The sequence below is a fragment of the Chenopodium quinoa genome, unplaced genomic scaffold (genome assembly GCF_001683475.1).
Source record: "Chenopodium quinoa cultivar QQ74 unplaced genomic scaffold, ASM168347v1, whole genome shotgun sequence".
Classification (NCBI taxonomy): domain Eukaryota; kingdom Viridiplantae; phylum Streptophyta; class Magnoliopsida; order Caryophyllales; family Amaranthaceae; genus Chenopodium; species Chenopodium quinoa.
Window position 1 is genome coordinate 2,513,762 of NW_018743391.1, and position 212,928 is coordinate 2,726,689.

The window sequence follows — 212,928 nt, forward strand, 5'->3', positions numbered from 1 at the left end:
AGTGGACGCCTGTGTACTTTTTTGTTGTATGATCTAGTCATTCTCAGGCGATAGATCTCATGGCGCAAAACAGCATTGCCCCTCTTTTCAGGAAGTGAGTCTAATGCCAGGCGCATGGCTTCCCAGTTTGCCTCTTCGTCATATAGCATTACTCGAAGAGTCGGCTCGTAGTGTTCTATTGGAAGAACAGCTTCCGCACCATAAGTTAGGAGGAATGGAGTTTCTCCAGTCGCCCCTTTTTCAGTCGTCCTAATGGCCCAGAGAACATGTGGTAGTTCATCCGCCCATAGGCCGCCTGCTCGTTCAATCTTTTTCTTGAGACCGTCTGAGATGATTTTATTAAAGGCTTCTACCTGGTCGTTTGCTTGTGGACGGCCGACAGATGCAAAGTAGTTTACAATTCCTTGGTCACCCAACCAGCTTTTGAGAACAGGCGTCTCAAATTGGGGACCATTATCAAAAACCATAGACATGGGAACCCCGAACCGAGTGATGACGTTTTTCCAAATGAATGAAATTACATCTTTCGTCTTGATTCCCTTTACAGCCTCCGCCTCTACCCATTTAGTGAAGTAGTCAACGGCAACAAGTATGTACCTTCTGCCGCCTGTAGCAGGCGTATATGGACCCAGAATGTCCATGTCCCACTTAGCAAACGGTAGTGGGCTGTGGATGGTAGTGAGATCAGTAGCCGGACGATGAATTAATTTGCCAAACCTTTGGCACTTGTCACATTTTTTCACCATCTCCATTGCATCTGCTTCCAAAGTAGGCCAAAAGTAGCCCTGCCGCCTTGCCCTTTGAGCAAGCATCCTACCACCTATATGAGAAGCACAGAAACCAGAGTGAAGATCATCTAGTATCTCTCGTCCCTTTTCAGGAGTAACACACTTTAAGAAGGGTTGAAGGTACCCCCTCTTGTGAAGTTCTCCCTGTATCATTTCAAAACAGGAGGCTCGTTTTTTCAGTGCTGCCGCCTGTTGAGGATCATCCGACAGTGTACCGTTTGTCAGATATGCCCTGATTGAATCCATCCAGGTTGAGCTTCTGTCTAGGATTCCAATAGGGTTTTCCTCGATGCTTCTCTTCTCCATTACTTCCCAAAAAACAGTTCGAGGAGTATCGGAGGAGGCGGATGATGCTAATTTTGACAGTGCATCTGCCTGGTTGTTTTCTGATCTCGGCACTTGGATCAGATGGAAATCCTCAAGGGAGCCGACTGCTTGTCGGACCGCCTGTAAATACTTGATCATGGCCGGATGGGTTGCTTCGTATTCGCCATTGTACTGACTCACTATCAATTGTGAATCAGAACAGGCGTCTATTTTTCTTGCCCCTGCCGCCTTGCACATGCGGATCCCGGCTAGTAAAGCTTCATATTCTGCCTCATTGTTTGAAGCCTGAAAACTGAAGCGTAGAGCATACTCGAACCTGTCGCCCTCTGGAGATTGACATACGACGCCTGCTCCACAACCATTTGAAGTAGAGCTTCCGTCCACATATACCTTCCAGACTTGGTCTGGAACTTGAGAGTCAGGAGGACGAGTCATCTCTACAATAAAGTCAGCAAAGGCTTGCCCCTTCACTGCTTTTCTAGGCTCGAAAGTAACTTCGAGGCTCTGTATTTCTATGGCCCATTTGATCATTCGTCCTGACGACTCCATGATGGTAAGGGGCCGCTTGATTGGTTGGTCGGTATACACGACGACTGCATGTGCCAAAAAGTAGGGCTTCAATTTTTTAACAGCCATGAAGAGTGCAAGACCAAATTTCTCCACTAGGGGATACCTCAACTCGGCATTTTTCAGTACGTGACTGACAAAGTAGACCGGGAGCTGACAGCCGTCCCTTTCAGCAAGGAGCACAGCGCTTAACGCATGATCAGAGACGGCCAGGTACATGTAGAGATCCTCTTTGGGCAAAGGGCTAACCAGCCTCGGCAAGGAATGCAAGTGAACTTTTAATTTCTGGAAGGCGGCCTCAGCATCCGGCCCCCATTCAAACCTTGCCTTTTTCTTAATTGCCTGGAAAAAGTATAGGCATTTGTCGCCTGATCGGCTTAGGAATCTCCCCAAGGCCGCCAGACAACCTGTTAACTTCTGAACCTCTCGGATGGTACGAGGCGACTGCATGTCAATGACCGCCTGCACCTTCTCAGGGTTCGCCTCTATTCCTCTCTGATTGATAAGGAATCCGAGAAATTTCCCAGACTCAACTCCAAATACACATTTCTTGGGATTGAGCATGACATGGTGCCGCCTGAGTGTAGCGAAAGTTTCTCGGAGGTCCGTCAGATGATCTTTCTGAAGTTTAGTCTTGACAATCATATCATCAATATATGCCTCGACGTTTCTCCCAATCTGATCAAAGAACACTGTGTTTATCATTCGTTGGAAGGTAGCCGGGGCATTCTTAAGACCAAACGGCATGACCGTGTAACAGTATAACCCCTGATCAGTGACGAAGGCCGTCTTCTCCTGATCTTTCTTCCATAAGGGAATTTGATGGAAACCAGAATAGGCGTCCATAAAACTCATCAAGGCATGACCCGCTGTTGAGTCGACCAGGTTATCAATTTTAGGCAGAGGGTAACTGTCTTTGGGGCACGCCTTGTTTAAGTCTGTGTAGTCTACACACATTCGCCAGGTGCCATTCGGCTTTTTAACAAGCACCACATTTGCAACCCAGTCTGGGAAGTAACATTGCCGAATGAACCCTGCATCAAGTAATTTTTTAACTTCGGCGGCTGCCGCCTGACTTCTTTCTTCGCCATGGTTCCGCTTCTTTTGCCGTACCGGCTTCTTTTTCGGATCCACAGCGAGTTTATGTACTGCCAGATCAGGACTAATGCCTGGCATTTCATGGACTTCAAATGCAAAGATGTCCTTGTATTCTTTCAATAGGTTGTGAAAGTCGTCACCAAGGTTTCTCAGAGCAGTCGTCCCAACTTTGACTGTTCGGTCAGGACGTGAGTCGTCTAAGATCAGGTCCGCATGCTCACCAGCCGGCTGAGGGCGGAACTCATCCGGCCGCTCCTCTGCCAATGATTGCTATTTTCTTGCTTTTCTTGCGGACTCTGTCTGGGACGCCTTTCTCTTTTTGTCGCCTGTTTCTTGAACAGGCGCACTCTCCTTGACATTGTCAAGGTCTGTTTTTTCTCCACTTGACCCAGCGGCCATAACAGTGGGCTTGACATCCGAGAGATAGCACTCTCGGGCCATCCTCTGATCTCCCCTTAGGGAGCCGACTGTTCCATTATCCCTCTCAAACTTAAGCAGCATAAGAGACGGGATTATAACAACCTTGGAATTATTCAGGGTTGGTCGACCCAGAATCATGTTGTAGGCCGAGAGTTCCTCTACTACTAGGAACCGGACTACCATGTGTCGTCCTTCCCCTTTTTCGCCCAGGCGAATGGGTAAATCTACTCATCCCAGTGGGTGGACGACTCCTCCTCCAAACCCTATTAAAGGGTGGGAGGCCGGATGTATGCAGTCCGTCTGATATTTCAGTTTTGACAGACATTTGCTGCTGATGAGATCTGAGGAGCTCCCAGTATCTATGAGGATTCGGCCAACTCTCTGATTGGCCACTTTACATTCAATAACGAGAGGGTCGTCATGCGGCCCCCTTACCCCTCCTAGATCCTCTTCAGTGATGACAATCTCAGGAAATGTATATTTGGACGGCCGTTCTTGGTGAACGGAATTTACATCTAACCGCCTTATATTATCTTTGTTGCCCCTAATAGTGGGGCCGCCTCCTGAGAAGCCGCCTGCAATGGTGTAGACGACTGCATCATCTGTATCGGAACTGTCGGCCTGTTGATTCTTTTTGGCCGACTGCTTTTTTGAGGAAGTGTTCCCCGTAGATTTCTTGACATAAGTGTCAAGATCACCTTGCTCAGCCAAGCGGTCTAGGTACCGCATGAGACTGATGCAGTCATTGGTGTGATGACCAACGTCATCATGATAAGCACAGATTTTGTCTTGGTTCCGGTTGTTTGCAGAACCCTTCATGGGGACCGGCTTCTCAATTGAGAACTGTCCCTTTATTTCTTTTAGGATAAACTGGTTATCCTTGTTAAACACATACTTTGGGGAGTATGGTTTGAATTCTTTTTTCTTTTTCTGGGCCGACTGTTTAGAGGAATCAACCGCCCAAACCTCTTTTCTTTTCTCATCTTTGTTAGACGACTGTTTCTGTCGTCCTTCTCTTTTGTCGAACCTTTTCCCGTCCGACTGTTTTATCGTACACAGATCAGTCGCCTGTATATAGGCTTCTGCTTCAATCAAGGCCTCTTGAAGAGTCGCCACCCTTTTTCGAACTAAATCAAATTTGAAGGTAGACCCGTCTTTGAGACCTCTAAAAAAGTCAGTATAAGCTACCTCATCCGGTAACCCTTGAATCTGTATTCTCATCAGGTTGAACCGCCTGATGTAAGAACGAAGCCCCTCCTTCTCGCCCTGCTGAATTGTTCCCAAATCAAGGGTCGTTTTCTTCGCAGGGATGTTCATGGCGAAGTTGGAGGCAAATAAGTAAGCAAGCGTCCTGAAGCTGTTTACACAACCAGTCGGCAGGTTGCCGAACCATTGTTGTGCGATTCCCTTGAGAGTCGCTGGGAAACACTTGCACCAAGTGGGATCATCCAACCCTTGAAGGTACATCAGGTTGGTGAATGCCATCAGATGGTCTTCTGGGTTAGTAGTGCCGTCATAGGCGCCTACTAGTACATTTTTTACTTTGGCCGGCTGAGCGGCTTCAGTAATTTCCTTGGAGAAGGCCGACGGCTGTTCACCAAGTCTAAGCAACCGTAGCTGCCAGTCCATAGGTTGGACGTTTTTTGCTGCAGGTCCACCAAATGGAGGTGGCTGCATAAAATACTGTTGTTGCGGCACAAATGGTAAGTTTGGTACCGCCTGGGCACTATGAAAGCCGGACTGACGGGAGGTGCCGCCTGACTGACTCTCATGGTACGACTGAGTATGCCTCATCGAGGCATTTCGCAAACTGTCTTGAAAATTTGAAGTAGAAGCCGACTCTGACAATCGGTCACTCTTCTTCTGCTCTAGCAGTAGCCGAGCATCTGTGAACGTTTGCTTTGACCCGTCCGCCTGAATATGACGAACCGATTTCCTATTTCCCGTAGGATAACGGAATTTTGTGAAATCAAGAGCAGGTGGCTCCCGCTTCTTGGATTTAGGATGAGGAGTCGCCTCTCGCCCTTGAACTGGCTTCCTCTTCAGTGAAGTGGAAGGTTTTTTGGCCGACTACTCTTTGACTGAAGCAGGCGGCTTTTTGTTGATCAACTCTTGAATCTCTCCCTTGAAATCCCTCATGAAGGTCATGAGTTCGTTCCTTGTGATGGGAGCAGACCCATCAGTCGGCTGTTGCCGAGCAGGCGGTGCGCCTGCTGGCTCGCTTCCTGTTTGAAGATGCTCCCGTTCCCTCCTTTCGGTATGACGGGTACGTCGGGCCCTTAGGGTCCCGTCTGGAGTTGTATGAGTTTCCACTTCAAATTCACTTTCGGTGTCATGGTCCGACTGAACTTGAGGGTCGTTCAAGGGACGCCTCTCTTCAGGAGTCGGTACAGACTTGGATGCCATCTCTGAAGTACTCTCCCCACAGACGGCGCCAAATTTTTCGGGGTTTTCTGATGTCCTGCGGGAGAGTTACAATTCCGAGACTGGAACCGGACGCCTGTACCTGCAAAATAACGGAGACTCCTGAGAGCTCCGCCTCCAACGGTCAAGTTAGTACCTGATTAAGGAGTAATTAATACGGAAATTTAAGTAATAAGACCTCTCTAGGTGAGAGTGTTTAATGTTGGTAATCTGCTTTGTTAGCGAGATTAGCCGGTTATTAGTGTTCCGTAATGTTTCTGTTCTTCTCTGTTCTTCAGGTGAGATTAATTGCTTGATCAATTGCCTCTCAATTGCTTCCTCGCCTGATGTTTTCTTGACTTCTTAATTAATGAGGATTAATTAAGTATTTATAGTCTTGAGAAGCGTGCCACTCTCTAGGTTTAGGGTAAACCTAGGGCTGACCGGGCCTCTAGACAGGATTGGGCCTTGTTGGCCGGTTTTCCCATTTGGCATGGGTGGACACGTGGCGTGCCTCGATTGGTCCGTAGAGGACGTATCTGTGATTGACACGTGGCAGGCTCCTATTGGCCTTCGTGAAGGACACGTGACGGAACCTGGTTGGTCCACTTGTCAGACGGTGATTGGTGGATAAAAATCCCCTAATCAGGTGGGGTTCGGGTTGACCCGACCTGAAACCAACCCAATTAGTTAAACGGGTTTAGGCGGGTTATTTTCGGGTCGGAATTGTCAACCTGAACCTGACCCATTTAGTTTCGGGTTGGGTTCAGGTCGACCCAATTACATAAACGGGTTGAAAACTTTGCTCATAACCCATTTATTTCGGGTTGGGTTCGGGTCGAGTTGTCGGGTCGGGTCAGCTTTTGCCAGCTCTACCTGCGGGAGAGTTACAATTCCGAGACTGGAACCGGACGCCTGTACCTGCAAAACAAACGGATGCTCCGGATGATTGGAGATCCGCCTCCGACGGTCAAGTTAGTACTTGATTAAGGAGTAATTAATGCGGAAATTAAAGTGATTGGGTCTCTCTAGGTGAGAGTGTTTAATGTGTGTAATCTGCGTTTTTTGCGTAATCTCCCTTAATGAGGATTAAGGGAGGTATTTATAACCTCGGGAAACATGCCAATCTAGGTTTAGGTTAACCTTGGGCTGATTGGGCTTCCCTCGGAAGTTGGTCCTAGGTGACCGGTTATCCCAGGTGTCATGGGAAGGACACGTGTCGTGTCGTAATTGGTCCATAGTGGACGGATCATTGCTTGACACGTGGCAGGCTCCTATTGGCCCATGTGACGGACACATGGCGGAACCTGATTGGTCCACTTGTCAGATGGTGATTGGTGGGGAAAAATCCCCTAATCACTTTTAATGCGATTTTGGGAGGTCCAAAGAATTGTTTGTAACATAAGAGAAAGTTAATTTAGTGAACGCTCTAGGGACGTGCGTTAAAAAAGATTATTTGAAATATTCACCGATTGACTTGTGACTTTAATTTGACGAGATTCAAGGGGTAGTCTCGACATACCACCAGCTCATGATCTACGTTTCGGATGCTGGCTACCCCGAAAGAAAGCCCGAAGGTGCAACTACCTCAAGCCATCCACCAGTCGTTCAGAAGATGACGACGAGAATGAGGAGGAGAAAAAAAGAGAGCCAAGTGCGAAGAAGCCGAAAGGCCTAAGCGCTTCGGCTCAAGGAGATCTAGCCAAAGAAAAAGGGCCAGGGAAAGAAAAGGCTAGCTCTTCATCTGAGCTGAAAGACTCAGAGAGCCAGTCAAAGAAGAAAAAGTCTGGGACTCCTGCTGATATAGACAGCAGGCCAGAAAGTGAAGAGTCTGGCCCCACAGCAATGGAGCTGGACCAGCAGACTTAAACGGTCGAGTTGACCGAAGGAGACGCTGAAAAATGTGTTACAATCGGACTAGATCTTGATCTGAAAGTCCGCGTTGAGCTCATCCAACTCCTTCGGGACAACCGAGATGTGTTTACTTTCTCGGCAGCTGATATGCCCGGGTTAAATCCAGACCTCATCTCTCATAAGCTTAATGTCGACCCGACATGTCGGCAGTTAAACAAAAGAAGCGGAACTACTCCGTGAATAAGAACCGAGACATTGCAGCCGAAGTCAAAAAGCTGCTGGATGCAGGCTTCATCGAACCCTGTCAATATCCAGAATGGCTGGCCAATGTGGTGATGGTTCAGAAGGCAAATGGCACCTAGAGAATGTGCGTTGACTTCACGGACCTAAATAAGGCTTGTTCGAAGGATTTCTATCCCTTGCCGAGGATCGATCAACTAGTCGACTCGACAAGTGTCCATGCCTTGCTTAGTTTCATGGACGCATTTTCGGGGTACCATCAAATCTTCATGCACCCCGACGACCGAGCAAAGACGGCATTCGTCACGAACGCCGGGGTGTACAATTACAAAATGATGCCCTTCGGATAGAAAAATACGGGGGCAACTTATCAAAGGCTGGTTGACCAAGTTTTTGCCGATCAGAAAGGCCGAAACATGGAAGTCTATGTTGACGACTCTATCGTCAAAAGCAAAAAAGATGAAGACCATGTTAAGGACCTGACGGAAACCTTCGCCACCCTAAGAAAGCACCAGATAAAGCTGAATCCGAAGAAGTGTGTCTTCGGCGTGAAGTTAGGGAAATTCCTTGGGTTCATGGTCAGCAAAAGAGGGATTGATGCCAATCCCGCTAAGGTGCAGGCAGCGCTCGATCTTCCCGAGCCAAAAACAAAGAGGGATGTTCAGCGACTCACCGGAAGAATGGCAGCCCTCTCGAGGTTCATCTCTAGAGCTTCAGATAAGGGGTTACGTTTCTTCAAAGCCCTGAAACTCCCGAAAACAAAAGATCTCGTTTGGGAAGACGAGCAAAGAGAAGCCTTCAAGTAGCTTCGGGAGCATTTAGCTCAACTTCCAACATTGGCTAGCCCAGTAGAGGGAGCATCTCTGTACTTATACGTGGATGTCAGCCCAGCCACCATCAGTGCAGTGTTGCTGATGGAAGAAAATAAAATTCAGCAATCGATCTACTTTGTCAGCCACAATCTGACGGATGCCGAGACCCGTTACCCCTTACTCGAGAAAGTTTCTTACGCAGTGGTGGTAGCCGCTCAGAAGTTAAGACCCTATTTCGATTGCCATCAGATAGTGGTCCTAACTGATCAGCTGTTGGAAAAAGTTCTCGGCAAAGTTTAAAAATCTGGTAGGCTGGCCAAGTGGGCTTTTGAGCTCACAAAGTTCAACATCAACTACCAGCCGAGAGCAGCCATAAAGGCTCAAGATCTAGCGGATTTCCTGATCGAATGCTCGTACCAGGAGACGTTAGACGATGAAAAGAAAACCTGGACCGTTTTCACGGATGGATCCTCCACCGTAAATGGTTCGGGGGCAGGGGTAGTTATAACCTCTCCCAAAGGCAAGTCCTTCGAGTATGCACTAAAATTTTCTTTCAAGGCTTCGAACAACGAGGCCGAATATGAGGCAGCAATTGCCGACCTAGAGTTGTGCATCTCACTGGAAGCCGAACATGTTTGTCTGAAGACAGACTCTCAGCTAGTTGCATATCAGATCGGTGGTAGTTACGAGGCCAAAGAGCCCTCAATGATAGCCTACCTCGCCAAGATCAAATCAGTTATTGCAAAGCTAAGGACTTTTGAAGTCCAGTTGTTCCCAAGGGGTCAGAATGCACAAGTCGACGCACTCTCCAAACTTGCTAGTTCAACTCTCACTGAGCTGAACCGATCTGTTTATGTAGAGGTACGCTGGGAGAGAAGTGTCGACGAAGCACCTGAAGTGTGTTGCGTTGACCAAGAGCCAAGCTGGATGGATCCCATCCTAGCTTTCAAGCTTTGGCGAGAAATTCCCGAAGATAAAATTTTGGCCTCCAAATTGAAGTGAACCAGTGCAAGGTTCATCGTCTTCAAGGGAGAGCTTCTAAAAAAATCCTTCTCAGCCCCATTGCTGAAGTGTGTAGGCCCAACAGATGCAGATTATATCCTTCGGGAAATTCACCTGGGCATCTGTGGGAACCACATTGGGGGAAAGACCCTAGCCCATAAAGCCCTAAGGGCGGGGTATTATTGGCCTACCATGATCTCAGACGCTAAGGAACTGGTCAGAAAGTGTGAAAAATGTCAAAAATTTGCACCAGTCATCCATCAACCAGCCCAGGAGCTTCAGCCAGTCCTAAGCCCACTTTCGTTTGCCCAATGGGGGTTGGACATCCTGGGCCCGTTTCCGGATGCCCCGTACCAGAAAAAGTGGCTGATAGTCGGTGTAGACTACTTCAGCAAATGGATCGAGGCCGAGCCAGCCTCGAACATCACAAAGCAAACTGTTAGAAAATTTATCTGGCAAAATATCATCACTCGCTTCGGCATTCCGAAAGTGCTTGTCTTTGATCATGGAAGGCAATTTGATAATCTTCCGCTGAAGCGGTACACTAATCAGTTCGACATCGAACTGGCATATTCAGCGGTATGCCACCCGCAAAGTAATGGACATGCCGAAGCTGCAAATAAGCAGATCCTTAACGCTCTTAAGAAGAGGGCGGAGGATCAAAAATCCAAGTGGCTGGAGGAACTTCCAGGAACTCTCTGGTCTCTTCGAACAACAGAAAAAGAGGCAACGGGCCATTCACCCTTCGAATTGGTGTATGGTGCCAAAGTCGTCCTCCCAGTGGAAATCGGTTCTGAAAGCCTGCGTGTGCTCCACTTCTCGGCTGAGAATGAGCAACTTATGAAGGAATCCCTTGATTTCCTTGATGAAGTAAGAGACTCGGTCCGAGACAGAATGGCCGCATACAAGCAGAGAATCAACAAATTTTACAACCGAAGAGTTGAGGCGAGGCCTCTAAAAATTGGAGACCTCGTCCTTCGGAATGCTGCAGCAGTCCAGAAAAGCCGAATTCATGGGAAAATCTCAGCTTCTTGGGAGGGACCCTATGAAATTTATGATGAGCTTCAGTCGGGAACATACCGACTTTGGCAGTTGGATGGAACTGAGCTGAATAAACACTGGAATGCGGATGTACTTAAGAAATATCATGTGTAAACCCTTTGGGGTAGGACAATTTTTGTAAGTACATTCTGAATTATTAATGAAAGGCCTCAAAGCCACTATTTTCTACAAACATTTGCAATCTTTACTCTTTTATCTTTTCTTTATTCTATCTACTCTCTAAGGGTATCCTTCAGCCCTGTCCGAAACCTTCGCCTACAAGGTACCAGGTTTCAGATTGCTGATGTGAAGGAGTTATGTCTTCGTCGTGTGCAATTACTAGATATATAAATGGATCAAATTATGGAGATAATTAAGTTCGTACTTTTGGGTGTCGTTTTTCCATAGCTAGAGGTACTAACGATCTTTGGACTAGTAAAATAGACCAATTGGATGGATGCTATAAGGTCATACAAAGGGGCTAGATCGAGCATTAGAGGACGAGGCCCATCATGGGCCTCATCACTCTAGGTGGCCGGCTATGTAGTGGATTAGTAGGAGTTTTGGGCTTCGTGCCCTAGTCTAAATATAATGAGATTATAAATAGACTAGGTGCCTAGGTTTGCAAGGATAGAAGGAATTAACTGATCAGTGTGATCAAACCCGAATTAGCAAACACGAAACCCAACCCTCTCAAAGTCCTCTCTCTCACGGCTCTCTCCTCCTCCTAGGCGCCGGCGGTGTGTCGTGGTGGTGGTGGTTCGTGCGGTGGTCGGTTGTCCATAAAGGTGGTGATCGCGGTTTTCCTCAATCACTCGACCAATCTAGTATTGGTGGACGGCTCGTTCGAATCTCGTGGACTAAGTAGAGGAGCAACGCTTGGGGCTCTATTCTCTCCCTGATTTGCCTGTCGAATAGCTTCGTGGAATTCACGCGTCAAAGGTATGATTATGTGTCTTGTGTGTTATGCATGTGATTCTTGGGATTGGTACTTGATTGAATATGATTCATGTTTTTCCGCTGCGTAGTACCTATAAACTCCTACAGTGGTATCAGTTAGCCTCTTGCATGAACGCGCTAGATCATAATAATACGATTATTTGATGTCCACGTTAATTTTATAATCAATTAAGAGGGAGAAATTTATCTAATTATGGTTCAATTATTATATTTAATGTGATTAAACTTTTGGAATTGATTAAATGTGATTTAATTATGCTCAAAATAGCCATGAAAAGACCGAATTTTAGCCCTAAATTGTTCGAAAATTTCAAACACCCTAACCCTATTTTTCGAATTTTTCGAAATTTATAGCCCTAAAATATGATTTTTGTGCTTGATTTTGATTTAATTCGATTTATTTAATGATTCATAATTTTAATCGGATTGATTTATGCATAAAAGTGTTTTGTGTATGATCATCAATTTAATTTTAAAATTTAGAATTAAATTGGGATTAATTTTATGAAGAACCCTAATTTTAAAGTTGAATGTGATTTAATTTTAATCTTATGGAATGATTTAATTTAATTATGATAAGTGGCTGCTGTTATGGTAGCCAGCCACCGTGGCTAGCCAACCACGGTGGCCGGCGGTGGTGGCTTGCGGTTTTTAAAAAAAAAATAAAAATTAATTATCTTATTTTAAAATTATTTCAAGATAATTGTGAATTATTTTGAGATAAAATCAGTTTTATTTTGGATAAGATAAAATATTTTGAAAATATGATCTTTTATTTTTAAAAGATAAAATTGGTTTTATTTGGATAAAATCTTTTATTTTAGGATAAAATCAAATATTCAAAAGTTGTTATATTTGATATTATCCATATTTAAAGTTGTTAAATTGGTAATTATCCTAATTAAAGTGGTTAATTTTGGATAAGATTGACTAGGATATTCTGAGCATTTTCCAAAAGGATAATAATTGATTTAAATAATGTGATTATCCCATAATTAGATTAGGATATAATTGATTTTAAAATTATTTGATTGGCTAGTAATTAGGATAGAATCTCCTAATTTGTTAGGAGAATCATGAAAGATTAAATATGATTTATCTTTCTAGATTAAAATATGATTTGATTCTATCTCATGACTAAATTAAATATATGATATTTAATAAACGGTCATGAATAATATATGATATTATCTAATTATGATTAAAATATGAGATATTTTAGGAAATGCGTTGACTTTATTATGAACATTCGATGCTGTAGTTTAGACAAGCATGTTGAGTGATTTATTATATGGCACTTTTATAATATATGATATTATGTTGCTATATATTGACTAGTATGGCCCATAGATTCTTAAATACGATATGCGCATCGTGAAGTATTTTTTTAATCTAAATACGGTCTGCGTACCGTTAAGTTTTTTTTGTAATTTTTTATTTAAAGTAAATAGAATAGTTATTTAAATAGTGTTAGTCCAAAGAAGCCCATGAAGTGAAGGCCCAAAGGAGAAAGGTGGATGGAGATCCATGACGATTCAAGTGGGAGCTTTTTCATTTCTAGTTTTCTTAGGACTAAGGGGTCATACTATGCCATGATTTATTGCATTAGTAGATTATGCATGTTAGATTTTATTTATGTTGATTGATGATGCGCTAGAGTTCACTAAATAATCACAACATAATAAATCTAGGTCCCAGTAATATTGAGATTGCTTTTCCAATTAAAAACCCGATGAAACCTTTGATATTTATGATGGGTCATGCCAAAGCTGGGTGTCATATTATATCTTAGGGGAGTGGGGGTAAAACAAATTTTACACTTTTAATTGGTTGTGCTCAACAAGGTTACCTAAAGAGTTTAGAACCTTGAAGCAAAGGAAATAATTAAACATGTGATGATTAATTATTCAACCAAGAGTTACAAGAGTTGTAATCAGTAAAGAGTTTACTCGCCTTGAAAATGTAATGGTTGATGTTAGGGCCAAATTCTGGTCAATTATAGCACAAATAAAGGATCTTGGAATCACTTAAATTCAATTGGGATCAATTAATTATTGAATAAAGTGCTTTAAAGTTACCAAATGAATGAGTTTATGGTACTTTAAATTTTAAATTAACCATAATTATTAAACTTTGCCTTATTTTGACATAGATGGGTAGCCGTAATCACAATGACAACAATGTTTACAACCTTCAACCATTCCTTGAGAAGGATAGGTTGACAGGGGAGAACTTTTCCACTTGGGAAAGAATGCTAAGACTTGTTCTGAAATCTGAGGGTAAAGAGGATATCATTGATACCCCATTACCAGGACCTCTGCCAGAAAATCCAACTGTGGCAGAGATCAAGAAGTAGAAGGAAGCTCATGACAGAGCTATACCTATCACTTGCTTAATGATTGCTACCATGGAGCCTAGTCTTCAAAAGCGTTTTGAGGACCAGGATGCCTACTCAATCATGCAAGAACTCAAAGCTTTGTTTAAGAAACAAGCTAGAGTTGAAAGGTATGAGCTCCATCGTGAGATTCTGGATTGTAGGATGGAGAAGGGAGCCACAGTTCATGATCATGTTTTCAAAATGATCGGCCTAATTCAAAGTATGGAGAAACTGGGGCACCCATATAGTGATGATTTGGCAACAAACATCATTCTCCATTCACTACAGAAAGTTTCAACCAGTTTATCATGAATTTTAACATGACTACCACTGCAAAGACTATGAATCAATTGCATGCAATGCTGGTTAGTGCTGAGAAACAAATCCCTAAGGAACCTAAGAAGGAAGTTCTTATGATTAAAAAAGGAAAGGGGTTTAAGAAGAAGGGGCAAAAGGCTAGTGCCAAGAGCAAGGGCAAGAAAGTTGCCAAGGCTCCTGAGAAGCCTAAGACGACTCCAAAGCCCAAGGCTGCAAGTGAAAGTGAATGCTTTTACTGCAAGAAGAAGGGGCATTGGAAGCGAAATTGCCAGAAATACCATGACTTCCTCAAGAAGAATGGAGCATCAACCTCAGGTATAATGTTATAAACATTTTAACTTTCACTTAGGTATATGATACTGAAGACACCTAAAAATGTCTCCCCAAAATCAAACCCGATGATAAATAATCTTTCACCACCATTATTGGTCGGGTTTAGTATTTAATCCTGAGAGTGCTTAAAAAATCGTATTTTATTAAATTCATACCTTTGAATGGTCCATGGATTAGTCTTGCTGTTTGGTAAAGGCATAGTTTTAATTTCAGCCCAAACTTATTAATTAATTTTAAGCCCAAACTTTTTTTTATTTTATTGTCTTATTATTTATTTTTGGCCCAAACCTTTTATTTATTTTTATTTTAATTTTAGCCCGAATAATAAAAGTCAGAAAAGGCCCGAAATTATCAATCGACACTTAAAAAGCCGAAGAAAATTATGGTTAAAAATGTATTTAGACGGAAAATGGACTGGAAATTCCCGCGCCACGGCAGACTGCCACCGTGTCACGGGAATCCTTCTCGTCTGACGGTGGGACTTCCCGTGACACGTGAGGTCTGCCGTGACACGGGACATTCCGTGTCCTTTCCGCGTAAACCCTTAACACGTTTTTCATCCCGTTTTCTGAAAATTTCCCGCGTCACTCCAAAAGTGTACCGTGTCACGGGAAAGTGTACCGTCTGACGACAGAGCTTCCCGTGTCACTAGATAGTCTGACCGTGTCACGGGATACGTTTTTAGGGTTTTTATCATTTTAGGGTTCCGTGTGCTCCCTCAGCACATTTTCTCTATAAATGCCCCCTCATTTCTGATGTACGGGGCACCGAGTAATTTTATTATTTTATTTTCTCTCTTCTATGCTATTAGCCTAAGCACTAGCCTACCCTTTTCACTTCAAAATTCCTTCTTCAAGCACTCAAAGGAGTCCATATTTTACTCGAGGTTATGTCCTTAAACCAAGGCGTGAAAGGTAGAACTCTTTGAGGGTTTGGCCCCAAAATCAAATTTATTTTATTTAGTTTAATTTAGTTATTGTTTTATTATTTCCTTGAAGTTACTAACTCGTTTATTATTTTGTAGTTGCAAACAAACAGAATCAAAGTAAGGATCATGCTCCTTTTATTTTTATTATTTTTCTAACGATTTTATGTTGTTGGAATTGTGATTAATTTGGTTTTAATATTAATGTTGTTTTATTATATTTATGATCACCATATTGCATGTTTAAAGGGAATATGTAATTGAAAATCACACCTAATAAGATAATTTGGACAACCGGTTTAGGATCCTTTTAATCTTGTTATTTAATCAAGTGATCACTAATATTTTAGAATTATATGTTGCATTAATATTCAACCAATTTAGCTTAATAATAGTTTGGAGAAAATTGAATATTTTGTTTGTATGCCTTTCAGATCACAGGAATGCTTTTCAATATAAGAATCGAGTAGAGGCCAATACGGGCGAATGTGACTCCATGACTCACTTCGTACCATCATCCCCGATCCTCCTTTCGTGGTTCCGAACCATATGGAGTTAGTAATCTCATGGATTATGAATGGGGTGTAACCTTCACGGGTCAATCGTTGTTGCCTATCGTTGTCCCTTTATCGTGGTTGCCTTTTATGATCCGTGAACGGTTTACAAGTTCCTTAAAAACTTGTTGGCGGCTCCCTACTTTTCTTTGTCCCTAATCGTTGTCCCTAATCGTAATGTCAATTCCCACTTCCTATGAGTGCCAAGTATATTCACCACATGCTTTAGATACCAAGTTGCAGTGCTTAACATAGTGATGTTGCGCGGCAAATAAGTGAAGCTAGCATGGAAATGGAGCTTGAAGGTGCACTAGAAGTGTTAGAGTGGCCAGAGATAGCTTCATAGTTTTAAATTTTGATTAGTTTATCATGATTTTAGAACAATTTCCAGTTTTGATGAGACAATATTTTGGTTTTCTTGTTTTGAATACTGAATTTGGTTTACTAGGCTTGGACAAGTGTTGATCCATGACCAAGGTAATAAATTGTTTTCATTTTGCTAGATATGAGTTAATTTTGTTTTATGTCATTGATATAAGTAGATCACAAAAGTAAATTTAGATGATTCAAAGTACACTTACTTATAACAAGTAAAGTTAGGTCACATTAACCATTTGCACATCCAAAGTTTTGGATGGACTCTCATTCTTATATGATTATGAATCACTTGAGAATTAGAAGTCATGCTTGTTAAAAGTTAAGATGACCAAGTTGCCTTTTAGTAGAAAGGGTAAAAGAAGCTAAAATGACCTTTTGGAACTCATACATATGATGTATGTGAACCAATAAGTTCAAAATTAGCAAAGAGAGATTTAACTATTTCATTGCTTTTACTAACGATTTAAGTAAGCATATCGATAATTACTTAATGAAGTAAAGCTTGGAATAATTGAAAAGTTCAAAATTCCAAAAATGAAATGTAAAATCAGTTTGAGATAAAACAATTTAACACCACAATATGATTGTTGTGATAAATATTTACTCAAAGGAATGATCATCTAAAGGGAATTGTTGAATTAATTCACAATCCAGAAACATTACAATTAAATTGTATGTTTATGAAGAAGGAATCAAACTTTGCTTGCCATTGTTCGATCCAAAATTTAATGATTTACAAATATCATTTTGAGGATATGCATTAGAACAACAACAATTGCGAATATACTAAACAAGAAACTTAACCAAAGCAGTAGAAAAGATGTCATAAGAGTTATGATTTGGAAATGTTCCAAAAGTTATCTTTTCTAAACAGGATTAAGGGTTATGAAATCAATGTAAAATGTTTACAAAGATAACATAATACACCCTAAATCAGAAATGTAGTTCTTCATGGGTCTTCTCATGGAAACTAAGAGGTATTATTCCTACAATCGCGTAGAAACAAAGTGTTTGTTGCTCGCGATAGTGACTTTATAGAAAGAATGTCTTCCTACAAAGCCAAGTGGGAGTAAAGTTAGATCTCGATGAGATTCGAGACGAGCTACAAATGGATGTGGATAACACTACATCAGAGACGAAGGCATATGAAATCAGCTAATTTGATAAAACATGTGTCAAAGCAAGCTAATTCAACTAGCGAGGCTTCTATCGTCCCACTAGAATGAAAGACTTCAAAGAGTTGAAGAGAATAATTCTATTGTCGCTCATACCTATCGTAGGTGACTTAGGATCAAAACAAACAGTTTGTTGAAATTCTGAAAAAGGTGGATGCTAAAATTTTCTTATTAGATCGGTTAGAATCCATGCCCTACAAGCAAGCTTTGGATAAGTGTCAACTCAGTAAATGGATTAAAGCCATGAAATCCAGTATGGACTCCATGTTTGTAAAGATGTGTTTGTCCATAATAGTCTTACAAATAGGGTCAAACCTATTAGTTGGGTAAGCCTATTCGGATTATTCTAGTTATGATATCAAAATCACCTTCATGAAATGTTCGTGATAGTGAAAATGTATATGATACATCCTAAGAGTTTTGAAATCCATAAATTCCTAGAAAGTTTTGCAAACTTCAGAAATTCATTTTATGGATTGAAGTAAGCATTAAGGAGTTGGACCATTCGCTTTTGATTAGGCAATCAAACAATTTGATTTCCTTAGTAGAACGAAAGAATTCTTGTAGAGACAAGAAGTTTAGTGGGAGCAATTGGTCTTTTTAGTCTAGTATGTAGTTGACATATAGTTCATATGAAATGATATATCAATGCTTGAATGAGTCAAGAAATGGTTAGAAAGATTGTTTCAATATGATAGACTTAGGAGATGTTGAGTACATATTGGGAATTAAGATCCATGAAGTAAATCTTGAAGAATGATTGGAATGAATCGAGAGACTTATGTTGATAAGGAGTTTGACAAGTTCATGAAGCAAGACTCTAAGATAGGATATATTCCCATGTTTCATGGTAATACACTCAGTAAGACTTAGTGCCTTCAAAAGCTAATAGAGTTGAGTTGTATGGATAATGTACCTCATGCTTTTGCAAAAGGGTCCATTATTTATGCCATGAAATGTACAAAACAAGATGTTGCATATGACTTGTGCATGTGTAGCAGAATTCAAGCAAATTCAGAATAAGCATACGGAGAATTACCAAGAAAAGTCCTTGAGTACTTGAGAAGCACTAAAAGGAATATTTCTAGCTATTGTGTTAAATGGTAATTTAAGAAAGTTGTCAAAAGGTTACACGAATGCAAGTTTCCAAACAGGCAAGATGATTCTAGATGGTGATCTAAATGCATGTTCGTGTCTGGATGGAAAAGGACAGTGAGCTTGGAGAGTTCAAAGCAGAGCACTGTTGCATACTCGATGTCAGAATATGTGTATTAAACTATAGTCAGATAGTTACAGAGGAAGTTCGGATTAGAATGTCATGTGACTAATAGGTCACCTTTGCCAAAGAACAAAGAGGCTAGAGTCACATCACAAATCCAAACAAAAGGATATGAGATATCACCTCAATTATGAGATCACTGACCAGCGGAAGGTCGTGTTCTGCAAAGTTTTATTATAAGTGAGAAATCACTAAACTCCTTCCATGGACTAAGATATGAGAGTCATATTAAAGTCCTAGGATTGAAGCAAGTTGTGTAATTTAAGTTGTATATGTTTTGAGAAAACATATTACATGAGAAATGCATCAATTTGCAGAATTACGTTTAAAATAGAAATTATTATTTCTCTTATTTAATTATGGTTTTGGAAATTAAATAAAATGTCCAAAATAATTATGAATTGATGGGCTCATCAGGTTGATGACCTGGTGAATTGAAACCCCACAGGTGAACAAAATCATATATTATTTAAAGTTCCTAGTTCGAGATCATTAAAGTGGACATAAATGATTTCAATAAATGGACTAGCATGTAAGATTGATTGGATAGCGAAGTTTCATGGGCTATAGGGGCATAGTGATGCTCGGTCAATCACTTGGATATGCATGAATGATGCATGATCGAACTATTGACCTACTTTGAAGTTCAAGTATAGAGCTTCCGTATATATTAGTGGAATCCTTTGACATGAGTGGAACATTGATTTCATTCAATGGATGTTGTGACTATGGTACACTCAAACGTCTAGCCGTAACTGGAGATTATAAAGGGTGTTTCCCGGTTATTTCAGAAGTTGAGTGGGAGTCATGTTACCACAAGATTGGATAGAGTCTACCTATTAAATTAGGAAATGTGTCATGGCCGCTTAAAGAGGGAGAATTCAGAAAATACGTGGCCGCGTTCAAATGCATTACACATTAATCATTTGGTTTTGTAATTCTAACTCAGATTTCAAGAAACGATTTGTAGATTAATATGATCTCGACATGTGATGCAATCATATTATCAAATCGACACATATATTGACTTAAGGAATTTGAATATTGCACCCTTGTCTCAGACAAGTGGGAGATTGAAGGAGTTATGTCTTCGTCGTGTGCAATTACTAGATATATAAATGGATCAAATTATGGAGATAATTAAGTTCGTACTTTTGGGTGTCGTTTTTCCATAGCTAGAGGTACTAACGATCTTTGGACTAGTAAAATAGACCAATTGGATGGATGTTATAAGGTCATACAAAGGGGCTAGATCGAGCATTAGAGGACGAGGCCCATCATGGGCCTCATCACTCTAGGTGGCCGGCTATGTAGTGGATTAGTAGGAGTTTTGGGCTTCGTGCCCTAGTCTAAATATAATGAGATTATAAATAGACTAGGTGCCTAGGTTTGCAAGGATAGAAGGAATTAACTGATCAGTGTGATCAAACCCGAATTAGCAAACACGAAACCCAACCCTCTCAAAGTCCTCTCTCTCACGGCTCTCTCCTCCTCCTAGGCGCCGGCGGTGTGTCGTGGTGGTGGTGGTTCGTGCGGTGGTCGGTTGTCCATAAAGGTGGTGATCGCGGTTTTCCTCAATCACTCGACCAATCTAGTATTGGTGGACGGCTCGTTCGAATCTCGTGGACTAAGTAGAGGAGCAATGCTTGGGGCTCTATTCTCTCCCTGATTTGCCTGTCGAATAGCTTCGTGGAATTCACGCGTCAAAGGTATGATTATGTGTCTTGTGTGTTATGCATGTGATTCTTGGGATTGGTACTTGATTGAATATGATTCATGTTTTTCCGCTGCGTAGTACCTATAAACTCCTACATGATGAACCCGCCTTTTTAAAGAACACTGGTCTTTCGGCTGGGGCGAAAACTTCAGCAAGACCTGTTCTGCAAGGCAGTGAGTCCATGGACAAATCTGGGATATTGCCTTAATTGAGCCTTGTATCCCAGAGAGCCATTATCTGAAACATTGCCTTCAGCTGGCCCTGTGTTTCAGGTATCCATTCTTTCTAATAGGCAGAAAATCAAGAGCAATAGCATAACTGTTAGAAATTCACTTTGCTTCAACCGAAAGCAAAAAAAATATAATAAGAAACCATCCCAGAAATCCAAAGGCCAAGTCTTCAATTCTGGGGGGGGGGGGACAAGATGCTCTACAAGTGCAGACAGCCTCAGATGAGACCTTCATTCCAAAGCTTTTTACTTAGCAAATTATGCGAAGAATTAGAATTTAAAAATTCGGAAAAGCAAGCATGCAAGTTCAAAGCAAGGCAATAAGAGGAGAATATCAGATTCATAGATAAAAAGTATGCTCGGATTACGAGCTACAAAGATAATGGTCTGAAAACATAGAAAGAAAATATCGGCAGCCGCCCACAAGCGGAAAATAACAACTGCTGAAATACGTACAAAGACAAAAATTAAACTGTTTGTACATCAAGGCAAGATGAAGCAAAAAACAAGGCAAAAAGAAATATTCAGAAAGCGGCAAGTCTAAAGTTAAGCACACGTTGATCCGCAAGATTCTGAAGACGACTGCCCGAGTTCCTATACTTCAGCCGAAGGGTCAGGCTGGTCAGCATTGCCTTGTTCCTGGGCAGACTCAGCTCCGGCATCAGAAGAGGCAGGCTGGGCTTTCATCTGGGCTTCCGTTGCTCTCTGTTCAGCCTCTATCTCCCTTAGTTCGGCTTCCTCCTCGGCTTCTTCAGCTTTCAAAATTTCGAACTCAATGGGAGTAGGGAACTTCATATGGGGATCTTCGGGATCCTAGACCCAGACAACACACTTAGCCCAATCCAGATAAGGCTCAGCATGGAGAGCCAACCTCTTGGCCACCCTAAACCCGTTAGTGTAGCCCATCTCATACTCTTCCTGGATATAGAGGCTAACATGGAGCAAGGCTTCAGCATCAGCCAGCTTCTTTTGACTCTCCTCCAAATCCTTTTTAGATTTGTTCAACTCATCAAAGAGTTTGGAGGAGGAAGTATTTTGTTCATTTAGCTCCGACTGAACCCGTGAAGCTTCGGCCTTAGCCTGGGACAGATCATCCTCTTTAGCCTTCAGCTGATCCTCCAGATTTTGCAGCTTCTGATCCTAGGCCTCAGCAGCAGCTCGGGCTGCGGAAAGCTGGGCGTCCCTAGCCTGGAGTGCCTCGTCGGCAGCCATCTTACTGGACTCAAGGGCCTCTAGCCTCTGCTGCATCTCCTAGACCTGCCCAGCTGCCTCATCAGCCACCCAGCGTGCAATGGCCGCCTTGAAGCTAGGGATGTCGAAGGCCCCGAACTCGTTAATGACCTTCTCCCCGGCCATCAGAGTTGGGAAGACTTCAGTCTCCATGGCATGGCAGAAGGTTTGGAGGGCCTGTGCAGCCTGCTTCTCATACTTCTCAGCCTCGGCCTGCTTCTCTTCAGCAGCCTGCTGCTTCAGCACTGCTAGCTTTGCCTCTTCTTGGGCAATTTTCGTGTCCTCCCAAGCATTCTCCAGCTTGTCTTGGAGAGTGTCTATTAGCTCTACAGTAAGAGTCTGATTGTGCATGACCTGATTACAAGGGCACGTCAGTAAAATAATAATAAAAAAACAACAATAGTAAAATAACTTTGAACTGAAGAGTTGAACTAGAGAAAGGGGAAATAAACGGCAAAGTACCTGCATCAGTTGTCACTGATTATCTCTGACACGATCAGGGACCCTTCGGCTAGACTCCCCCATTCCAGTAGTGGCCTTAAGTGACCACACCCTAGCCCGATCTACCTCGGACATGCCAATAAGGTCGTCGAAGTAGGCCGCAGCTCCTCGGTTCTGACCCCAGATAAGCTCCCAAACGTGGTCGGGGATTGAAATGCGGGGGGCCTAGAAACCCATGTCTCCAGAATGTAATGTCTGGAATGAAGGAAAGGAAGACGAAGGAACCTCCTGAACCTTATCTGGCTCAGCATTCTTCTCCCCTTCAGTGGAGCCCAGCTGAACTCCACCAGGTTGACAACTGCGACCTCCTCTTCCTCTCCTGTCTCAGGTTGACTGATCAGCGCGTCAACCTCTCTCTCAATATCAGCCGAGAAACCCTCTGCAGCGGGTTTCTCAGCAGCTTCAACAGAATGCCCTGCGGCACTCCCTTGGTTCAGATCTTCCCCCTGAACCCCCCCCTTTCGGGTCAGGAGTCCTTTGATCCACCTCCATTTCTCGAGTTTCGGGAGGTGGTGGAGGGGTTCGAGGAGGAGGGTTTTCTGGCGGAGGGGGAGCCCTCGGCGAGCCTCTACCTTCATCAGGCTCCCTTATGCTGATGCCTCCAGTAGGCATCGGCCTCGTCTGAAACTGACGAGGACCTAGTACTGTTATCCTCTTCCTCCTTCTTTTGGTCGGGGGCTGCTCATCCATATCAGATTCTTTAGATTCGGACGATGACAAATCTTCAGGACGAACAGGTGCTTTCCCTTCTCTCCTTCCGCTTCCTTCTTCAGACTGTAGAAATGGGGGGCAGGAAGGGCTCGAGTTAAAAAAAAAATAAAAAAAAAAAGAAGAAGAAAAACAACGAAAGAAAAGGACTAAGGAACTCACCGAAACCCTCGGCTGATCTTCGGCTGCAGAAGTTCCCTGCTCGAAAGCACCAAAGGTCCCTTCACCTCCTTCTAAGGCTTCAATCGCCCTAGTAACGTTCTCAGCTGTCCGAGCAACCTGTTCTTCTTCAGACAGCAAAGGCCTCAAAGGATCCTGCTTCGCCCACCAAGGTTTCTGCTTTAGATAATCTGCAGCAGCCTCAATCTGATGACCCGTTGAATGCAGATGCAGTGGACGGTCCTTCGGGTCAGTGATTGCGGTAGCCCGGTCTAAGATGACTCTTTCAGCATTCACACCTAGCCGATCATAGTCAATCCCTGAAGTGGCCTCGCTCAGCTCTAAAAGGGCAGAGTAAAAGAGTTAGCTTAATGAAGCAGACATTAAAAATAAAGCGAAAAGGAAGCAAATAAAGCAAGTCCTCGACCCCAGCCGAAGGTACTTACCGCCTCTGTGCTTTCGGCTGAGGCCGACAACCGCCAGCATCTTCTCTTGGAAGACGTAATGGTTTTCTGGAAGCCATCTCGTCGGGATGAACTTCATTCGGCCAGTTCCCCCGGGATTTTCTTGCTTCCCGAAAAAGTTAATCTGCTCGTAGCTGGGGTGGCGAAGGGCATCAGGGTCTTCAGGACCCAAATCCTGCATGTTCGGATCAGGCCTGGAGAGGTAGCGGGGAGCCCCGAAAAAGTGGGGGTGCTCTGGATCCGCTGGGGCTCTTACCCAGATCCACTGGCCCCTCGCTCCAATCCTTATCCGAAGAATCGTTCGGCCACATAGTCAAGTATTGCGGATGGCTCTCCATTCGCCACCAGCCAGAGTCGTGCTGACCATATTGACTCTGGGTGTTCGGCACCAACTTATTCACCTTTCGAAAGCAATGCAGGTTCGGCTCAACAGCAAAGAACCGGCATACCTAGAGATAAGTCATCACCCGCCAAATGCTGACGGGTGTCAATTGGCACAGGGAAATCCTGTACTTTATCAAAATATCCCTGACGAAGGGATCCAAAGGGAACCAGAGCCCGTACTTTAGCTGCCGAGTGTACACCCCCACATACCCAGGAGGTGGACAATGGATTCTCTTAGCGGGCGCAGGCATTCGGCACCAGTACCCATCCTCTTCAAAGATACCGTAATGCAGCTCTATCTGTTCGGCGAACCGATAGGCTTCGGCATGCCTGACCCACCAAGAGTAAGGCGTATTTCTCCTCATAGCTGCAAGGGCTTCGGCGTTTTTCCATTCAACGTGCCCGGGGAGCAAGCTCTAAGGCACAACAGGCAGAACCTCCTCCTACTCAGCGCCACCAACCTCAGCACCTTGTTGGGGTGCCGCAGCGTTCAAGGGAGTGGTCGGAATACCCTCCTCTAGGTCTTCCCTTACTCTTTCCCCGTTCCAGACGTCGGCGCGACCCCTTGGGTCCCTAGCCTGACCTCGTCGTCTAGGTTGGCGTCCACTTCCTCTAGCCATTGTCGGGTTCACAAGAGAAAAGTCGAAAAAAGAGGGAATTCTTTCAAAAATTCAAGAAAGTCAGGGGAAATTCGAAGAAATTTACCTTTATATGAAGTGAAATTAGCCGATTAAACTAGTCGGAGAAACGATACAATCTTCAAGCTTTGATTTCGGGGTGTTGAGTGAAGTTTTGAAGCGGAGCATGACGTTTTCAGGGAAATTCGAGTGCGAATTGGGGAAGAAATGAGGAGAGAGAGAGCAAATCTGGCCTTTTTTTTCCCCAGAAATAAGAATTTCGAGGGTCAGAATTCTTAATTCCTCTTAAATGCCTCCTTAAGTAACCGTTAAACACACTCCCTTTTGATTAACCGCCCATTATTCGTCTAACTTCCTACTAATTATCCTTATTACAGTTATTTCGTTAATGACTGTTTAAAATTTAAATCTTTTTTTTTTTATTAAATCATTTACTTCCCTCCATTTTTGTTAAATTCAAACCCGACCCGTCATCCTTCCAAATCGGGTCTGGGGGGCAAGTTGTTTGGGTCCAATTATGCCTAATTGGGCCCGGTCATTAAATGATCCAATCCAAGTCAAGGTCAAGGCCCAAGCCTCCAATCCTGCCAAGTCAATCTCAAGTCAACGAACCAAGTCATCATGGTCAGCCCATATGACCTCAAGCTCACCTCTTCTCCTTGTCATGCTAAGGTATAAAAGCCTTCAATTACATCATTTATGGTTCATTCACATTCAAGCCTCAAGCAATTAATACTCTTGCATAGCTTTCTCTCTCTAAACACTGTTTGACTTCGGCATCGGAGGGGCCTTCCTCGGCACAAACCCCGAGGCCAGTTTACGTGTGTTTGCTATGCAGGAAACCCTCGGCCCAACATCATTTGGACCGAGCTATTCTTCATCCACTTCTTCGAACCTTCGGCAAGGTCCTATTATTTTCATCCGAAACAACTACGACTTTTTTATTTATAAGTAATGTTCTTTTATTTATATGTAATGTTCTTTTATACTTTTATACCTTTTATACAAAGTACGTAAGATAAATTATTTAATTTTGAAAAAAAATTAAAATAGAGAAAGCTCTCTTAGTCTCTTCATCCAACCTCATTCATACAATATAATTTCGAACAAGGTTAAGGTATTGTTAATAGAGTTAGCAAACGCTAACACGACGACACAAATTGAAGATGAAAATGTTGGGTTATATCAAGGGTTATAAACATGTTTAATTAAATAGATCGAGTTAGTGTTGAAATTCCCACGCAAAGTTAACACATCCCAAATCACCTCAGAAAAAAACCAATATTTTATTCGAAATTGATTAACGAGCCTAATACTGTTTTTAAATGACACAACACAAATTGGACACGAAATAAAAAAATAAATAAATAAATAAAAAACGAGTTAGTGTTAAGAGTTTCTAAAAAATTTTATGTCCAATTTGTGTCGTGATTGGGATGTATTTAAACCAATATTTTACTCGAACATATATATCATATAACTAATATATAAAGCTAAACTTTTAGCCAAGTTGCGAGGCAGCAACACTTGGCGTTCCAACTTTTAACCAAGTCATGAGGGTATATTGTGTATTTTTGTGAAAACTCGAGGGTATATGATGAAAGTTTAAAAAGTTCATGGGTATATGGTGAAAAAAAGACTCAGGGGAATATATATATATATATATATATATATATATATATATTCTCCGTTCCACGGTCATTTATGTGTTTATTTGAGCTCTCCGGAGCTATTTTTATTACTAATATACGTTTTCTAGTGTTTTTGTAGAGTTGATATTATTTTGTAGGAATTTGCAGATTTATGATAATTTCCGAGTTTTTTGAGCCACTATGAAGATATTAGAATCAGATCGTATTTTATGACCGTGTATTTAAAGCCCAAGACCGTGTTAGAGAAATTTAGTACGATAATTAAGAGCCCGATTAAATAAAAGAGGTCCAAAGTATACTCAAGTTAATGAAGCTCATTAAGACCGAAGCCCAATTCTCGCAAATCAAGACCCAGCTTGTTGCAAAGTTGGTAGTTGTTGAATAGTTATTAACACCTACACCCTAGTGTAGGTATTAATACCTAATTACCTACATACACCTCCCTCCCACATACACTATTACACTATACAACCTATAAACAATAAAAATTTGTTTCCCACATTTTCTCTCTCATTTTATAAATCAATTTTCCTACGGAGTATAATTTTACCAACATTCTAAATTTCTCTCTCCTCATAATTTTACCCCTTTCTCTCTCCATTTTTTCACTCCTTAACTATCAAAATCTCCCAAATTTGTCTTACAAAAATATTCAAATGCTCTTAGATCTCTACCAAAATATTGCATGCAAGAGACAAATTGCAGAAAATTTCTACAAAAGATCATAAAATGACTAACAATCAAATTGTAAGTTGATTTTGTTTATTTTCAAAAAAAAATACAAACCCTAATTTTTTATTTCTTATAATTTTTATCAAAAGAAGATTTCGAGACCCAAACACGACTCAGTGATTTCTTATAAGATGTTTTGTATAATAATCTACTTTAAGTTGAATTAATTTTTATCAATGATTTCTAATCAATGATTTCCCTCATGATGTAAGTGTGTTTGTTTTAGAGAACAAAGCTTTAATATAATCCCCTGCTTCATGCTTGTCAGGAAAAAAAAAATTATAAATTTACTAGAAAAAAATTGAGTTTAATTGCCTTAATTTCTGGATTTGTTCCATTTCATATGATTATAGAAATATAAATTCAGCTCATACATGAATGTTCATTTTCATTTTGATGTTCATTTATATACTAGTATATGTTCATGCACGTATTAATATATGGTTATTAGAATTATGATAAAAGTCATGATCTCCATTTCCTTCCTATATTTTTTATCAATCTATTGTAAATTTTCATCTTGGGTGGAACATTGATCATTTTAGATGGATTTTATGTTCATTTATTTTCAATTAAATCCGATACATGTTCATTCTCTTTACATTATATGTTCATTCTTATATAGAAAGATGTTCATTTGCAATATAATTCAATATTTATTCTCATATATAAACATGTTATTTAGATTTATACTTATTCATTCATCCTCACATTAAAAGACATTTGTTTTAATTTTAATACTTGTTTGTTATTAGGAAAAATGGAAAAGAAAAATCCAACCTTTACACTTTATTCTTCTAAAAATCCAACCTTTGTTTTATTCCTCAAATATATTTTGATCTCTTATCACATAGGACAATGAAATAAAAAAAATAAAAAAAAGTTGAAGACGATATAATGTATGTATTGAAGAAAATATATGTGTAAGGAAAACACACAAATTAAACATCATAAGAGTACGCAGAAGGGTATCTATTACAAGGATGACAATTCTACATAATTTTTATGTATACCAAATGTACTAAGTTAGAGACAATGTTCAATTCATTTTATAATAAACATATATACTAAGTATATGATATGTACATTTTTGAATTGAAGTTTAAGATTTTCACTTATGATTTTTTTTTTTATAAAAATATATTTATATTTTTTAAATAAAAAAATTTACTTTAAATTAATAAATTAAGCATGTGTACATACATAAAAAGATTTAAAAAAAAGTTATGCTTAAGAAACAATGAGTATATAGTACGTTGTATTAACAAGATAGAACATTTAATGATACAAATCTGAACATTTATATTTACAAAATGAACATTTATATATACTAAAATGAACATTTTATATATGACTCGTTACCGAAAAATTATAAGATGACGTCATTATGATGAAGAGGGGGTGCAGGCAGTGCTATCTACACAGGGGTGTAGGGAAAAATTTGTAGTATGTTTAGTAAGTTTGAATGATTTTTTACACATGGATTTTAGTTTCATTCTACGGAGTAATTAATATCCCATTTTTATGTTTTTATTTTTAAATTCGGAAATATAACTTTTGTGTTTTTCCAAGGGAACTGTACTTTTCTTTGTCTATTCATGAGCACTTGTTAAGCTCAACTAGATTTTAGGTCCCTTCTACACATGGACTGTGCGTTCAAGTTTAATTCTCTAATTGCACGATAGTTAAATAATAACTACTTTGTATCAAATAATTGAAGAACACTCCGTTGTCATTAATTTTCATTTGCACATCCATACTTCTTCCTTTTATTTTATTGATCATTTGTCATTTTATGCTTATCTCTATAATATTTTGACCATTAATAGCTTTCACGGGCTGTTTGTGCAGTGGTGATTGGGACTACACTTGATAGAGAGGACCTGTGTTCGATCCCCCACAACAACAATTGGTAAGATTATTATTTTCTTTTTGAATTAATTAATTCAAATGTCACGCAAGCAAAATTTGCGAATGATATTTTTAATTTTAAATTAATTAAATATAAAACATTATCTTTTGACGTTAGAAATTTTATCTAAATATGTAAGAAATATAAATAGGAGTTTTTTCCCGAGGTTTTAGAGAGCCACGTAGGATTTAATTTTCTTATCGCGCCATGTAAGATTATAAAGTTTAGTTGTAGCCAATTAATTAAGAGATTATTATTTTCTTTTAAAATTAATTAATTCAAATGCCACGCAAGTAAAATTGGCGAATGACATTTTTAATTTTAAATTTATTAAATATAAAATATTATCTTTTGATGTTAGGAATTTTATCTAAATATGTAAAAAAAATGTAGCACATAAAAAAAATATTTTAAAAAATTCAAACAAACCGTGCATCACACGAGCTTCATCTAGTTAGATCATTCTCTTTTTTTTCAAAAAAAGTTAGAGCATATTTTAGTGATAAACTAAACATGTATAACTACTATTGTTTTTAAACAAAACATGTATAACTATTGATCAAAACTTATCTTATTTTTTTTGAACCTATTTAAATTATTTCCCATTAAATTAAGTGAAAATAAGATAAAAAGAACATATCTATAATTTTGAGCATTTGATTTGTTATATCCTTTTATGGAGTGTAAGTAGTGTGGTTATATTTAATAATGAAACATGATGACACTTTTAATTGATGGTACGACCGTACGATCAAATATCAACACTCCCAAGTCCCAACTGTGGTTGAACATGTCACCGAAGTTTTAATAGAATTATCTTTGTTCTAATTTAAGTATGTACTCGTAATTAGTACAATCATAGCATGAACTATGTTCCCTAAAATCATTATTAGCAGTCTATTTTGTCAACTCCAATCATCTATTGGCATATTTTGACTTATAGTTGCATTTGGCTTTTATTCACATCTACAAAATAATTAAATACTTCCTCTAAACTTAAATACACCCTCAATTACTAAAGTTTGTCCTTAAACCACTTAAAATGTAAAATCATTAACATCTTTAACTTTAAAATCAATAATCAATAACATAATACTAAAGCGAATCTGACATGCCACTTGTAATATTTTGATTAAAAAAATTTCCGTATTTTTAATATACTATTTTTTTTTTAATATACATATCTTCATCGTTCAAAAAAATATATATATACAAATCTTCACGAATATTAATTTATATATAAATCCTATAACATTTAATTTTTATTTTGTCAACTATATATGAAATATATTATATATATGCATTATGTGAAAATATTTAACATATCTTTTATGTATTTTATAGTAGGAATTTTTTTTTATTTTTTTTTTCTCTTCTTATTTTAAAAAAAAAATAGTAGGTATTTTTCTATAATAAACAAACATGTAATATATTAGTCTTTCAAAAAAAAACCATGTAATTTATTAGATTAACGTACTACTCCCATACTCTATACCATTCTACATCATATTTTTTTCCTTTAGAAGTCTTTTGCTCCAACAAGGATTGACACTTAAGCTTTAATTATATATTATTTGATTTATTTATAAGAACTAGCATATTGCCCGTGTGAAGCACGATTTATAAATCAAACTATTAAACCGGTAGGAAAAATAAAAATAAAAACAAAGGTAATTCATTTACTATTAAAGGACTTGGTTACTAATGGTCAATAAAAAAAATTAAAGGAACGTTATTTGAATAGTATTTTATGTTATTTGAATTTCTTTTAATTTTTTATAATGTTATTTTATTAATTGAAAAATAATTGAATAATACACCACATAGCTATATAAGAAGTGGACTAATTTATTTATATCTCCCGTTGAGAAAAAACTAAAATTTTCTTATCATACCATCCGCATCAGTAGCTACAATCAATCTAATATATACATGTTTTATTTACCCGTCGCACTCATTAAATCTATAGACACAATAATAACCTTATATTTGACCTACAAGCACATATATTTTCCTAAGTTAAGCATTGTGCCAAAAACTATATATTATATAATAGTCATATATATAACCAACAGCTGATTAAATATAGTATACAACACAAATACTTCGTATATAGGTATGGATACTGATAATTTTATACAAGTAAAATATACGGAGTATATATTACTAAGATTTATCCCTACCTTTATTATAAAATGGTTAACAAAACTCTTATAATAGTGCATGGACATTATATATCTAAAAATGTTCTTTTTACTTATATTTTCCCCCATTTAATTTTAAAAGCCTTAAAATTGTCTCTTGAATTCGCTAAATTGATTTAAAAGGTTATGTTTATTTCAATATTTAAAGCCATTTATTATTTTCATTTCCTTTTGTTTTAATTTTTCTATTTAGAATTTATATTAGACTATTAGGTTTCAAGGTCGAAGTCAATATCTTTTTACCGTACAATCACTAAATCAAAGTCGCTCAACTAAAGTTTTGGACATTTCATAGCTACACAACATCCAACACATTTAATGATTACATGCAAATAATGTTAATAAAACTACGCATTCGATATAAGTTATTTAACAATTTAACTATATATACATTTTGATAGGTTTATATCTTTCATATTAACAAAAATTTACAAATGTTATTATTATATTTTGAAAAAAAATTAGACTTTAGAGTTTTGTATAAGATAGATTAAGGATAAGTTAATTCCCGTCATATATGCATTGAGTTTTGGGTGTTCTATCCTGATCACCCTTTGGGCTAATCCATATTTGAGGATCTGTTCTAGGCTATTAGGTTCTACTCCCCTTCCGATTGTTGTTGCAGAGGAGCGAACACAGGTACGGTCCTCCCTACCAAGTGTAGTCTCAATCACCACTACACCAACAAGCAAACACTTGGTATGGAGGGCACATGTTATAAAATACTACTTTCGTTACAGGTTATGTGCAACGATTTGACATAAAGAAGAGAGGAAAAATGTCTAATCGTTGCACATAACCTGTAACGGAGGTAGTATTATATTATATTATATACATATATATACTTTTTTATATTATAAAAAATATTATATTATATACACATACTATTATAGTTAAAAGTATTATTATGTATAAAACAACATAAATTATTGCACATGATTGTTGTATATCTAGTATAGTACATGAGCAATGCACGATATTTAAATCAAAATGTTAGTTTTTCTAAAAAAAATTCATAAGATAGCATTGTTAATACGAATATTACAATTTAAAACACGAGTAATAGTTATAATACATTTTATATTTATCCCTTTTCTGTCAAATGTCTAATTCAATTTAACTTTTATTCTTCTTGTTTTGATTGGTTATTAGTTCATTTTTTTATTTTTTTTATGCAAGAAAAACAAAAGGTCATTGTAAAAGACATGGTATAGAGAATGAAAGGCCGATTAAAATTAAATTAATGTTCACGATTATGTATTTTTTTCCAAGACAACATTTCGGCTCAGCATTCAGTATTTGTCAGGTAGTACAAGAAACGATAAAAGTAATTTTTACACTATTTTGTATCTTTATCAAAAACTTTTATATTCATCCGATTACTTGAATTGAATTTAGAATAACTTGTAGACTATTTTGGGTAACTTTTATCAATAAAGCATAAATAATTTTCATTCATTACATAGTAGCTTTTATAATAGGTGCACAATATTTTATTGTACATCTGATTTTTTTTAAAATGTTTGTATTGATTTCATAATTGACGTCAAACTAAATTCTTATCGATTTTATTTAATTTTCATAAAAAAAAAACAATATTAGCCTTTCAAAATACGAAATATTTGTTTCCTTAATTATGCCACTTTAATCATATTGCTTCAAATTAGTTATTATTCTTTAACTTGACTATAAATAAAGATTGGAAAGACTTTATGGATTATTTGTAGTATTGGAAAGTATATATTTATTATAAAAAAATTAAATCAATATTTATGTTAGGAAATCATGAAAATCTTATGCATGTATAGAAACTTGCTTTTATTGTTTGAAGTTTAACAAAAATAACTATGCTTGAATATGTAAACAGTAATTATATATATATATTTAATACTTAAGATAAGCCAACGAGAGAGTGACATTTGTCATCCTCACAGTGAGGCGCTTGTCTTTTAGTATAATATAAAGATAGATAGATAATAATACAATTTAACACCTATATATATATATATATAATTACTAATTATTGTCACAAAAATAAGTCAATTAAAATTGTATAAAGCATTGTGTTAGTCAAAGTATGTTATAAAACATTGTGCCGGTCAAATCATATCAACAAAGTAGGGACATTATGAGGTATATGAGTGCATTGTACGAGTTCCTCTAAAAAAATTGTATATTGCACAGGTTATATTTAACATAAAACTTAATTCTTATTTAAAATCCTATAATCATTAAATTTGTGTTTTTTTTTAATGTTTAATGATCAATAAATTTTGATAAACACAAGTTATATTTTTTTAAAATATATTCAAGTATTTGTTTCAATTAAAAAATATTGATTTTTTGTACAAAAAAAAAAGTTAAATTAACATTATGATCGATTCATAAGAATAAATTATAAGTTGATACTTCCTTTATTTTCATATGATAGTCCCATATGGAATAAATCACATAAATTAAGAAAATAAGAATATTTGGAATTTAACATTAGAGCACAAAACATGTCATAATTTGTTTTACCTTATTTAATTTTTAGATTTTATTGGGAAAACATCAGCCATAATTGCATTTTTAAGGGTGTGTTTCCTTACATAAAGTCATGTCATTAATCCACAATAGGTTAATTTCACCAATTAGAATTTAATATGTATAAAATAGAATAAAAAAATTAAGTTAAAAATGGAATACATTCAATATGAGTAGATTTTAAGAACACAAAGTCTTATATGTGGCTGGCCACACCGTGTGGCAAGGGTTATTTCGTAGTGTAATAGGGGTTATTTGGTCAATGTTAAAGGGTTACTTCGTCAATATTATAGAGTTACTCAGTTAGTGTTATAGGAGTTACTTAGTCAATATTGTAGAGGTTACTTGGTCAGCGCTATAGGGTTACTTTATTCTTTTGTAAGTGATCACACGGTGTGGCTAGCCACACACAAAACGAGCTGTTTTTTGAAACACCAGATTGAGTATATGAGACTAACAAATAGAAACGGAGGAAATATGTAATTTAAGAGAGAATAAACTAGTGATACTCACCAAGGATGCTTTTTATTGCCAGTTGCATTCTCTTTTGGATAGCACCACTTCGATCAGCAATGAAATGACAATGAGCAGATTTTGTGCCACTGCCGACGAAGTCTTTAGGGCAGGTGCAATTGTAACTTCCCGGCGTGTTAGTATAATACGTTGGTTTCTCACATGAATTCAGTTCACTGTGCGCGCATTCGTCGATATCTATATATATACACAAAACACTCAATTAGCTACATTGAAATGATGTTATGATGATGATATGACACTTGTCAATGCATTACTTTTAACATCATTTTTTGCCACAACAAACGCGGGTTAAACTTGGTCACATTGATATGGTCATGCATACTCGAAGCCATTATATTAATGTCGGTTACTCCGTCTGGAATAGGGACCTCGCAGCAGCCTATTATTCCAGCGCATTCATCACCCACATCTTCTTTATTAGTGCAACTAGTTATACATCCTGTTTCAAACATAATGGATCTATTCATCTGCAAACCAGAGAATACACCAATGGTATCGCAACTAATAGCGCCAACAATGTTGTGGGTCCTCGAGAGGGCAAACCTCGCAATACAAGTCCAGGTTTTAGACTGTTTGATATTAGCACCACCACTACCATAACATTTATATGAGATTGGGCTACTTACCCGGAATTCGCCTTTTAGACTGATTTTTTGGACTTGTATACTATCAACATCACCATAAGTTGGATTTGGAGGGTTACAATTCATGTCGCAAGTGCTTGCTATTGGTAAAATAACTGTTGAAATCAATGACAAACAAAAGATTAGAACTTTCCTAGATTGAAGATCTCAAACTCACAATCGCACCGCGGAACAAAATCCACTGCCTTAGAAGCAAAATACGCCACCACCGGTACAAGTTTTCTAGTGACGCACGCCCCCCAAGTTTAACGCAACTCTCCTTCGTAATTCGTGCACCCGAACCCGAAGAGTGGAATTGCTCAAGAACTGTTCAGATCTCAAAGGGTAGGTTTTTGTTTGTGTGTTTAGGGTATTTTCAATAATGAAATTAACGTATATTGATTTTGGGGTATGAGGGTATTTATACGAATATAATGGAGTAAAGAACAAGCCAAGAAATTAGGTATTTTAGCCCACGCAAGCCCACCTCCCAAAAGAAAACTGATCGACCGAGCTCTCGCTCGCAGTCGAGCGAGCAATCGCTCGGCCTAGCAGTGAGCAACTAAGGCAGCGAGCTAGCGTGCGAACAATCGCTCGAGCTCTCGCTCGCCCCTGCCGCAAGCAAATAGCTAGCGAGCTATAACTCTCTTGTATCCGAGCTATAGCTCGGCCTTGCAGCGACCACGAGCAGCAGCGAGCTATAGCTCTCTCTTACCCGAGCTATAGCTCGGCCTTGCCGAAGCTATCTATCCTTGCTAGAGCTATAGCTCCTTCGCTAGATCTTTAGCTTTCATATATCACTCCCTCGTTAACTCCTCGCACACTCACTTGGTAAATCTCCGATTTGCATTACTAGAATTGCAAATACTCCAACAATCCCCCACTAATGCAAAACGGACATGAGATCATGAAATCTAAACATTAAAATGAAAGGTTAGGTACTTAAGCACTAGTATCCATAAGGTTTGAACTAATGCCTTAGTAACACATGTATTCAACACTCTTCTGATGAGTATCCAAAGGTTTGAACTCCCAGGAGCGAGGAAGGAACATGTATTACATACTTCACATTTTGAACTTAAGCAACTCCGCCACTCTTGGCCAACACTTGGACACTCATGAGTACTTCAGGAAAACAATACCATAGTCTTCCCTTGAAGGAGGCCTCCCCTCGTACTCACGTAGGTGTTCAATCTATGTGTTATACACACACATTCCCAGCAAATTCAAAGGTCTTTCCCAGTAGGCTTAAAACACATACAAGCACCTTGCAAACCAGAGAATTACATGCAATGGAATTAGAACATTAAAAACAAAAGTTCAACCCTCAACTTTCGGTGTCATTATCAATCCTATTTCAAGAGCCACTGGGCTAAAGGTCTTAACTCACTTAAGAACCTTCATCAAACCCTACTCAGAAATCAACTGGACAAATGACATTAAGAGACAAGCTCATCCTAACAGAATCTAACTGGTAAAATTTACCACTCTTAAAGAGTAATAGACTCAAACACATGACACGTAAATATTAGATCCACATGACTTACCACAATGAAACAAATAAACCAAAACAGGTTTCAGATTTATTATAACCAATGTATCATGTCACATAGCTTATAGCTACAAATCAAGCCATTACAACATAGGACCTAAACCCATACCAATTGATGACTCCACCACCAGCCTAGATATGACTTAATCCCTTAGTAAAGGGATCTTCCAGGTTCTTTTCCGTTCGAACATAGTCTAACGAAACAACCCCATTCACAATAAACTGCCTCACAGACTCGTGTCTAACCCTTATGTGCCTTTTCTTACCATTGTAGACGTTGTTCTTAGCAACACATATAGCAGCTTGTGAATCACAATGCATCGACACATGTGGTGTCGGCTTTCCCCACAAGGGAATATCAATTAGCAGATTTCTCAGCCAATCTGCCTCTTGAGTAGCAAGATCCAATGCAATGAACTTAGCTTCCATTGCCGATCGAGCTATACACGTCTGCTTTCCAGACTTCCATGAAACTGCACCCCTACTAAGGGAAAAAACATACCCGCTTGTAGAACTCATTTCGTCGCTATCTGTCACCCAATTTGCATCACAATACCCTTCAAGAACCAAAGGATGACCAACAAAATTTAATCCCCAGGCCATGGTTCCACGAAGATATCTAAGCACACGCCTCAAAGAAATCCAATGTTGCTCACTAGGACAATGAGTATAGCGACTAAGTCGACTTGCTGCAAAAGCAATATCGGGACGAGTACAGTTCATCAAAAACATCAGACTACCAAGCACCTTAGCATATTCTGTTTGAGACACACTATCTCCCACATTCTTCACCAAAGTTCCACAAGGATCATAGGGTGTCTTCAATGGAAGCAAATCAAAACAATTAAAGTTCTTCAGAATTTTCTCCACGTAATGAGACTAAGACAGAAAATAACCTTTCTTGGTCTTAGTAACCTTAACACCAAGAATCACTACCTCTCCCAAATCCTTCATCTCGAACTTTGAGTTTAGAAATTTCTTAGTTTCATTTATGACATACAAAAGATTAGAACTTTCCTGGATTGAAGATCTCAAACTCACAGTCGCGCCGCGGAACAAAATCCACTGCCTTAGAAGCGAAATACGCCACCACCGGTACAAGTTTCCTAGTGACGCACGCCCCCCAAGTTTAACGCAACTCTCCTTCGTAATTCGTGCACCCGAACCCGAAGAGTGGAATTGCTCAAGAACTGTTCAGATCTCAAAGGGTAGGTTTTTGTTTGTGTGTTTAGGGTATTTTCAATAATGAAATTAACGTATATTGATTTTGGGGTATGAGGGTATTTATAAGAATATAATGGAGTAAAGAACAAGCCAAGAAATTAGGTATTTTAGCCCACGCAAGCCCACCGCCCAAAAGCAAACTGATCGACCGAGCTCTCGCTCGAGCAACTAAGGCAGCGAGCTAGTGTGCGAGCTATCGCTCGAGCTCTCGCTCGCCCCTGCCGCAAGCAAATGGCCAGCGAGCTATAGCTCTCTCGTATCCGAGCTATAGCTTGTCCTTGCAGCGACCACAAGTAGCAGCGAGCTATAGCTCTCTCTTACCCGAGCTATAGCTCGGCCTTGCCGAAGCTATCTATCCTTGCCAGAGCTATAGCTCCTTCGCTAGATCTTTAGCTTGCATATATCACTCCCTCGTTAACTCCTCGCACACTCACTTGGTAAATCTCCGATTTGCATTACTAGAATTGCAAATACTCCAACACTTGCCGTCTTCGGGGTGATGGTAGTGGCACTTATCACCTATTCCGAAAGGATAAGGGATCGTCACGTTGCCACATTTGCCTGGACAACCTGGAAGAGCTATTTTTTTTGTAGCAGCAACATCTTCACCCACAGTGTGTGCGTGGTGTGTTGATGATATTGATACTACTATTACTACAATTATCAGTAAATTCAATTTTACTCTCATCATTTTAATTTGTTTATTCACAAACTTATGTCATCAATTAACTACTGTATTAAATATCTTGTTTTTTTAAACAAACTGCTTGTATATAACAACAACTAGCTAGAGAATGGCACACACGCCCTTTTGAAAGACTCCACAAAATACTAATAACTAGGTCTTTGTTTAGTTAGTACAACCTAAGTACTGTACAACTGCTTTACATTTATTATTATGCCCATTTTTTCTATGTATCGACCTAATTTTTTCAATTTCTTAAAAATAACTCAAGTAAAATCTAATGTTATAAACATCAACTTTTGTATATGATCGGTGCCACCTAATAACAACGAGTAACCCCTAATTAATCAAATAAGCCGTGACCAAATGAGTAACTCCTGACCGAGCTAAGTGAGGTAAACCCTGGATGACCGAGTAACCTCTGAACAAGTAAGTGAAGTAAAAAAAAATGTGTAAAATCCTAAGTGATGTATTTAAACAAAAAAATGAAGGGATGATAACTAATTCCTCTATTTTTTAAGTGTCTCATTAGAGCTTCGCACACAAGCTGACACATAACTTTGACTACTAATAATATCTTTAATTATCAATAAGTATAAATTACAACAATTGAATATTAATAATCTATTTGTTTAGACGATTCCAACAAGTCTGTACCCACGAACATTGGTTGAAGTGAATCAAGTAAATTTATTAACAATGCAAAATAAATGTAAATTAATTAAAAAAGTCAAAGGAAGGACAATTATAGATAAGTTTTAGTACAAACATAATGTTAGAAGTGGCAAATAGGGTCGTTCAATTTCGAGTAAATGTGTACGGGTTTAGATTCCGGTTCGTAGGCTTTATTTTAGTTTAGGACTTTAGGTATGGATTAGGTTGGTTCCATTAAATTGTGGTCTTAATTTTTGACTTAGTTGGTATCATGGTATGTCGGTTCAGCTGGTCAATCAGTTTTGCTTTGAGTTATCAAAAATCAAGTTGATTATGTAACTTTAGTAAGCTTGAATGATTTTTTACACATGGATGTTTTTTTTTTAAAAACAATTACACATGAATTTTAGTTTCATACTACTACTTAATTAATACCCAATACCCCATTTTTATAATTTCATCATTTTTTATGTTCGAAAAAAATTTGTTGAGTCGGAGTCACGGTTATTTAAATTTAGAAATACTCCGGTATGACTTTTTTGTTTTTCTTAGGGGATTGTATTTTTCTTTGTCTATTTGTACATATACGAAGTATATTTTAACAATGGAAAATGCTATATGTAGCTCTAAGGGATATGTATAATAAGCTAAAAAGAGAAAGTATTAATGAAATATATTCATTAATTACAGTGATTTGCACATGATTTTGTCATGCATTTCTATATTTATACTAAAAAAGGAAAGATATAAATTGCTTATTTTTAGCTAACGAACTCCTCTTGGAAAAGCTAATAACTAAAAGTAGAAAGATTACATTAAAATGAACATTAATTACACCGACTGACGTGTGATTTTGTCATGAATTCCCAAATTAATACCACTTAGGTAATATTTTAAATGCTTATCTAACGCCTCGGGCGCGTTCGTTAGCAGATCGTTTTGTCAAATTTGTTAAAGGGTAATGCTATAGAAATGATTATATTCAAGTAATTTGTAACCACATAATTTTTAAAAATGTTTGTAATGTAAATTTTTAATCCAAAAAAAATGCATTAAAATTATTTAAGACCACATTAATTTTATTGGTTAAAGTATATCCAATAGTTTATCTTTGGGCTAACGTGATTTGTGCATGCTCACCCATATTCTTCGGCGTAATAAGTTATTAATAATTAAAACTACCTAAATCTGATCTATAAATTACATGAATTGATCAATCTATTTAAAATTGAATTAGGCTTCCAATTCAAAAACATAATAATACAATACAATGGGTTTTTACAAGAAAATTTGCACACAAGTAATTTCTCTCCTTTGCCTAATAGACGTTTTGACACATGCCGCAGACAACGTTACTCTAGTTAACAAAATGTGCGGTGCAACATTCGCTCCAGAAGTATGCATTAGCTGCATAAAGAGCAATAGCAAGGACGCTCTTACGGACGTAGATGTCATCCACCAAATGCTTGGATGCTTGTATAACGATGCTTTAAAACTATGGCATGATATGGACAACATTATCAATAACAACTCCGATTTGGCCGATTTGACAGCGATTTATGTCTTTATAAAAAACTCAAGCTAACTCTACCCCGCCGCTAATGGTATCTGGAGTTGTTAGTGCGCAAGCTGAAGTTTCTAAAAGGAAATTTAATGATGCTAAGACAATAATTAGACAAAATGTTTACAATAGTCTAAAGACAATGAATTATAACTTGAACAATTTTAAAAACCGTAATGATGCTAAGACAAAGACTGGTACAATTACATTTAATTGGCCTCCTCTTATGTTTTCTGGAGTTTTTAATGTTGAAGCTGATTATAAGATCTTTGATCAGTTGCTTGCTTCCGTCAAGGCTTAATAACATTACATTGTACTATATGTTCAATGTCATCAATAAGTTTTTTTTTTTAACAAGTATATTCATGAGCACTTGTTAAGCTCAACTAATTTTGTGTTTATTATTTTCTTTAATACCAAAAGCATTCATATTTAATCTCTAATTGCAAGAGAGTTAAATAATACTTTGTATCAAATAATTGAAGAACAATCCATTGTCATAATTTTATATTTGAATAAAAAAAACAAATTTATATTTGTACATCCATTCTTCCTCCTTTTATTTTCATTGATCATTTCTCATTTTATGTAAAAAATATATTAGAATTTGATTTTTGAAAAGACGTTTAGAACTTAGAAGAATCTAACTAGCAATTCCCTGATTTTTTAGAAAAAAAAAATTATCATTAGTATCTATTATCTAATAATATATATTTACAAAATTTAGAACCAACTACAAAAACAAGAAAAAGGTGTTTCCACTTTTTAATTGACAGTTTTCTAATTTATCATGATTTTAATAAGTTTGACTATTTTTTAATTCATTATATGACATATATCATATAATTTTGAAAAACAGAAAACCACAGTGATGCCAAACGAACCCTAATAATCTAATATATATATATATAAAGGGGAGTTTTTTCCCGAGTTTTTAGAGAGCCGCGTAGAATTTAATTTTCTTAGCGCGCCACGTAGAATTATAAAGTTTAGTTGTAGCCAATTAAATAAGAGATTATTAATATATTTTACAATTAAATAATTCAAATGCCACGTAAGCAAAATTGACAAATGATATTTTTAAGTTTAAATTAATTAAATATAAAATACTATCTTTTGATATTAAGAATTTTATCAAAATATGCAACAAATTTTAGCACACAAATACAAAAAAATATATTTTAGAAAATTCAAACAAACCGTGCATTGCACGGGCTCCATCTAGTTTTGTTATATTTCCTTCCTTTTACTAGAAAAAATTTAACTTTTACATTATTTATATATGTCACTTTGACTAGATTTGATGATTATGAGGGCTAGGTTCAAGGGCTCGTCGAGGTCCGTTTCGGTAAAAGAGGAATAGATTCTCAAGAAAAAAGAACTGGATATGTATTTGTAGAGAAAGAAGGGGTTTTTTTTTAGCAAAACTAGCAAATACTCCATCTGTCTCCTTTTGATAGTCTCTTATGGGCATTTGTCACGGAAATTAATAAACAAAAATAAGAGTTGTAAAAGAAAATTGAAAAAATAAATTGATATTGGGTATGCAAAAAAGTAGAGAAAAGGTAATAAAAGTATATGGGAAAATAAAATTTACATGGAAAAGTTAAATATTGCACCAATATTGTTGCAAATTGGAGGGAATTTTGGTAAAGAATTAATATTAATAGTTGTTGGAAAAAGCAAATGGGGTGAACAATTTGGAACTAAAATTTGCACATAAAAGACTATCAAAAGAGGACGAGGGGAGTATATAGTGGCATGTATCCCAAATTTTCTTTTCGTAACTAGATGTAACTTGAAGTCAAATCTGACTTTTTCCTTCATAAGTTTTCTCCAAGTCAGTGTGGCAAAAGCCTTCCTTTAAAAGACAAAATATTAAATCAGGTCTAAGTCTAGTTAATGGTATAGTATTGCAGATAAAGGAGGGATGACAACTAATTCCTCTATTTTTTAAGTGCCTTGTTGGAGCTTAGCACACGTGACGATAAGATTTGTCGTCATGTGTGCTAAGCTCATACTTTGACTGCTAATAATATCTTAAATAATCAATAAGTATAAATTACAACAATCGAATATTATTAATAATTTATTCGTTGACGATTCTAGCAATTACATACCCACATAACTTTTTTTTTTATTGGGTTTATTTTCTGATGGTACCCTTGAATTTTTTAGTTTTCTACCTTATACCCTCCTAAATTCAAATCTTTTCAAGGTGACCTTGAGTTATTAGTTTATTTTATATTATACCATTGAGTTTTTGGATTTTTCTATATGGTACCCTTGAGTAGTAAAATAAATGACTCTAAATTAATTTGACTCAAACCAACACCCTGTAATCAACTTATTTAGCACCCTCAAAGACACAACTACCATGTTTATTGCAAAAAATAAATAAATAAATAAAATTAAAAAAAAATAAAATAAAAAACTAACAACTTGAGTCCCCTCTAAAACAAGCTCTTTTAGTTAAAGTAGAAGCAAAAAAAAAAAAGTTGTTATCTTCCATCTCAAACAATCATACAAAAGTTCCACTAAATAGCGAATAATGAAGATTGGTGATTCCTCCATCTAATATAAATATAGAAGTGGTAAATAGACCATTTAGCACTTATTTAATTAGCACCCTCAAAGACACAACTAGCATGTTTATTGAAAAAAAAAAAAAAAAAAAAAAAAAAAAAAAAAAAAAAAAAACCTAAACTTGAGTCCCCTCTAAAACAAGCTCTTTTAGTTAAAGTAGAAGCAAAAAAAAAAAGTTGTTATCTTCCATCTCAAACAATCATACAAAAGTTCCACTAAATAGCGAATAATGAAGATTGGTGATTCCTCCATCTAATATAAATATAAAAGTGGTAAATAGATCATTTAGATGGTGTTGGTTTGAGTCAAATTAAGTTAAGAGTAATTTATTTTAGGACATTTTGTGAAAAACTACCTTATAAAGCACTTTTTTTGCGAGAAACTACCTAATAGAAAAAATGTTGTAAGAAACTACCTCATAAAAGGGTAAATGTTGTAAGAGACTACCCTTGGTCGAAAAGTCATCATTGACTTTTATTTTTCCGGCGTTGACCACATCACGTGCCAATTAAGAAAAAAAAGAGGGAAAGGGTAAATTAAAAGGCACATGATTGGCACGTGATTGGTCAACGCCGGAAAATGAAAGTCAACTGTGACTTTCCGACCAATGGTAGTGTCTTACAACATTTACCCTTTTATAAGGTAGTTTCTTACAACATTTTTTTTATTAGGTAGTTTCTCGCAAACAAAGTGCTTTATAAGGTATTTTACAACTCAAGGCTACCATGTAGAAAAACACAAAAACTCTAGGGCACCTTGTAGAACTTTGGACTTACAGAGTTCAAGGGTACAATGTAGAAACCCCAATTATTCAGAGATACCATGTAGAAAAACCAATTTTTTTTTTTTTTTTTTTTTTTTTGTATAATTCACAAACATTAACAAGTAGCTAGTGCAAAACGGCCCTATAAGTGAATGAAAAGAGTCAAATAAAGGAAGTACAATTATAATTATAGATACAAGTATGTTTTAGTACAAACATAATGTTAATGGCTAATAAGGTCGTTCAATTACAAGTAAATGTGGGGTAGGATTTAAATTCTGGTTTGTAGGCTTTTGGTTGAGGTATGGATTAGATTGGTTCCATTAAATTGTGATCTTAATTTTTGATTTAGTTGGTATCATGGTATGTCGGTTCAGCTCGTCTATCAGCTTTGCTTTGAGTTATCAAGTTGATTATATTTCACCAAAAATCAAGTTGATTATGTATTTTTAGTAAGCTTGAATGATTTTTTACACATGGATTTTAGTTTCATTCTACGGAGTAATATCCAATATCTCATTTTTATGTTTTTATTTTTAAATTCGGAAATATAACTTTTGTGTTTTTCCAAGGCAGAAAATCTTGCGTGGACCTGGTCCACAATAATATTAATGTGGACCTAACGTTTATACATACGTAACTGGCATAATATTCAACATAGTGACTCTTAATTTAAGTATAGTAACCTTACTTTTTAACATAATAACCTTTTTTAAATCTTGTGTGACCTTTAATGTTATTATGAATTTAAAGTACGACATTATGTTAGATAGTGACCTAATTTTAACATAGTGATTATTATTATTCATATTGACCATTATATTAAAAATTTCATTAAAAAATAACCTCTTATAGCTTTTTATTCAAAAAAAAAAAAAAAAAAAAAAACCTCTTATAGCTTTTATAATTTCACACTAATTAACTTTTATTTCAACATAATAACCTTTATTTTGATATAGTAACCTTTTTTTTATTGACATATTATTTCTAATGTTGGTGGTCCACAATAAATCAATGTGAACCAGGTCCATTTAAGAATTTGTACTTTCCAAGGTAATTGTATTTTTCTTTGTCTATTTGTACATATTTTAACAATGAAAAATGCTATATGTAGCCCTAAGTGTTATATATAAAAAGCTAAAACAAGAAAGTATTAATAAAATATATTCATTAATTACACTAATTTGTGCAAAATTTTGTCTTTGCGTTTTTAAACTTACAACCCGTCTTGTGTATGGCCAACCACACCGTGTGACCACTTGTAAAAGAACAAAGTAACCCATATAATGGTTTCGAAAAAAAAAAGTAACCCATATAAAACAGACCAAGTAACCCCTATAACACTAACCGAGTAACCCTAAAGCACTGGCGAAATTGAAGGAGTTATGTCTTCGTCATGTGCAATTACTAGATATATAAATGGATCAAATTATAGAGATGATTAAGTCCGGACATTTGGGTCGTCGTTTTGCCATAGCTAGAGATACTTACGATCTTTGGACTATTAAAGGCCAAAGCCCAATTGGACGGATCCTATAAGGTCACACAAAGGGCTAGATCGAGCATTAGAGGACGAGCGAGGCCCATCATGGGCCTCATCACTCTAGGTGGCCGGCCATATGGAGGAATAAGGAGGGTTTTGGGTGCCCTAGTCTAATTATAATGAGATTATAAATAGACTAGGTGCCTAGCTTTGCAAGTAAGCAATTATTAACTGATCTTTTGATCAAACCCGAATTAGCAAACACGAAACCCAACCCCTCTCAAACACTACAAGAATCAGGTCAAATTCCGACAGAAAGGTTCCGACGGACCTAAAATTCCGTCGAAAAAACCAAAAATTACGACGGAATTATATTCCGTCGTATATTTCCGACGAATTAAAAAATTCCGTCGAAAATCCGTCGGAATTTTCCGACAATTATTCCGTCGAAAAATATGCACTTTCCGACGGATTATTTCGTCGGAAATTTAATTTTCCGACGGAATTTGTATCCGTCGGAAATTTACGACGGAATTTCCGTCGGAAGTCCTATTTTAAAAAAAAAATTTAACATTTCAAAAATAAAACCCTAAAGCTAGAGGCACCCCTTTTCCCCTTTTCATCTCTCCGCCTCTTTTTTCACTTTCCCCTTTTCCTTCTCATTCTCTTTCTCTCTCCTCTCCTCTTCTCATTTCTCTTTTCCCTCTGTGGCTCTGCCCCTCCTCTCTTTCAATCTCTTTCGCCTCTCCTCTTCCATTTCCTCTTCTCTCCTCTTCCCTTTCCTTTCCTCTTATCTTCCTCTTGTGTATATCCGCAACACAACCACCAACGACCGCCACAACATCAACCCTCAACAACAACGACGACCGCCACAACATCAACCCACAACAACGACGCAACAAGACAACCACCGTCTCGAGCCACCCACTCTCAAGGTTTTTGTTTTGTAGATCGATCTAGTTTTAATTTAGGTTAGATTGTAGATCTAGTTACATTTTTGTAATTTTTATGTAAATTTATGAATTTTATTAGATAATTGTATATGTATATATTTCCATTAATAAAATTAATGTTTTTTTAAACGAAATTCTGTTTAAATATGTAGATCTATAGGTTTTGATTTATTTTGTGTGGAATTTTTCGATTTTGTTGTTAATTTTTAGATTTATGGGCTATTTTTTGTTTTTTGGTGTTAATTTTCGATTTTGGGTGATTTTCGTTTTGTTGGGGTTTGATTTTCGCGTTTATGGGTTTAATTTTTCGTTTTTTGGTGTTTAATTTAATGGGTTTGTGGTGGTGGTGTGTGGTGTTTAATTTTCTGAGTTTGTGGTGGTGGTGTTTAATTTACTAGGTTTGTGTCGGTGGTGGTGGGATAAGGGTGGGTTTGTGGTTGGGGTCGGTGTGCGGTGGTTCTCGGGTGGGGGTGGTGGTTCTGGGTGGAAGCTGGTGGGGGTGCAGTTTTTTTTTTTTAATAGAATATTCCGACGGAATTTCCGTCGTAATTTTCCGGGGGAATCATATCAGTTGGGAATTTCCGACGGACTTGCCCTGGTCAGAATATGTCGTCCGACAGAAATAATTCCATCGGAAATTCCGTCGGAATACCCTTTTCCGACGGAAATTCCGTCGGAATAGGTCATTTTTTCCGACAAACCATATTCCGACAACCGCTTCTGACGGAATTCCGTCGGAAACGGGTTTTTCGACGGAAAACGGGGTGTTTCCGACGGAAATGTTCCGTCGGAATTCTGCTGTTTTCTAGTAGTGAAAGTCCTCTCTCTCACGGCTCTCTCCTCCTCCTCGACGCACGGTGGTGTCTCGTGGTGGTGGTGGATTGTGCGGTGGTCGGTTGTCCGTAAAGGTGGTGATCGCGGTTTTCCTCAATTACTCGACCAATCTAATATTGGTGGACGGCTCGTTCGAATCTCGTTGACTAAGTAGAGGAGCAACACTTGGGGCTCTATTCTCTCCCTGATTTGCCTGTCGAATAGCTTTGTGGAATTCACGCATCAAAGGTATGATTATGTGTCTTGTGTATTATGCATGCGATTTTTGGTTTAGGTGCTTTATGAATATGATTCATGTTATTTCTGCTGCGTAGTACCTAATAAACTCCTACAGTGGTATCAGTTAGCCTCTTGCATGAACGCGCTAGATCATAATAATACTATTATTTGATGTCCACGTTAATTTTATAATCAAATAAGGGCCTGTTCACATTTACTTAATTTCAATTCAGTTCAGTTCAGCTCCAATCAGTTCAGTTCAGTTCAGCTCTAATCAGTTCAGTTCAGTTCCGCTCTTAATTTCTCTCTCACATAAAATATTCATTTCAACTCAATTCAGTTCAGTTCGGCTCCAATCAGTTCAATTCAGTTCAGTTCATCTCAGTTTAGTAAATGTGAACAGACCCTAAGAGGGAGAAATTAATTTAATTATGGTTCAATTGTTATATTTAATGTGATTAAAGTCTTAGATTCAATTAAATGTGATTTAATTGCTCAAATAGCCATGAAAATGACCAAATTAAGCCCTAATATGTTCGAAATTTCGAACTCCCTAACCCTAATTTTCGAATATTTCGAAATTAATAGCCCTAAAATATGATTTTGTGCTTGATTTTGATTTAATTCGATTTATTCAATTTAGTTCAGTTCAGTTCAGTTCATGTGTAATGATATTGCTAATGATATAAAGTAGGGGTGTTCAAACAACCCCGACCCGATTTCCCGATGACCCGGTAAATACCCGATGGGAAATTTAGGAGAAAAAGCAGTTTTTCCGGGTCAGGTACCCGACCCGGGAAAATTGCCTTCTATCCGGGTCTGGACATGGGCGCATTTTTTCAGAAACGGGTACCCGAATACCCGAATACCAAATTAAAATTTGAAAAAAAAAATCGCTACTACTTAGTAAACTAAGCCCAGCCCATTTTCAAAATTAGGGTTATCATTCTCTCTCTCTCTCCGCCGTTCCTCTTCCTCTCACGTTGTTCCTCTCTCTCTCTTCCTTCCTTCCTTCTTCATCCTTGAGTTCCTTCTATGTTCTTCCTACTTCCATTGCTTCTTCTACTTCTCTATTCACAAACTCTCAAAATCGTTCATCAATCGCCTTCTCATTCAATTCCCTCACTCTCAAAATCGATCCTTGAGCCTCCGACCGCTGCTTTGCCCACCTAAGGCTCGCTGCTGCTTTAAGTAACTCCGTCGTCAGTGGTGGTCGCTTCTACTTCGCCCAACAATAATAACAATGTTGGTGGTCGCTGCTACTTCGCCCAACTGTACCAAATATGTTTTTTTTTTGTTTATAAATTTATTTATTTATTTATTCGCATATGTAAGATCTAGTTCCTTGATGGCTTGATGCTAATGCAATTTCTAATTATATATTTTTTTTTTCTTCTAATTCTTTGTATATTTCAAATTTTATTGAAACAAAGCTTTGTGTAATTGGTTATTTTGTATGTTGGTTGTTCGATTGTGTGGAGTTTGGGTAGTAGATCTAAATTGTTTTTCAATTTTTTACCTTTTGGGAGCAAATTAATTACAATCGTTCAAAAATCCGGGTATCCTATGTCTCGACCCGAATAATTCGGTTACCCGGAACCCGGGTACCCGAGATATTCGGGTCGGGACATGGGACAAATAAACAAGTACCCGAAACTCCGGGTCCCAAAACCCGGGTACCCGTATTTGAACACCCCTAATATAAAGCCAAATTTCATTCTTTTAAGCTCTTATTACAACGACCATAATAATAATAATAATAATAATAATAATAATAATAATAATAATAGTAATAGTAATCAATAAATAATAATAATAATAATAATCAATAAATAATAATAATAATAATAAATAATAATAATAATAATAATAATAATAAATAAATAAATAATCAATAAATAATAAAAGATCACTAATTTGTAGTTAAAATTTACTAATTAATAAGTTCAGTTCAGCTCAGTTCAGTTCAACTCAGTTCAATTCAGTTTAGTTCAGCTGAGTTCAGTCAATGAGAACAGACTCTTATTCTTTGTTTCAAAAAAAAAATTTATACTAATTCTTTTATGAAACTAAATATTGAATATCCCTACAATATACAAAATCTTGGTGTATGGTTTACATACTCCCTCCGTATTTTTTTAAGTGATACACTTTGACCGGCACATAATTTTAGGCAATTTAATTGACTTAAATAAAATAAGTGGTAAGTGGGGTAGTGGATGGAGTGGAGTATTAAAAAATTGTTAAAGAAAGATAGTGGGGTTAATAGTTTATTGAAAAGTAATGAATGTGAGAGGAAAGATATAATAAAAAAGTAGTAGTGGTTTGGGTGGGGACCATGAGAGGAGAAAGATATAATATTTTAATGTATTTTTTTGCCAAAAAAGGAAGTGTATCACTTAAAAAAACACGGCCGAAAATGGAAAGTGTATCACTTAAAAAAACACGGAGGGAGTATCAAAATAAACCAAGTTGAGTCAAATTTAAAAAAAACCCTAAAATTTTCTCTATTTTCTCTCTTTAAACCTAGCCACCATCATGGGCGTAGCTAGGAATTAAAAGTTACGGGGCCAAGACTATTATATTTTCGAGGCTAAAATTTCTTTCGTGTTGCTATTAATAATAAAAAAAAAATTCTATACAAATTTTAAAGTTCATCATTTTATTACCTTTTGTTTTCAAAGTTCATTAACATTATAACAAATACAAGACAAGTATAAAGTACTTCACAAAAAAGTTAAAAACTACTCTAAATCGGTAACAACTAGGTTAGGTCCCGTGCCATGTACGGTATATTTTAATATTTATTATTAACTTTGTATTATATTTAATTAAAATAAAATGAGCATTTTAATCCTTTGTTCTTATAGAAATTACAATCATTTTGTTGTATACTCGTATTGACATTTTGTTCAATCCTTTGTTCTTATAGAAATATGTAGTAGAATGAGTTTCCTCAAAAAGAAATTAAGAATACTCGTACAAAATAGAGAAGAAGAAGATGATAGAAATACCAAGTAAATTTTTTTGTGCCTAATTCAGTAGTTCTTGTCAAATAAATGAATGAAGATTATATCTGCTAAAAAAATATTCTCAAAAAGATTGTGTTTTTTTAAAGTACTTATAATATATGTTGTCAAAACACATACCTTAGATACTAGATAGTGGCATATCCATCTTTAGAATGCAAAAGATCATTAATCAATTTATACACTTAACTATATATGACAATTATTATTATGTAATAATTTCCAAAAATAAATGTTTTATAGGAGTTTTTTTAAAAAAAAAATTAAAAAATCAATGGCACACCAGAAATTAACACGTGCCATTGAGTATCTATTCATCTAGTAAAACCATCTCTAGAGAATGTACATCATTTACATTATTAAAATATGGAATAGTTCATATAAGTAGATAACTCTAGCTTGTATAGTAATATTTTCATTCGACAGATTGATATTTAGAGTGTATAATTTTGTGCCATTAGAAAAAAATAACGTTTAAAGTTATTTAGTGGTTGTGACTCAAAAATTTAGATTAATACTTTTTATAATGGTTAGGTAAGAAGTTTTTGGAAAAATTGAGCTAAAAATAAAAGGGATAAAGATTATTGCATGATTTAACTGATATTTCTTAAATTTATACAAATTTTCTTATCTTTGTTAAATCTAAAATTGCATAATTTATTTATTTCACTTTCTCTGAGGTATATAGAAAATATAGTCATCATCTCTATCAAAATAAAATATAGACATAATAGTATATAACCGAACTACTACTTGTTAGTTATCAAAAGTGAGTCAATTATAAAGTTAAGTATAATATTACTTACTATTAAGTATTACTTGTAAAAAAATATGCATAATTCATATTAATTGACCTTTCTTATCTTTGTTAAGTCTTTTTTTGAAGGGTATCTTTGTTAAGTCTAAGATTGTTTTTTTTTAAGGCTATATTCGTTAAATCAAAGATTGTTTTTTTAAAGGGAAGATTGCATAATTATATATCATCGTAATATATATGTTAGGAAAATCATGGTATATTTAGTAGAATATTTACTTGGTGATTATTGTTGTTTCCTTAATTTTAGAAGATAATAAATTGATGGTAGGAATATTTATATATTCATATCTTTGACATTATTGTATCTTTGTCATATAATTTCTCCATAGACCGTAAGATTTTTTTTTTATTTAGATATATGCAAAATATTTGTTTCTTTAAATATTTTTATTTAAATGTACTAAGGACTCACTAGGAGATGACACGTGTCATGACTGGTGTGTCTTTTAGTATATAGTTATTGATTGATTGATGATTGATAAGAATAAGGGGAAACATAAACTAACAATATACAACATTTATAATTTAGAAAATTACGTGTTCTTTTGAATGTATGTCACAACAATACAACATCATACAAGGTTGGCTTTATTGACAATTAACAAAAACCAAGAGAAACATCAACAAGCAAAGTGCAACATCTTGATTTTTGAAAGTTATGTATTTTTTGAATGTATGTCACTACATTATATAAAGGCAAAATCGTTATGATCATCAATTAATCAAATTTAGACAAAGTATTATTGAATTTGAAGCGTTGAATATTCATCTACTACTTATACAAGAGAGAGAAAGAGGAAAAAAAAAGGAAGTGGGATCATAAAAAGAAAAAAATAACAGCCAAATTATAAAACAAAAATAAAAGTGAAAAAATAAAGTGGAATTATAAAGGAAAAAAAAAAAACTTCTGGTTAAGAAAGTTATAAGAATTGAACTTATAACCTTGAGGTATCAAGTATTACCTTTCTACCACTAAAATAAGACTTTTTATGTATAATAGATTTGCAGGGGCTAAGTTAAAAAATTATGGGCCGCTGGGCTAGGCTACGGGGGTTGGGCCCCCTGTCAGCCCCCCTTGTAGCTCCGCCCCTAACCACCATAGTAAAACTTAAGAGACTGTTATTGATTTTTATCGATGGTAAGCCACAAATTATTCTTTTTTAATTTAATGTTTTCAGCCAATTGTAGGGTTTAGTCAGTTCTCTAATGTTGGGATGTTTAATATTGTTTGTTTTGTGTGTGTGTAGGGATACAAATTTGAAAGATTCATCTTGTAAATTTGTGATATTCTGGGTTTGTTGGTATAGGGGTACAGATGTAGAAGATCTGTCTTGCAAATTTGCAGATCTTGATGACCAATCAAGTTTTATCATTGCTGCGACTATACATTAATAGCTCCAACAAAAACGATGCAAAGACACCTAAAATTATCCATGAGTAAAAGCGATGCCATTAGTAGGATGTTTATTAATAGGTAATTGGTCTGTTGGTGAAGAGGGGTATAAAGATTGGATTTTTGTGGGACAAACAAAAAGGTTGGAGTTTTTAGAAAAGAAAGTTCAAAGGTTAGATTTTTAATTTCCATTTTATCAATCTTAAAAGAGAGTAAAATAGGTGGGAAAATTTTTAAGTAGCGGATGACACATGTCATTCTTGATTTTGCTTTTAGTATATAGTTATTGATAGTTATTGATTATTTAACCATATGTTCTTTTATTCTAGGTATATAGTCATCAAATTTTAACATTGTTTTTTTTTTTTTTTAGTTTTTTTATTTCACTGTAATTATATGTTCATTACATTTCTATAATATGCTTTTTCCGTTGTTTTTTATTTTTTTCTAAAACTTGCGCTTTGTGGAGAACGTAACTTTTTTTTTTGGTATTGATGTGGATTTAAACCCCTTAACTTAATAAAGAATCTAAAATCACACAAGTAACACAAGCCCTTCGAATTTCCTAAGAAAATCGAACAACTTAAGAATAACGAACCGGATATGACTTTGAAAACGACCACTCCTGGAACGAATTCAACGCCTCTCAAATTACCTAGACCACTCCTGGAACTAAGTACTTTGATGAACAAAACTTAGACTACTCCTAGAACTAAGAATTGAACGTTCTAATTATCAAAACAACTCCTTGAATTGAAAACTAGCAAAAGAATTTGTAAGCAATTAAGCAAAACAAACAATTAACTTGAATTTTAATGATTTTCGAATGTTCTGAAAAATCACGAAAATTACATTATTTATAGACTAAAACTAACTATTCCTAAGTCTATTCGAACTAGGAAAAAACCCTAGCCTTGATCCCCAAGTATCCTAGATAGAATAGGAGAACCAATTCTAATGGAACTAGGAAACTAGTAATAAGACTAGTTCTAATTAACCTAAAACTTCTTAAAACAATTCCTAATTGACTTAGAAATTATTTAAAACTAAATTAACAGAAATTAAGAAGATTCCTAATTGCTTAAACCAAGAAAAACCCTTTCAAGTGAAAGGTAAAAACTTGCAAGCAAAAACTCTAGAAAAAACTAAGTTAGGAAAATCTTTCTTTTCGTACTGCCGCCGAACCACCGTCTCACGCGCCGCCATCATCGACACGCGCCCCACCGCCGTGTAGCTGGACTCAGGCCGGAGCTAGGGAGCCGGCGCGTGGCACCCAGATCGGCGCGTCGCCGCCGCTGCCGTCGTCGGAACCCAACTGGACCTTGACTTCTTCTTCAATGGCTGCGCATGTTAACCATTCTTGATTCTTTACTCCAAGCTCAAACCCTATTGGCCTTAAAACCAATATGATTGGCTCTTCAAAAGAATTTCCCTCTTGATCCACATCATTCTCCCCCTCTTCAAAAGAATTTGTCCTCAAATTCGCATCATCCATGTAAGGAGAACAATTCCATGAAACCATCCAAATTCGACGAATACAAGCCAAAAGAACTATTACCTCAACGCTAGCAATTTTAAGCAATGTAACAACATCACCACGAGCAAGGCAATATTTTAGAAACAACCAATTCTCAATTTGGTCCTTGGTCTTCGAAGTTGACCATAAGAACACTTTAGGCTTCATGATATTTTTCTCATGTATGACTAACAATTTCTTCTCTTTATGCATGCCTAATGAATCCACCACTTCTAAAGAAACCATTAAATTATTATCTTGATCCACGAATGGCTCCTCAATAGTATCAAAAACCTTTTCCGACACCACCATTGGTAGATCATTATGAATAATCTGATCTTGAACAACGTCACACACAATTGGAACATCAATTGTTTCACTCACCTTTTCTTCGAGCTCTTTAGCACCTACATGTTCCTCTTCCTTATCCTTTTGACAATCTTCCTCCACCTCTTTAACTTTAACGCGGCATGGAATAATAGTTAAAGGCATAAGTTTGAACCTCTTGTTTCCCACCTTGACCGAATATGTGTTGGCCACACCATCATGTTTAACATGTCGATCAAATTGCCATGGTCTTCCTAAAAGAACGTGACAAGCACTCATAGGAATCACATCGCACCATAATTCTTCCTTGTAATTGCCAATGGAGAAATTCACCAAAGCTTGTTGTTCTACATGAAAACCCATAGAATTATCTAGCCAACCCAACTTATATGGTTTTTCATGATCTCTTGTAGGAAGTTGGAGTTTAGTAACCATCTCTGTAGACGCTACATTGGTACACGAACCACTATCAATGATCACCCTACAAGTTCTATCAACAACTTTGCATCGAGTATGAAACAAACTATCTTGTTGACCTTGAAAAATAATTTCTTCATGTAAATTCAGTCGCTCCATAAGCATATGTTTGTTACCAAAGCCAAAATCTACGTTATCATCTTCATGTTTTTTCTTCTTTTTATGACCTTGAAGTAACTTTGCAAATTCATCCATAGATTTGCTCAAAGCTTCCTCCATAATTATAAGACAAAAACAGACTTAAAAGACCCCAAAACACACAGGAATAACCCTCAAAAATTGCAACACAACTTGGAAGAAAATCGCACACAAAGAGCAGTAAGTATTAAATCGGACCAAAACTGACACAGTTGCGGAAAACAGTCCAGTTTAATAGCACACGAACTCGAAAAATTTCGAAATTTCACAGGCAGAAAGTAGACAAAATTTCACTCAAAATCAAAAAAAGAATCACCTGAAAAGACCTTGTAACGAAGGAGAACGAGCCTTCTGAAGTTGACAGAAAAACTGGTTATCCGAGAACAAGTGCGATTTGATGAACGAATTGTTGAACGATCAAAACCCCTGAAATCTGATACCAATTTGATGTGGTATCACACAAGCTCTGATACCAATTTGATGTGGATTTAAACCCCTTAACTTAATAAAGAATCTAAAATCACACAAGTAACACAAGCCCTTCGAATTTCCTAAGAAAATCGAACAACTTAAGAATAACGAACCGGATATGACTTTGAAAACGACCACTCCTGGAACGAATTCAACGCCTCTCAAATTACCTAGACCACTCCTGGAACTAAGTACTTTGATGAACAAAACTTAGACTACTCCTAGAACTAAGAATTGAACGTTCTAATTATCAAAACAACTCCTTGAATTGAAAACTAGCAAAAGAATTTGTAAGCAATTAAGCAAAACAAACAATTAACTTGAATTTTAATGATTTTCGAATGTTCTGAAAAATCACGAAAATTACATTATTTATAGACTAAAACTAACTATTCCTAAGTCTATTCGAACTAGGAAAAAACCCTAGCCTTGATCCCCAAGTATCCTAGATAGAATAGGAGAACCAATTCTAATGGAACTAGGAAACTAGTAATAAGACTAGTTCTAATTAACCTAAAACTTCTTAAAACAATTCCTAATTGACTTAGAAATTATTTAAAACTAAATTAACAGAAATTAAGAAGATTCCTAATTGCTTAAACCAAGAAAAACCCTTTCAAGTGAAAGGTAAAAACTTGCAAGCAAAAACTCTAGAAAAAACTAAGTTAGGAAAATCTTTCTTTTCGTACTGCCGCCGAACCACCGTCTCACGCGCCGCCATCATCGACACGCGCCCCACCGCCGTGTAGCTGGACTCAGGCCGGAGCTAGGGAGCCGGCGCGTGGCACCCAGATCGGCGCGTCGCCGCCGCTGCCGTCGTCGGAACCCAACTGGACCTTGACTTCTTCTTCAATGGCTGCGCATGTTAACCATTCTTGATTCTTTACTCCAAGCTCAAACCCTATTGGCCTTAAAACCAATATGATTGGCTCTTCAAAAGAATTTCCCTCTTGATCCACATCAGGTATATAGAGAGCGCACAAGGGCAGGGGTGAGAATCAATCGCAAGATCTCCTGGAATCGAGAGGGAAGCTCTAACCACTTGAGCTTAGGTAGGGATGTCAATGGGGCGGGGCGGATGTTGGCCTTCCCATCCCCATCCCCACCTAACATTTTCATCCCATCCCTATCTCCATCCCTGCGACGGGTCTAATATTCATCCCCATCCCCGCCCCGGCGGGCACAACTCCAAAACCATCCCCGCCCCACCCCCCACTTTGATATCATCCCCGCCTAATCCCCACCAAATACTCGCCTGATTCCCACCCAAGACCCACCAAATTTCCGTGTCTCAAATACACAATCCTAAATAATTAATACAGATTATAATATTAAAAAAAAAATTCTTAATATTACACACATTTTTGTTTATAATATAAGTGTAGTACAAAATATTATAATTAATATTTATTTCACGTAATTAATTTATAAAATAATATAAAAGTATATAGATGTGGGTATGAGGTGGGGATGGGGCGGGTAGGGCGGGGCGGGGATGGGGCGGGTACAACTTAAAATCCACCCCCGCCCCACCATCCGCCAAACCGAGACCCATCCCCGCCCGGGATGGGGCGTGTGTCCTACTTGACCCGCCCCACTGACATTCCTAAGCTTAGGGGTGTTCAAAAATCAATCCGGGCCGAAAATGTGTTCTGGACCAGACTGGACCAACCTCGGACCGGACCAGATCGAATTAACCGGCCCAGTCTCTGAGTCTAGAAATTAAATTTATTTTTTCGATCTTTGGTCCAGTGTGGTCCAAAACCCCAGAAAAAACCGGTCTTAGACCAGACCAATTTTTTCCTTTAATTTATGCATAAAATATTAGCTAATGGTTAAAATTATTCTTAATAACCTTTGATAACTTTAATTATATGGACTTTTTTGTACTTAAAATTAAAAAAAAACTCTAAAGTAGAATTTTTCCTTAGATATTTTTTCGAGTTTTCCACTTTTCCATAATATTATTAAAAATTTAGCATTTTTAAAATAAATTTATAAAATCGGCTCAAAGCGGTCTGGTCCGAATTCTAGATCGATTTTTTCGGTCCGATCCGGGTTTGATCCTAGCTTAATTAGTCCGGTTTTCGATTCTTAAATTTAAAATTTCGTTCTCCGGCCTTATCTGGTCCGATCTTGGACCGATGACCAGCCCAACTTAAGCTATCTCTTACTCTCTCGTGGAGAACTATGGATTAGAATAACTATTTGTTTTTTTTTGAAAGAAATTAGAATACTCCCTCCGTGTGTTTTTTTAAGTGTTACAGTTCGACCGGCACATAGTTTTAGGCAATTTAATTGTCTTAAGTAAAATAAGAGGTAAGTGGGATAGTTGGAGTATTAAAAAAATTGTAAAAGAAAGGCCCCAAGGGAGTATAAATTTTCAAGCTGATATAAAGTATACCAAACTTTATCTTCCCTTGCAATCAAACAAAAAGTGGCCCTTATTTTAACTTGACGTGAAGAATGCCTTTCAACAACATAAGGGAAGAGAGGCAATGCAATTGATGACTTAAGTAAAATAAGAGGTAAGTGGGGTAGTTAAAGTATTAAAAAAATTGTAAAAGAAAGATGGTGTGGTTAATAATTATTGAAAAGTAATGACATGAGAGGGAAAATATAATAAAAAAAGTAGTTTTGGGTTTGCGTGAGGATCATGAGAGGAAAGATATATAATGTTTTAATGTAGTTTTTTGCCAAAAATAAAAATAAAACACTTATTAAAACACGACCGAATTTGATAAGTGTAACACTTATTAAAAACACGGAGGGAGTAACTATTTGTTCATTCTATCTCTATAATATATTCTTTCGCCGCTTTAGTTATCGTTAAATAATAATACTCCGTAATAAAACCCATGTTTGCCCCGATGAAAGCGGTAAGCTTGAAACCCATGTTTCCGTTGAAATCTTTGGTACTATTCGGTGTTTATCTCAATTCCGTTTAACCGGCTCTCTAAAGGACTACATTGTTGTTGGTTCTGATTCTGGTCGAATATTTTAACATAGTGACCTTTATTATTAATATTGACCTTATAAAATATTTCATTAAAAAAATTAACCTCTTATAGCCTATATATTACCAAAATGACTTTGATTTTCAACATAGTAATCTTCATTTTATTATAGTGACTTTTTTTTTTATTAATAAAACAACTATAGTTTGTCTAATGTTAGTGGTCCACAATAAATTAGTGTGAACCAAGTTCATTCAAGAATTTGTAGAAAAATTAAAGTAATCAGTCATAGAGTATTAATGAGGTTAGTAAATGTTAACTTCAATTCCTTAGGGAATGTGATGAAGACTAGAAGATTTTTTACTTGTATTTGGGTTTTAACATAATAAGTGGAAGGATCAGAATAGACCGTCTCAGAGCCGAGCCTGTGCATGGAATATAATCATAAAAGACACGCTGCACACGCATGAAATGTTAGCTTGGTACCTTAATATTGTAGTAACACTCCTCTGATTCTTATTATTTGTAACAAAATTATATTTTAATCTTATTAATAATACTCTTTTGTTGTATATAATAAAAACGAAATTAGTGTTATATACGAAGTAGTAATTTTTGTTCTTTTCCATTCGATTACTTACCACCTCATTGTCCATTGTAATACATATTGTGACGCATATTCTTATACATGTTATCCCCTTATCTATATAACTATATGGTAGGATTGTAGCATATTTTTTTGTCGTAATTTATGAAATTTAGAATTTACATTTTAAAGTTGCTATTTGGATTGTCTTTATTAACGTGTATTTTGTATTAATTCACCAATCTGTATAATTGGATTAGCTAGTAAATACTCAATACGACATAACATGTTTATTATTGTCTATGTCGGGTTAGTTTGGGTTTTAATTTCCTACATCATTTAGTTTCGGACATGAACATGGCACAACACAATCTAATAATTGTGAACCACGTTCATGTTTTACTTTGGATTCGTATTTTCACCATTATTCCCCTAAGTAATACTTCGCAAGTATTGCATCATGGCGGGAGTTGGAGGAATGGAGGGACATGAGACACAATACAAGCTTCATAAAAGTGGGTAAAAGATTAGAGCCAGGGATCGAAAACTTCAGATTATTAGGAAAAATAAGTTATAATTGTCTGTGGTTGTTTCAGTGACTTATGGGGATTCCCTCAGCTCAGTCCGAGCCTCCATTTATAGAGTGGTAGAGTAATATCGTCTGGGCTTTTGCACCTGTGTACATGTTGCATTGTTGCAATAGTTCATATGTATAAAATTTACTATAACTTTAAATAATTATCTTATACATTTTTTTTTTATGTAAAATTCATTTAAAGAATATGTTTAAAATTAGATCCATTTATGATACTCCCTTCGTTTTTATAAATACATCACTTGGATTTGCACACTTACCGAGCCACAACTTTTACAATCGATATCTTTAATTAGATATATTAATATATATATAAATTATAAAGAATAGCATATTACATCATTACACCTCTTTATATGTGGAAAAAATTAGTCAAAAGTAACCAATAATTTGCAATATAGGTTTGTGACGCATATTCTTATACTACATGTTATCCCTAATGTATATTGTAGGATTGTGGCACATTTTTTGTCGCAATTTATGAACTTTGGAATTTATAATTTTAATGTTGCTATTTGGATTGTCTTTATTAACGTGTATTTTGTATTAACTCACCAATCTGTATAATTGGATTAGCTAGTCAATACTCAATACGACATTACATGTTCACTATTGTCTAGTTCGGGTTAGTTCGGGTTTTTATTTCCTACATCATTTAGTTTCGGACATGAACATGACATAGCACAACTAATAATTATGAACCATGTTCATGTTTTACTTTGTTTTTTTTTTTTTAATTAATGTGTTAAACTTTAACGGATATAATTTCTAATAGTCACTCAAAATCACATTGGTTCACAATCAAATGGATGGTCAATTAGAGCATCAATAAAAGCTTATTGCAAGAGGTTTTTTAAAAAAAAAATTAGAAGAGGGGACCAAAGGTTCCATATCAATTTTCTACTTTAGAAGTTGGTCAAAATATTGGTGTTTCTTACAACTTAGATCAATTTGGAAAATTGAATTGGAAAGGTATAAAGAGTAAGATGACAATCACTATACAACTAGATTAAATTTGCTCTAAACCTTGTTCCCTTCAACCCTTCACTTGCAACAATAATTAATGATGATAATGGCAAGATGTTCATTATTATTAAACATCCAAATACAATTTTTCCTACTCTAACAATATTTGTATTTATTTTACTTTAAGAATTTATAAGAGAGCTAGATGAGAATGAGAAAGGGAAAAGAACAAAATTTGTATTTAATCCACTTTTATAAAAATAAAAAAAAAATAAAAAAGAAAAAAAATTACATCTTAAACCGGCCAAAGAAATAACTAACAAGCCTAAAGATTAGGCCCTATACTATTAATTAATGTCATAAACATAGGAACCATTAAATCTTGATAAATATATGTTTTTTTGATAAGCAAAAATAATAGTCAAGCAAAGTTAAGCTAGCTTGCTTTAGTGGGAAAATTCACACCTTAAGCGCTTAAGGTTGAGGTTGTAACTTGTTACCCTCACTAGAGGTTCTTAAAAAAACATTGTGTGGGTACTTCAAAAAGTAAAGACACGAGGTTATTTTTGTCATTTTAACACATTTATGGAAGATATAAAATGAAAACATCATTTTAAGGCACCTAAAAAGAAAATTGTGCACTATAAAAGGGAACGAAGGGATTAGTATTTTGATATTTTCATCATTCCCCCAAGTAATAAGTATTGCATCATGGCGGGAGTTGGAGGCCTGGAGGGACATGAGACACAATCTAAGCCAATAAAAGTGGGTAAAAGATTAGAGCCAGGGATCGAAAAGACCAATTTTTTTTTAACACAGAACAAAGAACTTATATTACTGGCCAATAGCCTTAAAAGTATATATTACAACAAAAGCCAATATCCTACCATCCCAAACTTCAGCAGTCCAAAATACACAGCTGTGAGAGGAGTAATGGTACCGAGAACTAGTACAAATCCGATTAATATCACTATCATAAGGATATCGAAAATACCATTTGAAAGTAGGAAATACCTAAGAAATCCCAAATTGGCAGTACAAGATATTATATCAAAGAGGGCAATTTAAATAGCCCTCTTAGGTTCAAATTTCGCCCTATTAGGCAAACAGGGCGATTTTAAAATCGCCCCTAAGTCGCCCTATTAGCTTCATTCTATTAGCTTCAAAGGGCATACAAATTTTTTCGCCCTCTTTGTTAAATATCAAATAAAGTAAAAAATTTCGCCCTCTTTGATCAAATTCAAATAGGGCGAAATTTTCGCCCTCTTTGATTGAATCAAGCAAGACGAAAATTCTTTTTGCCCTCTATAAACAACTCAAACAAGTCAATTCATATAGCCCTCCTTGCTCAAAATTCGCCCTGTTTGATCAAATTTTAAAGGGCAAAATCAAAGTCGCCCTCTTTAATCAATTTTTTGTTTTTTTTAAAAAAAAATAATTCTAGGTGCTAATATGCATAAATTTTAATTTTGTTATTATATATAAGTATTAACCAAGTTTTCTATAATAGCAAATATTTAATAATATTTAATAGCAAACATATACAAAAGTATTAACCAAGTTGTATATCAAGCAATCTTCTCATCCTTGCAACCAGCCTTTTGGTGTCCTCCATCCCCAAAACATTGACTTGATTTCCTAACTGCAAACTTGACAAAAACAATTATGCATATTAGAAATCTTATAACTGCACTTTCTAGATTCAGTCTGCAATCAAATTAGAATTGACTTTAAAGCTAGTTAACTCGAAACATTACAATAGAGTACGAACAAACACTCCCTACATTTACACATGCTTCAAGGAGAAAAACAGGGACATAAATGAGTGTTCACACCAGCAGACATAAATCCCTTAAACTGAATTGTTTTAACAAGATCAAACAAAAGACAGTAACATATGAAATAGCAGACCTAGCAGTAAACAGAATTCTAGAGTATATCATACATAATCTTAGGGTATCCGATGAGTTTTGTGAAAGGAAGACGACTTCTAATGCGTCACCGACAGTCAAAGCATTAGATTAGAAATAAGCTAATTTGCTTCCTGGGTAGATATGAACCTCATTTGGCACACCAGATAACTTCAGCTTTTCCTCCAAACTTTTGGCAGTATGAGATTTCAAGTAGATGCCATCTGTTTAGGGTAATTTCACCCTGCCACGTGGCCCAATCAGAGGGTGACACGTGTCAGCCCCAGATTGGTCTAAAATGGACCAATCCCTGCTCGACACGTGTCATCCCAGAAATCAAGGGAAAAGGCGGCCTTCAGGCCCAAATCCCGAGAATGCCGCAAAACGGCGCAGCCCACCAATAATTAGGGTTCAGTGACCTAATCAGGGGCACAATTTCCAAAGACCCTATAAATAGGGAGATGTCCCTCATTTTGAGGGCACGTTTTACCATTTATTACACCTGCATTCTCTTACATCAGAGAAACACCTGAGCTTGGAACCTAAGCAGATCCCCACCTCAATTTCCGTACTCTTTATTCCGTTTCAAGTTACTAACTTGACCGTCGGAGGCGGAGCTCCAACCATCCGGAGTCTCCGTTATTTTGCAGGTACAGACCGGCCAGACCAGACTTCGTGACGTAACTCTCCCGAGGGACAAAAACACCCAAAACATTTGGCGCCGTCTGTGGGGAGAGTACCTCGAAGATAGTTCAAGAGTCTGTACCACCCCCTAACCGTCTGGGCGAAGATCCAGAAGTCTTTACAAACCATGAGGAGGATGAGGATCCTCAGGTCGAAACCTCCACAGCCGAAGACGGCTCTCTCATAGTCAAGCACATCCGGTCCAGAGAGACTCTGAAGCGGGGTGCCTCCCAGGCGGGTCCGAGTAGACCCACTGGGCAGCCGGAAGGGGCAACCCAAACGGCCGCTGGATCAGCCCCTGTCACCCGAGACGAACTCATGAGATTCATGACCAGTTTCAAGGGTGAAATCACACAGCTGATCACCAAAAGCCGAGCTGGCCCAAGCAAGGGTCAGTCGGCAAAGAAGACCCCTCCAGAGAAGGGGAAGTCAGTCAGAAACCGGCAGCCCACTCCCCATCCAGAGGAGAAGGCAGCCGGGACCATTGATTGGTCAAAAATTCTCCTCCCTAGGAGGAACAACAACACTCGTCGGCCTCAGCAGCCGGTGAGAAGCAAAAAATCAACTATCAATGCCCGGGAGATCATCAACCGGAAGAGAAATCAATCGTTGTCTGAGTCGGCTTCAACGTCGAATTTTCCAGACAGCTTCAACAACATTTCTGCAGGGAGTGCACCCTCCTTGCATGAGAGTCAGACAGGCGGTAATACCGTCCATTCTGGCCCTCGTATGATTGGAGTTGTCCCGTATATGCCTACTCAGGCTTACGGGCAGTATCCTCCTCACTTCATGCAGCCGGCCTTCTTTGGGGGTCAGGCGGCATATCCAAATGTCCAGCTATTGGACTGGCAGCTTCGTTTGCTGCGCCTGGGTGAACAACCTTCTGCGTTCACTCGGGAGGTAACCGAGGCGGCTCAGCCGGCTAAGGTTAAGAACGTGTTGGTTGGTACCTATGATGGTACCTCCAATCCGGAAGACCACCTCATGGCGTACACCAACCTCATGTATCTGCAGGGGTTGGATGATGCCACGTGGTGTCGGTGTTTCCCGGCTACATTGAAGGGCATTGCCCAACAATGGTTTGGCAATCTGCCAGCCGGGTCCATCGATAGCTTCAGGAAGCTCGCCTTCCTGTTTGCTTCCAACTTCTCAATGAACATCCCTGCTAAGAAAACAAGCCTTGATTTGAGCACTGTTAAGCAAGGAGAGAGAAGGGCTGCGCTCATATGTCAGACGGTTCAATCTGATAAGAATTCAGATTCAAGGAATGTCTGACGAGGTAGCTTTTACAGACTTTTTCAAGGGTCTGAGAGACGGGTCGACTTTTAAGTTCGACCTCGTCAGAAAAGGGGCTTTCACCCTACAGGCGGCCCTGAGGGAGGCGAAGAGCTACATCCAAGCTACCGACCTCTGCTCGCCTGGTAGCCAGTCGGACTCCAAAAAGTCCGACAAGCAGAAAGACAGCCGATCAGCTCAGCCGGCCAAAAACAAAGAAGAGAGCAAGAAAAGAAAAGAAGTTTGGGCGGTTACTGACTCTGACCAGCCGTCCCAGAAGAAAAAGTTTAAACTGTACGTTCCCAAGTACGAGTTTAACAAAGACTACAACTCCATCCTCATGGAGGTAAAGGACCGGATGTCCATTGAGAAGCTGAATCCTATGAAGAGTTATGTCCAGTCACGGAACAAAAATAAATTGTCAGTTCCATGAGGAAGTTGGCCATGACACCAACGACTGCTTTAGTCTTCAGCGGGCGTTGGACCGTCTGGCTGACAAAGGGCTGCTGAAGTCCTACATTACTAAGTCCCCAACCGGGGCAAAAAAGAAAAACAAGGGTCAGTCCTCAAAGACTACCCCCCATCCTGCTAGTAGCTCGGATATCGACAAGGAGCCGGTCTACACAATAGCAGGCGGGTTCTCATGTGGTGGCCCTACCATCCGGGGCACTAAGAGCCATCTTCGAAAGATGGACAAAGATTATGAGGAGCAGGCGGAAGCCAGCTCCTCCTTCCCAGACGTCTTGATAACTGAGAAGGACAAGGGCAGCGTTCACCGCCCGCATGATGACCCGGTGGTCATTGAATGTAAGGTTGCCAACCAGCTGGTCGGACGGATCCTTATAGACACCGGCAGCTCATCAGACATCATCAGCCTCCGATGCCTGCAAAAGCTAAAATACAATGTCAGCAGCATGCATCCGGTTACCCACCCCTTGGTTGGTTTTGGGGGTGGAATGGTCTACCCAGCCGGGAGAATTGACTTACCCATCCGGCTGGGAGAGAAGGGCCAAGGGCGACATATTGTCGTCAGGTTCTTGGTCGTTGAGGAGTTGACCGCCTATAACATTATCCTTGGCAGGCCAACCCTCAATGTAGCCAAGGCGGTAATCATCCCGTCTCTCATGCTCATCAAGTATGAGAAGGATGATGGCACTGTTGGTTCCCTGAATGGGGATCAGAAGACGGCTCGGGAGTGCTACCTCTCAGCCGTCAGGGACACTGTAACCCCAGGCGTCCAGGAACCAATAGACCTTGACAATGTCAAGGATGCCGATCCGGCACCTGCCCCACCAGCAGCCGGTAAGAAAAGAAAGGCACCTCTTCTGGTGGAGGTGAAGAAGGAAAAAAAATAGCAATCACTGACCGGTGAGCGGTCAGATGAGCTCCGTCCCCAATCGGCTGGCGAAAGCATTGATCTCGTTCTGGATGACAGCCGTCCAGAATGTACTGTTAAGGTTGGGACGGTTGCTCATGCTACTTTGGGTGCAAGCTTGCACCTCCTGCTGAAGGAATTCAAAGACATCTTTGCCTTTGAAGTGGAAGAGATGCCAGGCGTCAGCCCGGATTTCGCTGTCCACAAACTCGCCATGGATCCCAAAAAGAAGCCCATCTGGAAAAAGAAAAGAAACCACGGTGAGGAAAGAAGTCAGGCGGCAGCTGCCGAAGTCAAAAAGCTGCTAGACGCCAGGTTCATTCGGCCTTGTAATTTTCCCGACTGGTTGGCCAATGTGGTCCTTGTTAAGAAACCGAATGGGACCTGGCGCATGTGTGTTGATTACACAGACCTCAACAAAGCGTGTCCAAAGGACAGTTATCCGCTTCCAAAGATCGACAGTCTGGTCGACTCTACAGCCGGCCACGCCTTGATGAGCTTTATGGATGCCTACTCCGGCTTCCATCAGATACCCCTGTGGAAGAAAGATCAAAGAGAAGACGGCCTTCGTCACTGATCAGGGGTTATTCTGTTATACTGTGATGTCGTTTGGCTTGAAAAATGCGTCTGCCACTTTCCAACGGATGATTAATACAGTCTTTGTTAATCAGATTGGGAGGAATGTGGAGGCGTACATTGATGACATGATAGTCTAATCCAAATAGCAGACGGATCACCTTGTCGACCTCCAAGAAACCTTCACCACACTCAGGCGGCATAAGGTTATGTTAAATCCTAAGAAATGCGTCTTTGGTGTTGAGTCTGGGAAGTTTCTCGGATTCCTGATTGATCAAAGGGGGATAGAGGCTAACCCTGAGAAGATACAGGCGGTGATTGACATGAAGTCACCCCGTTCTGTCAAGGAAGTCCAGAGACTAACCGGTTGCCTGGCCGCCTTGGGAAGATTCCTCAGCCGGTCAGGTGACAAATGCCTCTACTTCTTCTAAGCAATCAGGAAGAAGACCAGATTTGAATGGGGGGATGATGCTGAGGCGGCGTTCCAGAGGCTGAAAGAGCATTTACACTCTCTGCCTAGGTTGGTCAATCCTTTGCCTAGGGAGACGTTGTACATGTACTTAGCTGTCTCATACCATGCCCTCAGTGTCGTTCTCCTTGCTGAGCGAGACGGCGTGCAGCTCCCGGTTTACTTCATTAGCCATGTTCCTAAAAATGCTGAACTCCGGTACCCCATGTTTGAAAATTTTGGCCTTTGTATATGGCATTTAAAAAATTAAAGCCTTACTTTTTGGCACATCCGGTGGTAATCTACACGGACCAGCCACTCAAGCGGCCAATGTCTACCTTGGACTCATCCGGGAGAATGTTGAAATGGGCTATTGAAATGCAAAGTCTTGAAATCACTTACGAACCAAGAAAGGCAGTGAAGGGTCAGGCATTTGCCGACCTCATTGTAGAAATGACTCGTCCGGTGGCTCCGGATAATCTTGAACAGGTTTGGAAAGTGTATGTAGACAGGAGCTCTACAAAGAACGGCTGTGGTGCAGGCGTAATTTATGAATCCCCTGAAGGGGACAAATTTGAGTATGCACTACGCTTCAAGTTTCAGGCCTCTAACAATGAGGCGGAATATGAAGCCCTGCTAGCCGGCATGCGCATGTGTAAGGCGGCGGGGGCCATGAAAATTGACGCCTACTCTGATTCTCAATCGGTTGTTAGCCAGTACGAGGGAAGTTATGAGGCTACCCATCCGGCTATGATCAAATATCTTCAGGCAGTTAAAGAAGAGGCCGGGGCACTTGAGGAATTCCGGCTGAACCAAGTGCCTAGGTCTGAAAGTAACCAGGCGGATGCGTTGTCAAAACTGGCATCTTCCGCCTGCCATGATACGCCTCGGTCTGTCTTTTGGGAAGTTCTGGAAAAGAGAAGCATCAATGAAGATCCCATTGGAGTTTTGGACCGAAGCTCTACCTGTATGGATGGCATCCGGGCTTATCTCTCAGACGGCACACTTCCTAATTCGCCACAGGAAGCAGTCGTCCTGAAGAAGCGAGCTGCAAGCTTCGAGTTGAGAAATGGAGAGCTCCTCAAGGCGGGGTTTCTTAGGCCCCTGTTGAAGTGTGTCACCCCAGAAAAGGGGAAAGGAGTTCTCGAAGACTTGCACTCGGGATTCTGCGCCTCTCATATAGGCGGCAGGTCCCTAGCCGTCAGAGCCAGACGACATTATTTTTAGCCCACTCTTGAGGCAGACGCCAAGGAGTTGGTTAAGAAATGTGACAAGTGCCAAAAGTTTGGCAAACTTATTCATCGCCCGACTACTGATCTGACGGCCATCCACAGGCCAATTCCGTTTGCAAAATGGGGCATGGATATTCTAGGTCCCTACACGCCTGCTCCAGGCGGAAAGCGTACATCTTAGTGGTTGTGGATTAATTCACCAAGTGGGTTGAGGCTGAGGCGGTTAAAAACATCAAGACCTCAGACGTAATTTCTTTCATCTGGAAGAATGTTATCACCCGGTATGGGGTACCTATGTCTATGGTGTTTGATAATGGTCCTCAGTTTGGGACGCCTCAGCTCAAAACTTGGTAGGGAGATCAGGGGATCTCAAGCTGCTTTGCATCTATTGGCCGGCCCCAAGCAAACGGCCAAGTTGAAGCCTTCAACAAACTCATCTCAGACGGAATTAAGAAGAAAATAGAAAGAGCCGGTGGCTTGTGGGCAGAAGAGTTAATCCATGTCCTATGGGCCATCCGGACAACAGAAAAAGGGGCAACCGGTGAAACCCCATTTCTCATGGTTTACGGTGCTGAAGTCGTCTTGCCCATCGAACGTTACGAGCCGACTCTTAGAGTCATGTTATATGATGAAGAGGCAAACTGGAAAGCAATGCGCCTGGCATTGGATTCACTCCCAGAGCGCAGGGGCAATGCCACCTTGCGTCATGAGATTTACCGTCTGAGAATGACTAGAGCCTACAACAAAAGAAGTACACAAGCGTCCTTTGAAAGTTGACAACTTAGTGTTACGAAAAATGGAGGCAACCGGTAGGGCCAATGAGCTGGGAAATCTGACACCAAATTGGGAAGGCCCCTACCGGATCTATGAAGAAGTAAGGGACGACACCTACCGCCTGGAAACCCCAGACGGCAGGTGCCTGCATAGAAGTTGAAATGTAGATAATCTGAAAAAGTACTACTTCTGAGAATGTAAATTTTTTGTAAACAAATCAATGAAATTAGACGTTTGCAAGATTGAGTTATTTTTTGATTGATTATTCATCCGGGTAATACCCAGGCGGGTCCTTCTCTACTCAACTAAGTTTGACACTTAGTAAAGGTTACATTGGACCACCTGGGTAATACTCGGATACCTTGTTTATTTAAGTTTGACACTTTGTTTATTCAACCGCCTGACTATCCGCCTGGGTAATACACAGACGAATCTGTTTGTCTAAAAAGCTAAGTTCGATACTTAGTGTAAATTCAATACTAACTAGAAACTAAGCACAAAAACGTTTAGTGGCTACACAACCGGTCTCAAACAAGACCAGAGGCTAAAATGGCCGGATGGTTGCTCATTTTACAAAATCGCCTGTCCCAACATGGACAAAGGCGTCCGGCGACACCCCTCCGGGTGCAATCGCCGTAGAGAACGTACTGTTTGTCGGTTCTACGTATCCATGCAGACGGCAAAAATTTAATGACCAAATTGGTCAACTCATAGCCGTCTGATCAAAATAACCTACGAAGAACGAATAAGTTCCCAGATACCGGATGCCCCTAGGCATCAGTCGGTCACCGGCTGAAGTTCTCACTTGGGTTATTTATCCCAAAATTGCACCTCCCACCCCAATTAGGGCAAAAGAGTTGTTTAATGGCTATGAAATCTCTACAAGGACGGACATACGCCGTCTGTGTAGTGACCGACGCGCCTGTTGGTGTACGGCTGTGCACTTGGTTTGGGGCAATCACTAATGTGATTGATTGACTTACAAACGTATCATGCTCTTTGCAGCATCAGTCATTTTCAAGTCAATCAACCAACTCCACTTGAAACCAATCACACAGCCGTCCAGGGGCAAGGACAGCCAGACTATTGACTAGTTAGGCAAGAAATCACCGCTGCATGCTTTTGATAAGTTAGGCAAAAATTATAATTTGCAAAAAATAAAAACTCAAATGTAAATTGATCAAAACCGACTCAGTCGGTGAATTTCATAAAGGTCCATCCAACCAAACGGTTGTAATGGATCAAATGTTAATTAACCCGGCTCCACAGCCGGTAAATACATAGATACTCGGCACGCAGGCCGGAAAAAGCAAGTTTTGGCATACAGCCGCTGAACAAAAAGGAAATTAAAAGAAAGCAAAGATTGGCATACTGCCGCTGAAGGGTCACTTCTGGCCTACAGACGGAGCCTCCTGGTCCTCTCCCTTCTCCTCATTGTCTGAGGGAATTTCCTGCGCTTCGCTAGGACCAGGAAGCTCAGGCGCGGACGGCTCAGTGGAGTTGACCCAGGCTTTAAAGGAGGCAGGCTCTGGCTCGCCTTGCTCTCGCAAGTACACCACGTACTCAGCATAGCTGTGCGCCATTGCCCAGATGATGTAATCCGCGTCTGGGTACAAGGCTGCCCAAGCAATCTTCATACGGGCGTCGTTGTCAGCATCACTCTCAGCAACAAGGCGGTTTTGTTCCGCCTCCAGGTTGCTGCAAAGTTTTTCTGAGCCTGCGCAGCATCCTTCTCCGGCCTCTCAACCTTGGTCTTCAGTTTGCCAAGGTCCGCCTGGGTCTTCTTGAGCGCCTCATTAGTCTGTTTGGCGCTCTCGTCTGCCTTTTTCTGGGCCTCCTCCGCTCCCTTCTTGGCCGTCTCAGCATCCGTAGCCCGCTGGTTGGCCGCCTTTAGATCTAGCTCCAGCTGCCGGATTTTAGACGCCTGTGTCATAATTATTGCTTTAGTTTCAAGTTCATTTACGATAGTCGAGTGTAAAGCAATATTATCAGCGTCTATGGCAGACTTCTTGGCCCTTTTTACCTCTTCCCATTTGCGGGAATAAGGACGTTTGAGCCCGTCCACCCGCAGCATGGCCTGCAAAAAGTCAGGCGGTATAAGTATTGCAGGCGGGATAAAACACTTGAAAAAAAAATAAATTGAATTGACAAGTTTCTTACCTCAGCCAGAAGGGATAGAATGCGTTCAAGGTTGAACGTCTCTATCCCAGGGATATTGTCCTTATCCCTCTTCCGGACGGCCTCCAGCATGGCCTTGGCATGCTTCTGGACGTTTGGCCAGCGGGGAGATTGAGATTGATCTGCACCACAATCAATAGGTGATGAGTGCGAAACTAAGGCGGCACCTATTTGTATCCGGCCGTCTGAGGATGACGTCTGTTGGGAGTGGGATTTCACCCGCAAAGGCCACCCCAGCTCAAGCGGGGATTCAAAAGGGCTCTTACCTTCAGAGCCGGCCAAGCGAGTACCGCTTGCAGGCGTGGAGAACCCCCCGGTCGCTATAACGGGGTCAACGAGGTCGAGGCCCAGGCTGCCGCCTACCCTCTCGTTGCGCCCCGCTATCCGCATCTGTTGATGCCCGGCTGAGGCGCCAGGAGTCGACGCGGAGGCGGCCTTCTTTATTTTGTTGAGAACGGCTGGGGCCTCCTCCCTAGCCCATTTGAGATTCTTCTCAAACGATTTCCCAACTTCTCCCCCCTACGAAAAATAAGCAAATCAAAGTTAGCATCCGAAAAAGATAGCTTTTAAATTAACTTATGGAAGGGTTAGGCGCTCATTACCTTGGCCCTGAGTTCGGCCGCAGCTTTCTCCGCAAGATCTTTGCGGATGGTCGCAGAAGACCGCTTGGGAGTTTTCTCCGACTGCAGCATGTTCAACGCTTCTTCTGCAAAATGAAAGAAATTGGTTAACATCATAAATCAATACCAATAGATGAATACTACAGATGGTATGAACTCAGGTGCATACGTTTATTAAACATGTGCCCTAGCCCGCAGGCGGCTAGGAAGCATTCATCCCTGAACTAGGCGCTCTTGGGAATCCAGTTCTTAGGGACTTTTATTGTTTCCCCGGTTGACAGAGTTGCGTCTGTGAGGCCGCCGAAAAAGTCTGCCTCAATTATTTTGTCAAAGTCTTCTTCTGGGATCCGGGGAAGAGCGCACTTCTTGCCCAACAAGTCAGGCTTCTTATTGTACAGACGGAATTCATAATTTTCCCGTCTGGGGGCTGACATCAGGTAAAACCTATGCTTCCAGCCGTCGAACTTTGAGACCTTGTCCAAGGTCATCATGTATTGCGGATGTGTGGTTAGAGTATACCACGCCCTCCAGCAGGCGGCTTCTGCTGAGGTAATGCAAACTTGCAAAAGCCTCCCAGCTAAGGTTAAGCCCTTGAAACTCGCAGGCGGCAACATACCCCAGAATGTTGGTCCAAGAATTAAGGGTAAGTTGCCAGACCCCAAGGCCGTAGCCTCTCACAATTGCCTTCACCGCCTGGTGAAGGGGGAAGCGAAGGCCGGCTTTGAACGCCGCCTCATAACAGCCAAAATAGTTGTTGGCGTTCTGTTGATCGTCCCCCCAGGCGATGGTGCCAAGCTCAGGCGGCACCCGGATCTTATACCCGTCTCCAAGCGGGTGCATTTGCTTAAAATTCTCTAAGTTCTCCCCCATTTGGATCTGGTCCTTGGAGGAGACGTGGATGCTGAAGAGATCGTCCTTCTCACTCCACTTTTTCCTTTCTTCCTCCTCGCTATCCGGAAGAGGGGGCAAGTCGTCGCTGCTCTCAGAGGTAGAGGCGGAGCTGTCACTCTCCGTCTCACCCTCACTTTGGTCCAAGGGGGCAGAGGCGGCCTCGTTGCCGCCTTGGTCACATTCCTCCAAGAAAGAGTCAGCGGGGGTTGAAGGGGCGCGCGGAGGGGATCTCTCCAGAGCCGTCTGATCTCCCTGACCAGACGTTTCTCCCTCAGGCGTTTGGCCGCCTGAGCCTTCGCTTTTGTAATTTGGATCGGTGGTCGTCTGCATAGTCCGAGCCATGGTGTCCTGCACAGACACATAACTGGTCGGAATCCATGGCAAAGGGTGGTCCCAACACCCCGAGCCGACACTCCCAGTCCTAGAATCAGCCGTCCCTGGTGACCTGCTGGACTCTAACCTAGGTTGTGTCGTGTGTGTTGGTGATGCATCCATTTATTGCAAAAAATATGTACAAGCGGTGAAAAAAGAAAAGAGCTGAGAGAGACAGAGACGGTACCTTTGGATTTGATATCTGAAGGAAGGCGGGTCCGGCTGGGTTGCTGAAGAAAAAAGTTTCTTGCTCGCGCCTGAATCAAACGGATGACTTCTGCTCTCTCAAAGTTTTTCTCGCTAGAAAATTTTTGTAAACGTACAAAATTATGAGGGTAAAACAGCTATATATAGAGGGTAAATATGGGGGCATTTCCGTAATTTACCCGGAAGGTGAACGGTTACTCTTTAACGGTAAAATTACCGCCAATCGGAGTGTGACATGTGTCACAGATGCCACGTGGCGTGCCACGTCCCATCTGTGAGGGGCAAATGTTTAGGGTAATTTCACCCTGCCACGTGGCCCAATCAGAGGGTGACACGTGTCAGCCCCCAGATTGGTCTAAAATGGACCAATCCCTGCTCGACACGTGTCATTCCAGAAATCAAGGGAAAAGGCGGCCTTCAGGCCCAAATCCCGAGAACGCCGCAAAACGGCGCAGCCCACCAATAATTAGGGTTCAGTGACCTAATCAGGGGCACAATTTCCAAAGACCCTATAAATAGGGAGATGTCCCTCATTTTGAGGGCACGTTTTACCATTTATTACACCTGCATTCTCTTACATCAGAGAAACACCTGAGCTTGGAATCCAAGCAGATCCCCACCTCAATTTCCGTACTCTTTATTCCGTTTCAAGTTACTAACTTGACCGTCGGAGGCGGAGCTCCAACCATCCGGAGTCTCCGTTATTTTGCAGGTACAGACCGGCCAGACCAGACTTCGTGACGTAACTCTCCCGAGGGACAAAAACACCCAAAACACCATCAAAATTTATCTTCCAAAATTCTTAATAGATGCATTACTCAAAACACCAATTTACCATAACACTAATGCATTCAAAGTTTCAAACCTTATATATGACACATGGCTGCTTTTACAATTGTAACACGAAGTCACAAAGTATATTATGAAAAGAAGGAATAGCTCAGTTTTTATATTTTAGACAATAACATCACATACATTGAACATAATCCTGAACTTTCCAGATGTCTGTAGGCTAAATAAAGGAGCAATTAAAAGCAGAGTAGGAACAAACACTCCCTACATTTACATATGCTTCAAGGAGAAAAACAGGGACATAAATGAGTTTTGTGAAAGGAAGACGACTTCTAATGCGTCACTGATAGTCAGAGCATCAGATTAGAAATAAGCTTATTTGCTTCTGTTTAGTTGAACACTGAAAATAATTCAAGTACTACCAATGTGTCTCCTACTCTCATTACTTTAAAGCATTTACAAGTCATTCCTACAAATAGATTATGATAGAATATTTTCTAAGGTCAAACACAGCAGAATTTCGGCTACAAATGTACACCCTTGGCTGTAGTGTAAATGTAGGCTAGAGCAGAAATCATAAGACTAACTTTAGCAAGTATAATGAAGAACTTCAGTCAACATTCATGGAAATATGCAGAGAATGAGCTAGAAAATATTACCTCTATCAAGCATCAAGGCCAATCTTCTCCATGATTAACCGAAGCTTTTGTTCTGGGTCTTCTTGTTTCTTCTTAGACGCTTCCAATTCAGCTCGCATAATATTATTTTCATTTTGTAGTTTTTCAACATTTTGTTTCAGCTCAGCTCTTCCGATCTTTCGATCTTTAGACGACACCAGGTGCCCTTTGCCTAAACCTCGGGCATAACCTGGACGATGTCCAAGAACCTTCACATAAGCTTCTTCAAGAGTAAGATTATCAACTCTCTTTTCACTAATTTCCTTCTCATGCAACTCTCTTAATTCCTTGAACTTCTCCTCGGCCTCATTGTCAAACTTCCCATTTTTATGCCTTACAAGATAAAACAAAGTCAGAACTTTAAAATAAAGAAAAACAAAGTGTTCGTGCATTAGACAAATATTCAATATACCTCTTTGACTTCTCCCATAACTTTAAATACATGGGATCATCATTAGCTAGGGATGAGGTGGTTACATTTGAACTAGAACCATTGATTTCGGTGAACTCATTCTCATGTTCACAAGCTTGTGCCTCAAGTTCCTATCAAATCATATACATACACTTATTAGTTTCAGCAAGATCAATCCATTTAGGAAAGTATTTCAAAACCATATAGTAATTCAACAATGCATATTTCTTTTTTTTTAATAACAAGAGGATCAGATCCACATTTCAACAATGCAGAATTTATAATACGACGAATACAACAGGACATGACCACAGGAGCACTAAAACAGAACAGAATCAAGTTTCCAGATAAGTTACTTAAAACGAAAAACTACAGATGTTGAATACGCTAGGAAAACAATTATTTTAATGCATTCAAATCTAACGCGTAGTATCATTAGACCATGTTGAGTTTTCATTAATGAATGAGGGATGATGTAAATCTGCATCAAGCAGATCATACAGAATAATATGAGGCAGTAATCTTTGGCCACTAAAAGCCATTCCACTATTCTGTAATTAAATGAGGCTCACATTGCTGAGCTACTAGGATGTTCATTGTTACATGGTTTCTAGTAATCAGCTAGCTAATTATGATAAATTCTATAAGGCATATAATGTAGTAATGCACATATATGAAGCTTTAAGAAATAGGCCACGCTCTCTTCAACTTAAAACAATAATGATGCTCCATATTTAATAAAAAAAAAATTACTCCTTAAGATTTAACCTAGATATCCGAAATTGAATATAGCAAAATCACAAGTGAATCAAGAAAACTATTTTTACTCTGTTGTATACAGTCACAGCTCATGAAGACAGTAAACAACTAAGACAAAGATAGATTATACTCATCAATTCATAAATTATGCGAGCTGTTGATTTTGCACCACATGCTGACTTGATCTTCTTTGCAAGAGCATTTGCTCGATTCTTCTCACTCCTTTCCTAAGGTTACAAAACAACATATAGGATTAGCAAAAGGGAAGAAATACCAATTGAAGAATTTTGATTAGAAGAGCATTCCCATAACTTACCTTCTGTTTAGGAGAGCTCCAATAGTTATAAACAAGCCACTTCCATTAATAAAGATTTTCTAGTTGAAAAATAGTCAGCCTTCAACCTTTCTCTCCAATGCCTATAAAGGGTGGAGCATTGGATCTTTATTGCTTTACGAATGTGTGCTCCTTCACCCAATTCGTACTTTGACTAGAAACAAGCAAAAAACAAGCATAATTATTAAATGGCCTGCTAGAAAACAAGCATAAAGGAAAACAAGCAGAAAACAAGCATAAAGGAACAAAAATGGCCTGCCAAACTAATGCTTATTAAACCTGTTTTAAACCATGTAAGAGTCAGAAGTACAAAATCAGCAGCAGACCCAAAAATTACAATACCATTTGACATTTCAATTTAAGATTGAACAAGCAAGATTAAATACCTTAATCCTTGCATATAATTGATCTACAATCCCGTCAGGCATATCACTCCATTTAAGAACATCAAGGGGGCAGATCTCCTTCACCCAATAAGCACACTAAACAACAAACTGATTTGCACGCTCACCCACAACAGCTCCTAATACTGGAGGAATACTAACCTTGAGCTTTCCGGGTTGAATGCTTCGCAACTTTTTATACTTGAGTGCTCTACTTGGACCACGAAAGGGACCTTTTCTTCTATTAGGTTGAGAGGTCGATCCTAATTGCAATAACGATGATTGAGTCTCCAGATTCATTGTTCTTCTTTCTATACCAAACAAAATCTGGTTTAAATCCATAAATAGAAAACAAAAAATAAATAGAAAATATAAACAGAAAACAGAAAATAAAAACAGAAATATAAATAGAAAACAGAAAGTAAAACAGAAATAAAAGTTCTGATCCATGTATAAAAGTAGCACATTTTACGTAAGTTTGAGATTAAAAAAAAAAAAAGACAAAAGATGGAATAGCAACAAGTTTAGTCGCTGCCCGAGTCCACATCATCATCTTCTTCTTCTTCGAGTTCTTCTTCTTCCAAAATCCCATTCTCCTTTGACTCAAAATCAATTGAGTTCACTAACATAGGAGGGACATCATTTCTTGGTAAAATCTCATCATCTACATCATTCACTATTGAGTTAGGTATTCCTAATTCAACATCATCATTCTCATCATCGCAACCACTATCATCAACAATTGGAAAATTGTAGAAGTTACGAGGAATTGTCTTAATAACGATTCTCCAATTTGGCTCATTATGTGCCCTCACGTAATAGACTTGTCCAACCTGGGATGCCATAGAAAATGGCTCATTGGTTTGTAAAAACCTTTTAGTGTTGACACTAATTGTGCCAAACTTGTCCCTTTTTATCCCTCGCCTCTCCGTATAAATATCGAACCAAACACATCTAAATAACACCACGATTGGTTACTTATCCGCACCATTTGGAACATCATACTCCAATTCTATGACTTCTTTTAAAACCCCCAAAAGTCTCTTTATCCACTCTCTTCATCTCCTTTAACAACTATTCCACTATTTTGTGTCTTTCGCCTTCTTTGACGTTTTTTAGTGTGGAAACGATGCCCATTTATATAGTATCCTTGATAGCTTCTAACACTTTTACTCGGACCTCGTGACAATGATACTCGGTTGTTACTCTTGGATCTCCTTCCATATGAAGATTCCATATCTATGAAAATAAGTCATTATGGAGAGATCAAATTAGTATTAACACTTACAAACCATAACCTTAATCTTAACCTTAACATAAAGACATAACACTTACTCGTGATTGAAACCAATCAACTACACTTGGTTTTGGCCCACAAATAGAGGCATACTCTCTGTTCATCATATACATGTTAATGGTATTTCACATAATGATGAATTAATGATTAAAAGAATAAAAAGATATAGATGACTTACTCCACAAATGGTTGTACTTCTGGACAATTCATAAGAACATATAATTGAGCTTGCTCCCAAACTAAGATGCTCAATTGCTTGAATGTTCTTCTACCTAATGGATTTCCCTTGTTTTGAAAAACTGATAGTTTAAACAATGGAGAATGATAATTCTTACCCAAGTCATTTCTACTCATGCGATTGAATTATGTCTCAACACCACTTAAATATCTAGAGACGAAGGTAAGACATTCTTCCATTATACGGGCATTAGCAAATAGAGCCTTCTGGTTGAGCTTTGTTAGTTGCAGTAGGCAGCTTCATGGTGTACATTTCCCTTCAAGAAATAACCTTATTAAATGATGCCATAAATAAAACAATTTCACATATTAATGTAGGATGAGCTATTAGATTACCTTTCAAATCGATATTGCACTGGCCCAGCAAGCTTGGCCTCACTAGCCAAGTGGATTGGGAGGTGAACCATAATATCAAAGAATGATGGAACAAACACCTTTTCAAGCTTACAAAGAGTTATTGCAATACTCTTTTCCAATCGCTCCAACACATCAATTTTAAGAGTTTTGGAGCACAATTGCTTGAAAAGAAATAGAGGACGAAAAACTTAATTCGCCCTCTTTGCTCTGTTATAGAGGACGAAAACTGAATTTGCCCTCTTTGTTCTGAAATAGAAGGGCGAAAGTAAGTTTCGCCCTCTTTGCTCTGTAATAAAAGGGCAATTATAATTTTGCCCTCCTTGATAGAAACTAACTAGACAAACTATAACTCGCCCATCTTGACCGATTAAAGTCGTCCTTTTTTATCTTTTTTCTTGTAGTGTTGATCATATAATAAATAAAGTTGAGATCCGCAACTAGGCTACATAATAGATGACAACATTTGTTGACTTCTTGTTCAAATATTTTGCCAAGTATCACACCACTTAATCGACAAATAAGCATTAGTATTAGAAACTTCGGATAACTTTATTAGGATAAATAAGTTATATATTGGAAAATTTGTAAATTACCATCCAAATAGTAGACCTATTTTGAAATTACAACCCGTTAATTTTATTTTTTTTATTATACCCCTCTTAAATTAAAAAATTACTCAGATTCCACTTTTTTCAAAATTTCAGTAGATTTTCCGTCTGTTAGATGTGTATATGACATACATAAATCCTAAGTTAGTTGGTTAATACAACAGCCTAAGTTAGATTAAACATGTGTAAATGACATACATACATCGACTTTCCTAAGTTCTACCCATATACTATTCACTAGGTCAAAATTTAAGACTTTGACCATGTCTTATTGTGTATATATGAAAACATTATCATGTTTGATCTTATTAGATTCGTATTGATATGAAATTTGAATATATCAACATTGTATAATTTTTACTCCATACGCAGTACTAATGCACAATAAAAGAAATTAATGGTCAAAGTAATGATTACAAACCGCGTAAAACGCAAGCGGGTAACACTTAGCAAAATATGGGTGATACAAGTATGCAATTTAGTCAAAGAGATCATAGATGTGTTATCGGATGTTTGAATAGTCAAGCTTCGATCCCTTTGCTTGCTAAAAAATTATCGTAACGATAAAATTTAACAGCATATTTGTTAGGGTCAACATTTTGTGGTAGCACACAAGACCTCCAAAGTATTTAAGACGGCCCATCGTGAACTCATCATTTCGGAATATTATGGATCAAAGCTGTGACCTGGCCTAGCAAGTGGCAAATTCATACACAAAAGAATTCAAATTAGTACTATACTAAAATTACCGTAGTGCATGGTACGGGCCCTAATCTAGTACTATACTGGGTTAGATCCCGTGCCATGTGCACGGTTTTTCAATTTTTTTTACGGAGTATCAATTAAAACTATATTTAAATATAAAAAAATTTGGTCCATAGTCTATTTCTTATTTTATCCCAAATCTAGCAACTTAAAATACTACTATTATTTTTTTTATTTTTTATGACTACATATTATATTTTTAATTCAAACTTTCTTTTTTACATTTTTTTATTTCACATTTTAAAAAAAATTTCATTCGCTAATTATGTTAGGTTGAAAGATTATATTCATGATTTTTTTTTACTATAAATAATAATTATATACATTAAAAAGCAATTACTTATATAAAAATAGAAAGATATGATTAGATATCTAATTTGGTAAATATATTATTTTATGATTAAATTTTGGAAGAAAATATTTTGCGTATATTCTCTATCATTTTTTCAAAAGTTTTTTTTAACATATAAAAAAGATATACTAAGGACACACCAGAAGATGACATGTGTCATTGCTGGTGTGTCTTTTAGTATATAGTTATTGATACTAAAGTAATCACCAGGAATATTCTTGAAGTACACGTGTCATGTCTACATTAAAAAATTTCCCAACAAAAACTTTTTATTTTTTTCCTTAAAAAATAATAAGATAACGGATGAAAAAAGAGAATATATAGCCTAAATAATAGAACAATAACAATAACTTTAATAAAATATTAAATATATAATGATATATGAATATAAAAATTTTCCTGTGAATATGCGAGTGTTGCTCGAGCAAAGAACTAGTAATAAATAAAGTTGAGACCCTCAGCTAGGCTACATACAAGATGACAACATTTGTTGTTCAAATATTTTTCCAAGTATCACACCACTTAAACGACAAATAAGCATTAGTATGAGAAAATTTCGGATAAATTTATTAGGATAATAAGTTATATAATGGAATATTTGTAAATAGTAGACTTGTTTTGAAATTACCACCCGTTAATATTTTATTTTTATTTTACCACCCTCAAATTTAAAATTTACTCATATTCCACTTTTTTTTTCAAAATTCTGGTGGATTTTTCCGTCTGTTAGATTAAATATTTGTATATGACATATGTACATCCTAAGTTAGTTGGTTTATACAGCAACCTAAGTTAGATTAAATATGTGTAAATGACATACATACATCGGCTTTCCTAAGTTCTACCCATATACTATTCACTAGGTCAAAATTTAAGATTTTGACCATGTCTTATTGTGTATATATGAAAACATTATCATGTTTGATCTTATTAGATTCATATTGATATGAAATTTTTAATATATCAACATTGTATAATTATTACTCCATACATAGTACTAAACTACTAATGAACAATAAAAGAAATTAATAGTCAAAGTAATGATTACAAACCGCGTAAAATGCAAGTGGGTAACACTTAGCAAAATATGGGTGATACAAGTATGCAATTTAGTCAAAGAGATCATAGATGTGTTATCGGATGTTTGAATAGTCAAGCTTCGATCCCTTTGCTTGCTAAAAAATTATCGTAACGATAAAATTTAACAGCATATTTGTTAGGGCCAACATTTTGTGGTAGCACACAGGACCTCCAAAATATTTAAGACGGTCCATCAGTGAACTCATCATTTCGGAATACTATGGATCAAAGGTGTGACCTGGCCAAGCAAGTGGCAAATTCATACACAAAAGAATTCAAATTAGTACTATTACTATATTTTGACTTATTCTTGGTCAACAAGAAAAGACACTGCCTTGCGATTTTGTACTCGTCAACAATCAACAAGTCCATTTTCCTTAGCAAAATTTCCAACTACCAACAACCTAACTACACTATAAATACTACAATTTCTTATCATCTCAACTATTCTAACATTCTTCTAAACACATCAACCACCTCAAAGTTCTCTATATTTCAACAAATCTTGCACTTTCAAGAAGAAACAATCAATGAAGACGATTATGAACAATAATTACAAGAGTTTAGTGTTGATCATGCTAGTACTCTTGCTAGCGTTTTCAAGCCTTTCTACTACTTCGGTGCATGCCATAAGAATGTTGTCCGATGATAGTAGTAATAAAGGAGGGGATATCGATGATGGTAGTTTTGGTTATACGAAAGCTAAGTATGTGGTGGGTTACTGGCTCCAACGACTGTCTTCAGGCCCTAGTGGTGGTGGTGCAGGACATTGATGGTTGTATGACAACTTAGTTTATTTTGAAAAGTAATTTAAACATACACCAAGATTTTGTATATTGTAGGAAAATTCATTATTTATTTATTCATTCAATTCATTCAATTAATTTTATATAGATAGAGAGTCGATGTATAAAGCATAATTAATTAGAAGATGTATCGAAGTAAGATATAGTGGATTTAAGAATTAAGATCGAAAATGTAGTCTATCTCTTTTATTTTAGATTATTTCAATGTAATTTTCCTTTTTTTTATTAAGTAATTTTCATTTGTTCTTAACACAAAAATTTTTAAATAACGTTGTATATATTGGAAATGTATTGTGATTCAAGCAACCCCAATTCTAAGGATATGAATTTATGTCATATTAACTAATTAATCAAGTTGTTTCAAAAAAAAAAAAAAAACCCCTAATTAATCAAGACTTAATAACCCTAAAGTTTCAAAAGAATCAATATTTTGCACAATTGAGGAACATATTATGCAATTTATAAGGAAACAAGTCCTTGACTGACTTGAGCTAGCTCGTATTATGATTTAGTTATAGTGATTAGTGAATGTCATTCATATATACTTTGGCTTAAATTTTTATAATTCCTTAGTACAATAAATAATATAACACTTGTTCTCTTCAATCATTTCAAAATGGTCGATTTCTTTTGTATGGTTCTCTAATTTATGGTTTCCATTGGAAATACTTCAAAAAACAAACAAATTTTGTACGTACAACCCCAAGCTAAGTAATGTACTTCCTCATAACATTTTTTATTTGTAACACAACCGTATGACACGTACGTAGTTTAGGGTAGAGATTATAAAATGTAATCAATCAAAATAATTTTGACACGTAATACTTATTTACTTTTCTTTATTATCAGTGTTAAAAAACAAAAGAAACTTTTTATATTGTTATTTATTAGGAAGGATATATATGGTTATTCAAGTGTTCTTTAATTTAGTAATCATATTCATAACTTTCAAAATACTCCCTCCATCCTACACAAAATTATCATTTCCCTCTAAATAAATGCTTGTAAATATGATTCTCATTTTCACCATTGAATCAAGTCCTCTAAAATATACTCCTAATGCCTTGCTTTTCATCCTTTATTTTTATTTTTTCATGTTACTAAAAATACTCTGATAAGAGTATAAAACATATTTCTGGACCTCAATTATTACTTAAGCGTTTGATTGAGTTGATCCACTAACATGATATTGGAGTCAACGTAACACGAAAGTCTTGAGTTCAAATCTTTTTTTTTTTTTGAAAACTCTTAAGTTCAAATCTCATCCACCCTCACTTTTTGTTTGAGTTGGTCTACTGACATACTCCATCCATCCTACACAAAATTATCAACCATTTTTTTTTTCTCTTATTGATACACAAATACAAATATTTATGGTCAAATTTATGTCTCATCGCATATGCCAATGAAACCGTTGCATTAAAAACCGAGGTAGAAAATTTGACAAAAGATATATCACCTCCAGTCCAAATTACTCGCTACTTTGGGGTATTATTTGTGAGATATAAAATATTCCAAAGTTACGAGTAATTTGGATCGGAGGTTGTACTTAGTATAAAAGAGATTAATATAAGTAAAAAAAAAATAATAAGACTCAATTCACAAAATTGCTAGAAATAGTTTAATCCAATAAACTCTCAACCCAGCCCAAATAAATTGTGGCAGCTAGATTATTACCCATTCGTCAAAACAAGTGAGCAACCGTGTCATTTCATGGAACGATCCGTCTGCCTCCCTGCTTGAACAACTGACCTCATAGCTTTGATCATACACCTCCTAACATAGTCCAAACCATAAAATATTACATTTGACTTTTTCTTGGTCAACAAGAAAAGCCGCCATCTTATGACTTTATTAATTTTAAGTCCAATTTTATACTTTGTATCATTCAACGTTACACTTTATACACTTAATACTTGTATGTTGTATATCAAGATTATCAACTACTCACTACTACTATAAATACTCTTTAGGTAACGTAACATACATCCATATTTCACCAAACACTAATTCAAACATCCTCTTACATTCAAACATCCTCTTACATTCAACAAGATATACCATAGATATTATTGCACAATAATGAGTTTGAAAATGATGAACAATTATAACAAGAGATTTGTTTTGTTCACTTTGGTTGTTTTGCTAGCGTTTTCAAGCCTTGCTTCTTCGGCGCATGCTATAAGGCTATTGTCCGAGGATAGTGGTGCCGCCGGTGAACATCATAGCCAGTTTTACGTGAGGGCAAGATCTACTATGTCTTATTGGCTTGAACGACTGTCTTCTGGTCCAAGTCCTGGTGGTGGTGGTCATTGACCGCCATGACCGGTGATGATGATACAATGGATTTCAAATTCCTTGATTCTTTAATTTATATTTACTTTTGTTCGTAGGAGGTTCCTTTATACGTACACTTATACTCCCTTCGTTTCGCATTCATCGCAACAATAGGGTTAGTTCAAATTTTAAGAAAATTGTAATTTGTTGATTCTTTAGTAATTTACTCATGATGAGATTAGATCAAATCTTAGTTTTAAAAAATTTAGCTATGTCCTTTAATTTGGTAGAGTGAAAATTGAACTCTACCCACAATATAAGGAAGATTGTTCAAATTTAATTATTATAGATTAATTTAGTATTATACTTCCTCTGTTCAATTTTACTTAACTTGCTTTGACTTTTATACTGATTACCACCCATCCTTTGACCATATGTAGTGAATTATGTGTAAGGAAAAACATATTCATGCGTGATCTTGTTAGAATCGTCTTAATAAGTACAATCATACTACATATATTTTATTAATGGAGAATTAAAGTTATTGATGATTAAAGTTATGCATTGACAATCGGTTAAATAAAACAGGTCGAGTAAAAAGAACGAAAGAAGTAGCCTATAGTATTAACTTCTATCATAATATCCCAAAAAGGCTAAAAGCAAAAAAATAAACACACACATGTCCTCCACGGATTAAAAATGACAAATTTTGCCATTTAATAAACAAATTTGTTTATCAAAATGATAAAACTGGGCTTCCTCAATCTCTAATTCTTCACTTATAAAACACGACATTATATCACTATTAAACCCTAACTATAAAACATGACATTATATCATAATTAAACCCTAAACAATTCTTTTTATTATCACCAAAACCTATAAATAAATCCCCAAACTTTAACCCCCAAAATCTTGAATTTCCATCATCTATCATCATCAATATTCAATCATGGTGGTAAAACGCACAGATTTCAAATCAATCCTTCCTTTTCTCCCGCCATTAACGCCCCAACAATCTGCCTCAAGCTCAAGCTCGCTCGCATGGCCGAACCACCAAGTCACCGATGCTCTGCAACAACTCGCGCAGGGTCCGACTCAGAGCCGGGTCAACTCAGGCGAACGCCTCTTCGCTGCAATTTCCCGGATCAGAGGTTCTCTCCCTCTTTCTTCCAAGGATCGATTGGCCAAATCTACTGCTGTTGGGTTTGCCAAATTCTTCAGTGAGATGGTTTCGGAAGAACAATCTCGAAGATGGTTCGAAGATGTTGTGCCCAAAATGGGGGATTTGGTTTTGCGATTGCCGGCGCTTTTGGAAGCGCATTATCGTGAATGTGATAGTGTTGTTTCTGGGGTTTCTACTGGGCTTCGATTGTTGGAACCCCAGCAACCTGGAATCGTGTTTTTGAGTCAGGTATATTTGATTTTATTCATTTCTTGTTGATTTATGGTTTTGATCACTGTATAATGTATGGATTTTGGGTTTTTTTTATGTGGGTAATTATGAATCTATGATTATGTTTTGGAAATTGATTGGAATCTTTTGTCGTTTCATGTTCTATAATTGGTGATTGTGGCGGATTTTTAGTTGGGTGATTTTAAATTTGGGTTGTATGATTTTGATGATAAAACTAAATATTGGGGTTTTACTGATTTTGTTCATTTCTTGTTGATTTATGGTTTTGATCACAGTATATTGTATGAATTTTGTATTTTTTTTGGGTAATTATGGTTATATTTTGGAAATTGATCGGAAATTTTTGGAGCAATTGTTGTTCCATGTTCTATAATTGGTTATTTTGGCGGATTTTTAGTTGGATGATTTTGATTTTTGATTGTAGGATTTTACTGATAAACCTAAGATATTGGGATTTTACTGATTTTGGTTTTGAATTCTTGTTGCAAATTTCTATCTCAATTCAGTGTTTGATATTATATGCAATGGTCTTTGGGTCGACTTCCATCCTTCGGTGTGAGAGATTAGGCATATATTTATTGTCAGTGGAACTGTGGAAGGAAGAACCTGTATAATTCCAATTGATTGCATACATTTTATAGTTTATTTGTGTTAATAGGAATTCTGATACAGTCTATTGCAACTTTAGGGGAAAATTTGTGAACATATCTGACTACACCCTTCTCTATGGTGTGTTCCTTGAAAAGGCATTAGGCCAATTAGGGTAATGGTAATTTGTGCAACGTTTTGAAATTCTTAATATTTGGAATTACCTATTTTCTTACATGTTATGTTGTCAAGAGATGGATTTTTTATTTGTTATGTCTTAAAGTGTCAAGATTTCGCAGTAGGATTTATTGTCTTAGTGCTTCTGCAGTTCTGCTCCCTCCTTTTGAGGCCATCGTGCCCCTTGCTTGTACTTTCTCCTTTAGTTTCCTCTATCAACCTTGGGTGGAACAATATATGAAATGCATTTCCTAACAATGCTAGCTTATTGCTGCTTTGCTGTCATGCTCATTCTTTTGCTTGTTTCCAACTCTTAATAGAAAGGCCAAACGTATGAAAGCGATCAACATGGATCAAATATTTTCGTATGTTAATCACCTTTCCTACACTTACCTTTTTTTTTTTTTTTTTTTTTTTTTTTTTTTTTTTTTTTCTCTCTTTCTTTCTTCAGAAAGTTACTTCGGATGGTTCTTTCTTTTGGTGTTCTCAGGAGTCTTCATGATAGCTATCATGCAAAGCAAGAGAACAAATTGAAGTGCATCACACATTATTTTGAGAGGATATGTTCGTCAAGACCTTCAAATTATGTTTCCTATGAAAGGAAGGTTCTCTCTCCGGAGCAGAACCCATCTGTTGTTCCTCTTCCTTCAACTGATTTTTGGGCGAATTCTGCGGCTCCCCTTTGTGAGTTTAAGGTAAATTTTATGTGAAATAGAATTGCATGATTTTGTTTCTAAATTTTTTTACGAGCCTATGGCTATCTCTAAAGTTCTGGACTTTCATTAAACTATGAAATACATGGCTACATTTACCCTTTTTGTCAAAGATTTTCCCTACAGGCAAGATAGAGCACCATCCTCCAGGGTCTCTGGAAGTCGATTTTGCAGATGAATATATAGGAGGACTTGTTCTGACCAAGGGGTGTGTCCAGGTAGAACCTTTCTACTTTAAATGATTACCTGTCATTAATTACTACAGCACTACAGGGGATATTCTGCATGACATTGCATATTAGATTTAGATTTAAATTTAAATTTGAGTGTTTTTTTGTTGTCTCTTGGTATGGTCTGAAGCTTTAACGTATTATACTTTTTCCTTTCTTCTTTGATTGCAATTTGGGGATTTATGTTTGCTAATGCACATTTTATAACTTTAATATCTTGCTAAGTTGTACTTATACTTTAGTAAAAATTATCAAATTTTGATATATTGAAAGTTTATTTTGATACAAATCTAACATGATCCTAATTGACTATATTTTTTCTGACGTATAAATCACAGGAGACGATCAGAAGAGTGTGTGAATAGTCATTTATGTAAAATTCTAAACATTTTGATTAAAAAAGAACGGAGGATATATTAGTTATATATTACATGAAGGGGATATGGACAATTGTAGCCCACAAAGATCCTCCTTTGTTTAATCTGCTGAGTATTGCTGTCCTGGCATATCTGATTTGATTTTTGGTTAATTTCTTTGCAGGAGGAAATTCGTTTCATGATGAATCCTGAATTGATTGTTGCTATGCTTTTTATGCCTTCCATGTCAGAGAATGAGGCAATAGAAATGGATGGTGCTGAAAGGTTCTCAAATTATAGAGGGTGAGTGCTGGTGGAATCTGATGTTCAATCTTTTGAGCACTGACATGCATGATTATGATGGTTCACAAATTGTATGAGCTTGTTGTTCATTGGTTCTGAGTAACCTTTCTTCCTTGAAAAGAGTGAAATTGTCTTTATACTTGAAAGACCTTATCAAGGTTGACCGTTACTCTTTTATTAAAGTTATACATGCATTTATTGACATTTTTTTTGTTTTGGGTGTTGACATTGTATAATTAAATGGTCCCCATACTCATGCTTATTCCCATCTTGCATTTTTGGTATTCAATGTAGGTATAATGCTTCATTTCAATATACTGGTGATTACATAGATAGAAGGGGAGTTGATGCTTTGCGGAGACGTGTGTCAAGAGTTATTGCAATAGATGCACTGCGCAGGGCAGGAACAAAGCAGTATCAGAGTGAATTTCTCTTGAGGTTTCTTTCCTATTTGAATTTTATCTAGTAGTTGTACAAGTAACTATAATATACAAAATGTAATTTGCTGTGTCTTCTGTCATATTTTGAGTTAGACACATGGTGTTAACTTATACGATTGTGGTGGCTGATAGTGGCAGTTGGTTTTCGTCTAAGAAAGGATTGAATGGTGGCACTGGATGATTTTCAAGTGTTACTGCTTTCCTAAACTTTTTATTTCTCCTTTCCCACACTTAATTACTTTTCATTCTCAATAGTGTGGTTTGGTGGGGGATTTAAGGACTTGATTTGACGCTACATCAGGTGGAAGTTACACCCAAAGGATTTTGAAGGTAAGGTGGGTGTCCTTGTACTCCACTTAGGATTGTTGAAACATAAATTTTCAGCTAGTAGGTCTTTTTTCATTGGTCATTTGATACATATTAGGTGTGGTGCACAGAATGCTATGAGCCCATGACCAACTGTTTTCTCCCACCCCCCCCCCCCCTTTTTTTTTCTTGGGGCATTGGGAAAATACTACTTTGTGTTTTAATATTTGTTTGCTGAGGTTGGTGACATAACTCTTAATTTTGGCAGGGAGGTTAACAAGGCATTCTGTGGGTTCCTGGATCATTCTGAGTATCTGCAGCACCAGCAAACGGTGCCTGGATGCAATGGTGGTATTGTTACTGGAAACTGGGGCTGTGGTATTTTTGGTGGAGATCCTCAAATTAAGTCAATGATACAGTGGGTTTCTGCATCTCAGGTGAGCCTTACACAGTTACACCACAACACAACAATTGCTTTATAGTCAATTGAATCTGCATATGACCCAGTGCCTTCTTTCGTTTCATTCTTATTTCGTTGGTGATATGACCTAGTCATTTCCTGAATAGGCGAACATAAAATGGAGGCTTTTGTCTCAACATAGAATTAATAATGAAACTAGCAGGTTTATGTAATAATACGTAAATTTTGATGGGTTGGGACATGTGCTGAATGAGATGTAGGTACACCTATTTCAGTGGATTTTGCTACGCAGAAGAGCTAAAGTATAAGTCAGTCCTAGTAGCCTGGATACTATGTTGTGAAAGACCCTGTTTAATGGGAATAGTTGTTTAGTTGATAGTGCCTCACTGCCCCCACCTTGTCATCTGGAAAATGGGATGTAACGTGGTTGGGTTAATCCCTTAAAGGCGTTTCTGTTTTCTCTTTTTGATGAATTCTAATGTTTTATTGCCGAATTTTGACTTGACAGGCTTCCAGACCTTTTGTCTCGTACTATACATTTGGATTGGATAAAGTGAAAAATTTGGATCAGGTATCCGTTTCTCTTCTCTGGGTTCTTTCTTGGAGAGTCGAAGCCTGAGTACCATTAAATTTACGTAATAGATGTTCTTTCTAACTATTATAGAGATTGATATCATGTCCCTTCTTGGATTTATGCAAAAAAAATTAAATCTATTTTCAATTTCGGTGTTCTTTATCATCTAATCTTGTTACTTCTCCTGTACCAATGCATTTGCTTATTAATATTTGTATACAAATATTAGAATATTACTACAGTTCTAATGGCTATGATGTATCCTATGATATGTCAATGTGATGCAGGTGGTTGAATGGATTGTGTCTCAAAAATGGACTGTTGGAGACTTATGGAACAAGCTGGTCGAGTATGGTGTTCAGCGGGATAGTATAAAGAAGATTGGTTTCTTTTCTTATCTGCTTCCTTCTCTAAAGGAAGAGTCTGCCAGTTCCAAACACCGTCGTGGCAGTGATGCTGAAGGGGATTCTCGTGGCCGTGGCCGTGGCAGATTCAAGAAATGAACAGTGGCAGTGGACTGGCGGTCTGATGGAAATTGGAAAAATCTTAAATCAACCTCGTCAATATACATACAATACAGTATATGAATACGTATTTCCATAATTAGGTGCTACTTTTTATTTTTATTTTTATTTTGGTCGTAAATAATTCATATCAACTGAATAGATAGGCCTAGGAGTAAATTTAGCTGTTAACTGCAAAAAATGTGTTTGTAGTTGATGTTTCTATTCAAAGTAAAAAATTTGAATAGAATCGATTTGTCTTAGAGTTAACTTTGATTTGAGAAGGCAAATAAATTTAGAATAAAATTACAAATCAAGCTGAGATTCTGAGACCGAAAATTGAAACATGAAAGGAGTTGAAGGCTCTGCTAGATATGCTGAGAAAATACAAGTTTCTCAACCTATTAAAAGGGCTATTTATGTTATTTCATTGGTTTAGTATGAGATTGGGTTTGCTTTAGTCTTTGATTTCTAGAACAGGTTAATGGTTTGTACTTTTTGTTGACTTGGCAACTTTTCTTTGTTGGAGAATATTGATTTATTCTCATTTCTATTGATTGATGCTTATATATCCACCACCTTGGCACCTTGACATGGTTACTAAAATCAATAGCAAAACCATCAATGGAAAATCGTATCGATTTCTATTCAATTCTACCATTTCTCCCGCCATTAACAACCAATCTATCAGGCCATTTAGCATGGCCAAATCAACCATTCATTGATGCAATCAAATTGGTCTCTCAAGTGCCGAGTCTAAGTCAAGTTAACTCGGGTGCACGACTATTTACTACAATTTCAAAACTCAGGGATTCTCTTCCTTTCTCTTCTGATCAAGATCGTTTAGCAACATTTACTAGTAATGGGTTCAAGCGATTTTTTGATAAGTTGTTACCTAAGGACATAGCCATGAAATGGTTTGGTGAAGTTGTACCTGTAATGGCTCATTTGGTATTGAGATTACCATCGCTTCTTGAAATACATTATCAAATTTGTGGTGATATTGTACCCGGAGTATCTACTGGTCTTCGGTTATTGGAGCCACAACAACCGGGCATTGTTTTTCTCAATCAGGTGTGTTACATTAACTTGTACTCGTTTCTTGATGTAATTGTATGGTTTTTGGGTATTTATTGTGTTTAACTTGAAAGGATTGCAATTACGTTGTACTCCCTCTGTTCCTATTTGTTCTTTACATTTCCTTTCGACACATTTGCCTATTATGCTTTCTTCCCTCCCTTCCTAGCTGTGAATGTTGTTGTTGATGATTTTGTGAGTCACTGTGCTTGAATGATAATGAATTATGGGTTTGTAAATCTGTGTTCATGATATGGAAAAAAAATGTGGCTTACTTGTGTATGTGTCTATATGTTTGTTGGCGGCAATGTAAATTTTGATATAATATTCCATCTTTTAAGAGTAGTTTGATTTGGTCAGACTACACTAAAAGGATTATTAGGATGTCATCAAGTGAAACCTTTGAGCAAGTCCACATAAAACTTTGAGCAATTCCACATAATGTATGATTGACTCACCTCTGGAGTCTGGACTGATATGTGTGCCTGTGAGGTGGTTACGGTCTCTCACCCACCAACCTAGCTCGCCTTTCAGCTCATTTCACAGGCCGAGACCATGTCTTATGTCTAGAGAGGATCCTTCCATTGTAAAGGTTGATTGTTTTTTTTTATACAATTTTAAGATGGGACAGACTAAATTTATTATGTTATAGATTGTAAACTGAAGAAGTGTGCTTCTTTCAAAAATATGTGTTGCGTAGTGTAGTAAAATAATTAAGGATTTGCAAGGATATTCATACACAAGAAATGAGAAACTGTTGTAAACTTCTGTTGTTTGATTATCAGTTGTACTTACTATTCATGTAGACATGTAGTCAAAGGTGTGCATTAGAGACCACGTTGAGGAAACGAGGGTGTACAAGTTCTTGTTGTAAAAAATATATTTTCTAATGGCAAGGTGGTGTTTTCATGTAGGAGCTTATTGCTGCTCTGCTGTCATGTTCGTTCTTCTGCTTGTTTCCGACGGTGATTGTTGATAGATACGCCAATCTTATGCAGGCATTCAACATGGATCGAATGTTTGCGTATGCTTATCACTTATGCTTTAGTCACTCGCTCTTTTGTTGACATTACTTAGCTTCTAACTACTTACATTGGATGAATCTTTATTTCGGTGTTCTCAGGAGTGTTCATGATAGGTACCCTGAACAAGAAAACAGAATCATGTGCATCATACATTACTTTGAGAGAGTATGTACATCAACACCTTCAAACTTTGTTTCATTTGAACGGAAAGTTCTTTCGCTTGAGCAAAATGCATCTGTTGTTTCTCTTCCACCTCCTGAACTCTGGGCCAACTCTATGGTTCCCCTCTGCAAGTTTAAGGTAACTATTATATATAACATAGGTGCTTCGTCGATTTGAACCATGGGATATTTGGCTGATGTTCTGATTTTCTTTGTAAGGTTTTTCCTACGGGTATGATAGAGGACCATCCTCCAGGGTCTCTTGAAGTTGACTTTGCAGACGAGTATATAGGAGGACTCTCTGACTGATGGATGTCTTCAGGTTGTTACTGAACTTGCTGCTAAATATTTTAAGGCACATCTTGTATGACATAATTTACATTGCATATGTATTTAGCTTATTATAGAATTCGTGTCTCCTTTACATGCTCAGAAGCCTTGTTTAGTTGTTTATGTTATGTTTTGTTATACTGTAAAGTGTGAAGTGTATGCTGTTAGTGCATGTTGTGACAAAGCTAAGGACTTTCTTTTGTTAACTGATATCCTGGAGAATCTAACTTAAAACTGGTGGTGTGCGCTGTGCGCAGGAGGAGATCCGGTTCATGATCAATCCGGAACTGATTGCTGCCATGCTCTTCTTGCCGGCCATGTCAGCAAATGAGGCAATAGAAATTGTTGGTGCTGAAAGGTTCTCAAATTATAAAGGGTGAGAGTTATTGCTGATATGCTAGCTATTGATGACAAGTTTTTTTTATCTTTGGACTAGCCAGAATTTCCCTTATTACATGATACAACAGGTATGCAGGTTACAATAATCTCGAATCCTTTCTTTTGTGTTAATTGTGTAGGTATGATGCTAGTTTTCAATACGATGGGGATCATGTGGACAACAAGGGAATAGATTCAATGGGAAGACGTATGCCAAGAGTTATTGCAATAGATGCATTACGCTTGGGCTGGGGAGGAGCTGTACAGTATAAGCATATAAATCTCTTGAGGTTTGAAATCGATCTTGTTTATTGTAACTACTACGAATAATTCATAACAGAGTTTGCTATGTATTCTGCTAACAAATTGTAACTTTGATTTTGCAGGGAGGTTAACAAGGCATTTTGTGGCTTCCTGGATCATTCCAAACATCAGCAGCAGCAGGCGCCTGATACTGATGAGGGGATTGTGACTGGTAACTGGGGTTGTGGTGTTTTCGGAGGAGATCCTGAAATCAAGTCGATCATACAATGGATGGCTGCATCTCAGGTGAGTGTACACATGACATAAGACAAAAAAGTTTTATGATAGCTTTTATGACATCTGATTCTGTTTCAGACTTTCAGTTGGTTAGAGGGTTGCTCGAATATTTACATAAGGAGCCTCATTTAGAGATGAAGACTACATAGTAAAATAGTTTATCATGAACTCTAATATTTTACTTCTAATACATATTACAATCAATCTTCATTCACAGGCCTCAAGATCATTTGTGTCATACTAAACATTTGAATTGGAAAAACTGCGAAATTTGGATCAGGTATTTTATTTTTGAGAACTACTTTCTGCAGATCTAGTTACTCCTATATCATACCTTAAAGTTTGTTTATGAACTCAATTAAATAATTAAATTAGACTGAAAACTGATACATTATTAGACCGAAACCTGAAGCACAATTTAACATTTCTGTTGGCCTTGATCAATGTATCCTGTAATCTGTTATATGTTATGCAGGTTGTTGGATGGATTGTGTCCCAGAATTGGAATGTTGGAGAACTATGGAACAAGCTATCTGATTATTGTAGCAAACGGGCGAATGGAGAAACAAAGCTTGGCTTCTTTTCTTATCTGATTCCTTCTCTACAACAAGATTCTGGTAGCAGTTCCAATTGTAGTCACTGAGCTATTTCAGGACCGAGTGCTTTATTACAAGGGCAACCTATTTTTATTTAGTTACTTACAATAAGTCTTTTGTAATGCGAGTTTATTACGTTAATTTTATTTTAAGACGCTTGATTTAAGGGTAACGTAAATAATTTTTATGGAAACTTTAATCCCTTTAGATGTAAATTTTAATTTGTATTGAGCTTGATTGAATTTTAATTTGTAAATTTTAACTTCAATGGATACATGCTATGAAGGTTATTATGATTAATCACATACATTATAAGTGTTTTTAAGGGTAAAATATATGTTCGAAAAATGATACCTTTGGTTGTATATAAGGAAAACTTTAATCCGTCTTACAATAATTAATTTAATGAAAGTTTGCCTTAATTAAGAATTTGTGTTCCCCATATATATCTGCAAAAAAAAAAAAAAAAAAAAAAATAATAATAATAATAATAATAATAAGATTATTATATGTGATTAAAGATGTGTTGTTTTACTTTATGACTCTATGTATGTAACGTTAATCTTAAACAGTTAAATGAAATGTGTAATGCGTAATGTGTAACATTGAAGATGATCGAGTTGTTTTATTCTATTATGTAAAGTTAATTTGACTTATGTTACCATTATTAATATACATTATTGACTTATTGTGACACTATAAATATTTGTATTATCTCATCGATCATTATATTCAAACTTTTCCGACCTATACTTTCTATTTCATAACTCTATCATTTACAAATGGTGTTGAATCATTTGAATTAAGGGCAAGTAGTTTGGAATAGCTCATATTTAAAGTGCACCGTGCAGTGTAACTTTGGAGCTCATCATGCATGAGCTGCAAGCTAATAAAGGACTAGCCTTTAAAATAGGAGTAATATTTTAATAAATATTTTAAATGTTGTCCTTTCTACCATGGTAAAGGCCAAACTGGCTAAATTCTTTTAATTATACTACTCGTATCCAAAAAAAAAAAAAATCAGTCAACAAACAATAAATCATTTAATTTGACCAACGAAAGTACTATTGTTTAACAACCAAAATCAAACAAAATTTATGGTATAATTAAATCTAATCACAACATGGTTTATAATAATAATAATCATTTTATACTTTATACTTTAATTGTAGGACTTTTTATAAAAATATTAGTAATAATTTCAACAAAAACAACTATTGCTCGCTGTGCCTACGAACATTGTTTTGCTAGTAGGTGAGCTTTTGAAATTTTGTCCTAATTTTTTTCTTAAAAATAGTTATGAAGTATATATAATAAATTAATTTTCCAAATAATTAATAATTTTGTTCAAATAAATAGCTTAATTTAATCAAGGAGTATATACATATATATACACTTTTGACCTTTAATTTTTGGGTTAGAACAAAAAAACCTTAAGCCATGAGCTATCCAACTCATGTTCATCTTACAAAAATTTTCTTGTTTTGGGTGGTACTACAATATGTGGCACGAGGTGCAATAGCGTCACCGCCGCCACCACCACCGCAAGTCCTGGCTCCGCATTGTCCCGATAAGTGTGGAAACGTTAGCGTTCCGTATCCCTTTGGGTTGGAAGATGGTTGTTACTACGAAGACCCTCACAACAATTTCAAGATATCGTGTGATCGTACCATGACACCACCAACGGCCTATTTTGATACGAGTTTTGCGGTATTCAACACGTCCGTACTTACGGGTGAAATATGCATTAGACGTGACATATCGTACGATTGTTACAATAAAAATCAATCCAACAGTAATTACACGGCCTTAGTCAACATACGAGGGTTCACGATCTCTAGTACTAAAAACTTGTTAATTGCCATGGGGTGCGACACTTATGTCTGGTTCACCGGGGTACGGCATGGTAAGCCGTACCAAACCGGATGCATGACTAAGTGTGGCACCCTAGACGAAGTCTCCGATGACGCGTGTAACGGGGTTGGCTGTTGTATAGCCTCACTCCCGGATGAAGTGACCAACATATCGACCACAATTGGAAGCTATTCGAACCATAGTAGCATGCCGTTCAGCCCGTGTAGCGTTGCATACCCGGCCGCGGTGAACGAGTACAGGTACAATAAAATGGATTTAACTAGGGACTTGAAATTCTTTAGAGAAAATAGAGTTCAGATTCCTGTGGTTTTTAATTGGGCAATTGGATCACAAAATTGTTCAATTGCACAAAAAGATGGGAGTTTTTTGTGTAAAAGTAACACATTATGTGTTGATCCACCTAACCAACAAGGGTATCATTGCAAATGTAAGGATGGATTTATAGGGAATCCTTATCTTCCTCAAGGTTGTGCAGGTATGATTTTTTGTACATCTTAATTAAATTTTTCTGGTGTTCTTGGTTTCATTTCAAATTTTAAGTATTATTCCTTTAATTTATTGTTTCATTGTTGACTGTTCCTTAAAGAGGAGATGATAATTTCAAAGATATTTCTACGTTATGATATTAATAATCCGATACCCGAAATTACCCGGCCTGATGAACCCAACTCAAAGTCAACCCCACCCAAAAATGATCTGATCGGGAGTTGACCCGATCTAATTTTAAACTGAATTGTTTGACCCGAATAAACTCGATACCCAAAACGTCGCGAATTAAAAATACCTGGTGCCATATATAATTCAATTATTTCATCTCCAACTGTGCTGAACTCACAAACCAAATAAAATTATCAATTTTAGCTTGATCTACAATAATCAACACAATATGAACGACCCGAACATACTCAACCCAACCCAAACATACTTGACCCAAACTTAACCTGATACCTAAATTGACCCGACTTGAATGACCCATTTGTCATGTCTTAAATAAATCTGTCACGAATTACTCTGTATGAATATATAAGACTATATTTTTGTCACCCATTATGCTAAAAATAAAAACTTCACTTTGCACTCATTTTCGTCTTGAAATACCACATCCATATTATTTACAACGATTAGACATTTTTCTTTTCTATTTTATGTTAAATCGTTACAAATAATATGAAACAGAGGTAGTAATTGTATGGACAAATTTCAATCTCCAATCTAATATGGTCATGAATATGATTCATTGAACACCAAATGTAGGCAAGCAAAGTAGCTGCGTAGAGAGGCCACATGGCCACTTTATGGTACACGATTTTTAAATATCACCCAATTGGCCACTTGGTTTAGAAAATTGGCATTCATACGTAGTATGGTTTAGCTTAGCACAATAGCACCCACATGCATGCTATTTTAGTTATATTATCTTCTCTACCTATATGGCCATATAGCTCCATTACTATTTAAAGTAAAATTAATTTATTAGTCTAATTAACTTCATATAGCAGTTCGTTGCATTTGTAAAACTGACTATGGAGTATAGTATAATTTTTAAAAAATAAGTCGGAATATATTATGGAATTATTATTAGAGTAAGAATAGACGACTATACTAAAAAATAAAAAATAAATAAAAATACATAGATTAAGTTGAAATTTAAACATAAAATGGGTACAGATTTATAGTGTGGTACAACAAAATAATGGGTAAGGTGTATTAAAAAATTATAAATTTTTTTTCTTATTTTGTATACTATCTATCTATCTATTTTTAGTTTTGCCTAGGAAATCCATTATGTAATAATAATACTAATAATGATTTTTTGAAGATAATATTTATAATTGACCATTTGTGTTATAATTCTCTAAAAACTTCTATATTAAAATCATTAATAATTTAAAAAATCGAGCATGATTTAAGAATTATCTAATTCTCTATACCATGCTAAATAATATTGAATTTAGCATTTGCCACTTGAACTTTGGACAGTAGCTAATAAGCTATCATGATACTTGATAGTCTATTTTATTTCTACTTGTAACATTTGATTTTAAAATTGTTTAAACTAAAACCAATCCCTACATATGAGGTCACATTTTGTTTTCTATGGGCTCACCGCTCACCCTTCCAATTTTATTCATTGTTTTGGTTAAAATATGTTTTCTACATTCAACTAATCTCTCTATTATATTCTACGAAGTAATAAAAAATTATTGTAAATCATGTAAGGTAGATAACTAGATATGTCTAAGGGCATGTTCACATTTACTAAAATGAGTTGAACTAAATTAAAATGATTGGAGCTGAAATGAACTGAACTGAATATTTTATGAGACAAGAAAATTAGGAGATAGACTGAACTGAATTGAACTTAACTTATTGGAGCTGAACTGTTCTGAACTGAATTGAAATTAAATAAATATGAACAGAACCTAAATGTGTAATATGTTTTTATTCATTTTTTTATTACTAACACAAAATTGCAAGCTTCTCTACTCCATTTATTTGTATCCTTTACAATTCTTTTTTATGTTAAAATTGGTAATATTTTTTTTTTAAAATTAACAAATCTACCTTTTTCTACCCCATACAACCACCATACAATCATACATGCTAAATTACTACTACTCTACTAGTGATTAATGGTCTCAATTCATGTTTCTATCCAAAACAAACTACGGTACTGTACTATTTTGACCATTTAAAAAATATTGAATGCTTAATAAAAGTAATTATTGGCAATTTAATTAGCTTCATGAATATTAAATTTCTTTTATTTTTAGATATTGATGAATGCAAGGAATTTAATGATTGTGAGAAGCCAGAGTATTGTGTCAATCAAATTGGAAGTTATGATTGCAAATGTCCAAAGGGCTTCCACGGGAATGGGACTAAAGCCCAACCTTGCAGTTCTGATAAAAAGTCTTGGATCATACCCGTTGCGGCCACAGCAGGTAATAAAGACCTAACTACTTAATTTAAGTGTCGTTGTCTCGTGACATATAGTAATGTTTGTGTTTTAAATAAAACTAGCCTTTTGGCCCGTGCAATGCACGGGTTATTCATATAAAATTGTATTGAGAGATAAGTGAGAAGATATCAGTAAGTCATTATAGGGTATAATATGAAATCGGAAAAATTGTATTGAGAGATAAGTGAGGAAATATCAGTAAGTCATTATAGGGTATAATATGTAATCGGAAACATGATTAAAGAAATTAAAATTTTGGAACTTTAATCGAAAAAGAGGCTTAAATAGAAGGTGGAAGGGCTAAAATTAAAGAGAGAATAGGAAAAGGTTGAATTAAAGGGGGTAGATGAAATGTGTATGAAAGATGAAGTATAAGTTTAATGAAAGAATTTTAAAAAAATGGTGTGATAAAAAATTAATAGTGTAAGATGACATATGTCACTATGGTCAAAAAATCTTGCGTGGACCTGAGATTTATACATACGTAGCTGGCATTATATTCAACATAGTGTCCTTAATTTTAATATAGTAACCTTTTTAAAAACTTGTGCGACCTTTAATGTTATTATGAAATTAAAGTACGACATTATGTTGATAGTAACTTAATTTTAACATAGAGGTGTTTATTATTCATATTGACCATTGAATTAAAAATTTCATTAAAAAAATTATTAACCTCTTATTGCTTATGACCTAGTACCTTTTATTTCAACATAATAACCTTTATTTTAATATAGTGACTTTTTTTTATTAACAAAACAATCATATTGTCTCTAATATTGGTGGACCACAATAAATTAGTGTGAACCAGGTCCATTTAAGAATTTGTACACTATGGTTAGAGAAGTGTAATAGAATGAATGAAGACATGTGTCTTTCTTAGATTCGTGGTTATAGTTTTTAAATACCAAGTATAGATGTAAAAGTCACTAAGTGTTTTTTTTTTATTTTTTTTTTCTAATTTATTTGATGATTTATGATTTTCGCACACTCGTAGGCGTTGCGGGTGCTATGATAATTCTACTTGTAGTTGGTTTTATTCTGTATTGGAAAAACGGAAAAATTAAAAACCAAAAAATGCGGGAAAAGTTTTTCCGGCAAAATGGAGGTTTACTTCTACATCAGAAACTCTCGGGTCGTAAGATTGACTGGTTAAAGGTTTTTACGGCACAAGATCTTGAAATAGCGACGAACAATTATAGTGAAAAATATGTGATTGGAAGAGGAGGTTTCGGCATTGTTTACAAAGGAATTTTAACCAATAACAATCAACATATCGCGATCAAAAGATCACTCAAGGTGGATCCACGCCAAGTTGAGCAATTCATCAACGAAGTTCTTGTTTTATCACAAATCAACAACAGAAATGTGGTCAAGTTACTAGGTTGTTGTCTTGAGACCGAAGTACCACTATTGGTGTACGAGTTTATTACCAATGGTACGTTATATGACCACTTAGTCGATGCAGTGAAGGCATCGATTTTAACGTGGAACACACGTCTAAAGATAGCATTGGAGGTTGCTAACGTGTTGTCGTATTTGCACACCACAATCTCAACACCGATTATTCATAGAGATATGAAGTCGATGAACATACTCTTAGATGATAATTACACGGCTAAGGTAGCCGACTTTGGAGCTTCAAGGTTGGTTCCGGAGGACAAAGGTCAAATAGCCACAATGGTACAAGGAACATGGGGGTACTTGGATCCGGAGTATATGCAAACAAGGAAATTAACTGAAAAGAGCGATGTTTATAGTTTTGGTGTCGTCTTAGCAGAGCTAATAACTCGAAAAAGGGCAATATGTTATGATAGGGCCGATGATGAGACTAGTCTTGCTATGCACCTAATCATTCAAATGAAAGAAGGTCAATTATTGAGTATTCTTGACAAAACAATAGTAAGTGAGGGTACAATCGAGCAAATTCAACAAATGGCTAATCTAGCTACGTGGTGCTTAATGGTCAAGGCCGAAGACAGGCCGAGCATGAAGGAGGTTGCCATAGAGCTCGAGACAATAAAGAGACTAGGCTCGCAGCCGTCGTGGAGTAGTAAGGATGGATCGTTTCAAGAAGACGGTGTTTGTGAAACATTGCTCAAAGGATATCCAAGATCCGGTACTACTACTAGTGGTTGTAGTAGTAGTATGGAGGTTGACTTGTATAATCCACGTTTAGATTCAATTTTAGCTGATGGAAGGTAATTAATTACATGTATCTATATGTAACTAGTGAATATCCTGGGCGATGCTCCCGATTAACTTTTTGTAATCTGTATATGTCTAATGTCCAGTGAGAAAAATTTTAATGTCGTGACATTATAAGTAATTATTTGATAATATAATGCATTTTTACTTAGGGTTTTCGATTTAATTTAGATATTAGTTTTTAATTTTGATGTTTTCCGTTTGATTTCCACGTTCTAGAAGCTAAGGTTTCTACTCTTGAATATGTTCCGATCCTCACCAATCAAATACTTAGGTATGATAAGTTATCGATTATACAATTTATATTTGGCTAAAAGATAAAAATGATAGATACCAATTCAATGAAAAAACTAATACTCCGTAATTATTAATGATATGATATGGAAAATGACACATAGATGACCTGATATCAACCTAATAATAAGGTAAAAGCTTAATAATTCTTTCTCAAAAAAAAAATTATGATTACTCTAATTCAAAAAAAATGATCTTATTTGAATATTAAATTTAGTCAACCCAACTAAAATTCGGGTAAACACTAAAAAGATCTAGTCGAAATTGACTAATATTGAATCAACCTTGTCTTAATCAAAACGAAAGTAACCGAACCAGAATCATCTAAACCAGAATCATCCCAATCTAAAGTCATTCGACCAAAACAAAACCAATTAAACCCGTTTTGAACTCGAACCGAATATGAACATATCTGAATTTGACTTGACCCAGACTCAACAAATAATAACATGAAATTGACCTGACTTGAAGTGACTCAAGGCGAGTTAATAGGATATTTTTGTAACCCGAACATACCCGACCACAATAGATTAACCCAAACTCCATCCAATTATCTAGATCAGAATTCCTAATTGACACCTCTACTATGGGGTTGCAACTCTAAAAATATTATTAATAAAAAAAATTACAAAGAAAATTGACTGTTCCGTTAAATCGGTTAAATACGTCTTTCTCAACCTCAGAAACATTATCCATTCAATCAAAGTAGCAACACTACACAGGATTAGCTTACAGAAGCTTTCACTTTGACAACTATGGCTGCTTCTGCTCTGCTTTCCCCTCTCGGTATACTTTTCTCTCTCCTCCTTCCCCTGGCCTTTATTGCTCTTCTTAATCAAATTCTTTACATTTATGTCAAATTCCCCTTTTTTTTCTCATATTTGTTATCAATTTAATTAATTGATTTGCTTTTGGGTTCAGTATTATATGCTCAATAAGTAGGAAAGGAACTTTTAAATATAAAAACCCATCTGTTCGGAAATAATAGTCACATTGCCTATCCTAATATCGTCGAATTTGGGATTTAGAGAATTTCTTTAGGATATAGTGGATGTCCATAAATCGATCTTTTATTAATAAGCTGCATTTTGCTATTTGAGTTAATTAATTTGATTTTATGTATTTTTCCATTTTACTAATTTGGGTGGCTTTGTAGCTTTTAGTGGTTTGACCAATTATTATACAAACAAGGCAAAACAGAACACACAATGTGTTGTTATTCAATGTTCGAAAATGAGACATGCTCCACTTGAACTGTCATCTATGGAAGGCTCTAGATTGAATTTATATTATCGTCGGAATGTTGTTGGATTGCTTCTTGGACTTTCTTGTCTCAGAATAGGCTCCAATGAGGCGATCGCGAATGCAGCAGGCTTGCCTCCAGAGGATAAGCCAAAACTATGTGATGAAGCCTGTGAGAAGGAGCTTGAAAATGTAGGTGAGATTGCTTACACCTTTTACTAAGCCTTCTCTTTATAACTAGAATAACTTACATTAATTACACATTCGAAAAACTGTAGCATTAATATTATGTATTTCATGTCATCTTGCATTTATATTTCTATGCAATTGATAAAGAAATCAAAGGGCTTTATAATAACCCAAGCGGGCTACTCCTCCTATTGTCAATTGGTTTTAGGATGGAACCTCGCTGTGAGCTCTGGTTTGTTGCCTCTCTCCCTTGTGTTCTCTCCCATCTGTTATAACAAACACGAAACTAAAAGGGTGAGGACTTGCCAATGTAGTTTTGGATAATGTCTGTATGTATCCATTGCTACAACACGATATCCTTGTTAAATCCCGTGCTCTGATGCTGATATCAAAAGCTGCATAGGGGTCGAACAAGACCTGAGAGAGAGATTATGAGATGCATTGACAAGATTAAACTTTCTTTACAATTGACTGATGAGGCAGCTAATAAAATAGGGCCAATCTTTTCTGTTAATTCACATTTTGAGTTTTTAAGACTTGTAACCATGATGTACCAAACCTTTGAGGTTGAATGATCAAACCCCCTTCTGCCCCGAAAGCCCTCCAAACTATTTTGTATCTAAACAAACAACAGGTAGTTGTAGTTGCATTAGAATTTTGATAGATATCGAGGTTTATAAGCATAGTAAGTATTAATTTGCATATGGATCTTCCTTTATGTTCTATACGACGTACTAATTTTCAAAGCTTCCTCCTCTTTGAAGGTACCCATGGTAACAACAGAATCTGGATTGCAGTACAAAGACATTAAGATCGGTGATGGTCCGAGTCCACCAATTGGTTTTCAGGTATATTTAAGAAACTGTTTTTAAAGTCTGAAATCAACTACAGACTGTACTTAAAACTATTTATTTCATCAGAAATGCTTGTTATTACAGACAACTTTCATGTTGGTTTCATGTAGCTTGTTTGACTGCAGGTTGCTGCAAACTATGTTGCAATGGTTCCTTCCGGACAGATTTTTGACAGGTAATAACTAAGATTTACTTATCAGATTACTTTGCATCATTTTATCTTTGTCAAATTAAGGGGTCAATTGAATTATTTTGTACAAGTATTTACAAAATTTAAGTATCAGTGGTTTATTACTGAACCTATTGCTGCAGTTCTCTTGAGAAGAATCAGCTTTACATCTTTCGAGTTGGCTCGGGCCAGGTAAATGAGAGTCCTTGATGTAATATACACTTTTGAGTAGTTGTTCCTGGATAAATCAATAAAAATAGTCAACCTCCTCTAATTTTGATACATTAGTTCTCGAATTACTGCTAATATTGTTAATTGCTAGAACAGGTGATCAAGGGACTTGACGAAGGACTCCTTACAATGAAAGCTGGTGGTAAACGGAGACTCTACATTCCTGGACCTGTGAGCATTTTCGCCTTATCTTGCTTTCAAATTTTTCTCTGGTTTGATTTATATCTACTCAAACAGCAAATGTTCTAACTTAACACTAATTTTCATGTTTTAAAATGTGATCTTATGCTTGGCTGTTGTTTGTTATTTAGCTTAAGAAAAGCTAATCTGTTTCCGTTCTGTTGAGCAGTTGGCATTTCCAAAAGGCCTGACCTCAGCTCCTGGAAGGCCTCGTGTTGCACCCAATAGTCCGGTTATCTTTGATGTAAGCTTGGAATACATACCAGGTCTTGAGACAGAGGAATAGAAAACTGGTGAACACGCCAACTCCTTCGTTTTGTACTACTTATTCCTGTGATTCGAGGTGGAAGCTAAACTATGCAAGCTAGCTAGCTCTTCTACAACATAATTGCGACTCTTTGTACATCTTAATACATGCCCTTAAATAATGTACAAAATCAGTTTATTCTTGAATTGGCTTTGCATATTTATAACATACAATGTGAATGAGTGTCAATTTTTTCCTACTAAAGAGATAATACATCCATTTTCTAGCAGTTACTTCTTGATCCAACTGCATCTCCGTGCCACGGTTTTTTTTTATCTGAAAGGCGCTGCTGTAGTATTATACCAACATATGTTGGTAAAAATTGGTTAATTACAGGGAGATATAATGTCTATTGTCTTCCAAGTTTATGTCGTCTTTGGAATATCTTACAAAGAGACTAGTAAAGAAACAAAAGCCGTTTTAAGCTATGCTAGTTGAACTCTTCATTGAATAACTAAGTACCCGTATTGAATCTTTAACACTTGTTTCTGGTAATTACCCGAGTCAAAGCAACATAGATTTAATTAAAATCAAAATGAAATGTTACAAATCTAAAATGACAAAAAAAAAAAAATATACAAGAACTCAGGTCAAACTTTACATTGTTAATTATAGAATTAATTGATACAACATAATAACCAAATTTACAATTACTAGTAAAAACTAATTAATATTAACACCATTTAACAAATCATGGTTTACATTAACAAATATGGGTGGGTTCTTTTCACCGTAACTAAGTAACTAACCAACCCGGATCAATCCGTTTTTTTATTTTTTAAAAAGGTGAATAGAACCCACTCTTAATCCAATTAATCGATCTAACCCAATCCAAGATAAGCCGTAGTAGCAACCCCAAGCGCGTAAACCCCAATCACAGAACCAACCAAACCACCACCAACTCTCCCAACCATACCAACCCCAGCAATCCCAGCAACTCCAACACAAACCTTCCTCGCCGCCGCCTTCGAGGCATTCGTAACAACAGCATCAGTAAACACAACAACAGCAAACTCTCTAAACTCGTCGGAATCTAGGGTTTCCTCCGGCGGAGAGCTCCGGCGAATTGAGCGGTACGCGCCGTCGATTTGCGCGCGTGAGGGAGGGGAAGGACACCACGTGGCAATCAGAGGAGAGGAGAGAGAATTGTGGAGACGGAGAGTAGCGTCGGGAAGTTGGTAAGCGAAGATTTTGCCCGGAGAAGTGTGGTGAGTTAGGGTTTGGAGATCGGAGAAGATGGTGTTGCAGGAAGAGGTGAATTCTGGGGAGGAGCGAAAATGGTGGCTGACTTTCTTCGATGGTGATATCCCCATTGATGACAATCGATTGTGTGGTGAATTGACTTTAGAGATTTTCTACTTTTTAAGCCCTATAAATAAAATATAAAGATTTTAATTAATTTGTTTTAAAAACTTGAAAAACAACAACAACAAAAATTTCCATTGAGAATAGAGGTCAAGAAAAAAAAACCCTACTTTCAAGCATTTTTTTAGTTAGTAGGGTTCGAATCAAACCATCGAATCTGAATGGGTTTTAATTCAAACCAACGCTTGATAGGTGTATGAATATCACCCACATCACTTACATACATGGAAACTCAATCACGTCAAAGAAAAACAGTATCAAGCAAAACCAATACACCCTCTTTGTTTTTTTTTTTAAGTGTTACACTTTGACCGATACATAATTTTAGACAATTTAATTGACTTAAATAAAATAAGAGGTAAATGGGGTAGTTGGAGTATTAAAAAATTGTAAAAGAAAGATAGTGGGGTTAATAGTTTTTTGAAAAATAATAAATGTGAGAGGAGATATATAATAATAAAAAAATAAAAAATATAGGCCAAATTAGAAAATAACACCTGTTAAAAGACCTAATTTTGTTTTTAGCACCTTAAGATTTCGAAGTTTAATTATAACACCTGTTAAAAAATAAAATTTTGCTTTCACCACCAGATAACAGAAACTGTGACGGAATATTTTGGTGGGGCCCACATAGTCGTTTACCCTCCAAATTCCATCCCCTTCAATTCGAATTTATCTTCTCTGTCATTTATTACCACCCAACTAATTTTGCTTCATTGAATTTCGTCTGCAAATCTTGAACAACCAAAATTACTGCGAACATTCAAACCCTATGCTGACTGTTGTGATTGAGAAATTGAGTTGGAAGAGGAGGTGTCAATATTGGAGCGAAACAAGTCAGCGAGATTCCGTCAGCCATTTCCAACATCCAAAAAGCTTGGACTTTTTCGTGGATTCTGACAGCAACAGGAGTAAGATTCCAATACAGGTACCTTTCGAACCCTTTAAAGTAGTTTTCAACAAGTATTGTGTGCTGCATTATGCCATTTGTGTGGGTGTAGTAGGGTAATTTGGGAAAAAAAATTAGGAACCCTAAGAACAGTAAAATGGGTTAATTTGTAATTAAAGTTGAATTTGATTAAATTAAGTATGATTTGGTGTAATGTGTGAATTATTTAGTTTAAATCATTGATTTTATTGACTGTTGACTGGTTTGTCATTGTGTTGGTTTAAATATGTTTGATTTTGTTGATTAAAGTATTGCGGTTGACTGTGTAATGGGGTTAGCTATGTTGGGTTTTATTGATTTGCTTTGCATTTGTTTATTAGGTAGAAAAATGGCCGACAACGAAGATGGATTAATTGATATAGTATTTAGAGTAGGGGGTGCTTTTGTTACTAAACAAGTGTCAAAATCAAAGCATTTGCTTTGTTGGTGTGGTGGGTTATGTTATTGGAGGAGGGATGTGGTAGTGGATAAGATAGATTTGCATTATTTGAGGGTAGCTGTTGTGCATGGGTTTGTGAACTTTAATGTCCATGTCCCACCTAACTACAGACTTTGGTATAAAGAAAGAGGTAGGACCTTTAACACAGGGAGAAGGGAGTTAGTAAATGAAGAGGAAGTGAAGGGGCTGCTGGAGACAGTGAATGGGGAAGGGTATGTTGAAGTATTTGTGACTGCTAATGAAACATTAAGGCCCATACATGAGATCCAGGCCCAGTCCACTCCAGTAAAGGTTGAGAAAAAGGGGAAGAAAAGTTCAGGTAAGCCTGCTGTAGTTAGGAAGAGCCCAAGAATTAACAAAAATGAGCCTAAGGTGAGGGAGGGTGAAGAATCTCCTAAACCTAGATCTAGACAGGGGATAGAAAGGGTTGAAGGGGTTTCTGCTGAGATTAAGGGGGTTCCTGGTAAAGGGAAGTTGTTGAGTAAGGGGAAACAAAAGGGTAAAGCTAAGCTTGAAAGGGGTTCTGGCAGTGTGAAGGTGTTGGATAAGGGAAAGGGAAAAAAAAAATCTGTAGGCAAAGGATTGATTTTTGAGGATAGTAGTGAGGGCAGTGAGACTGGGAGGGAAGATGATTTTTCTTCAAGTGATGGGAGTGAGATTGACATAACTTGGGAGCCTGGAGAGGAGGAGTATGACAGTGGGGATGAGAGGTGGTTTGTGCAGAATTCTGAAGAAATTTTAGCTAAGGTAACAAGAAGTCTTGGGAAGCAGTTTGATGTACATGATGAGGGGGTTTCCAAGGATCCAAAGGCAAGGTTGACAGATAACTTGGATGTGAATGAGGTACAACTACAAGAAGAAATTGAGGGAGAATCAGATGACCTAAGGAGCTTGGATGGTTCATCTGATGAAGAGGACAAAAGTCCATGGTTTGATGACAAATCTGACTTCTCAAAGCCTGTTGTACTTGTTCATAGGCTTAGGTTTAGCAATGCTACAGTGTTGAGGAAAGCTTTAAGAGTGCATGCCATACAGAATAGGTATGAGTACTATTTTTTACACAATGATAGTACTAGGATTACTATTCAGTGTAGGAATAGGTGTGGGTGCAAGTTTGACACAAAGACAAGTAGGATGCCTTTGTGTATATGCAGGGGTGGAGTGAAGTGTAGTTTCAAGATCCATGCTACTAAGTTAAAAAGACAACAGACTTGGCAAATAAAAACCATGAAGTTGGAGCATAAATGTGTGAGAAGCAGGGAGAACAAGAAGGTCACAGCAGAGTTCATTGCTGAGAGGTATCTTGAGGAGTTCAGAACTAACCCATCATGGAAGGTTAAGCAAATCAAGGATAGGGTGCTTCATGACTTGGGGGTAGAAGTGACCTACTACAGGGCTTGGATGGCAAGATGTAGAGCTAAGTTGATCATTTTTGGTTCAGCAAGAGAGCAATATGCTAGGGTATGGGATTATGGGAAGGCTGTACTGAAATACAACCCTGGGTCTGGTCGTAATGTTGTGATTAATGGCATTGAAAAGCCTGAGCCTCCCTTGTTTATGAGGATGTTTATTTGTTTAAGGCCTTTGAAGGATGGGTTCTTGAAGGGTTGTAGGCCAATTATAGGGGTGGATGGCTGCCACTTGAAAGGAGGTTATCCAGGCCAGATTTTAGTTGCAGTCTCCAAGGATGGGAACAACAGCATTTACCCCATTGCTTGGGCAACTTGTGAGGTTGAAAACAGGGAGACTTGGGTCTGGTTTCTGGAATCCTTGATGCAATGCATTGGAAGTGCAGATGGGGCAGGCTTCACCTTCATGTCAGACAGGCAGAAGGTAATATTGTTTTGATTATTGTAGTCTTATTTTCTGTCCTGTTCTTTATTGTTTGAAGTGTGACAAGTAATTGTTGATGATGTTAAACAGGGACTGGTTGAAGCTCTGTCTGAAGTTGTGCCTAATGCAGAGACTAGGTTCTGTGTTAGGCACATTTGGGCAAATTTCAAGTTGAAGTTCACTGGATCAGTTTTCAAAGAGCTCTTTTGGAGTGCTGCAAGAGCAACAACATTTGTAAGTCTCTAGGTGACCTACTCCATGTAATAATGTTCCTGTTGTGTATAAAAGCAAAATAAGAGCAACAACAGTTGTGTATGTTATTCTTTCATGATAATTTTCCTGTTGTGGTTGTAGGTTGAGTTTCAGATAGCCATGCAACAGATTAGGGAGCTTGATGAGGATGCTTACAATTATTTGGAGAACATCCCCACTCATCACTGGTGCAGACATGCATTCAGTGACAGTTGCAGGTCCAACATGTTACTAAACAACATGTGTGAGACTTTCAACTCTGTTATCAGAGATGCAAGAGACAAACCTATCCTCACCCAAATGGAATGGATGAGGAGGTACATGATGAGGAGAAATAATGAGAAGTGGGAGGACTCCAAGGAAATCACAACCAACATCACTCCATATGTGCATAAGCTATTTCAGAGGATGAGCTATGTGGCTAGGAATTGCATAATTGAAGCTGCAAGGGATGACACTTATGAAGTGCAGCTGAATGATGACCAGGTTCTAGTTGACTTTCCAAATTGGTCTTGTTCCTGCAATCACTGGCAATTAACAGGCATCCCATGTATTCATGCATTTGCATGCATAATGGATCAGAGGGTTGATGCTGAGCAGTTTGTCCACCCCTATTACACTATGGACACTTACAGAGCAGCATATGAGCCTGCAATTCAACTATGCCAGGCCCAAAGCATTGGGAGAGAGTGAACATGAGAGAGCCTCATCCACCAGCATTCAAACAGCAGCCTGGAAGACCTAAACAGAAGAAGAGGAAGCTGGAACCTGGGGAAGGAACATCTGCAACAGGAGGGGAGAAGGGAAGAAAGAGGAGGAAAAGTCAGTGTAGGATTTGTGGTGGATTTGGCCACTATCCCAAGACTTGCAAGGGCCCACATGAACCTGAACCAACTGAGCAGAGAACTGCAGGAAGGCCTCCTTTAAATTCACCTTGGGTAGTTGAGCAAAGGAAGAAGAGGGAGATCAAAGCTGCTAAGAAGGTATGCTGTTGGATTTATAACTTTTCTTTTAAAATTTGTGATGAAATTGGATGTTGATACTTGTTTATTGGTATTTGTGTTTAATAAACAGAGTGCAATAGGGGCTGGTCCAAACAACATTGGGAATAGGACTTTTCCCCAAGAGCAACCTGGCTGTGAACCATTGAGTAAGAGGAAAGGTTCACACAGTCAACAAGGGCAGCCACAAGCCAAGCATCACACCACCCCCTCTTCCAGCCAACCTGAACCCAATGCTACTGGAGTGCAGACAAGGAGGGCTAAGCTGCTGACTTCCAGACAAGGAGGGCTGACACAATGATGTTTGAATTGTTTTTCTGAACTTTAGTTGTTGGTTGTATTTTCTGAACAATCAGTTGCAATATTTGTAGCTTTACTTTTGGGTTTAGGACAAGGATCCTGTTTTGTTAAATTAATACTTTGCTTTAAGGCTTTACCAGCCAATTTTGTTAGGCACTGCAACAACAAATTTGATCAACAACTTAAATGCAATATCAACTACTTAGGTACTTACTTAATTCATTGCTTTCATAATTGTGTACATTAGTTTGCTTGCAATAGTGGTTCACTGCCACTTATAAATCATTACATTACCATATTACTGTTTCATGCAATTACTAGCATTACAAGTTATACTTAATGCATTACAAACCCCCTAATAAGAAGGATCACTAATATGACCAAACTAATCCCAACAACAAGACTAAGAACAGAGTGATCTGATCTAGCATTCCTTCCATGCATCTCTCTGTTCATCTTGTTCCTGTCAGAGTTTAAAGCCTGGCATTTCATTTTCAGCCTGTCCACTTCATTCAGCAAACACCTCAACTGTCCACCAAGATCATCAACTTCCCTCTTGTAATCACTAATTTCCCCCTTCAACAGTTTCTTATCTAACAACAAATTGTTGATCACCTCTGTTTGCCAGGTTGTCCCATCTTGTTCATCCACCCATTCAAATGCTTTACAACCTCTGCTCTCAGTTACAGGATCGTAGAACTTGCATGTTCTGAACTTACGACCAGGGTTCTCCCTTGTCCAACTGGTAAGCTTTGCAAAGGGAACACCACATTTGCACTTCTTCTCCTTTGAAGGTGAGAAACTTGTAGAAGACATTTCCTGCACCAATTTGCCATCCATAATAAGCAAAACCATTCGTACTATGGATATACAATTGAACCAAGGGAATTAAACAATCACTCCTACAAATCAAAACCCCCAAATTATTTCTACAATGAACCCTAATTTCATTTTCTCGCAAATTACAGCACAATTAACACACAATGAACCCTAACTATTTACGAATTACATGACTATTGCCAGATACGACCTGAATTATGCATTTAAGTCAACAACATATAGATTAATTTACGCCTTATTTTTGAAAACTACTTTAGGGTTTCTAAAGTGCTATTGACGCAATTACCTGATTTGATATCTACGTCCCCCAAACAATGATGGTAAAATCAAACAATTTCGCCAATTTGTTAGTCAGAATTCGCAAAATGTGAAGCAATTTTGTGTAATCAGCTCAACAATTCTACATTAGTGAAGGATGTCGTAACTATATAAAGCAGTTTGGAAAAAATAGCCGTTATTGTGGGCCCAGCTAACAGATCCTCTAACGTTGTTCCAATTTAGGTGGTGAAAGCAAAATTTTTATTTTTTAACAGGTGTTATAATTAAACTTCGAAATCTTAAGGTGTTAAAAACAAAATTAGGTCTTTTAACAGGTGTTTTTTTCTAATTTAGCCAAAAATATATAAAAAAAAGTAATAGTGGGTTTGGGTAGGGACCATGAGAGGAGAGGGATGTAATATTTTAATAGTATTTTTTGCCAAAAAAAAGGAGCGTAACACTTATTAAAACACGGCCGAATTTGATAAGCGTAACACTTAAAAAAAATACGAAGGGAGTATATACATTACAAACCATACCAATCCCGCAATGCGATTGGTACTCAATCAAACCAATAGTTTGATAGGTGTATGGATACACCAACATATAAAAAACCAAATCACATCAAAAAAAAAAAAACTTGGGATAAACCAAACCATTTTACCATATTGTGGATCATCTCAATTCTTTTTTAGAGCTAAAAATGAAATAATAAAACATCTAAAATACTTTCTTTTTTTTTCTCCTTCAAAGGGTGTTTGGTATAAATATCGTAAATGGAACGGAAAGGATTCTAATAAGTAAGGGAAAGGGTAATGATAAACGTTACCATCACAAGATGTTTGATATCCTAGTGGAATGGAAACAATTTGAGGAGATTGTAATTGAGTAAGAAAACGTATTTTGTTTCCACTAGTTTGTCAAGGGTAACAAATTGGGGGATTTTGTTACCCTCCGAAAACGGTATTTGTTACTGTTTCTGGAAACAAAATGCTCCTGGGAGTCTTAGGGTAGTAAGGTATCAAGATGTCCTAGAGCTTGTGTCCGATTGTCCAAATGTCTTTCGGCTCTGCCTAGCAAAAGTATGTCTGAGGGCTCCGCCTTGATGTCCGTAAGCTCGGCCTGCAAAACAGAGAAGGTTAGCTGCCCCGGGGGTGTGATCCGGGAGAGCCCCTCCAATGCTTAAGTCAGCAAATTTGATCCATTCATATAACACGTTTGATCTCGTTCCACGAATTATTTTTCACTTTTAAACCCTCACTCCAATTCAATTTGATCCAATTCAATATAATCTTGAGCCATTGAACAACCCTAAACATTTAACACAAAGGAATTACTTATAGAGTTTTTGCCAAAAGAGAAACCACCAAATTCTTGTCTCATCTCCTAAATTCCCCAACTCTTCTCTCTCACACAATTTGAACTTTTGAATGAAATGAACACTCTGAAACTCCAATTCACCCAATTGAACATTCCTCAAAAACACCCTTCAAATCACACCCAAACCCACCAATTTCCCAGCATTCTACATTTGGGTTCCTCATCTTTCTCAACAACAACAAAATCAAGAACAATTATTTGTGGTTTGAGAAAAATTGGACCCAAAAAACCATTATGGAGGTCAAGCTTTCTTTCCACTGAAGCCATTCAAGCTGTTCATTCCCTTAAACTTGCCAAATCCCCTGATAAATTACAGCATGTAATTCATACCAGACTTACTCGTTTATTGAAGGCTGATTTGTTGGATACTTTGACTGAACTTCAGAGACAGAATCACTTGGATTTAGCTCTTCAGGTCATTTCTTTCTCTCTTTGTTATTCAAAGTTTAAATCTTTTTTTTTTTTTTTTTTGTTTCTCCGTTGGTCCCGAATTAGTAGTCGTGTTGATAGTGTAATTTGAACTAGTAATGCGATAACTAAATTCAAAATAGGTTTATCGTCTTATCTATAATAATTGTAACTTGGGTTGAAAAGGTTTTATTAATGATAATTGGTTTTGGGTAAACCTGTGTTTGTATTTGGTGGATGAATTATTAGTTTAAGTGGGGAAAAATATTAGCCTGTTTTATTCTTGAATTTTAGACTTTGATTGAATTATTATTATCTGGTTAAATTGGTAATTGAAATAGCTGAAAACTATAGAAGCATTCAATTAGATGGTTTATTTTAATTAATTACTCCTTATTAGCAAGTTTTAGGGAAGGGAAAAATGTTAACTTTCAGCTGGTTGGAATTTATTTAATCTAGGTGAAATAACTTGTCATTTTAGATTAATTTCAGATACCATTATAGTTTACTAAAATACTTTTTTTAAGATAAAAGGGAGCTTTTCAAAAACTTCTACTAAAATAGTTTACTAAAATACGAATTACTGAAAACTTCTACTCTATTAGTTTACCATTTGAATTACTTGAATTTGCATGCCAATTGCCAAATAGTTCCTTGATTGAGAAATTGGCTCCTTTGGCGAACTGGAGGACCGAAAATCTTGATCTTGAGGCTAACCGAAACATACAATTTTAGTTACGCCTGTATGTAGATTTGTATGTATTGTGAGAAAGCTGCAGTTACTTTTCATTGTGTCTTGTCTGATCTTAGACAATAGAAGTGTATTCAAAGGTTGCTTCGGGTGCTTAAGTTTACTATCAGACTCGTCTGTGATGTCTAGGAAGCAGTAAGAGAATGTCTATCTGAGATGGACTTTCAGTGCTCAGAGTTTGTCATTTGTTGAGCTTTCATGAAATTTTCATATTTGAGGTTTACAGTTTTGATCTTTTTCTAGATTTCTATACTTATTGGGACAAGTTGATGCTGCGTTCAATATTTTCTTTGATAGTTGAACATGAAATGCATAGGCGCATAGCAAATCTAAATTAGCCGATGCATGATATTAGCAGAATTGGCATCTGATTGTCCCTTTTTCATTCTGTATTAATTTCATGACCCTGCCCACATCATTTTTTCATAATCCTAAGAAAGCACATCATGGTTATATAATCGTTTTTCTTCTTTTCATCATCAATACATATATGTTAAGAACTTCTTCCTGTACAGTTTGCTGTTGTGTATCTCATCTGATTTGTAATAAGAACTCTAGGTGTTCGACTTTGTGAAGAAGGAATACAAGCCAGATCTCCCCCTTTACTACGACATGATTCTACTACTGGGAAAGAACAAGCTGATTCATAAGGCTGAAGAGCTTTTTGATGAACTGAAGAAAGAGGGTTTACAACCTGATGTAAGAGCATATACTGAATTGATCGGTGCTTATTTCCAAGTAGACATGGTGGAAAAGGCGGTGGAGACCTATAATGAGATGAAAGTTTCTGGTTGTATACCTGATAAGCTAACATTGATGATTATGGTAAGAAATCTGGAAAAAGCTGGTAAAGAAGAGCTAGCAGCATCAGTAAAAAGTGACTTTGAAGAATATGTCGATGAACCTGAAAAATTTCTTGAAGAAGTAGAAAAAAAATATGGAAGAGATCTTAGTATCGTATGATTGCATATTATGGTTTTACATGTGGTAGGACTGTGCAGAGACAGCAGACTTTGTATAATTTTAGCCTTGTAGAAGAAAAGGAAATTCATAGAAATTCTATAGTTGTCTGCATTTGTGAGTTGTTATAGTGTAAATTTGTGTTTTCTTCAACTCCAGCACCACTGAAGTCGCTCATAAGTAGTATATTTCTGTTTCTACAAATATCTGCTCGTTGTACAGACATTTCTTTGATATTACTTTAAAATGCAAGTGTTTTCCTAAGAAATAGCTAAGAGACCTGAGCTAAGAACTGATTGCTATTGGTTCAGACTTCAGAGACATCAACCCGAGGAGGGAAGAAAAGCTGTACTCTATAATCCCTGCTATGAACGGTCTATTGTGTACTGTTTTATGTCACCAGACGTTATCCTTTGCTTTGGTAGTACTAGGGGAGTAAAATCATAGGTGAGACCGTGAGACCTTCGTATTGATAAAGAAAAAAAAGAGAGGAACTTCTAGGTTACTTTCTTTGAATTCAAGATATGATTCAAACTGGCTAGAACTTAACAAAAGGGAATTGGGTATATAGGATAACAGAAACAAAGGTTTGTTTCATAAGATTCTTTGATGTATGTAAAACATGAGATTTGCTAAATAGAATCATATACTCTCCTCTGTAATTCCCTCATCTATTGAATTGAAATCGAATTACAATCACTAGTATTGAAAAAGTAAGGTACTTTGATTAGATGAAACATGCCATTGATTAAATATCATGAAGAACAATGTAATCTAACACAAATGGTACAAGGCCAAATTATCAACAGTATGAACCGATCTTTACCACTAGATGAACACAATAGGGAACATACAGGACTAAACATGTCAAAATATATATTTTGCCGCATTGACTAGCTAGCTAAATGGCTCGGAGAACTGTTGAACATGGTATGCCACATATACGCTCTTGAAAGCACCATCTCCAATTCTTGATCTTGCCAGTTGAGAGTTGGGAGGTGCTGAAGGAACATCACCATCTCCTGGAAATCAAGCTTGTGGATCTTATCGGACCACTGTGAGGTCATGGACAAAAGTTAAGAGTCTTCCAAACGCTAAGCATGTATGGTCGTATGGATCAACTTAAACAGTTGGCAAACCCAGTAAAGTCAACTTACAGTTAATAGAAAACTGGCTGCTATGTACACGAGAAAATCAGGGAGTGCATCACCTTCTGCAAGATATGTATCCCAAAGGCGATTGACAAGGGGAAATGGAATCTAACAAAAAAAAAACGTATTCTGTCAATTCACACAGGAAAGCTAGTCCAAGGTCAAAGTTAAGGTCTGATGACTTAGATAGCATGATATCTGATAAGCAGCTTTTCCTTTTTCCCTTAAATCCCAGAAAAACTTTGTAAAAAAGACACTAAAGTATAAGCAAACATAGAAGATGAGACCACAAACCTCACGTATTAGAAGACAATTGAACCACCGAAACGCAAACTGGAGGAACTCAAGACCATGCTGTTCCATATGTTTTGAAACAGGTTCTGGTTGTATTTTTAGTAAAATAAGAAATGAATGAGACAACTTTAGGAAAAAAAAAAAAGAAAAGAGAGAGAGAGAGAGAGAGAGGTGTGATAAATGTATGATAGCAAGTTAGCAACCCCACAGGAAATGTTTTTTTTTTTTTTTTTCTGTTTTTGGTTCCCTTTGCTTTGTACAAGGGAAAGAAACTGTTGAACTTCCTCTGAGTCTCATTTTCTTTTGTTTTAAGCTTTATTATTTGGGGGGGGGGGGGTTATAAAGGCACTAAATCAATCTTCCTCGTGAAAGGAGGCCACCCGAGGCACAGAAAAAGGGGGAGGGGGATTGGGAACTAGGATTTGAGTAATTGACAAATAGCCTCCCCCTCAAACACAGCCAAGAAGCCTGTACAAAATGCTTTTTGTCCAAATATTTAGTTCCCACTTCATAAACCCATAGAGGAACTTTGAAAATTGAAATTACAGATACCATATAAAAATTGATCATGATGTGTGAAAAAAGAATTGTGAAACAGCTTTTTTGCCTGCATAGTGGAAGAACAATGTTGGAATGCAACTCCAAACAAATGCTTAACTGTTTTTTAAGAATTTTATGACATCTTGGCAAACTTAGCTACTCACATAGTAGTTAGTTAGTAGCCATTTACCAATTACCTATTGGTGGCAACTAGAGATTAAGTTAGCTGCTAAGTAAAACTTTATATAACAGGACATGAATCAAATATTCATAGCATAAGGGTGTAAACGTGACAAATTGTAAGTGAACGCAAAAAACAATAATACACTAATGCTCTAACCCCCAAAAGCTACTTGCATTAACCTCCCATAGAGATTGGCCATAATACTAAATGATTACATTCCATCCTATCATTCTAATTAGCCAAACACCATATATGATATAGTAGAGTAAAATGGAAACCACTCTTATGAATGTTAGTGCCTAAAGGAGCCTGACGGTGATAGTGTCATTTTTTTGGAGATGAAAAGGTGAAAATTTCATACTAGTATTAATAGAAGAAAAAAACATATGGCAAAAAAAAAAAAGAAAAAAAAAAAGGAACTAACGACAAAGACATACCATCAATCCTACGAACCAGTTCTCTTAGTTTAAAAACAAGTCTCTGGATTCCTGGTTGGGCAAATGTGTAATGATCTTGCATACCATCAAGCAATTTTGACAGGCACCAATAGCAGTCAGCCTCAACATCAGCAATTTTATCTTTGGACAGGTCCAAAGATGACCAAGTGTCAATGCTTCCTTCTAAGTGTTCAGACAAGAATACAACCAGAAATGGTGTCACAAGATCATTTATTCCTTGAACATATCCACTAGCAGGATGACGGATGGCCCTGGTGAGACAAATTATCATGCTTTAATGAGCATAAGAACACTAGAGGATACTAAAACATATTAACAACCTAGAACAGAATGTAGATTAAAGAAAACTTATTGATTATGAAATGCTCACAAAGCCCTCATTTAAACACGTAAATAATGAATTACAGAGTACTTTAAAAAAAAAACACACACACATGTATTTCCCAAAAAATTGAACACTCAAGACAGAAGATCTTGCCAAGTCAATAGATGAAATAGAGGAAACAGAAATTACTACAGACCAAGTGTAGAGTATCCGCTCCAAAGACTTCTGGACAGCAGGTTGCTGAAAGAAAGTTACATCAGGTACCGTTCTGGGACAGTCAACTTGAATCTGTCAATGGCAAAGCGAGCCATGAGAAAGCAGAATTAATCATGACTCCAGAAAGAACATGAAAAAAAAAATAGAGCAAACCTGGCGAAGCATGTTAATTTCATCATCTGAACGTTCACTATCTGGAATATCATAATACTGTGCCACACAATCAAGATACTCGAGACGTTTCCTTCTCAGAACTCCTTCCCTTCTATCTGAATTAGGTGGTGCATATCCCTGTTGTCAGTTCATGCTCAAACTTATAACCAATAAAAATACATCCATTAATTTATTTTACAACTGAATAAACATGCAACCAGAAACAAAAAATTAAAACATATTTTAGGATTTGTGCTGTGCAGATAACAACTTGAGCCTTCGCCATTTGATAAAAAAAAAAAAAAAAAAAAAAAAAAAAAAAAAAACAAAAAAAAAAAAAAAAAAAAACAAAATCAGAAGATATTACTGCATAATTATATATGCCAAATCATAAAAGATAAATCCTTTTAGAAATTTGTAGAGTACAAAAATGTGAGTCATCATGACTACTTTTGAATTCTTGTTTCTTGAAAGAATTAATTTACAAAACTATGTTATATGTCATAGCTTGGGACATAATGAAGTATGTTATAAGTCCCAGAAAAATGCACTATACCTCAAATAGAAAATTACCAATACTTTTGAGTTTCAATCAACTAGTAAAGACTATGACATCAAGTGCCTCTTAGCTATCATGGGGATGTGTTTGTGTACTTGGACCCACCCACCCACCAATCCAAAGTTAGGTGGGAGTATCACCTGGAGACATTGGAGGAATGAAATTCTGGAATGCAAGGTAGTAAGGAATTGAGATTATGCACTAGAAGGATTTGGTAGGAACAGATGCTTGAAGCTTATGTGCTTATCCTTTCAATCTTGCATCATTGACTAAGTAAAGATACTGCAAAGTTATTACAGCTTCGACAAAAAAGCAGGTCACTGAATAACCCCAAGAATAAGCATTGACGGACAAATATGCAGAGAGCATACACATGGCTCTAAGCCTCTAATGGCACTAACTATTCTCACTTGTCCAAAACTATCAATGAACAAGAAAAAATTGGGGAAATTATCAAGCAGATGAAGCGAGCACATATATTGCTTTTTCTTTGCCTTGGAGTTGCACTTTCTCACAACACAATTCTGTAAGTAGTTCAACTAACAACCCAAGATAAAACTGTGGAAAACAGCTATACATACAGAGAATATCAGAATACACAAATATTTCTCTTTCTTTGCCTCAGAGTTGCCTTTTACCTACAACACAACCCTGTAAATACTTCAACTTACAACCCAGATCTTCAAACTTTCTAGGGTATTAACCAGCTTTATGCATATATGATGAAGTCACTAAGCGTGTTCTTATGGTGAAGTCGCAAAATGTGTTCTTCTGCCACACAAACTTCAATATCTTATTGCTGCTAAAAGCTTAAAAATAAATAATAAAAAAAAAGGGGGGGGGGGGGGGGGGGGGAAGAACCCTGGCCTTACATGTGAAGAAATGTGCCACTGAGTTCTTAACAATGAAACACATAAACATATAAGTAAAATCTTACCAAAAGAAGTCTCCAGACAACAGGCCGCATGTAAGATGGCACGCCATTCCAAGCTAGTGCCCGTAGTTTATCTGAAGGATGGAAAATAATTAGAAGGAAATTCTATGAGTTGATAGTTCATATTCAGCACTAACAATATCAATTAAGTAAAGCAAGAAAGAGCTATTGGTGATTCCTAAAAGAAGACGCTAGAACCATAAGCAGATTATACATAAAATACCATGAAATTTACAAATACGTAATCAGGCATTCAGAAGCCAGACAGCTTGAGAAATATCAAATACTCACTTTAGACATCAACTCATAATAACAATCAATCCCCACCAAACAAATTAGAAACATGCTAAGGAGCACCTGACAGATCATCCATTTGAAAATATAGATGTCGAAAGACAATGTATTTGATTCAGGCAAATATGTTTTATTAATCCAGGACAATAGAAATCCTCTACCATCCAAGAGTACAATTCTCAAATTGCATTACCCCCTGCTCCAAAACCAAGTATCTATAACACCCAATAACAGAGCTCGTAAAGAAGTTAAGTAGGAGCCGTGTCACAAAAGAACCTCCATAATAAAAGGAAAATAATTAATTAGTTATTTGAAACACAAAAGCCTCCATAAAAAATCCACTATTACAACTTTACAGGAATTAAAAAAAAATACATTTTTATCAAGCAACTTAAGTCAAAATCCCACTTACAAGAGAGAAGGAACAAACACAAATTAGTTCCAGTGATGATCTAACCTGAAAAGATTAACCTACAATGAGGTAGCATGAGCTAATAAACATGTGACCCAAAGAACTCAATTTTAATTTAACAATGCATTTGCTTCAAAATAATGCATGCACTAATTCTTTCAAAAATATATTCTTGATGTAGCCAGGAGCATGTAACAAAGCCCGTAAGTATAGGCTGCTCCCTAGAGGTCCCACAAAAAGACCAATTACTAATTTACTACTAAGTAAAGACTCTCAAGGTAAGCCACGGACTTGTATGGCTAGCCAACAATTCAAACAAGAAGTAATATACTGCAGCAACCTCAGACAGCTTCCTATTCAACAATTTTTATGGCTAGCCAACAATTCAAACAAGAAGTAATCTACTGCAGCAACCTCAGACAGCTTCCAATTCAATAATTTTTAAACTGAGGACTGAAGTTACACTAACTAATTGGGGGTTAAAACAATAAAACCTACTACAAGGTTATCTTACTCAGTTGTGCATATCTAAATAACACGTACAGCTCTATACTCCTTTCTGACACTCTGACAAATAATAAGCAAACAACGTGCTAGTAAGAAACTATGAACTGTTATACTACCTAAAGTAACTGTAGGTGCCGAAAGCTCCTTTTTAAACTTCATAACCCTTGCAGTATCTGTAGCTCTTGCGCTTAACAAAGTCTTCTGGGACTCTTTGGATGAACTGACGGGAGACGGTGAAGGTTTTGAATTACTGACAGCAGAGTCATTAGACTCATTACTATCAACACTTGGAGATTGTTCCTGAATCCAAAATCAAATATTAAAAATTGGTTCAATAATACCATTAGCCACAAACCAATGAAAGTGCACAAGGAGAGATTCCATGCATCTTGCCTCAACAAAATTATCCTCCTGTTCACTTGGTCCAGCATCATTTTGAGAGTAACTCCTTCCGTATCCCCGGGGAGATCCATGTATGCTAGAGGTGTCAAAGGGTTCTGTTTGACGACTCAGCAATACTTTACCAGGGAAACTACGTCCTTTAAGGAGCCTATAATGAACCACATCAGAAGTAAGAAAATGCACGGCACTTCTAAACCATGTCTTAGCATACTCAAGCTAAAGGCAAAAGGCCTTTCAGATTCAACATTTAAAGAAGTAAAAAGGGCCAGGTCTCATACATTCATACTAATACTATTTTGCAAATAGAAATTGCAGTCCAAGTTTCTGTCAAGTATGAATTAGCATCTCTATGCAATTAAATAAATTCCAATCATTTTTACCTCACTTTCAATCTACAATGATCAAACAATGTACTTTCCCAATGACAATCTAAACCTAAACCATAATATCAGATTTCAGATGGTTAAAGACCCCCAATAACATCCGAATAGCCAAATTGGGATCAGATGGCAAGAGAGAGTACAATATAAAGTAGAATCCTTCCTTAATGTACAACAAACAGCTCAATTCCATAAAGTAGTTAAATTTTTTTTTAAAAGGAAAAAAATAAATAGGTAACAGTGAAAAGGAACAAATGAGTGTATCTGGGGAAACCCAGAAATCCAGTTAACTAAGCCTACTTGTGAATTAACCAAAACGTTGAACTTAAACAAAATAGATAAAAATGAAAGATCTTAGAATATAACATACTCTTTTAAATTAAGGATCAGTCGACGAACAGTGGGAAATTTGCTCATAATTCTAACCACAATTTCGCATAAATCAAGAACACCCAAAAAGTAACAACACCCATCTAAAATCACACAGAATCAAAAGAGATCTGAGCACTTTTCCCAAATGGGTATTCAAAAAATTACAAGAAAAGCTCAAAATCATGCAAATTATCAAAAATTATGAATTTTTAAAGACAGATCAAATCTAATGAACAAAAGGGTGTTTCAAAAATCAAATCTTAGCAACAAAATAAAAAGATGAGAGAAAAATAGAAGTACCCTTGAACACTTTTGAGGGTTTGGTTGAAGCGTGAATCGAGAGTAGCAACAGGGTCTTTGTTGGCATCATTATCATCAGCTGGGTCGTTGTTGATGTTGTTGACAGTGTTCTTCATTTTTGTTACACTTCTCTGTAACGAGTAACGACCATTTTTATATATATCTGCCTTTATTTTTCTTGTATTTTAAGGCTTTTGTTTCATTTTTTTACTTGCAAAAGGCCAAAAAGTATCACCCATATTAGCTCTTGCCGTTAAATCATCTTTGTTTAGGTGTAATTACAACTTCCAACATTAATACAGGTGTAGTGGTGTGTTTTTTATTTCCTTTTATTAGTTTTTGAAAGAAAAAATTGTTGTCAATTACTCAATTTAATCTTTGATACGAGGTACGTTGTTGTATAAAGTTATTCGACAATGTTACATGTTATAACGGCATGCCGTTATGATTATGAAAGATTTGTATTTTGTACAATAGATCCTTTTGTTTAGGTGTTCTAAGTTGATATGTAACGTAACAATGGTATAATAAAACAAATTTTAAAGAGTTCAATTTAAGAAATATATTTTGATTGAATTTCGTTCCTACTAGAATTATTGGATATTGGTTTTCTGTAATTCGATTACTATACTACCATTGTCACTCTTGCTTGTATTCTTTCAACATCATCGTTCTCAAAACTTCTCATAACGAGGCGTGTGCAACGATGTTGGGCGTAAGCAAGGAGGGATGTTGAGCGTGAGCAATGAGTCTTGTGTTGACAATTTCCTTGATGCTCAAGCGGGCTATATAAGACATCTTCCTATGCTTGTATCAGTTGTATGTGTACTTATATTCATGCATGTGTTTTGGTGCAAATTTGCGTCATTGGGTGTTATTTCTTAACAAATTACTATATTTAATACTTGTTGGGCATGTGAAAAGAAAAGGCTAATTTAGATCAAGCTGGTGTTCATAATTTAGGAATTGCTTGCAATAATTGACACTTGTTCTACGACATATGGTATCAAAGTCACACTAACATCGTTTAAGGAGACAAGATTCCATTCACCATTAAGAAGGTCCACCAGTAACTAAATTGTGACGTAGAGGAACTCGTTACAGCCTAGTTAGTTTGACGCATGTATAAAGGACATTAAAAACTCATTGGTGTCTAGTGTGACAACAGGAAGGCTTTGGTGCGGGGCACTCCAACTAGCGTGGATGGTACGCTAACTACGTAGGTAGGCAAGCAAGCGTGGTGATGGGGTGCCTCTCGACGAAACTACATATTATGCTCATAATTTGCTATATCATGACAAAACATTATTCAAGAGAACATTTTGAGCGATAGATAGGGGGACGAAGTGTAAAGGATGGTGAAGCAGCAACGAGCCATAATGCGGAAGATAATGCGGAATAAGTTCTAATAATCTCATACACACTCAAAGTTCAAATAGATTTAAATTGATCTAGATCAGATTATATTATACATAGGAAAATAAGATGATGGGGGTACACCATAAGGAGTGAGTATGGGCGCATAGCACCTATGGGCGAGTTATGTAAATAGGAGGGTAAGGAAGTAATTTCCGTTGATTCAATTTTTGCTTCTAGAAAAAGTTGGCTCTCTAATGGTACATTATAATGTACCATTATACATGTATAATGTTTATACATGTATAATGTGCCACTAAAGTATAATTTGTCTGAATAGTATGTTTAGTGGACTATTACGAGTGTAGTGGTACTTTTTACCATCATATAATTTTCAACTTCTGGAAAAAGTTGACTCTTTAACGGTACATTATAATGTACCATTATGCATGTATATTGTACCACTAAAGTATAAGTTATCAGAACAGTACTTTTAAATTGCAAAATTGTCATCCTATATACGCTGAAATCAATAGGCGCTATGCGCCAAGACTTAACCCACCATAAGTACATATGAAAAGTAATTCATTAGCTTGCTTTTTTTTTCTTCCTAGAATAGAGTAATTCATTAGCTTTGCAACATCTAATCGCAAACTTTATATAGTTTGGTAAAACAAACTTTTCTTAGATGCACACAGAAAAAAGATAAATATGGTTATCCAAAATCAAGTCTCTCATTGCTTCACAAAAACAAAACAAAATCAAATATTGTCGCTAATATCAAGTCCCCAACACGAAACGTGACACAATGACATTATAATTAGACAATTAAGGGTATGTTCTAATTGACTAAAGTAAGCTGAACTGAACTTATCGGAGCTGAATTGAATTAAATTGAACTAAGCTGAATTGAACTGAATATTTTATGAGAGAAGGAAATTAAAAACTGAACTGAACTGAACTAAACTTATTGTAACTGAACTGAAAATAAACTGAAGAGAACAGGCCCTAAGACCCTGTTCTAATTTACTGAACTGAACTGAATATTTTAGGAGATAAGGGAATTAAAAACTGAATTGAACTGAACGGAATTGAATTAATTGGAGCTGAATTGAACTGAACTGAAAATAAGTTGAAGAGAACATGTGTGCCCTAAACATAATCAATGACTTTAAAGATCTAGAAGTTAAAATCTCTAAGGTACTACTCACACAACAATATCAACAAACTAATTACTTGTAACACTTAAATGCTTAATTAGCATCCATCTATCCAATTAATTAAGGTATCACAATTACTTGTACAAGTTATCATTTGTAGATTTTTTATTTTTATATAACCATGAAGAATTGTGATGCTACAAAAAAAAAAAAATACAAAAAGTAGATTAAAACCAGTTATAATCCAACATCACATGATGTAACATGCTGTTAAAGAAATCAAATTATTTTATCTTTATGGTCCCACTTTAGCAGTAAAATTTAGACCAACAAATGCCAGAATCCAATGGCTCACAATCTCATCATCTTCCTTAATCCAACCCCAAAAACCAGGTTTCTACAAACCTTAATCAAATGACCCAAAAGATTTGGGATACTATAACCAAAACATTTGGGGTACCCTTTTTCAGTTTTTCTCTCTAAAAGAGGAAAGTAAACTTTCTCTCTCTTCCCCACAAAACTCTCTTTCTAGAGAGAGAAAAAGGCAAGCACTATTCTGCAACAGAGACTGCTACTACTGATAATAACACTTTCTCTCTCTTACCCGCCAATTATTATCACTAGAATTTTTTAGGGTTCATAGATTTGTAGCAAAATTTTTGGTTTCTGGGTTGATTGTGAAATCAAGAAATCAATTTGGGGATTTTTTTGGGTAAAACCCTAAAAATAAAGAACTTCCCTTTTTACATTTTATTAAAATTAAAAGGAAAAGTTTGCATTGACAGAGGAATCTTCTGGAATCAGCCGTTAACAAATCATCATTCACATTTGGGGTTCCCTTTTTCTGGGTTGTTGCCTTTTCTCATTTGAGGTATGTTTCTCTATGTTTAATGCAATATTCAGCTCTTCTTCAATTAGATTTTTATATTTTTTTTTGCTGTTTTTATATCTTGTTTTAGATGTTACATAGGTTTTGTTTTCTGGGTGTTTGTGATTTTCTTAGTTTGGGGAAATTCTTGATTTGGATTTGATTTGATAATCTGGGTAATCTAGTTGGTTTGATAAAAAGGGTCTTTTTTGTTTTGTTTTTTTCTTATCTGGGGTAATGGTAAAATTTATCAGTTCCAGAAGCTAATTTGCTTAGTCCTTGAGCTGAACTAGTGATTTTTAAGTTTGAATTGTAAATTTTACTATGCCCAGTTTATGTCAGATTAGGTGTTGGTAAAAAAAAATGTAATTTATTTACTTGATTGATATTTGAGCAACCAAGTAACAATATTTTATGGTTTAATCTGGTATTTTTTTGTAGTTTAGATTGTGTTTCTGTAATTTTAAAGTTCATGTACTAGGCCAAAGCTCAACTTCATTGTTTTACTATGGACAGGCTTTGTCTTATGGCTCGGATAAGTCATTGGACCGTGGAATTTATATCTTGAAGGGGTGTCTTCGAGGATCTCGATGTTGCCTAATGGTTAGTCGCACTATGGACTGTAGAAGGACGGTGGATCATCTCAAGGGTAAAGAGATCTTTCTGATTTTGCTGTTGCTATTTTATGATTTATCTGTGGTGATCATGATTTTTCTATATTTTGCTGGCATTCAAACCACAGAAGTGTCTAACTTCTCAAGTCCGTATTAATGATATAATGCTTTGCTGGAGATTATGATCTTGTTGCTTATGTTTTCTACTGTAGACTATGTGGAAATTGTTGTAGACGATGTCTCAAAATTGGTTGATGATTTTGCAAGACAGTGAGTGGAGACTATTCATCAAATAAATGTATTGCTATTTTCGTTTTTGTGAAAATCCTTGTTGAGGATCCATATCTTAGCCTACAAAGATTGTTGCTAGCCTGCTTGTTGTTGCTAGATTTTACATAGATTATGTTGTTCTGCCTTTTATATTATAGGTTCTTGTTCTGAATATGTATGTCTCTGTATATTTCATCTCGCTACATCATCATCTCATGTCAATGCATTCTTATTTTTCATAGCAGGTACTTTATGCCAGAGGTTTTTGCTATTCACTATCTGGTTTTCCACTTTCGAAGATGTGGTGTTTTTGAAAGTGTTAGCTGAACAGTATCATCTTCCTTCTCATCATAAGCTTGATAAGTTGCCGACCACAGGGGCTTTTCAACCTATTCAGATATCACCATCTGTCATTCCTCACGATCCAATTCCCGATGAATCTAATCCTCCAATGTATCCTAGATTTCCGATGATATACAAGCCTGTATTGACAGGGAAATGTCCTGTAAACTTCTCTGCCATATCAGACGTCATTGAGAGAACTGCTCTTGATTGTTCTCAACCGTTAGCATCCTATGTTGGAAATGTTATATGCTGTCCCCAGTTTAGTAGTCTGCTCCGTATTTTCCAGGGTTACCACAGCACAATTTCCGATAAGTTGGTTTTTCAAGATGCTACTGCTGATGATTGTTTCTCAGACATTATTAGCATTCTTGCTAGCAAAGGGGCAAATAGCTCCATTTCACGGCTCTGTTCTGTTAAACCATCAAATATTACGGGGGGATCCTGTCCTGTGAAAGATGTAAATTCGTTTGAAAAAATTGTGAACACGAGTCTGTTGTTAGATTCCTGCAGCACTGTTGACCTTCTTAAGGAGTGCTGTAGACCTGTCTGCCAACCTGCGATTACAGATGCTGCACTTCAGCTCTCAGGACAACTAGCAGCCAGTGATGGAAAAAATGCGGCAGGAGGAGCTATAAATATTGACACACTTAATGATTGTAGAGGAGTTGTCTTTTCATGGCTTTCAAGGAAACTCTCAGCAGATGCCGCAAATACTGCTTTCAGGATAGTTTCTAGTTGTAAAGTCAATAAAGGTACAGTATTTGATGTTTGTATTACTGATGTGTTGTGCATAATACTGCCATTAGATGTAGTATCTTGAGTCTGCTTTATGACTTCTTTTGCTCTTTTTTTGTTAAAATGTCTTTATGCTAGATGGGTCTCGTTTTGTTTGTTTGGCATTTTATCAAGGTAATACTGAGAAAAAAAAAAAAAAAACTCCTTTATCGTCCCTTAGGATAATATTAATTATTTGCGAAAAGGAATAGGGGTTCAGAGAAAATAGAAGTGCTCTGAACATCCATCTGTTGTCACTTTCCCAGTGTTAATTAAGGTTTTCTCAGCGTTAATTAAGATTGTCTTGAAAGCTCCTTTCTTCCCAATTTTCTCCTGGTTCATGTTTTACCTGCTTTTAATAGGGATTCCAGAACTTTTTTTTCTTCTTACTGACATGTTTTATTGGCTTCAAACCGTATCGCCGTCATAACACTTAGTTAATCTATCAATTATAGTCTCTCTGATGTTGCTACCTGTTTTATGATCTCACTTTTCAAGGATAACTACTTATGCATGATGTAAATTCAAATAATAGTAACAACTTTTTGAATTTGCTGGTATATTAGTTTAGGGCTTTATTATTTTCATGTGCCAGTATAGAGTAGCAAATAAAGCCCGTCTTTGATTTAGCTCTTCCCTGTGTCACTATAGAGACATGATTGTATCTCAGCCTCTCAGGTACATGCATACTGAAATTGATGACTGCTTAGTGATGCCTGTTGAGCAACTGGAGGCAAATAAGGATATAAATTATGTACATAGATTACATGCCATGAATTATTAACTTTTATTGCATTATATTAACGAGGAGTAGGGTTGAAAGGTCATTGTTATTGTTTAGACTTGAGATTTTAGTTTGGCGACTTTACAAACTGGGCTATTGATCTTTTGAGAGATATAATTTCTTGCTGAATTGAATTTAGCCTCTAATTAGTGGTTTCCTTATGCAGTTTGTCCGTTGCAGTTCAGACATCCGTTAGAAGTAGTTGAGCAATGCCGTAACACAGCTGCTCCTGGTCCTTCCTGTTGTAGCTCATTAAATAGCTATATTAATGGGGTTCAGAAGCAAATGCTGATTACAAATAAGCAAGCAATCATATGTTCAACTATGTTTGCATCAATGTTACAGAAGGCCGGAGTTATGGCAAATGTTTATGAACTTTGTGATGTGGACTTGAAAGATTTTTCAATCCAAGGTACAGAGATAACTCTATATTTTTTATTTATTTAGCTGTATTGCTTCTTTTCATATCAGTCTGACTTTATAATTTTCCTTGCATGGATCTGTGACGCAGTAACAGCATATGGGCAGCAAGGTCTGTACTTTTTCTTCTCTTGACATATGTGTAATTTAATGATAATATTTATCGACTGTGATGTCTATGGATTTTCCCAATGGATTTTCAATGAGCTCCATCAATGAATTTTTGAAACTTGCGTCTTTTTCCCCTTTTGTCAGAAACTGATTGTCTGTCCTTGTTATTTTGCGCTTTGACTTTGCTCATTCCCCCCCCCCCCCTTGTTCTGTTGACACCTGATTCTCACTCTTCTGGAAATGCAGGTTGTTTACTCCGAAGTCAGCCAGCAGATATTGTGTATGACAATGTAACAGGCTATAGTTTCACTTGTGACTTAAATGACAATATCGGAGCTCCCTGGCCTTCATCATCTTCTATGTCGTCCTTTTCCCTGTGTGCTCCAGGTAAATCGGAAAAAAAACTCTCTAGTTCTAGTTTTGTTTGTTACTATGTTATGGGTTAACCAATTATCATTGTCATCCTTCCCTCTCTTTTTGCAAGGGTCAGATAAGTGCTCTCTATCCTTCATCCAGAGGCTTTATTGGCAATGGGCATTAGTACTGATAGATGAAGAAAACTTAACCTACTATATTCCACTCCAAAACATGCCATCACAACATGCATTCTAAGAATTTCACAAAAGCATTTGCTTGACCTGTGTCATGAATCATATAAGCAAATCAAATTATACCACATACTTCCAACTTAATTTGGGATGTATTTTTCGGAAATGGTAGAGCTAGTAATTATATGCCCCTATTAATCTGAAGTGTGCTCCTTTTTTTAGTTGGGCTTACTGCTGCTGTGTAAATGTGACAAATCACCTAATTAATTTTGTGCTGTATATGCAGAAATGTCATTACCTGCTCTTCCAAAGTCAAAACATTCAGGAAGTCACGGTATGTCTACAACAGTATAACACCAATTATATTGCAGCTTTATTGATAGTGTTTACATTTTTACTTTTGGCTGTTAGTTTACACATTTCTGTCCAAAGCCCTTAACTAGTAAAGAGTGCGTTGTTTGTGAAGTTGAATTACTAAAAACTACTAACGATGCGTCTATGCCCTTATCTAAGAGAAAGTCAAATCCTAATGCTTGTTTGGAGATTATGATATTTAATTTTCATTTCTTGTTATGGTAGTTGCATATCGCTGTCTATGGAATGTTTTCAATTTGTGCGAGCTCCAGTGACACAGCAATGGGTGTTGAAAATGATAGGCTTATACTTAGTGATGGCATGTTATTGCAATGCTGAGCCTATGTTCAAATTTTGTGTGGTATGGTTTTAGCAATCACTTTAACCAAACCACAAAAGCATCAAACAACTTGCAGATCCACAGTTGTGCAATTTGGTTTGTTGTTCACTTGTATATTACATTATAGGCTTAAGAAGATCTTCAATGTCTATTTTTTAAGATGTAGCAATTAGTTCATGAGTAATAAACCAAGTTAAAAATATGAAAATTCTAATCTTGATACCGGGAAAAGAGGATGGGGTAGGAAGAAAGAGAGAGGAGGGGGGGGGGGGGTGGAGAATAGTCTTTTCAAAGTCTTGGATTCCACCAAACTGTAGCTATGACCATTCACTGGAGTTCGGTTTACAATGTATATTCAAGATCCCTACTACGGAGACACGGAGTACTAATTAAATTTATAACTCTATACACGGAAGAAATTGGAAACTGACTGGGATAATTGTTTTATTTATTGTGCTACCTTGTCTTTTATGTCTAAAGTCAATTAAGGCTTCTGATCCATTGCCTGAAATTTGAGCTATACTTTACTAGCCTTTTAATTCCATATGCTAATTGGCTGACATGCATGTGCTACGGTAAATTTTGCAGGCTATCATCGTAATGGACGGGAGCTCAGTATACCCATTTTTCTAGTGTTTGCAATCAGTGTAATTTTGTACTGAGTATATTTTGTCGCGAGAGGGAGGAAAGTAGGCGAGTTGTATCTGGTGAGGAGGGCATATGGGGAGTGTAGTTTGTTGCTAGGATTTGATGTATATTGTTAGATAATACTTTTTCATGTATAGTAGCTGCTGTTTTTTTCCACGAATTTTCTATTATTTCTTTTTCTTTCCTTAATGTTGCTCTATCTTGTCTATGTTTTCTTGTTGGATCCTTAATACAGCTGGGTTTGACTTATCTAGTTTGCATTAGGTGAGATGAATTAATAATGGAATGACAGGAATCAACAAGTTAGCTGTGGGATGTAGAGAATGTTTGAGGGACAGGTTGTCCTTAAAGAAGTGCCCTTCATTTCAATCGGAAAGGCCATCTCATTCTTGTAGGTGGTTGGATCCCTGTTTTCTAGTCGCGAATTCAGTAAAATCAAGCATAATTGTGATAGTGACTTAGCAACTAATAGCAAATGTGTAAGTTGAGTAAGCTAACATGGAAATTTTATACTGGGAGATTTCTTTATCAAGTAGTCAAGATTGAACAGTCCTAGGTTTGCTCCCTAGATGATGTGGGTTAGATTGATGTAACAGAACCCCTCCTGTTGAGACTTGAGAGTGTTTACTTCTTCTTTCCTTAGAAAGCCGGTGCCAAGTATTCGGGCTTGGCACCGCGAGTTTGAGTTTGACGTGTGTTGAATTTTGACTTGATATAATCCCGATTTTACAAAAATAGATAATTGATACAAGTCACAGTAGTTGAAATTATTTATATATACGCTGTTATTAAAAGTCTAAAACTTTTCACCAGTCACATATAAATGCACAATAGTTTTAAGGTCTAAAGATCCTTATTCTTAGTTGCCACTCTATCTTGATCATTATCTGTGAAAATAATGGTATTGCCATTGTTTGCATGATAAAAGAGTCAACTTTTTTAAAAAAGATAGCATTATCAAATTCTATATTAATATTAAAGTATATATGATATATCCTATATTCCTATGGCTTTTTTATATTTATTTGAATATAGTACAAGTACTACAAGTATCTTATTCAATAATTTCCATGAAACAAATTATGTCACTTGTGTAATTGTATTATACATTTATACATGTCAACTAATTACTTAATTAGTTTTTTTTTTTTTTTTTTTTTTTTTTTTTTTTTAAAGAAAAAATAAATAAAAATTACTTATTGAAGATTTAGAGGTGGTACCAAAACAATGGATTTGATCCCGTCTATATCACACTTGCGAGAAAAATCTGACAACACTAGTCGCTTTTAATCCTATATTTTAATCAACTAGTGTTCGGTCAGGATATTACTCCGGGTGTTACTTTGAGTTTTATTATTATTATTATTAAACCAAGTTTATTAGTATAAATAGTTTTGAATAAATTTTGCTTTTATTTTTAATATGTATTTATATATTTATGTGTATAGATAGAACATAAAACATAGCTTAGATGGTAACAATTTGGTCTTCATTCTCCTCATTGTCAGCATTTTTGGTTAACCATGACATGAAACAAAAATTAGTTACACGTGGCACATTTACATTTTTAGGAACGCTTTTAAATATACTAGATGAAACCCGTGCGATGCACAATTTGTTTGAATTTTAAAAAATATTTTTTTTTGTATTTATGTGCTAAAATTTGTTACATATAAAATTCCTAATATCAAACGATAATATTTTATATTTAATTAATTTAAACTTAAAAATATCATTCGTCAATTTTGCTTGCGTGACATTTGAATTAATTAATTCTAAACAAAATTAATAATCTCTTATTTAATTGGCTAAACTAAAATTTATAATCTTACATGTCCCGCTTGAAAATTAAATCATATGTAACTCTAAAACATCGGGAAAAAAAAATTCCTCTTATATATTATTAGATTAGTATGGATTATTATAGATAGATAGTATAGATTGGTCTTGTGATTTACTAACTTTAATATTTTAGCTTGAAGAATTCAACAGATTGAGAAGTAAAGATAAAAGGGAAAAAAAAATAAAAAATTTATGATCATTTAGGGTAGAACTGTTATATTTAACTATGCATTTTTTTTTTTCAAGAGCACAACTTATTCATAATACTTCAAACTCCCATTACAGAGTAATAGCATAAAGCATTTATAGCACATTTTTTTAGTTAGTAATACATCAAATGAGATATAGAGAAAATGAACACGTTATTATACACGACATACAATATTGCAGAAATAATAGTACAAAATCTAACTCATTCCCTTCACAAATGTAGGAGAGAGGCTTTTTTCGCTCTCTAAGCATCCGGCAGAGTCCAGATTGAGATCACAGAGCAAAAAAAGCCTTGTGTTATCTTCTAGCATCATTGCCCCATACGTTATCCCAGCCACCAGCTGGTGCAGATTTTGGTCCCTCTAGGAGTCTCTGATCATTCTGCATGTCTGGTCCTGGCAATGGAAGGCCATTTGGGCCTGCAGGGCCAATCTTCTTCGATTTTCTTCTTAACCCCAAAATTCTAAATACAAATCTGGCCAATTCGCCATACAGCATACCACCTCGATCAAAGAGCTGCATAAATGATATGACTCATCAAAAATACTAATATACTACACGAAGAAAAAAGAATGTTCTCATACTGGAGTTTTGGATGCATATGCAGCAGGAGACAATTTTTATTTACTTTTTTTTTTATTGAAAAGGTGCTATGTTCTTATAAGTCAGCTGAACATTAGAATTTTTACTTCATTATCTGGTTCTACTATAAGCAACGGAAAAGAAAGCCCCGTCGCACAGCCAAAGCAAGGAAGTGACACAATTCATACAAACCAAAATTCCAACTCCCAATTGCTTAGCTGATGCACTAAGACCACAGATTTCTTATGTATCAAACACAACAAGAATAGAAGCTTTGCACAAGTGAGCTACTAAAGTATAGGTTCACCATTTTAGTCCGTAACACCCTAAAATTTGCACACACTGAATCATATAGACACAAGATAGTGACTGAAACGTCTGAAAGCCTTTTATTTCTTCTTTTGGTCCACAATGTCAAACAAATCATACTGTATGTGTTATGGTCAGAATACTAATGCTATGATCAGAATAGCTACAAAGGTTTAATCAGTGAAATAAGCTGCATACCTGTAAGAGTGCAGACATGAAAAAATGAACAGCTTGTGTGTTCTGATCCACAAGAAGAGATATCCGTCCAAAAAAATTTACCACTCCTTCCATCTGACATCAGTGTAAATATATGAAGAGTCAGCAATGATATTTTAAAATTCACCATCAATAGGACATTGTGCTCCTAGGACTTAACAAACATAGTACTCCCTCAGTCCCTTTTCTAAGGTTAAGTTAGAATTTTTTTTTTTCATGGGTATTAAGAAAAATGCTTTGGGAATTGGTAAAATGGGATTATTTATTTTGAAAGTAGGTAAACATTTTTGTACATGGGAACATTTGTTTCAGGAGTAGGTTAATATATTTGGTAAATGGAAATAATTGCTTTGGGATTATGTAAATATTTTGGTAAATGGGAATAGCTGCTTTGGCATTATGTAAATATGAGGGTGTGGGTAAAAATATTACTTTAAATAGAAACACAACCAAAGAAAGGAAATGTCCAAAATAGAAACATAACCATAGAAAAGGCACAGAGGGAGTATTAAAACTGACACAATCACCACAAGAAAGTAACATAAAGTAGCATGACGTTTAGGCACCAAGCAAAAAAAAAAAGACAATAAGAATAATAATTTCGAAAGGAATCTCTTCTATTCCTCACGTGCTTGATAAATTTAAAAATCAAATTTCAGATAAGAGTTCTAAGATTTGCTCAGTGAAGGAACTTTGAAAGCCAAGGTGATACAAGGAAAGCACGGTAAAAAGGAATACTTCAACAACGATTCAAAGGTCACCCTTCCTTTGCAACCTTTCCAAAGTTCACATATGTCTTAGATGATTAATGTTTAAATATGTCCAAGAATCTGACTGAGAACTTGTATTTGTTTGAGACTTGGACAAGAGACTCGTGTGACTTTGTGGTACATTACAATAGCCTTTTCTTTAGTTTGCCAATATTGTATTGACATACCACATTAGTTGCTTATTTTCAACTTATATGAAGTGCAGAAATTCCACACTGTTGAAAGTAACCAATAAATAATCATTGTGTAGAGGAAAGCCAAGCTTTGACTGACCACGGCAAGATTGGCTACAGCTGCCAATAGGTAGAAACAGACCCTCCAGCCTCCACAACTTAAAAGAGCAAAACTGATAAGCATCCAAAGAATCAGGGCGGCCTTATACTATCTCAGAAAGTATTCTTGTATGCATTGCACTGGACTCTCAATAGAGCTCAAGGATCTGCCATCCATTATTACAATATGTTTGACGTGTATTTCATTATCTTTCCTAAGAGGTATTCCAAGCACCCTCAGTACTGGAACAGATTATAGACAACCAACTATCATCCCCATATTAGTGTAAAGCCTTAAGCTAAATTCCAAGATTGTCCAAGATCCCAATAAGTGAAAAGACAGAAGCAAAGATCATAAGATGATGGAACAAAAATAATAGGAATAGGCTCATTGACACTGATTCTTTCAAGTGTCGAGAATGCAAAAGGTTCTAACGATGGAAGACATTTAGAAGTGTCAAGAGCGCTAAAAGTTCCAAGAATTGTATTCACCGGGACGAATGGCAGAGAGGGAAAAGAAGGTATCATGGAGGGGCTGGACAAGGCTTAAGCTTACATTGCTACCACAAGCAAGGCTGCAAGGGTGCTGCGTCTGTAACTTTGTAAATACTACGCTAAGGTTTTGGTGTGATCCAAATGATAGTTCACTCCACCAAACGGGTTAAATGTGAAACAAGGTCAAAACGTAAGCTACCTGGAAAGAAAATTCAAAGAGCTCTGAAAAATATCTCACTTCATGAAGTGTGAACCTGTTGCACAAAAGATCATTATATAGCTCTCCCTTTACAGTTAGCTTTATATAGCTCTCCCTTAAAAAAAATAATAATAAATTAATAACTTTCCTAAGACTACTAGAAACCTAATATTTCCTCTGTCCCTAAATACTCGCCCCATTTTCCTTTTTAGTAGGGATGTCAATGGGGCGGGGCGAGGCGAATGTTGGCAATCCCATCCCCATCCCCAGCTAACATTTTCATCTCCATCCTCGCGGCGGGTCTAAAATTCATCCCCATTCCCGCCCCGACGGGTACAATTCCAAGACCATCCCCGCCCCACCCCCAACTTGAATATCCACCCCCACCTAATCCCCACCAAAGACCCGCCTTATCCCCACCCAAGACCCACCTAACCTCCACCTTTCAAATACACAATCCTACATAATTAATATAGATTACATTTAAAAAAAAAAAAAAAAAACATTCTTAATACTCCCTCCGTTTCAAACTCGAAACAATTACTAAATATGGGTGTTTCACATTACTCGCAACAAGTTATTTTTTTCCTTTTTTAATAAGTTTTTAAGGGTGATTTTACAAAATTACCCTTACTTTTGTTTTTAAACACCTTAATTAAACTATTGTTTTTATCTCATTAACTTAAATTCTACATTTAATCATTTCCACCAAAATCATTCCCCTCCCAACTAAATTCATCATCACTTTCAATTGCCAACCACCACCACTAGTCCACTACCATTACCACTACTACCACCATCACCACCACCACCATACCCAGAATTTCTCTCTCTTTCTTCACCGATCTACCCTCAATTCGATCGCAACACCTCGCCGGAAATCACGCCGCTGTTAGTTGTCCCTCGCTCGTGGGTTATGGGTTCAAAATCTGGGTTGTGGGTTTTGGGTTCGAAATCTGGGTACGTGGGGTGGTGGTGTGTTCGAAATTTAAGTTCGAGGGTGGGGTTCGAAATTTGGGTTCGTGGGTGGTGATGGGTTATGGATTCGTTGTTGGTGGCGAATCCGTGGGTCGTGATGGGTTGTAGATTCGTAAAGATGATGGGTTGTGGATTCGTGGTGGCGGATTTTGGATTATGAGTTTAGCTAGGGTTTGTCGGTTGTAATGGGTGGTGGTGGGTTGTAGTGGGTTCGATGTTCGATGGATTTGTGGGTGGTGGCGGATTCGTGGGTTGAGTTTAGGGTTGTGGGTGGTGGTGGATTGTAGTGGGTTCGGTGTTTGCTGTTTTCGTGGTGGTGGGTGGTTTCGTGGTCCTAAATGGTGGTGTTGGGTGGTTTCGGGTGTGCTCGGTGGTGGAGGTGGTAGGTGTTGGTGGTGGTGCTAGGTGTTGGTGGTGGACTGGTGGTGGTGCTAGCTGTTGGTGTTGGTGGTGGACTGGTGGTGGTGCTAGCTGTTGGTGGTAGGTGGACTGTTGGTGGTGGTGCTAGCTGTTGGTTTTGGGTTGGATTAGTACTTAAGTCTATCCCTAATTTTCCAATAATCAAACTTAAGATCTTTTGCCTAGGAGTCCGCAATCCCCTCCTTTGTTGCGAGTAACTTGAAACAGAGGGAGTATTACACATTTTTTTGCTTATAATATTAGTGTATTACAAAGTATTATAATTAATATTTTATTTTACATAAATATTTTATAAATAGTATAAAAGTATAGAATTTTGCTTTGATAGATAATAGATGTGGGCATAAGGTGTGGATGGGGCGGGTACAACCTAAAATCCACCCCTGCCCCATCACCCATGGAGGGTATGGTTTTCATCCCCATCCCCGCCCTACTGGGGCAGGTCCCCACTGACATCCCTACTTTTTAGTTCGCCCCTTTAACTTTGTCCCATACTTTTTTTGGTTGTGGAGACCACAACTTTACTCTCACAACCACTACATCTAATCCCACTTTTCTCTCTAATCAACTCGTTTCAACCAACAATCAAAGAAGATGGGAGACAGCTGCTTCATAAATCTGTATTAACGAACCACTTTTCTCTCTAGTCAAACTCCACTAATGAACCATAGAAACTCCTATGAAGAAGACAGACCACATAATAAATGGGTGTTTAATAGTCTGATTTCAAGAAATGGAACATGGAGCCAGAATTTAGTTTGAACCTTTGAAGCCTATTAAGTATTAACGAACAACTAGGTGAAAAATATTCTCAGCATCACAACCCTTCATAGATTAAAGACACAATAATCTTGAACTGAACCAATGATGGAAACTACTCATTATAATTGGATATAGATGCCTCTATGAAGAGTACACATTACTATGACGATGATAGCAAATTAGCAATGGAAAAATTTTCTATTAAAGATACAAATGCTCTTCCGTTAGGATATCGTCAGAAGATGGGAGACAGCTGCTTCATAAATCTGTGACTACATCTTCAGATATGTTGCAGTAACCAACCATATATAGAAGGGGTGCCACCTAGCAATCAACTAGGGGTTAGATAATATAATTCTTATAAACTAGTGGATTAACAATAACAAGTTCCAACTTCCACTAAACATCTATTTCAGAGCTACACTTTGGTCAAGAGCTCAATTTGGGTCTGGAAATATACAGTGATAATGGAAAATCCCCAAAACAACTGGAACACTAGCAAAAGTGGAAGCATCATATGACACAGCCATCAAGAGTAAGCAAGATAAAAGCACAAGAGTAGTGATGTCTCAATATGGCAACCAAAACATGCCTATCTAGGATTCCTTTCTAATTAGACAATATCCAAATTGCGCTCCAATTAACGCGTTTTTAAGGTGTTGGGTATGGAACAAGGTAGGACTAGGCTGGATTGAGCAAGGAACTAACGTAATGCTCCAATGGATACAAAATGAGCAGTGGAGGGTTGGGCTTTGAGCATTCTCAATGCAAGCCTTGGGGCATTTTATCAAGTCCTGCAGTGGTTGCAACAAAACATGGCAAAGGAGCGAGGAAGGATTGAACTATAAAAATCCCAAAGGGTGAGGGAACCACTATGGACTATAAAATAATCTCATAATTATCAAGAGCTCACTGTAAGACTATCTTATGCTATAAAATTAGTTTGTTGCAATCACTGAACTATAAAATTAGTTTGTTTCCCCCACCCCCCGACCAAAAGCAGCCAAGAGATTAGCCAAGGCAACGGCACAACGATGAAAGAATGTAACCAAACTTGGACTGTCTTCTTATCAAAATATGAGAGCCAAGGTAGCACACAATTGAGCCAAAGCAAAAGTATTAGGATCACAGCATCACAAACAAATATACATCCTAAGCAACAGCTGGAGCACAAAGAAATGATTAACAGATAGATCAAACCTAACAACTTAAGCATTGATAAAACACAGTGTATGAGAAATAGGAACTAAAATAACTAGGTCAAATAGAGAAATTCAAATGACTTCCACAAATGACATCAAAAGCCGTTTAATCACATTCAGATGTCCACAAGGATAAGTCTAATATACAAGCAGAAAATCTATAGATTATCAAAAAAAAAAAAAATAAAAAAAAAAAAAAAATACAAAGAAGTTAATACTTACCACACGAAGAAAAGAAATCCAAAACCCAGGTGGGGATGGAGGAGGATTATTCGGATCTTGGGGTCCGAAGGGACCGCCCATGCCCATCCCCATTCCCATTCCATAACCACCCATGCTTCCTCCCAAGCCACTATTGTACATCCCTCCTCCACCATACATTCCAGAACCATAAAGTCCGCCACCATATCCCCCACCAATGCCCCCTCCAATTCCCCCTCGATACATGCTACTACCATACATACCCCCGCTCATTCCTCCATATCCCCCACCAATTGAATTATACATCCCTGATCCATATCCAGAGTTCGTCATGCCAGAATTGTATCCTGCAAATAACAGTTTATCAAACGGTTCAGAAGCATAGTAGCAGCATCATAACTCCAGTGCTTCTAACAAAGCTCTTGTTCTGATATACTCCTATATGTCTCAATGAATCAAAATACAACTACCTCCATAAGTGCTGTTTCCGATATTATTTTCCCAAGGCCTTGTCGGAAGAGGCCTGCCAACTGCATTTGTGTTAACAGTATTAATTCGATCAGAAGTTGAAACGATTTCTCCAGGCTTTGCAGTCCCAGAAGCTTCTACAACATCACTTGTAGCACCAGCTGAAGGGGGTCTAAATGGTGCTGGACCAGATGACGATCCAGACCTTTCCCAAGGTTTCGGTGGAGGGCCACTAGCTGCAGAGAGAAACAACATGCCTTGTTAGTGTAATAAGGCCGTATTAACTCGAATAAGGGGAAAATTTAAGCGAATTAGACTCTCCAAGAGTCAATTCAACTAAAAGCTGCCTAATGATCCGTACATACTTTCATTATGTAAATTTTAACATCAGCAGTTATTCAGCACAAGCTGCTCGAAATCTTAATAAAATCCCAAATTAGAAAGGATACAATTTTACACCTTATAATAGCAGCCATAATTTGTTAATTTCCTCAATTTCTCTTTCTTTTCTTCAATTTTTACAACGGAGGTATTTCCAGATCAAGCTAAATCTTCAATACTACACCAAAGAACCACTAATCTCAAGAAATTGGCATGCAATACAGAATAATTTCAAAACCAAATCAATACCCCAAATTAATCAATCTTGCCAAAACTACCCAATTACTCAACTCAATTACAGGGTTGCAGAAAAAATCGTAATTAAAAGCAAAAACCCTAATCAATTCAATCAATCCCAACGATAATCACGACATAAAAAGGTAAAAATTCGAAATCAAACACAAATTATCCAAAAAAAAACCAAAATTTAACGGAAATCAATAACCAAAAAGCAAAGCAAAAATCAACACAATTAATCAAGGAAATTGGTAGAAAATTGAGATTAGGAGAAGGGAAAAAATACCTCCTTGTGTTGCCGTCGCCATTGGCAACTCTGAAGAAGAAGGAGAGAAAGCGCCAAGAAAAGAGGAGAAGAGAGAGAAAGGAAGAAGAGATAGAAACAGCTAGTAGTACAACAACATCATACTCGTTATACTCCGTAATTTATTAATTAGATAAAGATTAATTATCATATGATAAACAACGACCGTCAAAATTACAATATGTAGCCGCGTTTTTATAACCGATGAGGTATTCATTCTTATGGGTGGTTTGGGTCAAGTTGGAAACCACAATACGCTTAGAGGTCAAGGTCGGATTTACAGGGCCATATTGGGCATTTTAGGCTTTTTCAGGTCGGATTCGGCTTTAAAACTAAAAATGTGCTTTAAGGCTTGTCCAAACCCGCTTTACATTTATATAGTATTTATAGGCACGTTTATGCTAAGTTTGTATTAGCTTTTTAGGTCTTTTGTTGCTTTTTAGGAAGCAAATGCATAAGTTGTTTGTTTTGTGCTCTATTACGCTCTATTTGTGTTTGTCTTAATGTTTTTTTTTTGAACAGGAAGAATAATATCATTGAATAAAAGCCATACGGCATCTACAATAACAAGGATCTGTAAACCACAGATTTAGAGAAAATATCATAACTTTTACAATCAAAATCATAACTATTTTGCATATTTGGCATAGCTCATACTCCATCGCTTCAAGCTTGACGCGAGCAATGATTTTCGATGTCTTTGCATCTTTCCAAGTTGAGACCTCCGCAATCTGCGCTGATGTTTTGATCGACCGGTTGATGAAAAATCCCAGACCCATAGGAATCCAAATCACCTTCCCAATTATTATAAGAACCCTAAAAATAAAATTCTCATCCATAGATGAGAATCAAAATCCCAGAAAATTGGGAAAAACCCAGAAAATTGGGAAAAACTCTCACAGATGGAGAGAACAAAACAAACAAATAAACCAAATCGTAAAACAAAACAAAAAAACTAAATTGAATTAAAGAAAAAGGGTCGGAAATAATCTAATTTCCGAAGAAATTAGACTATTTCCGGCCTAAACGACCAAGAAAATTAAAACCCTAGAAGAGAGAGGAGAGAGAAGGACGTAAAAAGGATTTAGTGTTTGTCTTAATGTTTCAGGTGATTTTATAGTCATTTGGACGCTTTCGAAGTGTTTGGAGTTGATTCGGATGATATTTATAGGGGTGAGCACAACCGGGTACCCAGTCAGTTTCACTGGACCCAGATCCGGAACCGGTTATAACCGGGTCCGAGAAATTAGAACCAGAACTGGAACTGGTTGTAACCGGGTCCCGTTATGGTGGAACTGGTCCCGGAATTGGTGGGAACTGGTTCCAAGACCGGGTACCCAGTTCTTTTTTCAATTATTTCCCAAAATTAAAAACTAAAATTGCAATAAAACTTTGACAATCAAAATTAAATTCTGAATAGCTCAATTAGATTATATTGCTATGTCAAGCTTTAGTAAACGATTAAAACTTCACTATGTAATAAAAAAAATCCCCAAATGTTATACTCTAGTACTTCATTATTTGTGATTCTCGAATTACATTGCGCAAAATAAGATTGATATCTTAAATTATCGAAACTAAGGAGATCTGTCAACCTTGTTAGAGAAATGAGAACAAGTTTTTAAAAGGTAGGAAATTTAAGAGAGAAAAAGAAGTAATGGAGTAAAAGAAGGTTGTTAGAGTAAGAATAAGGGTGGCGTAAGAATGAAATGTTTGAGGGAGGCTAAGAGTTTTACTGTTTTAGGGTTTTGTTTGATAGGGGATTGAGAGTTTTATAGCATTTGGGCTTAGAAATTAAAATGGGCCTCTGAAATTTCTGAAAAAATATAAACACAAACAATCCACATACTAGGTATCATATCTAACCGGGTACCCAGTGGGTATTGGGTCCAAAATTCAAGGACTTAGAACCGGAACCGGTATCAACCGAGTCCTTGTTTTTGGAATTGATTTTAGTTGAACCAATTCCGGGTCCGGACCCACCGGGTCTAAACCAGTTCCAATTCCGGAACCGGGTACCCATAATTTTTGCTCACCCCTAGATATTTACATGGAAGCTGATGAATTGAGTCTATTAATTGGAGATCTCATGTTCGTGGATGTTGACTCTGAGGACTTTATGCATGAGAAATGAAAATAGCATCCACGATGATCGTTATGCACTTTTTGGAATTGAATTTGAGTTGGAAACGAAGTTAAACGATATTTTACAAAGTGGTAAAACTAACCTTTTTCCACTCTTTTGATCATAACTTGAGTTCTACAGATTGGATTGAGGTGATTCAAGTTGGTTTAGAAACTAGACTCGAAGATCTTTCCAATGATAGGTCGCACGCCTCCATATGATTCATATATCATGAGTTACAGCCATTTGAATTTGGTTATGCAAATCTGCCAGTCCAGCGACGCGACCAGCCATCGAGCGATGGCCTTGCGACGCACACCAGCCTTCGAAACTGATCAGGCCGCTGGAAAACCATCGGGAGATGGTCGAGCTTCATCTTCATCACAACCCTCGACCAGTGACCACCCATCGGGCGATGGGTTGTGTGCCCATGACACCGAGGCAACCTACATCAACTATGACTCTTTTAATCGACGACCAATCATATCACGACTAATGTAATTGCTATTTTTCTTATTTTATTTTATTTATTTATCTTTAGATTAGTTTTAGGATAATATAAATATTCAAGGGATATTATTTATCCTTTATGCCTTTTATATCTTTTATTATTTTACGTTCTTTTTAGTTTTTCTCTCGAACCCTATTTTTCTCATGGGCAACTCCATGGATTCTCCATGGATTGCTCTTGAGTTTATTAATTTTATTCATTGAGGTAATTTTCTTTCTTTATTTTGATTATGCTTTCTTTATTAGATTTAGCTTTAATTATTTATTTCATGCTAGAGTAGTTTATTTCTAGGGTTTGGGAATCCATGTTTATACAATGAATCTTGATTGATGTTTTTTAATATTTTGATTATTAATTTCTCTAATTGATAGTGTTTTATTGTTAATCTTGCAACTTGATCAATTGTTTGATTAATTCTTGTTAATAAGAGTTTGAATCGAAAGATCTTACTTTTAGAGGCTTACCTACAATTAACAATTCTGATTATGTTAGCGACCAAACTGCATATGTTGAATTGAGAGTGTTAAGACCCGACCGTAGGCTTAGCAATTGCTCTAGATAATTAATTGATTGAATTGTTATTGATATTTGATATATTTAGAACTATAAACATGGTGAACCATAACCCTAGGTCTTTTTATTAATTATTTTATCCCTCTTTTAATTTAGACTATATTTTTATCCCAAATTCGTTACATAGTTTAGTTTCTCCATATATACCTTAGAAGTTAGATTGAATAGTCATCTCTCTGTGGATTCGACCATACTTACCCTACTACATTGTTAGTTGGTTTTGTTAGGAATTTATTTTTGACAGGTGTACGACAACCTATCAAGCTATCGGGCTGGTCCAATGTAAGTCACCTCTGAATACACTTGAGGGCATGCTTGATCGAGCCGAGCCATTATGATTTTCAATTCCAAATGGGTTATAGATTAATTCAACTAAAGATATGTTCTGATTTACTAAACTGAGTTGAACTGAATTGATTAGAGATGAACCGAACTGAATAGAGCTAAAATGAATAGTTTTTTAGAGAAGGAAATTAGGAATTGAATTGAACTGATCGGTGCTTAACTGAACTGAATTGCAATTAAGCTGAAGAGAACATACCATAAAAGATTAATTTTTGTTCTCTAGATTTATGTCTATGCCTTTTAAGTAAGGAACTGTTTTATTTAAAAGGGGGTAGATTTGATTTGAAATTTTAATTTTTAACCTTGTTGCCATATATTTCAATTCGTATTTTAAGTTTAAAATTAGTTTTTATAGGTGCATATACATTCATGCATATAGTTTTCAAATGTGCAATCCAAGTATCATTATTTGTTATATATAGTTGAATCTAAATCTATACAATGTGCTATTTCATGAAAAATGACTATGTCGAAGTTATGATTTTAGGTCATGTTCTCTTCACCTTATTTTTGTTGAACTTAAATTATTTAAATCCCTATTTAAGTCTTAAAATTGATCTTACGATTTTAAGATTTATGTATGTCATATGATTTGATTTACGATTTAACCCATTTTACATATTTTTTTTAACTAACGAAATTCTTACTTGTAGTAGTTTTCATAACTATTTGGACGCTTTAGGAGTGGTTTTGGAAGTCGATGAATCGAGGTCACTCAATGAAAGGTGTATAGCGACTCTTAGGGATGTTATTTTCATTCCTCATGCATATATTTATATAACCCAAGTTTCCACAAACACATATCATTCATTGAGCGACCTCGATTCATTGACTTTTCATCATTTTACTGTCTCATTATTCCAAAACCACTCTGAAAGCGTCCAAATAATTATGAAAATTATCTTAAACATTAAGAAAACACAAACGAAGCGTAATAGAGCACGAAACGGACAACTTATGCATTTGCGACCTAAAAACAACTAAAAGACCTATAAGGCAAATATAAAAGTAGCATAAATGTGCCTATAGATCCTAGTCCTTTTTTTCTTCATCAATCATTATTTTCTCCTTTTTTTTTCTTCTAATTTCTAGAGTTGTAGGTTTTTTTTTATATATTGGAAGGACATGGGTTTTCACGATAGTGAATTTTCAGGGTGGTGGGGTGGTTTCGAGAGGGTGGGGGTGATAACGACCGTGAAGGGGTTTTAGGTGATGGTATTTGAGGTGCTTGTGAGGGTAAGGGTGGCCGTAGTGGTGGCGATTGAATGGTTGTGATGCGATTTTTGTTAATGGTAGGGTGTTGGTGGTGAGTAATTAGATATGGTAGTGTGGTGTTGTATGGACGAATTAAGAAAAGGAATTGAAAATATCATGGGGGTGGGGAATCATGGTAGAGGAAAGTGGGGGCCGTGAGAAAATAAGAAGGGAAAATTAAAGACTTTAAATAAGAAACTAAGAGCAAGATTAGCCCTGTCTTATCTTAAGATTTTTTTCCCATGCCACATCATATTTTAATAATTTTTTTATTTTTTTTAATTATGTTAAGACTCCTTAAGATTCAACTAAATTTAGATGTTCATTCCTCAGACTCATTTAAGATTTCTTAAATATGTATTATTGTTATTTCTCTTTTTTACATATGATATTTTAATAGTATAATTTGCAATGGTGTAGTAAGTTACATATCTTATATAGCTGAAAAATAATATCAAACCACTAAATACAACATTATAAATAATAATGAAATTACATGAATTATATATACATAATACCATAGCAAATAATAGAATACTTTAGATTAATATAAATACAACAAAAAATAGCAAATAATGGAATACTTTATATTAAAATACAACAGTCAATTGCAATTAAATTTACACTTTACATTTTTTTCCAATAAAAATTAAACTAAATTATTTTTAAAAATAATATTTTTTTTTCAAAAAAAGTTGTGTTTTAATATACGTATGTAGAAAAAAAAATACAGTATAAAGTATTAAATGAGTCTTAAGTTGGGTCTTGAATTTTCAAGACTCCATTCAAGACTTTGTTAAGACTTTGTTTCATAAATGCATAAATTTTGTGAAGTCTTGTCTTGAGACAATTTAAAAGTGATTTGCTGATGTCATGTATAGTCTTAAGACCTAGGGCTAATCTTGCTCTAATAAACAATAATAAATAGAATCAAACTAAATCATTTCCTTAACCTTTCAATAAAGACGTTATAGTGAACACACCATAAAAAAGATAAACTAGGAATGACACGTAGTGGTACTTTTGTGTGTCTTTATGTATTTTTGTAAATAACTGTTTTTATGAAGATTTTTTTTACGGATTTGTTTAAAGATAATTAGTATTTATTAACTATATAAATAAATGAGAAATAATGTCGTACCTATTTTAGATTTATATGCGATAAGCTAATAAGTTAAAAGTGTAATGTTGTTGAATTTTTTCTATATTAAGAATATAATCTCAATCACCTTAAGATCTGTGTATGAAAGTTTATGTGTGTTTTCTTCTAGAAACAATATTAATGCATACGCAAATTAAACAAATTGATTAAAGAAAATAATATATGATTCAATTTTTGCAGCTAGAATAATACTCTACTTATTTTAAATAAAAATATAATTTGAGCTCTATAACTTATAAAAAAAATATATAATAGAGAATCAATATAAATGAGTTTTAATCGGTAAAATTAATTTAAAATTTATCCAACAACAACAACAACAACAACAACAACAACAACAACAATAATAATAATAATAATAAGCGTGATTTTGCTTGTGCGAGACAAGTTGGCTGATGTGTCTCCACCTTCGTTGGATGCTGATGAGGACCATGATTTGTCCGAGCGTAATATTAAGCAGTGCAAGAGAAAGATTTCTGACGGGTACTTCACTGCTGTGGTTAGGAATCTTTCGTCTTCTAGTCTTGCCCCTTACAATGGCGCTACTCTTGCAGATTTGCAAGCTAAGCACCCTTCCTTTCCGGATCCTATCATCCCGGATATTCCCGTTGATCAGCACCTTGTTGCTACTCCTGCCGTTGTTTTGGATCAGATTAGGGGTTTTTCGCGTGGTACGTCATGCGACAGAGATGGCTTACGTGCTCAACACCTTATGGATTGTTTGAGTGGTGCTGTTGTTGCTATTTCGGATAAGTTGGTGGACTCTATTACTCAAGTGGTCAATCTTTTTCTCGTTGGGAAATGTCCTGTTGTGTTGGGAGAATACATTGCTAGTGCTCTTCTTACGTCGCTTGTCAAGCCTGGCGGTGGTATTTGGCCTATTGCTGTGGGTACTGTTTGGAGGCGTCTAGTTTCAAAGGTTGGTGCTGCTTTGATTGGTCCACGTCTAGGAAGCTAGCTCGGAGGTCTTCAGTTTGGCGTTAGGGTGCCGGCGGGTGGTGAGGTTATTCTTCATGCTGTTAATCGTTTGTTTAAGGCGCGTGGTGGTGATGTTGGCCTCTCCATGTTGTTAGTGGATTTCCAGAATGCCTTTAATTTTGTAGACCGGTCGGCTTTGTTACATGAGGTTCGTCTCCGTTGTCCTTCTCTCTCACGATGGGTTGAATTCTGTTACTCTTCTCCAGCTAGGTTGTTTTACGGGGAGCATATCTTATGGTCATGTCAGGGGGTGCAACAAGGTGATCCTCTAGGTCCTTTGCTTTTTGCTTTGGTTCTTCACCCGTTACTGTGCCAAATTAGGGATTCTTTTGACTTATGTTTGCAAGCTTGGTATTTAGATGACGATACCATTATTGGTGATACCTTAATGGTAGGAAAAGTTTTGGAGTTGATTTTGGCTGAGGGACCTCGTTTCGGACTCCATGTCAACGTTGAGAAAACGGAAGTATTCTGGCCCTCGGAGGACCCTCGTAGCCGTCACCTCAGTGTCTTTCCTCCAGATATTGGTCGTCCTGTGCATGGTGTTAAGTTGTTGGGTGATCATGTCAGTGTTGATTCTTCTTTCTGTGGTGAGCTTGTTTCGCAGAGAGTGTCGAAGACCATTGTGCTTATGGATGCTGTTGCTAAGCTCGATGATCCCCAATGAGAGTTGTTGCTTCTTCGCGCGTGTACTGGGGTTTCAAAAATCTACTTTGCTATGCGCACTTGTCCTCCTCGTCTTTTTGAAACGGCACGGGTTTCATTTAACGTGGCCTTTCGAGCTTCTTTGGAGCGCATTGTAACTGCTTTGGGGCTTGGTTTTGGTGATTGGCAATGGCGACTTGTCACCTTACCTTTTTCTAATGGTGGTTTGGGTGTCTATTCGGTGGGTGATGTTTGGCATTATGCTTTCCCCGCGTCGCGTCTCCAGTCTTCTGGTCTTCAAGCTACCCTTCTTCGCGATTCTGGTATTGTTGGTCCGGGACCAGCCTTTGTTGGTGCCCTAAGTCTTTTTAACAGGACTATGGAGACTGACCTTTTGAGTAACCCTAGTGAGATCGTTGCCCCTAGACTCATGAAAAAATTGGCAGATATATATTTCACTAAGGTCACTACATCTGCGGATTCCACTTTCTCCTTATCTCCGCGTCAGGTTGCCTTATGGAAGTCCCAGCAGGGGGATCACTCCTCGGCCTGGTTGCGGACGGTCCCGATATCGGGTTTGGGACAGACTATTAATGGTAAGACTTACCGTAGTGTTCTTTGCTATCGATTGGGTGTCCTTTGTTCTCCGTTTCAACGCCGTGTTTTGCTTGCTCAAGGGTTTTTGATGGAGATATTTATGGGGATCATGCAGTGTCTTGTGCTGGGATGGTAGGTATTAAGCATCGGCACAACGTTATTCGTGACACCCTTGTTGATATTTGTTTTCGGTCCGGGATTTCTGCTTGAAAGGAGGTTAACGTTGGGTTGACTGGTGGGAACGACGGGGCGCTACGACCAGCAGATGTGTTGCTTTATTCCTGGGATAGAGGTTGTGATGTATGTGTCGACTTGATGAGGTCTTCACCTTTGACACAATCGGGGTTGTCTAACTTCGTTCCTGGTCATGTTGTGTCGGCGGCAGCTCAGCGGAAGCGGGACAAATATGGGGCATGTTGCAGGGCTATTGGATATGGTTTTCTTCCTTTCTCCTTTTCTTCGTTAGGGGAATTAGATAAGGATGCTATAGCATTGCTGAAACGGGTTCAGGCGTTCGCTAAGACGCAGGATATTGGTGCTCGTGCAGCTGCTCACATCTTCAGTAGGATCGGGTTCGCTATAGCTAGAGGGGTGGGGGCCCATATTGTATCTCGGTTCCCTACCAATTTTTTGTAAATTGATTGAATTTGTAGGTTTTAATGTTAATAATAATAATAATAATAATAATAATAATAATAATAATAATAATAATAATAATAATAATAATCATCATCATCTAAGTTTGGAGAACTTTTTTTTTTTGAATAATTGAAAACTTAATTTTAGTTTAGCAAAAATAATTTATTTTTTTTAAATTTAATTTAAGGTTAACGTAAATTAGATGAAGTTAATAAGAAATTAAAATAATACATAAAATAATAAAAAAAATATCCTAGCCTCTCTCTCCTCTTTCCTCTCTCTATAACCCTAGCCTCCAGCGGCGAAGCCAGGAATAAAAATCTATGGGGGCCAAGAAACGATAAAGTTACCCAAAAAAAAGCTCTAAGTGGGGAATCGAACCTGAGACATCTCTCTCACAAAGTCACCATGAAAAACTCCAACAAACCAATTAGGCTATCCCTACGATATATTACGTATATCACTAGTTAGGCCACAGGGGGGCTGGGCCTCCACCAGCCCCCCCCGGTGGCTCCGCCCCTACTAGCCTCCATTGTTAAATTTTGGAGGGGTTTCCATTGGTTTTTATCGGTGGAAAGCCCTAATTGTGTGCTTTTTCTCTTGTTTTAGGTTTAAAATAACTCTTCCTCTTTTATGAGGAACATTGCTCCCTCGAAAGACAAAGTTTTTCTTCTTCTTTAGGAGAATTTGGCTCATTCGAAAGACCTATTTTTTCTTCTCTCTTTTGAGGGAGGATTTGCTTTTTATTTCATGGATTGCTATAGAGTTGTTTCATGGGTAAAATTTTGTGCGGGATTGGAAAAAAGGTTAATATTTCGATTACAATCTACCGAATCATATTGAAATTTTCTGCATGCACGGCTACAACAGATGGATAGACCCCTCACCGAACAAGGTTGTAAATCACAATTATATGAAAGAGGGTATGAATAATGTACGATTTGCAACAACGATCGTAGCTTTGCTTACGGAATATTTTTATTTGATTCAATAATGATGTATTTGTTAGATCTAAATCTCTTTGTAGATGTCGTATGACTTTTATTTATGATTTGATTTTGTTTCAAAAAAAAAAAAAAAAAAAAAAAGAAAAATTAGATGAAGTTGATAGGCCTAAAAGTTCATTTTGCTGGTCATTTTTTTTTGGGTGAAACACACGTCATCAAGTAAAACTCAAAGATAGAGTAATGCTCTATTCTCTTGACCTGATACTTATTGAATTTCAATTCATTTTGTGAAATGAAATAATTTTGTTAGACTTAAATATTTTCTTAAACTAAAATTAAATTATTTTGTTGAACTTAAATTATCACTACTAAACTTAAATTATTTTTTATCATTCACAAATTCTTATATGTGCCTGGCTAAATACACGGTGTAGCCAATCATCATGAGGGTTATTTCGTTAATGTTTGGATAGTCACATGATAAAAAAAAATATATTTATATTTTTTTTTTGAGGAGAAAAATATATTTATATATTACTATGTGTATTTGTTTATAGATTGAGTATACATTTAATATTTTATTTATTTGTTGTTCTTTTCTTTAGGTTGGTGTATAATTTTTCTCTCTCTCTCATTTTTATCAATTATCTTATTATTTTTTTAAGATTTTTTTTTTTTTGTGCAAAAATAAGAAAAGGTTTTGGCGGGGAATTTTTTTAATGCGGACACGATACATGTACTATTGGGATAATTTTGGTGATTACTTTAGTATATAGTATTGATAGATTGATTGAGAGGAATTTTTCAAGGTCATTGTTACAGGGGTTAATTCGTCAGTGTTATAAGGGTTACACAATCAATATTACAGGGGTTACTTTATTTTTGAATAATTAATGACTACATGATGTGGCTAGTCACATATAAGATGAGCGATTCTCTGTCATATATTTATTTTGAACAAATTTATTTTAAAAAAACTAAACTTATTTTTCTTGAAATGTTTTTTTGTTTGGTATTAACTTATTTTTTTTTACAAAAGAGATATTAGTTTTTATTTGAATTTAAATTATTTTCACCGATTGTTATTGTTTTATGATGAATATATGTAGTTGTCACATCTTATTATAATAAAGTTGTATTAAACAGAATTATTAGTGATCTTATATTCTAAAATTTGAATTGTCAACTTGTATGTGTGTATCTATATCTATCTATCTACTAAACACAAACCATCATTCCCATCATACCACATGTAAACTTTATTTTTCACCAATGCCACATGTTACCGCACCTTTTCATTAATTAATTAATTCCCTTTCCCATATTAAAAATAAAAAATAAAAAAGCACTAGCTTTAATTGAATATATGTATGAAAGTTTATTGATTCACTTTTTTCTAACTTAATATCTTATACAACAACATTTAATTATCACTCTTTCATCTTCTTCTATATAAACTATTCTTTTTTCCAATTAAAACATATTATAAATAAAAATTTATACACTTATATACATACTGTGCATTGCATGAGTCAGAAGGTTACTTTTAACAACAATATGATTACAAATTAATTCCATTGATTTCAGTTATTCAACCACAATTATTTAGAGTATGTAGCCCAAAAATACATAGCAATTTTAAAGTTTTTTTCTTTTAACCACAAAATATGTATACTTAAAAGAATTTTTTATGATAGCTGAAGAATAAAAACTCCCTTTGATATTCAATTATATTTACAAAAAAAAAAATGATATTTCTTTTTATAAAGCCATCAATATAATTCGTTTTTTTTAAAAAAAACCACCAATATAATTCACTTTATTTGTTATATATATATTTTTTAATATACAAGCAATGAAGCGAGGCATCGCCCAGACCTAAAACTAGTTTTTATTGAATGCTCATAACACTAAAACAGTTTCACTTCGGCATTATTCATATGTTAACTTTTATTTTATATAATTTTTTCTATTATGTAAAAATCTACTATACTTATGTAATATGTTGTTATTAATTAGTCACAATATATATTTTAAATATTATATTGTCATAACTATTTTTATTTACTCCAAAATGCATAATTGCGTACATTAAAAGCCAAACTTGTGCAGACATATATGTTAGTCAAATTGTTATGACATATATAAGTTTGGAGGGATTAGTTGTTGACAAAAAAATCATTAAAGTTACAATACTATAATTTTGTTTTTTTTTTTTTTTTTTTTTCAATAGAATAAAGTTTCAATACTTTTAGTTAGGCCCTGTTCTTTTGAGCTTTTGGGCAGAGCAGAGCAGATTTCAGTAGAGCAGAGCAGATTGAAGCAGAGCAGAGCAGATTTTATTATTATTAGTATTATTTTTAATCAGAGCAGATTTAAGCAGAGCAGAGCAGATTTAAGCAGAGCAGCTCTAAAGAACATGGCCTTACAATGTGAACACATTCAACACAATATAATAATATATATGGTAAGAAATCATGTTTGATATATGAAAATCAAAAATTTTACAAACAAAATTAGGAAATATATCCAAATGGTTCAACAACAATTCCTATTTCAACTAAAGTATCATTTATTTTAAAAAAAATAATAATTAAAGTACTACTTTTTTTTTTTGAAAGGATAAAGTACTCGTTTTTTTATCGATTAATAAATCATCTTAAACATGAATGTCATTAATTAGTTAGCTTTCATTTATAAATATCTTTATAAAAAACTAGGTTATGTCGCCTCAAAAAATTGCAATTGTTCTAATTGTATATGTTTATAAAACTAGTTTCTTTGGGAAAAAAAAATCAATAATTTACTTTTTACGTGATGTAAGATATGCATGATTAATTAAAATATATCAAAAAGTCAAATAAAGTCGAATCAACGTTAGTTTTAGTTTAGAAGGCATGCTTCTAATTAAGTTTTCCGTACTATAATCATACTAACCCTATGACTTTTACGTCATAACATATGTAGTCTCATGGAGTGATTAAAATCTATTATATATATTGTATTTCAAAATAAATATTATTAACCAATGTGCTAAACCCATCATAAAACTATGACGAAAATTAATTTAATTTAATGCAAATCCCCAATTAAAAAAAAAAAACCTCATCATACAATCTTCTTGCCTATATAAATTGGTCTCCAATTCACATTACAAGAACATCCATCATAAATCATAATTCATTTCTTCATTTTTTTTAAAGAATTCATACCCCCATTTGTCAAACCATTATACTTTCATAAATAAAAAATAAAATCATAAAAGAAAAACCCCCTAAAACATGACTTAAAAAAACAATTAAAAAATTCAGGTGTTAGGAGAGAGAAACGGTCTGAGGGTGTTCTTGTAGGTGTGTTGTGTGTAGATGGCGACGGAGCTCGTCAACCGATCTCCGTTATTCTTTTCAATCTTCGCTCAGGTATTTCTTCTTCGTTTTACTCTTGATTTTTAATTTTTTTTTTGTGAGATTTAATTTGTTGTGTTATTATTTTACTGTTTTAAGATGGATTGATTGATGTGATCATCAAATGGTGATTTTGCAATGCTGTTTTTTAGAACCCATTTTTCAAAATTTCGTTAATTTTTCTGGGTTGTGTTTTGATTGGTAAGAAATTGGTGATTTTTGAGGGAATTGGGTAGTTTTTATGGTATAAAATGTGAAAAAAATGTAAATTTTGACTGATTTTAGCACAATTTCATCCAAAGGAGTTGGTTAGCGTGTTTTCTCATTTTCTTTTTCTTTTAAAAAAATAAATGTACTCTGTATAAATTAATTAGGATGATGAGTATGTATGGTGTACTAATTATTTTGGTGATTTTTTTTTAAATATTAGTAGAAAATAATTATTATTGGAGTATAATTAATTATCATTCCGTATTATTATTGGGAAATTATTATTATTATTATTGGAATATTCTTATTTATTAAAAATAATAATAATAGAGGAAGATGACCATTTACTAATTATTTTTGAGGATTTTTTTATTTTTTAAATTTTTTTATAAATGGGTATGCTTAGATGGAAAATGATAGGAGTATCTTGCTAAAGTAACAGATGATCAAGAAATTAGGTTGGCATTTAAGAGTTGGCACTAAATAATCTATTTTGGGTTAAAATTTCTGTTTTGCCTTAAATCTGCTAACATTTTTGTACTGGCAGTTTTGTTGTTAATTTATCTAATTGAGTTGTATATGTTTAATCTTGTCAAACATGTAGGTGGAGAGAAGTTGAGAAGTGTAATTAGGTGATGTCTGTTGATAGCCTTGTCAAGCAATGGGGTTGTGGAAAACCAGGTGCGAATCATCAGAGAATGGGTTCTATCACTTCTATCGTTTGCGACATAGGGGATCCTTGCCTTCATCATTCGCCTATCAAGGTCATGGTGACCGTAAGACATTTTTTAGGAGTTGTCGTCGCCCCCTCCCCCTTTGCTCATTGAAACCTTTATATTAAAACTTGCACCACACTTAAGTTCCTGAATTAGGGAGTGAGTTCTGTCTTGCGAATCTCGTTAAGCTTTGTTGTTTGTACTATACCATACCACAACTTACCATCAGCATTTCTTTCCAGGATGTTTCTGCCTATGGTATGTTCTAGGATCAGATTTATGTTATCTTACCATATCAATTTAAAGTATATGTTCCATCATTGGACGATTATCCTTGACTTGCTACATTTTATTACGATTTGTATTTATTAACTGTAAGTTACATACCATCCATATCTCTTTCCGTGGATTTCATGTGGCTACCTGGCTCTTACTTCATAACAAGCACGATTTTATAGTGGATTTATGCTTCTATGGATGGATAGCTTATGGGATTTGCCTTTGGAGAAGCATGATAGAATATATTAAAATTTAGTTCTGTAGCTGTCTTAAATTCTTTTTCTAGGTGTGTTCTATTAGTTTTCAAAATGGTTGTAGTTCTAGTTTCTTCCTTATTGGTTTTCTAGTCCTCCCCCTTCCCCCCTTTTGTTTATTGTTTGTTCCTGTTTAATAAAGCGGGTTTTCTTGTAAGACAGCCCATAGCCCCATACTCTCTGATTGGCCCATACTTTGAATCTGTTAATTCATCTATTTTGTAGTCATGGTAACCTGAAAGAAAAACATAAATTTCTGGATGAACTTGATCTTGATGCCAGTAGAAAGGCATGCATAGAATCATGGTCGGAGAGTGATGAAGAAATAGATTGGGATCACTATTTCAATCTGTTCAGATTAGTAGTTTGATCTATGTTTTGCTAATACATTGAGGTAAGAGATAAAGGGATTGTGGTAGGGTAAAATGTTGTAAACATCATGGCAAGTTATGATGATTACAAACACTTCATTCAAATGATCTTGTAAGCGATATCATACCGTACTTCCAGCCCAATCTAGTGACACTCCCCTACCCCACCCCCAGGCGGATGTGCATATAGGTTGCGCAGATCTAGACTACCCTAGACCCCTTCCATTGATAAAATTAATAGTAGGCTATTGTTAATATTTGTGTGCTTGGTGATTGACCCTACGGAAGCTGATGTCCACATTTTTATCATGTACTTGCTTGTCTAGTTGGGTAGGCTTGGTTTTCTCTCTCTCTCTCTCTCTCTTTGCATTGACAAAGAAAGAGGACACTGTGATTTTCCTACCATGTATATTCTGTATAAATTATTTTAAATGATTATTTGATATTTCTAGCTTACGCGGGGATGGATGAGAAATATGTATATATATTTTAGTCCTGGTCGATTATATATGCATCACAATTGAAATTCTTTTAGCTTTCCTGAAATTGTGGATTTATTGCTGGTTGATTTGATGGTACTCTTATAACTGAAATATGAAGATGCTCACTCTTTCTGTTTTTCTGACATTGCAGGTAAACAAAATGCTGAAGCCTGATAAGTGGCAGGCAGTTTTTGATAGCGAAGGCAAGGCTCTAGGTTTTCAAAAAGCTTTGAAGTTGATTATCTTAGGGGTGGGTTTTACTACTACTTTAAGTTTTCCATACTTTTGAGAAGATTCATTCAGCATGTCAATTTATTATAATATATATTTATATCCCACTTACTGTTATGATCCGTAGATTATTGATTTCTTTAATTATTCATCATATTTTTAAGCATTTAATGTGCAAATCCACAAATATTCCAATATTCTTACATCCTCGAATTTTGCTTCTTATTATGGAAAGACTGGCTTTTAGATGGATACATGTATGGATGTTTTCAATGATATGTACTCTATTTATTATTCGTTAACTATAGTCTAAATTTTTACTAGTACACAGGTTCTCAATAAATGTAGGTGACAAAAAGCTCTTTATTTATGTTGGCAATTTAGGACATCTGCGTAATTGACGTATTTTTTAAGTGGACATTGAACAACACATACTAATATAAAATAGGGACAAAATTTTAGGAATGTTAGATGTTATAGTAATTGTTAGTAATCATTTTAGCGCTTCTTCACATTATGGTGCTGTCATCAGGGAAAGTCTTGGTGACCACACCGCCAAGTTATGGATGAAGTCATAGCATTCAATTACTTCTCTCGTTGCTTTTAATCTACTGACGTATTATTCTATATCATAATCTGGACCTTATTAGGGAGACATATCTTGGGGCCTGTGGTCTACAAAAAAATGATTACAAATCTTAATCTGTGAAACATAACTTTAGTAGCACACAACAGCTTTCAACCTTTTCAGTCTGTATTGAACACCCTTTATCTAATTTTTGTAATTTTCTAACGCTTTGTCACTAGCTTTATGAGCTTGCTTGCTACCAACAAAGACAAATTTTGCTCACATTATATCGACTTTGAAAAATATTGCTCTTTTATTTGACGTCTTGCTCTTGCATATCAGCTTCTGAAAGAGAGGTCTTCATGAGATGAGTAGCTATCACTCAGCAATCAATAACTCAATAATCCATTACTGTAAAGTCAGCCTACAAATTTGGTCCCCTCTCATCAATTTTAATTCTACTATTCAGCATAATCATTTTGTCACTAATCTTCACTGTTTTTATTTGCTAAGTGTTCGTCTTGAGCAAAGTTTCTGTACTCTGTCCGGGACAATTATTATAATTGTGTTTTCGTCTTTTCTTAATGTAAATTTCCAATTATATGGTTAACGTGTTGGCTTTCATTATAGGGCGTGGATCCATCTATAAGGTCAGAAGTATGGGAATTTCTTCTCGGCTGTTATGCACTGGGCAGTACCAGAGAGTACCGTAATCTGCTGAGAGCAGCCAGAAGGTGCATTACTTTTCACCTTTACTAGCATTCAAATTTTCTTTTAATGATTATTGCTCGCCTTTTTTTTTTTTTTGCCTAAGCTAGGTGATTTTAGTTAGGTGCAGCTTGAGGTGCACAACTTTTGTTTTGTTGTATTTTTTTCCCCCAATTTTTTTTATTAAGTCCACCTCACCATATACATCAATCTCAATGAGATTTCAATGAGGCGCACTGAAGCATGCCTAAGGAGTTCAAAAATTTCCATCACCTTGGTGCGCCTTGGATGCAAACATTGGTTATTTGGTCATTCGAACTAAGACATTGCATGTGCCTATTGAACCATGAGTAGTCAGTCAGTGATTGAAATGTCATTGAAATTGATGTATATGGTAGGGTAACTGGGGCTTACTAGGTACATTATTGCATAAATGATATGTGCGATGATGAGGATGCAAGTTTATGCTCTCCTTTTTCCCTTATTTATTTATTTTTTTAAAATGTGAAGGGCGTGTTTCTCAAATTTATTGGTTGGACTTTGGATAGTGAAGTAAATGTTTAGACCAATATTCGGTATATTGTTAAGGAGCTCTTTTGACTGCTTACTGAGTTACTTGCATAGGAAAAATAACTCTTGCTTGCTTTGGTTCCTTTTATCTGTCATGCAGGGAGCGATATGAAGAACTTGTAAGACAATGTCAAAAAATGCATTCAAGCATAGGAACGGGCTCACTTGCTTATGTTGTTGGCTCGAAAATTATGGATGTGAGGGCATATTCTAAAGATGATGTGAAAAGAGAAGCTGATTCTGAAGAAAGACATGCTTCCGGAGATGATACTAACAAACTTAACGCTTACTGTGATAGGAATAATAACTGTACAGATACAACATATACATGCCAAAGGGCAAGCTCTAGCGATTCTTCTGATGTTGCCAGTGTGAGAGAAAGCATTGATAGTGCTGCTTATGATTCATCTTGCCTTGTTCCCAGTCCTGTAAAATTCAATTGCAGTTCCTTGAGACCTAGGAGGCAAGCTAATGAATCTCAATTTCCAGTTGATGAATATTATGATTTTCCTGCCTTACCGGTCACAGATTTATTTGAGAAAAGTGATGAAAGTGATCAAGCAAATGAATCACATGATGATGGACATTCTACACCATGGAAAAGAGTTGGCAATCAAAGCATGCACAGTTTTCAGATTGATAATAATGATGAATTAGTTATTGAATCAAATGGCTCACGATCTAGTGTTCGACAGTCTATCAGTTCCGAAATTGAGATGGCTGATGGCCGCTGTGATACTCCTCACGAGCAAGTGTTGAGACAGGATATTCAAAAGTACAAAAATAAAGTACTGAACAAATTGAGGATATCTGATGTGCCAGAAACAGCAGAGCTTTATTCGAGCAAATGCGAAGAAGCTGAACCTAGTGAAGATAAAGTATCTGAATGGCTCTGGACTCTGCATAGAATAGGTAATGGATTTTTTTTTTTTTTTTGCTAAATTTTCTTTTTCACTCTTTCTTTAAAGTGCTCATTCATGCTTTCTTAATGTGCTTTAATCACTGGAGCATGTTTGTTGACAGTGGTAGATGTGGTTAGAACTGATAGTCATCTTGAGTTCTACGAGGATCCAAAAAATTTGGCCAGGATGTCCGACATTCTTGCTGTTTACGCATGGGTTGATCCTGAGACAGGATACTGCCAAGGTTAAGGGCTTTTCTCAGTATTTGTGCTGATGCTCATTTTTCTGACCTTTCGTTGAGAAATGTAAAGATGTTTTATGGTTCATATTTTTATAAAAAGATGTTTGATGTTTTGATGTACGTTGTTGGTACAGGAATGAGTGATTTACTGTCTCCATTTGTCGTTCTTTTTGAAAATGACGCGGATGCATTTTGGTGCTTTGAGATGCTTCTTCGACGAACGGTCTGACTTTTTTCTTTGTTCTCATTTGGATAATAAATTGGCTTGTATTTTGTCTAATCTGTGTTTACTGTATGGCTCTACCTATTCAGAGAGAAAATTTTCGAATGGAAGGACAAACTGGAGTAATGAAGCAGTTGCAAACACTTTGGCAAATCTTAAAACTGACTGACAGAGAAATGTTCTCACACTTAACTCACATAGGTGCAGAAAGCCTTCATTTTGCCTTCCGTATGCTGCTGGTGCTTTTCCGAAGAGAATTATCTTTTACTGAAGCCCTTTGTATGTGGGAGGTTTGTTCTCTTAATTTCCTGGACTCTTGCTGCTACAAATTTTTTTTTATCCATGAAATTAAGAATTTCCAGGAGACTCAAGTTGTAAAAAATATTATAAAGTTGATGTTTTAAGTTTATTTCCTAGTATCTGAGAACAAATGGTAGTTTTTAACTATTAATGTCAGAAATTTCTCTCTCAGCTGAACCGAATGACTCCAATTTCACTCATTAATGCAGATAATTTGAAGTTAATAAGATGACCTCAAGCATGTATTTATGCTGTCAATGAATGATCTTAGCCATAATGCTAAGTTGGTTGATGATAGTTGATTTGGTTGCTGTGTGTTGGTTTTTATTGTTGAATTAGTAATTGTTCAAAATAATAGATCAAAGAGCTTTATATGCTAATACCTGTGCATATGAAATAACTCAATAAATGTCAATTTAAGTATCTCCCCCTAGTATTGTATGATTTATCATTGACAGGAGCTGAGTCATTGTGGCTTAAACTGTTTTCTGCAGTCCAATAAGTAAGAAATTTAGCTATTGCTACTAAGAGTCAGGATTTTAAGACTATAAGACATTAAGACTGTCATAAATTATTTTAAACTGCAATGATAGGTACTATGGGAAAGGGATACTCCTTACAAAATGTGGCAACCTTCGATTTTTCAAGTCTTGGGATGGGCTAAGAATGTCAAGTGATGATAGGAGATCCATTCTGAAGTCATAATGTTATTCACTTATTTGGAGCCAAATATAACCATTGCCTAATCACATAATGTCCCATGGTGGCCTTGAGTTAATGAAAAGAGCCCTGTACATAACCAGCTAAATTGACTAAACTTTAAAGGGAAAGTGCACGGTTCTAACTACCCAAGTGGTTTCCTAGGAGTCTCATGGGGTCCATGGGAAGCACTTTGACTGCAGAATCTGTTACTTATCGTTGACAGAGTGTGGCTTGAACTGCAGTGATTTGCTTCCAGAGTGTGCTATTGCCCGTAGACTGTCATGGAAGTTAAGGGATAGAAAGACTGACCTCTAGCATATGCAATCAATTCTTTAACATGTGTTTACCCTTTTAATTTAACTTTTTAATCTTTCACGTACATTTATATATTTTTTTATACTCTTTGATTTTCTAAAGCTAGAAGCTCTATTTTGCATGTTTCCTTGTCATTTTGAAATTGACCATTCATGCAGATGATGTGGGCTGCTGATTTTGATGAACCTCTTTCTTGGAATCTTGCTCAAAACTGTCTTGAACCATTGGTGCTGCAACTGCCGGATGATGTGGGCACTGAGAGCGGAGAGGAAAGGAAAGAAACGGACGATAGCAGTTCAAAGTCTGGCCCACTTGCAAAAAATGAAAATAGTGAACATGCCAGTTCTGAGGAGGCAGCGATGAAGTCCTTAGCATCTAATCATTCCTTTTGTGGCTTAACTAGGACCTTCTGGTCTCGGAGTGATCGCACGCATGAACGCACTGGGTTCTCTGCAACAAGGAATGGGGAAGATGACCTACCTGTGTTTTGTGTGGCAGCAATTTTAATTTTAAACCGTCACAAAGTCATCAAAGAAACTCGTTCAATAGATGATCTAATCAAGGTAACTGATCTTACCTGCTCTTTTCTCTGCAATGTGGCTTTTGCTATATATTTGTTCATGCCTGTTACATTTTAAGTCTCAGATCTTAAAATTTGTTATGCTCAGTGCTCACTATTGAACGAGTAACTATAGTTTGATTTTCTTTTCCCTTGAACTAAAATTTTGAATAGCAAAGCTGTGCTGTGATTAAGCCACTAAAATTTGAGTTTTTGACCCTCAAAAAGTCATTTTAAGACCCTTCCTTTAAGGAGTTTCTTTTTGTGATTTTTGATATGAATATAAAGTAGTATAAAGTGAGAAATGGACTAAAAATACCATTGCTCACTATATGAGCGTTATTTTTAGAAGACAGGGGTCACTTAAATTATATCATCAGTTCTGTCAAAGGGGTCTTTGCTTTATTGTATCTTCTATCTTAGCCTTTAATGTTGCACTCTGCTTAAGCAGGGTATGTGTTTGTTATTATTATTTTATTTATTGTCTTTAAAAATAAAGTGATATCAGTCTATGCTTATAAATATTATTTGGCAGATTTGTAATGATAATGTGCTGAAGATAAGAGTCAAAAGATGCATACGGACAGCAATCAAGCTCCGGAAAAAATATTTCTACAAGGTGCTTTTTCATCTTAGCTACCCTCGAGTGTTTCATGTTAAATTTATGTGCCATCTTCTCCTCATAAGGCATTTGTTCTTTATTCAGAAGAATTAATGATGTTAGCTGATCCAATTGGATGCAAAGCTAAATTCTCTGGCCTGCTCTGACATATTATTATATTAATAGCGAAAAAACTCAAAAAAAATAGGGAAATTCTCTTTGGTAAACCTATAGTTTTTAAAATTCTCAGTGGTGAATTACAAAAAAACTTATTATCATTGGTAAACTCGAATTTTTGTTTACCAAAGATAATAGCTTTTTTAATATAAACTCACTAACCATGGTTAATTCTATTTTTAATAATTAAATTATTTTTTTAAAAAAAACACAACCTCTCCTCTGCCAAGACCACCACCAACGCCACCTCCGACCTCTTTCTACTCTTCTGGCCGAGAACTATTCTCCCACCGGCCACCGCAACCACAACCCTTCTCTCTTTCTCCTCCTTCCACCGCAACCTCCGTCTCCTCCGCGGCTCCGACCAGATCGAGCCCGAACACTAGTGGAAAAACCCCCAAGAAATCCCCAGCAATGCCTTACTTCTGTTTGAACCCAAAACACCAGTGAATGCAACAGCCATACCTCAAGAAATTCGACCCCAAAACCTAGAAATTCAACCACTAATCGTAAACCCTAGAAAATCCGAGCCAAAACCTCCTATATTCGAGCAAATTCGAGCCATAACCCCCTATTTTCGAACAAAAAATCGACCCATAACCCTAACAAAATATGAAGTACAAAAACCGCAGAAGATTGAGCAAAATTACCCTTAAATTCGAGCATATAACAACTAAAAATTCAAAGATCTAAGCAAGGAGGTTGGATTTTCATTCAAATCAGTAGCAATAAGCAATTGTTTCGATTATTTGAAAGTTAGGGTTTGTAGTCGAATTTAGGAGCTTCTCTTCGTTATTCTGGGGTTTTCAGGGTAAGAGAGGTGGGTTTTGAGGAAGCTAAGGGAGGTGGTGATTCAAGGGACGGGGATAAGCGCGGTAGGGACGGTGGAGAAGGTTGGCGCGCCGGCAAAGGAGGGAGTTGTGCGCCGGCGTGGGTAGGGGCGGGGGAGTGGGTGCCGGTACCGGCGCCGGCGTGGTGGGATACTGGCCTGGGAGGGGTGATTTTTTTTAAAAAAGAAATTATTTTTAAAAGCATTAAAATAAATAAATAAAACTAACTATAGTTAAATATTTAGTTAAAATTAGTCACTAATGTTATAATTAGCTTAATATAAAAAATTCGAGTTTACCAATGATAATAAGTTTTTTTGTAATTCACCATTGAGAATTTTAAAAAATACAAGTTTACCAAAGAGAATTTCCCAAAAAAATATTGTGGATCTATGTAGGAGTATAATTTGGGCACAAATTTGTTGGAGAAAACCTAAAATGACTCTAGATAAGTCACTTATTAGTTATCACGGGCATTTCTGGGCTGATGAGAATTCTTCCTTCATGCTCCCTCCAGACTTAGAAAATATAGTATGCTTAGCAGACTTTTATAGAACCGTCTTCTTTTAAAAAAGTGAGCCAGAATAAATCTTACTCTTACAATCATCAGGGTATGTGGAGGTCCAGATGTACCTCACCTAGGTACAGGGCCTCAATATCTTGGAGGCCCGAAATGGCTCAATGTTCAATGACATAGTAGTAGATCATGCTGCACACTTATACTGTAATGGATTCATGGGAGATAGAGCTATTCTCATTAATAATCCTCTCATTTCCGTAAATCATTCTATCTTCCATCTTACTTTTCCATTTGCAACCTTTCATTTTCTTAATTTTCACATTATGTTTTCCCATTAATTTATAATTACAGAAAGACTTCATGATACATTACTTTTATCCTCGTCTTTCCCTCCGAGTCTTCAACAATTTCTTTCAATCAGTATTTTGTAGCAGACCATTTTTTATTTATTTATTTTCTTTTTTTTTTATTTGTTTATTATGTGTGATAAAATTTACTTGTTTGACTCTGTCAATTCAAACCATATATTTGGTGTAGGGATACTTGGTGTTGCAAAAATCAATTATTCATTCTTGGTTATGTTGAAGGATTAATTATGTCTCAACTGTACCCATTGTGTGTCACAATGTTTGATTAATATTATTTTTCTATATGTTTCTTGTCTTCAACAGATGATAAAGTATAGTAATCCATCGCCTCAGAAAGACCCTCCAAATTAATCTAGTGATGCGCATTCACCTAGGATGGCTGAGCCATTGCGTTTGATCCTTGCTGCTTGATCGTGCAAAGCTTCTTGTAGATCTTCATTTGATTCTTTTGTGCTGTAGTTTTGAGGTCTTTGTATTTTGTATTGGCTCATCCTGTGAAGTTTATTGCAACGAATTCTGCCTTTCTGATGAGGTACGTGGTTTTCCTTTTACCTTCTGTTTCTTTTTAAGAATTCATAACTTTCTGTTAGGCAAGTCTGGGATGTGTGGCTCAAAATTATTGCTGTTCAAGTGTTAATTGTTTGCTTTCTTGCACAAATTCCAGCTAAATGATGAAATTTCCCAGCTGTATAAAGCGGACATGGGGCTAGATTGGGTGAAGCTTTGTATCTTAATACTTTGGCTACCAGTAAAGGGTTAAACTTAAGCTATTGATCAGTCAAAGCATTTTCCTACCTTCAAACTAACCAGCTTTGGCCCATCCGTTGACTCTTCTTTTGAACTTCTGTTGAACTTTTTTTGGCAAAGAAAATGCTGTTTCCTCCACTCTTTCTTCATTTGCGGGATTTGCTCTCCTCTCATCCAAGTGGTTGATTACTGACCTAAAAGAGAGGTTTGCATTAGGTAGTTGATCTAGATTCTAGCTAAGGCAATTTTTTATATAAGCGACCCACCAAGCAACTATGGTCTTGGTAGGCGCTTTCTCTGGTTCATCTAATGAGAATTGAGGCTAACAAGGTTGCTCTTGTCACGAACCTGGTGGTTAATTGTTCACCATCCTAATTGGTATCTAATGCATTAGATAGTTTATTCTATTGATGTGAATGAATTGTGTCGGTAATAGTTCCAGTTAGTTGCTCTTTTTTTTTTTTTTTTTTTTTTTTTTTTTTTTTTTTTGGGTATGAAGACTATTAACTACCCGGTGATATATGGCTTGATCTTATTCTGATTATTATCGCGAATTTGTATGTAACAGTTGATGGAAGGAAGACTTTCAAGGTGTACACAGATGGATCACAGATGATGTGGCTCTAAGAGTTTGATCTACATGTCACTCTATCAGGAGGGAAAATAAAATTTGATAGCACAGTTTTGTAGTGGGTACACCCCAATTCTTTGACACAGAATATATCAAAAATCAATATAATGTTGTTTAAGTTAGTTGTTGTTCCTTACTTTCAATGCACAAATAGGTGGTTTTACACCTTAATATGTGAACAAAATTGACTTTAGAAAGTTTTAAAGGAAAGTAGATTAATCATTTAATCTCTATATGAGCTAAATTTTAAAGATATGCCTTTTTGTTTTAAAGTCCTTTATTTTGGTAACGACAATATTTTTTCTGAAGTCTTTTGCTACCAGACCTACCACCGTTCAAAACTTTAATCAACTCAACGAATTGATATCTATAAGATTTTTGAAGTCTCCAACTTGTCATGTTGAGTAGAAATTGCTGTCCATATTCACGGAATCAAGAGTGGTAGAGGGTGTGCATAACCTTCAAAGCTTTTGATATAGGGATAAATAATGACACCAAAATTTGGAGAATTCTAGGAACATTTATACATTGATTATTAGAATTAGATTAGATACGTAATAATAAATGATGTTAAATTAGAACGTGTGTAAGTCCGTTTCTTAAAGCTCTAACTTGAAAAATTCACACCTACTTAATCAAAGAAAATTCTTCAATTCCCCCTTAGTTTTACAATTGAATCAACCTGATGACACCCACCTCCCTCATTTTGTTTCTTAGTATACCTTCACTCATATGCAAAATGAGTCAACTTTTGTAGTAAGCCCCATTTTGATATATTGAAGCTAAGTTTGACAATGATTTTGAGTGTTGTAGAACTGTTGATTAAGCTTGAACGAGCTTTGAAATCTCATGTTTGTGCTTTGTTGATTTATTTTATTTGTTCACAATTGAACTTGAATATCAAGTTTTTCCTAGACCTTCCTCATTTCTCAAAAGACGTGTCTCGAAGTATTTTTACAATATCAACTTCAACTTTATATAACGATTGATGTACAAAGTATTTAAAATTTAAAGGAAAAATTGTCAGGAACTACATGTTAAATAGGGGTATTTGGAAACAACTACCCACTAAAAAAATTTATCAAAAAAACTACCCTCTAAATTTAAAAAGTTAGAGTAGCACTACCTATTTGCATTTTCCGACGAGAAAGTCTGGCGTGTGAGGCCCACTTTTTTCAATTTTTCTTCTGAAAATTCCTAATTGAACAAGTGAAAACAAGTAGGGTATGCAATTCATAGGTAATTATTCTCTTTTAATCCATTAATTATGAATTTTGATGTTAGGGTGTAACGATTAGAAAAATTAGGGTTCTTAGAAATTGGGGATAATTTAAAATTGGTTGAATTTATTGCTTTTAATTCAAATTGCTTATCTTAGGGTTACGATTTAAGGTCCAATTTGTCATTGCATCGTGTATTTTCAAAGAAAAATTGAAAAAGTAGGCCCATGCGACGGACATTCTCGCCGGAAAATGCAAATGGGTAGTGCTACTCTAACTTTTTAAATTTAGGGGTAGTTTTTTCGATAAAATTTTTTAGTGGGTAGTTGTTTCCAAATACCCCTATTAAGCATGTAGTTCTTGACAAATTTTCCAAATTTAAATTATGCTTTGGAAATCATAAATCCCCTATATTGCAATTATTAAAGAGGTGGATCATCCAAAGTAGGGTCTGTTCACATTTAGTGAACTGAGCTGAACTGAACTGAAATGAACTGATTGGAGCTGAACTGAACTGAACTGAATTGAGCTGAAATGAATATTTTATGAGAGAGGGAAATTAAGAGCTGAACTGAACTGAACTGAACTGATTGGAGCTGAACTGAACTGAACTGATTGGAGCTGAACTGAACTGAACTAAACTAAACTGATTGGAGCTGAACTGAACTGAACTGAAATTAAGTAAATGTGAACAGCTCCGTATTATAGAGTTCTATGGATGCAAAAAATTTCATGAAAGCAACAACAATTCTCATTAACTCATCCCTACCCTAACTAACATAGACTAAGAGTTCAAAATAAATTAACCTTTAAACAAGGTAGTTTTTTGAATTAATCAAGTTGTAGGGATATTTATAATGGCCATAAAAAATGGAAATCTAGCAAATTACTTCGTATTAAATTGATATTGTAACAAATGAGTGATGAAAACTAGTGTCGTATTATTTTGGAATGATGGAGCTGGGCTGAATTAAATTGAACCTAAGGACCTGTTCTGATTGATTGAACTGAACTGACCTGAACTGAATTGAGCTGAACTGAACTGAACTGAACTAGACTGAACTGAATTGAACTTATTAATTAGTGATTTTTAACTACAGATTAGTGATCTTTGATTATTTATTACTATACATATGTGTATATACAAATGTACATATTAAAATATTTACGAAAAATATACTATATAATTATAAAATTTATGGAAAATATATTAAAAACTTGAAACCTCTAAACATTTTAAACACATACTATTTAATTTAAAAATAAAATAGTATTATGACAAAAGAACACAAAATACTTACATGTATCTAACCCATTTAAACAATTTTTTTAAAAAAATATTAAAAAAAAAAAGAAAAGAAAAAAACACGAAAAGCTGAGGCAACGGCCCAAAAGTCCAACACCCTAACCCACTCTCTTTAATGTTTTAATTAATACGGAGTATATGTATCTAACTAGTATCTAACCCCAAATTATTATTGTTGTTGTTGTTGTTGTTGTCGTCGTCGTCGTTATAATAAGAGTTTAAAAGAATGAAATTTGGCTTTATATCATTAGCAATATTATTAGACATAAATTAAGAGTTGAATTGAACTGAACTGAACTGAACTGAACTGAACTGAACTGAACTGAACTGAGCTGAACGGAACTGAACTGAACTGAACTGAACTGAACTGAACTGAGCTGAACTGAACTGAACTGAATAGAATTTCAACGGAAGAGAACAGGCCCTAAGTTTGCTAATATTAACGAAACGTTGTTCAAGTTTGGCTCATTTCAAAGAAAATTCTATATCTCTCGTTCGGGCAGGCTCATTTACTTAATAAACAAGCTTTGAGTAAGGAATAGTTTGCTAATGCAGTGTCCATTTGCAACACAATTGGACGCAAGGATTATTAGTTTTGTTTAATCACAGGTAGATTTGTTATTGCTAAGTATGCATGGACACACCATCCAACATGCATATGGTGCGTGTGACTCATATTGGACACATATACGCCTAAGAGTCTAGGACAAGTGAACATGTGTGTTGGACACTTTAAACTCTAAAAATCAAACGTCTAATTTAATTTCTATATATCGGTTAAACAAAAAAGGATTAGTACAGTACATGTCACGCTACACATTTTGAACCCTATAAGACATATGTTCATTGTTTCGGCTTTTTTCAAGTTTTACATGTTCATATCCGTTTCGGACCTTTTGGTGCACAACTTAGATATATTAGTCCTCGTTACCTTATTAGACTCCCCCTATTCAGCCGTTTCATTTGGTTGTACTACGTGTTTATGTAAACTGGGATCACTCCTTTACAAAAATACACTTATATGCAAATGCATGTACACTTTCCTCCACTTCTCTTGTCATTTGATGAAAGACTCAATTCCATTTACAATTTTCCTCTCGTAATTCTCTTCAGGTTCGTACAATCTTAATTACCCAGATTCTAATTTTTTATTATGTTATATATTAGTACTAATTTCTTGTATGTTTTCCAAATATGAAATGTTTTGCATAATACCCATTAAATTAGATGTGTAATGCCATAATTTCATGATTTTTTTGGGAATAAAGACTCCATTTTTCCCGTGAATTTGTTTGTAATTCTTACTCGATGACATTCTTAAAATTGTAATCTTTTTTATGTAATGGGTGATTAAGGGATTTTTTTAGTATTTTGATGAAATTTTTAATATCAAATTTGTGTTGTATATTTGTTAATATAATGTTGTGTTACCCTATATTCATTACTTGATTTACATGAGTATATGTATTTGAATTGATGAGATAATTATGTAAGAAAATTTTGATCATCAGCTTTTGATAAGGTGTAATACTGTAATTGTAATCTTTTATGTACAGAATTATTGATGAATCTGCTTAATGCGTTCTTCAGATGTGATGATTTCAGGCAAAATTCTGTTTTCGAGGTTGAACTTTGATTAGTCTAATGAAATTGTTCTGTGCTTTTTGCAGGGTCATACTGTTAAAAGAATAAGATTTTCAATCTGTTGGTTACCTTGGATCATTTCAGGGTTAAAAGATGGTAAATGTGTTAATTGATCTCTTTATTGGGTATATAAACAAATTGATGCTACTCGTTTTAAGCATGTTTCGTGTCCTGATAGTGAGATGTCACAGTTTGCGTTAGGCCTTATCGCCTTTGTTGTAGACTTGTAGTATTTGGTAGACTGATATAATCAAAGGAAACAAGAACACCTTACTTTGTTCCTGGAAGAATTTGTATTTCTGTTGTTCATTGTGGGACGAATATAGTTTGTTAGAGAGAAGTATTGTATTATTTGTGGTTAATAAAATTAAGCATTATGCTTACTGAACTGTTTTCCCCTAAGTGACTACATCCTATTTATGGAGGAGGCGGTAGGCAGGTAGCTTTTTCCTGTAGTCACCTGTCGTTCTGCTAGGAATCAAAACTGCGTAGAAATGCTATTTCATACATCTCTTTCGATGAAAGTAATAATCCTTTTTGTGCACTGATGATCTTCACCTTCCTACTGCAGGTTGTCCTTGCAGCTTCCATTACAAGTAAATCTGGAAAAGGTACGTTGTTTATATATACCGATCATGTAAAGAAATATGAATAACTTCCTGTTATCGAAGGGTTATGGCCATATGAGCCTGAGGCCATTGGACCACCCTTGCCTTGTGTTGATGTAGGAGCTCCTATAGATGCCTGAGACTGTTGGTGTTGGGGTGTGTGTGTGTGTGCGTGTATTTTCCATCTAACCTCATAAAATCTATCTTAAATGACATATATCCAAATTCCTTTTTGAGATTATACCTTTTACAACCTTTTTTGTTGGTTTTTCTCAGCACTTTTATCAAGACAGTCTGTAAACATAAGTCGGATAAGAGTTGAAGGACTCCTGGCAGCTTTCCCAAAATTGATTGGAATGGGAAAGCAGCACACCTACGTTGAGACTGATGATGTTCGCTATGTCTATCAGCCAATAGAAACCATTTATTTGATTCTCTTGACAAGTAAACAGAGCAACATATTAGAAGATTTGGAGACTTTGAGAATGCTTTCAAAGCTCGTATCCTTTTGTTCTCTTTGTTAATGAATTCATTAGAATCTGTATATAACAGTTTCATGTATTTCATTTTATTTTATTTATCTAGAAGACCTTACACTTTAGCTGCACTCTTTCTTTTTGTTGGGGGGGGGGGGTGATGGGGATTAGAATAACTCGCTCACAGATTACTGCAAATGCATGACTAGTTTGTTAAATCCTTATACCGCATCTAGGTACCTGAATATGCATTTTCATTAAACGAAGAAGGGATTTGCAAGATGGCTTTTGAGCTAATTTTTGCATTCGATGAAGTCATATCATTGGGGCACAGAGAAAATGTCACTGTCACACAGGTTAAGCAATTCTGTGAGATGGAAAGTGAGGAAGAGAAATTGCACAAAATAGTGTTGCAGAACAAAATCAAAGAAACAAAAGAAATCATGAAGCGCAAAGCAATTGACATCGATAAGAGCAAGGTATGTTGCCTGGGAGAGAAGCTCCACCTGATTTTTTTTTCTTTCCCTGTTACTTTTTCCCAGTTTTGTGCTGTAATGTGCTTGTGTTTGCCAAATGTCTCTGTATCCAAGTAACTCTTATACAGTACTCTGCAGGCTGAGAGTAATAGAGGTGGGAACGGAAGTTTTATGTCTCTACAATCAATGGGTTCTGTATTAATCGAACGTTCTTTGGATGATCTCAGCATATCAAGTAGCAACAGTGGATCTGGAAATGCCTCTGGGCTTTCAGCATTTGGATCGAGTACTGATCTGTACTCCTACTCCAACCAGCCCAAAGGTTTGTATTGCGTGATTCCTCATCTGCTTCATTTGTTTTGAGATCCATCTGCAGGTGACAGGATAAATTTTCCTTTGTGATCATTCTAATCATATGGTTTGAATCAGAGTTGCCAGAATTTGCACACCACAGAGCAAACTCAAAATTGGGCCATTCCTCTCGAAACATTGGCAAAGCTGTAATTAGCATTAAATCAGTCATATCTAGCTTGTTCTTCACTAATCATCCTTCTTCCCTTTATACATCATTTTAGTCCATAATCTCTTTGTGTTGATGCTTAAATCTATGTAATTGTTAATTCATAGTAATATGGATAACATAAATTTGTGCATATCACTTAACTTGTTTGTCCTGGATAAGCTTTTTTTTCAAACCATTATCTGGAACTTTTTATGTATACATAAGCCTTTTATCTCTTTTTCATACTTTTTAACCATCTGGTAACATTGAAATGCAGCTCCTACTGCTACATTTAAGGGTCAAGGAATGAAGCTTGGGAAAAACCAAAGAACAAATCTGTTCTTGCAGTCCTTGAAAGCCGAAGGTGAAGAAATAATTGAGGACTTGCAGCCAAGTTTGATTAAATCTAGGGCCGTTGTTCCACCACCCTCTGATCCAGTTACCCTAGTTGTTGAGGAGAAGCTTTTTGTGAAACTCAAAAGAGATGGTGGGCTTGCTAACTTTGATGTTCAAGGGACTTTGTCACTTCAAATTCTTGAGGAGAAAGATGCGTATCTCCATGTTCAGGTGCTCACTTCTTCACTATTATACACTTCATGGTCAGAGGAAACCTGCTATATTGCCTCTCGATATCTAATTCATACTTCGTAATTGCTCTTTCAAGTTTATATGGCGAAAGTAACCATTATCTGATAAATGTCAATGAATAAAGGGGTTACTAAGACTGTCAGTTTATCGGTTAAGTGTTATAAGATGAACAATGACAGAGACTAAATATCTACTTGAAATGCTATAAGAACACTTGCTACTGCATGTCAATGGACCTTATTAATGGTTAGATTGCATGTAAGTATACTACTTTTTGAAGGTTCCGCTTCTACATCAGCTTTCTTATCCAACTAGAGAACAAGAAATTGTCATTTGATTTTTTTTTTTTTTTTTTTTGACCAAGGACACTGCTAGGAAGAGTAAGAAAGATTTTCATCTTAAAGATTGGCTACATATTGACTGATAGAAAGACACTGTTACTGTTGTAATATCCAACCTTGCATTGGAACTTGCTTGTAGTTGGTTGGATGAAGCGAAATCTAAATTGTTTTTTTTTTCCCTATTTTTTCCTTTAATACTGGAATTAGTTCTTCACATCCATACTTTAAAGTTAAGCAATCTTTAGCAAAGGCTATATCAGTCATCGTTCCTATGCAATTTTCCATTCTTTCCCTTTCTTGAAGTTAGCTGGCTGCAAATATGAGAGCAAGGAAGGAAAATATGTAATTGTTGTGACTTAATTACTTTCTGATCTGATGATCATTTATTGAAGCTCTATGATCATTAACTTAATACATACCTATCTTGTTGTTTACACTGCCATCTCAAGTAGGTTGAATCTGGAAAGAAGCCAAGCATACTATTCAAAACACATCCTAACATCAACAAAGAATTGTTCTCCAATGAAAGTATTTTAGGGCTCAAAGATCCTAATAGGCCTTTTCCTACTGGCCAATCTGTGGATGGCGTTGGCCTTTTGAAATGGAGGATGCAGAGTTTGGATGAGTCAGCTATCCCATTAACAAGTGAGTTTACTTTTGCAATGTCTCTCTCATAAATTATCAACACTATACTTATACACATGTATCCTTTGTAGTCAGTTGTTGGCCTAGTGTCTCTGGGAATGTAACTGATGTTAGCATCGAGTATGAAGCATCATCCAACTTTGAGCTTCAAAATGTTATCATATCAGTGCCTCTTCCATCACTCAAAGAGGCCCCAAATGTGAGGCAGATTGATGGTGAATGGAGGTGAGTTGTATTCCTTTTACTGGGAATTTCTTGACATTGCTAAAATCATTTTGTTAATAGGATTTGTTCGACTTTTCAAATGACATTAGTTTAGCCGTTTAGCAGACAACATACATGTATACATTTCTTGTAATAATCACTGTTTTTCTTTGAATTTTATTTCATTTATCTGTTGCATTGCTCCTCTATGCTTCTATCGTGCCTTTATGGACCTTGCACAACTCTTGCATAGCAGACAAAAGCATGTTCATTGACAATCTCTTGATTAATGACAGGTATGACTCCAAGAATTCAGTATTTGAATGGTCCATATTATTAATTCATAACTCTAACCGTAGGTGAGATTCATTCTCTATCAGAGTACCTCACAAACTCACTCTCTTATCTTTTGTCTGACAATAAGCTCTGATCTTCTGCCAGTGGATCAGTGGAGTTTGCTGTTCCTGCTGCAGATTCATCAGCATTTTTCCCTATCTCTGTGCAGTTTTCCACTATGAATACATTCAGTGGATTAAAGGTCTGTTGCACATTTTCTGATGCTTTGTTTTTCCAAACTGACAGAAAACCTTACTATTGTCCCGCTTCCCCTCACAGACAAGGCTGGTGCATGAATGTATGATACATGCAAAACAACCTGTTTATATTGAATTGCATGCTTAACGGTTTGCAATTCAATAACGTGGAAAAGGCATTGAATTGAACCACCGTAATTATTAGAGTGCATTTTATTCACCTGATTTCACTTGTGTGAACTTATCTTCTTGAACATAATTTATTTGAAATTATTTGCACTCAGACTATAATTTATTTGAATTGATTAAACCTTATGTTAGCTGTAAAATTGAATTTAGGTATAGTAATTATTTTTCATGTACTGAACATAACTGAATTTATTATCCTGAACTCAACTTCTCGAGCACTTTTCAAACAAAAGAAAATCCTAAGGCAGAAAGACTGATATTTGTCACAATGCTTGGCCTGTTGGCTAATTGGTTCAACAATCTTGAGCTTCTTAAAGAGTTGAAATCCTAACAGAATTGCTGCTTTTGGCTAATATCGATAACTCATATATTTATGGCATTTAATACTAATCCATTTTATAGTTAGTATGTAAGGATCCGTTTTACCTTACTCTTTCTTGATAATGCCTCACAGGTTGTTAATATTATGCCACTAAAAGGCGGTTCGCCACCCAAATTTGTCCAGAGAGCCATGCTTTGGGCAGAGAATTACACTGTGGTTTGATCAGGCAAGGTAGTCTTACATATATGTGACTTTGCAGCTGTATTTTCGACAGATGCTTATCGTCGGGCTTATTTGCACAATGCTAGCTCTTGGTTTTTACTTCCCTAGCTTGAGCACAAATTTGTTTTTGTTCCTTAAGAATTGCTCGTCGACTGCAACTCTGCAAGTATGACCTTCCATCCTAAAATGACTTTTTTTTGCAGCACAAGTTTTGGAATACAGCAATTGACTTTTGAATTGCAAAAAAAATCCGGTCAATGATATTTCTTCCATAAGTTACAATTACTTGGATTTTTGTTGGAACGTCTAAGTTAAATAACTTGACAATGTAGAAAAAGTTCCCTTTGCGCTGTCTTGGAACTTCTTAAATAGTACTCACACTTTCTATGTCCCTAAATAATAAGCTATAGTAGATTTCTATGTTGGATTATTTTCTTAAAGTATTATGTGTGTTGTAAATTGTTGCTTTATAAGTTTAGTTTAAAAAACTTACAATTAGCTCATGATTTTTTTATTTTTTTTTTGGAACAAAATTAGCTCATGATAACTTGACGTAAGATTACTTCGTAGCCAAAAAAAAAACTTAGGAGAACAAATATATTTCTTTTGTCCCTTAATTATATGTCTATTCTCTCTATTATGTGAGTAATAAATGAAAGAATAAGACATACTTGTATAACTAAAGCAATGAGAGAGTAGTGTTTAAGCCAATTTTTTTAAAAAATGACTCAATAAAAAGTGACCTACTATTAAAATATACTGTATAACCCATATAAATAAGGCATGATAATATTTAACTCCAAGTTCGTACTTCAAGTTGTACCTCGTATTCCAATATATGCTGATGTCTGAAGGTCTTTTTTTAATTCATGAAGTTTTCTCATTTGTCTAAGAATATTTTTTTCTTAATCGTTGTTTAGCTGGTGTCATTAACGCTATACATCGTATTATGTTAACACATGAAATTATTAATGCACCCTAATTGGATGCCTGGTACTTGGTTATGTCATGTGGCCATTCTGGCCAAGATTATTGTTAATGTAGTTTACATTTATAAATTGCTACTTGACTTATAATATACGGTACACACACATTTTTATGTGGCCGGCCACTGTGGGTTTGCTCAATGGTGTTATAGGATGGTGTTATAGGGATACTCGATCAGTGTTACATTAGTTAGTTCGTTAGTGTTGTAGCCTTTTAGGGATTACTTGGTTAGTATTATAGGATCGGGGTTACTCGGTCGATTTTATAGGGGTTACTTTCTTCTTTTACAAATGGTCATATAATACGGCCAGTCGCACACAAGACACGCTGATACTGTACAAGTATTTTAGAAATTTCTTAGAAAAATTATTTAAATTAAAATTAATTAAAACAAAGTTTAAGAAATTTGTAGATAATGCAATTTTGATTGTTACACTTGACAAAAAATGATTTAACTTATTGTATCATACAAATTAGTATACAGATTTGTCCTCATTTATTTTATTGGCTTTCAAAAGCACAAATTCAAACACAATAAATTACAAGAATTAACACAAGAAAAATAACTCAATACTTCAAGATTATCCCTAGCTAATACTTTAGGTTTGGGATTAATAACTATTACGTTTGTGACAGTTCTTCCTTACTTCTCCTTGTTGTCCAGTTAACGCCTTGTAAATACCCAATCGATTCATCGACAACGCGAATGCCCTCCGGAAGTCTTCAAGCCCATAACCAGGGTGAGCAAATTGATCACTAAGTTGTTGAGTTTCATTACCATACAAGAGGTCTTGATCAATTCTAAGCACAGCTTTGTTTGCCATGATGTTTTTGTAGTAGTCATTTGTGAACCTATAGGCTCCATCCGAGCCCTTGTTTAGGGCAATTAGCCCTTCGTGTTCGCCTTTTTGGTACTTTTGTGGACATTGCTTCCTTAAGTCCTCTAGACTTGAAGTGTCTAGGGTTGGATCTGGCTTTCCGGTGCCTTGAAAGTTGTATAGACGATCATAAATGTAACGACATCTTGTCCTCCCGGTCGAATGTGCTCCTATAAATCATAACAAAATATACATGAATTGTTATGCTTATACGAGTAGGATTCAAATTTTAAACCAATATTTTTCGTTATCTGAAAAGTTTTGTCGATTCAGGTATTGTCATTCATTAATGCATGTCTAAGATGTTCCTTGTTAGTACATAAATTACAATATCAATCGAACCATTTATCTAGGAATTTTTAAAATATAATGAGAGTAAAAATAAATAAAGCGTGGGGCGAAATAATGAATTAGTAGATTGAAATCAAAGGGTTTGTTGAAGGTGTTACCTAAGAGTGTTGTGAAATCCTGAATATCAAGGCCTCTAGCTTGGAAATATGCAAATCCTTCTTCCCATGAGATATTTGGTGAAGGGAGGTCCACAGATGAAGCCTTTGAAGTGAACCCATCCTTTCTTCCTGTAAGAATTGGGTAGGATGGAGCACCAGACTGAAATATTTCCAAAAAAAAAAATATTACATATTACAAATGTTATTATTAATATTCTACTACATAAAAAAAAAATTAAAAAATAACGAGGACGATTCAACTAGAGGTGATCAACATCGGTCTGGCACAAAAATAGGGCGGGTTTGTACGAGCTTAAAAACACATTTTTAGTTAAAAACCCAAACTTAGCCCGATAGAAGCCCAATAATCCCATTTTGGCCCTACAAGTCCGCAAGTTTTTTACTGGGTTGGGCACGAGATATGTTATTAAGGCTCGCCTTGATTTTTTAATCAACTAAACAAGTAATTGTGAGATTTCATTTTTTATTAAACAATACAAAGTACTCTTTTTTTTTTCTTTTTTTTTTTTTTGAAGGGAAACAATACAAAGTACTTCCTAGATCTCAACGTTGTTTTAGGTTGTTTCAAAAACATGCATCATTATTTAACATTGTTCTATTACTCTTAATAATTTCCTTAATTTATTATGGAGAATTATGAGATGAAGGGCAATATTTAAATACGAATTACTCCCTATTTCTTTACAATTTAGAAGGAATAATTTTGATTTTTTGAATAAAAAGTGACAATAAATAATGGTGCATAAGAAAATAGAAATTACCAAGTAAGCAGCATCTCTAGTGGCAAGTTGAAGGATATCAGCACAAGAGACAACTCCAGGACATCTTTCCTCAAGGACTTCCTTGATTTTGTCAATGAATGCAAATCCTCCAAGTCCGGTATTTTGTGGTGCCTTTTGCTCCGAGTCTGGTCCGTCTAAGAGAATCGAGGCATCACATCCCTGAATCACATTACAAACAAGTTTTTAAAGAATATGACAATTTTATATAAACAACATTGCCTAATTATATAGTATCGCATACTCTTATGTAGGAATCACTCTAACAATGAGCTGAGAATCGAACCCTATAAAAAAAGACCTCTAACATTAGACCAACCTTGATTCTCATAAATGAAAAGTGTAAAAAGCACGGTATTAAGGTACGATCAGTTCACCACGCTACACTCCTGCTGCTAACGAGGTACTTTCCCAAAAGAAAAACCAAAGCTCATGACTTAAGTTGCTAACAAAAAATCATCAAGGCATCTTTAATTAACACTAATTTATTTTTTTCCAAAATTTAATCACTCAGTTGGATAAAGCTTCCTTTTCGATTCTAGGAGATCTAAGATCGATTCTTATCAACCACCCTTGTGTATTGTAGACTAGATCTAAGCAAAATTGAAAAGAACAATAACCATTAAATTTTTAATAAGCAAATTTTAGGCTTATAATTTTTAGAAATTTTGGCAGATTTGTAAACATGGACTCTTGTGCTACGTTCATCGGGCCCCTAGCTTTTTTCCATACTTATTTGAACGATTGAATTGTGAAAGGTTGCAAATGAACACAACAAAATGTTTTTCAACAACTAATTCATCAAGAAGTACAATGAGAACATAAATTGGTAGATTAAAATAGCCTAGCACAAAAGACCTCCACCTAGGCCGCATTAACATAAACCAGCACGACACAACTCATGCCTAAATAAATTGCACATTCATTGTGCCAAACGAAATGACAACATAACCCTCAACCCTTTGGCACAAAACATGGGCCGGCCACCTAGCGGCGAGCGAGCACGGCTCAATGTCAGCTTTAATAGTAATATACACGTACTAAACCTTTAAGAAAAAGAAAAAGAAAAAGAGAAAAGTTGTTCAAAGGTGAAAAATAACATTACCGTGACCATACAATCTGAGTAGACCAACCGAAGAAGTTTAGGAGTAATGCTCTTATCTTGATCCCAAAACTCTTTCACAAGGTGCTTCACATATGCCTCAGCATGATAACAAGTGTTAGTCTTCTTGTAATAACTTCGGGTCAAGGTGTATCGAGGCACCGTAATCGCCCCTTCGACATCTCCGATCATCAAAAAACCCACCACAAGGGCAAGAAGAGCCACTAGAGGATAGTACAATTGCTTGCCTTCCTCCATTTTACTCTCTTACCCGAAAAAAAGGCTAAAAACTTCTCTTTTGGTGCTCTAACTCTTATAAATTTAGATTTCTTAGCTTAACTGATTTTGAAATTAGTGTTATTGGTAAAGGATTTATATAGAGTATAATATGACAGCTTAGTTGAGTAAATTACACTCCAATTAGTGTAACTATTTAATAGGTTTTGGTATATTTTAATGTTGTACGTAAGTATTTTGCTTCATTTTTCATGCAATATTAGTTGTTAAGCTTGTTTATGCTACAATTTTCCTTGTTTTGCGAAAGTCGGCTTTCTAGCATTGACTAGCTAGCTAGCTAGGCAAGCTTATAAACATTTATATGTACAAAGATTAATTCTCTTTATTATTATAATATTAATTTTTTTTGGATGCAAATCAAAAATATTCTTTAACTTTGTATTATTCTACCCTGGCCATTTGAATAATGCAAAGTTGTTCCTAGCTAGAAACTTCCCTTAAATCTTTCACGTAATTTCATGCAATCATGGATAAAGATAATACAATTTCTTTGTATACTTTGTACTTTGTAGCAAGGTAGTTGAGTGAGTGCAAAAAGAAATTTGATGCTCAATATAAGTTCTTAATTTTAAAATTACCCTTATTTTAGAATTTATGATAAAAATGATAACTTTAATACAAGTTGGCAGTGCTTCTTGTGTGCGGTCGGTCACACCATGTGGCCACTTGTAGAAAAATAAAGTAACTCATATAACACTGACAAAATAACCCCTGTGATACTGACCAAGTAACCCCTATAACACCGACGCAGTAATCCCTGTAAAACTAAAATAGTAGCCCATGTAACACTAATGAAGCTAAGTAACTCTTATGATGGATGATCACATCGTGTGGCCAGACACATATAAGCTATGACTTTGTGATAAGCTGGTAATTAAAGTTACTATACCATTTTTTTGTTTTTAGAGAGCCATAAGAGTGAGGATGAGATGAGAATCGATCACATGATCTCCTGAATCGAAAGAGAAGCTCTAACCACGTGAGCTATCCCTCACTCTCTAAAGTAGCTCAAAAGAACATGACCTAGCTTACTGTCAATTATTGTTGCTCATGTCAAGCAATGTGATGATATTTTTCGCTGACTGTCACTGACCTACCGTAAATCTCCTCATTTATCCAGACTAGGGATTGTCAACAAGAAACCCAATGACGGAGTTGAATAAGGCCTAACAAAAAACAAAATTTCAGTTAATGGAACAAAAAGTTTTCTAAAAAAGTTGTATTTAGGATCCAGCTTGGTGTCTCCTATATGCCATATTTATTTAGAGATAAGATCCTATTTGATCTTTATCAGTACATCTATTATTAGATTATACAAGTATTTTTTTTTTTATTTGCATAAAAATATGAATATAATTATTGTTATTGTTCCTTAATTAATTACACCAATAGTATATTAGTATTGGAACTTGGAAAAATGAGAGATTATTTGTACGAAAGGTATTCACATTGGCCACTGTGTTTTTAACACTCTCCTGAGACGCCATGCATGTTCAGCTAACGTACATAACACGGGCTATTCACATGAAAATTATAATTACTTGTATTTTCATTATTATATAATTTCATATGCATTAATTTTATTTTATTTTTGGATTTGTTAATCTAGTTTTGTTTGCTTGGCTTTAAATTCCATGATATATAATATATATGTACAATTTGTACAAATTTATCGTATACAATAACACGGTTGCTTGGTTATATAAAGGTAGTGGGAAACGAACAATTAAATTACTTGTCATTTGTTTTTCATTTTTCCCTTTTCTTTTATGAATTATTAGCCAAGAAAGTAATTGGTGGCTCCATAATTACATATTAAGCCAAAGAAAGGCAGGTTTTATATATCCGAGTAGATTTTAGAGGAACTCATCAAGTGGTTAATAAATAACGCGATTTCAATGTATCGGAGAGGGGTTGAGAGAAAATGTTCATGTTATGCATGCATGAAATTATACTCGAGTGTAAAATGAGTCTACACATGACTAACATGAACAAGCGAGAATTATAGATCAGACCACGGTGATAATTACAAGATAACTAGATGAAGTCCGTGCGATGCACGGTTTGTTAGTATTTTTAAAAAAATATTTTTCATATTTATGTGATTAAAATTGTTATTATATTAGTTTTAAAACATAAGATAAAATTCTTAATCTCGAAACATAATATTTTGTATTTTAATTAATTTAAACTTTAAAATCTCATTCGTCAATTTTACTTACGTGATATTTAATTTGAATTATTTAATTGTAAAAGAAATTAATAATCTCTCTTGATTGTATAATGAAAATCAAAGCTATTAGTACTATATTTTTTTTTTTTGGTGCACAAGCTATTAGTACTATATAACTTGTTAGCCGAGTCAATTAGCAAGCCAACATTCTTATGTCTTCAAATAAATCATATATATGCATGCCTTACAAATTAAAACAAAAATCAAAGATTACATGTTTTAAGAATCTAAGCATGACAATAACTAGAGAGTCAAAAAAACAATTGTGTCCAATAATTCAAATATGCCCACAATCTTCTACCTAGAAAATCTGCTTAAGTTACATTGTAAACTAATTAATCACCAAATATTAATTTCTTTCAGTTTCTTAAATCTCAAAATATTTCTAACAAGTTGCCCAACTTCGATATTAGACTTACATTAAAGAACCAAAAAAGGTGTAAAATAACTTGTATTATAAAGAAATTAAGTTTCAAGCTAAGAGTACATGTCTAAGTAAAGCTGGAAATCTAGTATCTCCCATGACGAGTCATAGACAACTAGATTTTGACACCGTAAGGTTCCCATTAAAAAGTGGATATATATAAAACGAGCATAAGAAAAAAAAAATTATATGTATAACGTGTGTATTGCGTGCATGCATTGCAGTACACTTTATTTTTTTATAGATAAGGAGAAGGTATTCTATCAGAATTGGATCGGAGTCTCAAACAGGTAAGACAGCTCTAGCTGGTAGTTCATATAATAGCATAACAAATCACATATACATCAATGTTACAAAGGACGAAATGACTTTAATGTGATATAGGTGTGAAAACTAAATTTGCTTTACAAGAATCATCCATTGTATACAAGACATACATAATAGTGTATAAAATTCACCTCTAAACTACGCAGCGCAGTTTGCTTACCATGCACAATCCCTGTTTGCTAGTTGTTATGCAAGAATAGTTTGACCAATTGGTTGTCAAAAAAATAACTTTGACCAATTTTATATCTTCATTATCAATTCATGAACACAAGAAAAAGTCGTCTTTGTCTTAAATTTTAGCAGAAATTTTTCACCTGATTTTTATTTGTTTTATGAATTTTAGAGTAAATGAGGGGAAACATATATCGTACGTTCGTACACGTAGTAAACTAGTAATAATACTTCATAGTTGATCTATAAGGAAAAATTAATTCTTTGTTTGAGCTAATTTTCTTAGAAAAATATTAGTAGTTTCTTTTTCCCGGAAATTTAACATACTTTTGTCAACGTATAGTAATTCATAGCACATAGCCGCATACATTTATAATCTATTCCTAGTATAGAAATTGAAAACCCCATTAATATCCTATATTAACAAAAGTATTTCCTTATATCATCAATTTTTCTCACTTATCCCCTCATGTAATACCCGAATATTTTATGATTTTATATAAAATATTTTATGAAAATATAGTTTATTTTTATTTATTATATAACTTTTCTAATCTCATATTTTTTTTTAGATTTTTTTAAGTTTTAAAACCCTATTTTATAATCATTCTGTATTGTTATATATGCAATTATGTGCCGCCGTGGGTGAAGAACTATATGATGCAAGACAATTTTTGTACGAGTCTCGATCATCAAATTCAACCTCTCAATTCCTTATATGTACAACACCTTTGATTACTTCCGGCTAGCACTTGTTTACCGTTCGGCAAAACTTGTTTATGGTTCGGCAAATTTTTGTTAAAAGAGCTCTGACACATTAAACTCCCACCATATAATGATCCTCTTACTTTACAATAATCAAACTTTTCTTATGCGAGTACACTATATGTGTTAATGTGCGATCTCGAGTTTTCAAAAGGTAATCTCACAAAAATTGGAGATGTTTATAATATATTTCGTATTATTATGGGTAAGTTTATAAAATTTGTTATTCATATGATCAATTGTTGTATATCTTGTTAAATATGTCGTGATATATGATTTAATTGTTGTATTGTTTTGTTTTATTTTATTGATTATATTAATTGTGTTAACTTTAGGGTTTTTAATATTGTTGTTACTATAGGGAGTACTATTTTATCAAGGTTTTAGGGTTGTTAATGCAGAGTATTATTTTTGGATTGAGATTTGATTATATTTGGGTTATTAGTATTTTTTTTTTTGTAAGAGTTGAGACATTATGAATCGAATTGTCATGTTATATTATTTTGGAACTTGTGCCATTGTTGAGTTATTATTATTAGATTGTGAATTATTATTTGATCGATGTATGGGATCAAAAGGTTGAGATTATTATTTTGTTATTGGTTTGAGGCACGGCGTTATAGACCTTAGTCCTTGGCATGTTGGTAATGAGATAATGATCATGAGTTAAGAATGAGGTACAATCTTTATTATTTATTTTTCTATGGTCCCCTACAGTGGGAATTGACCCGTATGTGGTCTGGTTCAAGGTATTTTCTGGTTATTGAGAGTATTCAAGTTTTTATACTTGTTGGTTTGTTATTCGAATTACTCATGTTCAAGGCTAGGTATTATACAAAGAGCATGGCACATTTATGGGACAAATGAGTCGAGTAAAGGTTCGTATTATTATTCGAGGTTGAGTTGATAAAGGTTATTTTCATAGTACAATGTGTAATATAGTTTCGAACTACATTGTTTAATTGATCTAGTAATGTTAATTATTATATTATTCTTTGTATTCTGATATGCGGTGATTACTCATCTTTTGCTGACGTGTGTGTATTGTTTTGTTGTGCTACTTGTGTTTGCGGCCATGTCTTTTTCTTATGGTGTCCCTGTGACGATCTATTTTGGAATTGTCCTTAATGGTGAGCAGCCAAGTTTGTCTAAACAGGTTGATCAAGTGGTCGTAGCTAAATGAGCTCAAGTGTTTCGATTAGTTTGTCATAACGAGTTTATAAAGTTGTATAAATAGCTCACTTAGTTTATTGGGTTGTAATAATTGGGATTTTATAAGCCTTAACACTTGACAGGTTGTTGAGTGTGACGGTAATACCTCCGATTTAAGTGTATGCTTTCGCAATTTTGTTTAAAGGTTGTTTATTTTTCCTTTAATTCTTATTTATTATTGGTTAGTAAATCGGGGGTGTTACACCTCATGTGGACAATATTTCCTTCTCCCTCCTTCACTCTGAAATTTGTTATATACACGCGAACAATCTCCAGCTCCCAAGGCCATGTCGGCGATCGCCACCTTCAAGGCTTTAAGTCGATTTAATTTAACAAAAGACACTCTAATAGCAAAGTATCTAAAGTGGGCCTATGTACTAACCCCTTACATACATAAAGGCATTTGCTCGTGCTGGTGGTGCGACGGTCAGATAACGGTGGTGTCAATGGTCGTGTTGTGTCGGCTAGTGGTTGTGCGCCCGGGCGGTGATCGGATGGTGGTGCTAGCTAGTGGTCGTGCATTGGTCAACGGGTGGTGCTAATGGTCATGAGGTGGTGTGATGGGTGTTACTGGTGGTCGTGCAGTGGTGATAGAAGAGAGAGAAAGGGGAAGTGAGTGCTGACAAGCACGCATGACATTACAAAATAACCCTTGATATAAACAAGTTTTAATTTGTGTTAATATAGAATATTCACTTAAATTTTTCTCCATAAACCACATGTCTGTAATCCCCCATATTTTTAAATATATTATAAATGAAATTATATATTATTTATAATATTTATTTGTATTTTTTCGGAATTTAATTTCAAAAATTTCAAATTATTTTTGGGGTTGATAAACGATTTTATTACAAAGAACTTTTTATGAACCTTCCTTCTATAATTTATGTCCAACAAACAAACCAAATCCAGTTTACTTTCTTAATTGACCCATTAATTTAATGAGGCCCAATATCCCTATTTACCCTACTACTCTCTCTCCTATAAATACCCCATACATCCCCAAAAATTTCCCCACACAAAGGTTAGTCTTATTTTCTTTCTCCTTTGTTTTATTAATTTGTGTAATTATAATTATTGATTATGGGTTTTGATTTTATTGTTTGAAATTAATTTAATTAGTATCAAATTGTATTTTGATGATTAAACTTTATAATTTCAGATTTTATAAATGTTATAATTTTCAGATTTTGTAAATTTAATAACCTAGGGTTTTTAATCATTGAAAATCATGATTTTTGGGTTTTTATGAACAATCGATTTAGGGCTTTTATAGTAATGATGTTTTGAAATTTTGGTGATTATACTACTAATTAGTTTAACTTAATTCCAGATTATTTTGAACACGTAAATTCGTGTTTTAATGTTTAGATTTTGGTTCGTTAATATTAATCTCGTTTTAATCCCGATCAGGTTCTGAACTCATCCGATTTTGACAAAAAAGTAGTGTTTTCCATGTGGAAACAATGTTTTAAGAAAGCCTCACTACCTTTGGTAGTGATCACCACCTTTGGTAGTGATCACCACCCTATCGTGACCAAATTCAGCCTCTAAATATGATTTTCGGGCAGTTTTTGATTTTTAACGAAGTTTTTTTTATGCTTAATGTTTATGATTAGTTTTGGGTTTTGATTTTATAATATAAAGTTTATATTTTTAGTATCAAAATCATGTTTTTATGTTTTAAACTAATAATTTCAGATTATAATTGTTGTTATAATTTTCAGATTTTATAATTTTAAAAACCTAGGGTTTCAATTTATTTAAATTGGGATTTTAGGATTCTTATGACTAATTAAATTGGGGCTTTTGTTCCTATTGTATTTCTAATGCATAATTAACCATAAAAACATGTTTTTAATGAAGTTTTAAGGAGTTTTAATCTAAATTATATTGCTGGAAATTTGGTTAAGTATTAATTTATTATTGTTGCTTGTTTTCTAGGAAGTGATTATTTCTTAGGAGACTTTTAAGTGATTAAAAGTGGCACAAAGGATTGTTTATACGAGGTACGTACATGTCTACTTCGTTGTAAGTAGTATCATGTTTAGGTACCAAAGAAAAGAACTTAGTTTCATGATTAGAGAACACTTGGATGAAAATTGTTTGGTTATACATTTAATTAATTCATGTGCTTATGTTTATGAGACATGTTTTGGTGAATTGGTTATGTTTGTATGGGATTATGGATGCAAGCATGTTGAATTATATTGGATTAATTGTTTGTATGGAACGTTGATACAAGCATATTTTTATTGGATTGGTTTGTTAACCACATTTGGATTATTAAAGGATTGGAATTGAATGGTTTAAGTGGAATGAATTTATTAATTATTCCACAAGGTTATTATTATTTTATTTATTACTCGAGCATGACTTGTTAGTATGTTGAGTAAAAGTGGATTAAGCCGAAATGGCTAGGTGGGTTGACTATGTTCAACAATTTTGAATAATTTGGAAGTTTAATGGAATTAAAGTTCAATTTGTGATGTGATCACCATTGTCCTAAATAAGATTAAAAGTGAATTGATATATGATTGTTATGTATGGTCTTCTTGATTGAGTCGGCTATTAATTAAAATTGTAATCACGTAAAGTGAAACATGGATGAGCAGTAAAACTCTAGAAAGCGTGCACTTCTAGAGTATTGACAATTATGGGTTGGGGTACACGGTGGTAGCCCGTGGCTTTCCGAGGCTTGTTTGATCAACATGTCCTCTTCTCTTTTGGTATTTACATTTTTATTTTATAATGAAAGTTAGATGGGATCCTAGACTAACTTTGTGAGAATGGAGTCGCGCCCATTCTTGCATCGCGCTAAACTTTTATTTCAAATGGTCATTTGGGACCAAAATGATTTGGTGGATTGGACAACCTCGTCTATTGCTTACTCCAAATTAAATTAATTAAATTAAATATAAACAGTCAAGTGTTTGGAATTGATTAGCAAGTATGTTGAGTCGATTGAATTGTTTAAGTGTGGAGTCTTGATTAATGAATTTGTGTTGTAAGTTTATTTACCTTAATTAGTTGAGCATGCTAGGCTTGGTACGTTGTAGCTTGTATGTACTCAGCTTTGCTAATTGCGTGCTTTTGTGTGTGTCTTTCTTTGGTCATGGCCTTCGCCTTTCAATGACCCTGTGATGATCCAATTATTACACTTGTATTATTGGGGAGCAGTATTGCACAGGTTAGCTTGATGATGTGAAGTTCGGGGATTTGACATACGCATTGTCAAGGGATTGGTGTGATTGAGAGTATTCGTTCTTTATGTTGAACTTATTTATGTTTTACTATTTTAATTATGTTTTGGGATTTTGGAATATTGGTTTGGTTTTAATAAGGGCCTTTATGGTTCCAATTTGTAAACCTTGACTTATTGGTTTTCTAAATTATATTATTTTAATATTTAAGTTGGATTTCCGCTGCAATACTTTGATAAAGCCTTAACGTTTTAACACGTGACGGTAACATGCCAATGGTTCTCCTATCTTTTTATTTAAAGTAAGTGGTTTGGAAAAGGGAGAATTATTGGGGTGTTACAATGTCATTCTTTCTTTCTTCACCATTTGAATTTATTTTATTTTATTTTTTTAAAAGAAAATTTTGTAATTTTTCTTACCTTAACCTTCCATCTTTCCCATTGATGATCTTTTCTTCACCCTCTCCTTTATTAAATTAATAATTGATATATTTTCAGTCGCACAACAGTTGCAGTATTTTCCTATATCAGTCATTTGATTTTAAAATGCAAAAAATTGTTTTTCTTTCCAATGTTTCGATATAATATAGACCGTGTATGGAACAAGAATATTAGGAATATTTTACTTATAACACCACAAAATTGTCAAAAATTTAATTATAACACCATAAAATCCAAAAGTTTTATTATAACACCAAAAAAAAAACTATTTCACTACCACTTAATGGATTATTAGATGAAACCTATTAGTGGGGTCCACCACTTAAACGTGTCATTAATCAATTGATTTTTTAAAAAAAGACATATTAAAAGAAAAAGGAAAAAAACCTAACCCAACGACCACCCCCAATGTCAACACCAGCAGCCCTTAGCCCATCGCCGACAACCCCTCCTCCCATCCAAACCCAACCAATGGCACGGCAAGCCGACAATCCCACCCTATCCCACACACAAAATACCCCAGCCCCAGCTCCACCACAGAGATCCGCCCCTAATTCGGCGGCGAGTCTAACCCCTTCGACTTATTCATCATTTACCCTCACCCCAAAACGGCCAAAATTGACCATGGCACTATGGCAGCCCCAGAATGGTCGGTATCGGTGACATTGCGGTTTTTTATGGATATTGGTGGTTTGTGCAGTTGTTCCTGTGTAAATGTTGCGATAGGTGATGTTGAGGGGTTACGTAGCTTTCGTGGTGGTTCGAAGGGACTTGGTGGTTTTCGGGGAGCGAGATCGAAAGGGCTGGTTTTGACGATTTTTGTGGGGGTAAGGGGTGCCGGTGGATGGGATTGGGTCATCGGCGGTGGGGGTCCCGATTGCCGGTGGTGGGGCTGGGCTGGGCTAGGTTAGGTTAGGGTTTTTTATTTTTATTAATTCATTTTTTAAACCAATATTTACACGTGTCTGTTATGAGTCGCATTAATAGATTCCATCCAATAATCTGTTAAATGGAGGTTTTTTTTAAGGTCTTATAATTAATTTTTCATTTTTTTGCGGTGTTATTTTTTGCAAAATTTGATTAATGTTAAATAGATCAATATTCTTAAATTATATTGGGTCAATCAAACACAAGAAGGTAGCTTTTTTTATAAAAAAAAAGACACAAGGGTGGTAGTGAAAATCGATCGATCCTAGCTAGGATATATTCAATTCCTCTCTCTCAACATAATAAGATCGATAATTGTTTGTTATTATTGACTATATATATTATACTTTGTAAAAGGTACCTAGACCGAATTAACTTACATTGATGGAAATAACTAAGCATGCATGTACCCAAAATTAAATGACTCAAACTAATTCCTAACATCGCGTAATAGAGAGTATGGATTATTCCAGGTTAATGTAATAGATACCATTAAGGCATTAAAGATATTAATGGTAAATAAGTGAGTTGAAAACTTGAAAATTCAGAAACATAGAGACTTAGGGATCAGATATGAGCGTATGCATTCATGACATCAGTAGTTGTTATTTTTATAGTTTACCCTTTATTAAAGTCTGCTGAATTTTAGTTTCAAAAAAAAAAAAAAAAAAAAAAGGTTTGCTGAATTTTTAGGATATTATTGTTAGTTTTCATGAATTATCTTTATGTTGTTATCGCAGCTTGTATGTACTCAGCTTTGCTGATTGCGTGCTTTGTGTGTCTTTTTTTGGTCATGGTCTTCGCCTTTCAATGACCCTGTAATGATCCAATATTTACACTTATAATATTGGGGAGCAGACTCATCACATGTGTTCACATAGTTTGGACTTGCATCAAGGTGGTGGGATTTTGAGTGAAAAGTTGGTTATTATTCGCAGTTTATCTCTTTTCATAAGTTTGAATTTATTTAAACTCTGGTTTTATTTATTTACCACTTTTGTTGGGTTTTGAATAAGGGCCTTAATGGTTCCAGCTTGTATCACTTAATTTGGTATTATTTGTTGGTTTTGAAACTTATTTATAACTGATTTAGTTTTTCCGCTGCTAATATTTGATATAGCCTTAACGTTTGAACACATGGCGGTAGCACGACAGTAATCTCTTGGATTTTGTTCAAGGTATTTACAGGTTCGAAGAGAGAATAATTGGGGTATTACAAAGTAGTATTTGGGAGCTTAGGTTCGATTTAATTACCACTAAAGTCAATTTAAAGTTTTTGGGCGCCTATTGTTTTTAAATCTAACGATTTTGGATTTAAGTACTTGACTTAAAGTTAAAATGTTGTTTTTGAAAATTATTTTATTTAAAATTAATTAATTTAGCATTTATTTAAAATAATAAGTATGTATTTATATATAATTAAATTAGTGTGTTATATAAATATTTTAAAATAAAATGAATTTGAATATTCATTATATCCTTTTAACTTGGGTACTATTTGTGTCATTTTATCGGTGAGTTTTGGGTAGTCTTAGGATGGGCATATAAGTTGATGAATTCTTTTTTATGTGCATTGTATTCAATTTTTGTGTTATTTAATGTTAAATGAAGTGATTTATGAAAGAGATTTAAATTATTTATGTAGTATATGAGATGATTTGTGCAATGTTATATCTATGAATGATCATTATGGGGTATGTGAAGCATGTAATTATGTGAGTTTGATTTATGGTAATTATTTAATGATGCTATCTATTGTTTGGGGGGTTATTAATAGGATATTTCTTTCTTTAATTTGACAAACCTCCAAACCTTACACCCAATGAGAGTTTATTTTACTTGAAGAATGGATGAAACATGTTGTGATAATGAAATATTGAATTGAGAATTGAGTTATGACTTTCTTGTTTTTTTTTTTAAAAAAAAAAGGTTATTACTTGGAAATTTTTGAGAATAAGCTTATGATCTGAAGGAATTGAGTAAGTATAATTGGGAAATTAGAAGAGTAAGTATTATTAAAGTGTGAATACGTGAGTTAAACTACGAGTGTTTCGTAGGGGATTGGGAGATGATTGAGAGGAGAACTACGACCTACGAAATTATAAGGAAATGCTTGGTGATGTTATTTATTGAGGTGAGTTACGAGGGCGTAACTCTTTTCTTTTAAGGGGGGTAGAATGTGATGTAATTTCGCGCTTTTTACCTCATTTATGCTATTAAGTTTGCATGATTTTGCTTATTAATGAACAATATTATTGTATTTACATGCAATTAAAGTATGTAAACTTTGGCCAACTCCGAGTTTATTAAGCATGAAGTTCAGTTTGTTGAGTGTGTATGTTGAGGATCAAGCAATTTACATCAATACAAAACACAAAAGTTTAAATGGTTTTTGAGAAATTATGGTTTTTGGGTTAAGTTTCGGAGACGAAACTTCTTTTAAGAGGGGTAGATTGTAATCTCCCGTATATGTAAATATGTTATAAATGAAATTTAATTTTATTTATAATATTATTTTGTATTTTTCCGTAATTTAATTTCAAAATATTTAAATTATTAATTTGGGTCAAAAATTATTTTGGTACAAATTATTTTATGAACCTTCATTCTATAATTTATTTCAATATAACTAAAGCTTAGTCCATTTCATTCATTTGGCCCATTAATTTTATGAGGCCCAATCTTTCTATTTACCCTACAACGTTCTCTCCTATAAATGCCCCATGAATCCCCAAAAATTTCCCACACAAAAAGGTTAGTCTTATTTTCTGTCTCCTTTGTTTTATTAATTTGTGTAATTAAATTATAATTATTGATTTATGGGTTTTAATTTTATTGTTTGAAAGTAATTTAATTAGTATCAAGTTGTATTTTGATGATTAAACTTTATAATTTCAGATTTTAAATGTCATAATTTTCAGATTTTGTAAATTTTTAACCTAGTGTTTTTAATTATTGAAAATCATGATTTTAGGGTTTTTATGAACAATTGATTTAGGGCTTTTATAGTAATGATGTTTTGAAATTTTGGTGATTATAACTACTGATTATTTTAACTTAATTCCAGATAATTTTGAACACGTAAATTCGTGTTTTAATTTTTAGATTTCCGTTCGTTAATATTAATCCCGTTTTAATCCCAATCAGGTTCTAAACTCATCCGATTTTGATAAAAAAAAAAAGTAGTGTTTTCCATGTGGAAACAACGTTTTAAAAAAGACTCACTACCTTTGATAGTGAGAATCACCCTCTCGTGGCCAAATTCAGCCTCTAAATATGATTTTCAGGCAGTTTTTGGAAGTTTTTTTTTTCTTTAAATGTTATCTTTGAGTTTGATTAATAAAATTAATTATGTTTAAATTTAATTAAGCATATATATATATATATATATATATATATATATATATACATATATATATATATATACATATATATATGTTTTTATTGAAGTTTTAAGTGCTGAAAATAGTTTCTAAGTATTACTTTTGATGTTTTATAAAGAGGGTTCAATCACCCATTAAAAAGGGATATTATTAGGGGTTTTTAAATAATTTTAAGATTTTTATTAAACTTTAAACTTGCTGTAATTTCATGTATAAAAGTGTATTTTAAGGTTTTTATGAAGAAAATTTAAAGAAATATATATAAGCCTTTAATTTTAACTAAAGGGAAGGTTTTAAAGTGATGTTTGATTTGGATTTTGAAGGTTTTAAAGTAAGTTAGTATTGCTATAAATTTGATTGATTGGGTATTGATTGAGATGTTATTATTTGGTTTAGGAAAGGAGTTAATTGAAGGTGATTCTAGTTAGTAAAGTGGCATACCAATTCGTTTGTTCAAGGTACGTACAAGGATACAAAAACCTTGACTTTAGGAGCATGTTTAAGAACTTGGAAAACTTAGAATTATGTTAGGAACTTGTGGATTGGTTGAAATTGTATGGTATTAATTGTGATTAATGTTTGATGTGATAGTTGGTTTTGATACAAGTATGAGGATTGTGTATTAATTTAACTTGTAAGTATTATTTATTCATTAACTTTGCAAGATGCGCTTAGAGGCAAAGGTATATATGTGAATATGTGGAATGATTTATTTATTACTCATTCATGATTATTGAAATAGGATGAGTAACGGAATAATTCAAGTCTTATAAGACGAGGTTAAGGTTTTGGGGTGCCTTATGCACTCAAGGTGTTTATACACCGAGGTAGTTAAAGGAATAAATAATAAATGTTGCTTGTCACTAATAAATCAAGAATTGAAATTGGAAAGTTGTTTTACTTGATTGAATTGATATTGGATTGATTGTATTGTTTGCATGCATATGAGTCATCACCAAGTCTAAACCTGTAAATCACGTAAAGTGCAATATGGATGAGCAATAAAACTTTGGATTGGTGCACTTCTGGAGTAATGACAATCAGGGGTTGGGGTACACGGGGTATTAGCCATGTACTTTTCTCGATGCCGTCTGATCTACGAGTCTCTTATTTCAAATATTTTTCAAAACTAGTAGTTAGGTGAGACCTCATACTAACTACGGTCACGGAGTCGCGCCCGTGGTCGTTGGATGTATTTTGATGTTTCCGAAAGGAGGCATGAGGATTTCTTTATTAATGTTCCAAATGGAGCATGGGTTGGACAACCTTGTCTATTGCTTAATCCAAAGAATTAAATAAAATGAGTTTGCTACTATTAACTAGTGAAGTCTTAATAAAATTGATAATTGAGTCGTATGTTGAGTCTATAATTTAATGATGCATGATGATTGATTATTAGTAGCATGTTAGGGATTTCTTATTATGTTTCACAACTTGTATGTACTCAGCTTTGCTGATTACGTGCTTTGTGTGTCTTTTTTTGGTCATGGCATTCACCTTTCAATGACCCTGTAATGATCCAATATTTACACTTGTAATATTGGAGAGCAGACTCATCACAGGTGTTTACATAGTTTAGACTTGCATCAAGGTGGTGGGATTTTGAATGGAGAGTTGGTTATTATTCGCAGTTTATCTCTTTTCATAAGTTTGAATTTATTTAAACTTTGGTTTTAATTATTTACTATTTTTGTTGGGTTTTGAATAAGGGTCTTAATGGTTCCAGCTTGTATCACTTAATATGGTTTTATTTGTTGGTTTTGAAACTTATTTATAACTGATTTAGTTTTTCCGCTGCTAATATTTGATATAGCCTTAACGTTTGAACACGTGGCGGTAGCACGCCAGTAATTCTCTTGGATTTTGTTCAAGGTATTTACAGGTTCTAAGAGAGAATTATTGGGGTGTTATATTTAAGATTTTACTCTGTATTAGCTTATGTATGTATAGTCCATTACTAATTTACTAAGGGTTCGTCTGGCATTGTTGTCATTTTTTGTTTTCTGGTTTTTTGTTTTTCAAAATCATATGATATATATATCATATAATGTATAAAAAAATTAGTCAAATTCATTAAAAATCATGATGATTTCGAAAACTAACAACAGAAAAGTAAATTCTTGTGTTGATTCCATAACTCGAATCCGAGCCATAATCAATAGTAGCCCGCACAACCGAAGACCAAATTAAGCACAAATAAAATCTTGTCTTTTGAAGGAGTATGAAAAACCTTGTCTTTCGAAGGAAATCGAAAAACCTTGTCTTTCGAAGGAGATAAACCCTAAAATTAATTTTTTTTCAATGATGATGATTAATAAAAAATTAAATAAATTTTCTTTCAAAAATAAAAAAAAAAAAGAAAAAAGAAAAAAAAAATTGACCCAATACGAAAAATTGGGCACTATAGTACTATACTATGGAAGATAGCTAAATGCGAATCATGATGAAAACTACAACGTACGTTTAAGGTCTAAGTTTTCTACCTAATCTAAACATACATAGTAACATGATTAAAATAAGACAATATAAAAATTAAGCTAGGTTCAATTTACATCTGATTTTCTTATTTAAGCAAAGTTTGACCTAATTTGTACATTAATTTATAAAATAAAATTATGATGTTATTAAATTCGTATTATTAATGTTTAATCAAATATAAAACTTTTGTAATTTTTTTAAGTTACAAAAAAGGAAGATACTCAATAAAAAGATAAGATATGATTTGATTATTTCTAAAATAAGTTGACAACAACTTAAATAAAATAAACTGAACATAACCTTAGTGCCTGTTCACATTTACTGAGCTGAACTGAACTAAATTGAACTGAATATTTTATGAGAGAGGGAAATTAAGAGCTGAACTGAACTGATTTAAGCTGAACTGAACTCAACAAAATATAGTTGAAATGAACACTTTATGAGAGAAGGAAATTGAGAGCTGAACTGAACTGAACTGAATTGAACTTATTGGAATTGAACTGAACTAAACTAAACTAAACTGAAACTAAGCTGAAGTGAACAGACCCTTAAGCATAAGTTCACTAATTAATCTAGTTTCTTCGGGGTTGTAGAGAATGAAATATATTTTTTTCATATGAATTGAAATATCTTTTTTTTCCGTTTGTTTGATATATATATATATATATATATATATATATATATATATATATATATATATATATATATATATATATATATGAGATGACACATTTGGAATTAAGCACTATTACTGTAATTTGACTACGTTTTGTGCGTGATTGATTGATAGATAAGAAAAAAAATTAATAATAATGTGAATCTTGTTAGATTGATCAACTTAAATTCCAAAATATCAACTTTCAATAGTTTTATTTATAAATAACTGCACGGTTTGTTTGAATTTTTTAAAATATATATTTTTTAATTTATGTGCTTAAATTGGTTATATATTTAGATAAAATTTCTAATGTCAAAAGATAATATTTTATATTTAATTAATTCAAATTTAATTCTTTAATTTTGCTTACGTGGCATTTGAATTATTTAATTATAAAAGATTTTAATAATTTCTTATCTAATAGGCGAATGCTAAAATTTAAAATCCTGCATGGCACACTAAGAAAATTAGATCCTACGTGGCTCTGTAAAAACTCGGAAAAAAACTCCCCTTTATATATATATATATACATATATATATATATACATATATATATATACATATATATATATACATATATATATACATATATATATATATATATATATATATACATATATATATATATATTAGAGATATTTACATATGCATTATTGACAAACGTGATTAAAGAAAAGTGTCATCTAATTTGAAACAGAGAAAGTATGATTTAGAAATAGTCAAATAGGGCTTCTTCTCTAGTTTAGTTTTTAAAATTTTAACTTTAGATAAGTTGTAAATTAAAAAAAAAAAAAAAAGAAAAAAGAAGTAATGCAGAGAAACTCTAATGAACAAATATAGTATCAAATCAGTAAATATGAGTTTTAATTGATAAATAATTTAATTTTAGTCAAAATAAATACGCGTATACTTTAAGTACTACCTCCGATTTTTATTAGTTGTAATTTTGGAATATTTTATATATCACAAATAGTACCCAAAAAAAAATTGACAAAAAAAAAAAAAAAAACTAGTATAATAATTAAAACTTGAGTGGAGAAAAGATTAGCTAAAATCTTAATCGAACATTTTTCGACACGCAAACCGCTGAAAAATTGAATTGGATTGCAATTTACTATTTATAACAACATTTGGGCTGCAATTTGCAATTTTTTTAATGGCTGAATTTATAGAATACAAGTTTTAAATGGCTACAATTTGTAAATTTTCCAAATAAAAAAGGGGATCAGAGTTGTTGAACCCATAAACAAACCTACATATTTGTGAAAGTGTTGTCTCACTTTAAAAAAGGGGATGTTATGGATAGTATTCCGCTGTGTATCCAAAAAAAAAAAAAAAGTTTTCGATAAGAGGCTCCTCTCTTATTGTTTTATGGTTTTGAAATACGATATTTTTGGACTTATATTATATTAAAGTGGGCTTTGATGCGAAGTGTGGCCCAAATCCATTTAATATTATACTACCTCCGTTTTTTATTAGTTGACACATTTTGACTTTAGCACTATTCACACACCTCCCTTTGACCAAGTTTTGTGATTTATTTGTAAGGAAAAATATAGTTAAGTGGGATCTTGTTAGATTCGTGACAATGTATATTTTCAAAATATCAACTTTTAATAATTTTTGGTTATCGATAATTCAAGATATTAATTATTTAATTTGTGTATTGGCAAACTAAATGTGACTAAAGAAACGTGTCAACTAAAAAGAAAGGGAGGAAATATTAGAGCCCAAGTAAAGCTGAGTTGTGATATGAGGTAGTATTATGGAGATCTTTATTATACAAATAAATAAATTTGATAGAGAATTATACATATAATAATGTACTGTTGTGTTAATTTTTAAGTTTTATGCGCTTTAAGTTGTTAATACTCATAGTAGTTTTTTATTATTACATAACTAGGTTAGTTCCCGTATCATGCACGGTAATTTTCAATAACCATTATTAAGATATCATTATAATTGGTTTTTATAAACAAACAAAATCTAAGAATATAGTTGACAAATTTTGATCAAAGTACGAATTACAAAAGATATGTTAGGTATATATAAAATGATGTAGAAAATAATCAAAATTATGTTAAGAAAGTTTTTTTTATAGCTATATAAAATTTGTGTTAAAGATATGTCAATATATATATATTTTTTTTATAGTAATTATGTTGTATAACATTAGGGAATTATTTTTGTATAAAATTTGTTTTTTAATATAATTTCAAAAAAAAAAAACACTAAGGACACACCAGGTGATGACACATGTCATTGTTGGTGTGTCTTTTAGTACGTAGTATATAGTTATTGATTATGGGCCCGTTCACATTTATTTAATTTTAGTTCAGTTCAGTTCAACTCTGGTTCAGTTCAGTTAAGTTCAATTCAGTTCAGTTCAGTTCAGTTCAGTTCAGTTCCTAATTTCCCTCTCTCATAAAATATTCATTTCAGTTCAACTCCAATCAGTTCAGTTCAGATCATTTTAGTTCAGCTCCAATCAGTTCAGTTCAGTTCAACTCCAATCAGTTCAGTTCAGTTCAGCTCAGCTCAGTAAATGTGAACAGGCCCTATGACTCGGAAAAGATTGAAAATATTACATGTATTATCATTCTATTATGTTTAGGACTTTAAACCTATAATAATATAACATCTTATTGTGTTTAGGATTTATAAAATTATTACAAATTTACGTATACCTATAGTTAAAGTAAAATAGTAATCTAAGAAATTTAGAAAAAACAATTTTCTTATAATTTTTGTTATATATGTTAAATTGAAATAATGTACTCATAATTGACTAAAATATACGAAGTATCATAAATACATCTTGTTTTAAATCATTTTTTAAAATGAATTTTATGATGCAAAAATTATTAAAATTTATAGAATATATATGTATTGAAAGTTACGGAGTATATATTATATTTTATGTATGTGTAAGATTAAAATTTTATCGAAAAATATTAAAAAAAAAAATCAAATAACTTTTTATTGATCCTTAAAAAAAAACTATTTAATATTGGCAAGATTGCTTACATATCATCTAACGTGGTATGTTTATGCATTAGCGTGACACTTGGCGAAAATGTGGAATGTCAAGTGTTGATGTATCATGGTTTGACTACAGGACTTGGCTTTATATATTAGTTATATATTATAATAGATTACAAATGTCAAAATTATTGTTTGGGTGTGGAAGATTGAAGAAAAGTAAAAGTCAATTTATAATTCTTAGGGATTTTGGATTGAAAGGAAAATAATAATCTAAATCCTGATACCATATACTATGTATGTTACCAAATTTGAAATATTAACTAGGTTAATCCCGTGCGATGCACGGTTTAAATAATTATAAACTTACTTGTACGTGTAATATAAATATTTTAAGCAAAACATAATAAATCGTGATCGATCCCTTTAGTTAGATTAATTAAGCTAAAAAAATATTCTAATTAACTTCATCATTATAATAAATTTTTTAAAATGTCAGCATTCGTTTTTGATTCATTATAGAAAATTTGAAGAATTAATAGAGGGAAAATAATCCAAACTCTACTATCACTAATAAATTGTGTAATTAGCCATTTTAGTCATAAAAGCTTTTAGAAAAATGTATAATTAATCAATAAATTTTCAAATATTAGCTTTATTTTGAAAAGGAATATAGGGAGAATGATGTCACAAATAGTTTAGGAGGGAAACTTTTTATAAGAATGTGACACATGTACCATGTTAATGTCAACGGTAATTACTTTAATATTAGTTATAGATTATAGATAGATGGTTCAGTAAGAACTATTGAATGTTTTATTTGAAATAGCTTGTTAAAAAATTGAATTTTTTTTATTTTAAAAAGCCAAAAAAAAAAAGGATTTAGATTTAGAATGGGAAGTAATTAGTCTTGAATTGAATGCTTGATTCCATACCATGTGAATTATAGATTGAGTACACACACAACTACAACCTAATAACTTTAGACCTAATAACTTCAGTAAGACCCTGTTCTCTTCATAAAAGTAATTTCAGTTTAGTAAAAATAATTTCAGTTCCGTATGAATAAGACCAGACCCTGTTCACTTCACCTTTTAAATAAATATGCAGTAAAAATAATTAATAATTTGAGTTTAGTAAATAAATATAACTTCAGTTTAGTAAAAATTAGTAAATTTTAAGAAGAATTATAATTATGAATCAGTAAAGATAATTTCAGTTCAGCAAAGATAATTCCAATTCAGTAAATTAACTTTAGTTCAGTAAAAATAATTTAAGTTCACCGTTAATATTTTCTCAAAAAAAAAAAGAAAAAGGTTCACCAATAATAATTTCAAAGGTGAAGTGAATAGGACTAAGTTCGGTTGAGTAGGATTAAGTTCAATTCAATAAATTAAGTTCATTTAGTAAAAATAATCCAGTCTAGTAAAAATCAATAACTTTATAGAAGAACATAATATATAATCAATAAAAATAATTCCAGCTCTGTAAAATTAATTTCAGTTCATTAAGATTTAATTTTAATTCTAGTAAATCAACAAAACTAATTTCAAGTCACTAAAATAATTTTAGCTAACAAAAAATAAGGTGAGGAGAATAAGTCCTAAATCTAGGGAGAACTTTATTTTAAGAGGAATACATCAATATTTAGTATTGGAAAAAACGTGTGTGGATCAGGTTCATAACATTATTATAGTGGATATGAGGTTTATATCTATTAGTCGACGCTATGTTGAATATAGTAACCCTAATTTTAACAAAATGACTTTTTATTCAAACTTAGGGCCTGTTCTGATTGACTGAACTGAACTGAACTTATTAGAGATGAACTGAACTGAATTGAATATTTTATAAGAGAAGGAAATTAGGAGTTGAACTTAACTGAACTGAACTTATTAGAGTTGAACTGAACTGAACTTATTAGAGCTAAACTGAACTGAACTGAAAATAATTGTATCAAAACAGGCCCTTATTTGGATTTAGGGTTTGTTCTCATTGACTGAAATGAGCTGAACTAAACTGAACTTATTAGAGCTGAGCTAAACTGAATTGAACTGAATATTTAATAAGAGAAGGAAATTACTAAGAGTTGAACTGAATTGAACTGAAAATAATCGTATGAGAACATGCCTTTAGTTCACAATAATATTATTGTGGATATGAAGTCCACTCATGTCAGCTCACGTTGTTATGTTGAATAATTTTAGCTAATTCAGTGTAATTAATTTCAAGATAACAAAACTAATTTATGTTCATATAAAAAGTAATCTAAGTTCATCAACAAAAATAATTTTAGTTCGGTAAAAATAAGGTGCAGAGAACATAACACATATACATCTATTTACATTACTCCCTATGTCCCAAAATAATTGACATATTTAAACATTTTCAAATTCATATGTTATCGTTGGCCGTGATTTTTCAAAAATCATATTAGAAACAAATTTTATAATAATGAAATCAACAAGTTTCATTGTAGTGTCGCACAGTGCGCTAGGGTGCCACGTCAGCAAACAAGTAACCCCCACAAAAGTATTCCCTGACTGACTTAATAACCCCTGACCAAGTAACCTCTGACTAACCTAGTAACCCCTAGTAACCTTTAGCAACTCTTGACCCAGTAACCCCTGACCGACCTAATAACCCCCGACCTAGTAATCCTTGACCGACCTAGTAACCCCCGACCTAGTATCCCTTAACCGAGCTAGTAACCCCCGACCTAGTAACCCTTAACCCACACCCAAAATCCATCGTAACTACCACCAACACCAACCTTTCTCATCAGTCACCCTCAAAGCCTTAAACTCCCCCAACTCTTGTACCCGCTTCCCCACGCAACCAGTAACCATGCCACCACCAACTTCCGTACCACCAGCAACCACGCCCAAATCGAACAAATACCATGCCACCACCAACCTCCATACAACCAACAACTACGCCCAAATCCAACCAAACCCACAACCAAACCTTAAAAAAAATATCAGCAAGCCCAGATCCAACCAAATTTAACCCACAACCATATAAAAAAAAAAAAAATTAAATTGAACAAATACCTCAAAATTAATATTGGCTTCGAATTTCACTTCTAAAAAGGCCAAATTCGACCATAAAAACTATAGATCTAGAAGTTTCATGACTAAATTTGGCCTTAAAAACCTCTAGCTTGTTTTCCGGCGATGGAGTACAAAGAGCTCCATCCCTTATCCCCTACCACCGCCGCTCCATTTAGCTTGTTTGGGTGGGGACTAGAGAAGAAGAAAAGAGGAGAGAGGAGAAAGAGAAGAGAGCTCGAGGAAGGGGTGGGTTTGGGTGGGCTAAATGGAGCAGAAGAAAAGAGGAAAGAGAAAGAGGAGATAGAGAAGAGAGAAGAAAAATAATAATAATAAAAAAGTTATATTGTGGTTGGCCGTATGGTGCGGCCGGCTGCATATAAAACTTTGTATAAAGAAATATGGTGTTAAATAGGTACTCCGTGTATAACAATATTATTATACAAATATAATCAACTTTATTTTACAAATATACATAGTATTATTTTACAAACATTTAACCATAATGTATATCTTTCCTCCATTTTTTTTAGTTGATATCATCTGACTTTTACCCTATTCACAAACTACACTTTGACTAGTTTTTGTGATTTATAGCTACGATAATATAAGTCAATTGAGATCTTGTTTGAATCGTCTCAATGTATATTTTATTAATATTAACTTTTTATAGTTTTGCAATGTCGAGAATTATAGATATCAATTGTTAAAATAATGCGTTAATAAACGTGATAATAGAATAGTGTCAACTAAATAAAAACAAAGGTAGTATATGTCAAATTTGAATATAATTGTGAAAAAAACAAAACACATATTCCATTAACTTTTCCAATATGTTTATTATTCTAAGAAACCCTAATATTTAAAATTGTTAAATTGTTTTTCGTGGCACGGATTATATTAGCACGGGTAACTTAATATCGGAGTCGAGTTGGAAGTAGAGTAGCTTGGATAGCAAAAATTCAGGTATCTTCCTTCCATCCATCCGATCCTCGAGTTAGCCAGCAATTCCAGGTTAACCAAAACACACAAAAATCAATCATTTAATCTCGTTAAAAAACAAAAGAATCTTTTATTATATGAGTTTGATTCCAACCAAATCACTCTCTTCTACATCTGTTTTTATTAGCCCCTTTTCCTTAATCACAACAATTATATTAATAAACCCTTGATTTATTTTTAATTTATTTATTTTCGTTAACAAAAACAAATCCCAAATGAATTGAAATTCTCTCTTCTACACTATTTCCTCCTTTTCTTCTTCTTCCTCTTTCTTCCGTACAATCCTTAATTTTCTACTCTCTTTCTTTTTCTCTCTCCTCCAAAAACTTTGTGAATTTCCCTCACTTTTTCCCACCCCTTTTCAATTTTCTCCCTAATTCATCGATTTTTTCTGCAAATTTGCAAAACCCCATTTCAAGAAATCAAGAAATTTGACATCTTTATCATCTGGGTATTCGATTTTATGGCGGGAAATCGAGTTTTTGGGTGATTATAAAGTGGGAATTTGTCGAAATTTGTATTGAATTTGGTGGGAATGGCAGCAAGTGCAAACCCATCTGGGAATCAACACCACCAAGAACAATCCTCTTTCAATGGTGGTGGTCCCGCTGTATCCACAAGTAATGGGAATTCGGGTCCGGGTCATGATAATTCGGGTACGGGTTCTGCTATGAAGCATAATCCTGGAATTGCTACAGATTGGACTGCTGAGGAGCAAACAATCTTGGAAAATGGACTCACCCGGTTAGTTAATTCGTTTAATTTTTGTTTTTAAATTTTAATTTTTAATAATTTATTTGGTAGAATTATTATTCTTGGTTGTGAGAATCTTTCAAAGGCTATATTTTGAAAATGGTGCTTAAATGTTTAGTGTGTTTTTAGTAAAGATTCTGAATTGAGTTGGGGAATTTTGGTGCCACTTAGATTCTTTAAGTCTTGAATTCTTGGTGGAATTTTTGTTTTTGTTTGTGATGAATTTAATTATAATTTGCTATAGATTCGGATTTGAGTTGAGATTTTTTTTTTATCTTCTTTTTGGGTGTCCTTTGGTTTAGGAATTTAAGTGCCACTAATGAACAAATATTTTCTAATGAGCATACTGTTTGAAATGTAGTAAAGAATTAGCTCCATAGTTGTGTTTTTTATGTTATTTGAGTTGGGGTTTGGAGGCGAAACAAAGGTTTAGTTTGCTGAGTAGTGATTCGAATTCGCAGGGGCAATGTGTTGGTTTCTTGTTGGAATTATAATTTTGTGTGTTAAGACTTGCAATGCATAGTCTATAGAGTGGAAGTAACTAGGTCTTTGGAGCTAGTCATGATGAAAAGGAGGGTGGTTGGTTTTGGTTGTCTGGTAACTTTCCGAGGTTGTTCAATTGGTCTCTCGTACATTTGTGACGCTAATTTGCAATTATTAGTGTCCTAAATTTCCTTGTTTTTTTTATGCTGGGTGCTGTGCACAAACTAAATCCTCCTTTGCTTGATGCGTGCAGATATGCTTCAGTATCAAGCATTATTCGCTATGCTAAGGTTGCTATTGAGCTTCCAAATAAGACGGTCCGTGATGTGGCACTACGTGCTCGATGGATGAATGTAAGCCCTTGACATCTGTTTTAAAGCAAGATGGTAGATCTTATAATTTGATTTATAGCTTTTAGATAGCTGGTAGTTTCTATCTGCTCTTGATGCTGATATGAGCTTTCAGTAGTATTGTTTGTGGAAGGATTGCCTGTTTATCAATAATGTCAGGATCAATTTCAATTGGTTGTAGGGATAAGACTACATACTGACTTACTGAGGCATCATCACTTTCCAATTACCCTGATGCTGCCTTTTTCCAATTCCTTCTACAATAGTATGGTGGGTTGGATTTTTGTTTTTCAAACCTAGATCTGCAGATTTGGTACTACAAGAAATGTCAGAAGAGCTTTGATTGAATAGCTTTCCCTATAGGATCTGCTTGTAATCCGGTGGCAACTGTAGGAGAGGTGGAAACAGCTATCTTTTGTAGCTGTCTATAGGACCTGTATTTAAATATAGTGGATGTTAAGTAACGATCAGCCACTTTTTTTTAGTAAGTTTGGGAAGAGACCATAATATATCTTGATGGGGAGTAGGGAGCTAATTGTTACCTTTACTGAACGAAGTATTCCTTGCTGCCTTCTTATTGGTTCTTATATATTTGTAGAGAAAAGTTACATGTTTATATACAGAGTATTTTATTTTTGTTCTCTATTACCTAAGATTTCAGTGAATCACACAACTTTAATCGCTTTATGTCATTTGTTAAGATTTTTTTTTTCACGAGTTGACTCAACTTTATGCTTCATCAGTTCATCATTGTCGCCTATTTAGTGAAGGATATTTAACTCGTCTCTAAAGCTTGAATTTGCTTGTATGATTTATTTCTGTAGTCTTGAAAAACCTAATGGAATGTTAACTTGACTTTTTCTGTGACTGACTGGCATCAATACTTCCTCCACACCCCCTTTTCTGCATATGTATAGGAATTTGTGAATGTGTGTATCATCTATCATGAATTCGAGTGGGCGAGGCTAATACATTTTCTTAATTTCGAAGACAAAGCTTCAATATGGTTTGGACTTCTCATGTTGAATTTTCATTGTGGATTTGTCCCATACCCCTTTAATTATGTAAATATCTTTCTAGTTTATGTAAGATGATCTAACAAAAGTTATTGAATTAAGCAAGATATTGGCTGTCAGATTAATGCCATTGAAGTACACAGTCTTAAGAAGTATATTCCATTTGGGGGAGGGAGGGTTATGGATTAAGTTATCTGGATCAATAGTGACATGACTTTCTTGCTGACTTGACTTTCCAATTGATGTCCAGAAAAAGGAGATGAGCAAGAGAAGAAAAGATGATCATTCGCGGAAAAACAAAGATAAAAGGGTATGTTAGTTTAGATCTTGTTATGATCAATAACTAATGATCCACAGTTTTTGCTGCACGTTCATACATTGCTAATTTACTTTACAACTTCTGTCTTTCACTAACGTTCTTCCAAAATCCAGAAGCATAGCTTACTTATTTCATCTATGCATGAAATATGCAAAATTCTTTTCTCTTAGGCAAAGCCCTTTCATCAGTAAATTTCTTTCCGTGCAATTAAATGCTGCTTTCTTTTAATCTTTAACTCTATATTAGTTTTTTTTTTCCTTTTCTTCTATTAATGTTATTTTTCAATTGTTTGGTGCTATAACTCCTTTTATTTTCAATTTTTCTTCTCTTCCGTGCATAGTGCTCCGCCATTTACAAGAGAACACGGCACCGGATTTGTTCTTCTGATTGCAGTTATTCATTTAGGGTGTAAAATAATATTTAAAATCTAAACTATATACTGAATACTTCCAATGAAACATCGCCGTTTAGAATCTTTTAGAATATACTCTTCTCATACAGGAGACATAATAGTTAGTGAAAGTGTTGACTATAAGAAATTTTGAGGATGCTGATTGAACATAATGGCATTGCAGTTGTGTTGCAGCCTTGCAGGGTGAAGGGGAGGCTGTGTAATTTTTGATTTATGTAAGACTTGCCTTAGGTGGGAGTTGAACTAGTTTGATGTCTATTTTGATCTGAATGTACCACATAAAAGTTCTGGAGCTCCCTAAATCTCTATTGTTATATATGCCAAGAGATAGAGAGAATAAAAGATAGGCACCCATGCGATGAGGAGAGATATAGAGTGAAAGTATGTGTAAATAGGGAAATGTTGCAATATTTGTAAAACTTTCTAAAATAGTTATTGTTAATGTATGGGGATTGGATGAAGTATCTTTTTAAGTATCTTTACCTGCCTTGTTAGTTTGCTAGAATAATTTGGACTCTCATTATAATTTTATTAATAATAATCAATGAGAATCATTCTATCAGGGAGATTTACACAATCTTACATGGTATCATTCTCAAATTTCACCTAAAAACACAAATTTTATTGCATGGCTTTCACAATAACATGTTACTTGCATCGGTATTTAACAACGAATCTGATATGTGGGGAATAGCTTTGCCTTTACCTTCCTTCTTTTGAGTTGATGACTACCCCTCCCCCCTCTTTTATTTTATAATGAAGACAGGAGGATTTATTTGTTTGAGAGATGAAAAGTATGATTGTAAATGTTTTCGAGTTCTCTTTCTCGGGTCAAAATCTTAACAATCTTGTTACATTTCCTGAGCTGTAGAGTGCTAAATACCCTCGTCATGAGCTATTGTAAATGTTACTGAATTGTTGGAAGCTCTTAATGGTTCTATCTGTCTTTGTTGATAAAGGAAACTCCTTATGTCTTATTTACTGTTTGCAACTTCCACCTTCTTGGTGGCTTACTGGGTATTTGGATTATTTCTTTCTTATAAGTGGCTCCTTTAGTGTCTTAGACTGCAATCTACTTGTTACTGTTGGTATTTATTTTCTTTATCTTCATGTTACTCTTACTTTATTGATTGATTATATTTTATGAATGATGCTACTTGATATTTATGCTTTGAACTGTTCTTCCCTTCCCTTATGTTTCATTTTCACTGAACTATATTTTGCACTTTTCTCTGGTTTGATTGCATATTTCTGAGTTAATTTGCACTTTCAATACTATGCAATTCGGTGGGAAAGCAAACATGCAGCCTGGCGACAAAAATGCTTTTCATTGTTTTGTCTGTGATTTTTTTCTCTGTATAAAATGAAGAAGTCTATTGACCAATAATTGGTTTATGATATTTTTATCGCATGGTTGGCAATTTGGTTTTTAACATGTCCTGGGAAAAAAAAAAATTACCGTTTTCTCTATATCCTGTGACTCCTGTCTGTACATGGTTTCCCTGTCCAGCTCTTCTGATTTAGCATTTTTCCTTTCCCATCAATTTATGCTTAAATATGCACGACCTGTTTTGGCTATACTATAACTTGGATGAGTATTACATAATATCCAGGAGAAAGTCACTGAATCTTCGTCAAAGTCATCTCAGTTGCATGCATCAAGGCCTGGTGGTCATACTTATCCTGTGCCAGCAGTTCCATTAGATGATGAAGATGGTATTTCTTACAAAGGTAAAGTTATCTATATTGACCTACACACATTGCTTACTGATAAATGTATTATTCAGAAAACTATACAATACTCTTTTCTGTTTTTACTAGAATTATCAATTATGCGATATAGGCATACTGGTGACATATATCTTCTTTATGCAAAAGATGCGAGTATCTTGGGATGATTTTTATGTTAAGTTTTTTTTTTTTTGTTGTAACTTAAGTTTATTTTGATGCTGACCTAGGGCTTTTTTATGAATTTATTTCCTTTAACTAGTCAATCTCCATGCTTATGGCATGGACATTGGGCTAAGTAAGATTATTTTCCTTTTATCTCTAATTTTTGTGGCCGACTCTTGCAGCAATTGGTGGCCATGTTGGGGAGCTACTTGAGCAAAATAAACAGTTTTTCCAACAAATATCTAGCAACTTTACGTCGTTTCAGGTACACGTTTAACAATAAATTCTTTATATTAGGATAACCTTGCACGTCCATGTTGTTTACACTGTTGAAGGCTATTAATCTCATTTATGGTTTGGTTGATAAAACCTCTTATATAGGATGCAAGGTCTTGTATTAAAATCCTCAGAATTTGGGTTGGGGTTTTGGTTGTAAATTTTGTATACTGATGTGTGATGTTTATTTTATTTACTCAAGAAGAACTGCGCTCTAACAACCACTCGCGACACATTATACTGTTGGTGGCTAAGCTTGAATTTATTTGCCTTGTGCCTTTTCCGTTTCAGATACAGGAGAACGTTACCCTCTTTCGCCAGGCGTATGACAATATAAAAAAGCTCCTGAACAATAAGTAAGGCTTCAACCTATTTTTTTGCTTCTGCAGCTACTTACTTTTGTATGTACTACTTAGTATACTTTCTTACACTGTTTTAAACCGCTGGAGTAATGGTCAAATAATTGAAAGTAGTCTTCTTTCTTTCTTTACTTGGATCTAATCAACTCGTCTGTGCCTTTTTGAATCTAGTGGCAACGTGGACGACACTCCAGAAATAATGAGACAAATGCCTCAATTGCCGGTGAAGCTGAATGAAGAACTTACAATGGCCATCATCCCTGCTTCGAATCACTCAAAGCACTCATGATTGTTTATCAGCTCGACAAAAGTAGCCAGTTAAACCAGTTAGCAGATTACATCATCTTCCAGCCCCAGTGAAGGGAAAATAGGAAGCAAGCTAGCAAATCAAGTAGATGCTTTCTTCTGTTCATTACAATTTTACAAATGTGAAAATTTATAAGATTTTAGTTTTTTATTTATTTTTTTAATTCTTCTTCTTTACAACTTTCATTCTCAGTTTACATAGTTTGTGTAGTTGCCAATAGTAATATTATTGGATATTCTTGGAAGTTAGAAACTAGTATAATAATAAATTATCATGTAGGTCAATTTTTAGCCTATTATGTAATGTTAATTTTTTTTGGTAATTGTCTATTTTGAAATGTTAATAAGCATTATTTTTCAGTCCCTTTGTAAGTCTTGTTTTGTAAAGAAACTTAGAATTTGCTGATGCATTCTTCTCAGTTGGTATGCAAGATCTTGATGCGAGTTTGTGTAGCGAAAAATAAGAATCTGTGACTTCCGTTTTCTTTGATCAATCTTCTCTTCAGTTCAGTTCTCATACTAACAGGTACGACACTGTGTCCGAAGAGCTTCCATGAATGGTGGCTAGGGAAGCAGTAACAACATAAACCTTGGACATGGCGTTCAAATCTAGTATTTTTCCAAGATTTGTATGGTAATTTTGAGATTCTTGACATCTTTAATATTTTTTTTTTCAACAGGGCTAACAAAAAAACACAACACATAAACCTAAGCAAAAAAACTAAAACACAAAATACAGTAAGTGGCGACAACGAGCACAACCCGCCAACTAGCGAGCTGGAGACACCCAGGAACGAGGAACCTTACGAACTTGACAAACCAGGAGACTCTGAATAGAAACCCATAATTCCTGAATGAGCCAGAAAATCGAAATGTCCATATTCCCCTTACGAGGAAGGACAACCAACATAGCAGCACAATCCGTGTATATACAAATTTTCAAAAAAACCCTTACGCATAGCATACTCCAAACCCCATAAACAAGCATGTAACTCCGTCTGCAACGCCGAGGTGGCAAAAAAAACACGACATCCACCCCCAAGTACCTCTGAAGAATCAATCTCCCGAATTATCCAACCTGCACCTACTCTTTTTGATAAACAATCCCAAGCACCATGTAGCTTATACACTCTCCCTTGATTATATTGTAACTGTTTTCCTAACAAAGTTAGCCAACACAAAAACTTATGTGCCTGGCTTGTTAGTCAGTTAGTGTAATAGGAGTTATTTGGTCAGTGTTAAGGGTTTATTTCGTCAGTGTTATAGGGGTTATTTAGTCAGTATTACAAGGGTTATTGGTTAGTGTTATAAGGGAATTTTTTTATATAAATGGTCATATGGTGTGGCAAGATAGGCTGGTTAGTCAATTATCTTATCATTTTCTTCACATTTCGTTGCCAGAAAGGTGGGGTGTTGCCGTATTGGTTGAAGAAGCTATGTACATGTGTTGGAAATTTAGATTTTTTAAGAATTGTTTGTAAGTACTATTTGACTATATTTTGTTAATAATTTTTTTTTCAGATTTTTTTGTAATAACCCATATATTTAGATATTTTCCAACGTGAAAAGGTTTCTTTCAAAGTATGAAAAACAAGAAACGTTTGTTTAAGCAATCAAGTGGTTATTGGCCCAATAGGAGTATGGAACAATTTAGGCCACCGATTTGCTACAAACAGTGGTACAAGTTGAGTTTTCAACAACATATCTTTGAAGTCGTTCTCAAAAGATTGTTATTAATGAAGCCCGTAAACAAATACTTTTCTGTTTTACTACTATTAGTTAGGGTTGTTCACTTCAACTTAATTTCACTTCAGTTTAGCTTCAATCAGTTCAGCTCAGTTCAGTAAATGTGAACAGACCCTTAGTTGACACGATTTCTATGTTACATTTGTTAATGCATAAGTTACCTCATTTCAATGACCAAAATCTCTAATTAATAAAATTATACTCCCTCCGTCCCTAAATTACATTCCTATTTCTAGCATTTATTCCTCAGTTAATAAAAGAAAGTAGGAATGTAATTTAGGGACGGATGGAGTACTTAAAATTATGAAAAGTTCACTCATTTTCCAGCCTATAAAATACTTATTTTGAAATGCCCAAGAGAAAAGAAGATGGTTAGGTTTTTCAAATAGTTATGGTTTTTGTGCTTAACCAATATTATATGAGTATTTGATTTAAACATATGCTAAATATGAAGTAGTTTTATCAATCTTGATGTTTTTGATGTAAAATTTTGAGTAAGCCCAGTTTATTTCACCTTTAAAAAAATATTTAGTAAAATTAATTTCAGTTCAATAAAATCAATTTCACTTCAGTAGAAATAAGTTCAATTCATCAAAAATAATTCAGTTCATCAAAATAATTCAGTTCAGTAACAATAATTTTAGTTCAATAAAAATCAATAAATTTAAAGAAGAAATAGTGAAATACAATAGAAAATCAGTAGAAATAATTTCAGTTCAACAAAAATAATTTCAATTCAGTAAAATTAATTTCAGTTAGAAAAAATAAGGTGAAGTGAACGTGGCCTAACACTGTCTTTCGGTTAGCAAAAATAAGGGCATGTTCACATTTGCTGAACTGAACTGATTGGAGCTGAATTGATTAGAGCTGAACTGAACTGATTGGAGCTGAACTGAACTGAACTGAAATTAAGTAAATGTGAACAGACCCTAATTACATAAAATTAATAACGGGTTATGGAGAAATTAAATATCTTAAGTATGAGTATGTACTTGTAACATTTGATCCCACGAGTGTAAGAAATAGCTTTATTAATACAATAAAGATTATCGACCATGGTGGATTGTATGTAAAATTAGTTAAATAAAGAGATTGGAAAAAAAGGCCTAAAATAGGATTTCTAGAAATATAGTATAGTAGTCAACTCATCATCTTATTTTCTCTTAGACATCCCACAAATATAGGATTAACTAGATTTAAGATTTACCCCAAATTCTTCTAATTTTGTGCCGAAAAAATTGGTAATTCACTTGATCTTTAAGACATTGTTTTATTAAAATTATTATAACAAAGGGATTTAATTCATTTTATTTGATAATAACATATAGAGTAAACAATTAATAATAATAAGGAATAAACACACCCAAAAAAATGTTGAAAACAAAGAAAAATGTTAAGGTAATTTTGTTAATGGTAGCAATAATGTTGATAATGATTGGCATTGTTGCG

At 35.4% G+C, this 212,928-nt stretch overlaps 16 protein-coding genes, 1 long non-coding RNA gene and 1 pseudogene across 28 annotated transcripts; 11 read left to right on the top strand and 7 right to left on the bottom strand.

The window, feature by feature from the left end:
• Nucleotides 1-14,209: 14,209 nt before the first annotated feature.
• LOC110738593 lies at nt 14,210-14,536 on the top strand. The gene has a single exon (XM_021918986.1). The coding sequence runs from the start codon at nt 14,210-14,212 to the stop codon at nt 14,534-14,536; it is 327 nt and encodes a 108-aa protein (XP_021774678.1).
• Nucleotides 14,537-21,391: 6,855 nt separating this feature from the next.
• On the bottom strand, nt 21,392-24,040 carry LOC110738594. The gene is made up of 6 exons (XM_021918987.1): nt 23,842-24,040; nt 23,399-23,736; nt 23,015-23,302; nt 22,055-22,381; nt 21,734-21,907; nt 21,392-21,610 (listed from the first exon to the last, which is right to left on the bottom strand). The coding sequence occupies exons 1-6, from the start codon at nt 24,038-24,040 to the stop codon at nt 21,392-21,394; spliced, it is 1,545 nt and encodes a 514-aa protein (XP_021774679.1).
• Nucleotides 24,041-62,200: 38,160 nt separating this feature from the next.
• Nucleotides 62,201-78,806, bottom strand: LOC110738754. 6 transcript variants are annotated; one of them, XR_002514653.1, is made up of 9 exons: nt 78,623-78,806; nt 78,228-78,543; nt 78,088-78,145; nt 76,756-77,991; nt 76,352-76,523; nt 76,166-76,262; nt 75,277-75,407; nt 74,847-75,197; nt 62,201-62,495 (listed from the first exon to the last, which is right to left on the bottom strand). It is a non-coding gene; the product is annotated as an uncharacterized LOC110738754 (long non-coding RNA). The 6 variants fall into 6 exon arrangements; XR_002514657.1 differs by having other exon boundaries at nt 75,277-76,262; nt 76,915-77,991; XR_002514656.1 differs by lacking the exon at nt 76,166-76,262.
• A 6,217-nt stretch (nt 78,807-85,023) lies between these two features.
• Nucleotides 85,024-91,125, top strand: LOC110738756 (poly(ADP-ribose) glycohydrolase 1-like). The gene is made up of 9 exons (XM_021919179.1): nt 85,024-85,945; nt 86,978-87,078; nt 87,204-87,408; nt 87,540-87,644; nt 88,197-88,315; nt 88,610-88,753; nt 89,330-89,498; nt 89,991-90,053; nt 90,344-91,125. Exons 1-9 carry the CDS (start codon nt 85,484-85,486, stop codon nt 90,557-90,559), a joined length of 1,584 nt encoding a protein of 527 aa, XP_021774871.1. The 5' UTR covers nt 85,024-85,483; the 3' UTR covers nt 90,560-91,125.
• Nucleotides 91,126-91,144: 19 nt separating this feature from the next.
• LOC110738755 lies at nt 91,145-95,113 on the top strand (annotated as a pseudogene).
• A 966-nt stretch (nt 95,114-96,079) lies between these two features.
• On the top strand, nt 96,080-101,851 carry LOC110738757 (wall-associated receptor kinase 5-like). Its single transcript, XM_021919180.1, has 3 exons — nt 96,080-97,016; nt 99,316-99,486; nt 100,501-101,851. Exons 1-3 carry the CDS (start codon nt 96,107-96,109, stop codon nt 101,706-101,708), a joined length of 2,289 nt encoding a protein of 762 aa, XP_021774872.1. The 5' UTR covers nt 96,080-96,106; the 3' UTR covers nt 101,709-101,851.
• A 459-nt stretch (nt 101,852-102,310) lies between these two features.
• Nucleotides 102,311-105,381, top strand: LOC110738758 (peptidyl-prolyl cis-trans isomerase FKBP16-3, chloroplastic-like). Its single transcript, XM_021919181.1, has 7 exons — nt 102,311-102,791; nt 103,162-103,439; nt 104,201-104,284; nt 104,416-104,465; nt 104,603-104,651; nt 104,787-104,861; nt 105,040-105,381. Exons 1-7 carry the CDS (start codon nt 102,761-102,763, stop codon nt 105,154-105,156), a joined length of 684 nt encoding a protein of 227 aa, XP_021774873.1. The 5' UTR covers nt 102,311-102,760; the 3' UTR covers nt 105,157-105,381.
• A 617-nt stretch (nt 105,382-105,998) lies between these two features.
• On the bottom strand, nt 105,999-106,490 carry LOC110738595. The gene has a single exon (XM_021918988.1). It carries the CDS (start codon nt 106,488-106,490, stop codon nt 105,999-106,001), a length of 492 nt encoding a protein of 163 aa, XP_021774680.1.
• An 838-nt stretch (nt 106,491-107,328) lies between these two features.
• On the top strand, nt 107,329-110,708 carry LOC110738596. The gene is made up of 4 exons (XM_021918989.1): nt 107,329-107,470; nt 107,812-109,763; nt 109,854-109,997; nt 110,118-110,708. Exons 2-4 carry the CDS (start codon nt 107,820-107,822, stop codon nt 110,706-110,708), a joined length of 2,679 nt encoding a protein of 892 aa, XP_021774681.1. The 5' UTR covers nt 107,329-107,470; nt 107,812-107,819.
• A 632-nt stretch (nt 110,709-111,340) lies between these two features.
• On the bottom strand, nt 111,341-112,171 carry LOC110738597. The gene is made up of 2 exons (XM_021918990.1): nt 111,698-112,171; nt 111,341-111,472 (listed from the first exon to the last, which is right to left on the bottom strand). The coding sequence occupies exons 1-2, from the start codon at nt 112,169-112,171 to the stop codon at nt 111,341-111,343; spliced, it is 606 nt and encodes a 201-aa protein (XP_021774682.1).
• A 1,497-nt stretch (nt 112,172-113,668) lies between these two features.
• On the top strand, nt 113,669-116,027 carry LOC110738760 (pentatricopeptide repeat-containing protein At3g46870-like). The gene is made up of 2 exons (XM_021919183.1): nt 113,669-114,209; nt 115,512-116,027. The coding sequence occupies exons 1-2, from the start codon at nt 113,850-113,852 to the stop codon at nt 115,914-115,916; spliced, it is 765 nt and encodes a 254-aa protein (XP_021774875.1). The 5' UTR covers nt 113,669-113,849; the 3' UTR covers nt 115,917-116,027.
• Nucleotides 116,028-116,562: 535 nt separating this feature from the next.
• LOC110738759 (TBC1 domain family member 22B-like) lies at nt 116,563-123,654 on the bottom strand. Its single transcript, XM_021919182.1, has 10 exons — nt 123,395-123,654; nt 122,334-122,490; nt 122,057-122,240; nt 120,731-120,801; nt 119,235-119,372; nt 119,062-119,153; nt 118,520-118,791; nt 117,359-117,444; nt 117,071-117,172; nt 116,563-116,968 (listed from the first exon to the last, which is right to left on the bottom strand). Exons 1-10 carry the CDS (start codon nt 123,508-123,510, stop codon nt 116,807-116,809), a joined length of 1,380 nt encoding a protein of 459 aa, XP_021774874.1. The 5' UTR covers nt 123,511-123,654; the 3' UTR covers nt 116,563-116,806.
• Nucleotides 123,655-126,245: 2,591 nt separating this feature from the next.
• Nucleotides 126,246-132,194, top strand: LOC110738761 (uncharacterized GPI-anchored protein At1g61900-like). Of its 3 annotated transcripts, none has more exons than XM_021919186.1 (8): nt 126,246-126,781; nt 127,295-127,427; nt 127,905-128,759; nt 129,732-129,977; nt 130,083-130,097; nt 130,343-130,483; nt 130,931-130,978; nt 131,927-132,194. In XM_021919186.1, the coding sequence occupies exons 2-8, from the start codon at nt 127,379-127,381 to the stop codon at nt 131,998-132,000; spliced, it is 1,428 nt and encodes a 475-aa protein (XP_021774878.1). In that variant the 5' UTR covers nt 126,246-126,781; nt 127,295-127,378; the 3' UTR covers nt 132,001-132,194. The 3 variants fall into 3 exon arrangements, with proteins under 3 accessions (XP_021774878.1, XP_021774876.1, XP_021774877.1); XM_021919184.1 differs by having other exon boundaries at nt 126,250-126,781; nt 130,077-130,097; XM_021919185.1 differs by having other exon boundaries at nt 126,252-126,781; nt 127,908-128,759; nt 130,077-130,097.
• Nucleotides 132,195-134,027: 1,833 nt separating this feature from the next.
• LOC110738763 (peroxisomal membrane protein 13-like) lies at nt 134,028-141,970 on the bottom strand. 2 transcript variants are annotated; one of them, XM_021919188.1, is made up of 5 exons: nt 141,817-141,970; nt 140,915-141,148; nt 140,466-140,791; nt 135,128-135,220; nt 134,028-134,554 (listed from the first exon to the last, which is right to left on the bottom strand). In XM_021919188.1, the coding sequence occupies exons 1-5, from the start codon at nt 141,836-141,838 to the stop codon at nt 134,336-134,338; spliced, it is 894 nt and encodes a 297-aa protein (XP_021774880.1). In that variant the 5' UTR covers nt 141,839-141,970; the 3' UTR covers nt 134,028-134,335. The 2 variants fall into 2 exon arrangements, with proteins under 2 accessions (XP_021774880.1, XP_021774879.1); XM_021919187.1 differs by having other exon boundaries at nt 140,912-141,148.
• Nucleotides 141,971-154,567: 12,597 nt separating this feature from the next.
• On the top strand, nt 154,568-166,774 carry LOC110738764 (small G protein signaling modulator 1-like). 4 transcript variants are annotated; one of them, XM_021919191.1, is made up of 13 exons: nt 154,568-155,029; nt 155,829-155,988; nt 157,478-157,576; nt 158,756-158,859; nt 159,504-160,315; nt 160,427-160,549; nt 160,681-160,769; nt 160,859-161,059; nt 162,245-162,649; nt 163,181-163,264; nt 165,445-165,673; nt 165,806-166,104; nt 166,457-166,774. In XM_021919191.1, the coding sequence occupies exons 2-11, from the start codon at nt 155,860-155,862 to the stop codon at nt 165,490-165,492; spliced, it is 2,094 nt and encodes a 697-aa protein (XP_021774883.1). In that variant the 5' UTR covers nt 154,568-155,029; nt 155,829-155,859; the 3' UTR covers nt 165,493-165,673; nt 165,806-166,104; nt 166,457-166,774. The 4 variants fall into 4 exon arrangements, with proteins under 4 accessions (XP_021774883.1, XP_021774881.1, XP_021774885.1 ...); XM_021919189.1 differs by lacking the exon at nt 165,806-166,104 and having other exon boundaries at nt 154,569-155,029; XM_021919193.1 differs by lacking the exons at nt 154,568-155,029; nt 165,806-166,104 and having other exon boundaries at nt 155,827-155,905.
• Nucleotides 166,775-170,387: 3,613 nt separating this feature from the next.
• LOC110738598 (coatomer subunit delta-like) lies at nt 170,388-176,168 on the top strand. Its single transcript, XM_021918991.1, has 13 exons — nt 170,388-170,391; nt 170,602-170,669; nt 170,716-170,793; nt 171,261-171,300; nt 171,574-171,797; nt 172,010-172,252; nt 172,388-172,571; nt 173,029-173,318; nt 174,133-174,325; nt 174,397-174,550; nt 174,826-174,888; nt 174,971-175,067; nt 175,706-176,168. The coding sequence occupies exons 1-13, from the start codon at nt 170,388-170,390 to the stop codon at nt 175,793-175,795; spliced, it is 1,728 nt and encodes a 575-aa protein (XP_021774683.1). The 3' UTR covers nt 175,796-176,168.
• A 1,030-nt stretch (nt 176,169-177,198) lies between these two features.
• Nucleotides 177,199-180,352, bottom strand: LOC110738765 (probable peroxidase 61). Its single transcript, XM_021919194.1, has 4 exons — nt 180,015-180,352; nt 178,892-179,071; nt 178,110-178,269; nt 177,199-177,830 (listed from the first exon to the last, which is right to left on the bottom strand). Exons 1-4 carry the CDS (start codon nt 180,267-180,269, stop codon nt 177,394-177,396), a joined length of 1,032 nt encoding a protein of 343 aa, XP_021774886.1. The 5' UTR covers nt 180,270-180,352; the 3' UTR covers nt 177,199-177,393.
• Nucleotides 180,353-203,553: 23,201 nt separating this feature from the next.
• LOC110738766 lies at nt 203,554-210,097 on the top strand. The gene is made up of 7 exons (XM_021919195.1): nt 203,554-204,310; nt 205,056-205,155; nt 206,419-206,478; nt 208,513-208,630; nt 208,975-209,057; nt 209,360-209,424; nt 209,599-210,097. Exons 1-7 carry the CDS (start codon nt 204,102-204,104, stop codon nt 209,714-209,716), a joined length of 753 nt encoding a protein of 250 aa, XP_021774887.1. The 5' UTR covers nt 203,554-204,101; the 3' UTR covers nt 209,717-210,097.
• The last annotated feature ends 2,831 nt before the right edge of the window (nt 210,098-212,928 follow it).

What these genes read in the sequence shown, in the direction of transcription:
- LOC110738593 (XM_021918986.1), top strand. Translation starts at nt 14,210, where the DNA reads ATGACTACCACTGCAAAGACTATGAATCAATTGCATGCAATGCTGGTT.
- LOC110738594 (XM_021918987.1), bottom strand. Translation starts at nt 24,040, where the DNA reads ATGCAGGATTTGGGTCCTGAAGACCCTGATGCCCTTCGCCACCCCAGC. An exon ending in CAGCCGAAAGCACAGAGGCG is followed by an intron (nt 23,737 to 23,841) that starts GTAAGTACCTTC and finishes CTGCCCTTTTAG; the next exon opens with AGCTGAGCGAGGCCACTTCA. An exon ending in ATGCTGAAGCCTTGCTCCAT is followed by an intron (nt 21,611 to 21,733) that starts GTTAGCCTCTAT and finishes GTCTGGGTCTAG; the next exon opens with GATCCCGAAGATCCCCATAT.
- LOC110738756 (XM_021919179.1), top strand. Translation starts at nt 85,484, where the DNA reads ATGGTGGTAAAACGCACAGATTTCAAATCAATCCTTCCTTTTCTCCCG. An exon ending in TGACCAAGGGGTGTGTCCAG is followed by an intron (nt 87,645 to 88,196) that starts GTAGAACCTTTC and finishes ATTTCTTTGCAG; the next exon opens with GAGGAAATTCGTTTCATGAT. An exon ending in AGTGGGTTTCTGCATCTCAG is followed by an intron (nt 89,499 to 89,990) that starts GTGAGCCTTACA and finishes TTGACTTGACAG; the next exon opens with GCTTCCAGACCTTTTGTCTC.
- LOC110738757 (XM_021919180.1), top strand. Translation starts at nt 96,107, where the DNA reads ATGAGCTATCCAACTCATGTTCATCTTACAAAAATTTTCTTGTTTTGG. An exon ending in TCTTCCTCAAGGTTGTGCAG is followed by an intron (nt 97,017 to 99,315) that starts GTATGATTTTTT and finishes TTTTATTTTTAG; the next exon opens with ATATTGATGAATGCAAGGAA. An exon ending in ACCCGTTGCGGCCACAGCAG is followed by an intron (nt 99,487 to 100,500) that starts GTAATAAAGACC and finishes GCACACTCGTAG; the next exon opens with GCGTTGCGGGTGCTATGATA.
- LOC110738758 (XM_021919181.1), top strand. Translation starts at nt 102,761, where the DNA reads ATGGCTGCTTCTGCTCTGCTTTCCCCTCTCG. An exon ending in TGCTCTGCTTTCCCCTCTCG is followed by an intron (nt 102,792 to 103,161) that starts GTATACTTTTCT and finishes GTGGCTTTGTAG; the next exon opens with CTTTTAGTGGTTTGACCAAT. An exon ending in GTGAGAAGGAGCTTGAAAAT is followed by an intron (nt 103,440 to 104,200) that starts GTAGGTGAGATT and finishes TCCTCTTTGAAG; the next exon opens with GTACCCATGGTAACAACAGA.
- LOC110738595 (XM_021918988.1), bottom strand. Translation starts at nt 106,490, where the DNA reads ATGGGGATATCACCATCGAAGAAAGTCAGCCACCATTTTCGCTCCTCC.
- LOC110738596 (XM_021918989.1), top strand. Translation starts at nt 107,820, where the DNA reads ATGGCCGACAACGAAGATGGATTAATTGATATAGTATTTAGAGTAGGG. An exon ending in TCATGTCAGACAGGCAGAAG is followed by an intron (nt 109,764 to 109,853) that starts GTAATATTGTTT and finishes GATGTTAAACAG; the next exon opens with GGACTGGTTGAAGCTCTGTC. An exon ending in CTGCAAGAGCAACAACATTT is followed by an intron (nt 109,998 to 110,117) that starts GTAAGTCTCTAG and finishes TTGTGGTTGTAG; the next exon opens with GTTGAGTTTCAGATAGCCAT.
- LOC110738597 (XM_021918990.1), bottom strand. Translation starts at nt 112,171, where the DNA reads ATGGTTTTGCTTATTATGGATGGCAAATTGGTGCAGGAAATGTCTTCT. An exon ending in TTGTTGTTGGGATTAGTTTG is followed by an intron (nt 111,473 to 111,697) that starts GTCATATTAGTG and finishes TTGTTGTTGCAG; the next exon opens with TGCCTAACAAAATTGGCTGG.
- LOC110738760 (XM_021919183.1), top strand. Translation starts at nt 113,850, where the DNA reads ATGAACACTCTGAAACTCCAATTCACCCAATTGAACATTCCTCAAAAA. An exon ending in ACTTGGATTTAGCTCTTCAG is followed by an intron (nt 114,210 to 115,511) that starts GTCATTTCTTTC and finishes TAAGAACTCTAG; the next exon opens with GTGTTCGACTTTGTGAAGAA.
- LOC110738759 (XM_021919182.1), bottom strand. Translation starts at nt 123,510, where the DNA reads ATGAAGAACACTGTCAACAACATCAACAACGACCCAGCTGATGATAAT. An exon ending in TTGTCTGGAGACTTCTTTTG is followed by an intron (nt 119,373 to 120,730) that starts GTAAGATTTTAC and finishes AACTGACAACAG; the next exon opens with GGATATGCACCACCTAATTC. An exon ending in AAATTAACATGCTTCGCCAG is followed by an intron (nt 119,154 to 119,234) that starts GTTTGCTCTATT and finishes TGCCATTGACAG; the next exon opens with ATTCAAGTTGACTGTCCCAG.
- LOC110738761 (XM_021919184.1), top strand. Translation starts at nt 127,379, where the DNA reads ATGGTTAGTCGCACTATGGACTGTAGAAGGACGGTGGATCATCTCAAG. An exon ending in CTTTTCCCTGTGTGCTCCAG is followed by an intron (nt 130,484 to 130,930) that starts GTAAATCGGAAA and finishes CTGTATATGCAG; the next exon opens with AAATGTCATTACCTGCTCTT. An exon ending in AAAACATTCAGGAAGTCACG is followed by an intron (nt 130,979 to 131,926) that starts GTATGTCTACAA and finishes TAAATTTTGCAG; the next exon opens with GCTATCATCGTAATGGACGG.
- LOC110738763 (XM_021919187.1), bottom strand. Translation starts at nt 141,838, where the DNA reads ATGGCGACGGCAACACAAGGAG. An exon ending in GGCGACGGCAACACAAGGAG is followed by an intron (nt 141,149 to 141,816) that starts GTATTTTTTCCC and finishes TTCTCTCTGCAG; the next exon opens with CTAGTGGCCCTCCACCGAAA. An exon ending in TCATGTCTGCACTCTTACAG is followed by an intron (nt 134,555 to 135,127) that starts GTATGCAGCTTA and finishes TCATTTATGCAG; the next exon opens with CTCTTTGATCGAGGTGGTAT.
- LOC110738764 (XM_021919191.1), top strand. Translation starts at nt 155,860, where the DNA reads ATGTCTGTTGATAGCCTTGTCAAGCAATGGGGTTGTGGAAAACCAGGT. An exon ending in CTGCTGAGAGCAGCCAGAAG is followed by an intron (nt 158,860 to 159,503) that starts GTGCATTACTTT and finishes TCTGTCATGCAG; the next exon opens with GGAGCGATATGAAGAACTTG. An exon ending in CTGGACTCTGCATAGAATAG is followed by an intron (nt 160,316 to 160,426) that starts GTAATGGATTTT and finishes GTTTGTTGACAG; the next exon opens with TGGTAGATGTGGTTAGAACT.
- LOC110738598 (XM_021918991.1), top strand. An exon ending in TGAGAATGCTTTCAAAGCTC is followed by an intron (nt 171,798 to 172,009) that starts GTATCCTTTTGT and finishes TACCGCATCTAG; the next exon opens with GTACCTGAATATGCATTTTC. An exon ending in ATGCGTATCTCCATGTTCAG is followed by an intron (nt 173,319 to 174,132) that starts GTGCTCACTTCT and finishes CATCTCAAGTAG; the next exon opens with GTTGAATCTGGAAAGAAGCC.
- LOC110738765 (XM_021919194.1), bottom strand. Translation starts at nt 180,269, where the DNA reads ATGGAGGAAGGCAAGCAATTGTACTATCCTCTAGTGGCTCTTCTTGCC. An exon ending in ACTCAGATTGTATGGTCACG is followed by an intron (nt 179,072 to 180,014) that starts GTAATGTTATTT and finishes AATGTGATTCAG; the next exon opens with GGATGTGATGCCTCGATTCT. An exon ending in CTAGAGATGCTGCTTACTTG is followed by an intron (nt 178,270 to 178,891) that starts GTAATTTCTATT and finishes GAAATATTTCAG; the next exon opens with TCTGGTGCTCCATCCTACCC.
- LOC110738766 (XM_021919195.1), top strand. Translation starts at nt 204,102, where the DNA reads ATGGCAGCAAGTGCAAACCCATCTGGGAATCAACACCACCAAGAACAA. An exon ending in AGATGGTATTTCTTACAAAG is followed by an intron (nt 208,631 to 208,974) that starts GTAAAGTTATCT and finishes CGACTCTTGCAG; the next exon opens with CAATTGGTGGCCATGTTGGG. An exon ending in GCAACTTTACGTCGTTTCAG is followed by an intron (nt 209,058 to 209,359) that starts GTACACGTTTAA and finishes TTTCCGTTTCAG; the next exon opens with ATACAGGAGAACGTTACCCT.